The sequence below is a fragment of the Plectropomus leopardus genome, chromosome 17 (genome assembly GCF_008729295.1).
Source record: "Plectropomus leopardus isolate mb chromosome 17, YSFRI_Pleo_2.0, whole genome shotgun sequence".
Lineage (NCBI taxonomy): Eukaryota > Metazoa > Chordata > Actinopteri > Perciformes > Serranidae > Plectropomus > Plectropomus leopardus.
Genome location: NC_056479.1, coordinates 28,427,532 through 28,715,889, shown reverse-complemented (window position 1 = coordinate 28,715,889; position 288,358 = coordinate 28,427,532). Strand labels below are relative to the sequence as shown.

The window sequence follows — 288,358 nt, the reverse complement described above, 5'->3', positions numbered from 1 at the left end:
GGGGTGTTACAGTGCTGAAAACTGCTTACGGCTGAAAGCCCCAATTACTATATTTCAGCCGGCTCAAATAGGTGAGCGCTCTAAATAAGCACTTGTACTAAAGGGATTTAGTTATAGTGTAGGGTACCGGGGGCAGTTTTTCAACCCACCTTTTATTATTACTACTCCTGCCTGCTTGGTAATTACTGCAGAGGCTGTGCAGATTTACTGAGCTTCCAGCCAGGCGTCCATGTCTCGGAGGACGTCCGTGTAAAAGACATAATGACATCTCCATTACATCAGCTGTATCTAGCAATTACATTATAATCTGATCAATGAAGCCTGAAACACCACATAAGCATGATGTGATGTGTGGACGTAATTACGCAATTATATTTCAGACACTTATACAGAGCAATACTGTGTGTGTGTGTGTGTGTGTGTGTGTGTGTGTGTGTGAGAGACAAAACACAGAGCTGATGTTAGACAGATGTGTGTGCAGTGGCTGTTGAAGCTGTGACCTTTCTCTTGTAGTGCATTCTGACATTTAGACCACCTGACAACAGTGGAGCCGTTGTACAGTAAACAAAAGTCACAAGATATTTAACCCTTAGGGTCTGTTTGGCACATTTTACTTATTTTTATTGTTCATTATTTGATCATATGGCACACATTTTTGGCAAGATTGTGTGTTTTTGTTTAATGTTGGAATTTCCAGCTCAGCTCCCACAGTAAGTCTAAAATACACTGTGGAAACTAAATAGTTACATTCAGACTGTTCAGTGCACAAAAATGTGTCATTGAGACCCATTCAAATGGCGATTTTTGATCACACAGCCATTAAAGCATAGAAACATGACTTGTATCGTTTCTGGGTGTCAGTCTGGGCTTTTGCGTTGGAATTTGTCATTTTTACTTTTTTTTTCTTTTTGACCATATTTGTCATATTGAGAAAATACATGCTATTTCCACGAGGTACACTGTCATAATCAATTTTGCTGACATATCCTAAGCTGTGATCATCAAAATAATCTACTTTGCATGTAGTATATTGAAAGTAATTCATTTTTTGTGTTAAAAACAAAGTGGACTAAAATTCTGAAAATTGATGACATTTTGATATCTATGATAAGAATTGATGTTGGATAAAAAATAAACTCAATGAGAGTAGAAAATAAGTGTTTATAGCCTGATTTTGAAAAGTGCATTTTGTGTGCAGAGTGGTGTAAGTGTGAGTATTTGACACTGCAAAATAAAAAAGTATAAAAATCAATGTTGCTGCTAAACATCGACATCCCAGGCTGCGACAATCAATAATAAAAATCATCATCTACTTAGCATGTAGTATATTGAAAATAATTCTTTTTTTGTGTGTTTTTTATTCCCATCTAAAAACATACAAAACGGGCATTTAAAAAGTAATATTAAAGCGAACGTTTAATAATCAATATGATAGTTGCCTTTATCCCATTCTGCATCTTGCATATGACAGTGACAGTATTCTCCACTGAACAGTCTCACTGGTCACCTGGACATAAGAGGCCTTCTGATTTGTTGTGGATGTATTTGTGTTTTTCATTTGTGACAGGTGTGTGTGTGTGTGTGTGTGTGTGTGTGTGTGTGTGTGTGTTAACGTTCGACTCACTTGTACTGAGCCTGGAAATGTTCCTGGACGAAGCTGTGCTGGACTCTGGGCTGCTGGCTCTGAGTCGGGTCAGGAGACGTCACCTCCTCGGCTCCGGCGGGGCCCTGCAGCACAGAGGAGGCCACTCATAAACACGACGCTGTCACACTCTCACACTCCCCAGAGATCCATCACGGGCGGCCGTCGCCTAGAGGAGACTCGTACTGTACACAGTGACAGCGCAACAATAAATCTGGACATCTCGCCGAGCCTCCCGCAGAATGCAGCTTTTGCACATTCTTGCTTTTGCTTGGCAATAAAGTGATAAATTAAAGTAGCGTAAAGCTCTGACCTAAACACAACCCCCCCGGGGAGGCCCCTCGTCTTTACGCTTTCATCTGCTCACTTACAGCAGAGAGGAGGCTGGCCTTGGATGGAGATAAAAGACGAAGAGGAAAATATAAAAACTAACATCAGTGAAAGGAGAGGTCACAAAGTAAATGTGTGGGATGGAACGAGGGGGGGGGGCGTCTGACAAACACCGCTGTGCATTAACGACAAAAAACTCACTGAATAAACTTCTGCAGCACCTTAACGGCACATTTAATACTTCCTTGTTTCACAACTTCCATGATACTGTTTTACAAGTAATTATATTTGTTACACTTAGTAATTATGATGCACAAATGTTTTGAGCTTTCTAACTGGATATATTTCATAGATTCAGGAGGAAATTTAATATGTAAATGGACTGAAAATGTATATTGTTGTTAAAAAGCTACGCAATAGACTCATTAAAGGAATAATTTGACTTTTTGGGAAATAGCCCACACAGACACAGGTGTTTTTCCCTTCCTCATAAAAAAAAATCCCATCCACACAATCACTGTTATAAAAAAACAACCCACAAACGAAGAGCTGTCAGGAGCACGCAATAACCATTATAGACGAGGAAGAAGAAGAGCAAGGGGAACAAGAGGAAGAAGAAGAAGACAAAGACGAAGAAAACTAGGAAGAAGAAGAGGTAGACAATGATGAAGACAATGACAACAATGAAGAGGAAGAAGACAAGACGAAGACAAAGAAGCAGGGAGGAAGATAAAAAAGACAAAGCTAAAAACAACAAAGAAGATGAAGGAGATGACAAAGAAGATGATGAAAAAGACGGAGAAGACAAAGAGGACAAAGATGAAGAAGACAAAGACAAAAAAGACAAAGAAGAAGACGAAGAAGACAAAGAGGATGAAGACAAGATGAAGAAGAAGGCTGAATCCAATTGTCCCCCCTCCACATTTGTGGACGGAGCCCTTGCAGACGTCAGTCACACGTCCTGACGTCTTCTCTGCCGTAAAGTCTGCGAGGACAAAGAGCAGCTGACTGACAGACCTCGAGTCTGTTTCGCTCGTTTGTTCGCGGCTTCAAACTCAACAGCAGGAAGTGACGTCAGTATCAATTTCCTCATTTAACTCTGCAAGAAAGTGAAGACGCATATTCTGCAGAGTCAAAGTACTTCATTGAGTGGTGAAAAGGTTGTGCGGAGGACATAAATCTAAAAGTTATAACGGGCAGTGAGATATTATCAGCCTGGATATCTGCTCTGTGTTAACTCCATCTCACACCTCAGCAGGAAAAACGTCCTAAAAACGTTCCTCGAGCCACCAAGAGCTTCAGCTTAAAAGGCCATCGTGTGGCATTCAAGCACCTCGTTAGCGTTTCTCTGCTCGCACGCCATCAGCCCCACAATGCCCGGTGTAAAAGTCAGCTACTTGAGAATGCATTAAGTCATCATATCGTTTCAGCTGTGCTTTTACACCGCGCTGGCACCGCCAAACGGAAACGCACTCCCCGATCCCTCTGTGTTGACACACGCGCTCGCTCGCTCTCTGTTTACTCTTCCTCTGGTTTCCAGCTCCCGGTCCCAAACTGTTCCCAGGCTGGCAGCTCGACCGTGACCTCCGCTCACAAAACGGAGCTGAAAGGAGGTTTAGAATTTCTAAAGGGGAGAGGGGAAGCGGAGGGCGTGTGCGGGTGTCTGAGGAATCAGTGTGAGACGGGGACAGACAGAGAGACAGGAGGGTCCTTTACAGTTCAGCACCGTTTCAAATCCAGAGTCCATTCTTCTGAGAGCATTTCAGCTTTGCAAAGAAGGAGCGCGAGACTGAAACCCGACCTTCCTGCTGCACCGTGCTTCGACAGGCACGCACAATGACGAACCTCCGCCCCCTCCCTCGCCCTCTCCTCCGTGCATGAGTGTCAGGGCTTCTCTGTCGCTGTCATTTTCTCCAACAAAACGCCGGGACTGCTTCACCGGAGCTGATCCTTTTGTTACAGGTTCAGGTGAAACATGCAATGCGGTGGGTTAGAAATGACGTGGGAGGGGTCAAGAGTGCAAACCAACTAACCAACCAACCGACTTTTAAACATGAAAATAACTCTGGGACCATTTATGACAGAGACGAGCTTTAAATTGTGCCTGAACACTGAGATTTTGGGGGTTTTGGGGCAATTATGGTGCATGACTAACTGTTGGCCATCTCAAGTTGAAATCTTCACTCACGCAGACTTCATTATGTGAAAAAAGAGACTATTTCCTGCTGACTTACACAGAGAAACACACATCTGCATGTAAGTGTGTGAAATTTCAGAATACAAGATCACAGAGCAGCTTTTCCCACATGTGAACATGACTTGAATTTTTTTTTAACTTTTCAAAACAGGTAGAATTTAATAACGTACAGTTGTGTGCAGCATATTGCTTCACTCTCTCGTAATACTTTTAAATATTACTTCTGTTACGTGAGTGTGACCTCCGTACCTGGGAGCAGGAAGTGAGAGTCCGTGACAAAGTGTTGGTTTTTTATGACCCAGGGTTGAGAACAGGCTGAATAAGACCACGTTCAAGAACAGCCCAACTGAAAACGGAAAAGTCTTTCCTTTGCGTTTTTTAAAAAAAGTTTAACGTTTCATGCAAGAACCTTTGCCGTGTAAACGGCCCCGAAATGTCTGTAACTCACTGAGGAAACGGTGTATTAGCACCAAACTCACATGGAGCTCCATAACACCCAAATGCAACTGTTCACATAACCCAGCATAGAGGTGCAGTAGTAGTATGTGAAAAAACATGTACAAAAAAAAGACAATCATATAGTAGTAGACAGACATAAAAAATACATCACATTTAAACATTCCTTTTTAAATATATCTATAATTTTTAGACTGTTGAGTTGTTGGCACCTTGAAACCTATGTAAATATTTTTGCACCTGGTTTTTTAATTCAATATTTTTTATATTTGCAATTATTTTTTTACTATTATATTGTTCTTTTGCAGCTTATCCTCATAGCTGCTGTAACACTGCAAATTTCCCCACTTTGGGACTAATAAAGGATTATCTTATCTCAAGAAGACATGAAAAATGTAAACAACACATCACGATCTGATACACATATCTGAAAAGGAGTGGGAAGAAGTACTGACTTATTTAAGCTCAGAGTTATTAAAACAGAGCACAAGTTTTTTTTTTTACTAGGCGTACTTTTGAAATGTCAAATATGGTATGCTCACACAAAGGTTGTGCATGATGACGACTTTACACTGCACCAGAAAGAAAATGAAGGTCTCCCTGAATCATTTAATGTATAACACTCGATACTGACTGAAAGAATAAAGTAAGAAAAGGCAAAAGTATAAAAGTGAGTCCAGGCGTTTGTTGTCTGTGTTGGCTTTAGAGGGTTTTAGTGCTCTGACATCAGGCTCTGCATTTCACTGCCTTTTTTCCTCCACATACTTGGTAATGGATTCCATTGCTATCTTTATGTCGAGATAACGCGGCAGCATTGAGGCCACAGAGTGCAGACACAGTCGGTCTTATCGCTTCTCAGAAACCCATGCCCGGCTCTGCCGAGGTGTCGGCTGCGTGTTGACAGAAGCTGTTGAGGATGTGGACATTAAAGCCCGGTGAGAAAGTGGGGCAGGTTACACACACGCAGACATCTGATAAGAAGTCCGCCATCTAAACGACCACGGTCTGATAGCGAATCCCACGGAGCGAGTAACTGCTGCTGCTGGTCAACAGAAATTGTTTCACCGGTTGTCGAGTGACCCCGGCAGAACAGGGGTCCGTCTCGAGAGGTGCCGCGCGCCCGTTTGAAATTGAGATGCTATCTTTGAAATTGGTTGTCAGAAAAATATGCCAACTTCAAACTGATAAAAAATGCAACTAAACAGGCAGGCAACAGATCTGAGGGGCTATTTTTAGAGTCGGGTCTGACCGGCAGACGGCTACCACGAGGGAGAAGAAAATGGGAAAAGCATAGGGTGTGAAATTTCATTTACACACTCGTATTCTTCTTCTGTACATACTGTACAATACCGACGGTGCACACATGCTGAAACACACACTTTTCAGCTTTGCTGTGTCAGTTTGCAGCCGTCACGCACAGATTTTCTGCAGCACTGATGCAGCTGACCTCCACTCCTCGTGCATCCTCGTTTTTTGTTCTGCATTAACTTTGATGCACTCCTACCACTTTCTATAGCATTAATATTACTACATTATTGCTTAAATATTTCTTGTGCAGTAATAACGGTGAAATTTAAAAGGTAAGCTTCCAAATAAAATATATTTGCTGGCACACTAACTCAGCTCGTCTCCCCTCATTATCACAGACTTTGAGCCACTTTGAGATAAGTGAAAGAGAAATATTTTAGGAGTAAATCAGCCTGTGCTGCTTCCTGCTGCAGCAGACATGGTGGCATCTGATTGGTGCAACTGTAGATTGGGTTGTTGTTTTTGGCACAGACATTTTGGAGCAATTCACCAAACACTTTGGGAGGTGAAAGGGCCTTTTCTGTTTGTGTCACATTTACTTCCCTTTAGGGAAGTTAGTTCGGATCAAATTGCTTCGTCAGAACTAAGTGTTGTATAAATAACAACTGAAAGACGCCTCTTCAGACTCTTGTTTAGTTCTCAGTGGGTTTCCTTTAAAAAACACTCCTGTCAGCTGGTATTCTTTATTGTTTAAACGTCTCTTTTGACGCAGCGGTCTGATTCTCAGCAGCCAGCTGCACAACAATGTGCTCATCACGTCCAGCTCTCTCTACACGCCGACCTTCTTCTGTAAATCAGCTTAAGGATCCCAGTGTGTGAACTCTGGCCTCCTGCTGACGGTGCTGAGCCAGCAGCCAGGCTGCGGCCCACCACTCAGTTGTGCATACTGTATCTTTGTCATTTATCTAAATCCCAGAAATCAATTATAGAGCGCTAAGGTGCCAGGGTGAGGGATTTGAGTTTTAATTTTCTCCTTGCTCCTCGGGCACTGGCACACACCCCTCTGCTGGCATCCAGGCGCACGGATTAAGCAGAGGTAGACGATTCTCTGGCTTTACATATCCGATATTAGCAGATGCACATTTTAGTGTTTATATTTTACTTTTTCTGGTAGGAGGTGCTGCAGTTTGACCACCAAATGATGCTTTTAGGATATTTTCTTTGCTCAGCTATTAACTTCAGTCCGAAGTTGTTCCATAAATTAAGATGTTTTTGAAACCTCATGATAGAAAAGCTGATGTTAAATAAAAGTTTATTAGGTTGATGTTTTTAATGTAGACTGTTACACCTCCCTTTCTGCCTTTAGAGTTCAACATATTGTCTTTTTTAGGAGTCGGCAGTCATCGGAGACCAATAGCTTCTGTTAAAGTCTGATTCTGTCTCTTTTTCCCGTACCGGTATGAGTGTAACAATACAAAGTGTATTTTGGACTTATTGATGCCATATGCATGAACTTAGCCAATACTATCAAAAAACGAAGAATGGAAAGTGCATAAACTGCGTCAAACGTCCCTAAAGGTAAACAAACAAAGCTGGCTTTTTATCAAAATATGAGGATATCAAACATTAATATGAACTTAAATACAATGTCCACTAATTAAGAGTGATAAAAAGCCATAAAATCACTCCTCGAGGTTTTTGAATTTCCCCACAGTGAGATCGATGTTATAAAAGAAGAGATTTGGCAGCCGTGGAAACAGCTCTGCGTTTACTCATTACCCATCTCGGGATGCAAACACAGACGAGCGGCTCACCACCAAGTCTCTGCTAAACCCAACACTGTTGACTCCCGGTCATCTGTAGTTGGGCATGAAAGCCTGAAATCACACAGATTAACGGCGCACTCTGTCCCATCGGGGACGCTTTCAATTATTCACCCCAAAAAATGTTGCTGCGAGCGATTCATCTCTGTGAGTAGACTCACTGTAAGGGCACTCTCACTTCACTGTGGTAAAAATCCAGGAAATCCCCCCCCCCCCCCCGCCTTCATCCTCACAGACCACCTGTCTCATCCTGATGGGTTTTTCAGGGATGGAGGGGAGGAGGGTGGATCGTAAAGGGGGGACGAGTGTTCCCAGTAATGGCCCCGATGTGAATAATTTAAAGAAGCCGTGGAAACACACTGGGATGGACATGTGCTGCTGCTGAAGAAAGCACTATAGCCGAGTGATTGAGAACGAGACCCAACAGCACCTGAATCCCCGCGGTGATCGTAACACACAGAGATGTGGGGCAGGTGTGTGCGTGTGTGCGTGTGTGTCGATACAGATGGATGGAGATAGAGCGAGAGTGTGTTATTGAGTAACTGAAAGTCAAAGTAGTCCACGCAGCTGACACACAGAGCGTTGATAAATAATGGACAGTCTCCTTCAACGCTGCCTCCTGTTGCGTGCACACCTCTCTATAAATAGTCCCGATGATAGTGACGATGGAAGCTTTTCTCTCTGACCCTGCGGCCCATTATTCCCCGTGGCCGATCACTCCGGGTGGGGGTGCATCTGTGTGGACATGGACTCAAACTGACCTCTGTAGCCGAATGGCGGCTGCGTGCACAGAAGATGTACAGTATGCCGAGTTCAGTCTGCTCTATTTTTGACTGGCAGGACAGGGCGAAGGTCACACTGCACACCTGTCAGTGCTACCAGCTACAACTCACAGGAGTTATGTGATAAATAAGAGCTGTGAGAACATATATGTATCGATTTTAAGGGTTGGCCGATATTGGTTTTTGAGGGCCAAAAGCGATACTGATTATTTGTACTTAATGACACCGAACGGATATGCACTTTCAATAAAAATAAAAATCTTTCTTGTCAAAATTTTGAATTTTTAGTATAACAAACTCTAACATAAAACTTTGTTTAAATGCCATGAGTAAATGGTTAATCACAAAAAAAACGTTTTGCTCATAGACTCCATTAGCAAAGTTTTACTTCGCTGAACATGGGCGCTACTGTTGTCTCCGTCAGTCACTATTTAAGGTAAAGTGGTGAAAATATTCTAAATATAGTGTTCACTCAGAGCAAGTTAATATGGCTTTAAAACAATATTGCCATATTTTATAGTTCAAATATTACTTATATTTCCAAGTGGCTCTGGTACTCCGTGGTTGCAAAATGTGACTAAATATTCACTGTCTGGAGCTCTGCAAAAGCCCTGCTCTGTGTGTGTGTCTGTTAGAGGCAGAGAGCCATAAGAGAGAGCAAGGGAACCAAAACACTGGTAGCTTGTAAAAACAACGTAACAATTTATACTCAACGTAATATAGTCATTTTATATTTCTCACATGGAAAAAGCCGCAATACCTCAAGTACATTCGATATGTAGCCCACCTGTAACATAGCTTAGATGTTCAGTTCAACTTTTATCCAGTTTCTCATAAATTCAAAGACTTTTGAATTTCTGACAGAGTTAATCTTTTATCACTTGGGGAAGAGGGTGATATCAGCTAATTGGCGATCATCTTTTTTCCTTTTCTGCTCAAATTATCGTTATTATATCTATCAGCCTTTCCAAATTCACTGTCGACCAATCAAAAGTTTCCACACATATTTCCAATCCAAAAAATATTTTATTTGGTATTGCACTGCTGTCCATAACAATCATCTGTGAGCAGCAGCGTCTGCTCTAATGAAAAGTCTTTAAAGAAAACCCCAAATCCCTCGTGGCTCCGAGGATGCTGCTCTGACCTCCCCGTGCCAAAGTACAAACAACACAATTAATGTCTCCCAAAGTGATCAATAGAGTGTCACAAAGTCAAGTTTGTTTACAGAGCAAAGGTGAGCTGCCAAGCTTTGGATTCACTTTAAGATCGCCCTTGACATGTTTTGCCTCAGTGAAAGTTTTTAGCCATGATGGCGATGTCAGTCTGTTGTTCCACCACCAAAAAATCTCATTGACTGTCGATGCCATGACATTTTGTACAGATATTCACAGTTGCCCAAAGATGAATCCTTCAGACTTTGCTGATCCTCTGTGTTTCCCTCCAGTCACCATGAGGCCTTGTTTAGTCCCTTTGATCTGGCAGACTGTATCAGTTGCAGATAGAGCCTGACCGATATGGGATTTTTGAGACCGATACCGATTTTATAGATTTTATAAAATTCACCGATTACCGATCTGGTGAATTTTTGAGCTGGAATAAAAAATAGATAATTCCTATGTGGATTGTGCACTGAATTTGCACCCATACACTACGCAAAAGTACTCAGAAGGCTGCTTTCTTAAACTTTTATTTAACAATTTCCTTATGGTCTTTGCTGATCCTTTAAATAAAGAATAAATACAATAAAATAAATAGCTGAATAAACATCAGTACTTATCAGTATCAGTATCAGTCAACTGCTGACATTTCTAAACAACCCAAGCATTGTTTTTTGCATTATATTTTCTTATCGGTGCATGTTGGAAAAAATATACGCCAAAATACTCCGATAAGTCTGCGAAAGGCTCATATCGGCCGATAATATCTGTTGACCAATAAATCAGTCGGGCTGTACTCGCAGAAAAACACACAACAGAAACCATAAACCCAGAGTGACCAAAGTATTGACAACGTGGTCAATAACAGTCTGTGGACAGACGCCTCCTCCATCCCTGCGTTTGTTTGGTGCAACGGAGAAGTTTTGCACCACAACTTGACAGTGATAAGGGGAAATGATGGCTCTCCAGCGTAACTATGTAGCTACTGACGCCTTTGTTGTTACTAAATCTGATCTGCCTGCAGTCTGAATGTAGCCAAATACACCTGAGGTGAAGAGTCAAACCACAAACATCACAAAAGACAATCTGCTCGACCACCTAACAAATCATGGCAATAATTTTTTCATTTGTTCTCAGAGTTGACAGACGTTTACATCTGCTCGGCATCTTTGCATGTAATACACTCAGTAGCTGAAAAAATGTGAGCCAAAACTATTTAAAAAAGGGAACTACTTTTTTAAGAGTTGATGAATTCAATCCAGGCAAAACATGGAATGGAAATATTCTCTGTGATTTCAAAAGATTTGTATACTGGTTGCTTTTGTTAGAGCGACCACAAAAGCAGACCATTGAATCTCCCTCTCTGAAGGCGAGAGATGGAAAGAGAAAGCTTCTGATGAGGCAGCGTGTCTGCTGGCTCTGCTCGCCTGAGAGCAAGAAGCTACTGAGAGGAGGCCTAAAAATGAATTTTTAAGGAAAGCGACAGACGAGGAAAAAACAACAGCGAGTGATCAGACGGTCATGGTGACAAGAACAAAGACAAGAGGAAACAAAGGTTGATATGGTTTAGTATGGTAAAGCATGGTTGCTATGACGACGGCATGTAGATGCAGCAGCCAGTAGCTCCTCAAATCCTTGCTACTTTTTTGCTATATTTTTCTATTTTTTTGGACACTGTGACCCCTTCTTCTGAAGCACGACATTTCAACGATAGAGAATCACTTATCAATGTCAGAAAAAGATGTGTGGGTTTTGGACTGAACGCAGCAGACCACGAGAGGATCCCCACCGCTGGCATGTGCCGAGTGGCGGGTGAGGCAAGGCCGAGAGAGCCGGACGAGGAGAGGGAGGAGAGCCGGCATCAGGGCGAGGCTGACCCGACTTGGACTGAGAGCTTCTCCTCTACCAAGCCTTCTCCTGGCTAATGTCCGCTCATAGCAGAGTTGAGTGCATGATGCGATTGGGGCTCGCTAAGTAACGGGAGATCAGAGACTGCTCTGTACACATCTTCACAGAGACATGGTTAACCCCTAACATCCCGGATCAAGCTGTTACACTGGATAGACTGACCTTGAGGGAGCCATTTGGACACAAGACGGATGCAAATTCAAAAAATGCACTGCAGGAACTGAATGATGCCACCAGCAGAAATATGCCCAAACAGCTGGATGGAATATTTACAGTAGCTGCTGATTTTAAACAACTCAACCTTCAACTCCAAAGATGAAGCAGGATCAAAGACAACAGTAATTTAATTTTTTAAACTTGGTTTAAAAAATGACCAATGAATCTACCTTCTACCTTCTAAGAAGAAGCAAAGACAAGGAGCTGGTCAGAGGGGAGGCTCTGTTGTTGTGGCCTAAAATGACGACACGCTTTCTGATTGATGGTGTGATGCAGCGTAACATTGATAAAGCCTGTGAAAGCTGCAAATATTTCTTTGTTTCAGACGGGCTGTGAATGAGTCAGATTTTAGAAGCAGGACATGAGCCGAGTGATGACTAAACATGGCGTCCACTTGACCAGAAACCCTTCGCTAACCACCCAAATAATCTGACCTCAGACTGAATCATAAACAGAGGACTCTGACTGAGAGTTTGACTGAGGAAATTGGGAGCTGGTTTCTTGTTCTTTTCATGTTTTTTCATATTTCCCTTTTTCTGAACACATGAGCCTATCCTTAATATTATTATTTTATGGTGGTATATTTTTAGTTGTTGTCATTACGTTTCATTGTTTTAGTTTTCCCCATTTTATGCACTTTCATATACTTTGCACTTTTACCTGTTTTAAATGCAAAAATGTGTTCTTTTATTGGCATTCTACCTGTTTCATATGACATAATTTCCTTTATTAGCATTTTATTTACTTATACATATGGTAATTTCTTTTACTCTTAGTTTTAAACGCATTACATGAGCTTAATTCTCTTATCAACATTTTACTTTAACTGTATTTTTGTACTTGCACCCCCATCTGTTCGTGTCACAGTGCTGTTTGATATTTGTGCTCTAACTTTCTTAATGTTCTTAATTTCAGTTAAGTCAAAGTGGAGCACGGGATGGGCGACGTTCCATGATCGCGGTTGTTTTTTATCAAGACATTACTGCATTTCGAGCTGGGATGGTGCCACAAAAGCAATCTTTTAACCAAGACATCACCATGTCTTCAAGTAAGGATAGTGCCATGAAAAGCAGCTGATTTTTACAGACATCACTTTGTTTTATGGAGGAATAGTGCTACTAAAAGTTGTTTTTTTAACTGAGATACTGCTGTGTTTACTGCTGGGAAAGGGCCTCGAAAAAATGTGTTTTTTAACCGAGACATCACTGCATTTCCTGCTGGGAAAGTGCCATGAAAAGCTGTTATTTATCACTGAGACACTGCAGCGTCTCCAACAGGAATAGTGCCACCAGAAGTGGTTGTTTTTATTTGAGATGTCACTGCCTTTCCTGCAGGGATAGTGCCAGCATTACCGGGTCATTTAAGCCAAAATATGATCTGTTCTAACCATAAACAAGTGTTTTTTTTGGTGCATAAACCTAACACATTGTTAAAATGTTGAAAAAAAAAACATAAAGTAGAACATACTGGGTTATCAGCCTCTGTACTGCACTCCTGTATAAGACAGACTTTTCCAACTGCGCTGTTTTAAAATCTAAGTTCAAACCTGGCAGAAACGTCACCGGAGACTCGAGCACCGACGGCACATTTAACTGGTGAATACGACTTTGTGAGACGTCTCTTAAGAAGATTTATCCCACCTTTAAGAGAGCGGCAGGAGAAGCTGAGGGGGAAATTAATTCTAATGAAGGCGGGTCGGCCTCCTGAGCTGATGAGCTTTATTATTACCCTCGTGCTCCTGCGGCTGAGGACCGCAGCGACACGGAGGAGGATAAAAACACTACACACATCAATCAACAGAGACACACAGGAGCCTCTGGTACCTGCCATAGACTTTTAATGGCCATCACAGACAGCAATAAATATACAGTGATAGCGTTAATAAGGATTAAAGACAGAATATTGGAGAAAAACAAACTTTGTTTTAGTGTTTAATTAAGGTTCTCTCTCCAAACTGGCTTTTGTTGGTGAGGCTAGATTGATCATTATTGCTTTTTAAAAAATCCATTCATCTTCACAGGCAGATTCAATTTCACTCAAGATAACACATTAAAAGTGGACGTGGCGTGACAGGCACGCCTCCCTGCTTAAATCATTTCTATCAACAACTGTTTAAATCATCGCAGTCAGCCTGGTTTCAGGCAATCGAATCGACACACTCTGGAAAGCCTCCACTCAGCAAATCTGAATCACTTAAATTGTCGGGGTCGGTGCCGTCTGCCAATCAGACGCAGCGGGGTTGGGAATAATTTGTGTGTGAAGGGAATTTCTTTATATTAAAAAACGAATCAGTGTGTTGATTTAACTATATTTCTCTGCAAAACAAGATGAAGAGCTTCATTCTTCTCCTCAGGCAGAGCACGTCTGCAGACTAATCTACGAGAGTTCAAACTCTTAAAAAGCTCAGTGTGCCGCTGATTTAAACTTTTAACTGGCGAATATTTAACTCATTAAGTAATTAGACTCGTGTAGCCTCTCTGAAAGTCAACATCCCACAAAGGCAAATGGTAACTTTGTTTCCTTTTATTTCAGAGCTCTCTGCAACTTAATGAGAAAATGTTTTCTGCGCCGGGCTCCCTGCAGAGCAGGAGTGCAGTTTATAGAGATGTCCTTTGACTGCTGCAGACAACACGATGCATCACCGCTGCTTTAAAGAACACTGAGATATAGCTGCAGCTTAATTGTGTCTGTGCCACAGTGAGCAAGCCCGAGCCAACGAAATCAGCTCACTGTTTTACACAGAGCCTCGAATCCAGCCTCCATGTCTGACAGAGAGAGATGATTATGGGTGTAAGGATACGAAGCGTGATACATGATTGGCGATACAATACAAGAACGATATAGGGTCATTTAGGGCAATACAATATGATACGATGCAATGACGACAAATCGAGATAGTGACTTTTTTTATGCCTGTTTCTATGCAGTGGAAAAGCGTGACACACTGAACTACACAAACATTCAGTGCAAGGCCTCTCTTTAATAAGGGCTGGGCAGAGGGCTTCAAAATAATATTACGATATTTTAAGGCTTTTTTCACATGATATTTATCTCAATATTTTTAGATGCCCTTTAAACTAATGTTAACTACTAAAATTAAAAAAAAATTGAATGAACAGCAGTTACAATGAAGATAAATAAAGTAGCTACTTTCATATAATAATGCTGAATAAAGTACTTTTAAATGAAATTTAAGTATCGTTATGTTTGTTGATATAAATGTCGATAAAACACAATTGCAATATGACTGCTTTTCCACTGAGTGATGCGACGTCTTCTCTGATGATAACATCCCAGTAACCATGGTGATGGATGGTAAAAACGTTAGCAGCTTTATTTCTATTGCAGCCACCGCGCTAGCCGTCATTATTTCCAATCCAAGGCCACGTCGGAGCCATAATGGAAAGGCGAGCCCCTTATGCGTGGAAGCTTTCACGTATGAGGGATTTCTGGGAGCTGATAGTCCACAATTTTAAAGAGGAACTGTGGGTTCAAAACTTCCGAATGATTCGCTCAACTTTCTCAGAGTTATGTGATGCAATAACAGCTCCTGTAGCTCCTGCTGCATCATGGGAGCCAGTTCCTACTGACAAGCACATAGACAGAGCATCATGTGACCAAGAAAAGACTAAAAAGTGTTTCCATTGCAGTTTTGCGAAGTATGGCTTTTTCAAATCGCCTGATATACCACTTCATGCGTGTAAAAACTGCTTTGCGATAAATGGGAGTTTTTTTCAGGTTGACGTGTTTCCATAAGACTTATTTTATATTCACAATTTCAATTTGCACAATGTGAGGGTTAATGGAAACAGTGTCTATTGTTGCTGAAACAATGTGCATCACATGGTAACAATAAGCGAGACTCCAGGTGTGCCGCATTGAGCAGCTCTGCTCACATGAGAAGTGCAGCTGCTCTAACACAAGAACCAAAAAACAAAAATACAACAGGTCCTGCGATGCAAACGCAGGCATTTCGGCCTGGGTGTAAGAACGGGATTGGGCCTAAATTTCTCCAAATCTACACACAAACAACTCTCATCCAAGCATCTGTTGAGGGCTCAAGGCTCTTAGCCAATCAACACTGATCTGGGTCGGAGGTGAGCGAGAGCCTCAAACACAGAGTGGTCATATTCGAACCCTCTCCTCCAAGCTGCTTTTCCAGCTGGGTGGCTCTGAGCCACAGGAAGCCATTTCAGCTTTGGCAGGGCAGACAGAATCAAAGGCAGAGCAGAGAGGAAACACACACACACACACACACACAGAGCAGAAAACACACAAGAATCACAACAGAACTGTTCGCATCGAGAGGGGAGCGGCACTGACCACACGCATGCGACTGTGCTGCTCGGCTGCGGCTTTAGAGGTGCTTTTATGTGCAGACTGAGTGAAAAGAAACCACGTTTGAAACCTTGGTACAGTGTCTGGGTCACTGTCTGGGACGTGTGTCTAATTTCAGCACACAACCACCCACATAAATCAGATTTCCGCGCAGGGGACGAGAAGGAGAGCACAGCGGATAAACAAGGAGGGAGCAGCACACTGTGATTGTTGTGCTGCGGGAGGACGGAGCTTATCAGCCCCGATCAAGAATGCGCGGCAGTCTCGAGAGCGAGTTTACTCCACTGTCTGAGCAACCAGTCGTGACTCCTTTAATAAAGTAAAAATCCCAGCGAGTTATCTGACAGCTGCCTGAGGTAGTTAGGCATCCAGAGGCGAAATGCCAAACTAGCAGCTTCAACAGAACAAGCTAACAGCTGCTCGATCACTGCAGGCCGGAAATCTGCAACCCAGACAGCAGAGAGCACGCTAAGATGTTAATGCTGGGCACTTTAAAAAACACCAAAACAATAAGCTTTGTAAGCAACTTTCACTTTTTTTGGGTGTAATCCAATTAAAAGGTGGAGGCAAAATGTTCAGGGACTCCCTGAGCAAAACATCTGTTCAACCTGAGCAGCTGTTTTCAGGTTCTGGACAACGTAATATATGCTTACTGGATAATAGCTATTTAAAGCCCTTTTTGTTGCTACATGAAAATTTGGGTTAGATGATTAATCTTGTAGATCTGCCCAGGAGGTTCAGCCTCAGCAAATTTATGTCCTCAAATAAACCCTGAAAGCTTTATTCAGAGTCGCAGCACCCCGAATTTAAGTGCAACCCAATTGCCAGGATATATGTTTGCAATCTATATTTCTAAAAATCAAAGATATGGTACGATTTTTTATGTAGTGGATATAACTTTCTTTACAGATAAACAAAAATGTGGCTAACGTGTTGGCAGGTTTAGGCACAAAAAACACTTCGGTTAAGGTTAGGAAAGTATCAGGTTTTGGCTTAAAATACACGGTTTTGACGGCACAATGCTCACTGGAAATGCAGCTATATATCCGTAAATAAAAAAAAACAAAAAAACAGCCGCTCTGGTGGCAGGAAATCAAAAAACAGACACTTTCTGTGGAACTTTTTCAGAACCACATTTCAAAACAATATCCCGACAGGAAACTCAGCAACATCCCTTTAAATTTTGACCACTTTTTGTGGCACTATCAACGCAGGGAATGCAGAGATGTCTTGGTAAAAAACAACTGTTTTCATGGCTGGAAATGTAGTTAAATTTAGTTTAAAAAAAAACTGCCACTTTTTGTGACTATCAAAGCTCCAAATGCAGTGATGCCTTGGTAAAGTAAAAAAAAAATAAAAATAAGACAAAAAATGTGGCCCCCCCCCAAACAAACCCCACACTTTTTGTGCACTATTGTTGCTAAAAAAAAAGCAACTGTTTTTTGGTCTTGAAGAAATCTCAAAACATCCAAAAATCACTGTATTAAACTGAATATTGATTGTTACAAATAATAATAATAATACATTGGAGAAATTCTATGCAATTCACATCCCTACTCTCAACGTGCAGTATCTGTTTTCTTCAGTCAAGGTGCTGCAAGTAAAACTTTTTAAGTATATGCAGTCGATAACCGGAACATTAAAGCCCAGGCAAAAACTGTCACATGCATCTATCCTGATTATGATGAATTCAGTCTTTTGTTGATCTGTTGTCCATAAAGGCACTGTTTTGTAACAACGCCCTGCATGGCATGACCAGGCTCATTTTTAAATGTGAAACAGCCACATTTTACTGCGTGTACAGCAAGTTCACGAAGAATCAAAAAAGTAACTTCTCTCTCCTGCTGTCACTACTGCTTACTGTTCCTCCACCCGAATCCACGCTGCTGCAGAGAACTCAGTCTCACCTCGCCATCTCTGTACTGAGGCTGCACAACAAGTGTCTCTTTCTTCCTGCGACTTCACAAAGAGCCACATTCATATAGGAGAGAGAGAGAGAGAGAGAGAGGGAGAGGAAGAGAGAGAGAGAGAGAGAGGAAGGAGAGAGAGAGAGAGAGAGAGGAGAGAGAGAGAGATTCAAACTCACACTGTGTTTCCTAAGAGATAAACAATCAACAAACCAGGAGAGAATGTACGCCACATAAGTCAAAGCTACAGGGAGTCGACGGTAAATGTGGGCTGTGTGTAGTGTTTATCTGTATTTGTCTGTCTGTGTGTGTGTGTGTGTGTGTGTGTGTGTGTGTGTGTGTGCAGAATGGCGAGCTGTCACCCTCATTACAAATACAAAACACCTCAGCGCCGAACACTCTGACACTCGGTGGTTGCGTCTACATATCCAGCCCGAGGGGGCCGAGACGGAGAGGGGCAGTAAGGGGGGGGGGCGTCCCTCTTTCAAACTTTTTCTTTGGCTCTCCTGGGCTAAGTGGGAACTAACAGCACATGCTTAAGGACGATTAGCATCGGCCCACAGGCTCTTGAGTTGGCAGCAGAGGAGGACGGAGCTCGCGGACTCCTTGGCTGTGAGAGGAGACGTGCGAGGACTGGTAAACGGGGCTGACGCCTCCCATCAGCCCGACTGTGACCCCACATGACTCCACCGAGCCAGCCAGCACCACCAGAGTGAACCAACAAGCAAACCGTCAAAAACCAAAGATGATCCTTTAAAGTTTTAGAGCGTGATTTCGACCAGTGGTTCTCAAACAGGAGTCCTTGAGGGACTGTCACTCTTTAATTCACTAAACAAGTGAAGCTAATGTAAATAAGAGTTATTAAAGTAAGAATTTTGACCATAAGTTTCACTTTTTCCACGATATATTGTTTCAGGAACAACATTGTGCATGTGCAATGGTCACATCGCAGGACGTGCAGTGTTTTCTAAGGCAAATTAACTCCCAACATATCGTGCTACTTTGCTGCTTGATACAGAAGTAAAACTTGCACTGTTTTAAAAAAAAGCATCCTAAATGCAAAAACATGATGGCTAAAGTCAATGTCAAAAAACACTTTTAATTAATTCACATACATAATATAAATCTTTAAAGATAGCATCCTCATTCACATTGCCTTCTCCTTCTCTATTTCCACGACTCATGTCACCGACCAAGACTTCCCCTTCCCCCCTCAGAAGTAATGAACAGTCCCTATCTCTAACCACCGAGGGAGGCCGGCGCAGCGTCTAGGTGCAGGCACAGGACGCTGAGTCCAGTTAAAGTCCATCTGAGGTGTTTATGTGACGAAAAAGCTTGACTTCCATTAGCATTATCTAGGTGTGTTAATCCAAATTGAGAAATTCAATTTAGTCCGATTTAAGTCGGACTAACTTGTTAACATGTATAGTGTTTTAGTCGCACTTACATGATAATGCCACTTTTTCTAACATCATGTAAACATACTGACTGACACAGACTCTTAAGACCTTCTCCTGCCCTCCGTGAGGCCCTCGCTGCTCCTCACTAAGCTCCTCTGTGGGTGGAGCGCAGATATCAGCCCACATACCACATCTTCACTGCACAGTCTCACAGAGGTGCAGTGTGTCGGAGCGACCAGAGGGACGGAGCAGAGAATACGGCGAGGAGTCGACTGTGATTCACAGGGAGGCAGAATTACTGGAATGATTTCCCTCCCATCCCTGATACTGAGCAGCGGCCTATCTGCCCGCATGTTTCCTCACTGATAAAACCGAAATCCATGACAACCTTGGTGTCTGCAAAGAGCCCACACTGGCTGATGGCAGAGGGCCTGGACAAACATAAGAGACAACTGTCACAAGAGATTTTCTGCTCTGGACAGAGGCCACGGTGCTGCTCGCCCCTTCACTCTCTCTCCCTCTCACTGCCAGGGATATTTATTCATATGCAGAATATTCTATTACAGCTGCGTATTCTTCTGAAATGATCCCTAATTAAACACGTCAGAGGTTTTCACAGTCCCACAAAATGGCACAAAGATTAACAAGGGAGTGGACTAATCATAGACTGTACACGGGAGGCTAATGCTGCAGCTGAATCTTTAATACAAAACTGAAGCTCCAGCAAAAACAGACAATCTGTTGCATCAGTGCACTTAAACACTAGTCAAACTTAGGTGAAATACTCTGCATACACTTCTTGTATCTGCAACTTCATTCTTTCGGTTGACAACTTGTGACCACAAAGAAGGTTGAAATGAAGGTTAGTCATTTACTGAGAAATTTGTTTCATAGTTCAGCACTCCACGTTGCTGCAGCGAGTGCACGTAATCAATGATCCTCCACTTTACACCAGAAAAAGAATTCAAATGCATCGTTTCATCCTTGAAGTTATCAGAGGAAGAAACACCTCGACACTAGGGAACTGCGATATGATGAAATATATCATCTGATGATAAAAAAAACGTCTAGCGTTTCATGTTATGCTATATCGTTTAATCCCATGTATGTCATCTGATAAAGTTTTGCGTCCGTCCACATGGTCGAGGGGGCGTCAACACAATGCACAGCACCAAACCAACAAACATAAAGACACCGACCGGCCTAAAAACGAGGGGGAGCTCGTACCCAAAAGTGGGGTTCCTTCTGTCGTTTGGACGTGGTTCAAGTATCAAAAGTCAGAAACAGAACGAGGGGTGGGTGAATATGTAAATATAACTGATGCATCACAGCTTGTCCCACGTGCACTACAAACGGTTTGTGCTGCTGTACTGTTTTTGATATTAACCTCATACAATGAAATCCTCCTTTTTGCGCCCACCACACTACACACACGTGAAAACATATACAACATATTTAGGTATGTGAATACAATATGTCTTTTTTCTCTTTCTAATGCCTTATTATTTAATTCTATGTATATATTTCTATTCTTTATTTTGTCTTTGTACTTCTTCACACCATGGGCATGGAGGGAAACATAATTTAAATTCCTTTATGTCTAACATACATGCCAAAATTGACAATAAAGCTGACTTTGACTCAGTCACGAACATCAAGTATAAACTGTCTCATTTTTTTAGCCACCAGCCTGAGACTCGCTTCTTTGTTTTGTTTTTCCCTCTCTCTCCTACAGCTCTGTGCCTCCCACACACACAAAAAGAAGCAGCAAAAACCTCAACACGTCCTGCCCGAGACGAGACCGATCCTTCAAAATATCAAAGGTGGGCACTATCCCTGCAGAAAAAAACAGCGATGTCTCAGTAAAAAAGCATTTTTCATGCCTTAAAAAGCCACTAGAATAACAGTAATATTGGGTTGCTAAATCACTACTGGTGTTATTGATCAGCTGTCTGCAGCCTCATATACCACGTCGCTTTGGAAACACTGATATGATACGTAAGAAATGTGCAAGTGCAAAGTATAAGTGATTCGCAAAAAACACACATTTTCTGTCTTTGGCGACTGCGCTGCCAAATCTGACCCCACAGGTCAGGTGCAGGTGTTACTTTTGTTATTGATTTACTTGTTTCCATCATTGCGTTCATTATTGCACGTCTCCAAAGTGCCAATAAAGTTTTTCATTTCCACCATTTCATTTTGAGATAGTGGATCTGTTTGACAGGCCCTGTATATTGATTTGATTGCTCCAGCGTGCAGCAGAATTTGGGCAAGAACTGTCAACTCGAGGCGGCGGGCCAAAAGTGGCATTTGGACGCTACTGCCTGCATGGTGGACAATTAAGTCGCCATGGATACAAGACTCACTGAGCCTGTTAAGTTCACACCAAACTCCTGGGCGGTTTATCCTACACAGCATTTGATAACGTGTTTTAGATGCATCCAACACTTCCTCCGCCCTGCCTCCGTCCTGCCTCCGCCCTGCCTCCGCCCTGCCTCCGTCCTGCCTCCGTCCTGCCTCCGTCCTGCCTCCTTCCTGCCTCCGTCCTGCCTCCTTCCTGCCTCTGTCCTGCCTCCGCCCTGCCTCCACTCCTTAATAAACAAATGGTCACTGTTTGTGTTTCACAGCAGGAGTTCAGCTTTATTTGAGCTGATGTCATCTCCACTGTTGTGTTTACTCCAGCTGGTATTGGCTAGATCAATTTGCTGGATATCAAACATGTTGACTTTCATCCAATCAGAGGCAGGATTTTTTTCTGATATAGTTAAAATTAACTCTCTCTAAAGGAGACATCACACACCCATTTATTTCTCCAGTCAAATGAATCATGATGCTGACACCATCATATCGCTGCTAAAGGGACAGGATTAAGGACCCGTAAACATGCTGCGTATTTTTGCAGCCTAAAACCTGTAGTTTTTCTTGTAGACTCAAATGCGATAATCTACATCATCTAAAAAAATAAAAATAAGGAACAAGTTTAGAACTGAATACCTAAATGTAACTAAGGGACTGTTTGTAATTTGTGAGGGCTGAGCGATAAAACGATATCAATATCAGTCACGAAATAACTTTTCCTCGATTAAAATATGAGATGTCGTCGACAGAATGTCGATAGAACGTATTCAAGCCATGTCCGCTCCGCTGTCATTCTTCGCCGGCTCTGCTCTTGAAAATGACTTTCTCTTACAAAAATGCAATTTTCCCAACTTTTTGTCTGAAATTTTTTTTTCTGAAAATGCACAAATCAAATTTATCTGTAGTCACATCTCAGCCTTTCATAACCTCAGGTAATGAAAAACAAACAAAAGAAATTATCGGTCATCGGTGTCGTATCAGCGACGAGAAGCTGGAAATTATCGGTTTAGCAGTATCGGTTGAAAAAATCATTATTGTGCATCACTGGTTATGATAACTTCATATCTCAGTCACCTTTTAGCTTGACAAAAATTATTGCGATAAGACTTTTTCCATATCACCCAGCCCTAGGTGGAGGTATGTCAAATAATTTTTTAAACACTGTGGAGGAACTTATGAATTTTATTTTGGCTTCAAGGGCGGGGCACACAACTATGAATGGGTGAATTTATATTTATCTTATAGCCATTACAGCCAATTACATTTTTATAGCCATTTTTGGTGATTTTTTTTCTTTTTTGGTGCTTTTTAAAGAAACAATGTTGGCATTTTTCCCCTTTAATTCTTTAAATGATTTTTAAAGAAATAAAATTTGGCCTTTTTTTTTTTTTTTTTTTTTTAGAGATTTTTAAAAAAATTTAAAGGTGATTTTTTTCCTTTGAAAATATTTAAAGAGAAAAAACACCAAATATTTTTAAAAGAAAAATATTGACTTTTTTTTTTTTTTTTTTTTTAACAATTTTGGTAATTAGAAAAAAAAACATGAAACATGCATGCAAAAGAAACATGCATGTTGTCTTTGTCTGTCTGGAAATTTTGATTTTACAAATTCCATGACTTTTCCAGGTTTCTCATGACCATACAAACCCTGTAAAGAGCAACTCAGCCTGCAGAAACATGGAGGCTCTGCTCTTGTAAGTATATCAGAGTATGAACAACAGAGATGTATGAAACTTGGAGGAGCTGGACGCCTACAGAGGACGAAGGTGAACTGTGTCAGACAGTCGCACACACAGATATTACATCTCTAACTGTCACCGAATTCGTCTCAATGTGTCATTTAATTACTCACATCAACTGCTGGTGAAAAAGGAGCTAATGCAACACTTAAGCCAGAAAAAAGGAAGTGAGCTTCCTCCCACAGACTCGTCCAACTTTTCAAAATGACCTTGGCTTTGTAATGATATGCTGCGCTGACGGTGCATTTCTGCTCCTTTCAGAAAAAAGCTTTTTTCTTCCTTTTAATTGATACGTAATGCAAGAAAAGGGTGCATGTCGGTCACAAGAATTTCACAAAAAAAAAAGGCGTGTTCTACCTTAAATAATCCGATGTATAGCCTTGGGAGCGCAAGACTTCCTGATCTCGATATCTCTCTATCCAATAATGATGAAACAACAGAATAAATCATCATCGCAGTTACCGCCTCGGGGAAACAAAGGGCACTGAGTTTGAGTAGATTTATTTGCAATGACTCACCAACAGTAAGTGTAGCGCTTCTCATAAATTATGCCACTGGTTATCACCCCGCTAAAACTACAAAAAAAGGAGGAATGTCTATTTCAGAAGTAAAAACATGCTTTTAATAATACATGAAAATTCTGCCTTAATGGCTCACAGCAGAGGAGTTCAAAGTTCCATTCGAGGAGTATCGGGATGCAGCGCGCCCGCAGGCCTACCTCCAGGAGGAGACGTGCTGAGAGAGAATCGAACACCAAATCGCCACACTCGCCTTCTCCACGGGGCAAAGCATTAGACACAGAGCAAGGTCGCACACCTCAGAGCGCCACACTGGTGTCGGTTGCATGAAAAGTGCACTGCTGAACAAATTTTGAGACCAGGAGGTAACCTCTGGAGAGTTCACTGTGACGATAAAGTCTGTGGAATTATGAGACTTCTGGACGTCTCTCTTATCAGTAACGTACAAAACAAAACCCATTTCTATGCTTTTGCTTTTAGTTAATTCCACCTTCTATTTATTTGTATAGCATTTTATCGTTGTTATGTCTGGTTAACTTGTTTTATGGGCTTTTATTGTTTTTACTGTTGTTGGCTGATATTAAATATTTTTATTTATATTTCTTTTATTTGTCTTCAACCTCTGGCCTGTCTGCAACTTATTTCCACAGTTATGGTATCCATGTGCTGTATAATGATTTTATTTTTATTTTATTTATTTATATTTTTAGATTATTTTACTTTTTAAATGTATATATTTATATATATATTATAAGGATTAAATTTTTAGCACTCTGGCATGTAAAGCACTCTAAGCTGCTATTATTAAATGCAGAAAAAAACCAAAAAATTAGCGAAAATAGAAAAAGGGAAAATTTAAAAAAAAAAAAAAAAATAAATAAATATATATATATATATATATATATATATATATATATATATTATATATATATATAAAGACAAAATGCTTAAAAGTAACAATAATTCTGTAACACAATTTTCAATAAATGATTATGATATGTACAAAGATATGGACATTTTCCCTAATTTCTAAAATATATAATTATCTAAATCTATATATTTGTGGTAATTTGTGTGCATTTTGTTGCCTTTTTCCCATGTTTTTGAAGAAAATAAAACCAATATGCTAAATTTGGTGGTAAAGGTGTTACAACATGAGACAATAAGATCCAGGCTGAAAAATACCAAAGTCACCCTTAAACATTCCCAAAATGATGATCCATTAGATGTTGTGTAATCACATGAAATATTAGGGCTTCGGTATCACGCCACAGGAGTTTGTGATATATAATGCATGAATTCATGTGTTTAATCATAATGAGTCATGTATTAGTTATGCATCAATTAAGCATTCAGTGTGAACTTTAATTAGAAAATGTTTTTACTTTGAGGGCGACATGATTCCTGCTCATGTTAACTGTTACTACACGAGCTTCATTCTTACCTTTGCCGGAGCTTTGATCCTGTTGTTGTTATTGTGGGAGGCCAGATCGACGTCTTCGTGGACGCGGTCCAGCAGCCACAGGAGGAACTCCAGGGCGTCATGTTGGGAGTTACCACGAAACTGTGAGCCGTACTTGGACACTATAGTCTAGAGAGGAGAGAAGTGTCATTTTTCAGCACAGTCAACAGAAGAAAAGGTTGGCATTGTACATTTCTGAAAAAAAAACACAAATTTATTACATTCTTATGTTTCATACTAGAGCCCGATTTAGCGAGTCAGTGCTTTGTTTCCAGTGGCTTTTTAGGCACCAAATGTGGGTGTTTTGTAGCAATTCAGCACTGATTTTTCAGCAGGGAGAGCTGAAATCAAAGTGTTTCTTTTTTATGCCTTCGTGCCAGCAGTAGTTGTGGCCGGAGGCTAGGGCTGGGTGATACGGAAAAAAAAGTCTTATCACGATATTTTTTTTATATCAGTCGATATCAATATATAACGCGATACACATCAAATCACTATTTGTGTCAAGGTTCCCTTTGACTCCTAAGTGAGATATGAAGATATCATAAGGTTAATTTTGGTTTAAATATTTATTTTCTGTCAGACACTGAACATGACAAATATACTGTAGAACAGGCGTCACCAACTGGAGGACCTATTCTACTAAAATTCAAAGAGGTCCAGTTACTAAAATTTACTCACAGCAAAGGTCCGAATCTCATACCTAAAATCAATATCACCATTAACTGAACATTTTTCTTTCATTAAGATTAAAGAACAATTATTTTGCTTCTTTTTGTGGTTTGTTTTTTGCCCTCATCGTTCACTGACCATGGTGTGTTGGAGTGTAATAATTTATCGCCCAGCCCTACCGGAGACACTATGTTTTCAGGTTGTCCATCCATCTGTCCCATTCTTGTGATTGCAATTTCTCAAGAACACCTCGAGAAAATGTCTTCAAATTTGCCACAAACGTCCACATGGATGATGAACTGATTTGATTTTGGTGGTCAAAGGTCAAGGTCAAACGTCACTGTGACCTTGCATCAGTCCCATTCTTGTAAACACATTATCTCAGGAATATCTTGAAGGAATTTCTTCAAATTTGGCACAAACGTTCGAGCTGGCTCAAGGATGACCTGAATAGATTTTGGCAGTCAAAGGTCACTGTGACCTTGCATCCGTCTCATTCTTGTGAACCAGATATCTCAAGAACACCTTGGAGGATTTTTTATCAGATTTGGCACCAACGTCCAAGTCAAGAATGAATTGATTCAGATTTTAGGTTAAAGGTCAGCATGACCTCACAAAACATGTTTTTGGCCTTAACTCAAGAATTCATGCTGTCTAAAAAAAGAAATAAAACAATGAAGTGATGTAATTTTATATCCAAAGGGTCAAAGGTCAACCTCAATGTTATATTTTAATATTATGCAAAAACACTTTTTTGGCCATAATTCAATTTCATATCTGAGGATTATAAGGGAAGACATTTGGTCAGATACTGAGCTGGTGACACAAATCTTGAAACAGTGCTGACTGTACAGATTTTTAGATACTGGTTACGATGGATGTGAACCGTAACAGAGCAATTTCACTGGTTCACGGAGGCATACAGCCGAGAGGCGGAAATTCTACTTTTCCAAGACATTAGTGCACTTCCATCTTATATTGTGCCAACAAAACATTAACAAGTTTCAATGTATCCACAACGTAATAATCATTAAAATGTCTGTCTGTAGTTTGCAGAAATGTACAATCACAACATTTTTTTCTGCTTGTTGGGCTACATTAGTCAACAGCAAAGGCGTAGGCTGCAGGGGACATGTATGAAAGAGGATTTGGGGTCCTCTACCAGAAACACTTGAGCATAAAAACATAATGTCCTGCATTGAGGTGAATTTTTAGGCACCTATTGTATAGCCTACAGCTACATAATTACTAAATGACGTTATTTCATAAGCAAGGAAAATGGCTCAGTGCTGTAACAATCCATGAATATATTCATTCCATCTAGAGAGTCCCATTTCTGTCTTCACTGAAAAACAAACACTGTGGTGTTTTAATTGGCTTTTATAATGTGACAGCTCGTTAGAATTAAAGCCGTAGTGGCTACCTGGAGAAGCCAAAAAACACAGCCTTGCAAAAGATTTCTCCAACGAAAAAATGTGAATCTCAAGCACTTCTTGTTTTTTGGTTTTGACAGCTCGGGTGTGCGTGCTGGGCAGCTCTACCCCTTCTCCACAGAACGCTGATCAGAGGAATCCCAGAATTGCAAATCTGCACTAACGCTCTTCACGCTTCCTTCGTCTCCACCTGGCCCACGCTCTGACTGATGCAGAGTCATTTCAGATTTTGGATTTGCAAAATATGCCTTTGTCTCAAAAACATGCTTGTTAATAAAGTTTAACTGTCAGAAAGCATTACCCCTTTCCTTCTCAAGAAAATAAATATCTGGAGAAATTTGCCTTTATAAAAGAAGTGTGAATAACATTCGTTTTTAAAAGTAGGCTGAAGACTACTTTAGCTCACACTCAGTATAATGTGACTTCAGATGTGAATGGCACCCGACTCAATTAGGCGGGAATTAGCTGCATGAACCACAGCTGGCAGCATGCAGAAGCAAAGGCAGTGATGAGAGATTATAGCAGAGGGAGCAGCAGACTGTAATCATTGCTCCATAATCCACTAATATGTGATATGCCTCTTATAGCTATTACACCACAACGTGATGTAGCATGTCTGATGATGAAGTGAGAGGCCTGTCGCTGAGGAGCTGCTGGTCGATTCTCAAAAAGACGGGCAGAGATATTGAATTTAAAAAACTCTTTCACTAGAATTGCCGCCTTCCGGTTGCATGCCTCTGTGAACCAGTCAAGATGCACTAAGAGTTTATATCGACGTCTGTAAAAACACGGATGCTGCACACACATCTTTAAACCTGTAGCACCAAAGATCTACAAAATCAGCACAGTTTCAACATGGACAACCAAGATTAGTGTCACCATTTCAGTATCTGACCAAATGTCTCCCCTTCTGTCCCTGGGATATGACGTTGAGTAATAAAAGTGTTTTTGCAGATCATTATGACATCACAGTGAATTTAACCTTTGACCTTTTGGATGTAAAACATCAACACTTCATTATTTATTTCATTTATCCTGTGCTAACCTTGTGTACAATTTTGTCACAATTAACCAATGGCATCTAAAGTTATGGTCAAAAATATGTTGTGTGAGGTCACAGCGACCTCAGACCTCAAAATTTTCACTGTTGAGTCCAAGTGGACGTTTGTGCCAAATGTAAAGAATTTCCCTCAAACCACTAACAAGAAATCACATTCACAAGACTGAGATAGACGAAAGGTTTCAGTGACCATGACCTCTGACCTCCAAACTTTAATCAGTTCATCACTGAGTCCAAGTGGACGTTTGTGCCATATTTGAAGAAATTCCCTCACAGCGTTATTAAGATATCACTATAAAAAGAGTAGGATGGCCACAAGATCCCAGTGATTTTTACATTTGACATCCAAACTTTAATCAGTCCATCATTAAGTCAGCAGATGTTTGTGCCAAATTTTTGGGAACTCCCTAAAGGTGTCACTGAGATAAAACATTCACAAGGATGAGATGGACACAAGGTCACAGTGACCTTTGACCTCCAAGTTTTTAATTAGTTGAGTCAGATTTGAGGAAACTCCCCAAAATGGTTTGAGATATCGCTTAGATGGACACAAGGTCACACTGACCTTGACCTCTGACCTCCAAATTTTAATCAATTCATTGTTGACTCCAAGTGAATGTTTGCGCCAATTTGGAGAAATTCCCTAGTGACATTATTGAAGTATCACATTCACAAGAGTGTGATGGACGCAAGGTCAGTGACCTTTACCTCTGAGCTTTAACCAATTCATTGTCAAGTCCAAGCAGATGTTTGTGCCAAATTTTTGGGAACTCCCTAAAGGTTTCATTGAGATATAACATTCACGAGGATGAGATGGACACAAGGTCACAGTGACCTTTAACCTCTAAGTTTTTATGAATTCATTGTGGAGTCCAAGTGCCAAATTTGAAGAAACGTCCTAAAGGAGTTCTTGAAAAATTGCATTTACAAAAATGAAACAGATGCAAGGTCAGACTGGTTTGACCTTTGAACTCCAAATTTTGATCAGTTTATTGTTGAGAACGAGAAGTGGGTGTTTGTGCCAAATTTGGGTAACTCCCTCAAGGAGTTCTTGACATATTTTGTTCACAAAATAAGATGGACGCAAGGTCAATTTGATCTTGACCTTTGACCAAATTTGTTGAGTCCAAGTGGACATTTGTGGCAAATGTAAAACAAATTTCCTTAAATTATTTATATCACATTCGAGAGTGGGACAGAAGAGTTCACAGTGACCTTGACCTTTAAGAGGTTACAGTGACACTGTCACATTTTAATCAGTTCATCATTGAGTCAGAGTGGATGTTTTTACCAAATTTGAAGAAATTCCTTCAAGGCGTTCTTAAGATATCACGTTTGCAAGAAAAGGACAAATGGATGAACAACCTTAAAGTATAATGCCTCCGGCCACGTCTATCCCAAACCCAGAGGCATAACAAAAAGCACTGAAGAGTCCCAGAGCAAAATGAAGCTAAGTGTTTCTCCAGTGCAGCACAATATAAAGCTGCAGGTGATTAAACACAAGATAGAGCAGACAAGTCTACTCAGATCAACTCTTGTTTCAAATCGAGCTAAAACAGGGCTGTTCAGTAAGAGCAGGGTAATATAATAATGAGTAATCGTTGGCAGTGGAGCCAGCACTGCGTCTTCAAAGTCGTTCTTCTGAGATGTAGTTACTGACAAGTGCAAAAAGTGAACATAAAAATTCATAAACAGAGAAAAACTGCTGGTGGAGTCTTGGCAGAGCGATAAGGTTCTCTAATCTTCTCCTCTGATCTCGTCTTGAAAGTGAAAGTGAAGCTTCCTTTGCCTCTTCGATCTCAAAGTCAAAAAGTGATGAGTGTTGCAATCCGACTACAGATCTCTGCAATCATTTTAAGAGAGGTCGACTGCAAAATACGACAGGAAATATAGAGCTGCTTGTTTGATACAACTGGACAGCTGCCTGTCTCTGCTGAGCAACGTGAACCTAAGAGCCAGATGTACTGTGAGACATATTTTTAATATGTAATATTTTCACTTTAATATTCGATCTGAAAGATTTTCCCCCCTCCTTAGAAAAATAAAATAAAATAATGATGAGACATAGATTTGTGTTGTGACAAAATAGTTACCTGAAAATAAAGGGAAATAATGTTTTAAAAAAAGTAAAAAATAAATAATAAAATAAATTTACAGATGAAATTATTATTATTATTATTATGAATATGGTTATACGAATACATTTTTTCATGTTTTATCCCTCCTTTAGCAGAAAAAAATTTGCACATTTACAAGAAATTTTACAAGAAATTACAAGAAATTTAAAAACAAACAAGAAAGTGACTGCTGCTGAAAAAAGTATCTATTTTCTTCTGTAACATAATTTTACATGTATGAAAAGACAAGAGAGCTGCAGGAGAAGGTTGCATTTTTACATTATGCCGTTTGTTTGGGTTTTTTTTAAAGTGTTGTTTTGGTTTTTTCTTGCCTTCTCTTGATCTCTGACAGCTTTAAACATGTATTCTCTGGAAGTTTTCCATGTATTTTCACACACATACATACAGTTTATATTCTGTCATACTCGACATTACAGCAGATGTTTCTCAGTCAGACTGACTGGTGGAGTCTCAGTGCAGTCGGCTACAGCAGATCCTTTTCAAATTAATGCCCCCGAATCCTTCAGGGTTGCTATTAACCGTGAGCACGACGGACACACACTAACCTAAAGCTGTTGTGCAGCAAAGTAATAACAGTAATTACCTTCAGAGGCTTTTGAAGGTGGCAATTGTCTCAGTGATATAATTGAGGTTTTTTATTGCTCTCTGTGGCATAATGGCCACTGGCCAGTTTGTAATGTGTGTAATCATCGAACTAAGAGATAAAGACGAAAGAGGAAAACACTCTTTCCTCTACATCATTTAGCTAATGGTATATATTTTAACAGCTGAACTACTAATTTTTAGCTCAGTGTTTCAGCTGTTCACTCATTATTTTAGATGACTTACTGTTAAATTAGTGATTTGTTTTAACCATATCCAACACTTTTATCTATTTATATGTTACTGTTTTCTTACTATTTTAACTTTCACTCATTCATTTAAGTAATTTTAAGTTTTTAGACTTCTTTTCTTTTTCTCTTTTTTGCATGCTCATTGTTTCTTTAGGACACGAGCAAATCGATGATAGACTGCATACAAATACTGGACGTAGCCATCATCCACTGGCTGGTGTTGTGGGACTGTTCTTTATTTATCAGAGGAGGGGGGCGGCTGGAGTGTGACTTTTTTATTTAAATTAAATATAACATACTACCTTTTTAAGTTGTATGACCCTCACCTAAGCCAAAATTACAAAACTCAAGTCTCTCTTTAGTGCTTACATTTTTTAAGTCCTGCACCTTTTTGCAGCACCCCTCCCCCTCATAAATAACAAACAGTCCCTATTTGAGGGAGGCCGGCGCCGCGATTAGAAGCACGCACAGAACGCCAAATCCAGTTAAAGTCTGACTGAGACGTTTACGTGATGGAAAAGCTCGACTTCCAATCAGATTATCTGGGTGCGTCAGTCTGATTTTGAGAAATTTGATTTAGTGCAATTTCAGTGGGACTAACACGTTTACATGTATTTTAAAAGCCCAGTTTTAGTCAGAAAAACACAATAATTCGACTTTTTCTTAAATTGTGTAAATGTACAGACTAGACCAATAAAACCAAAGACAGGAGTGGGGTCGAAGCAGTCGGTAACAAAAAAATTAAGCCCCTGTAATCTTTGAGATTTCTGTACACTAACTACTGTAACAACATCTGTTTATCACCTCTGCCTTCATTTTTTGTTATTTTATTTAATTATTTTTTGTGTGTTTATTTAAATTTTTGTTTGGTTTGATCTCCCTTTTGATTTTGTGGTATACCATCTTTGTTTTACCATATAAGACTATTAAATTTATATGTAATATCTGTTATAACTGAAAACCCCTATAGACACTGTTAAAAAAACAAACAAAAAAACATCATGACTGCTGTACTATACATCTAATCTGACTCACTGCAACCAGCAACATAGATAATCATTAAAAATCAACAAGGAGTCGGCAAATATTGACACATACCTGTGAGCTGACCCACTGTCGTCACATCACACACTCACTTTCCTAAATCAGTATCCACTGCCGGGAGGATGACATTCCTGCCCGGCTACTCCCTTCTTTCTCAGGCCTCTCATGTTATGGAAACCGATAAATTGGCTGTTGAGTAACTGTTTGAGTTTCAGGCTTCGTCCCCCGTGCAGGCCTCTCTGTGCAAACACCAAACACGCCGCCCTGCCAGGGGGGATGCAGAGAAACGCACAGGAACTGTCCAGATCAAAAAGCACACATCTGCTCCCAGGTTGAAGAAACTCAACCCTTCGACTGCAGCGTCAGGGACGCATCTGTGAGAGGGGGAGCTCAGGACGCGCCGAGCGGCGCAGAGACACGACGATAAAAAAAGCACCTCTCTGCTCCGACAGGACAGGTGGTGCTGGTATGTGGCAGAGCGCCAGGTACGCGCCAGGACTTTGTTGTTTTGTTTTTTCTCCTGACTGGGACTCTGCAGCCAGCTGACCCGCGAGGAGGCCACTGCTGACTCATTAACTTTGAAGAACTTTTGATCAAAGAGGATGATCCCACATTTGCAGAGGACATGTACATGAACAGCATAATTCATTTACAATAAAATAAAAAAAATGCAAAGTTTTCGTCCTGTTGGAAGGGTAATCGTCAAAAAAAGAGATCCCTTTCAACACTTGTCCTTTTATCGTTTCTTATCAAAATTCATGTGCGGGTGCTATAGGTAGTCCTTTTATCCGGCCGCTTTAGCTGAACCTTCCCGATGCCCTTCTGACAAAAACACCTGACGTTCGGAGGCCTGTGAAGACTGCTAATCAACTAAAGGCAGCAATAGATTAATTGAGCATTTAAATTAAGGGCTGATGCTTTCAGGGGGACTGTTTATGAGCGGTGTGTGCTGTCTGCAGTTCCCGCAACTGGGAGCTAATTTTGCCTCTCAGACACAAGCCTCGGAGCGATCTGATTATTTTATAAAGCCTCCCTCCAGGCAGCTGTGGTATTACTCAACAGGCAATTTCAGAAGGCCTGAGCTGCATGAACTCTGGACCTCCTACGGTCACAAACCGCAGCCAAGAGGCACAGCGGTGTGTGTTTGTGTGTGTGTGTGTGTGTGTGGGTGCTCTAACACAGGAAACATCTAATCACACACAAGGGGGAGTGTTTAGTGTTTTTTTTCTTTGAACCTATCTTTAAATCTTGGCAAGTTGTTTCCATGCTGCTCTCTCTGATTGCTGTCCTGAAAATATCTGAGTCTCGTGAGATAAGAGGAGAATAAAAGTGTAGAACTGGGGGAGTAAAGATGCATGATATTGTTGGTTTTTTTTTGTTGCTGATATTCAATATGCTGATATTCTTGGACTCATTTTGGCTGGTACCAATGTATGCACACGTTTTTCCACCTAATTGCGGAGAACATCGATCTTTCCTGTTGTGGAATAAACATATTACGTCTACTCTTATCACGATGGTGGAAAGTCTTTGTTTACCCTTTGAATCCTGAGCATATTGGCTTGATTTATGTTACAAGCATCTAAAAAGGAAATAGACCAATAAACAAACAAAAAAGACCTAAAGACAGTGCTATTTTTTAATGTAACATAATTTTAAATATGTAATTAAGAGAATTATGAATATAGTTTTGGGGACATTTTTCTCTAATAACTAATAATCCCCGTCAGCTCATTTTGTTATCATTTTCTTGTCACCTTTTTCTATTTTTTGCAATACGCAGGACATTTCTTTACAAGTTTCTAATCATGTTTTTCCAATATTTTGAAAGAAATCTCCACAATTAGGGTTAGATACTTGTGAAAGGCTTTTAAATGCAGAACAAGAAAAGTGATGTCACTCCAGGATTGAAGGGGTTAAAGCATCACCTGCGTGTCAGATCGGCAGAAAAGTTCACTTGATGCTGATATCTAATGTTTATCTGCCAATATCGATTACGTGCCAATATATTCCTTATTCCTATGGCGAGGTATTGGTAGTACGGATTCTGGTTGACCCGGGTGGTCGAGTCCTTCAGAGACCACAACAGAATAAAAAAGAGAAAGAATCAATAGGCAAGTTTCCATTACAGATTTGTGCAAAACTTGAGCGATATTTTCTAAATGTCGATAAAACACAATTGTGAGTTGACTGCATTTCCACCGAGGGATGTACTGCGACTTCTCCTCTCACAAAAAAAACTAAGAAGCATGGCGATGTTCAAAACATTAGCAGCTTTATTTCTATTGCAGCCACCGCACTAGCGTCATTATTTCCAATCCAAGGCCACGTAGGCGTGTTTTATAAGAAATAATGCAAAGGTGAGCCTCTTATTTGTTGGAGCAGCCACGTTTGAGTGATTTCTGGGAGCTGATAGTCCACGATTTCACAGAGGAAGTGTGGATTCAAAACTTTCTCAGAGTTATGTGATGCAATAACAGCTCTTGTAGCTCCTGCTGCATCATGGGAGCCAGTTCCTACTGACAAACACATAGACACAGCATCATGTGACTTAGAAAAGACTAAAATTTCCATTGCAGTTTTGCCAAATATGGGTTTTTCACCTGAAATACCACCTCATGTGAGCATAAAAACTTTTTTTGCAATAAATGGACATGTTTCCATTAGGCTTATTTTATATTCGCAAAGTTTAATTTACGCAACTTGAGGGTTAATGGAAACCCACCTATTGTTAAAATTGTTTTGGACTGTGACGGCTGAGTTTTCTACACAGCAAATCTCAGGTTCCTCATTACGACATATTCAAGTGTGAGGAAAGTGCCAGTACAGTAGGGGGTCAGGATGGTTCCTGTCGCCACACTTGTACCCTTTTCTTACAGCCTAATTAGCATTTCCAAGAATAGATCCATTGTGGAGTTTTTTTGTTCCCAGCTCCATATTATCTACTTCTTGCCTTGAACTATGGCTCAAAGAAATGCAGAGCAAAGAGCTGCAGGCAGATAAAGTACAGTTGCTTTTTTTTCTCACTCTATCTCCAGCGTGGGCAGAAAAGGAAAGCCTGAGGGTCTCCTGATAGGGCTGTGTCGCAGCCCTGATCCTCCGGGAGAGGAGATCCTTTCGTGCAAAGTGTTATAAGTAAATCTTCTCCTCCCTGAGTTACAGTACTTTGCATCACAACTTCTTAATAAACTGAATGTACAGTTGAGCAGTCACCCGTGCTTCTAATAAAACAGCAGTTGGTGCTGCAAAGGACGTGATGATTTAGTTAAACCTTTTCATACCTGGATCGTTATCAGTTTTCTTGCGCTGTGTTCAGACGCCTTTCACAAGTGTCTAAACCTCTGAAACCTCAGAAAAATGCTCCAATTCATTTTTTTTATTTGGAGAAAAGGCAATGAGCAGCTAGAAAAGATATGTGAATTTGTCAAAAAAAAAAAAAGAAACATTGGGAAAAAAAGGTATAAGGTGAACAAAATCATAGCAATATTTCAATTATAAATCTAATCATCATACATGTATTTAGTTATTCTACAAAAAAAGTATTATTTCAATATCTTTTTTCTTTTCTTTTTAAAGTCCTTTCTCAAGGTCATTTTCTTTTTTTCTGGCTTATTTTCAGTTCATTATCTTGTAACTTTCTGTAAATTTCCTGCTGATGTTTTGGGCCATTGTTCCCTTCTTCCACCAATGTCTTTGACAGAGATAAAGCCAATTTGCTCGGGTGTTGAAGAGTTAAAGTCATCACGCATCTATGGGCGATGTTCAGTCTGGAGCTCGTTGTCGTAATTACGGAGTCACCTGCTGACCCCGCGCCCTCAGACCGCAGTGACAGCAGCCTCGTTATCACCTCGCAGGAAAACACCGAGGTGACAGGGTGAAGCGGTGCACGCTTGTTATTGCATGTGGGAGAGAACGGCAGCTATTCTGCTGGCAATTAGAGCAAACGATGTAAAACATGACACATCGTCCTTTGTCCGAACATTACATTCAGACCGTGCACATCACAGTGGTGTCTACAGCAGTCAGTGTGCACAACATGTGATTACTAAACAGTAAGCCGACTCTGCACTTTAAAGACGTAGTTTAAGAGTATTTAATGTTAACAAATGATTCTGTAAGACTGCCCTTAACTTTATAACATCACCATTACTTTTCATCATAAAGCCGCTTTCTGTTATTAAAGGGTAACTTCAGCATTTTTCAACCTGGACCCTATTTTTCATGTTTTTGTATCTGAGGGACTACAAGGAACAACAGTTTTTTAACACTTTGCAACCTGAGCAAACTGGCTTGATTTCTGGGAAGAAAAAAAATCATGGGAAGAAGGCAGCAAGCAACTCAAGAAGAAACTACCCCAAAATTATCAGGAAATTAGGAAAAAGTGCAGGAAAATTACCTAAAAATAGAAAAAAATAACAAGAATTAGAGTTGTTAAAACAGTAGAAAAATGGCGCAAGACAGCTTCTGTGAGTTTTATGTTGTTGACTTTAAATGAAGTGCGTGTTATGATGATTAAATTGTTTTTACATGGAGTCTGGTGGGTTTGGTGAAAGGAATTTCGGAGCTGTTTCTGGTCAAACAAAAAGGATCTCACTCTTTGTCAAAAGGTAAATCTCTGTAGGGATCCTTAAATAATGTTACCAGGCACTTATAATAATAACTTGAGCCTGTCAGTGACAACAACAAGCGCTTTTTGTTGTTTAGCAAACAGCCCCAAAATTGCTATCCAAAACCCTCCAAACTCCATTTAAGAAAACAGCATTTTTAGCATGTACAGAGGCGGCATATTTGCATCTAACTGGGTTAATTAGGAGTTTATTTCAAGTAAACCAGAGTTAGTAACTGTTGGAACAGTGGAAAAACAAACAAAGATGATTTTTATTAATGATATATTTCTGATACTTTTGAATAAAGTGTTCTTTATGATGATAAAATTTATATTTATTAATATAAGCTGTTTCTGGTTAAACAAAAATGATCCTACTCTTTTTAGAAGCTTTGTCTCTGTCGGGATCCTTCCCATAATATTGTCAAACACTTAAAAGAACAATGTTATCCTGTCAGTGACAAGAACAGGCAACTTTTGTTTTTCTGTTTGACTAAAAACAGCCTCGATATCGCCATCTCAAATCCACAAAACTCCATTTAAAAAAATAGTAATTTATCACGAACAGAGCAGCGTATTTTCACATCTAACTGGATGAATTGAGGGTTTATTTTAGCCAAACCAGAGATAGTGATCATTTAAGTGTTATTTTGTTTCTTTTGACTTTGAATTGTGTGTGTTTTATGATAAAAAAATACAGTTTATTTAAATGGAGTCTGTCGGGTTTTGTGATGGTGATTTCAAGGCTGTTTCTAGTTAAACAAAAAGGATCCTAATCTTTGTCGGAAGGTCTCTCTGTTGAGATCCTTCCCTTAATATTGTCAGACACTTAAAAGAACAATGTGATCCTGTCAGTGGCAAAAACAAGCACTTTCAGTGGATGTAAATTGACGCTGCACATTTGCCCCTAGTGGTTACACTGCAGCCCGTTTTGCAGGAGCTCTGCATGATATTGGATTAATTAAAAAAAAAATGTTGCTCCTATTACTCACTTAGACACAAAAACATGGGGAAATGGACCCAAGTTGACAAATACCAAAGTTACCCTTTAAGCACTGAGCTCATGTGCACCTGTAGACTGGTGTTTTTGGGTGATGTGTTGCACTTTGGGTACCTTAAAGTCCACAGACAGCTGCGGGGTGTACTCCAGAGTCCACAGAGCCCTGACAAGTGACGCCAACTGCTCCGTGACTTCTCCCTTGGCGAGCCGCGTCTCATCAGTTTTCACCACCCCGTTAATCCTGGTGTGACTCAGGTCCAGCTTGTACCGCTCCAGCCCCAGGTACTCCGCCAGCAGGTCGGTGTTGCTCAAACACTGGACCACGGCGTTCATGAAACAGGTGTTCCCGTGGTTCTTCAGCCCCAGGACGCCCGGGATTTTGTCCGCGTATTGGTAAAGTAGTTTCTCTCTGCCGGTGCACAGAGACGAGGACGTACTCGAGGTGTTTTTCACCACGCGGTCCCAAGTCACCTGTGCGTCCTCCTTGATCATTCCCGAGCCGGCGCTCAGGGTGCAAGGTGCGCCATTCCGGAACCCCCCGTCGTCGTCCTCCGCGTCCTGCGCGTCAGCGTCTCCAAAGTGGGTCAAAGTACCCAAAGTTTTGATGATTCTGTTCATAAAACTCCCCACAGACTTCAACGATTTCCTCCTGAAAAGCTTCCCAGATTTCGGCTTTTTCTCTTTGCGCTTCTCCTCCTTCGATGTCGGCATTTCCTCCTTGACTCTGCTGTGTTTCTCCATGACGGCGCCTCTACTCCCTCGCCCGTCTATTCTCAGACTGATAATTGCGTAAATTCCGACGCCGGTGTGTCACTTCTCCGCCAGTGTCCCCTGTCCGGATAGCAGAGGGAAAAGCGCACAGAGGTGACACCATCGCGGAGCCAGGAGACACAACAGCTCACTGTTATTCCGCCCTGCGCTGACGGTAAACCTTCCTCATCCATCGCAGCACTTACTGAAGGCGTTCATTATCGCTCCGACGCCGCTGTCACCAGCGGCATCTCGTCATGCCCCGCGCAGCACGAGCCGCTCCGCCGTCCAGCTGCAGCACTGAGCGCTCCCCTCCCATCGCTCCCAACTTCTCCTGGAAAAAAGGCTGCTGATTGTGTGGCTGCTCCCTCCCACTTTCCTGCACATGCACGAGATAAGAGAGCAGTGCGCGCTGTGTGGGCTCGTGTGGTCAGCGTCTCAAACCAGTCTGACACTGAAATGGGTTTTAGTTTACTTTCTATCAGCGGTGGGAAAGTACTCAGATCATTTACTTAACTAAAAGTAACAATGCCAAAGTGTAAAATAGCCTACTCCATATCAGTACTTTAAGTCTTATCTAAAATCTCATCTGAGTACAAGCACAGAAACATTATTAGCACTATAAAGGTTCTTAGAGTATCAAATGTGTGAGTTTTGCTTTGTTTTTTGGGGTTTTTTTTGGCAGAAATATTCCCCCATGACCCCAGTTTTATTATATTCCATTATCAGTTTCTGATGTTGATACTGATACATGTATCAAAGCATACCATTTTACTGTTATTATTGAAGCACATGGAGGACGAAAATAAACTAAATAAATGTATAAATAATTGAATGAATATGGAAATAAATAAATATGAGAATAAATAAATGTTGAAATAAAGGCAAAAATAAATAAAGAATGAATTGATAAATAGATAAATCTTAAAATAAAACCGTAAAATACAGTAGATACATGCATAAATGTATAAAGTTGATAATTAAGCAGTACATAAAATTGATTTACTCTAATAATGTTGTATGTGTCTGTATGTTAATGAAGTAGGATAACCTAATCTTTGCATTTATTACTTTATTTATGTATTAAATTTTGTATTTATTCCAACATTTATTATTTATTTATGTCTTATTATTTCCATATTTTGTTTTTTTTTGATTGATGCTTATGTCAAAAACAAGTCATTTATATACATTCTATCTATTTACACACACACACACGCACACACACACGCACACACACGCACACACACGCACACACACGCACACACGCATATATATATATAAAAGTAACTACTGGCTATAACTGTCAAATAAATATATTAGGGTAAAAAGGACGGAGCATGTCTTGTATGAATGTGTGTGACCCGGGCAGCCTGCAGAGTAAAATTCATTAGCTAAGCCTTGGAAGGCATTTATCACAGGTTACAGTGTCCTGGATTATTACTATCATTCCTGAGCAATGAAGTACAGAGGAGCGGCACTGCTTATCTCTTTTACTCAGTGCATAGATTCGTTTAATCACACAGGCCTGTCTTACTAACGCTAAAAAAACTGCAGATTTATTGCAGCAGTGAGCACAAGCATTATGACTGACTCTCCTCCTCACTGCTAATGCAACATGAAGAGGGAGTCTGGGCCAAGAAGGGGAGCCTCCTACTCTGCTCCCCCTCAGAGTGCTGCTGGTGGGGGTACAGAGTACCAGCAGCAGGCTCAATTTCAAGAGAGAAAACAGCCTCATGTCACTGTACTGTCGACCCCGTGTTAACCCACGTATGACGAATAGAGCAAAACTGAAACTAAAATACTCTGTGCTGAGAGAAAAGCCATGAGTGCACACAGTCTGCCTGCACTCAGAGTACTATGAATTTGAAGGCCGGTCAACAACCAAGCAAAGATTCTCCTTTTCCGAAATCATCGGCCTCAAAGATGAGAAGGCAATAATAATCTTCTCTCTCAATGCCGTGCACCAAACAGGCCACATGATCATGTGAGCCAACACTGCAGATGCAAACTCCGATCAAATCAATCTATTTTTAACTTGCATGAAATAGGTTTCACATTAATCCGATTGTGCCGATGGGGAGCAACAAGCTGTGTGATATCTGCAGGACCCGGAGGACTTCAGTAGTCAGTATCCTGCATGTAGGTACCTCCAGCATTTGATACAATAACCCAAAACAAAATGTAAGGCTCGACCCAGCCAGCAGGAGTCATCATACTTCCCTGACGTGTGTTAGGTTTACTCTTTTATCGCCAAAAATGACATCTAACAAACTCAATGTCTCCTTTCAGATATCATGACCTGGTTAGAGAATCCAAAGACCATGCTGTGAGCAGTTTCATGTATTTTCTTTTTATCAGCCCAGCTGGCACCAGATGTCAATATGACGTCAAAAAGACATTTGACCCCTATGACGGACAGACGTTAAATAAAGGTTGAAGTGAAAACGGGGTTGGCGATATTTTAAATGTCCGATGATGTGAGAATTTCACATTGTGTGGACGTTGATGTTAAGTTTTGCAGATGTTGGGTTTTGCTGTTGCATTTTAAGCTAAATCACTGTGACATCAGCATGAGATTAGATGGGATTTTTATTGGAGCTGATGTTTTTTGCTGATTATCTGTATCTGCGTTTTATTTTAATGATCGCTGAGAAAAATGAATTAATTTAAAAAATGCAAACAAAGTATCAGCATGGGAGTTTTTTATATTCCAAATTCTAAATACTGAAAAAAAGATTTTCATTTTTATTGTTAGTGCATATCAGTTCAAAATATAGGTTATCACTCTAGACAACTAAAAGCCCTGAAAAGCCAATATCGTCTGAGACCTCATATCCATATTCCAACACCACATGACCCAGATGTGACAAAATAACACGTAAAAATAACCATAAATATTATAATCTTGCACCTACGCCCTCAACCACAAATCATACACAGTGTCAGTTTTGATATCATACATATGAAACTTATTTAACATATTTGAAGTTTGCAGAAACGTATAACGCCATCAGTTTCTTCTGCTGACCAGGCTGAAGCGCCACAGGCTGAGTGCCATCTGGTTCCATTATATTTCCCAGAAGACAGAAATCTGATATCTTCAAAACTCTGCAACTCACACCAAAACAATCTAGACTGATAAACAGCATGACAGTTTAGAGGAAAAATATGTGTCTTGATTTTGGGGTGAACTGTCTCTTTAAATCCACATTTTGGATGACTTCTCAGCTACAACAAACTGAAGTTATATAAATGTGCCGGCGGTATTTTTCACAGTCATTGACAGCAGAGGGGAGATGTGATGAAACTAGCAAAAAGCCATCAACTGGAATATTTCCATCGTTCGACTCCGGGGGGACGAGATGAAACATACAAGTTTTTAACTCCTGCAATAATGACCCCGGGGCAGCTCTGAGCTGCTGCCACCTATCATCATATAGGTACAGCGCTGTGCATGTTTGAGAGTTCGTGGCGAGGCAATAATCACCTCTGTGTTTGGCACTTGTCTCCTTCTTGTTTTGGCCTCCTCTCTCAGTTGTTATTTGATGCTATTTTTAGAGCAATTTTGCATTTTTTTCCTTCCAAAGTCAGGTAGCTTTTAATATTTCTCCTGCAGAGATGATCTCTCCCACGGCTAACATCTAATTTCCTCCCTCACTATTAAAAAAGAGGTGCACCAGCTTTGATACATACAATAGAGGTACATTTTCCTTCACGTGTGGCCTATATTTTACGATCTTTGATGTGAGAGAACATCTCACACAAAGCACTACACTTTGAACATTAACATATAAAATTATGATGATACAAACAAAAGAAGCAGCAAGGTGCATTTCTTCCAGTGCTGCATAATAAGATCACCAGTGTTGCTGCTTGGTAGTGGCCTAATATTTAAGACCTGCTCTGCCTATAAATGGAGAGGTAATTTGCCGGTGACGCTCTTCCCTTTAAAGAAGGAAATGTCATCCCCAAAGATGAAGTAGGTAACAGAGACCATCTGGTCGACTGAGTCATGTATGCCGTCTGCTCCGGGAACAAACGCTCCCTCGGCTAAAGAACAATACACTATCACTGTCACAGCGTCCCGCCACGGCTGCTGCACTACTGTCAAATATGACCATGAGCACACACGCACCATGCATGTTTGTTTCGGTTTTTAGCACATCTGAACTTATGGAGCACAGTGAAGGTTTAGAAGATAGTTTTGATTTATGTTCTGTACACTTTTCTGTTTCTCTCACAATTAACAGGCGCTTTTGTACCAGAAGAACTTTGCAGTAGTTCTACGAATGCCCCCTTTTTTAAAAAAAAAAACTGTTGTCTTAGTTTTAGGATGTTATTTTAGGGATTTTTTAGCTCTATTTAACTATTTCAGTTTTTTTTTTTTTTTAATCTTTGGGTTTTTTTAAAAAAAAATAGTTATAACAACGTAAATGCGCGTCTTTGAAATATTAGTAAGTGTAGCTTTTTGTTCTTCATGTTTCTGAGTGAGGTGAAAGTGCACGAGTTTAACAGTAAACCAGATTTTGGAATTACACTATTTCAATATGTGGATATGTGATTTATGATTTAGGAATGAGCAAAAGCTAAATAATAAAAGCCAGGTAACACTGCTATCCATCCCAGAGAACACAAAATATAACGTAATATAAGACATACATTTGTCAATAAATTACACCTAAATTACTCAGTTAACGCTTGGAAACCAGGATGGACATCGGTTTTCTTGTGCTGTGTTTAGTCACCCTTGAAAGGATATTAAACTCTTTGAAACCTGCGCACATTGGTTTGATTTCTTACAGAAACATGGGAAAAAGGCAGCTACCTATTTGAAGAAAGGCGACAAAAAATATATGCAAAAAAATTATTCATTTCTCAAAAAAACTAGGAAAAAATATCTTGAAAACTATATAATCTATAATTATTATAATGATGTATGTTACAGAAATAAAATGTCCCAAAAATTGCTGAAAATTTCACACTTTATATCTATCTATTTTATTTTTTTCTGTTAAATCATTATAATTTTTTGTGCTTATTTTTAGGTAATTTTCTTGTAACTACTTTTACTAACTTCTTGCTCATTTTTGGACCATGCTATTCTTGCCAAACTCAAGGCACCCATGGGCGACGTCACACTAGCTATTTCATACGCTCTACGCCACTGACTCCATGGGGAGCTCCCCAGAACTGTTTGATCCCAGAATGCATCGTGACCTGTGTTGTTTTTGGGAGGTATGGCGGACGGAGCTGCTGATCAGTGTAATCCAGGACCACCTGACTCGCCACAAAATGCCCACACAGACACTCGGCGTGATGAAACAACACGCCCCAGGAGGAAATCAATACTGCTTCGTGTACTCGTACAGCTCTGACTAAATTCAATGTTGTACAGAAGTTTCTGGAGGTTTAACAAGCCGATGGCCTTCATCAGAGCTAAACTGACTTAACCGTTTCTGTGATGTGAATTAGTTTCAGCAGAAAAGAAACAGAAGGGGTTGAGTGGGCGAGTTCTGGCTTCCACCGGGTCCCAGATTATGCAGGCCCCATCTGAGCTGGCAATAACACATTCCTTGTCAATGCCTTTAATCTTAATGCAGTTGGCAGAGGCCGTATGCTTTCTCATGGATTCCAGGAGCTTGTGAGTCCTGGGCAGGATCTCCCACACACGAGCAAACACGCACCTGGACGGAGAAGAGACAGCCACCGGCTTAACGGCACACATGAGGCAACTGACGCAGCGCTCCCTCCAGAGACGGTGGAGCCCGGGCTACGGAGCTATTTCTATTCATGCCCTATTTCATCCACGACCAGTCCTACTTTCACTGTATCTCAACTGGTATCAGTTACAGCAGGAAACCACACAGCAGGAAACAAACCAGCTCAAATTATAACTGCAGCAGAAATGCATCTTATTCCAGTCCCCTGGGCCTGTGGGGAAATCATTAATATATTTTTTGTTGTTGTTGGTATCCCCTGTTAGTTTATCTCTCCTCCCCGCCAAATGATTTGCCTGCTATCTCAGGTGGAGGCTGTCAAACTGTGGGTGGTGCAAACAGGGAGCCTCCTCTTTCGCATTTCAGCAGTAAACACACAGATTTTCTGTCACTGTTTGGCTGCAAAAAGACAGGCGGCTCATGTGTGAACAGATGTTTTGGTGAAGTTTTGTAATTATTAACACGTCATAAGTTGTCGGCACCTGTGCGCCGACAACTTATGAAGACGTGAAGGATGAACTGCAGAAAGGTTGACATATTTACGGGGTTACATGCAAATCAGAGTGAAAGCTGCTGGTTAATGATGCTTCTGTCAATCATAAAGTCTGCAGAACTGCAAAAAGCTCTGGACTTGTAACTGTACAGTGCCACTGCAAAAAGACAACACCAATATTTAACTGTGCTGCTTTTATAACTAAGGAAAACCAGCTTTTCCAGTTTAACCCTTTGAAAATAGAGCAAATTGGTTTGATTTCTTTCAAAAGATGGAGGGAAGGCAAAAATCAATTTAACAATGGCCGGAAAAAAAAAGTTGCAGAAAATTACCTGAAAATAAGCAACAAAAAAACAAAATAAAATTTAACTTTTAAAAAATTGACCTAAAAATGGCTGAAAATTAAATATATGTGTTTAATACACACACACACACACACACACACATTTTTTGTAACAACTTCTTCTATTTTAAATATAGTTTTCTGGACATTTTTTTGATAATTTTCTAATAATCCTCATCTATTTTTTTCAACAATTTTTCAGGTAAAAAACAGGGGTGGCAGGAGCACTTTTGGTGTTACTCAAACCACCAGTGCTCATGGAAGGGCATACATCAAAAAAACAACAACAACAAAAAACAGGAACTCAGGATGGTTTGAAACCAACACGTATCAGCTTACACCTTCTTCAGGGTTTGTGACACACTGAGACAAAATTTTTAGGTAATTGTCTTGTTACCTTTTAACTAATTTCTTGCAATTTGTGGGTCATTTCTTGCCAAGTTGCTCATGGCCCTTTTCCCCATGTTTTGTCAAAAGATATTAAATCATTCTGCACAGGTTTGAAAGAAACAAGAAGCTTGTGAAAGTGTCTGAACGCAGCACGGGAAAACTGATGTTGATCCAAGTTTCAAAGGGTTAAAGAGCACGTGCACACGCACGCACACGCACGCACACACACACACACACACACACACACACACACACACACACACACACACACACACACACACACACACACACACACAGCCTGACAAGCTATCATAAATACATGATATGACACCTCAGTACATTTGCAGCAACTTCAGATTACTTGTGTTATGGCTCCCTCTACTGGTTAGTTTTGAATCTGACATGCCAAAATTTGAATTTTTAAAAGAGAGCAGCCAAATGGGACAAAACAACACATGAATATTGAACAGATGATGGTGACACTGATGAACATACTGACAATCAGGACTGTCACAGTACACGCATCTGTTACAAAGAACACGCCACAACTCCTCACAGTCTCTGACTCGTACCTAAAAACCAAAAGGTGGCCAACCTTTTTCTACTGCTGCTCTCAGGCTCATGAATAACCCCCCATCCCACAACTGACAAGTTTAAATCAAAATTAAAGACGCACCTTTTTTCGCTTGAATTATTGCCAAGTGTCAGTGTAAAGAAAACACTGAATTTGATGGAAAAAAAGAAGACAACAGAGTTTGTATAATAATAATGTAATAATAATAATATTTGTATAATAATAATAATAATAATAATAATAATAATAACTTTATATTGCAGCTTTCAGGATACCCAAGGATGTTTAACACAATTGTATGATTTTTAAACAAACATACAAAAAAAAAAGAAAAAAACACAATACAGACATGGAATCGAAACAATATTCACAGGACATTATATGCTTAAAATTTCTCGAAATTGCTTGTTTTACACAAACTTCCTGCAGTTATTGCTTTCATTTTTCGGTTTAATCGTACAGTTTTTCAGATATTCTATATGGTTATGGTATTCTGAAAATAACACGTAAAAGCCATATATTTGTCAGGGGGCTTGAGCTTACTCAATGATAAAAAAAGGTTGGGAACGGCATTTTATAATTCAGTATTTACTCTTAAAAACTGTGTCAAAGGCACAGTCAGTGTGTGAATTATTGACTTTTTTTTCTCTGATGCAACAATCTTGTTATGTTGCCTTTATGGTAATGTTTCTCAGAGGACCTCTTTCAAGATCCTAAAATGAGTTTTCAAACGGGCCACTGACCTTTTCAACAAAACAGTTAAGTCAACGCTGCAGTGGCTTCAGGACAAAACTGAAGGAGTCACTGAGCGGCTCAGCCAGAGCCTGTTTTAAATTCCATTAAATATTTATTGGATGATGATGATAGCTGCTATGATGATGCTCCCCATCCAACTTGGCTGAACATGAGCTAATCTGCAAGCAAGAAAGGAGGGAGATCCAAGAGTGCAGCCAGGACCAAGAAAACTCTCCTCCAGAAAACTTGAAAATATTAATCAGTGCCACAGGGGCTTTGATAAAGTCAAAGTGGAATTCATTTTTTTATCAAATTGTATTTATTTTATCTAACCAACAGTCCAAAAACAGATTTTTGGACATCTTTTTTTATATTTTTGATATTAGAGCATTGCACTTAAAGTATAAAAATAGGTGGTATATGTGTGCTCCCCTGCAGAGGTATATTCAAATTTGATAATTAGAGTGAGTTAGGTTAATCTTTGTTTTGCCAACAGGTAAGTGCAAGTATAAAATAAACAGTATTTGTTTTAGCAGTAGGTTTAAAAACTAATAACATCAGAAATGTGGACTTTCACAGAAAAGAGCTTAACTCATTGACAAAAAGAAATTAAAAGAGGGATAAATTTAATGAGATAAAAAGTTTGCAGCAATTAAGACCTCACAAATTCAAATCTAAGACTATTTAAAAGTCCTTATATTTGTGAAGTTGAATTTAAACATTTCTGATGACAAAGAAAATTAAAAATTTAAATTAAATGTGTTTGAGTATTTGAGACAGCCATATTCTTATTTTATTTGTATATATCTATTTTTTAAAATATTTTATGTTTGTTTCTGTTCGTATTCTTATATTTGTGAAGCTGAATTTAAACATTTCTGATGACAAAGACAATTAAAAATTGAAATTAAATGTGTTTGAGTATTTGAGACAGTCATATTTTTATTTTATTTGTATATATCTATTTCTAAAAATATTTTGTGTTTGTTTCTGTTCGTATTCTTCTGTAGTTCCTGTTATATCTGTTTGCCTTGTTTGTTTGCATTGATAAGAAGAAAGAAAAATAATAATAAAAATAAATACAAATTTAACACATTTTTGTAAGTAGATGAAATATCTTGGAGTTGTGTATGCGTTTTGCATAAATGAGTGAATAAAAAAATAGATAAACAAATAAATAAATGTCTTACCTTTCACCTCCAACGGTTTTCATTACGACGTCACTTCCTTCCGCTCGTCGGCGCCTGATTTTAGCGTTTTTTTAATTAGCCTAATTTGGCACACCTGTGATACATGGAAACAATGAGGACGTTATTGGTAGGTTATATTTGTCTAAAACTTCTTGGCTCTTTCAGTTTAACCGGCCTTTTTTCATACCGAAGACATTTTGACACGTCGCGGCGGGAAAAGTGGTATAAAATATAAACAAAAAATGACACGCTAGCTCCACTTAGCCATGTATTAGCTTGATGCTAATACACAAAATGGCTCTTACTTACCGGGACACTAAAAACAATACAGACACTTTGGAGACTTTGACGGTGTATATTAAATTTAAAAACGACTGACTTTAAGTTGTACGAGCCAAATATCAACCACACAATCATCCCAACAAAGCGAAGATGTTATGCTAACTGGTTGCTAACCAAACGTTGGCTAATGTAGCAAAACGAAACACTCGACGTTAGCATGCGTTTGTGTTTGAGCGTGTACTTTTTGTATTACGTTTGGTGAATTATATTCAATAAGTAGAGTTCTGTGATAGTTTAGTAGTTATTTTTTACGCTTACTGTAAAGGGACAGGAGATGACAGTCTTACCGGGATCCTTCAAACATGTCCGACTCGCTGTTGACGACTTTTAGTTTAACGCTAATATTCAAAAGTCTCCGTCTGAGACACTTTAATGTCATTTTTATTAGCAAAACACGCGCTTTTGCTGCTATGACACGTCAAAATGGCAGCTGTTTATAAAAAGACAGGCGCATTTACAAATGCTAAATTGTATTTATTGAAGAGTAAGGTTAGATTTTATTTCACAGTGAAGCGGCTGAGATCTATTTTATTATGCAGCAGTAAATATATTTATATTTCATACTTACAATGACAATGCGACTCCAAAAGTTGTCTGTAAATATGTTTGTGTATTTAGCTTTGACGAACTGCCCCCCCCCCCCCTCCTTTTCCTCCTCAATGCATGCTGGGATATGTAGTTGCACTACATTACATTTTCTGCTACGTTGCATTACTACATCCAGATGAAAGTATTTTACTTTTTACTCCACTACATTTATTTCAAAGTTTTACTTCAAAGCTTACTTTGTAGATTTAAACTATCAACATAAAATGTAATAAATGGTGTGTTGATATAGATTAACCAATTAATGAACTCCACTTATGCAACAATATTGTGATGAACACATTAATGCCACATTAAAGAAACTATAATCGTGTGTGTGTGTGTGTGTAAATATTGTATACATATATATGTCTGGATTGGAAATTAACACAAGCCACCAGCCAAATGTTGATAAAATATGCAAGTGGCTAAAACAATGGTAATCCTATGAGAGGTAGATTTTGGAAAACACCAGTAGAGAAAAATTAAATTTCCAACCCTGATATATTTATAACTTATGCATATTAATGAGACTACTTCTATATTTGGCACTGCATGTATATTTTATGCAAATACTTTTATACTTTTACTTTAAAAAAATGATTGCGTAAGTTTTTTCATGTAAAGGAGTATTTTTTGGTATTATTTCTTTTACTTAAACACAAGATCTGTATACTTCAGCCTCTTGCTACCTGGTGCAGTACAAACAGTGAATAAAATGGGTGATTATAACAATATACCATGTATGTAGAGTTTTTGCACTATATAATACGAAATTTTGTAATTCAGCGAAGACTTTAAAAAATACAGTATTTTGAATATGCATGTGCTTGTACGACATGGACATTTAAAATGCACATTGATATAAATGTATACATTCATGTGCAAAAATAAATAAAAGCAATTTGTATGATTTATTTCATATTTTCTTATTTGCAGGGTAGATTCCACTACACTTTAAACAGGCCGAGAGGACTTCATATAATAACTGACAATATGACGGTGAGTTGACATTGTCCCGAAAATGGCCACAACAAACACCAGACTCCATTTAAATAAACAGTAATTTTAGTATGTATAGTGCCAGCATATTTTCACATCTTACTGGGAGAATGAAGGGCTTCGTTATACCACATTAGAGTTGGTAATAGTTAGAACAGTGGAAAGACAAACCAAACGGCTTTTATGAGTTTTATTTGGCATATGTCAACTTTCAATGAAGTGTATTTTACAATGATAAAATTACTCTTAATATAAATGGAGTCTGGTTGGTTGGTCTGTTGGTAGTAAAAACGAACACTTTGAGCAGATGCTAATTGACCAGTTTCAACAATTGTTGTTCTAATTCCTCAGACACTTAAAAATGGGAATATAGGTTCCAGGTTGAAAAGAAAAGTTAGAGAGAAAGTAAAACGTACCCTTTAATTGTTAGTGTTATCATTTATTTTATATAAATTTAGACTGATGGCACAAAAGCCAAATAAAATGTCCATCTTTATTCCAGGAAAAAAAAGATCACAGTGACATTTCATTACTATAATAGTCAGCCGACATCTTTGCGATACATTTCAACAGGCCCTCTATTTAATGCTTTGTGTTTTGCATAATGTGTGGTGAATCAGTGCCCCTTGACACTTCAACAAAAGTGAGGTTCATGCTAGAGCAGGCGCCGTTCAGAGCCGCCCGGCACAAAGGTCTTTATTAGGGTCACATTCAGCGTTGGCGGACCACCCAGCTGTGCGGATGGAGACACATTATGTTGCCCGAGCTTTGCCCTCATGATGACAAATGTGGAAAAAATAGTCATAATTCTCTCTTAGACATAAATGACCTGTGGCACCTTGGCTGAAAGGGTCTTCAGTTACACTCTGCAGCCGACCTCCAGGGTGGCATCTGAGCTGGGTGAATTATGCCAAACATGAAAGGCACAAAAGTGCAATTCAAAATGCCTTTAAAGCTCCTTGTGTGTAACATTAATCTTTGAGTAGGAAGCATGACCAAAAAACACTGTCTCCCTTCATGCACATCAATTCAAAAGTTTATTGTTTGCACCCAAAGAGCCACTTCTCCCCTGCAGAGGGCAGTATTTAGCAGAGAATGGTTTCTGCACATGGAAACTCCTCTTTGGAAATGTTACTGGGAGTTCAGAGGATCCATGAGAGGAAACCACAGAGGTGGCCCAGAACCATCATGTCGTAGGCTTTGGCACAGCCGATCCTCTAATTATGAATGACATCAGGCAAATTGTTGTAATTTGGGCTGCTAGAGTCGCTCCAACACAGTGGTTTGTCTTGAATTGCAGGATGTTTTATTGACCACCAAGTCTCATCCATCTTTATTATCATATTTGAGTGAAAGGACCAATAAGTTTAGTGTGTTTTTTGGGAAGCTGACTTTTATTAAACCCGGAATTCTTTGTCAATCAAACAATATTTAAGTAGACAACACAGAACTTTAATCAAAAACTCCTAACCTGCACTTATTGGATTTATCGTTTTTCAAGGTTTTATTGAGGACAATGACCTAAAAGACACAATGTGGGGTCTCTCCCAGCAGTAATAATAATATTCATGCTTGATTTACCTAAGCTTTCCTCTCTCTAATACCTGAGTTCAAAACCAATTTGAGATGTGTTAATTGAATATTAGCTGTAAAACAAACAGAACGACCCATTATTGTGGTGTTTAGGCCTCTCACTTTTCTGTGTGGCTCGACTGATCTGTGGCGGCCTGGGCGGCAGCACTTCAGTGTGGTCGTGGCCTTTAGATGAGCCTGATTGGCTGAGCCGGTTTTAGCACAGGGCTAATTGGATAAGCTTCTAATCTTCACACCATCGCTCCGCTGCTGGATCCTAGGTGAAGGATTACATAGATACTCCAGGGTAAAACAATTTGATGAATGCAGTTCAACAGCTATCATAGGTTTTCATACAGGAAAATATATATATATTTTTAACAAACTTGTGTACACAAGGATGTGCAAAAGCAGGTGGTTTGTAGAAGTTTTCTTCTGTGCCATTGTAGACAGACAGATGTGTACTTACTTAAAATTTCACTGTTACAGTGTCGCAGCAGATAAAAGACTAAAATAATGTGCAAAAACTGTACAATACAACACTTCACAAAATTCATGATTTGGTTCAATACAACACGGTGGCGTCTTGGTTTGGTATGTTTTTAATCAGCAAGAAAGAATAAATTCTGGATAAATTTCCTTGATTTTCAACAGTTTTGTTAAAACTAACATCTTAAAGCAATGGATCCCAACTGGTCCAGCCAGACTTCTCCTTAGTCCTTTGCTGAAGTTCCACATGTTAGATAAATTACCACATATTCAATAACATTTCACAAAATGTAAACAACATGTGGGCTTAAAGCATCATGAAATAAAACATAATGTAAGAATGGAGTGCAATTACTTAAAAATGAGTAAATAAATAGCACTGCAAACAAAAAAGTGTATATTTTCGCTTCAAGACCAGTGACTCTGCAAAAGTACCGCATGTCAATAGGCCATATAAGACTAAGAACAGGGCAATGAAATAGTTGCTCTACTGAAAAATAAAACAGGTTGGTGTGATAAATGAGGCCCCAAACAAAATCTGTATATTTGTGCTTAAAATAAAGGGTTTTTTTTACAATCTTGACACATTGTCGTGTCATTTGCAGCCCTTTCACAATAGACCCATGACCCACTTTTTCCTCACGACCTACCAGATGGGCACCACTGTCTTAGCATAGGATCTCTTTTGATTCCAAGCCATGTTGGAGGTTATTTAAATGACCCATCTTTTGGAGTGTCTTCTCAGCAGCATAAAAAAAAGCCTCTTATAAAATATTAAAATAGTTACGATCAAATACAAATGAATGAAACAATTCTGTTTCTGAAATGCCAGATGAATTTACTTGTTACTTCAATTTTTAAATATTTTAAATTTCAGCAAACTTCCTTTTTTTTCTCATCCTGTGTGTCTGTGTCCCTTTTTTATGATTCTGTGCCCCCTCTAATTTTGCATGTTTTTGCAGGTTTGCAGAGGTTTTCTTACCTCAGCAGCAATTTGAGGAGTTTGAGTTACAGGGTGGATAATTAATCTGTCAGTCTGGTCAGAGTTGATGAGATTAGATTGATGGATTAGAGGAGCAGCTGCTGCAGAAACATTTAAGTTTCACTTTCTCTGTGCTTGAGGTTCTACTGCTCCATCTGTGCCCAGAGGAATGGTATATATATTCCTATATATTCCAATAGCGTTTCTAATGAACATTGCAGCTCCCAAAATGTAAACTCCATTTCTGGCACCAGATGTTTCAATCATAAAAAAATAATACATTTGTGGGAAACCCTGTAGAACATTGTTTTAAACAGAAATTCGTCAGTGTATTTATTAATCAAATTTAATAGGATTAGTTCAAGGTATCATTCGGTTTGTAATGCGCACCGAACTAAAAGCCTCGTACCAAATGGTTCAGTACAAATGCATTTATTGTTACAACTCTCCAATACTTATAAATCTACAGTAATTAGCAATAATAAATATTTTTTTTAACCAATAGCCTACATAAATGAGAATATTTTACATGTATGTGTAATGCCTAAATGTGTAATGCCTAAATGTGTATTTTATTAAATCGCCAAAAGATGTGTTGCGAGACTGCAGACTTCTTAAAATCTGTTTTCAGTCTGTATTCTCTGTATTTTCCCTTTTGAATAAAGGTGTTTAATATTATTGTGGCCGGACATAAAGCAGATACTGTATGTGTTAGAGACTCTGGTATGCACTCGTATCACGTCTGTTTACAAAGAATTTCACATGATGTAGTAGCAGCGCATGGCTATGTTTTTGCAAAAGCACAAAATAAGATTTTCCTCATTTCACCTCATTGGCCGAGCTCTGCCATCACTGACGAAACACAGAGATGTTTATGCAGTAAAATCCACGCATGTAAAACATTGTGATCCATAACTGTGATTACGCCTACGGTGTGTTCTCAGAGAGGATTTGTTATTATTACATACTTCATACTCCTACTCTCAAATATTCTATTTGTCAAAACTTCAGATGTGTTTTTAAGTTATGACTACATACAATAAGTTGCTAAAATGTACACAAATTACAAAAGAGAGCCAGTATACTGGTGGCCAGGAGTGCCATGCCAACAGCTTGTACCGGGATATCCTCGGGTGGTGGCTCCTTTACATGTCACCCTTTTTCGATTGTGCATGCTTGTGCAGTGAGGAAGTCCACCTGAAGCGAGTCCAAATAAATTTCACCAAGTCTAAAGCTGGTTGAGACTGAGTTACAGCAGCGGCAGAGCGAGTTCTGTTGAGGACTGAGACCAAACCAGGCAATAAATTGTCTGCATGTCCTTCCAAAAACAATAAGCCTAGGTGGCCCTAGTGATAGCTGGGTTATTGTCTGGTATGTGCATTTCCAAATGTAAGACTGGCAGTATGTTTTAACCTCTGTGGGGCGGCCCAAAATATCTCAGGGGAAAATGGGGATGCAGGTCTGTCTTCAGGAGCTCTGTGCTGAACCCTGTCACCTCCACAACAGAGAAATACATAAGGTTTTGACGATTAATGCATGGAGGTCTGCTGCTTTACACTGGTGTTATACATAAAGGGAAACTGATTTTTTTTCAGCCTGGACCTCTATTTTCCCATGCTTTTATGTCTCAGTGATTAATGGGAACAACAATTTTTGAAATTGGTCCAGTAATGAGAGAGTGCTGCAGCCAGCAGCAGCAAAACGGGCTGCAATGTAAACACTTGGGGCAGGTGCACCCTGTTAATTTAAGTACACCAAAAGTGCACTGACAGGCTCAGATTGTTATCAGGGTTTACCACACATTTATTCATTTGCAGCCGCCTGCCATGATTAAAAAATCTGCCTCTTTTTGTTGCTGGACCATTTACTGAGAGTGCTGTTGAAATATATATTCCATTTGGTTGCATCGCAAGACACTCTCGGAGTGTAGAGCGTACTCTGGGCACAGATGGAGCAGCAGAATGTCGGTTGCCTAGAGAGTGACTTAACCGTATATTCTACTTGGTCTAAGAGTTTGCATTCACTCGCAGCAACTGCTCCTTTTATATATCGATCTGATCATCTCTAAACGGTTTGACAGATCAATTATCTACCCATGAGATAAAAACTGCTGCTGAGGGGAAAAAACCTTGTGCTGCTTTAACGAACCCACAAAAACCTCCAAATTCAGAGAGAGGCCACAGAATGACGTCGGCACCTCGACGTCACCCATTTGTTTTGGACTCACGTCTTGAAGCTTTGAGGCATTTTTATGGTCACCATCTTGGGTTTTTGGAGCCATGGATGACCATATTTGGATGAGAGGTGAAGAAAACCTTAACACTAGCTTCTAGCTTTGTTAGTGCTGTGCATTTAAAGCTTTGGTTAATTGTGATAACACTAATGCACACTAGTAAGAACACTAGCTATAAACAGGCTTAAAACCAATTCAACAAAATATGTTTAACATAAAAACCGAATATCCTTAGAGGGTTTTTTAATACAACCATACACAGAACAAGACTTTTTTAGCCGGCCAAAATGTTACAGTTAACATTTCTGAACCAAAAACAAACTCAAATAGCCACAGTGGCAGCTATGCCTATATGAATATATATGTAAATGTATAATGTAATTCAATATGGGAAACGCAACAACAACAAAGTAATGAAACCCACCTGTCACTCAGATGAGTTTTATAAAAAAAAAAAAAATTCAGCTCCCATACAGTTGTCATGAATGTGGAAATTAGCTATAGAGACCAAAACTTTTTTTTGTATTGGGCTATAAACATGTTTATTTCTGCTGTAAAGGTTGACATTTTAAAATGGGGATCCATGGGAATAAACTCCCTCTTGGAGCCAGCCACAAGTGGACATTACAGGAATTGCAGTTTTTGGCACTTTAGTCCTCGAGGTTGCCACTTGGCACTTCAGCATGCTTACATTAGAATTTAGCATTTAGTACAGCCTCTAGTATGGAAAAAGCCTCACTTTTGTTGATATATTTTAATGTCAATCATCCAGCAATGACTGAGAAAAATCTCCTCAGCCTGTTCTCAAGTGCTACAATATGTGTGCCTGGGTCTTTGTTTGTGTATTAGGATACGTAGTACAAGCAAACTGCAGACATAAAAATTTATGTGTGGCACCATGTTTCCATTAGTGTGTTTATGCCGTGTGTGCGCGGAGATCTTTGAGGTATTTTGAGAACATAAACTTGTCATTAATGAGCATCATTAGAGGCGATCGTTTGGGACGCAGCAGCTAGGTGCAGCAAGGCACTGCAAAAGAATGCAAGACGTAAGTCCAAGTTAATCAGCTCCTCCGTTGCTTTTCTTGGCGTTAGCCGGGCCCACCACAATGCCACAGCCCCGGAGGACAGCGTAATTACAAGCTGCTATCTCGCTAAATAGGGCTCTTGCTCCTATGCAGAACAGTGATGACATGATTAGTGTTTTCCTGCTCATCTAGGCCTTGTGAATGGGGATGATGACAGCTGTATGTGGCCGGGGAAACAGTGCTAGATTGTTCCTCAGTGCCTTTAAACATAACAGCACCTACCACAGAGAGCGCTTCTTGTGTGAGCCGCAGAAATGAGTGTTAGCAGAATAACAGCAATCTGTCTGCATTCCCTCATTATTCAGTTGAACTTGCGGTCTTTGGTATCAAAGAGTGCATGATTTTTGGTGGCAAATGAAGACAAATTGTGTTGTCCTGTGGAGTGATGAGAGGAGTGCGAGAGGAGGTTATATCCTCGCCACACACCGTATAACTAACAGATATGATTGTGTTTTCTTAGTATACTTTTTTTCTGCAAGAAAAACAGACTTGTGCAAGAATAAAACTCAGAGTAAGGCTCTAAATTATATGATAAACAGCTGAGCACAAATTCTTAGAACAAACCTGCAGACACTGTAAATTAGGCTGTAGAGTTTGCCTTTGGTTTTGCACCATCTTCAAAAAGTTGAGCTCTTTTAACCTTTTTGTTGTCCATATTTCATACCTTCTTTCTGCTTAAAGTTAAACTATAGTAGGTTGTTGCTAAAATGGGATGATAACATATGACCTCAGTGGAGTCTGCAAGTCATATGTCACTCTCCAAGCTTTCGCTGGTGTAATGTTACTGTTGTAAACATCATAAACATTGCTGTAATCTAGCCAGTCAATTTGTCTCGTATTTTACTATACTTGCAAAATTTATGCCAGAGTTATATCTTTGTTTCTCAACTTACTTTGCAAACATAGTTAGTTGGCTGAGCTTAACCTGACCTAACTTACTGCATTAGCTAACTAAGGGTCTTCATTTTACTTTTTTGTTTCCTCCACTGTTGTTTAGTGTGTTGTTTATTCTAATAATGGCATTTGCAGCTGATGTGAGGTGATCAGCTTAAATCAACCCAATGGATTACTCAAGATCACACCGGCAGAAATCTTGCTCTCTTCTTTTCTGTCTCTCGGCCTCAGGGCACCACAGGATGGATAGAAATGTTTCTGAGGTCCACCAGCACAAGCACGGTGCTGGGTACAAGGCAAGAGCGACTGATGCTGGTAGACGGTGCCCACCTAAAACGTCCTGTAACTCCATTTAAAAGCAGCGGACTTTAGCAACACATTTATTCTTAACGCAGCAGCCAAACAGCGCCTCATCACTACACAACTGACCAATACATTCTTATCCCAAATCGTCCTATATTTTCAGTTTTCAGTGGACCTCTGTGTCTACCTTGATTTCTACATCAAGTACATGGTGGGATTACGCTGCATGTTCTTGTGTTTAGGCAGCAAAAGCACATGCTGGCATGGATGGTCAGGTTTAGGCAAAAGAGGCACATGGTAAGGTGTAAAAAAAAACCATCACATTCAGACGGAAAGCGAACACTGGACTCCCTCACAAAAGCCCCGCCCCTCCAGCCTGTCCTATATGGACCTTGGTGCTTGTTTATTACATTGATACCGATAGCGTGTCAACCACTGTCCAGAGTGTATCATGCGGACACACACGTCCCATTCGGACACCACTCGTCTACAAATCATGCTGCCACGGCATATATTAACAGTAATGTCCAGTAGTGTCATGCAGACACGAGAGGAGGCTTTTGATGTCTTGTGCAGAAAACACTGCAAAAACGGCACTTTTTTACAACTTCTGAATAAGAACGGGCTGAACTGACAGCTACAGCAGGGGGAGATGGCAAAGAAGAGAGGGAGTGAGAGAGAGTTGTTGTTTACTCATTTGTTGTCTGATTAAAAAGTTAATTCATCACATTAAATGTCGTATTGCAGTTTTCCAAACTACTGTAGCTGCAGTCTCGTTGCTATGGTAATGTGGACTATGTCTGACTGTTAAACACCATTCTCTGTTTCAGAAAGAACGTTAACGGTTAAAAGGTACCACTGGCTGGAGATGGGCTTTTTTTGGAAAATGTTACTTTTTATTAGGAGAAGACCCCTTTGCTTCAGTATCCTCGTCCCTAACACCTGTCGAAATATTAAAGAGAACTTTGCACTCCATTAAACGCGAGGCCCAGTGAGGAAGCGGTGGGTTCTGTCATCAGAGTAAATCATGGATGTGAAGGAAGGCCTTCACCCAGAAACGCTGGGATCTGCCACAGTGTGAGTTACTGGCTCTCTCCTCCGTCCTGCAGGTGCTGGTTTGTGTAGCAGAGAGCTGCTGGGAGCTGGCAGAGGTCACTGGAGGGGGGGCTCTTGTACTGAGTGAGTGATGTTCGATCTAAACAGCATGTACAAAGAAGTCAGAGGGAAATGGCTTTGGCCTGAGAGAGGCTGTTAACAGTATGCTCCAATAATATTTCCATTAACGACTTCTCATTAAACTCTGTCTGTTTTCGGCTGCTAAAAGAGGGTCTAAGCTCCCTGCATTACACAGGCTCCATTTTATTTAAACTATAAGGGCCTGGGGTCTTTTATAATATATAACCCTCTCTATCACATAACTCACACAATTTTTCTAACTCACGCTTTCCTGTCGAGTGGATGAAATGTCTTTAAAGTGGTTTTACAGTATCAGCTCAGTGCAGAGGTATTCCATCCCAGGCGAGGGTTGCTCTTGTTATCTTTAAACTCCAGAGGTTACATCGATCCATAAATCACCCGGCCCGCGGTGTCTAAACGTTCCGGCTCGACCTGCCTGTCCGACGGTGGATTTATGATTCACGGGTGTAGCAGCGAGCGCCAGCGCGGTCTCCTCTGGGCTCGCAGGCGCTCTCCTGTGCACTTGTGTACATATTTAGAAAAAGTGTGGGGTGGCTGAGTGCTGTTCTGTTGTGGGTCAGACCGCCTGAGCCTCCCATTACGGTGCTGCTGCACCTTTTTAATGAGATACAAGGCTAAAAGCAGAGTGCACACTCCTGCTGGAATCCTTTATGCAGGGTTCCCATTGTCATGGAATTTCACTATCACATTTTCCAGGCCTGGAAAAGTAATGAAACTAGTAAAATCATTGACAACAAACTTGTTGGGTGCAACAAGTTAAATTATATCAGTGAAACATAATGCTAAACCTTCTCCGTAGCTGATGACATACCGTGTTTTTAATTTGTATTGATGTGAGACAGCATTTTATTTTTGTTTTTGTTTATTCATTTTCTCCCCCCCATTTCATCTCTCCCTTCATGTATGCCCACTGGGAACATCAAATGATTTTTTAAGCACTTTTGGCTTTAGGGGTGAGGCGTACAAAAAATTGCTGTGTTTTGTATTTATTTTTCCGCTAATAAAAAACCCCAACCTTCCAAATCCAAGGGCCCGCGATTTTGACAGGCTTGTTCTCTTTCTGTCTTTTGGAAGGCAAGATTTCTTTTTTTTTTTTTGCAATTTTTTGCAATTTTTTTTCATTAACATTTTTGGGGATTTTTTTTTTTTTTCTATTTTTTTTTTTTTTTTTTTACAATTTTTGCAGAAAGGTTAACGAAATTTACACTTTTTCCCCCTTTGGGGCATTTGTAAAGAAAATGTAAAAATTGTTGGTGACTTTTTTTTTGGAAAACCACGAGTTTGGAGTTTGGAAGGTATTTTTTTTAAAATTGCTTTTTTTTCTCTATTTATAAATAAATATTCTCTATTTTTTCTCTATTTATAAATAAAAAATCACCAAAATTACACTGCTTATTATAAACAGAAACTTGAAAAACTACAAATTATTATTGGATTTTCAATTTCCCAATGGTCCTTGAATACATCATTGGGGATGCTGAGCATATGTTTGAGCAGCGTTTGAATCATATATATGTTTGAAAAATGCTGGGCGAGTGGGACAAGGAAAAAAGTAAATATTGGATCCTTGAAAAGCCAACGAAAAGTTTTGATATTTTGTCCATTAAAATGTGTGGGAACCCTGTTTATAGGTGGGAAGAATCAACACGAAAAGACCTCAGGACAGCTTGAAGCACACAGATAATGTGCAGAGCTGAAACCTGAGGGAGGGTGATGGTAGAAGCTGTGCTGCAGGCTCTTTTTTTCAGTTTCACATTCATCTTGTGAAACTATGTGCTTTCAACAAAGCTTGGCAAAGAGGTAAATAGCAATAAAAGGGGATTGGAGTGTACATGTTTTCCTTGCCAAGTGTTGGAAAAAAGATATTCCCCACATTGAGCGTCTGGCAACAGAGCTTTGGCTGGTGATGTCATCTCCAGGTCCACAGTTTCTGTTTGTTTCACCTCCATTATATGTGAAGGTTCAACAGACCTGAATCTCTTGTGGTTTCTACCCTGAGACACATTTTCCCTTGTTTGGTGTCCAGTCGAGGCCTTACAAGGCTTTAAAAGAAGAAAAAAAGAGGGTATGTACAAACTTCATGCCTTTCTGTGACATGTCTGTGTAATTCCATTAGCAGTAATGCCTCCTCTCTGTTGCCATTCATGCTTCAGGAAATTTGGATCTGACATGTTTATTAGCCTGGCAGATAAAATGACGTGCTTTTCTCTTCACTGGCAAAGATGGCAGCTAATAGCAGATTGAACTGAGAGCAGAGACTTGGAGTGAAGTGGCGTATTAAGCCCTGTTCGCACGGGACGAGTATTACCAGGGGACCTCGTGTGATTTAATAATTACGCCCCGACTTCTATGTTTAGCATGGCACATTCGCATGGGATAAACAAAGTCTGCACATTGCTTAAATATACGAACATTATTCCGAGAATATGATGTCAAGACTCTGTGTAACATCCACTTCCTGAATAAAGAGAGCAACAACTGCTTAGAAACAGGCATTGGATGCACTAAATAGGGCTCCTACTGTCATGAAAAACCTGGAAAAGTCATGGAATTTTCATATAGCAAGTAAAAAGCCTGAAAACGGTTTTGTAACCTAAATATTCCGTAAAAGGTTTGGAAAAGCGAAGGAATTTTGTCACAAATCTGTTATAACAATAACAAATGGTGTGTTCAAGGATTGTTAAATATTTGAAAATAATTTCCATTTTTACACTTTACAGTTGTCTGTAATAAATAGATTTGTGTATTTTTGTAGTAATTTTCAAAGAGAAAAAAAATCGCCTTTTTTTCTTTTAAAACTGCCCAAAAAATAAAGAACATATAATTGCCTATTTATTTACTTATTTATTTATTTATTTTTTTTTTTTTTTTTATGAGGTTGTGTTGGGAAGTGGAGGGTATGAAAAGCTATAAAAAGAAAATCTCCCCATCTCAGCAACAGAGCATTTGGTGCACTTGTTTATAACAGCTTAAAAATTCATTACTATATTTTTCATTACTATATTATCTTAACTACCAAAAAAGACACACGTGCACACACAAGCAATTATTTTATTATTCACTGTTATAGTAAATAATAGAAAGAGGCTGTATCACCTGTTCCTGTGGACTGCAGGCATCTATCCGGTCTGATGCCTGGTTATGTAATTGGCCTCCGCAGTGTGATGTTGGATTGCTTTTCTTTAAAAAATTGGATTTGTTTTGACTTTTTGCTGCAGGCTGCTGCTTTTGAATTTTACTTTGGTGCTGCCATGCTTACATAATGAACATGGTAAACTTACACCTGCTGAACATCTTACACACAGATTACACATTTACATTTTCTTCAAAGCAGTTTGACCCCCAAATAAACCTGATTAAAGTCCATTGCAGTTGATCATATATCAAGTTTCATTAGGCTCTGGTGTGAAATGACACCTAAGGGCTGCGGTGATGCACAGTATGACTCAAAATTCATACCAGGATGAAAAGAAAATACTTCAATGATGATCGTATCTGGTTCTTCAATCAGTGCGCTGGAATGTGTAAAGCTTTCAACAGCCATCTGTGCCATTGTGACATTAAATTCCTCTGGTGGAAGTACGGCACATTTACAAGTCCTGCCCACGGTGTCAGGAAGAATTTGTCCTTTGCTGTCTCTGTGTAATGTGTGTGTAAGAGGATGTATGTTTCCTGTCAGTGAAGAGTAGTCTTCTTATTTCCTGTGTGGACATTTTAAACGTTTCTACACAAACATTTTCATTGGCCCCAGAGCTGGTTTTCACCACAAAAAGCTCGGGCATGCCAGCCGCCGTGTTTCCTCAGCTGGTGGATAACCTCCACTCCTCACGCATCTCTCCCTCTGCCATCAATTTCCTCCTCTCTGCCTCCTACCGGCCCATCTTTCAGCACTTGAACGGGCAGTCAACATGACGGGCTGTGGGTCCACGGTCTTTGCTGGGAGCCAAAGTCAAACTGAATCACATATGATGGACAGGAAGGGAAAATATAGTCTGAACTAACAAAACTTTTTGAAGCTTTATGAGACAATTGACTGTTTGCTAAACGCCAACTCCGACCACTGATAATCCAGATGAACCCTTAGCAACCGTGACTAGGCACAACAGGCCTGTCAAACTTCGAATTTCCCAACATTTCGAAAAGCTTTGCATCGGACTGTAGTAAGATAAAAAGGTAGCGCTTTATAGTACAGCTCACAACTTACAACGTACTTTAGAGGAAAGATGTTTGAAGTTACCCTCTAAGTATTTTGTAATTAAGTAAGTATTTGTAAGTATTGAGTACCTACGGGGTACCGTACAGGTTTATAGATCCAAATCGACAAAAAATGGGATCCTGCTAATTACCCCACAGGTAACCAGTGCTTGAAAAATACTTAGAGGATTGCTTCTTTTGTTTTCCCCTAAAATACCCCGCCCCGTAAGTACCCAGTAATTGCAAAATACTTAGAAGATAACTTCAAACGTTTTTTCCTCTAAAATAACCCTCCAAAATACCCTGTAGGTACCCAGTCCTTTCAAAATACTTAGAGGATAACTTCAGACATCTTTCTTCTAAAGTACCCTGTAGGTACCCAGTACTTAAAAAACACTTAGGGGATAACTTTAAACACCTTTCCTCTAAAGTACCGTAATTACACCATAAGTTGCGGGCTGTATTATAAAGTGTTACCAGATGAAATTTAAAGGGTTTATAGGGTGATGTGTTTTTTCCCCTCGTCACTACAAAACAAATAATACAAGTGCAGAGGTGCAAAGAATTGCCTGTATGGGGCACACGCTCAACCAGGTGAGCTAGAGGTCACCCTGGGTGTCTGTATTTTTGACGGGATTGAGAACTATACCTTTGGGATTTCTAAATACCCCGGTGGTACAACTTGATACCACCCAAGCGTAACGTGCAGGACAGTAGCGCAGTAACTTTCTTTATTCCCTACAGTATATGAACACACTTTCATTGCTCAATTCCTTCCTCCAACATCAAAGCTCACCTCGACACCCACCTCGGTGACCTCACCCTGCGGTTGCCTCACTCCGACTACGAGGAATCCAACTACGTGGCAGGTTTGAGATGAGGAAGCCAAGGGTGAGAACAACGCTCCGAGTGCCATACTTTGAAGTTCCTGCATGCTCTGGAAACAGGGCAAGGAATCACCTGCCATAAAGACGTGTGCGTAAGCGCTGAGCTATTTGTTCTGGTGCCTGGGTGGTTATGGGTCCCCAGGGAAGGCTGGCCCGGGCCCCTGTGAGATCACATCAGTGCGGAGCGGGCGGGAGTCCACCCGGAGGTGGAACTAATGGGCCCATGTGTTCGCAGACACTTCTAAGAGCCAGATGCTGGGAAGAGAGACGTCCGTCGAGTTTTTCACAACACCTCCCCTGGAGAGAGGAGCGGGGAGCGCAGTCAGGCTTCACACGCACGCTGGACGCAGAAATCGATGTATGCAGATACACATATCATGTTCATTTGGTTAAATGCAGTCAGGAATGCTCTCTGTTACACACACACCTTTAGTTTGTTGAGTCTACGCCGAGACTGTTTCCACTCTCCCTCTCGCTGATGCAGCACGCAAGGTGAAACGGTCTAATAAAAGGGATTCGGGGCTCACATCTATCTATTCCATATGATCTGCCCGCCCCAGTAAAAGTCACGTACAGACCCCGCTGCCTGCGGTTCGCCGTGTTATTGATGCAGTCTTGACCTCTCCGATCTGACGTCTTATTCAAAGTGGTTAATGATTACCATCTTTCAATGTGTTTCAGCTGTCGCACCGGTAATCCCCCCCCCACCTCTGCTCCATCACAAGGATTGTTCCTGTGGATGTCAACGTCTGGACATTGTTTTGACCTCATCTCTTCCTCACATCAGACACAGACAGGGTGAGTCATTAACCCATCTGTCCAATCTGATGTAACATCAGACACAAATCCAATACATTGATATGGGGATGAAGCACAGACTTAGGAGAAATACGTGTTAATGGCCACCTGGTTTATCTCAAACAAAATTAGAAACACTCAATAACTCCACCAGAGCTGATGCTGTCAGATGGTTATAGAGTCAGTAAAGGATAAATAATAATGTTTAAAAATCAAGATAGTGTGACAGATTGTCCAGCGAAAGTTTCTTTCTTTCAGGCAACCCTGATACACACTCTGCAGTCCTAAAAGGACAGCTCTCCCCAAAATCAAATTTCAGACTCAAAGTCATTTTTCCTCCTACCATTGGTGGTATGTATCTGTCTAGATAGCTGTAGTGTGAGTTGTTGGAGATATCAGCCATAGAGATGTCTGCACTTTTTTGGGTTGTGGTATTGTTTGTTGGGGGTTTTTTTTTTTTTTTTTCTTTTTTTCAGGTAATTTTCTTGGAACTTTTTGGGCCATATCTTGTTATATCTAGGAAATTTTCTTATAATTTTTTATTGATTTTTGGGCCATATCTTTTTTGCTTACTTTAAGGTAATTTCCACGCTTTTTGCTAATACTTTTGCTAAATTTTTGGCCATGTCTTGTTAAGTGGCTCATTGCCTTCTCCCTATATTTTTTGCAAGATATCAAACCAAAGTTTTTAGATTTCAAAGAGTTGATAGTAGTTTTGCTCGTTCGTGTGTGTGTGTGGCCTGTGTTCTGTTTAATGTCTTTCACAAATTACTCCTAAAGGAAACAATAAAGGTTAATCTAATCTGATCTACAGCTCAGGTTCCTACATGAAACTGCTCACAACAATGTCTGTGGAGTCATGATTTCTGGAAAGAGACATTGCTGTTGAGTTTATCAAATGTTGTTTTTGGCGCTTTGAGCACTGCAAGTCGATTGTCATCTGGTTTCATTATATCGGAGAGAAGGCAGACACATCCACGGCTGATATCTCCAACACTCGGCTCACACCAAAACTATCTAAACTGATAAATAGCACAACAATTTGAAAAGTTTATTTTAATTGTGAGGTAAAGTATCCCTTTAAGTGGTGGTGTTTTGAGAAATTGAAAGGGAATGTGTCACGAGTCCCCATGCTGCCCCATCCAGTCCAAACCGGAAGACTGGCGCAGTCCAGAGCACACAGATAATGTGTCGCCACCCTCTTCCTTGCTTGAGTATAACATCCTCGAGTTTTGTGTGGATCAAAGCGGAGACGGATCGCACACATCCTCAGTAAAACCCCACAGAGTGACTGTCTTCAGTGTCACGGAGGGTTACAGAGAGCGATTCCTCTGCGCCTGAGAGAAAAGGCTGGCGGCTGAAAGTGGCGGAGGCTTTCTGCAGAGAGGAAAAACATTAGGAGGAGGAGGTCAGCGAGGCCTCGGTAATGACTGCTTAATAACAAAGACAGAGGTGAGAATGAGTCAGACAGTAAGAACAAGATAGGAAATAAAATGTGACTCAATCCTAATCCGTTGTTTAAATTTCAAACTATACAACATCCAGAGGTGGATCTAGAAACTTTTCAAGGAGGGGGTCAGAGCATGGAGGTATTAAAGTAAAATCTGGATACAGCCGTGGGGGCGGGGCCTTGTTCATTCCTTTGAGAGCTGCTCAATGGTGCATGACGCAGAGAAAGCTCTTTTTCCGGGTTTAGAAATGTGTAAAATACCCGGATCTACTGGCCCATAGAGCATGCGTGTACCGGATTAGTGCCTCAGCTAGTTTGAATGGCGGTCTAAACAATGTAATCTTGCAGCTCTTTTAGACTTTCCAAATGTTATCGAACCGGATGGTTTACATCCAGACAGAGATAGAAGACGTTTTGCAGGGGTTTTGATGCTTACAAAAATTATTTACTGACTTACAGACGTATCTTTCCCCATGTTAGCAAACAGGGAAAAGTCTTTCTGGGCCAGTTTAATTCCGCTTTCGGCAACTATGTAAATTTTGCATCAACGCATGCCGCATGCCTGGGGGCTGGGTCGGACTGGGTAACTGTTTCAGAGAAGATCACCACATAATTAGAATCCATGTCTGTCCTGCTCCGTCTGTGCTCAGAGTACTCTATGAGCTCTGAGAGTGTGATGAATAACCAGATGGTATTTTTCAGTAGCGCCTCTAATGAATGGTCCTGCTCCAAAAATATAAATTAAACATGTGGCGCCAGATGTAAATAGTATGTGTCAGTTATTTTCTTCATGCTGTTTGGTATAAATATCAGAAAATATTAAAAGATGTCAGATCAAATCAGTGTTTCTCAAAACCCAAGATAATCTTCAAACTCTTGTTTGCCCACAACCCAAAGATATTCAGTTTATTGTCATAGAGGACTAAAGAAACCGGAAAATATTAACATTTAAGAGGCTGGAATCAGAGTATTGTGACTTTTTTTTTCTTCTGAAAAAAAAAAATACTCAAATCAGTTAAGCGATTGTCACATTAGTTGGAAATTAAATTGGAACTAATTGATTAATTGTTGCAACTCTGGTGTTTACAAGACACATAATTCTACTTTTAAGTCTAAACCAAGAAGTTAATTTACTCGTGACAAATACAAGTACATTATACTGAAGCCTACATTGTTTCAATGACATGATCAAAAGCTTTTTTTTTTTTTAATTACCAAGACTGAATAAATAAATTAATTGCAGGACGCATGCATTTGGACACTTCTTATTAAGGTGCTAATAGATTCACACCTCCTCCTGTGAGATGCAGATGCATTAAGATGCGCTGACACACTCTGGTAATGAGTGCGTGTCATTAGAAGTGCTTTGTTTATCAGCGTTTCCCTCGATCGCATGAGGACAGCTTAGCTGTTAATTGGTCTGAACGTTGAGTGCTTGTTTTCCCAAGAAAAACAAATCTGGGACCTGTTGATTCACAGGCACGGCTGCTTATTTTGTGTGTGCATGTAGCAGCTTGCGCGTCTTGAATTAAACACGGCTGCTCGTCTCTGTAGTATTTCACATTCCTGGTATCTTTAACGGAAAAAAAACAAAAAGCAGTCATCAGTTTTCCATGCAGGTTTACCACCTTCTGTCCTGCGTTTCATCGTGGAAAAAGGAGCTGTTGTCCATATGGGAGCAGACAGCTCACATCACTCAGGAATCTTTAACATGATTGGATGAGCAGAGAGTGTGAGTCAAGAGCGTTGAGCTGTTTTCTTTTCCTTGTTGAGCGTAACGTCGAGGGCTGGGCGGCCTCTGGTCAGTCACTCGCAGCAGGGATCACAGCGTTTTCTCTCAGATGAGCCTGGAGGAATTTTTTTATACTCATATTAAAAGATCCGTTCTTGTTGATTTAATGCTGTGCACGGAGCAACAAATGTACCAGCTCCAACGTGACTTTATTGGAGATCAGGGCGCACCTGACTGGAATGAAACATTCACTTGATGACACCAAAGTGTTGTTGCTGTCTAAGGCTGTAACTGAGAAAATAACAGATTTTTAAAAATACCATGCTGCTTAATACATGATAGATAGATATTAGTTATGTCACAGTCCACAGAGTTTAAGTTTTGGTCTGCTACATCAAATGGTCTCACTCCGAAGTTGTTACATGGCAACAGTCAGTCAGTGACCTTCCAGGTCAACATATGACGTTTTAGGTATCCTTGAAGCGTCAACATATGACGTTCCAAGTTCGAATCGAGAATGGGTAGGTAACCACGTAATATAAGGAGCACAAACACGTTCATAGAGCAGGTGTTTGGGGAGGAGGATGGGTCCCACAAACAACCAACTTTCATGTTGGAGTTCACATCCCGTGTGTGTGTTGTGTGTGTGTGCGCGCGCGCGCATGTACGCGTGCGCGCGTGTGTTTGTGTGTGTGTGTATGTGTTTGTTTTCTACACGAGTTTGCGTCCCGTGTGTGAGTGTGAGTGTGTGTGTTCAACACCACCTTACCATGTGCCTCTTTTGCCTTAACTTAACCATTCATGACTTTGGTGCTTATTCCCAACCATCGTAACGGTCCACGATTTTGTGTGAACTTGGGGACCGTGCCATGTCATCCCATCTCATGTGCATTTGTTGAAATCACGGTAACAGGCTGCGTCATCCCACCATGACGTCATCCCACCACATGCATTTGTTGACTCCGAGTTCGGAGTGGTGTCACAGTTCAGTATGTGTTCAATACAGCAAAAGAGTAGAAATTTCTTTCCGTCATTTTGTTGTTGTTTTACGTTCTTTAGCCTAGTTATTTATGTCTAGAAAGCTCTGTGGCTTCGAACAGCAGCTCTCACATTTTAGTGCAGAGCATCAGATTGGATTTAGAAATGCAGCCAGAGTCAGAGGGCTGGAGCAGATAGAGCTGTACCACGCCGACTCTGCTTTGCTCCATGGCTGTCGTCGTGGGGACAAGACACAGTTAAAAAAAAATTGAGATACAAGGAGGTGTCAATTGAAACATGATTTGCCACGCCCACACAGTCTGGAGAAATGCTATTATCCTCAAAATGAGCTGTTTTCAACTCGGTTTTCTGATAGTTTGGAACATTAATTTTCAGTCAAATTTGTGTAGATACTTAATGAGACTTTAAATATAAAACATGCATTCTTACTATTTCAAGCCATTTCAAGACAATAAGTCTCCTAACAATGCAGCAAGAACCCCAAGGTCACCATCCTGAAGGTGACTGCGTGTGCAGGTGTGTGTAGATAGATTTCCTGCTGGCTGGCGGTCTGACCCGGGTCCTCCTCCTGTGACCCTGTGGATGATTGCTGTGACTGAGACGTGTTTGATCCCTGTGCTGATGCTGGGCTTTTGATGGCCACCCCGCTTTGATGCCGCCACAAGATTGAATCCGACCGCCCTCTGTGGCTCACGTACACACAGTGGACCAAATAGCACCATCAGACGTTGTATCTAAACAGGAGGTGCTCTTTCCTCCTCCTCTCTTTGATCCCGAGCACTGATATTTGTCATTTTTCTGACATTCTGCGTCCAATACAGCATTTTTTTCACTGGAAATCATTCACTGAATCATACACGATGTCAGTATAAAGATAACTTTTAGTAACCCTTTGAAAGCTGATTATATTGGCCTGATTTATTTCAGATGAGGAGGAAATGACCCAAAAATTAGATAGAAATTAGTAAGTAAGTTAAAGAAAATTATTTGAAAATTTGTGATAAATAAATAATAATAATTAATAATAGATAAAGACTAGCTTTTTTAAAAAAAGGGTTACTAAAAGTTTTCTTTATACTGACATCGTACATTTCTTACCAAGTTGTAAAGAGAAAGAAAATTTAAGTAAAAGAAAATTATCTTGAAAATTAGTGATAAATAAATAAATTAATTGATAAAAATATTTAATAAATAAAGACCTGGAAAAGTGTTTTGAAAAATTATAATAATTATAGAAATAATAATAATTCTGTAACATGATTTAAAATATGTAATTATGATAGTTTTATATTTTTCCATAGCTTTTGTCTTTTTTCCCCTGGCTTTTTTAAAAATAATTTTCCAAATCTACTAATTTCTTTCGATTTGGTACATTTCTTACCAAGTTGCTTATTGCAACATGTTTTTGAAAAAAAAAAAAAAAAGCTGTCTGAAGGCAGCACAAGAAAAGTGATGTCGCTCTCGGTTTTTAATGAGTTAAATTTCTCCAGAGTCTTCAGTACATGTAGTATATGATTTTGGACAGACAAACTGCAACTTGACTGGTTCCATACAACCACGGGCGGTAATTCTAGTTATACAACAGCTCTGTTTCCTGACCGTTTGATGTCTTCCTGTATTAATCGGAGCGAGAGAGCGGTCTGATTTACTAGCATCTCAGGACCTCAGGACCACTTTGCTTTTACTCTGCTTTTATGTCGAGTTCTGCAGGATGGAACAACACGCTGACTAATGGTCAAAGCAGACCCACACCATTAAATAAAATAAAATTCACTTTCTGCTCATATAATGAAAGTATATGAAGACATTTTCATTGAATATGATTTATCGCTAAAGAAAAACAGCTTTACAGGTGCTGGAAGGCAGATTTTTTGTTACCTTTAAACGGAGCCAGGCTAGCTGTTTCCCCTTGTTTCCAGGCTTTGTGCTAAGCTAACTGGCTGTAGCTTCATATGAGACAGACACATGAGCAGCATCAATCCTCTCATCTGAGAAAACCTTTTCAGATGTTTTGATACCTTTGAAACACATTAGTTCATGAAAATTTTTACATGGGTAGCTCATGCTTTGCAATTTTTTTACCTTTACTCAAGCACTGTAATTACAAAAAAAAGTAAGGCATTTTTTTCTTCATTTGAGTATTTTAATTTTATGTTACAAACTTCTACATAGTTCTGAATTTTGGGAAAATATTGTAGTTTTTACTCCACTGTATTTGATTACTTTAGTTACTTACTTAGTTTAGTTACTACTTACTTTGGAGATGAAGATTTTATGAACCTATGATGAAATACTGTACGATGCATTTTTGTGTAGTAAATTAAACCAACCAACAGTAATAACGAGGAATAAAATTAGCACTGTTGCAGCCAACATTAACCCTTATAGGGCACGCTGTCATATTACACACACACTCGTATTCCTCTGCACACAAAATGTGCTTTAATGAATATAATTCATTAATATTAATATGTTATTTTTTTTCCATTGAAGCTCATGTTGCTGTTTTTAGGTGGCTTAAAACTAATTAATGAAGGCAGAGTTTGCCCATTTGATTATACGTATGTGACACACCGGTGATTGTAAATAAACGATTATGATTGTATAAATAATACAGCTTTATAGCACAAGCTGAAAGAGGTCGTATCTCCACCTGTTGTGGCGGCGGACAAACTTCATCAATAAATGGATTCTCCCTCGGTGCTTGTATATTGGGACGAGGGATCGAGCCAAAACCGTAGGTCGACTAAACTATGCATGAAAACGTGACTGTAACTTGCTGATGTTGTGACCAGTAAATCAAAAATAACTTGTTACCCAGCAGGTTGTGAAGGGGGACTGTTTTGAAATTGTCATTTATGAGAGAAAAACAGTTGAACATTTAGTTTGCAGCCAGTCTGGAAACTAAAGCGAGACATCCTGAGAGTTATCGCTCTGCCTCGTCCACACGAAGCGTTTTTCTAACACTAAATCTCAACATAGGTCAGCGCTCTGTTTTCCTACATTTCTGTCTCCCACTCGACCCAGAACTGTCTGGTAGCTTCTCAGCGCTCCGCGGACGGACAAGAGCAAAGAGAGAAAAATGGCGGATAGAATAAGTGATTGTGAGATGTGGGAGCGAGGAGTGTTTGGCAGCGCTCGTCTTGTTTGCTCAGTAAACCCCCGAGGCCTGTGTTTTTTCGCTGAGGGAAATGCCCGCATTGTTGGGCCCGGAGACCGTGGTTACGGGCCAGCCCGGGGCCCAGCCAGGCAGGTTGGGACAAACAACAAGATGAAGGTCAGCTAATATAGCAGTTAATTCTACTTCCTGGTCCCCATGACACCCAGGCAGGGTTTATTTGAAGATCCCAGACCCTGAAGTCACTCTGCACTTTGTTTAGTCCATGAGTATTTTTGGTCCGAGCCAACACTTTCAGATATTAATGTATTCGGACGAGAAGGAAGGGAGGGTTGAGGAGAGAGGAAAGGGGGACACAGCCGAGCAGCGAGGAAGAAAATTCCAACAACACGCCTCTCAGCTGCATATTTGACTAATTTCTTCAACAATGATGAAGAAGTTAGCTTCTAATTAGATTAATAATTTCCACATCCTTGAGGATTAATTGTATAAATAATTACAAAAATAATTAACTTTCTTTGATATTTAAGTCAAACCTGCATTTTTTACACAGTAATGATGTATGCTGGTGCAGTGATTTTAAATAATAATAATACTAATATTATGTATATACCTTTTATATAAAAAAAGAGTTTACAAAGTGCTTTGACAAACAAAGCAAAAGCATAAATGTCCTGTGAACACAAGCGAGATGAAACTAGGGTAGAGTTGGGATAAACTTAAAACAAAAGGACAGATAATGCACTCCTCCCTGCTGGAGGACAGATTACATATGCAGGTTAGTGATAACATTAGTATAGTTGCCTTCAATTTTTAAAAATGATACAAAAATAAAAACAAAAATTTTTAAAAAAAAGGGAAACTTATAGTAAAATCAGATATTTAGGACGCCACATGCCAAATATGGTTTAAAAAAAAAAAGATGTCATCAGGTGGAAAATAGTAAAAATTAATAATTCCACGGCAAAAGCCCAGAATGACTCCCAGAAATAATATAATGCATGTTTTTATGCTTTGACAGTATGAATGTAACAATTTTGTTTACACAGTGTATTTTAGACTTATTGTAGGAACTGAACCTGCCAAAATGTGTGCCATATGCATGAACAAAGCCAAAATAATTTTTTTTAAAAAGAGGAGTAAAAAGTGCATAAAATGTGCCAAAAAGTCCCCAAGGGTTAAGTGGCTATTGCAGAAAAAAAGTCGACCATAAACAGTATTATAAATGATGTTTTAATGGAAATCTTAAGTATTGAAACTTAGCATTTACAGAGCATATAAAATGTCAGTGTCAAACTTTGTTTGGTGTCCTCTTGTCCCCGTTAAAGCCTGGCGGGTGAAAACAGGGCGCTACTGTGAGGCAGCTGAAGGACTCTCCTCATGGCGCAGACTCCAATGAGATCCATCCACTCCGGCCTCCTCTGGACCCGGCAGCGTGCGTGAATAGACATTTAAAAGAGCCAGTTTATGAGCTGATGGTCTTACCGATCGTTTAACTTGGACCTCGAGAATGCAGCGAGCGGGGGTGTACACAGTGTATTTTAGAAATATAGTACACACCATCCAAAAGCCAAGTGGCTTAATCCTGTATGGAAATGGTAATGAGAAAAAAGAGGTCTAACTCTGTCTGTGTGCGCTCTCCTATCCTGGATGGGATGGAGGCCTCTCTAGTGGGGCTTCTCCAGGATGCATAAGAAGAGCCTTTGTGCTCCAATCTAGTAAGCCAGAAATACAGCTTTTTTTTGAACCATGTGCATGACAAGAAAGAGAGAGAGGGGGAGGCAGTTTGGGAGAGAGTGAATGAGTCAGTGAAGAGGTGGGGGGCAGGGGGGGCTCTGAAGGTGTCAAAAGCAGCAGTTGTAATAATTGTGTGTCTGTGTGTGTGCACATATATGTTTTTTTCGGGGTGTATGCGCCCATGTATGTGTGTGTGGTGGTGGTCACACACTGGGCTGATATCAAGTACCTCTTTAAGCCCTCCTTCCATCTCCGAAGGTGCTTCACTCTTTGTTTCATGGACCCCATTTCCCCCATTTCTGCTGCAGCCTGACTGTGAATGAAGGCTGGGAAACAAAAAGAGAGGCCGTCAACTGATGGAAGACGGCGCTTTAAAAAGTGGTAGAGTGGTAAATGATTTACATGTTGTTCTGCATAACCAAGCTGGAAACTCACGACACCTGAACTCAAACCGCGTCCAGGGCAGAGTGCATCTGGACAGTTATAGACGACATTAGCCGATTACAGCACAAGCAAAAACATGCAGGCCTACCTGCAGCAGACAGTGTAGGACAAACACCTGCTGCAGACACCTGTTGGACAATGAAAGTGGAGCGGACACAGGGAAAACACAGATTGACGGAAAATCTCATCAATGGTGGGGAAAGAGGTAAAAAAAGTGAAAGAAACAATGGGTTAAACCCTGCTGCTGACTGATGACATGTTGTGGACTGATCGAGCCGCAGCAGTTTGACATGCAGCATAATGCAGTGTGTGTAGTACTGACGGAGCGAAACCATGGCAACACGGGCAAAATCAAAACAATTTATTGTTATTATTATCAGATCTACTTACCGGCTAAAAATGTTATTATCGGAATCATCGGTATGACGTCATGAGTCCCATTATCGGGCCGATAATTATCGGTCCCTATAATTATCGTGCCTCCGTACTTTAAATTTTTATTCAGCGCAAACTGTAATGAAAAATGTGACAGGTGATAAACATTTATCAGGGAAGCAGGGAAGCGTGTTGGTGTGTCACATTAAAGCAAGCCAAATTCCTGAGGTTTATTTTGATAGTTTATTTTCTGGCAATCTTTGTGAACGCTTGCATGAATTGAAACTCACTCCGCTAGGTTTGTAAATTATATGATTGTTTCCCACATCCTCACGAGAAGCAAAGCAAACAGGGCTTGGAAATACATTTAGTCAGCTGAGAAAACACAGTGTTATATTGTTCTCTGTTTAGTCGGGTGCTTAGGAGCAAACAAAACAGCATCTGTGGCGCAGCTCGAGTTTTACCGAGGGTTAAGAAGAAGGAGCAGGGGGCCAAGTGGGTTTGAGAAAAACAAAAGACCGTGATTGCGTATAGTTTTCTGGCAAAAGTGGTGGTCGTCGAGATCTCATGCATAAAATCAGACTGAAAATCTGGCGTGATTGAAATGATTGAACATCCCTGACTGAAATAAAATGTAGTGACACGCATAAAGAAACGTTAAATGACGTCCTTCTTTGACAGTCGCTTCCCCTGAAGTGCTGCTGTGAATAGAGATTAGAGGTGGCGGCGTTAAAGGTCCGGGGCTGCTGGTTCATGTAAATCAGCCTCTGTGATCTCCTCTGGTGTTCCTCCTTCGTCCCAAACAACTAATCCACTTAAGTATCACAGGCCTCTCAGCTCGATCTCAATAATTAGATCTCTCCCTCGCTGTGCAATAAAACACCAATCATAGTCATTAAAACACTGGTCATTTACACCGCCGTTAATGAACGTCTCTTCACTCCACTGTAATTACCTGCTAATTAGATTGTTATTGGACTATTTAAATACCTCCTTTTCTTTTTTCTTCTGCTATTGAAGGCTCTATCGGGCCCGCTGATTAGGGTGTGTGAATGGGATTAAGCCGCCTGTGATGCTTCCTGTCCCACCATGGTGGTCATTCTTCCTAATAGATTTTTTAGGAGCTTTGTCCATAGATTTCTGGTTGTAGACAAAACTTGCGCTTGAAGAAATCCTCTTTTTCATTCCAGACTGAAAGAATCTCTACAAATCATCATGTACAAGCACGAAGTTTGTAAACTAGAGCCTGTTTACGCCTGGTATTTTCTATTTGACCTGGAAACTCGGCCAAAGTAGCAGCTGCACATGTTAAAATCCAACATTATATACAGACATATGCCTTCGTCTCGACATTCTTTATGACACCTTTAAATTAATAAATGGATATAAAGTTTATTATTAAGATCCTTTTGCAGATTATGCCACGCCCCAATGTGCATTGTAGGATAATACAGTTTCCCCAGATTTGTGAAAACATGGGGCACATTAAGGATAAATGGAGAAAGTGAGGGAAGGACGGGACCAGCAAATCAATGCACTGTGCTCAGCTCTAAAGTGAAATGAGATTTCTCAAGTTTTAAATAGTAAAATTGCGGTGATTGGACAAAATTACGAACTCACGCAGAATTTGCATTAATTGTTACGACGGCAAAATCCTGGAGGGACTGATTTATTTCGGTGATTGCGTTGATTCACTGCATTGACAGTCCTTCAGTGCTGCGTCTAACCCGTGTAACAGCAGCAACCGAAAGTTTGCTTGTTTGTCTGGGAGTCGGACAAAGATGTCAGCTAATATGGTCTAGGACCCGAACTCACCCTCCACGGAATCTGATCACCCAAATCACACTTTAAAAACTCAGGGGCCATTTGGTGCATTTTACACACTTTTTATTCTTCAATTATTTGATAATTTTGGATGTGTTCATGCATATGGGAAAACATTTGGTAAGATTGTGTATTTTTGTCTAATCTTGGAATTTCCAGTTCAGCTCCTACAATAAGTCTAAAATACACTGCACAAATTTATTATATTTATACTGTTAAGTGCAAAAAATGTGCCCCCTGTGATCATCCAGAAAAAAAAAAAGAAAAACTACTTTGCATGTAGCGTATTTTTTAATCTAAAAAAATCATGACAAAAACCTGGCATTTAAAGTGTTAAAATTCTGAAAATTAATGAATATTTGATATTTATGATTAGGACTGATGTTGGTTAAATAACTCAATGAAAGTAGAGAATAATACTTATGTATAATATATTTTTTGAACCTATATTTTGTGTGATTTGTGTTTATAATATTAAAGTGGGCCCTAAGGGTTAATACCAGGTGTCAACGGGACTTTAGATTGTTGAGTGATTTTGAGTCCACTTGGGTTTTTGGGCCTTGGGGGACACTGTAAGTGTCTCCACAGAGTTATAAAATGCAGTGTAACCGATGTGTTGTTATTTCAACGTTGCAGACGGCCGCAGCGGCCTCGTAACACTTAACGCTTACCTTTCAGGGAACAACAGAGGGGGTAGGGAACAATAAGGAAAAGGCAATAAATTCAAATGCTCCATGTATTTTCACGGGCTCAATCTGACAAAGAAATCAACGTCTTTTCCATCCTGTCCTCATCGGTGGACTTATAGAAGATATGTCATGGGATTTCACCCAGCCACTGGCTGTTTCCATTTCCTGACAGCTGTCAGCGCAGCATACAGTCCGAGGGCAGAGCTGCCACCACGGCGAGGACACCCTCAGCGTGTCGCATCGTCAGCGCCGCCCCGCCTGACTCTGTTTTCCGAGGAGTCCTCTCTCTGTTAACACGGAGACAATAGTAGCGGTGCGACGGGGGGGACTCATCTGTGTGGAAAGTTCCAAGTTGGTGCTGCTGATGGAAACCCGACCCCTGCATTCACTCCACTTTGCCGTAGTACGAAGGCCAAAAAGCTTCAGTCATATTGTGTCCGTGTGTTTGTTGTTCCAGCTTCATCTTTGCACATACTGAGAGTGAAGTTCACACACACCCAGATCTCTTTTCAGCTCTCCCATCCCGCCCAAATCATGGGAGAAATCACAGGGAGATTGTGCAACAGTCGACCTCGATGAGCTGAGGTGAAACTGTTCGTGTCCTGCAGGCACTATCGTGATCTCATCGCCAGAGAAGCCAAAGAACCCGAGCAGGCAAACATGCCTCCGCTCTCTGGTCTCTTCATCCCTTATTCCAGGGACACTCAACCTGCTTTGCTTGGGGGCCAGTTTTGCAAAATGACAGAGGGTCAGGGGCCAGTGGCAGCAGCCCCAGACATGTTTTAAAGACATTTTCAAGGATTTTTGGATGTTTCTTAGACTTAAGACTGTTTCTCAGATTTTAGGACATTATTAGGACGTTAGGACATACCTCAAATTTTACAACATTTCTCGGATTTTAGCACATTTCTGGGATTTTAGGACATGAAGGTGAATGTGACTTATATTGTGAAAGTCAAACACTAGAAAAGCACTTTACAAGTGCTAGATCATTCTTGGATTTTAGGACATTTGTAGGATTTTAGCAAGCATGAAGAATTTTAATGCATTTCTCATATTTGGATGTTTCCGAGATTTTAGTGTGTTTCTCCAAATTAAGACATTTCGAGGGTTTTAGGATGTCCCTCGCATTTGACAATGTTGGTAGGATTTCAGCACGTCTCCACTACTTTTGCAGGTCTCTAGGTTTTGGGGACGTTTCTCAAACCTTTGAACATTTCAAGGATTTTTGGACGTCTCTAAGATTTTAGTACATTTTTAAATTTTAAGACATTTCCAGGATTTCAGCACGTCTCTTGGGATTTAGGATGTTTCCAGGATTTTATGACATTAGGGGCTTAGCTCGTACCTCTGTCGGGGCATTCAGGAGATCCTCCATTTGCACTTTTTTTGATAAACACCTCCAGCACCTTTCTGAGACATCGCATCATTTCCAACTCATGTGTACTAAAAGTGCAAAAACTATTCCTGGTGTGAATTACTTTATTTTTATTGTGGATTAGAAACTAGCTGGGGGCCCAGATTTGGCCCTTGGGCCGTAACTGGAGTATCACTGCCTTACACGCTCTTTAGTCGGGGCGGTTTTATGGTTGGTAATCCTGGTGGCCTTTATATTAATGGAGAACACAGTGACTGTGTAATTGGTTGGCCCCTTTGGAGTATTTCACACTGGGCATTGTGGGAGCAGTATATCAATACCCTGTCCTCCAGCCAAGACAGATGGACTCTCATTTGGAGCAGGTTCAGATCTGTGTGTTTTTGTGTTTAACTCCCTGAGGAATAAGTTAAGGGGTTTCCACTGATGCCAGAACCTCCCAGCTACAACAATAACATCTGCGGTTTGGATTAGACACGTTGGTGATATCACCCTTTTAGTAATATGCCTGCATTATAGCAATCTTACAGCCAGCACTTATTGTGTGTGAAGTTTATGGAGGCGCAGGATCCAACACAAATGGTGATCTGAGCTGCTTGAAGTTCTTTGGCTGACGCTGATGTTTTAATTCATTTGCTTCATTTCATTGCTTAACTATTGGATTCACATTTTTTATGTCACTTTGACAACTTTCCCTTTAGAGAGTTCACATTTTTCTGAGCATATATGGTATATATTTTCAGGCTAGGAAAATTATTGCAGAGCCCTCTCATATTCAGAATACAAACAGCTCTCATCGAGTAACTTTGGATTTGAGGGTCTTCCTCTGAAAAGAAGTTGCCATTTTAATCCCATTTCCTGCATTTCTACATAGATTTTGAGATTCTCATAACCAAAATAAAATATGTAAAAATAATAAAGTTGGTCAACATACTACAATTTGCTAGAATAGCACTTAAAATGTTGAATATGCTACTCCTCTGTGGGATTTTTTGGACTATATCTGAGCAAAATTAGCAGCTCAATTCCCATTCTCAGACAGAATTTGACAGCTGTTCAAATGGTTGAATATTAAGTACCATTTTTTTATGGTTAAAAAAGTTTTTGAAGTTTTCCAATGAATGAGCACAAGGGGATATTGAAGGCATCAAAAGTAAAAGTAATGTTAATTTTCTTAATCATTAAGAAAGAAATCATCATTTTAGTACAAAATAATCATTGTAAAGATTCTTTTTTTCCATAATGTTACATTATTATTAAATTGCGCGTAAAGTGCTCCTTGAGCCTGCTGAGCTGTTAATCACTTACACTCCTGTACCTTGCTTTTCAACTAATTTTATAATTTAAAAAATAATTTTAGAAAGCTTACTTGCTAGGTTCTCAGGGCAAATGAGAGATTAAGGTGGTAACACATTTTAATTTAACGGAGCCTGACTTAAATTCAGGGTTTCACAAATGCCACATATTTCCCAGTTCTGTTCTGCCCTCATCACTGCCACAAGACAAAAAAAGTCAGGTTTTACAGTTTACATTTGGGCAGTAACGAAGTGATGTCGGCTCATGTTTTCTTTTTTACCCTGTAATTTTGGTTAGTGTAAATTGCTCTTAAATTTGGTTCTCAGTGGCATTTAAAAAGGCTTAAATCTTGCCTTTAGCTGTAGAAACCCCGAAACGACACTGTTTTTTAATTACCTGGTAAATGATAAATAATTACAGGGTACAGACAGAACCAGCTGGCTCAGACTACACAGGTCCTTTCACAGTAGCTACTGTATGTCATGACAAGAAATCTAATTATGTGTGGCACTTTCACTTAGTCAAAAAACCTTTATTATGAACTTAAACATACCCCATAACCAGCCACTCTATAATTACAGTAAAAAGTGGTGAAAAGAGGCTGCTTACCCAAAACTTACACCGTAACAAGCAGGCTTTCTCACACTTTTTTAGTGCTTTATCTTGTTTAATACAATATAAATATATAACATGTAATTTGTTCAATTTATGAATAGCTGGCCTCACTTCAATTAAACCCATATGTCCAGTTAACCTCAGTGTAATGGCTCCTTATTCCTTTATGATCTGATGATAAGACGGGGCAGAAACAGTCATCTAGTTTATTCCATGACGCCAGTTTTGATTGTTAGATGGATTTTGGAATTGGATCATAAGAAAGCTTTACTTTTGCCATGTATTTAATCGTTTTCTTATTTTGTATTATTATTTTTTAATAAGCTTTTTTATGGACATTGCGTTAAAAGCGCACCCTTTTTTGTTTTGTTCCTCAGCAACAAAAGTAATGAAAATGGCAAAACATTGCTCAGTAATTATGTCCTGTTTTGTAAATGTCATCATTTTGAAATAAAAAATGACATATTTCTTTGTAATATAAACAGTATCAAACTTGTTTTTCCCATTTTCGTGCCTCGTTACCCAGTAATAATATTACTACCCCATTTATCTGTCTTCGTCACCTTTGTCTCCTAACTGCTTGTCTTCTCACCTCATACTTACATACTGTTTACATTTGCAATAATTATTGTATAATTACACTGTAATTTTTGGCCTGTAATCTTTAGTGTTGCTAAAAATATCCTGCGGCATGTTTGTTGGCTTTCTCCGAGGAAATTATTTGACTTGAGTACTTATAATTTTGTATTTATGTTTTGCAAGCAAAGTTAAAATACATACTAGCTTACAATTACAACTGACAAAACATGAAGAATACTGCTGCCTCTGAGTTTTCTAGGTGTAAACGCAGTTACAGTAGTTTAATTTTCAGTATGTAGTGTGTTGTAATGACAAAAATAATGACACTTTTTAAATGTAAGAGGAGAAAAGAGTTAAAAAATGTCATTTCAGCTGGGATCATCCTCAATTAGTTTTTTTACACAGCTTTATTTCAGATGAATTAATTTTCAGTTCTATCAGGCTGTTCAATAGCCAAACACGTATCAATACTTTTCATTACAGCCATCTACAATTCAATGCAAAAAAAAAGTAAAAAATAAACCATAAAAACCACAAAAACCACATTGTTTCATGTATCATTAAATATATTCATTTGTGATAAACATAATATATTAGTATTACAAGACATTACACAACCATTTGCAATGGACACTGCTAAACAACATTTACAAGCCAATGTATAAACATGAGCAGATAATTATTCAGATATAATATTCATGGAGAGCAGAAGTCTGGTAGAAGTACCTTTCTGCAAACGCCTGCAAAACTAAATGTGTCGGTACAGATGAGTTGGCAGAGACTCGATAAGTGCCTTGTAGATTTCAGATACATACAGTATAATGCACAGAGTACTGAGTGTACCCATGTATTTGTGTGTGTGTGTGTGTGTGTGTGATCCTCCAGGTGCTCACGTAAACATGAGACATTTCTCTGACATTCATTTATTTGTCTGTCATTTATTAAGCCTCTAGTATTTAAAACTCTGGTTAAGTTCACAAGGAGATAGATCTAGTTAATGTTTAACAAAAAAATAAAAATAAAAAAGTAATACTATACAGCTATATAACACGTAGACAATCAGTCATGCCTTTTTGTCGAGTACCAAGTCTTGATCATGAAATCCAGTCCTCAGAAAGTCGCTCTGAGGTGCGAGCGTTTGACACGGCGTGCTGAGCGCACTGTACAATAAACATCTGTGATATCTTTATCACTCCACAGGTTATTTTTCCCACAACACTGAATACTGTATACAAAGTAAATGTGTACATAATTCACAATCATTGTTAGCCATCAGTCAGCTGAAGTAAATAGTGAGCATGCATTGTGTCAGTGGTTTGAGCATTGCTTGATAGGTCAATATTCTCTCTCTTTTTTTTTTTTTTTATGAGTGAGATGCTTTACTTCTTCAGTTTTCTCTCACTTACAAATGTTTTGGACATCCAACTTACATTTAGTCCTCTATTAGAGAATAAACACTATTGTTTTCTGTCGTGACGAATTGGGTTGTTCCCGTTAACCAGAAACACGAGTCCATACAGAGCAGCCGTAAGTCGCCAGAAAAAAATGTTGGCATCGTCCAAACCGCAAATTACATTTGCTTGTTTCATGTGTGTCATATCAGTGTTTCTAAATATCGCCGTTTCTAAAGTGAGGTATTATATGAGCTGACTTTGTCATCGGGAGGTGGAGGGGATGGTGGATGATGTGTCACCTAAGCGAGATGTCTGCCAAGCTGCTGATTGCTGTTTGAGGCCAAAAAAAAAAAAAACGGTTAGGATTTAGTGACTCGCTGTTTTTCCAGCAGAGATAGCGCCTTGAAAAGCCATTTTATTTTACAATGGTGCGTTTCCAGCTGGGATAGTGCCACAAAAAGCAGTTGCTTTTAACTGAAATATTGCTGCTATTTCTGCCAGGAGAGAGACACAAAAAGTGATTTTTATAGAAACATTACTGTGTTCCCTGCAGAGGTAGGTATTATAGAGACATCGCTGCATTTCCAGCCACAATAGTTTAACAATAAGAAAGTTGTTTTTATTGAGACAATGCCGCATTTCAGCCAGGATAGTGGCATAAAAAGTGCCCATTTATTATATAGAAATTGCTGCATTTCCAGCCAGAATAGAGGTTAGAAAAGTGAGCCATGAGAAGCAATTCTTTTTAAACAGAGACATTGTTTCATTTCCAGCCAAGATAGTGCCACAAAAAGTGGTTGTTTTTACAGAAACATTGACGTGTTTACTGCCAAGATAGTCCCACGAAAGGTTTATTACAGAGACATCGCCGCATTTCCAGCCAGAATAGTGTCACAATAAGCACTTGTTTTCACTGAGACAGTGCTGCATTTTTAGCCAAGATATTGCCAAAAAAAACTGTTGTTTTTTACAGAAACATTGCTGTGTTTCCTGCTGAGATAGTGCCATGAAAAGCTGCTTTTTATTGCAGACATCGCTCAATTTCTAGCGAGAATAATGGCATGAAAAGTGGTGGTTTTGTACTGAAATAGTTTTGCATTTACTGCCAGGAAAATGTCATACAAAGTGGTTGCTTTTTGACAAGACATCACTGCTTTTTCGGCAGGGAAAGTGCTCCCAAAATATAATAGAATATCATAACCAAATCATTTTTGTTCCTAAACGTGACAGTGCGTTAACCACAGCGTTGTTGACACGTGAAGTTCCAGCATTTCGGCTACATAATAGCATGCACATGCAACATATGCATGGTTTGCAGACATATACAATGCCAACATTTTTCTGGCAATTGGGTTGCATCAGTGAGGCAGTGAGGGTTTGAACTATACAGCTTTTTTTTTGCATCATATATGGGATTTTTTTTTTCTTTTTGGATGCCATTTCTAAAAATGTGAACATATCTCATATGTTCTAAAACTTTTGACTAGTAAAAAATAAGTGCATGGTTGACATGTCTACTCTACAACTAGCCGATGCTACGGCATCATCTACTAAAAATAATGTCTATGTATGCGCGTATGGTTACTTTACATTGCAGAGGTCACAACCACAACATAATGTTGATACATCGAGAAGCGCTGAGCAGAGACTTGTGATGTGATCATTATACAGAACGAGCAGAGGATCTTTATGGCATTTTGTTCCCACGACACCAGTCGTCCCACTGAGGTAACACTCACATACGAGCAGGGAGCTCTCAGGCAGAATGGCACCTATTATGTTTCCACAGTTATGAATAATTTTACATTTTTTTCACTTTCAGCTGTTAAAAAGTTTATCCAAAGTTTGGCAGGTTACAAGAGCAACTTATCATACATGAGTGGATTTCCTCAATGCCAGGAAATGTCTCTTCATTTAACTCGAAAATGCTTTACACAGCACAGTGGAAATGGATCCTCTGGAAAAACAGAAGAGTGATACAGTAGATGCATTGCTCTGTAACCCCTCGAACCTGAGCAAATTGGCTCAATCTTTCAAAAGCACAGGAGGAAGGCAATGAGCAACTTCACAAAAAATTACCCCAAATTAGCAAGTAACCTGTAAAAAGTTGCAAGAAAATATGCCTGAAAATTAGCGCACAAAAATGAAAAGAAAAATGTTTTAAAAAAAAGAGTCAAATGACTAAAAAAGGGCTAAAATGTCATTGTAATCAGCAGCTTTTCCTAATTTCGTGAAAATTTTAGGACATCTCTTGCCAAATTGCTCTTTGCCTTTTTAGCTGTTTTCAAATGAAATCAAACCAATTTGCTCAGGTTTAAAAGGTTCAAGCACTTGTTAAAGGCGTTCAAACGTAACACAAGATTCTGGTGTCGATCCAGGTTTCAAGGGGTTAAAACATCTAAATAAGGGACTCTAAAAAAACAGCGGCATCATGGGTAAAATCGTCAGGGCGTGACATATCTGTAACATTAGGTGCAAACTCTGCAATTACACAAAACAAACCTTGAAAGACGAACAGAGACAGAACAAATGTAGAATGAGCTCCTTCACGAAAGTTCCTAAAAAACACTAATCTCTTCGCTCCGACTCAGAGCAGCAGCACTCAGTCAATCCCCCATCTCTCCTACTTTTCACCTGTGTCTTTCTATCTTTTATTCTTCCAGTTTATGTTTTCATTCATCCTCTCCTCTTCCTCGCAATCCGGAGACGATATTATGCCTCCTCCTCGCCCTCAATCTCTCCTCTTCGCCAACTTTTAGCACTTCCCCCTCTTGTCACGCTGTTGGAACTTCCTCAGCCGGCGGCCCCACAGGTCCTTCCAGGGGATGAGCAGGCTCCCCTTGTCCGCCACCACGCCGCTCTGCCCGGGGGAGTCGTCGTCTGTACCCAGGAGCAGGTACTTCCTCCCAGGCTTGATCTTGGGGCACTTGCAGGCCACGTCTTTGGCGCGCACCCACAGCAGCTGGTCCCCGCGGCGGATGCGGTGCTCACCTTGTTTGTAGACGGAGATGATGTTGACGGTGAACTTCCACCACTCGCCGGCCTTGTCCCCTTTTAGCACGTGCACTTGGACCGCTGGAAGAGGAGGAGAGAAAATCCAGCGTTAAATCGATAGCTTGTATCATTAACGATACCCAACCAGGGAGGCTTGTTCCCATGGAATATACGGCATGTACCCCTGAGTGTACTGTATGTACCCCGGGTTACTGCATGTACCCCTGAGTGTACTGCATGTACCCCTGAGTGTACTATATGTACCCCGGGTTACTGCATGTACCCCTGAGTGTACTGTATGTACCCCTGGGTTACTGTATGTACTCCTGGGTTACTGTATGTACTCCTGGGTATATTGTATGTACCCCTGGGTCTACTGTATGTACTCCTGGGTTACTGTATGTACTCCTGGGTTACTGTATGTACTCCTGGGTATATTGTATGTACCCCTGGGTCTACTGTATGTACTCCTGGGTATACTGTATGTACTCATGGGTTACTGTATGTACTCCTGGGTATATTGTATTTACCCCTGGGTTACTGTATGTACCCCTGGGTATACTGTATGTATTCCTGGGTAACTGTATGTACCCCTGGGTAACTGTATGTACCCCTGGGTATACTGTATGTATTCCTGGGTCTACTGTATGTACCCCTGGGTCTACTGTATGGTACTGTTATTCCTGGGTTACCCCTGGGTAACTGTATGTACCCCTGGTATACTGTATGTATTAAACAATTGAATAGTTGGCTGAAAGTAATAAACTGTTGAAACAGCTTAAAGAAATCTGTAAACATTTAAAATAGTTACTAAAAAATAATGTGTAAACAGTTGTAAAAGTTAGCTAAAAGTAGTGTATAAAACAGTTGAAACTGCTAAAAGTAATGTATAAACAGTTAAAATGTTAGGTAGAAGTAAGCACTTTAAGTAACAGTTGCTACAAATCCAAAACAAATGAGCCTAAAAACAGGCAGCTTGGCAGTATGAAAAACAGTGTAATGATATCTACTTTCATATTGTCAACAGTGTTAAATAACATCCATTGGGGCTGTGGAGAACGGACAAAAGACGTTTGGGAACCGCTGACATAAACTTTAACACCTTCTTTTTTTAAGAGTTGGCATCTGTCTGAGGCCGCACACAGATGCCAACTCTTTTATACAACGCTGTATAAAAGGTCCAATAAAACCTCCTGTATAAACATGACCCAGAAATCGCTGACTTTGCTGCGTGTCACTGGTCCCTCCCCTCATCTCTGACCTTTGACCTCTCCTTGTTGTGCTCCTGAGCATACTCCCTATTACAGCAACAGTTGCCATAGCGCTCTCTGTGCGAGCACAAAGGGGCCCGGTGGAGAACATCTGAGAGCACACTTCCATGTGAGACGCAGAGAAACACTTTTCCTTCAGGTGGCCGGGCTGAGTTTTGGATATTAGGTTCTTTATTGCAAACATAAACGGCCAAAAGAGATTTTTTTCTTTTTTAATGTAGAAAAATGGCACATCTGCTAACAATATAACTCCTGAAACAGATCTTTTTAAATCGGTCTGTCAGGTGTTAGCTGGACTCTGAACACTGACAACCTCAGGCTACATTAAGCTAAACCTGGTAACTATTGGAGCGCCACTTGTAACGGATATTTTCATACCAGGAAATGAGTAAATCTCCCTCCGCAGAAGCTCCCCTGCACTGATTTTTTTCCCACCCCCACCCCCCCCACTCCCATCTCTCCGTCAGGCGGCGCAGCCATTACTCCATCACTGTGATTGCAACAAGAGGCAAACAGCTCAGCGGTGATGGAGCTAATCTGTGCTTGAAGTGAAGTGCTTTACCCCCGTGGGTTTAGTGAGGATGTGCTATTAACGCTGAAGTGTGTGGGGGTTTACTTACAACTGTGAGAATTAATCGAATCTGGAGGAGATTGAATTAGATGATGGGAAAGATCTGAGTAACAATCGGCTGCATGTGCGTGGAACAAATCTTTAATTTGTCTATTTATGTTCTATCTGTAACCTGTTTACTGCTATAAATGGACAGTTTGTCCCTTAAACAATAATACATATTTTTCCTCTTACCTGTAGCGCTATGTATTTTATCTGGATTGTTTTGGTGTGAGCTGCCGAGTGTTGGAGATATCAGCTGGAGAGACGTTGTACTGAAGTAGATGGCTCTTAGACTGCATGATTATGGCCAAAATGATAATTACTGAAGAGCTGTTAGTTTGTTTCCAGCTTACAGAGAATAAATCATCACCTTTGACTGCACTGCGGTGGTAGTGTGAGCAGCTGAGATGTTTGTTTTTCTGTTTGCAGAGCTCCAGTCGTGACTATTTAGTCACATTTCACGACCATGGAGCACTACAGGGATTTTCAAATACTGTTGATATCTGAACTAGAGTGCTGTTAGTTTTTGTTTCCAGCTTAATAAATTACCACATTTAACGTTGCTGCAGTAGCAGTAACTTCATGAGTGGTAGTGGCAGTCATATGAGCAAGTGAAGTGTGTGTTTGTATTTCTAGAGCTCTGTTCGTGACTGTTAGGTCACATTTTGCGACCACAGAGCACCTGTGCGATTGGAAATATTAGTAATATATGATGATTGATGATGACATGATTCAAGGCACCATGGCATGTTTTTAACTTTCTGTCGATGCTAACATTTAACCGTTGGCCAAAAGCTTCAAGTCCACAACAAAAACAATCAACACTTAAAGGAGACAGGCCCTTCAAAATAAAAGCACCATAGATCCTGCTTTGATGTATTTAATTATAACAATACTTTTTAAAAATTTTATGATAAAAGTACTTAATTTCACTTGATTACTATATTTTATGAAATGTTATTATAGCAGTAGTGTATTCAACTTCATTGTTCATTTAATAATTTTAGATTTTAGTTATTAGCATCAGTTAAAAGGAAATCTAAAAATAATATATCACGATATAGCCTTAAAATATTGTGTATATAATATTTTAAAGCCATATATCGCCCAGCTCTACTTGCAAGATAACATCTATAATAATAATATCTAAAGTTTATTTCCTTCTCATTTTGTTCAAACAGCTAGGTATGTTAGCTTTTTCTTTGCCTTCCTGGCTGAACATGATCACTTTCAGTGTTCATCAGTCGTCCGCCATCTCTGCCAAGAATGAAGAGAACCGGAGGAGTGGGCTGTTTGAGTATGTGTGTCAATGCATGGTGTGAGCAAATTGCACACAATTTCAGAAGAAAGAAGGTTTGTTGGGCTGAGTAGAGCGAGCTCTCACAGCCCTGCCATTCATTGCAGCCCTCTCCTTCATCCAGACACATAAAGGGTGTGTGAGGGGGAGGGAGGAGGGGCCACTATTTGTCTTCCCAGCCACAGAAAAAGTTCCAGGAGAATCGGGATGTGTTTCCGACCTCATGAGCTATCCGGGTTCTGCTCCCAGAGCCCCATCCAACTCCGCAGCGTGAGAATCCGGCGGAGATAGCGCTCTCCTGTCCAGAGCCGAGGAGACTCGGTTACAGCGTCCAGTCTCTCTGCCTCTTTCTCTTTCTGCCTCAAGTATGTTCTCAGTCTGCGCCGCTTATTTAAACACACACAAATCCACACACCTTCTGCCACTCTGAGCTAAATAGACACCAGAGAGAGGCACAGGGTCAAACAATCTATGACAAAATAGTGCACGCTGACACTGTTTGGTGAGAGATAAGTGTGAGATGATCCTGCGCTCGCACAATGGCTGCCAACCGAGCCTCCTTCACAGCCAAACTTCCAGCTGGGTTTATCTTCTTTGGGTGGTGTGCTGCAGCTTGACACCGCATGCCACCAACAAGCAAGGGCTAATGAAATTAGAGCTCGCTTAATTACCGCGCTGAGGCCCCTGTCCCCTCTGGTTATCAGCTGAGTGAATGATCAGGGACCTGTTACCCTTGGGTGAGCGCAGAGGGGTGGCCGGGGAGGCTGGGGGGCCCTGCCTTTGAGCACTATCCCGGAGCGTCGGTAAACATGCGGCCCTTTGATTCATTGTCCCCCCCTGTGGCAGCAGGGGAGGGTGCGTGTGTGCAGAGGAGGGTGTCAGGCGAGAATATAATCCCTTTGTGATCCCCCGTCTCCGTAGCTACGGCAGTGATGAAAAACAAAAATTGAATAAACAAAACATATTTCTTTCTCTCCGGGGTGGCAATCCGTCACCGTCTGCCTAATTTACCACCTGTTTGTGCCCCGAGGAATGCTCGGTGCCGGCAGAGCGCACAACTGTGTTTAAACAGAGGGCCCCTTCCCGTGACCCCCGGGGCCCTGCAGCACCACTCACACATGGGGGTTGTGGCCCCCAGAGAGAACAGAGGAGAGACCCACAAAAGCAAGGCGACAGGCCTGAGAAATGAATTAGGCCGAGACGGAGGGAGTGCATGCTAAGCACGGGGTTCAAGAAAAACCTGGAAAAGTCATGGAATTTGCACATAGCAATTCCCAGACCTGGAAAAGTTTTAGAAATCTAAATATACCCTGTAAGTTATGGAAAAGTCATGGAATTTTGTTTTGACAAACCTGTGAAATAACACATGATGTGTTGAAGGATTGCCAGATATTTGAAAATTGAACAATAATTTCGGGTTTTAATGTTTTTGGCTATGGGTGGCATTTTTTAAAGAAAACATAAAAATCACCTAAAAAATTAAGAGAAAAAAATTACCATTTAAAAAAAATAAAACAAATAAATATTAAATATTAAAGGAAAAAAACAAAGCTCAACTTTTTTAAGAAAGAGAAATTGCCAAAAAATTTTAAAGAACCCAAAAAATCCTATTTTTCTTTAAATTTCACCTAAAAGTCTTCTTTCTTCATAAATCTCCTTATTTTTAAAATGACCTACATTTTTTAAAGAAAACATACTAGCAGTTAAATAAATACATTACACAGCCATTTAAATATATATATGCCCCTCCCCTAAAAGCCAAAATAAAAAACATACCTCCCTCCCAGTGCATGAAAAAAATATTTGACACCCCCTCTCCTCTCACAAATAAAGCACACTCCCTAAGTTATATGTAAATATTCCTTTCTAATCCTGTTCTGAATTTATTATTTTATTAATTAATTAATTAATTATATTTTGAAAAGCTTTTATATAGTAATGAAAAAGAACCGATAAGGAGTATCGATGGTCATTTCGGAGTACGGATGGTCTTTGAAGTTTGCCTCAAAGTCGTGGAAATTTATTGGTAAAAATGTGTATGAACCCTGTAAGCGGTGATGTCTGTCATCCTGCCTCAGCGCAGCTCAGGCAGAATCATCTGCTTCCAAACTTTTTTGGGGAACTTCAAAGGGAAAAGCAACAGGAACCGCCCGCTTTGCTTGAATCAGCCTGACTGATTTATAGACGCAGAGCTTGTCTCAGCTCTGATGATTAAGATTTAAATCAGTGGAAATATGAATAATGGCTGCATTTGGCTTCCTAGCAAAATTTAACAAATGGCCTGAATTACTGTCTGCTCAACTGTAAGGGGGAATAAAATATATTTGGCTCAATGTTCACTTGGACGCTGTTTAAAGTCTATAAAGATGAAGTTTCAGCGATGATGATTTTGAATGAGAGACAAGTTTGTCTGAAAGAAATCAATATTAGGGGAGCTGGAGGGGTTCGAGCGGGGTGATTTTTAACAAAGAAAAATGTATTTACAGACTCTTACTGTGTTTTTAGAGGATACAGTGCTCGCAAAAACCTGGCTGAGAGGAGACTACATCCTGTGTAACATTGGATCGGCCTTAGAAGATTTTTATGTGCGTTTCTGTGGTTTACAGATGTGGATCCACAGTTAACAGATAAACTGTTATATTGCGATGATTAATGGTGCAGAAAATCCAAAGAGCGCAGTGGATCGTTTGCCATGTGAGTGAAAGGCAGAGCTGCACAGTTGGATAGTGCATTTTAAAAAAACAGTCTCTTTTCTATTCTTATGTCCTCCTGTGCTGGAATTACAGGTATGATACTCGTCTTTGTTGTGGTTTTTGTTTGAAGCATAATGGCTCAGTATCAATCATCAAAACGTCCTCTCCTTCCAAGTTTTTGATTTGTGAGACACAGCTGTCTTCGCTTTATTCTGGTGGTACCAACGCTTTAATATATCATTTCAGACCCTGTAATATGTTGTTTATTTACCTGGCACTGCATTGTTAGATGTATTTCAGCTGCACCACTTTCTCTGTGGATTCATTGACAACTTCATGTGATTGCTGTGTGTGTTTTGGCGTCTCTTATCAGTTTGGGATTTGCTCTAAAACGTCTCAGAGTTTTGCCAAATGCCTCGGGCCGACTGAGCTGGATGGAGCTGATCTGCCATACTTGTGTGGTCTGTTCCTCTGCAAATCCACCGTACGCTTACCAAAGCTGAGACATCCACACTTTGACTCTTAAAGACCTTTTTTTACAGCTGACGTCATTAAAAATATTCGTGTGCATGTTGGTAATGAAAGTGGTGTTTTGCTCCGGCTGTTCTGACGAGTGATCGAGCTTTAAATGTTGTAATAAAGCTAGTGACAGGATTTAAATATCTGTTTGTGGTGTGTTTGGTTGTCAGAATCAGTATTCCAACAGTTCTGCCAAATTCGGTACAATCACAATGGTTTCAAAGCAACTCGTACTCTGTCAGCAAACTTCCTGTATCATTATTCTTTGGTGTGTCCCTTATCATTCTTTGTCCCCTCTCTAAATTTGTTGGTTTTTGCGGATGGAAACACATGAATTTAACAAACTTACTAAAAAAGTTTATGTGCTTGCATGAGGTGGTATTTCAGGCAATTTGGAAAAAACATATTTCGCAAAACTGCAATGGAAACACTTTTTTGGCTTCTTTAGGTCACATGATGCTATGAGGTCACATGATGCTGTGTCTCTGAGCTCGTCAGTAGGAACTGGCTCCCTCATGATGCAGCAGGAGCTGCAAGAGCTGGTATTGCATCACACGTATAAAGGGCTCGCCTTTCCATTATCACTCCATAACACGCCTACGTCGCCTTCGACTGGAAATATTGACAGTTGCAGTTGCGGTGGCTGCAATAGAAATAAAGCTGCTAATGTTTTGAACATCCATTGCCATGGTTACTGGGATGTTATCACCAGAGGAGAAGCTGCATAACACCAATTAAGATATTGCTTAAATTTTGCACAAATCTGTACTGGTAACCAGCACACAGATAGATCCACATTTGCCAATTTGTTTTTGTGGAGCTCAACAACATATTAGACTCCACCATACCTTATGTCCTTATGTGCGTTATCATTTTTTACAAATTATGAAAGGTGCTGCACAATACTAGTCTTGACTAGATGTAGACTGTGACTATAAACCTGCCACTGGCCGACTACTCAGGCTGGCACTCTCCCCCTCTACTGTTTGCATTTTACCATTTTTATATGCGAGGAACAACAACCTACAGGCTGAAAATGTCAAGTTTTGATGAAGTTTTTGATTGTGCAATAAGGCATTCCTGCTTTGCTGTTTTGGTGAATTGATGTGAAGAGTTACAACAAATAAAACAACTTTTGAAAACACCTCGGAAAAGCCCACAGTCAGTCTCGCAGGACTCTTCCACCCACATTGACACAGCACTGTGGAGACTGATTAATCTAAGGGAGATGAATACAGTGCAGCCGTTCTGACTGGCCTTACGGGATATTTCTGCTGTTGTGTGACTGTACAAGCGTTCAATAGTGATCTGAGAGTAAATGCTGCCTGCTGAACCGAGCTCACAATAATTTTTCACCATTTGTATAAAGACTTTCAGCTGTATCATCATACGTGTTACTTGACAACAGAAAAAGAATTAGATGTCAATGAAAACACTTGTCCTGTGTGATCAGATCAGCTGTATCAATACACAAAAACGAGCAATTTCCAGTGACATATTGTTGGCTGACGGTCATACGTCTTGAACAGCTCAGTTTTATGTGTCCAGACTTTAAAATTATCCACGTTTATGTAAACCTCAGTTCTGTCAGTTTGTCAGCTGTCAGTTTGGTGTATGAAAGCTCTCAGCAGAGGGAAGATAAAATGTTTTCAGATTGATTTGTGTCAGCTGACATCGCCTCAGGCTGTGTAAGTAAGCCATCGCAGAAATATGCAGAAAAGCACCAGGGTGTGGATTGGCGTCGCTCGGGTCTGATTAATTGAGACATCTGACCTTTTGACTGCTGGCTGACATCTGGCGGCAAACATTCCTGCATATTGGACTCACTCACCGTAGTCTTTTTTACAGTACTTCTTCATCGTGATCTTCATCTTTCCCTTCGAAGCTTTACAGTGAGACTCGCAATCTGAGGGGAAAGAAAGAGGGAAAGAGAGTTAGATAGTTACTTTCATCCTGCATCGATCACACTAAAGCATCATCACACCAGCGTCTAGTGCACTGATACTCAACTTACTGCCCACGGGCCAAATCTGGCTCCTGATAGGGAGCCAGTGGCCCCCCAAACCATTTTCGAATTCACAGTAAAATGCAGTGATTCACACTGGGAATTGTTTTTGTACTTTTAGTATACATAAGGTGCCAGAGTGCATAAAACAGCATCGAAATAGAGCTTGTTTATCAAAGAAAGTGCCAGTGGAGGATCTCCTGCACCCCTGACAGAGGTCCTAGCTAAGCCCTTAATGTCCTAAAATCCTAAAAATGTACTAAAATCCTAGAAATATCCCAGAATCCAAGAAATGTATTTAAGAAATATCTGAAAATCCCAGAAACATCTTAAATTTCTCCAGAAATTTCTTAAAATCAAAATTGTCCTAAAAACATACCAAAATCCTAGAAACAGATTAAAATCCTAGAAATGCCTTAAATTAAGTAATCTCCTTAAATCCCAGAAATGTACCAAAATCCTAGAAATGTTCGTAAGTCCTAGAAACATCCTAAAATCCTAGAAACATCCTGAAATCCGAGAAATATCCTAAAATGTCCTAAAATCTGAGAAACCTCCCAAAATCCTAGAAACGTCCTAAAGTCCTTGAAATTTCCTAAAATCCGAGAAATGTCCTAAAATCTGGGAAATTTTTGGGAAATGTCCAGAAATCCAAGAATTGTCCCCAAATCCTTTTAAAAATGTAATAACATGTATGGCACTGCTGCGACAGGTCCCTGGCTTCCTGTCATTTTACAAAAGTGCCCCCCCCCAAAAAAGCCATTTGAGAGTCCCTGGTCTAGTGGGATGCATGTGGTCCTCTGCGTCACAGGTTTTGTGGGTCTCTGAGATGTCTTTCAGTGAATCTGGTTGTAGCTGACACAGATGCTCCTGTGTCTGTCAGCACGCTCTTTACTACACTCCTCCCAGCTTTTCCACTCCAGCCTGCTCCCTCGTCAGTGTCCTGGCATGCATTGTGTGAGCTCCGAGGGCTTCGGAGGTCACCGCCGCACAAAGGAAGGTCACGGGGGGGAAATTAGCGAGTGACCTACTGAAAATTAGCAGGGACCTTTAGCAGCATCTGAGCCACATGAGGCGAGAAAGTGGAGGCTAAACGTTTTGTGGCCCCGGGAGAAAGAAGCTCGCAGACTTATGATTAATGTCTCGGCGGTGTCCCTTTTTACCTGAACCTGCCAAAGGGCTTTATCGATGGCCGCTGCTGTCACTCTGTCACCGCGCCAGCTACCTTTTGTAATGAAGGAGCCAGTTTTGGGACCAGAGGCCAAACTGAAAATTGAAATCATTTGTTCCCTCCACTTTCCACTGACTGACACAAATTGGAACCAGATCATCTCTGAGTGTCGCCCCCCTCCCTCTCCGCCTCTCCCAGAGCAATAAGCCTTGTGCTCTTTTCTGGGGGGGTGGGAAAGCTGGGCTGGGCAGCCTGCAGAGAAAGGAGGGGGCAGTTGAGAGAGAGAGGGGACCTTTCAGCTTGCCTGAATATGGACAAACTTCATTATTTCTTCCAGCCCTCTGTCCAGTCTTCCCCTTTCTTCCCCATTATACTCTGTGTGAATGAGGTTGCCTGGGTAATGATTGAGGAAGAAAAAAACGCCCCTCTCCTCCCTCTCAAAAAAAAAAAAAAAAAAAAAGAGCGGTTTGGGACGTGGGATGAGGATCGAATTCATGTATGTAGAGAAAGCATTTCTGCTGGAATGCCTGGCTGCTTTCTGGGGTGGCGGGAGAAATAAGAAAAGAGGAAATCCCAAAGTAAATGAATTTGACGAGTCCATATCGAGCACGCCTGATTTCCATGTAAATGAAGTGCCGAGGGCGGAGGGGCTCTTTATCTCCCGCTGGCCCCTGGGGGCCTTTATCATACCTCCCTTTGATAGCTGACGTTGCCCATTAGCCCCTTAGCGCGGTCGCCGCACTGGGCCATTACACCCGCAGCTCTCATTAAGGGCCAATCTCCTGCTGCGAGGACAAACGCCCCCTTTGTGTGTCCCCGCAGCAGTGCCACGTTCATTCTGCGGGGTCCCTGGGGACCACACTGCTCCTAATTTGGAGGGTGGTGTCTGTGTGGAGTTTCTGACAGGAATCCAAACTCCACACAGCCTCGCCAGTCACTATAGTAGGAAGTGGGACTCACAACAAAGCTGAATGAAGTCAGTGGCGCCACTCTCATCAGACGCTGATTGATGATCAGAGGTGACTCAGCCCATTCAAACAAACCTGCATCATGCTGAAAACTCATTAATATACTGTAATTTAATTAATACCAGAGCTGGGACCAAGTCGGTGTTTTGCAACTCACAAATAAAGGCTCATTTAAACTCTCTCTTCAAGGTAGATATGTTCATGTCAAACACTGTAAACGTCACTAGGCGGGTTTCCATCAACCCTGAAATTGCACAAATTGCGAATTGAAAAATACAGCTGATGGAAAAAGTTCCATTTATTGCAAGAAAAGTTTTTACGCTCACATTAGATGGTATTTCAGGCGATTCGAAAAAGCCATGTTTCGCAAAACTGCAATGGAGACACTTTTTGGTCTTTTCTAGGTCACATGATGCTATGTCTGTGTGCTCAGTAGGAACTGGCTCCCTCATGATGCAGCAGGAGCTACAGGAGCTGTTATTGCGTCACATAACTCTGAGAAAGTTGAGTGGATCATCCGAAAGTTTTGAATCCACAATTCCTCTGTGAAATCGTGGGGGGCTCGTCTTGCCATTATGGCTCTCATAACACGCCTTCGTCGCCTTCGATTGGAAATAATGACGGCTAGTGAGGTGGCTGCAATAGAAATAAACCTGCTAATGTTTTGAACATCCATTGCCATGGTTACTGGGATGTCATCACCAGAGGAAAAGTCACATAACATCACTCAGTGGAAACACAATCATCTCACAATTGTCTTTAATCAACATTTCGAAAATATCGCTTAAATAATGTGCAAATCTGTGATGAAAGCGTGACCACTGTCCTCATACTTCCATGCTCCCGAGTCAAGTCCCAAGTCCTTCATTTAGAGTCTCGAATCCTAAACAAGGCAAAATGTACTCAATACTCAATATAAAGTAATACCAATAATAAATTTACAAAAATGATGAATGCTTTTTAAAATTGCATTTTTTTGTTAAAACAAATTCAATTTAAAAAAAAAAACCTTACCCAGCTGTGAAGTTAACCATTGCCAAGCATTAGCATGTTAATATTAGCCTCCACATACACATTTTTGTGCAGTTTTTACAAAGTTGGAAGATGTTGCATCTTAGTCTGTAATTTTCAACCTGTATGTTTTTTGTACTGCAATTTTTTTTCAACCATGACATAGCTTTTGTACATGCTACTGTTTTTATACATTATATTTGGCCTCATTTTCTTCTCAGCTGGTGCTCAGTAATGTAATGTTAGTTCTTCTTGGCTCTCTCCTGCTTTCTCAACTTTTTAAATAACATACTTTTTAATCTTTAGGCTTAGAGAGAGAGGTATCAAGTATTTTCAAGTCAAAAAGCTCAAGTCCAAAGTCCAGAGTCATTAGTGTTGAGCTGCGAGTTTTTTGTGTTTTAGTTGCAGTTGAGTCTAAAGTCAACAAATCTGTGACCCAAGTCCAAGTCATGTGACTGCACGCCTATGATGAACACAGCCGAGCAAACCGTTTGCAGGTTGATTACAATTTCCGAACAAGGTGATTGGGATGATGAGAGACACAGAAATTAAAACTGCAGGTAAATATTTTTGCTGCGCATCATCTAATGTTGACAGTCCAACACGGAGGCTCCTGTCAGAGCACATGAACAATGGGGTCGGGCAGGGCTTCACTGTCGGCGCAGCCAGCCTTGATTGAAATACAAACTGGTGCAAATGAAGCATGTAATCAGATTAGGGCTGGGACCCAGGGGAGGCTGCTGGGCAGGCTGGGAATACAGGCGAAGAGGCCGCAGGGAGCACTGGCAAAATATCTGGAGTTTACATCAGCGGCGCTCAGACCTCACTGACGTGTGTTTAGTGGAGGAGTGAGACTGTGAATGGATGGAAAAACATGCATGTGCTAAAGTTGTATTTATAATTTTGTGTGTGAAGGAGCAGTTACTTCAGTTTAGGCTCCGCACGTATACAGATACTTTTGAAAACCAACATTTCCTTCTTCGTATTGGCTTCTCGTCCACACACAAACAGTTTTAGGTCACTAAAACAGATTTTTTAAAACGCAGTTTTTTCAGGACTTTGGTTACTTTAGTGCCACAATGTTACCTCATCCCCACTCGTCAAATTTGGCTACTTGGGCAAATATTTTGCAGCTTGGGCAAAATATGATGAGTCGGGATGAGATCACATTGTACCGTGACACGGAGAGGGTCGGGGATTAGGTTTAGCCCTCAAAAGTTGCTCAGGGCCTTAGTTTCACTGTAATTGCAAAAAGTGCAATTATATTAAAAATTAATTAAAAGAGCAATACCACTAAATTGTGAAATTGAGCTTGAAAACAAAATTTGTAATAAAAAAAAAGTTTTATTGTTAGTAAATCAGGTAAACATGTTACTCACCTGACGGCTCCTCGTAGCTGGTGTAAGTTGCTGTTGGAGATGCAACTGGGATCTCTGTGATGAGGAGAGGAATAAATACAGACTTTTACATTGTGATCATATTGCAACGCATACAGAATAAAACTTATGTGATGGGAAATATATGTAGTTTAATTTCCTGGTTATTCTCCAAAGAGCAGAACTGCACCCCTGTAAAAAAAACCCTCAGATGAATATGAATGGATTTAACAGGATGCCTTGTTAATAAACAGCTGATTTTGACACACAGATGTGCTGAAAAATTTGTAACAAGACCGTGAGTTTCCTATTAATGTTCAGTTATAGGTACAGAGAGCCAAGGCCGCCGGTCTCGTTAAAGTTGGAGCTGGCAGGAAGTTGGAAATCACAAAAATTTAATATCATGCTATTAAAACCAAAAGCCATTATCTCAAAAAAATATATACGAGAAACCAAATATATTCTCTAAAAAACCCATTTCCTCCAACTTTTACACCACATTTGTTTCCTTCCCAACAAAATTAAAGAAATCCTATTCCAGCAGGTTCACAGGTTTAAATTATCGCTGTGGATTCGAGCCAAACAAGTCCACAGAGACCATGTCCAATTTCCACACACAACTTTATCAGAAATGTCAACCTCAGTAACATAGTGGACGATTGTTGGTGTGCACGTGTCCTCACAGACATCTCTGTTATCTTATCTGTTCGTGCCAGCCAGCTACTTGATGCTCCTAGCTGCAGCAGCGACCGGCGACCTGTCTCTGTTTCTGTGAGGCGTTGGCGTTTATTGCCGCGGGCCTGGAATCTGCAGGCAGCAGATACAGCCAATAAACATATCAGCCATCATTCCCTTGGACTGTTTCTGTGGATTTATGGCAAGACGAACAGTTTAACAGTGTTTGAAGGCACACAGGGCCATGTTAGGCAAGCTCTAATGGTCTGTTTATCCAGGCTCTGGTTTAAACAGACAAATATCTATCCAAAATATCTGAAAAATAACACGAGATGAGTGTGGGCCATTAATTCAGGCGTAACGAGCGCGTCCTGTCCTTTTCAGGTTTGAGGTTTTCTGAGGGTTAGGTATTTATGATGGAGTCTAGGTATCAAAGCTTGGACTGTAGGATTTGGCTAAGCTGGCTTTGCTAAAGGCAGAGTCTCACCAGAAGTTGAAAAATAAGCAGAAATGTGATCAATAATACAACTGGAAATCCCACATCCCACAACCCTTTCCCACCAAAATTAGCACTTGCATGTGGTTTTTTCAAATATGTGTAAACCCACTAAATAAAGGAAATAGACTACATTCCCAGAGCCAGTGAACACACTGCTGCAGCAGATGAGTCTGCATTTCTGTCAGGTTTTGTGTGTGTGTGTGTGTGTAGATTGGTTTGTTGGTGTGTCCGTGCAACATTACAGACAGGCAGAAGAACAGGTAAACAGTCGACAGCAGCGGGCACAGAGGTCTATGAAAACTTTTCAGTGGTTTCTTCTCTTTATATATCTATTACTTATCCAGTCTCTCTTTCAAACTCTATGCGGACTAATTTGTACTAATGTTTGAGCTGCTTAGGAGGAGACGGAGGGTAATTAGCGACAATAAGTCATTGCATCTCACTGGTTAAAGAGCAGAAATTACCGTGTTCACCTGAGTGTTATGTTTCCATTAATGCCAGTTGAAGCCGAAGGCAGTAAAAACACGTCTACCGCAGAGTCATTTGACCTGGATGTAAATGTCGATCTTACACATTTTCATTGCATGAAAAAGCCAGATGTTAGAGGGTTTTTTGTGCAGTGGGAATGATGCTTTAATGAATACACTTGCATTGTAATTCCTTTGAATTTTTCTCATCAACTTCAACTGTACACCAATAGCAAGCTGTTTTAACAGAGTTGACCTTTGAGGAAACTAGGGATGGGCATGAGTACTTGAATACTCAATTTGGATATTGGTATTCAATAAACGTAAAGAGTACTCGCCGCCCAACCTACCACATGTAAACAACAGTGGTTAACAGAAATGTACAATGCCAACATTTATTCGGGTGATTGCGTTGCAATAAACTATGAAGTATTCCTTATTTAGTAAAGCGGTTGTTGAATGTGTAGTTAACATGGAAAATTAACTGGATCCAGTCATGGTGTGTGAGGGTGGTAGAAGCCGTCCTTACTGATGCAGGGGGCGATGGGAGAGCGGCTCTGCTGGTAGCCTTTGGCACAGCGGTTACAGGTGATTCCCGTCACTCCGTCCTTGCAGGGACATTGTCCTGTTGTCTGGTTACACGTCTTCCCTGCTGCTCCAACCGGATGGCAATCACATGCTGTGGAAGGAAAAAACACAAGAACATCAAGCTACAGATTGAACCCGAGTAAACAAGTTGTGATTTTAGAAATGAAAAGCAATTTGCAAAACCAGCGCTCTTACAAAACAAATATCAGCTTTCAAATGGCTACGGCATGTCTCCGCCCTGCCCTCTGCTGACTCTACATATTCCATACAATAAAAAGTCATCCGACACGAAAACCTAGAGAGGAATCACTCACATTAGAGCGAGCTGTGTTTTGCTTCCAGACCATCACAGATGGGGAACTGGGCCCTGCACCAGCATAAAACCTCAATCAAATTAAACCGCTTCCCTCCGCCCATAATGACCATGGGATTCTTCATTAGGTCTGCTCTGGAAGGCACGCACAAGAGTAAATAACTTGATTAATTATAGTATTTCACCCTCACCGCACAGTTTCGGTCTACTGTGTGTAACGCAAAATGCATGTGTGCAGAGGGGCGTCTTTGAGCTTCTTGAGAGCGGCTCTTTGTGTCCTCCGCAGCGTTGTGATCAGACACTCTGTGTGCTCTTCAGATTGAGTTTCCAATGTAAAGCTTTTTGGCAAAGAGTTCCTTACAGGCAAATACTGCCTGAATAATGTTTCCCATTAATGGACGAGTGGAACGCACTTCAAAGTCTGTTTAAGCTGTTAGTTTGGAGGATCGCACGTTAAAAGTGAGAAATTTGTCTCTCTCTCTCTGTTTGTGTGTGTGTGTGTGTGTGTGTGTGTGTGTGTGTGTGTGTGTGTGTGTGTGTGTGTGTGTGTGTGTGTGTGTGTGTGTGTGCTCTGCCAAACATTTACCATAAAGCCAGTGTTTGAAGTGGAAGCCCAGCCTCCCTATTAGGCTTGCATGTGTTATATGTACCAGCAGAGTCATTTGAAATGTGCTTGAAGTGGTCCAGCGGAGGTTTGAGTTGCTTTTAGTTGGAATTTATGAAGCTTCATGAACATAACGAGATGCTTGTTAAAGCTTTTCTTTTTTGTTTTTGTTTTTAAAGGTTTAACTTCTTTGTTTTCTTTGAGTTAATTTGTATCGTAAAAGTGTCTTCCCAGTTTATCTGTTGACAAAAATCAAATGGTTAATTTTTTTAGGGATTACGTTTATTTCTTCTGATCATTCAACACTGGTTTGTTCTTTACATAAAAATGAGGGAGGGCTGGAAACTATAAATGCAATAAAATAATCATCACATAGGATTCCAGTAAAAATGAACAATGAGATCATAGAGAGAAGTTTTCAGTCTGACCGTTTCTAAGAATAAGGTTTGCTTTTGACTGCTACTGTACAGAGTTTATCGACCAAAAATTAAAGCCTGAGCATGGCTTTGCGAATACGAAATGGCAAACAATGCAAATTTGTTCAATGTTTTCTTTAACTCTTCAACACCTGAAGACTGACTGTGCAAAAGTGAATTTGCAAAAAATGCAACATATCTAAAAACCTTGTGATTTGTTTGTTTAATAAATAAAATGTCCTTGTTCCATAGTCCAAGATAGGAAAATCTGTTTAATCTGTCCCAAAACAGTCTGTCCCGCTTAATTGGCCTATTTGAAATGCTGTTAAAATACAAGTATAAAGTCCTGACGGCCTTCCTACTTATTAGCGTTTAAGGTTATTATTATTGCTAAAATTGGTCAAATTTGTCTGCCATGTCAAACTATGAAAGTTTCTTAAATATAAATCGACAGTTTTTAAGTATAAATTTGATCAGGTTTTGTACCTTGTCCATTTTTATGTCAGCTTATGTGAGCTCGTTGGGGTCATTTACGGCTCGCTGTCGGATATCAGCTGCTGCTGCTGCTGCTGCTGCTGCTGTGTAAGCTCGTGCTAACCGTGCAGAGAGAGCAGCTCCTTCAGACCATCCTTTAGCATCGCTTCAGCGGCAGTAATAGCCAATCACTGCCTCCCTCCCATCTAACCCCCACGACATCATCACAAAGAGATTATAATTTTTTGGGGGAAACTCTAAATACTTGTAACAAGCTTGTAATAAGCTCTGAATCCGAGACGGCATTATAACAGTTTTTGAAAATGTCATTTGCCCCTGCATATTTATTGCTAAAAATGACCTATAAACATTAAAACTTCTCAATTTTGGGTGCCCAGTAGCTCAGTTGGTAAAGTGGGTGGTCCATTTACAGAGGCTATGTTTTTGCTGCAGCAGTCGCAGGTTCAATTCTGACCTCACCCTTTAATTCATGTCACCCTCTCTCTCCCCCTGTCATGCTTAAGATGTCCTGTCAAATTAAGGCAAAAAGTCCCAAAAATAATCTATTAAAAACGGGAAAAAAAATCTTTTTTCCAGAAAAGTTGCCATGAAATCAGGCATTTCAGGTTGCAATAATCCCAAAAACAGCGTGCAAAATCCTGGTGGGACTGAAAGAAAATGAACTTTTGTGGACCCACGCTTCACTTGGCAGTCTGACATAAAGAAAAAAATCATAATGCGAAAAAATATCAAAATAATTTTGAATGTCGTTGTTTTTAGAGCCAGTGTTTCCTTTTTCAATGCCAAATTTTAATTTTGATGCCAAACCTTAAAGTAATGTAATTTTATTTAGACAGGGACCGTGCATAATTAAACTTTAACCTCATATAAAACAAAGAGAGACGCAGGTCTTAGCAAATTGCTATTTTCTGCCTGTAGTCTCTGGGCAAGTAGGTGTAACAATAAATAGTCACAGTTTTAGCTCCACAGTACAACTCGGCCTACGAGAGCGTGTTGAGAGTTTGTATCGGAGATCCGTCTCAGACGCAGCGCTGGGATCGATTTACTGCATGTGGCTGTGCTGAACACAAGCTTGATAGATCTCCTGCACTTTGCTGAAAAATGACAAATGGTTGGTCGCAGCATTGTTTAGCTGCGCCAGTTTAAACATTTTCACAAGCTATATTTGGGGAGTAGTTTGGTTCAGGGGGATGCCTCCTGCTTTGCCTAATGAATGGATGTAGCAGCATCCATAGATCTCTGCAAAGTCTGTCCAAACAGCTGGATCAGTAACCTGAACACTTAAAGCCCCTTCGCCCCTTCATATACGCAGCACGGTGCTCTGGGATCAAACCTAAACAGCCTGATTGCTGCCTCCCTCCTCAGGTGACAAATACAGGGCGATGTGACATCACTTAGAAACCTCTATATTTATTGTTCAAATCAGCCAACCATCCCACTCTGCTGTTGTTGGACAGGAAATACAGCGCTGCGCCAGCACAGCCAGGAGGAAGTCTGCTTTCATTTCCCATTCCTGAAGGCCCCCCTTCCTCCCTCGCCAACACTCCACATCTCAAAATGTCCTCGCAACGATTTACTTAATCGTTGGAGGTTTAGTGAAAAAAAATGTCTCTTCTGCGCCTACATCTCCAGCGGCAGCGTGGAATGCCTCATGCTTTATTTCCCAGATTAACAACTTCACCCCTCATCAAGCGCAGTGTAAACACGGCTCTTGGAGAACCACAGTGCACGCCCCCCACCCCTAACAGTTTGTTTTTTTTCCCCCGTCCCCCTCGTACGTTTGGCAGTCTAAGCCCTTAACTGGGCTCAGCGAGTCCACAGAGATGAAGCTGGTACATGGTTCACTGCACCGCACCCCTCAGCAGCCATTCAGCTCCGCAGGACCCCCACTGCAGGTTGAAATTAATTAATCTGTCCAGTTTGGAGCACCGAAGGCAGGGAGGCTGTGGTTTTGCATTAGGGGACTTTTGGGATTTAAGTGGTGCAAAATACAGTCAGTCTGTCATTACAAGACAAATGACAAAGCAGCACCGTGATGTTTCATTACCTCGTAGATTTCATTCAGTCTATCATGTGAAATGTGGAGTAAATTAAACTGTTATACAAAAAGAGCAACTTTTCATGCTGAAAAATGAAGTCAAAGTGCCCAAAAACTTTAGTTCCTCTAATGTCCACTAGAAGCTGGCTCCAAGAGTGATTCAGTCCCCAAAAACCCTCACGTTAAAATTCATGTTAAATTCAAATTCTGACAATATCAATATTTGATATTTATGATTAGAATTGATGTTAGTTTATTTAATGTATAATACTTTTTAAAGCTTGATTTTGAAAAGCGCATTTTCTGTGCAGAGTCATACAAGTGTGTATAATATTAACGCATGCCTGAAGGGTTTTACTTAATTACACACTTTTGACAATTAAAAATCAATCCATTAACTTACTTTTTTCAAAAACAACTCACTGTTCAAAGACAGTGCTTATTTATTATACTTATCAGGTCCTTCTTATTACAAAACAGCTTGGAAAAAATAAAAATGCATATCATATAAAAGCAGGGAGGCTACAAACACAGTAGAATGCAAACAAATATCAAAATAAAATATTTTTTATAATGCCTGTGTTTTATTTTATAGTGGAACTTGTGCAAATGTTTCCTTTTTCAATGCTAAATTTGCCTTCCCATGCAAACCTTCCCGTCACTGTTCTAGTTCTGTATATCTGCTGCCTTTTCTTTTATTTCATGCATGCTGAGTCAGAGTGGATTGAGAGCTGAGCACTGTTGTGGCATGCAGCAGGAAATATCATGTTGCTGTTTCTGTGTTTAAATAGCCAGCGGTGTACCAGGGATGGAGGCACCGCAGGACGGGCATCCCGTCATCAGCCAATCATAGCTCAGCGGTGAATGCTGCTCAAGACCACAAAATGTTCATCTGCCCAAAGTCACTCATGTTTCATTAGTGTGGTAAGTAATTGTGATATAAATGTACAATGGCATCCAGTATTGTGCAAAAGCAGCATGCAAAAGTACTGCCATAAAATCTGTTTGATTTTAGAAGATTTTTCCCTCATATAAACAGACTTTCTCTCCTAAAACAGCACATTAACATTAATGTTTGCCAGTGTTTGTAGGCAAACATGCTGTCACATGCTCTGAGACGGGCCACAGATACTGTGTACATTCATGGGAACGCCCAAAAAATGTCTCAAACTTTTACTCCGAGGAGAAAAACAAAGTATTCGCCACCATTCTGAAGATTTGCTGTGTGGCTTTTTGCATGTCGAAAAACCTTAAAAACCTTAAAGAGTATTTTGCAACTTGGACCCTGTTTTCATATGTTTCTGTGTCTGAGTGACTAATAGAAACAGCATCTTTTTAAAATTGGTCCAGTATTATGAAAAGTTCAAATAGCAGCCAGGATGAAAAACACTCAGAGCACGTTCATGCCTTCAATGTGCATCCACTAAAAGTTTGTTTTTGCCAGTGACAGGCTCAGATTGCTATTAGAAGTGTCTGACAACATTATGAAAAATACATTTTGATTGACAACTTGTTAAAAATAAAATGCGTTTGTTTAACCAGAAACCGTCCCAAAATCCCAATCATCAAACCCAACTGACGACATTTAAATAAACGGTAATTTTATCATCATAAAACACACTTCATTCAAAGTTGACAAAAACAAAATAAAACTCAGAAAAATAGTTTTGGTTTTTCCTCTGCACTCTTCCAACAATCCCCAACTCTGGTTTGGTTGAAATAAATCCTTAACTCACCCAGTTCGATGTGAAAATACGCTGTCCAGCTAAAATTACTGGGGTTTTTTGTTTTTTTAATGGAGTCTGGTGGGTTTGATGATGGCGATTTTGGGACTGTTTCTGGTTAAACAAAAAGCATTAGACGCTTTATCTTCAGCCACTTCTAAAACAGTCTTGAGCTTCCAAGGACTTGGTGTTCTTGCCACTGCAAATCCCTGTTTAATAACGTTACAGCACGTCGTCAAAACATAGGCTAAAGGCGCTGCTGTTGCCCTGAATTTACCGTCTCGAAACTTGCAAATAACTAAATAAAAAGGACGCCTCTTAGCTATAACTGAACACTGACTGTATCTATGCATTTTATGCATCTACGGGATATTTTTGCGGTGAGTGTACAGCCAGAGTGACAGCAGTTTGTTTGCTCAGCGGCTCAGAGCTTGTCTCTACTCCCCGAGGTGCTGCGAGACAGAAGGAGCCCAGCTTTTGTCTCCCTGCACATTAATCCTCGGCCGCTCGCTCTCACACCTGACGTATGCGCTCACACCTGTGTGTGCGGTGTTGTTCTCAGCCCTCGTGTTGAATAGAGGAGAGGGACGATTAGCGAGTTGTTTCCACTGCTCTGCTCGGTGGATCAGCTCACACCTCTGTTCTGTTTGTCATGTTTGTCTTGTCAGGGATCCACAGACGACCCCAAAGAGCCGGGAGCTGCACGGGTCACTTCACCTACACCAAGACAGGTGGGCGCTTTTCTCCTCAACTTCTTAAAGAATTCCTTTAATGCCTGAAGTGTGAAACACAGAGTGGAAGAAGTACACAGATCCTTAACTTAAAGGGAAGCTTTGGTATTTTTCAGCCTGTAGTCTGTTGTGAGTAATAGGAACAAAATTTTAGAAATTGTTCCAGTATGGCAGTGGTGAAATAGGCTGCGATGTAACCACTTGGGGCGCGTTCGTCCCTCAATTTATGTCCACTAAAAGTGTTTGTTTTTGCCACTGACGGGCTCATATTGTCATTCTAAGTGACAGCATTATTGAAAGGTTTCCTTGAAAGAAAGACATTTTTGTTAAAGAGAAAGATCATCAGAAAGTTTTAAATCCACAATTCCTCTGTGAAATCGTGGACTATCAGCTCCCAGAAATCCCTCATACGTGGCTGCTCTCACGTATAAGGGGCTCGCCTTTCCATCATCGCTCTCATAACACGCCTACGTGGCCTTCGTTTGATAATAATGACGGTTAGTGCGGTGGCTACAATAGAAATGATGCTGCTAATGTTTTGAACATCCATCACCATGGTTACTGGGATGTTATCGCCAGCGGAGAAGTCGCATAACATCACTCAGTGGAAACACAGTCATCTCATTGCGATTGTGTTTTAGCAACATTTTGAAAATATTGCAAGTTTTGCACAAATCTGTAAACCTGTCCACTAAGAGCACACAGATCTTGAAGTCAGTCGACATTTGCCAAAGTTGATTTCTTTTTGTGCAGCTTGACAACATATTGAACTTCACATACCTTTGCCATGTTGCATGTGCGCCCTTATGTGCGTCATCCCATCGCAATTTTGTTTTATTATTTTTAGATTTATTATTTTACATTGCAAAAATGTTGTTTACGTTTTGTGCAAATCTTAAATGGAAATCCGTGTTCTGATGCATTGATGTGTAAGCAGCACTTTGCCACTGTAACTGATTACCTAACTGATAGTTAGGTAGTTTATTCCAGTGTTTCTCCCTCTAGACGTCATAATATAAATCTGAGAGGCTTCTTGAATCTTTGCTTGGACTTTTTGTTTTGTTTTTGTAAGGGATCGCATGACATAAAGCCTATTTATTTACACTTCTCTTTAACAATTAAATATAGTGGAGTAGAGGAATAAAATAACAGAAGTGAAAAGTAAATAAGCACCTTAAAAGTACAGTATTTCAGTATATTTTCTGGGCTACTTTACACTACTGTGAACAGAGTACTGCTGAGAAGCATGTGTATAAAACATTACCTGAACCCAAACCTCAGAGGAGTTTAAGCAGGATTATTGGTTACTGTTTATTAACACACTCACCAGCTAAAGATTTAGTCTTGTTTCGCCTCACTATCTTTGCGTTTTTTTGGCGCTGTGTCTCTTGGATGTGCTTACAGTCTGGCAGCTGGTTGCTACCTTTTTATAAAGCCTGAAACTCACCCGAGTGCCCATAAACGCCCCAAGCACAGAGAATAATAAGATCGAGTCAGAGGGCGGAGTCACTGTAGAATAATACACCACCTCACACTGACGGTGGCTCACAAGGGACCACTGATTCCTTGGGGTTTTTTTTTTTAGTAAAATCCTGCATATTATCAAAAAGTTAAGCTGCAAAAACACTGTTGACAGTTCACATAAAACATTATAATATCCAACCTTTGACACGTCCTGTGTCATGTTACCTTTGCAAGCCCTCCGGTGAGAAATGGACTTGGTCATGTCCCTGTAGTAACCCTCCTTGCAGTAATGGCAGTGGCGTCCCGCCGTGTTGTGGCGACAGTTGAGGCAGACGCCGCCACTTCTCCGCCCCGACAGCTTGTACAGCTCCATGTTGAAACGACAGCGGCGGGCGTGCAGGTTACAGTGGCAGGCTGAGGAAAGAGAGAGAGACACTGTGACATTTTGCAGATCGGCGAGTCATGATGCCTTTAAGTGAAATAAAACATTCAGCACTCAGATTTAAACTATCCCATGTGGCACAGTTTGAAAACCATGTAGCTCCGGTTGTGCAGATTTTTTTCATGTTTTCACTCCAGTTGCGTGGTTACATCGTCCCCTGTCAGTTGAGAAACTCCAAAACTCGTGAAACCAAATGCAGTGTCATCAAGCTGCAAAACACTGCTGTTGTTCTAAGCTCCTGAAAAGCTGACATTTTGGAAACATGAGCTTGTTATCTGACAGCGATGAACTCGGCTCACACTGGCTACAAACCCTCCAATTTGCAAATGTGGTGCGGAGCCAACCGCAGTCAGTCTGAGATCCTGAGAAAATGCATTTACTTGAAAAACATCGCAATCTTCTGGTATGAGTTTGTCATTTTTAAGACAACAGGTTATTGAAACAGATGGTGTGGCTCGGCCTGCTTTGGTCTGGCCGCAGAATAATGGAGCCTCTTAAAGAAACGTCCTGGTTCGCTTGGCCACCTGCTTGTGAATTTAACCTCTGACCCCCGGTGATGTCAGGCAGGAAAACTTTCTTCCGCTCTCCCACACATCTGAGAGACTGCTGATTTATTGTCATTGCTATTTTCACTTGTTAATATCGACCCCAAGTTCATATTTCTCACGCAATCATGCACTTGCGATTTTAGGACTCTCTTATGGAAGCCCAAAGTGGTCAATATGAAATCCATTTTTTTAAAAGACATGAAATAAATAATCACATGAATGAAATGTGTAAAAATGTATAAATGAACCAGCATCTTGTAATAACAATTTATTAGGAAAATATTTAAGCGAACATCATTAATGTTCAAAAATAGAGTTTTAAAGTAATTTTTATGCATTTATAGACTGTTTTCATGTCTTTTAATCACAGTGATTTTGTCACATTTCTCTCTAAGACAAGCAAACTCAATGTCTGCTGCCAAATTTAGCCCGTTAGCTCCTGTTAGCTCGAGCAACAACGTCAAAGTAATGATGATGTAACCATCTTCAAATACAGAGATTAAACACAGTACACAGACGCAGTAACACCTTTTCACTGTTTCAAGAGAATTTTAATAGAACTTTTTAATCCCATTTAAATTTAGGGTTCCCACAGTCATTAAAAACCTGGAAAAGTCATGGAATTTCACAATCACATTTTCCAGGAGGCCTGTAAAAGTCATGGAATTTGTAAAAATCATTACAGGTTTTTAAAAAGTCATGTAATGTTGTTGTGAGTATTAAAATGTTTATTGTAATCTTCCATGAATAACCTTCCACGTTATGTAAAATTACAGCAAATTTATTTTCTGTAGTTGTCGACGTAACGTAGCATCATGTTGCGTACATTTTGTAATTTTCTCTCTGTGCCCCGTCTCTCGCGTCATTTTTGCCAGCTGAAATTATGTTTAAATAGATTTTGAATCTAATATGTTTGTAAAACACTGGGGAAGTGGGCCAAATAAAAAAAACAAAACAATTATAATGGTTCCTTGGAAAGTAGTGGAAAAGCATGAAATTTTGTCCATAAAAATGTGTGGAAACCCTTTTAAAAATGTCAATATAATACATATTTTTTTTTAAAAGCTGGCATTTGTAAGAGGCTATTTTGAATTAAAATATCTATAATTTGATAAGAATTAAATCCATTTTTTTTAAATGAGAACATTTCCTAATAATGAGTTGAGTTTTAATAAAGTCAATAATGTTTTACACAATTTATTAATGTGATTTGTTATTTCAACATGACTTAATTAATTCAATACTGAACACTGTGGGGCTCCATATTCTCTATGATCATCCTCGTGTTTGTGATATTTTACCTTTAAGGTCACTTTTTTCCTTCATGAGGCTGAATCAGCCACGTACCAATCATATGATCGGCCCTCACAGGCCCTCGCTTTCCCGTAATCTCTCCATCAATGCGCCCGTCTTAATGTTATTACAGCGAGATGCTGGCGATTAGACCGCCACATATGCTCCACGTTCATCAGCGGTCTGAATCACGTACAGACCAACTCACACCTGCCAGCAGGGACCCGAGCTGGCAGGTGGCTGGGATTCAGAAACACTCCTTCTGAATGGGGGGCCCAGACACACACACACACACACACACACACACACACACACACACACACACACACACAGAGGTGTTTGGCAGCTGTCACAGGCTTATCTCCCACACCGCTCTCCCCAGGGCTGATCCAACACACACTACAGCGAGCTTTGAAGAACACACACACACACACACACTCCTCCCTCTCACTCTTTGCTGCTTTCTTATCCCAGATGTTATCTCCACTTAAGGGAAGTGTGAGGGGAAAATGCAGCGGGGCTTTTTTCATGAGCAGGAAATGGAATGCTCTTAGTTTTCGGTTCCTGAAGAAAGACGATGCTGGTACTACACTTTTCATCTTCCAAGATATTCACACACAGATGTGTTTATTGTAACACTGCAGCCGTCACTTTATAGAACAATATTACTTTATTTTTACTTTAGAGACAAAATAAAAACTAAAGTGGGCTATGCATCATCATTTCTATATTCTTCTTTTCTGTCAATCCTGCACAGTCAAATCAGTGAAGTCTGTGATTCTTTGGCATACATTGATTTGTGTGTCTTTTCCCTCTCAAAGGTAAAAGTGTACTTTCTGTGTGTGTGAGAGTGTCAGGAGATTAATAAGCGCTATCTCCGCAGCTGTCCCCAGGCCCTTCTAATGAGCGCTGTGCTATCTCATCCACACATCCTCGCTCTGCTCACACACTTGTTGTCCAGCAGGGACAACAGCTTGAGCGCTGATAAGACGTGTTTAGAGCAACAGGCTCCAAATGCCCCTCGCAACATCGGCCGCACGTTTGCCAGATAGCTGTGTACCATCGAAAAGTCAAAGCACAGGTGAACTTTTTTGTTCCTCAACAGTTTGGTCTGCGTATGAAGAGACCAACCCAGTCGCCTGTACAAATGTTAGTATTATAAGTTTCTGAAAACCACAGATGCGTTACATTTGTACGTTATTATGTAGTAGATATGTTCACCATGCTGTAATATAGGTGTGGTTCGGTGTAGGTACAAAAACGTTTGCAACTCTCCTGGAATGGTGACACAGAAAGGGGTAGCTAATAAACGCCTACATGTGGGTGCTAAACGCCTCTGGAAACACAGATGGTTGTGTTGCTGTGATAGTTGTACTATCCTGGCAGAAAACGCAGCGATGTAACTGATTTTTGTAGTGCTACCACTGCTGGAAAAAAGTGTGGTCTGTTGGTAAAAGACAATCACATTTGAGGGTAGTAACACCACAGGAAAGGAGCCGTGTGTTGCCAAAAAACACCCACTTTTCAGGGCTTAATATTTGCTGGTAAACAGCTGTGGGTCACTACAAACACCCACATTTTGGGGCTTAGAAGCTGCTTGAAAAACAGCAAAGGGTTGCTAAAGAACGTCCACGTTTGGGGCAAAAACAGATCACTAAAAAAAAGTCCCGCATTTGAGAGATAAAAAGGTGCTGGTAAAAGAGCAATGTGTTGCTAGAAAAAAACCAAAACATTTTGGGGATAATACCTGCTGGAAAAGCAGTCAGGGTTTGAAAAAAAACACCCATGTTTTTTGACACAAACACAGCTGTATAAAGAACATCCATATTTTGGCGGTAAAAATCCACCGGAAAAACAGTCATGGGTCACTTGCTAGAAGACACCTACATGTGGGGGCTACAAAGCCGCTGGCAAAACAGCCTCAGTGCAGTGTAGTTTCCAGTGAGTATTTCACGTGTATCCTGCATTTTACAAAATGTTTACACTTTAATTCGGAGCTGTAATCTAACGTGTTAACTGTTTTTAAATACAGCTAAATAAAAAAATGGGTACCCACTTCATGGGTATTAATGAACTCTTTTGACACTTCTGCAACATCCCCCACATACACACTACAGGTGTTATGCAAGCATTGTATAATCTCCATATGCTCTGCAGTGAGTCCTAGAATCAAGTATATTTAATTTAACTTCAACAGCATGTGAGAGAGAGAGACGTGTCACTAAAAACTAAACGTGATGCCGTCGTACATGTGCAGACATTCACAAGTGTCTGTGTGTGTGTGCGTGTCTCTGAACCACTAAACCAACTGTTGTCAGGAAAATATGGCTCAGTAATCCTTTAAGGGCCAAGTGTTGTCTTTTCCTCAGATCGCAGGCTGTGATGAACCCTGTTTGATCTGGCACACGTCACCCCGCTCACGATATGAGTGACTGCGCGGGATTATACACAGCCAGAGAGTAATTGGTCCTGAATAAACAACAATTGTGCAGGAATTTCATCTTTCTCCGTCTCTGAGGAAGCGGAGCATTCTTCAGTCTGTACGCTTAAACATCTGACACCTGTTGACAGCGTTGGTAAATATCTGCCTCCGCGGCGGCGCTGAGTTCCTCGAACCATCCATAACCAAATTTCATTAGAGATCATCATGTACAGACGTTTGATTGTTTCTGAAGTGCGCTCTCTGATGTAGACGGGACCGAAAAACCGCCTCCACCGAGCTGTGGGATGCGCAATTTCCATGCAATATGCACACCCACCGCGGACGCTTCCTTCACTGCGGCTGATAGATGGCACTTGAACATAAATAGATTGGAATAGCATCGCTCAGAGTGGGCCCTTGAAACCAAATGAAAGCAGACCCAGAAAAGACACCTTGTCCTCTGGATGTCCAGTGAAAAATCAGTCAGCAGCTGATGTGCAGTAACCGTTTCTTTATTAAACACACTTTAAGTATGGAGTTTTAATTCTTTTTTTCATTTAATTATGTAAACGATATGATATGTTTTCTAATTTACTTCTGTCATAAGCACTTAAGTGCTATTTTTTGCAGTGAAACAGTGTAACATTTACTGTGGCAATTTTCTGTTGCTTAAGCCACTATATGTGTGTAAGCATCCTACATCCCAAGAAAAAAAAAAAAAACGTCCTAAAATCCAAGCAATGTCTTTAAATCCTAAAAATCCTAGAAACTGTGACTGGCCCCTGGCTCCCTGTCGTTTTGCAAAAGTGGCCCCCAAGCAAAGCCGGTTGATTATTCCTACTGTAGTTCATACGCTGTATATGCTAAATCATTAGCCTGTGATTTGTGAGTTTTCTGAAGTGTTACCAAAAAATAAAAGTTTAATGGAGCTTTGATGGATGAAGTCATGGAGAAATCTTTTTTTATTTGTATTCCTTACTGATCAAGCAGTGATTATTATGTTTTATTCTCTGGAAGCAGTTCCTCTGTAGGATTATAAAGACATCACTGAGCTGCTGATCACATCATAATCCATAAAAAAAAGATGGCACAAATATGCCATTATAATACTGGAAGGCTGAGAGTAAATCATAAATAAATCATTGTCATAAGGAGACTTTTCTAGGAAAGTGGTATCAGCTGCCTCACTGAGACTCATCGTTATTGAAGCCAACACTCGAACAAACAGGCGTTTTCTGTCACACGGCACCCGTGGACTTTCTCTGATGAAGCACGTTTGACTCGGTAACGCACAAACATAAAAAGCGAGCGCTCTGATCCGTCACCCTCAGCTGCTTCCAGGCCGACTTCCACCTCAGTTTCCCACAATAAATATTTCGATCACACATCACTGCAGCAGCTGTGAGTTTGATGAGGGCGCGGACAACAACAAAGGACTTCTGCAACAAGCACTCCACATGATGAATCCTTTTACAAGTTTCCGGACTGCTTTTGATGATTTCACTCGAGCTCCCCCCCAAAAATAATGTAAACAGTGAAGGGGAAAACAGTCGGAGCTGTCACGGGAGATTTTTATCTCGGCGCAGGTTTACGCAATGACCTTCGAGCACCGCTTCATCAATAGCAAGCCGTCACCTTGGTGTCACATAAACAAATAAAGCATCAAGACATGCGAGCCAGCATGAGAATGATTTAAAGAGCTTCTTTGATCGAGTCGGACAGAGATGGCATGACTAAGACAAACAACGGAGCTGGAACACGAGGAGTTAGTCTGTGTGACGTGGTTTTAATGAGACACATATTAAAAAAAGGAAGGAAAATGAGCAAACTGGGTTCACTTTGCTGCACCTGCCTCTGTGCTGATGTCTGAGCTTTTTTTACGTGATGTCACTCCATCATTTCAGATTTCCTCTATTGTACCTCCAGGACACCAAATAATGGTTCCTGTTTTCCTGTAATCATGAAAATCAGCTGCTACAGTCTGGCCAGAACTTCACAGTTTGAGTTCATACTTACAATTTAAGGACAAAAACATAAACACGTTATAGAAAAGTGGAAAACATGACGTGTAGCTGTGCAGCTACAATCATACGCTTTAATTTTATAGCCCGTAATACAGTAAACAAGCTGCAAGGAAATCAAAAAAGCTGCAGTTCCCTTAGTGGCCACTAGATGGTGACTTCCACAGGAACCCCAGAATCTACTGAAGGGACTAGAAAAATTGCAAATATTCAATATTCATTATTCAGTTTAGATAGAAGATGCACTTTATTTCATAGACTGTTTAAAAATAATTGATGCTGCCTCCATGACCTCACCTATAACCTTGTGGACTCTAATTTTGAAACCTTGAGTTTGGCATTTTGGCCGTCGCTATCGTGGACTTTTTTGGGGGGAGAGAGAGTGGGGACGACATGCAGCAGAGGATCTCGAGCGGGAGTCGAACTCGAGGCCGCTGCAGCAAGGACACTGCCTTCATTCATGGGGCGCCTGCTTTATCCACTCAGCCACCGACGACCCACTATCTTAGACTTTTACAGCCAGAAGTGACCATATTTAGACTAACTAGAAACATCTGGCTTCTTTTTGTTCAACCAATCATTGAACAAGAAATTATAGGTGACCAAAACATTGCAATTAACCTTAATAAACTGAAAATCCCTGAAATAGAAACAGCCTATATTCTGTGTATCTGGGGGTTTCCATGGAAACGCTACCTAATTTAACATTGTCACTATGATCGTGTTGCAAAATAGTACTGAACACTAAATACTATTTCATTGTTTTCCTTCTTACAGTTTTATGCTTTCATGATGTTACAGCACTTTGCTGTTAATTTTACAGACATTTTTTTACAGTGTGGTCTATGTACAGTTTACCACTCTGACTAGTTTAGTTAGCTTGAGTCCAAAAATTTAGTAAGCATGATAGCAACGCAATTTTGTCAGTCTGGACCTATTTGCCTTTTTTGGCTTGGACCAATTAACCAGATACAGCGAGCTGGAGCGGACTTTAAAACGTCGTCTCAGAGGCCTTTAGGCGGGGTTTTTGTTCTTTTCTGTTAGGAACTATTATCGCTGTCGACTTCAGGAGTGATATCAAGGCCAAAGGCTAACAGAGCAGTTTAGCTGCATCTGCCCGGCTCTGTGAGGACAGATGCTATCAATCTAATGATGCCATCACGGCCAATTTGGCAGCGACACCTCGGTTCCCCGTGGGGAGTTGTGTCTGCTTGGCTGCCATAACAGCACACAGAGGAACATAATGAGCCATCACTCAGCTCACCTTTCACCTCTGAGGAGCTGCCAAACCACACCAGAGTGCACTTTGTGCCCCGAGACCAGATAAGAGATGAAAAGGTTGAAGCTGAGCTAATGAATTGAGTTATCCCCGAGATGAAAGGCTATCTGAAGCCATCTCGCTCTCCTGCTTCGTCCAGGTCTGAGCACGTTCCCGTGTCTGCGTCAAAAATCTGTCACTGTGTGTGTCCAGTTTTAGGTACAAACCGGACATTGTTTTAGCCAGAAATGATTATTTTATCATCATAAAGCCAAAACTGCTCCTTACCTTAACCGAAGCGCTATAACCACAGATGAAAAGCCTCATTTATAAACCTTTGTGATAGCGTGTTATCCACAGTAGAGAGCCCGCAGCACAATCCTAAAGGACGTTTCCAACCAAAGCGGTAATTATTCTTAATATGTACGGGGACATTCCTGCAAAGTCAGAGGTCAAACTTATCTGCAGGTATTTAGTGTCTTCCTCAAGGACCCGACAAGAGGGCTTGAACTCAAGTTGTCTTGTTAAATAAGTCTCACTGAACACTACATATATATATATATATACACACACATACACATATATGTATATATATGTCTAAGTAACAGGAGACTAAATCATGTGTTGTGGAATCAGACTCAGTTTATAGTAACATGATGTCAGTAAATTTATCCTTTTTTCATTATTATTTATCTATTTATAATTTCTTAAGTTTTATTTGCAATAACAAAGACACACATGTCATACAGATGGGGGGTAGAGGTGGTTACAAGTTAATTACATATAGAAAATCAAAGTACTACTAAAGTAGTAAATTATTTTGATGAATCAACTGTTTTTAGTCATTTTTAACCCTATGAAACCTGGACAACTTAACAAGTTGAACTTCAAAACTTTGAACCCCCAAACAAATGTGGACAAACTTTGGAAAACAGGAAAAAAGGCAAAGAGCAATTTGGTAAAAGATATTCCACAAATTGAAATTAGACACACAATTACACAATAAGAAACTGGCAGCTAATGTGTAAGTTATTTTAATTTCAGAGGCGTAAGATAAATACTATCAACACATTCTGCATTATTACCTGTTCAATATCAGGTGCAATATCGGTTTTTATGACTTTTTCAACCTCATGCTAATATGGCTTTCTATTCTAGTTTTTATCTTACTTTTGTTATTGTTATTCTTCTAGGCACTTGAGTTTACACCTTTTATAAACTTCACATTTATCACTTAGTTGCATATTTAGTTTGTGTGTGTTTGTGTGCTTTCTGTCCTCTCCCTGCCCCCCTCAGTGTGGGAATACGTCTCCCCTGACTTTGCACGCCTTGTCTCACCATGCAGCATGCGGTGATGTCATGGGGGGCGTCCCCTTTCTTTACGAGCGCAGCCCTGTGATCTCTGGTGGAGATCAATTAGCTGAGCAATCAGCCCGCCCCTTGCTTTTGTGTGAGTAACTGCTCGTAAACCGTCCGGTTGCCTGGTGAACGGGGAATGCACTGCCTCAACATAAACAGCCACCCAAGTCAGCCTGGCCGGGGCAGCGCGGCGGGCTCCGTCTCAGCGCAGTATACGGTATGTCATTAGGTAATGCAACGTGACATCAGCTCACGCAATGCACCATTAGCATTGCAATTTAAGATGAGCTGGTAATAATGTGTGTGGGTCACAGTAATGAGCTGTTAGTGGTGACGGAGAAGAACAGTAGTTCTCTCTGATGCCACGTTGATCTGCATACTGACTGTGCTGACTAAATGCAAGGTTCGTACGGTCATGAAAAACCTGGAAAAGTCATGGAATTTGCAAATAGCATTTTACAGGCCCCGAGAACTAAATATACCGTCAGTTTTGAAAAAGTCATGGCATTTTGTTTCTCAAACCTGCTTAATAACACATGTCAAAGGACTGTTGGGAATTTTAAAATCCAACGATAATTGCCATTTTTACAGTTTGTGGCTGTGATAAAAGATTACATTTTTGGTGATTTTTCTCCAAAAAATAAAATTGCCAAAAACTTTTAAAGGAAAAAAATTTTCCTTTAAAAGTCATTGATAATAATCATTGATAAGTTTTAAAGAAAAAAAAATGCCAAAAACATCCCAAAAGCCTAAATAAAACAATAAAAAAATAAAACAATAAAAAAAAGTTTTATTTTTTTATTGTTAAATAAAACAGTCAGTTCTAACCCTGTTTTGAATTAATTATTACTTTTAATAATATTTATATAAAACAGCTTTTATATACTAATTTAAAAAAGTTGTTTCACAGAATTATGGTCTTCAAGATTTGCCTCAATGTCATGGAAAAGGAAGTTAATCGGTAAAAACATGTATGAACCCAGAACATACCATAACATGAATCTGTTCTGAGAATCAGCATAGCGTTGTTTATATATGGGATGCATTTGCAGGACGTATTGTGCAACATGTCACATCTCCTCTGCAGTTTGTAAACTCAGACTAATCTGAACCATGACCCGTTTTACACACAAGAAAAAAGAGCTGACATTTTGTAGCAACAACATGCTGTAATTGTGCAATCAGTAATGACCGGAGTTATTCACTCTCCTCTCTAAACAGCCGCTGCTCTGCGCTGCCAATGATAACACACCCTCTCTTATGAATAATAATGCATAATGGCCAGCATATCTCAGCCCATTTATCCTCTTGTTGCCGGGTTGGGAGCGGTCCAGGGGAGGCGGGAGTGGGCGTACTGCTGGTTCACTTTGCTGGAACGTATGCCGTGTAATTGCAACAATCTCGCCTGGGATCTTTGTTGCATGTCACCCGTTTTCTATGACCCATTCGTCTTGTCTTTGTGTACTTTTAACTCGCTAATTAAAGCGGCAATGACATGGAAAAATGGGAAGAAACAGGAGAAAGTGGGACAAAGGAAAACACAAAGAAGAGGGGAAAAGAGGAGCGTGTATGTTAGTGTCGGCTACAAGCTCATTTAGATTTTATTCCGAAGTCTGGGCTGTTCTCAGGGCCTCTCTTACACCCGATCCTGCCCATATCAGAGCTCATGTAGGCCTGTCACGATATCTGCATTTGTTAGATGATACATTGTCCCTAAAATAATTGCAAGAGACCGAATTGCAATGTTTGTTTTCATTAACCTCCACGTCACGTACATTGAATTAAAAAGCGCTGAGCAACTGCTGCCTCAGTTGATTAGATTTTAGCCATCCTTAAAATGCTCACCAACAAAATCAAGGAATTGAAGCCATTACTTCAAAGCAGCCAGGCTCCATTGACAAAAAAACATAATTTTACGTTGCAGAACACAAAGCCTTGACTGGTTAGTATGTAAGGTAAAGGCGAGCAATATTAAATATAGTGTCGGTTCTCAAACTTAATATTCAAAGAATATTAAGAATCTGATTTCTGTTCAAGTCTTAAGGCCCAGAACTTACGTTTAACTAACAAGCGATGTACATTTAAGTTTAAGGAAGTCTGCGACTAAATATATCCAACCCAAGTGGAAAAGAGCCACAGTTTGACTGCAATCAGTTGCTTAAATCAGCGCAACTCTAACTTTAAAGCAACACACATGCAAATGTTAGAAATATTCAAAATTCATTCCAAGCTCATGAAAAAGAAACGGCACTGTTTGCGTGCAAAAGGTTGCTTGTGAACTTTAGCAGCTCCAGCTGTCGACAAAAATCTTCACTGACTGATTTTCATGCAAAGTTTCGTTGTCCTCACCTCTGTAAATTTGAGGTTATTTCTGTTTGAAATGTCTGTGCTTTGTGTCATGGTGGCGTTTAACATTTCCACCTTTCACAACTCGTCTTTGAAAACGTCCTCACCGCACTGACGTCGTAATGAACACTGACAGAAGCCCGCAGGACAGAATGTGAACTCTCATTAGCCGTTCACTAACTTGCTTATTTTGAACGGATGACTCTTAGCCAACCCTCGAACTCTTACACGTGACGGCTTAACTGACATGCTTGTCCGCTGTCAACGTTGGCATGACAACCGTGTCAAACAAGGAAACGATTACGTCTAAGGCTTAATCCTGGGCCAGGATCGCTGTAACGATCTCCAAGTTAACTATATTCTACAAAACTAACAATGTATTGAGGTATAAAACTTGTTTTTAGGTAGAAAACACACTTCATTACATCGTATTGTTGCATTCCTAATACTTAAGGTGTGGGACGGGTCAGGACTGACTTACTGTTGGGTATGGATCTGGATCAGAGTCCAGACTTTGAGAACATTTGATGTTCACTGATACTGATTTTTTTTAGTTGGCTAAAATCTGTTTTGCTGTGGCGCCGTCCAGAAGAGAAAGCCGTTCAGCTTCTTTGCTGGTAGATTTGGTTCATCAAAAGCTTAACAGTACGTAAAATTTGCATACATAAATGTTACCATTTGATGCGCCGTAACAGATTATCTTCAACAATTCACATCTGCAGTCCCTCAGCAGGTCAGAACAAATACACAGCACAATGACCAAAACTAAAACTGATAAACCTGTTCGTATATACAAGAAGGTACTTCTAAAATTATAGTACTGTTATTAGTGTAGCCCAACATCAAGTGATGCCTCTTGTGACTTATAAAACAAGTTTAGCAAAGTCAGATCTTTTACTGGTTTGGAGAACTCTGTTTTTATTCTGGCATCATGTGAACTTAAATGTTGGTAACATTCTTATGTAAACAAATTTTGGCAAAAAGATTGAGTTGATGTCCATAAATCAAACGCTGAGTCAATAACATAATTATCGAGGCAGGCCTAAGGTCATGTGTTTGAATGTAGCATTCAGCCAAATCTTAAACTGAGTCATTTTATCAAATGTGAGGTTTGTTTCCTGAGAGTCGGCTGCAGGAAACAAGACTGGACTTAAAATGTCCAATTAAAGCATAAAGCTGATGGATTGGTGGAGGAACATCCTGCTGTCGCTGGTTGGCAGGAGCTCGGGGCGTTGACTGGGGAATACTTCCTCTTTACTCTGTGTGTGTGTGTGTGTGTGTGTGTGTGTGTGTGTGCATAAACAGCCACGCAAGTGCGTCAGCAGCGACACATGCCTGCTGTGACTGTTGTTAAAATATTCTCCTGAGTAATAATCTCATAAAAGCTTATTAATTTTCTGATGTTTGTGTTTGATGCGGTGTATATTTTCGTTAATGGACTGGGGTGCTCCCACAGTGTAGGTGTGGAAACAGGCCGACTGAGCGCTGCTCCTTTCCTTCCTCAAGTTTATTTCCTCAAGTTTATGGGAAAGGTGATGAAAAGGTCCACGGTCATTAAGCTCGATAAGCAGATTCTGTTCTCTTCGTTCTGTCTCTGAGAAGTTTGCAAACAGGTTTTAAAGGTTCACGTGTTGCAAATGTAGTGTCTTTCTCGCTAGATTTGGCGACTTTTAAGACCCCCTTTGCAACTTTTTTTTTTTTTTTTTTTTTTAGTGGCTAACAACATATTGAGCAACCTTCACTCCTCTGTGGGTGTGATGTGAAATCATCCAAACATCATCCAAACGGAGACATAACTGAGCTGTGAATATGCGTATTTAATGACCGATCACTGATCTCCTTTTATTATTTATCTAAGTTTGATTTTGTTTTGTTTCCAAGGCAATTGTGATCAGTTTAAAGAGATACAAACAACCCAGAGCATTTTTCCCCTTTAACACCAAAGCATTTTTCCTTGCTAAAAGCACCAGACACTCCTTAAAACCTCTGGAAACGTGGCTTGAAATAGTAAGAATGCACACACTATATCAAAGTTAAGTGCTTCGCTAAGTATGTACAAAAATCTGAGTGAAAAATAAAATCTTCCAAACTATAAGTAAACCGAGTTGAAAAAAGCTCATTTTGAGGATAACAGCATACCTCCACACTGTCTGGGCAGATCACGTTTTGATCGACACCTCCTTGGATACCAGCGGTGTGAACTGTCTTTCGTCTCCATGACGACAGTCATGGAGCAAAGCAGAGTCGGCGTGGTGCAGCTCTATCTGCTCCAGCCCTCTGACTCCGGTTACGTTCGTAAATCCAATCTGACGCTCTACACTTCAATGAGAGAGCTGTTGTTCGATGCCACAGAGCATTTTTTTCTCCATCTATTAATGAACAGTTTAGTCAGTTAAGTCTAAGACAGAGTGCCAGAGTCGCTCTGACACTCCCAGAGTGCAGTGCTCCTGAGAATCCAACGGTACATTGCAACAGCGCTCTGGATTTACCAACGGTCCAGTTTGGGCCAGAGTGCTCCCCTGCACTCAGGGTGAGTGTTTCTGAACGCATCCTATTTGTAGCATTATTGAGGGATTTCAGTTTGGCATGTTCAATTAGTATCAATTGACAGCTGAGTTTGATTGATCCATATTACATGATATGGATCCGGGATAACCACGCCCAAATCAACCCAGCTTCAGGAAACTGTGAAAAAACTAAAATGACAATATTTTAGATTTGGATTAAGACCAATGCCTGATTATTTTTAGGGGTTTTTTTTATGCATGTCAGACCCTAAATTACATATTTAGAAAGTTTTTGGTGATTTAGAGGCTTTAAAGAAACACCCAGCTGGAAGCGTTGGAGAGCACTTTGTAGCGTTTTTCAGCGGAGACGTTTTGTTTGTGTCTGGATGCTCTGATATGGAATACCCACAGAAGTAAAAAATGTCAGCGTAAAGTAGAGTTCTTGCACTGGATGGAGGAAAGGCTGACGCACATATGGAGAGAGGTCCACGTTCATGAGCAGAAACATTAATATGCAGTATAGTTACGTATTTCTTCTCCATAGTTGTTCAGCATTTGTAAATGTGAGATGTAACAGTTGCGGTATTCGTCTCTCTTTCACTGTGATTGAACAGCGAGGTAAAAAGTGATGGACTCAGAGCTACTCAAAGTTCAAATTTTTTCAACTTATGGTGTTCAGAAAAAAAATTAATTCAATTCTGTACCCAGAAAAAAACAATCAACCCTCAGAGCTAGAAATTAAAAAAATTAAAAAATTAAACTGTCAGAGCTAAAGAAAAAAAAAATTCAGAGCTAAAAAAAATCAACTCTCAGACCTAAAAAAAAAAAAAAAAATTATTGCAAACCTGCAGCATTCAAAAAAACGCTTTGGTGGACATGACGTCCTTGTGTGAAGTCCCGATGGGTTCAGTCAGACCTCCTCCCACACAGGAAAATAGGTCTAGTAATGCGTGACTGAGACTTTATCCCACCTAAAAGGATATTCACATCCCGATGGCAACCTGAGACACGTTTCCTTTGCAGATATCATCGCCAAAGTCCTCAAAGTTTCCTATCACCTACACAAGTTTACTCACAAGTTTAGTTGGTTGAAAAGAACGTATGACAGATGACAGATTGAGCAAAACATTTATGAGTAGTGGCACCATATTTTTTCTGTACCTTTTCTATCTTTTGAAGCTAATTGTCTAAATTACAGTAAGTCCTTTACTCTTTAGTCTTAAGAGTAATTTAGATGATAGAGATTTTGGTTTGAGTGTTGATACAGCTCGGAGACATCTTAAAAATCGCTCATTTATCCTAACCGAAATCACCGACTTGAGAACGACCGGAGTATTTCCCTCCAGTTGGAGCTTGTATTTACAGTAAACCTGAATGCCGCATAATTGAGCCTGTGGTGAGAGCGGACGTTCTCCAGACTAAACCTGTATCTAAACAGGGCCAGGTTGCTGTGGGACTCTGCACGCCGGCGTTCGGCGGCGGTCCAGATCTTCCCCACAGAGCGGGGAGGTTATTTTAACACTCCGGCACGTGTGTCCTCCTCTGTGTGGAGGGAATAAGGGAGATGGAGACAGGAAGCCACGAGGTTGTAAATCATAAAGCTGAGGTGACAATCCATCCTTCTTGTGGCATGTTTATTGTGCTTTTCTTCCCTTTTCTCCAAAGGCCTATTTATAACCAGCCACATCCCCAAAAATATCTCCCCCGTGTGTTTTCAGATTGCATCAAAACATTTAACCCTGTTGCTCCTTTTAGTACGCTGGAGTTTCAGGGCCACATCGAGGGGAAAAGTTTTTTTTGTTAGTATAAAGTCAGAATATTATGAGAAAAGCTCTCAGTATTAGGAGAATAGATATAATCTCCCCTTTCTTGTAAAAATATAACTTTATTTTCGTAAAATTACGACTTTTGTCACATATTACAACTTCATTCTTGAAATTACAAATACAATTTTATTCCCCAACTATTCTGACTTTATTATGACTCTAACACTTTTTTTCTTTAACATGGCCCTAATCAAGGCGGGATTATCACACTGTTATGAGGTCTAGCTGTTCTGTATAAAACATGCGATTGCGTAATGAGGGGAAATCAGTGTCTTGCCTTTGAGCCAACGGGACAAAGTGTTATGCACGGGAGAACTTAAAAGCAGTTAGTAGCTAATTCAAAGAGGAAAAACAGCAGCCATAAATGCCCACAAATTGGAAAAACAACATCTCTTTTTACACAGAGATTCTTAGTCACATCTTTATGCCACTTTAGCATTTTTACACAGAACCAAACAACGGTAGGATCATGCTGCTCCAGTGTGTGATTTTAGGCAGCATGCCGGTATCCCAGAAGCAAGAAAGGCATGACGGGCGTGACATTTAACCCTAGACTGTATATAAAGATGGACAACAGTCCCCCAAAGTGTAACTCTGAAATCTTGACAAACTAATTGGTGCTGACTTTACAATGATAAAGCTTTGAAATTGAATAAAAAAGGCACTGAGCAACAACAACAAAAAGTGACTCAAAAAAATAACATGAAATTGGAAGAAGTTAAAAGATAATTTCCAGAAACTACCTGAAATAAAAAACAAAATAAATAGCAAAATAAATATAATTAGTATAATTTGTTTTCTGGACATTGTTTCCCTTTTTTATGTGTTAATTTTTTAGTTTCTAGTTCTGTCTTCTTGTTTAAGTTATTTTTCTTGTCACCCACCCACGTTTTTTTGCAATTTGCAGGACATTTCTTTCCAAGTTTCTCATTGCTGTTTTTCCATCTTTTCAAAAGAAGTCAGACCAAAAGGTTGTGGCACAAGCTCAAGAAAACTGATATCTACAGGTTTCAAAGTGTTAACTCAGTATTATTATTTTGATTCCTAACCTGACCAGACCCGCTGACTGTTTTTCCTGTCCCGTCCCAGTCACGTGATGAGACATGATGACATTGACTCCCCTCCTGTGAGAATTTCACATAAATCCCACAACTCACAGGATCCCTTTAGAAAATGCCTCTATTACCCGCCACGCCTCTTTTGGTTCCACGAGGCCAGCATGCTGTCTAAAATCACAAATTGAAGCCAGACCATACAGTTCTGTGTAAAAATGCAAATGTGGTGTAAAGAAGGAATTTTGTAGTGTCTCCTTATTGTGATCACTGTGTAAAAGGGGCTAAAGTCTCAACAATCACAGATTAATTTTAGTTGCATGCAGTTGTTTTCTATTTTTCATTCAGTTTGTGGAGATATTCACTGACAATTTGCACTGATTTGGCGTGAGCTCACAAGCACACAAGCTCAGCTCAGGAAAAAGGGCACAGCCTGAACACTGTCACAGTTTCTCTGTATAAGAAGGAAAAACTTTGGGAATTAAAGGTTAATGATTCTGATTATGGAAACATTGAGAGGTCATTGTAAAAGTTTTCTTACTACTGCATCCCAAAGTTTGTTCTGGTTGCTAGGTGACTTCCAGGACATGGTAGCAAAAGGCTTCCTGAAGCACGCCAACTGTTGGCGATCTTAGCAGGAACTCACTGAACCTTAAAATACGGTACTAATGAGTAAAACAAATGCTACAGGCCTACCCAGATTAATGGAGACACCCAGTGTGAGGGAGGGACCTGATGTCAATCAAACTGATGTGATTCAGCTGTTTGGACTGTACCGTAAAATGTATTTCATGTTCATTTTCACGTTTGCTTTCCAAACTAACCGCAATGATGTCATCGGGGTTATGGGAATTGTTGGTTCCAGTATTTAGGGAACAAAAATTGAAATATTTTAAAGTACAGTAAATTTAAAACACCTTATGTGTCCCATGAAGGCAATTAACAGAGACACTATAAAAATTGCGTAAAAATGCAAGGAGCCGTAAAATATACATATATATATGCAAAATAAACAGATAGACCACTTAAATTTCGAACTAAATATCTGCTCACGGATGTTTACTGTGGTATTAAAATTGCACTTGCTGGCAGAACCAGTAACCATGGCTGGATTTTTGTGATATTCACATTTGCATACATCAGTTGACATCCTGCCCAAACATTGCAGCCACCTCTGTATCTTAAGCTCTCCTCTGCTCAGTGTGACAGCTTCAGTGTTTAGTTATACTCAGCTCTGCTCCTGTCACTCCACAACAGAAAAACCTGCTGTAACAGAGCCCAGGTACTCATCACGGTCTAATCTAACATGGTCTTTGGGCTCTGAGGTCATTCTTTCCCCAGCTGCCTGCCCAAGTGGGAACCAGATACAGCCAGTTATCTCTGACTCACTATCATGAGAAACTGAGCCTCGTTATCTGTGTAAACAAACCACATGGCACACACACACACACACACACATACACACACACGTAAGTGCATGCCATGAGCTGTGAGTTTACATCACACTCTCAGAGAAAGGAGGAAACCATCTGATGTGCGTCTCAGAGCTCACTGATCAGGAAGGAAGTGACTTTCTCCTGCTTGGTGTGAAGGAGACATGTGTCCCACAGTGAACTGGACATGAGACGAGGAGAGGGTGGGAACAGGAGGGCTGCTCTGTCTACTGGAGGACTGTAAGGCAGTGATACTCAACTTACAGCGCACAGGCCAAATCTGGCCCCTGATAAAGTGCTGGGTGGCCCCCAGACAGAGACGTTTGTAATTTCAGTTTACATAAAGGTGCCAGAGTGCATAAAACAGCATCAAAATTGGGCTTGTTTATTTAAAAAAAAAGTGCCAGTGGAGGATCCCCACAAACTAATGTCCTAAAATCCTAGAAATGTCTTAAGTCCTAAAAACTTCTTAAAATCTAAAAAATGTCCTAAAATCAGAGAAATATCCTGAAATCTGAGAAATTACCTCAAATCCTAGAAACATCCTAAAATCCTAGAAATTGCAGAAAATCAGAGAAATGTCCTAAAATCTTTGAAACATCCTAAAATCCCATAAACATCCTAAAGTCCTAGAACTGTCCTAAAATCCCAGAAATGTCCTAAAATCCTAGAAACTATTTAAAATCTGAGAAACGCCCCAAAATCCTGGAAACATCCTAAAATCTTAGAAATGACCTAAAATCCTGGAAATGTCTTTAAATTCCAGAAATGTCCTAAATTGTGAGAAATGTTCAAACATCCTGGAAACATCCTAGTCCTAAAAATGTCCTAAATTCCTAGAAACATCCTTAAATCCAAAAAAATGGCCTAAAATCATATAAATGTACTAAAATCGATGTAACGTCCCAATGCTAGAAATGTGTATAAAATCCTAGAAGCATGTATAGCGCTGCTGTAAGTGGCCCCTGGCCTCCTGTCTTTTTCCAAAATTGGCCCCCAAACAAAGCACGTGAGTATCCCTGCTGTAAGGTAATCCCCTCACTGCGCTCCCTGTCTGACTCAAAGATCTGAACCGATCACAAACACACAGTCTGCAGAGGGAGGACTGCAGCTGATGAGTCCCCAGGTTTCCCCTCCTCTGCGCAGATGTGGGGTATTTATTGTCCCGTGGGGACCGGTGTCTGGTAGCCTCTGTGTTCTCCTCTCCTCCATCCATCCTGCTGGATATCCCCTCAAATCCAATAAGTGGTTCCTCATTCTCTCTCTGAGAAGAATCGGTCACTGGGGTATGAGAGGGATGGAGGCAGAGTGCAGGAGGATGCAGACATCCATTATGGAGCAATACAGACTCTTGGACGGCTCGCACTGAAGTTATATGGAAAAATAAATATGAAACGGGAACCAACAACTCCATTTCCTCTTCAAAGCGGCTTGTTATGTCTAAACTGTTTTTTTTTTAGTGTTTTTTGGAGATAAGTGGCTGGAGCAGGATAATTAGCAGACATTCCTGATGCTTGGTGGGGTGTTTTGTCTGATTTATTATCATACTCTACAACATTGTGAGTATTTATTTTATTTTTTTTGCTTGTGTGATGGCTTTTCCGTTTCACCCTGCAGTTACACCGACAAAACACTAGTTGGGGGTGGAGTTTCTTTGTCACTGTGTTGCGTTTCTCTCCGTAAAGTTTGATTGATTCAACCAGCTAGAGGGCGACTGTAGGCCTGACATGATGCAAGATTTCACCTACAATTATCGTGGCCAAAAGAATTCACAACAGTAGGAGAAACATACCACCGGGCTACTCTGTAGGGGGCGCTACTGAGTCATTTTGTTAAACCCAAACGGCAAAGGCAATTAGTTTTCTAAAAATAATAATAATAATAATTCCTTCAGTTTTCACCTTAATATATAAGGCCCCAAACTCTCGATGAAAACAATTAACCAGTTAACGATTATTCCATTCCGTCTTTAAGAATTTAATCAAACATGTAAAATATAATCGACCAATCGATACGTTTTTATACAATATGTTCCTGAAAGTAAGCAAAAAAAAAAAGTAAAAACAAGAAAATGCCAAAATAAGTGCAGCAAAATATATTTATGTTTCTTTAAAGCTCACAGCAACATATTGCTTTTACTATAAATTTGGCATGGTAACGTAATTGGTGATCAATTAATCGATCGAATCAATGTTAATTATTTAATAGACCAATCGATGCAGTCCTGTTAAAGTAAAAGCAATATGTTGCTGTGAGCTTTGATTGAGAGAAAAAAACCCTTTTTGTATTGTTTGAAATCAGCAGTTTTTATGTTTTTTTCTGAATAATCAGTCATTTTTACCAATAATCGATTAGGGAAGGTGCTTACGATTTGCAGCCCTTCTCCAAACTATTAAGAAGGACCCTAAAACTGTAGTAAAGCCCCTGCAGACTTACTGTAAGTGTTGTTTGAGGATCAAGACTTTATTCGACTATAATTAATCCAGTTGTCAGCCGCAGCCTTTGTCTCGCAGTAAAAAGACCCCTGTGTCGACAGCGCAGCGGGGAGGATGGGACCAGCCAAAGGAGCTTATGCCTCCACTGCAGACTTCCTTAATGCTTTTTGGGGTTCAGAGGGGGAAGTGGCACAGGGGGTGAGTCGGGTAAGTGACACTGAGGAAGCGTGTTGTGTGTGGGCGTACAAACGGCGCTGTCACTGAGCTGGCTGTGTCGGGTGGCAGCGCAGCAGGGGAGCTGGCCGGGGGTCTGAAGCTGAGCTGCGGAGCGTGTCACTCCGCTGGCCCATTAATCATTCCCAGCCTGCCCCGCTCCAGCGCCTCAAAGGGGGCTCGATGCGCACGCACTAGGTGGTCCCGATGCCACCCTGGAAGCCAGCGGCGTGTAGACAGACGGTGGACACAAAGAGTCGAGCATCCACACGTCGGCTCGAACATGTGCATGTGTTTCATCTCGGCTCAGTGGACAACGAGGCGCCCGGTGAACAAACTGAACAACCACAAACAAACAATCTGACACTCAGGATCCACCTCCTGCATCAGTGTTGTTGTGTTAAAGTGTGTACAAACAGAGATGAGGCCCGAATCGTTGCACTGCACGTCGGGCCACAGTTCACACTGACTCACTGAATACATGCAGCAGTAATGACTGTGTCACACTCTGTTTGTGCACCTGTTCATGTCAAAATGATATTTACTTTCCTACATTTTTTCAGTTGTTAGCAAATTGTTTATAAATAATAATCAAAACTTAATTTCTGTTTGAAACTCACAAGCCCCAAAATTAAAAAACGGAGTCACATGTCATTCCCCTCTTTCTCTCACACCAGCTGTCACAGATGCAGGATATCAGCATTTATCAGCCTGTACAGTAAACCCGTTACATCCTCTTTGTTTAAGTATTAAGGAAGACGCTGAATCCTTTTCATGTTTAGTTGTCATATAACATTTAAAGCTGTTTGTAGTAGTTCATATCCGTGTAATGTCCATTTATTCATTTGCATCTTTTGCAGTAGGCGGGTACTTCTCCATTTCAAGAAGCATAATGATTGATGTTCAAAACATTAGCAGCTTTATTTCTATTGCAGCCACCAAACTAGTGTCATTATTTCCAATCCAAGGCCACGTAGGCGTGTTATGGAGCCATAATATAAAGGCGAGCCCCTTATACATGGGAGCGGCCACGTATGAGGGATTTCTGGGAGCTGATAGTCCACAATTTCACAGAGAAATTGTGGATTCAAAACTTACGGATGATCCACTCAGCTTTCTTAGAGTTATTTGATGCAATAACAGCTCTTGTAGCACATAGCCATAGCATCATGTGACCTAGAAAAGCCAAAAAGATAAAAGTTTCCATAGCAGCCCTCTGACTCGTTCGTGAATCCAATCTTACGCTCTATTCTGAAATGAGAGAGCTGTTTTTTTAATCCACATATTGTTCTGTTTCTCCTTGAATTAACAAGCATTTCACAGTCACTCGGTTCGGTGTTTTGCTGCTCCTTTCCCTCAGACAGAGTGTCCAGAGTCGCTCTGACACTCCCAGAGTGCGGTGCTCTGGATAACTGAATGGTACATTGCAACAGCGCTCTAAATTTACGGTCCAGTGTGTGCCAGAGTATGCCGCGGCACTCACAATGAGTGTTTCCAAATGATAGAGAGCATTAAGGGATTTCAGTTTGGCATGTTAAATTAGTATCAAGTGACACCTAAATTTGAATTTTTGATTGGCTTTATCCATATTACGTAATTATGGATCGGAGATAATACCGGCCAAATCGACCCAGCTTCAGTAAGCTGCATAAAAACTAAAACAATAAGATTTCAAATTTGGATTGAGGTTCATTTCTGATCATGTTTTATGCTTTTTTTTATGATGCATTTAAGACCCTAAATTACATATTAAGAAAGTTTTTGGTTATTTGGGTTCCCAGAGGCTTTAAGTGATGAAAAAAGGTCATAATCTGTATTCATTTTCACTTCTCCCATCGGAATGAAAAGATTTAGGGCCGCTAGTCTCCTAAAGGGAGTGGTAAAAACCCACGTGATGCAGATAAAAACATATTTGACGAATACACGTGACAGGTATTCATTATCTCGTGACTTCAACAAAGAAAATGTGACAGCGATTCTTGAATTCGTGTCGTCCTGACTCTACCCCGACATTCCAAAATTCACAATTACACACGGAGAACAATACTTCTTAAATTGGCCTTCGACTGTGTCGCCTCCAGTCTTTCTTGCAACATAAGCCTTTGGTAAGAGGTTTCTCTGTATACAACCAGACCATAAAACAAAGACATGTATTTGGGGGATCTAAAAAAAAAAAACCCAGTGTCCTCTGGGTAAAGGCTGCATGTTTTGAGGATTTTGTTTTGTTGAGCTCATAATTCAAGACAGACATGATGGTTTGAGCCAGAAAGGTTTCACTCAGGCTTTTAAGGAGCGCACTGAAAAAATCTGCCATGCTGAGGATGGCGGTTTGGAGAGGTGACTCTGTGTTTTGAGAGGAGTTTGTTAGCTTTGATTTCACGTTCGTACCCTTCGTTCATTGGGATGTCGGATATTGACTGAAAGGTGATAACTCTGTCAGAGGGCTTGAGACACACATGACCAATAGGAGGGTTTCCATTAACCCTCAAACACGTTAATTTCGAAACTTTTGTCAGTAGGAACTGGCTCCCATGATGCAGCAGGAGCTACAAGAGCTGTTATTGCATCACGTAACTCTGAGAAAGTTGAGCGGATCATCTGGAAGTTTTGAATCCACAATTCCTCTGTGAAATCGTGGACTGTCAGCTCCCAGAAATCCCTCATTCGGGGCTCGCCTTTCCATCATGGCTCCATAACACGCCTACGTCATCTTCGATTGTAAATAATGACGGCTAGTGCGGTGGCTGCTTTAGAAATAAAGCTGCTGATGTTTTGGTCATCCATTGCCATGCTTCTTGTAACAGTATTGTGAGAGAAGTAATGGTGTTTTATCATCATTTTGAAAATACCGCTTAAGTTTTACATAAATCTGTAATGGAAACCATGTGACTAATTTGCAGAATACGTTGTCACCACATTTTTTTTCTCAATCCCCGTGATTGACAATGGTTCCTGTCACAGTTTCCACAGAGCTCATCTCCAGTTTTCTGTTGCTTGTTTCAGTCAGAGGAGGTTGTCACGCGCGTCCTGACAGTTTCAGCCGCAATTATATTTTTAGATTCTCTCTTCATAGTCCGAAAACGAGCTCACTTGGGTCTACTTTTGCTGATTGAAAGGGGTTGGTTTAATATATATTTGCTTCAGAGTCACCGCTGCCTGCTATTACTTTCTCTGAGCTCCCATCGGTCAGACCATGTGAACTTTCCTCCCCGGTCCCCCTGAGCTGCACGCAAGCTTTGACTTGTTCTAGATGACTGAGACTCGTCAGTCCGTCTAATTGGCACTTTGCTCCTGACGGGACGTTCATGCTGCTGTTATGCCAAAAAAGTATCTGAAAGTCTTCTAACCTGCTACACACCTGTTTCCCATTTACCACTCAAGATTTAATGTCCGTTTTCCACCTAATAACTCCTTTTTTTTCTCCCCACATGTTTACTCTTATGTTCTCATAATTATTATCTCAACTACTATTTCTATGTCGTCTTGATGAAATGCAGTTTGCATCGTTGTGTTTAAGTATTTAAACTATTTGCACAGCACATTTGAGGGTGTGATGTTGTTCAGGTTGTTATGGGCCCTGGGGAAAATGACAGTTGCCCCTATCATCAGTAATGAGGATCCAAACAACCCACAACAAGAGCAAGACGCCTAAAACCACGTGTATTTTTTTCCCTCTTTCTATTTTCTCAATAATTAGTAATATGCACCTTTCAAACGTGATTTTTATGCTTCCGTGCCGGCAGTAGCCATAACCAGAGACATTATATTTCCGGGTTTTCTGTACCTCTGTTCCATTCTCGTGAACCCGATATCTCAAGAACGCTTTGAGGGAATTTAAAAACATATATAAAAGATTGGCACAAATGGCCACTTGGACTCAAGAATAAACTGATTCGAATTTGGTGGTCAAAAGTAAAGGTCATTTTGACCTTCTGTCCGTCTCATTTTCATCAACGCGATATCTGAAGAACACAGGAAGTTTACTCAAATTTGTCACAAACATCCCCCTGGACTCAATAATGAAGCTGATACCTTAAAAACAACTTGAGAGAAATATCCTCAAATTTGGCACCAGTGTCTACTTGGGCTTATCTATAAAATGATTTCATTTTGGTGGTTAAAGTTTAAGTTCAATGTGACCCTGCATCACTCTCATTCTGGTACACAATGTTTTGAGAACACCTCAGGGGAATTTCTTCAAATTTGGCACAAATGTTCATGTAGAGTCAAAGATGAACTGATCAGAATTTGGTGGTCAAAAGTCAAGTTTACTGTGACCTTGCATCCATCTCATTCACATGAAGTGCTATCTAAAAAGGGCCTTGTGGGAATGTCCTCAAATCTGGCACAAATGTCCACTTGGACTCAGGAATGAACTTTGGTGGTTGAAGGTCAAAGCTCAAGGTCACTGGGACCTCAAAAATCCTGTTTTTGGCAATAACTCTAGAATTCATACGCTGATTATGACAAAATTTCACACACATTTCTAATGGGATAAAATAATGAAGTGATGATTTTACATATCCTAAAGGTCAAAGGTCAACTTCACTGTGACATAATATTCTGTAAAACATTTTTTTGGGTCATTAACCAACATCATACTTAATAGGTGAGACTAATCTTGAAACTGTGGGGACTGACGTGATAATTCGAGTTTTTCTGCATGATTAAAAATGTTTAAAACATTTGCTGCTTCACCTCCAGCAAAGAAACTTCTCTTTTGCCAACCAGAATGAGGTTAAAGGTCAGACCAGAAGGAGCCTTGCTCATGGGTACTTCAGTACAACAGAGGATTGAACTCCTTGACATCACCTTGCGTCTATATCTTTACCATAACTGTTGCACGTTAAGTCAGTTTCTTGCGACGAATTAACTTTGTAAACGCAGCTTGTTTCCATTCCTGCAGCGGACAGTATGTTAAACTAATATATTTAAACACGAATCTCATCAGAACAGAAGTCAACAAAACAAAAACAACCACAGAAATAGCCGTTTCCTCTGGCTATTGTTGACTAACTTCATGTGAAAAATCAAAACCCTTAAATATGTCTCAGCTTACACATTAAATGGAAATGGCTGCCTGTCCGCTGGCGCTGGCACACAGCGACGGTTCAGAGAACGACAGCGAGAGACAATGAGGGAACCAAAATACCAGCGGACGAGTGAGACAGAAGAACATCTATGACATCATGCTTTACACGAATTCTTCTCTCCCGTCACATGGAGCTAAAAATGAGACCCAGATGGTGAGCGGGCCGGGCCCAACCTGGCAACCCGGGGGAGGCGGCGGCACATTCACCATCAGCAGAAACGGTGTCAGTGGTCCCGCATGGACAACAATGAGAGATGCTGTCAGCCTGCGTCCCCAAAAACATCTTTGTGATTCAAATTATTGTAAACTGAACAGGGAATGCGACGTTAGGGAAACGGGCCGCGGTAAATGTGGTGTCGTTGTACTGGAAGTGCTGGTTACCAGTCTGTCCCCTTTTCTCTCTTTCTGAGCTGCTGTCATGCAAGTGGTGGTTTAAAGACACAAATCAGCAGTTTTCTCAAAGCATTATTAATTGGGTGGGTTGGGCGGGGGGGGGGGGGGGGGGGGTTGAATAGCAGTAAAATAATAATTTGATTTGAAATACGGTCTGCATCCATAAGGAGTCAGCTGTAACACCATGAGCTGCGAGAAACATCGAAAACATTGGTTTTACCATCGATAAACTGTTTGGGACAGTTAAGTAGTTAAAAATACTGTATAAATGATTGAAATATTTAGCTAAAGGTAATGGATAAATGAATAAAATAGTAAGACTAAGGTAAACAGTAAATACTTAGCTAAAAATAATGGATTAATAGCTGTAACAGAAGTAATTGATAAATAAATTAAGTATGGTCTTAATAGCCGTCGGTCATAGTTACGGCTAAAATAGTTAGCTAAAGATAATGAATTGCTGACATATTTAGCTAAAGGTTATGGGACAATGGTACACAGTTACTTAAAAGTAATAGATTAATGGTAACAGTAGACAGTTTGAACTAATGAATAAATGAATGAAACAGACTAACGTAATCAATAAATACTTAGCCAAAAGTAATGGATTAATGACTGTAATAGTTAAAAGTAATTGATGAAAAATTAAGTATTTAACTGAACGTAATGGAGAAATTGCTGAAATATTTGGTAAACGGTAATGGATACATGAATGCAACAGTTAGACTGAAGTAATCAGGAATATTTAGGGAAGGGTAATGGATAAAGGGCTGAAATATTTAGCTAAAGATAATGGATAAAGGGCTGAAATATTTAGCTAAAGATAATGGATAAAGGGCTGAACATTTATGGATAAATGGTTGAAATATATACCTTAATGTAATGGATAAATGGCTAAAATACTTAGCCAAAGGTAATGGATAAAAGGTTTAAATATTTAGCCGAAGGTAATGAATAAATGGTGAAATAGGTATTTCTAGAACTATTTAGCTAAGGAAACAAATGTTTAAAATAGCTACAGGTGATGGCTATGGCCGAAATAGTTAGCTAAAGATAATGTGTAAATTATAGACACAGTTAGCTAAAGGTAACAGATTAACTGTTACAGTAGATCATTTAAATTGATGGATAAATGGATAAAATGTCGAGCTTTTAACAGTCTAACTTCGACATTAACAGTTCAATTTTATGAAAAGATTATTGAAACAATTCCCAATTCTGTTCTGTCAATTCTGGTTTTGGGTCTTATATCTAAAAAAAAAAGTTTTGATAGCACTGGTCTCATCACACAACATAAAAGTAGCTGAGTATTGATTTTAGCATGCAAATGCCACTTATATTTGTACTCCAAATCTATTCTTCCATCTTTATCACCAAATCTGCTGCTTCTTTTTCAAAAAAGTAAGCATGCATTTATATTCTGCACTCTATTATTGGAGTTGTTAGAGACACTGGGAGCAGAGCCAGCAGGCGATTGATACAATCATAGCCTAATTCAGCTACCTTGTGGGCGGCAAACACGTCGGCTCTTCCTCACAAAGGTCTCTGTGTAGGTTTAGTCAAATATTTTGAGCAGAGCACAAAACAAAAAGCCCTCTACTAGTGCAGATAGTAAGTGACTGTGATCACAGAGACACAATTTTCTTTTACTGCACAAGGCAGGATGAACTGCTGAAATTACAAGTCTCGTAAAAATTAACTTTGTCATAAAATTCATTTAGAGTCAGATAAGCGCCTGCCAGCCGTAAAACAGACGTGAAAGTGAAAGTTTACTCTGAAAGCACATCAAACACTTAAAGAAACAAAACGGATCGAACTTCCAGCCGACTCTCAGCCGCCATAAAACAGAACATCGCATGGCACGGCGACAGCAAAAACAGAGTCAAAATTGAACAAATGTGCAAAATTACACGTATGAGTGACTGAGGCTACCATTTTCAACTTGCCTCAAAACCCACTTGGCAAGTCGGAGTTTCCCACAGTTCCCTTCACAGCCCATCAGTCAGGCCGGAGAGGAGCGGGGGCCTGACTGTCAGGGGTCAGTGCTACGCTGAACATGGAGAGAATATGAAGCAGCTGCCTGGGACAGGAGAGCCTCACGAGCCACCGCGTGTGCGTGTGTGTGTGTGTGTGCGTGTGCGTGTGCGTGTGTGTGTGTGCGTGTTTCTCAGGCTCATTAGCTCCTTTACATAAATGATTATGGGCTGTGGTCAAACATTATCCTGCATTAACGTTAGTGTAAAGATTTTCATTTTCAAGTTTTATGCAGAGGTTTTTTCATGCATTTGTGAATCTAATGCTGAAAATGTGTTAAGCTTTCTTGCTTTTTGGCAAATATTGAGTTCATTTTATTAATAGTAACATTACAGTAATGAATGACTGCCATATAAACAACAGATATGAAATAAAAACTACTCCAAAATACAGCCAGGCCCCAGGACACAGACACATGAAAGGCCGCCCATCCATTTTATGTCTCTTTTTAGTCGTTTTGTATCTTTGCGTAGCTGTTTTGTGTGTCTTTGTCATCGGTTTGCGTGTCTTTTTGGTAATTTTGCATCTTTGTTGTTGGTTTGCACTACTTTGTAGTCAGTTTGCATCACTTTGGGGTCCCTTTGGGTCTTTTGTCGTAGGTTTGCATCACTTTAGGATCATTTTGCATTCGTTGTTTGTCTCTTATTGGTCGTTTTGCATCCGTGTTGGCATTTTGTTTCTTTTTGTGATCTTTTGTGTCTCTGAAGTCATTTTGCATCTTTGCAGTCATTTTGCCTCTCTTTGCAGAGTTTTGGGGGGTTTTTTTGGCTCATTTGTATCACATTAGGGTCATTTTGCATCGCTCTGAAGTCTTTTTGCATCTTTTTATTATCATTTTGTATCTTTGTCTAGTCTGTTTGTGTCTTTGTGGTCACTTGATGCATGTCTTTGTATTCCCCTTTGCATCAGTTTCTGGTCATTTTGCATCTTTTTGTAGTAGGTTTGTATCTCTTTGTAGTTATTTTGTATATCTTTGTAGTTATTTTGTGTGTTTTTTTGGTCATTTTGTATCATTTTTAGTCCATTTGCACCACTTTGCATATTTGTATCCTTGGTTTGTGTCTCTTTATGATCATTCAATTAACTTTATGACAAAAAGTATAAAACAGTCACTTCATGCATCTATCCATCCATCAGTGACACTAACAAACCCGCTCCGATCACCTTGTGCCTCTGGTGGGTGAGGCAGTCTGTGCCGCCCTGTGCCTGGCCCTGGTTATATACAAATCTGTAAGTTGTGCAGCTCCAGCTGATTGTGAAAGCTGCTGCCAACACACATGACAAAAAGACTGAAACCTTGCATGCAAAGTCATGAGAAACGGCCTTCTAGTCTTACTTTCTTGATGCCAGCGAGTGAAACACAACCACACCTATCTTTCTCACTCCTCTATATGAATGTCCTCCAGCGGGGAGGAAGAATCCAGACAGATCATCAGCACCAGCCACTCTGCATCCCCACCGCCACACCATACGGACCCTCCGCTCAATGGAAACAACCCCTCCCCTGGCTCGTCTTCTTTCACTGATAGGTGTCAGGCCACCCTTATTATTTCCTCTTTGGACAGAAGACATGCTCAGTCTGACTTTCTTTTCTGCGGTTTTATCTGATGACACCGCTCACACACACACACACACACACACACACACACACACACACACACACACACACACACACAAAGAGATGGTGAAAGGGGGGCCCTCCCGCTGACAGCGAGATGGATGCCATAAGTGACAACCTTTTGTTTTAGTAAAATACACTGAGATGCTGGCTGCGCAGAGGCGAAAGGCGGAGGCCAAAGGGAACAACTTGTTCACTTGTTCCGTTTGGTTAAGCAAACCGTGGCACTGTCGGAACTTGTTACTTTTCCAGGTTTGTTTCGCTGAAGCTCAGAGGGGCTCGAGCTGTTGATAGAAGCATCACAGCAAATACACTCGGTATAAAAAACTCACGTCAGGCTTCAAATTACCACGCGCTTTGTCCTCTCTGAATGCTTTACTGGCTCCAAAGTGGCAGTTTATACTCTACGTGCCAAAAATGTCAATAAAACCGCCTTAATCGCCCATCCGATCTGTAATAGCACCTGCTTATGGAAACACAACACGCCCCTGCAGTCTATCTCCGCAGCTGCAAGGTTTCCTTCCCATTAAAGCGCCACTACAGTCGGAAACACAGGTCAGAGCGCAATTACGCATTCGGACAGGCGCACTTTGTTTGTGGAAATGACTTCCTGGCCTTTTCTTTTCTTCTGGATGTTGATAAAAATCAGGGTCACAAAAGTGCATATAAATACACGTAGGCCCTACTGAACGAAACAGCTACAGAAACTTGAGAAACAGCAGCATATTTTTATTATTATTTATTATTGCATACAAGAAATATGGAGCTATAGTTGGAGCAGCATCTATTATATTTCGGCAAAACTGTGTGCGTTTATGTTTCTATTAAAATGCGGATCTGATTTCCGCAAATGAATCATTTTCTCCAACAAAATAGAATCACTGAATTCAGTCATCTATTTAGATAATATGCATTTTATATAGGCATAAATGATAGAGATTTTATTATTTTATTTGGGGAACAGCTTTATGTAAATACATGTTACTTTTTTGTTTTGGACTCATTAAAAGTTGCAATAACGCCAAAAAAGATTAATTTTAGGATAAGATTAATCATTAGTTTAGCTAAAACAAATTGTTATATAATTTAATCCTGTCTTGATGTTAATCATCGGGGTTTTTTTACTGTTCAGGTCGTAGGATTTCAGCTCGAGGCCTTCTCGTCTCTCTCTGCCAAAATCAGGATTTATTTAGCCACAACCAAATTAATTAAACCCTGATTTTAAGTCAGATCACCGCTAGTAGCACAAAGATTTCCCTGTGCTAACATCGAGAATATTTTGGTTTTAGATGAGCGTTGCATCTGTGTTTTATTCACGAGAAAATATAAAATGATTTCACATTAACGAATAAACATCAGGCTGGTGCATAGTTTCCTGTGCGTAAAGGCAGGACGCGGTGAATATGCTTATTTGAAACAAAATCTTTTACACGAATTAAATAAAACATTTAAACAAAAATAGATTTAGAGCTAAAATAATTAGAAAAGTGAAGGAGAAAAGAGGGGATGCCTTACCGACACACTCGTTGGCTTCCCGGGCCGTGGCGCGCTGCCATGGTCGGTCATAGTGGAAAGGTTTGCACCTGTCGCACTCCGGTCCCGCCGTGTTGTGTTTGCACTCACAAACCAGATTCCCCTCTCTGTCCTTGACGCACTTCGACGCGTGCCCGTTGCACTTGCACCGTCCCCCGACTTGCAGGTCCGACACGGCATAAAAGTAGGAGTCTCGGGCCAGCTCCGAGTCGTCCTCGTTCTCGTCTCCGAAAGTGTGAAGCCGGCTGAAGATCACCTTGATGTCGGTGGCCGTCACCCAGTCCTGCAGCACCGGGGAGTTGTCGAAGTCGTGCGCGGACGGTCTGCCGTCCAGGGTGCTGAAGGCGATGAGTCCACCTGTCAGAGGGTGCATGTCCGTGTGGGAGTCCGTGCAGATGGCCTCCTGCTCGTTCTGCTTCGTTATTGCTGCTTTATTCTGCCTGTTGTACATTTTCTTGCACTGAGTGGAGTAAAACTGAAACGGCACCCACGACTTTCCGTAGTCCATGGACTTGTAGATCGCCATGGACTCCGGTCTGGGTGAGCAGAACTGCAGGCTCACATAGGTGACCTCAAACTTTTTCCCCAGCGACAAGGTGAGCGTGACGTTCTGCGGGTACTGCACGTAGTTTTCAGACTGCCAGCAGGTGAGGTTGTGCGGATTGTTGAGGTCCGTTAAGTACGCAGGTGGATGGGACTTCTTGGGGTCCCCGGCGTCGCACGTGTGACAGTCCCGCGTCCTCTCCTCGCCTTTCTCGGTCACCACACAGTACCTGGCGGCCGGGTTGCCGCAGGTGCTGGACACGCGCACGTCCTTCCCGAAAGCGGAGTTGACGAAGTCGGGGATGCACCTCCGAGGGTTCCCGTTCTCATCATAGCACGGGTCCGGAGGGGACGACTGTGCAGCAAACATGCTGAGCCCGTATCCTCCAAAGACCCGCTCGGTTAGCGCACAAACTGTCACCAAGGTGACCCAAACCTCCAAAATCCTTTGCATTGTAATCCGTGCACCGCAGGGACTCTGGCGCTGAAATGTAATGCACACAAAATATCAGATTAATAATTAATTATGATAAAGCCAAAATCAAATCACTCAAAATAAACGATTCTCTGGTGCGTAAAACTTAAACGCACAAGCGAAAGAGAAACAAAATATTCTTACGAGGCAAAGAAACCCAGGACTCTTCCTCCAAATAAACTGCTCAGTCTGAAAGTGAACTCCTAACAATTTGGAGAGCAACCTATCCCGTTTACGTACGAAAAACTACTGCTATACTTTCCCCCTCTGTGAAATTCCTAAATAAAAATAAGATCTGGCAAAAGCCCAGCTGGCTCTGAGGGTCCCTCTGCCTGTCCTCTCAGTCACACCTCTGTCCACCTCTATCTCTTTCTGTCCCATTCCCTCTCTGTTATAATAGGAGAAAGGGGGTCCACTCATTCAGAGGAGACGGAGCCTTTGGAGAGTCTCTGCGGAGGGAGAGGGAGCAGCGACATCTTCCGGAGCATTGCTGGTACTGCAGGTAAAAACACCTCAAAAGAAATGTGATGCATTCAAACTTGTGATTTGAAGATACAAAAAGAGTAACATTTATTTATATCTTAAGCAATTTGCCTTAAAAACATGACTTTGTCTGTCTTGATTTCTTTTTTTTGGTCATGTTGCAGCATTTAGCTCCCAGGGACTGTTTGGCATGTTTTCTGCACTTTCCATTCTTCATTTCTTAAATTCTTTTGGCTGTGTTCATGCATATGGCATACATTTCAGCAAGATTGTTTATTTTTGTTTAATCAGTAAATTTCCAGCTCAGCTCCTACAATAAGTCTAAAATACACTGTGAAAACTAAATAGTTAAATTTAGTCTGCTCCATTGAAACCGATTCAAACTGACATTTTTGACCCCACAGCCATCAAAGCATAAAAACCTGCTTTTATTTATTATATCTGGGTGTCATTCTGGGCTTTTGCATTGGATTTTTTAAAAATTATTTTCCACATGATGAAGTCATTTTTAATCACATTTGGCACATGGGAAAAAAATACATGCTATTTCCACTAGGTGCACTGTCACAATCAGTGTTTCTGCCAATCACTGACACATCCCAGACTGTCATAATAATAAGAGGAAGAATCTACTCTGCATGTAGTATATTGAAGATGCATCTGAGGGAACTTAAACCCAGGAAAATTTACAGTTCTGAAACAAAATTTTTAGATTGGGGATGCCAAATTTTAAATGACTCAGTGTCATTTTAGGGAGCCAGCATGTAAGGGCCACACAGGAAAAAAGCACACACTATGGCTTTTTTTCAATGATTTATAGTAACAGATATGTTTTTAATGACATTGAAAAACACTCCGCTCTCTTTCTCCGCCGTTCTCTCCGCTGGTGTCTCCCAATGTCTGATTGGTCTCATTCTCCGCTGGTGTCTCCACCAGTGTCCGCTCAGCTCTCATTCTCCGCCGTTATCTCTTCCGATGTCTCAGAATGTCCGCTGCGCTCTTATTCTCGTGTCTCCGTCAGTGTCTCCGAGTGTACGCTCCGCTCTCATTCTCCGCCGGTGTAAGCGGCTGCTGTCTCCTCCCTCCCTCCTTCTGCTCCGTGTGTGTGTGATGGGGACATGATGAGAGGACATGATGAGGGGACATGATGAGGGGACATGATGAGAGGACACGCTGGACGCGGTTTGAGTTCAGGTGTAGTGAGTTTCCAGCTCGGTTCTGCTGAAAGAATAAACTGATATCTGATGTTTGATTCCTTCCAACAACAAGCAGAACAACATGTGAATGTGCAGAGATCACAGAGCCGTTATTTAGGGACGGTTCTGTAGCTGCTGCTTCCTGACAGTTTGGGGAACGTTTCTCTCTATAGATCCACTAGAACTCAAACACATTATTATTTTTGGCATTATATTTGTACAATTCAAGTTGACATAAATGTCAGTTTTTTGATGAAAATGCACAAATTAAATTCATCAGTTCTCACCACATCTCAGCCTTTCATACTCTCAGGTAATGAAAAACAAAGAAAAAGAAATAATCAGTTATCGGTATCTTATCGGACACGAGAAGCTAGAAATTATTGGTTTATTGGTGAAATAATCATTATCATGAATCACTGCTTTTTGTGCGCTTTTCTGTTTCGAGCTTTGTTATTCAATGTTTATTTTATATTTTGTTCATTTTTTTCCACCTCTGGCCTGAGGCATATAAATACACGTAATTATTTTATTTTATTGTTTTAATTCGTGTAAAAGATTTTGTTTCAAATAAGCATATTCACCGCGTCCTGCCTTTACGCACAGGAAACTATGCACCAGCCTGATGTTTATTCGTTAATGTGAAATCATTTTATATTTTCTCGTGCTTTAAACAGCATTTTATGTATAAAGGGTGCTATACAAATTAAGATAACATAAGATAAGATCAAACTTTATTGATCTCACACCTGGAAAATTCACTTGTCACAGCAGCTCAAACAGAAATTNTTATAATAAGTTTTTAAATTTTAACACTCACACATAAAGTACTTTAAACAGCATTTTATGTATGAAGGGTGCTATACAAATTAAGATAACATAAGATAAGATAAAACTTTATTGATCCCACACCTGGAAAATTCACTTGTCACAGCAGCTCAAACAGAAATTTAAAAAGTATACAAATATAACAAAATATAAAGTACTCAAGACTATTTACAGTATATACACATTTCAGCGAAGATTTCTACAGTGCGATACACAGTGTGGAATAAATATTACATAGAGATAAAAACAGTGTAAACATATAGTATTGCATGAGGTAGGAACATTATGCATGCATAAACCTAGATCACTGATGTGAAATAGTTATTTTGTGTGATTAATTTGTCATTAAGTGTCAGTGATAAGATCTGCCATGTGAAAGACTCCTCCTACAACATCAGTAGATTGTGTTCTGTGAAGCACTTCAGCCCAAAGACTCGCTCAGTTCCTGTTTTGCAGCACATGCTCTCTGACTCTGCAGTCGGACGGTCTATTTTTGAAAAGCACAAACCCGGGAGGATGTGGTCTCGGTATTGTTTCCCTCCGCTGCTCAGCTGTGGTTGATCTGGGATGATCCAGGACACTGATAACAGCAGCAGATGGGTAAGACTTATGTGTCTTACGTTTTCATTTCTAATCTCTTTTTATGTTTAGCATGTTTACAGTACCTTCAGAGTGTCTGTATTTAATGTCTCATGCCTGTCTGAAGGAGCTTTTTTTATACTTTTACCATTTCCATAAACGATCTCTGTAGTAGGAACAAGCCTCTGTTGCATAACGTCCATCAGATCTAACTGCAAAGTGTTCAAGCTCTGCATGTTTCCTGTTCCTCTTCTTCTAAAAGCTGCTGAGGGCTTTTATCAGTGCACTGAGGATTGCACAGTGTAACATTTATTTAGTATTTATTAGATAATATTTTTTGTATTAAAAGATACAGCAATAATTATAATGCAGCTGTCACCTATCTTGTTTTTCCATCTCTCCTCCACTTTGTGCAATTAAAGCAATTAAATAATCTTCATTTTAGAGCGGGATCAGCAGAGATCGGTGCTGCAGAGATAAGTGTTTTTGCATTGTGGCATTAACTGTCAGGTTTGCATGGAAGTGCAGGACAATATAAACATACAATGGAGCAACACCTGCTTCCTCAGCGGTGACTGAATAGACTTGCAGAAGCTGGATTCGCAGGTGCTGCAGAGCACAGAGCTGCTGCCCTAATGCACAGAAGATATGCGTGTCTTCACGATTTATGCTGCAGGCTTCATTTATTTTAATGTTAGATTGATATGATAATTGTGACTGAATATCATCATTACTTCAGCCTGTTATCAGATTATCACTGCCTTTTATGCAGACCGCTACTTCTCTACAGTGATCCCCAAACTGCAGACACTTCTGCAGGTTCAAATTCAAGAAATCCAAGAGGGGAAGAAATAGACAAAAATATACACTGAGTCAGCTGGAACGCCTGAAAGTTGTTGCAACTGAGGGAAAACTGAGCAAATAGTTAAAAGTCATGAATAAGAAAGATGAACTGGTTTGCAAAAAAAAAAAAGAAACCTGGATCGACACTACCTTTCTTTCTTCAGATCAAATTGGTTTGATTTTTTTTTCTTTTTCAAAAGCATGAAGAAAAGGTTATGAGAAATTTAGCAGGAAATGCCCCACAAACTGCAAGAAATTAGTAGATTTAAAAAGTTTTACTATAATAAAAAAAACTTTTTACTTAAAATTATTTTTGCAAAATCATTATGATTTTTGTTTTTTTAGGTTTTGTCTATTTTATCTTCTTTTATTACTCCCCCTTTTTTTCATGCTAATTTTTGGTAATTTTCTTGCACTTTTTAAAATGAATTTTTTGGGTCATTTCTTCTAAATTTGCTCACTCTCTTCTTTCCATGTTTCACAAATAAATCAAGCTGATTGGCCCAGGTTTCAAAGGGTTAAGATGTAGTTTCTATCCCGTCTTATTAATGCTTCCCGGAAGGCCTTTTCCTGTTTTGTCGGGCTCAGGTGACCCCAGTTTTCCAGTCGCACACGTGATTCAACACTGGTCACAGTGACACATCTGCCACAGCTGGGCACAAACTGCAGCTTCCGTATGCACATCGACATCCTGGAAGCCAAATATACTTAAGAGGAAAATATATTTTCTCATCGAGAGGGAAGTCTCATGGCAGTCTTTTTTTCAATTATGTCTCTTTAAATAGATCACAATAGGCACAGAAACAGACCCCGGCTTGGGAATAGTCTTTATTACCCCAGTGAAATGTTTCCAAAATGTCCATTTCATTGTGTGGTCGGTGTGGTTTTACTTGTTTGTCATCAAATGTCTGTGCATCCTGACCACAGGTGTCATGTGATGGGTACCAAGCAAAGTCCAGAAATGTCTTTTTTCTTTTTTTGTTCATAACTGTTGCACTTTATTGGGTTTTGTTGATTTTACCCTTCAACATCCTCGGTCAGAAAAAATCGACAGAATTTTTTTTTGCATTTTTTAATTTCCCTGGTGTTAAAATAACTTTTTTTTCAACAGACGCCCATACACATACATACCCTTTTTTTTTTTTTTTTTTTTTTTTTAAAAAGGCCTTTAGTAAACAGCTGAGACGGCCCCTAAATAAAACACAAAGAAAAGATCAAAATGACAAAACATGCTATTAAAATGCTTGTAATATGCAGTTTTCCAGCGTGTATCAGTTTGTGACCATTAAATGAGAAGTATTGCCAGTATTAGTACTGTTTCCATGTTTGTATTCGAGATATTTACCACCAGCAGGACTGTAAATGATAAACATAGCCAGATTCTTGTCTTTACCTTGACTGACATTTACACTTTTGATAATAAAACACAGAGACACTTGTCTGTGCTTGTTAATCAAGATTAAATGGGAAGTAGTCCTTTTGTCACATTAATTTCTATCCCACTTTCAGTCATGAAATGTGGTGTCAGCGGCTGATTTTAAGAATGAAGTAGAGAAGCAGGAGAAGTTGTGGTTGCTGCTTTCGACCAGCTCATCTCCGGTCCGCACACGCAGCCTGTGACTCACTGGTTTTAGTAGGAAGTGGCGGGCTGCGTTTTCTGCCCTGACATCTTTGTCGTGGACATTTGTGCTCGCACCCCTGTTTGTGCAGACCTTTTGTGTTTGATTGTCTCTTGGGAGGAACAATAATGATTATGGAGTGCTGGCAGCAGCAATAACAGGAAGTTTGGATGACCAAAGAGACACCATTTATTGGTTCAGTCGAACACAATAATAGGGCGTGATTCTTGCTTTTATTTTGGGACTTCCTGGAGGTTTATCTGCTGTGGATGTTGTGATGTCTCTGCAGAAGATGATGCTGAGGATGGAGCAGAGCTCGTGCACTGAGGATCGGATCCAGCATGTCCTCGAGCGATGCCTCAGTAGCCTGGGTGTCGACACTCCTGACAAACAACTCTGGAACGGTAAGACTCAATTTCATACCTCCGATAACTGTATATGACCTAATATGAGTTCTCAGTTTGCACCAGAGTACACGTGGCAATAAACAGGGTTTATATGGTCGCGAAAAACCTGGAAAAGTCATGAAAAACTAAATATACCCTAAAAGTCATGAAAATCTGTTCACAAACCTGTGTAATCTAATGACAATTTCTTTTTTATGGTTTCTTGCAATGATTAATGGTTTAATTTTGGCCATTTTCAAAGAAAATATACAATGTTTTCTTCAAAAAAAAAAAGAAAGACAGAAAAAATGTTTGCGATGAAAACTGCCTAAAAATATGGAAGAAACAAACACCAAAATGTTTTGTAAAAAAAAAACTAAAAGTTTAAAAAAAACTTTCTTCCCTATAAAACTCACAAAAATGTTTAAAGAGAAAAATCACATTTTTTAATGCACAAATAATTTTAAAGGGGAAAATGGCTAATATTTTTGATAGAAGTAGTTTCCTTTTAAAATTGGTGGTAAAATAAATACAAAATACAGCTAGTTAAAGTTGTACAGCCCTCCCCGAAGCCAAAAAAAACCCCATAACTCCACAGCGCTTAAGAAATAATTAAACATGCCGTCACCTTTTTGCAGTCCCTCACTTAAATCAAAATGTTCAGTTCTGATCCTGTTCTGAATTTATTTATTTTTTGGAATATATTTATAAAAGCTATTATTTTTATTCATGAAAAAGAACTGAGGAGTATCGATGATTGTTTCAGAGCATGTATATTCTTGAAAATTTGCCTCAAAGTCTTGGAAATGTAGTGGTCAATAAAGAATAAAGATGATATCTTAAAACCACGTCCTGACACGCTGCTGTTGAACTGAACTGAAATATTAACTGAGTGACGAAAACACCACGTGAATTTTAAACTCTTAAATTATCAACACATGCAACCGGCAAACCAACTGGGAACATATTGTCCGTCTTATGGCGACAAACGGGAATTGAAAGTGGTGACACTCAGAATGAGGAGTGACTGAAAGTGTCGAACAGGATCAGTGTCACAGAGTCACATTTTGAAATACTTAACCCTTTGAAATCTGAGCAAATGTGCTTGTTTTCTTTCAAAAACATTGGAAGAAGGCAATGAACAACAAAAGAAATAAACCAAAAATTAGTAAAAAAAAAAAAAAAAAAAAGTACAAGAAAAGTAGCTCAAAATTAGTAAAATAAATAAATGAAATAAAAACAGGAAATGACCTGAAAAAAGAGTGTAAAAATCATAATAACTCTAACATAATTTTAAATATGTAACTATGATAATTAGCTATATAGTTAGATATTTTTCCCTAGCTTTTTAAAAAAATATAAATCTACAAATTTCTTGCAATTTGTCGAACTTTTCTTACCAGGTTATTTACTGTCTTTTTTGCCATTAAAGACATTTTTTAAAAAAACACAATTTGCTCAGGGTTAAAAGGTTAAATTACTTGCGAAAGGCGTCTGAAAGCAGCACAAAAATTGTGTGGTCAGTCCAGATGTCAAAGGGTTAAGTGAAACATTCAGTGGTGCAATCATCTTTCGCTCCTCAGCACCCTTTAGAGTATTGACTTTATATTGCGTGTTTACAGCCTGTTATCAGAATGAAACCTGAAAGGAGAAATAAGTGGTGTGTGTTTCTGTCTGCCTGCAGCTGGCCTGTGCATCAACCGCTGGTGTTTGGAGGAACTTGTGAAGAGAGATGCCCACAACTTCCCCATCCTTCTACAGAAAATACTGAGAAAAACAAAGGAGGTCTGCAGCTTAAAAACAACATCATGAGTGTAATATGAAGAATGATGGTGTGTTTTAATTCATGCTTTTATTTTTTTACAGGTGCTAGAGCAGAATCTGTATGATCTGGTGGTGCCGCTCACGCTCCTCTTCTCCTCAACCCTCCTTAGAGTGAGTAGAAGAACCAGCTCGTCTCCTCCAGATTACTCTGTTTCGTAATTAACCCTTAGGGACTGTTTGGTGCATGTTCTTCACTGTTTTGATTATTTTGGCCGTGTTCAGGCATATGTCACTCATTATTGCAAGACTGTGTATTTTTCTTTAATCTTGGAATTTCCAGCTCAGCTCCTTTAATAGGTCTAAAAACATTAAAAACTAAATTGTTCCACTGTTAAGTTAAAAAAATGCACAATTGAAATCAATTCAAACTGCAATTTTGGGTCCCACAGCCATTAAAGCAAAAAAACATGAATTTTATTATTTCTGGGTGTTATTCTGGGCTTTTGACTTGGAATTGAAATGTTTACTATTTTCCATCTGATGATATCATTTTTACCATATTTGGCATATGGAAAAAATAAATGCTATTTCCACAAGGTGCACTGTCATAATCAATTTTGCTGCAAATTATTGACATCATCTAGGCTTTGATCATCGAAATAAAGAAAAAAATCAAAATTGCATGTAGTTTAAGGTAGTGGCATCATGACAAAAACCTAGAATTTAAAGGGTGAATATACTAAAAGTTAATGAATAATTGATATTCATGATTAGGACTGATGTTGATTAAAAAGTTACTCAAATAATGTATATATTAAATAATTAATATTTTTAAAGCTTTATTTTGAAAAGCACACTTTTACAGAGTGGTATTAGTATTTGACACTGCACAAAAAATAATAATGTATAAAAATCAATGTTGTTGCTAATCACTGACATATCACTGACATATATTACTGACAATATTTTTGTGTGTTTTTTCCATCTAAAAACATAGTGGCATCATGCCAAAAACCTGGCATTTAAAGGGTAAAATTTGGGAAAAATGAATTATTATTTGATATTTCTGATTAGGATGTTGGCTAAAAGATTAAGTCAATGAAAGTAGAAAATAATGTAAATGCATAATATTTTTCCAAGCCATTTTGTGCACACAGCGGTTTGAGTGTGTGTAATATTAAAGCAGGCTTTTAGGGTTAACATGGTCATTTGTTTCAGGCTCCTCATGTGGCTCAGGACTGCAGCGTGCTGCAGGAGGCCTACCTGTTGTTCCACAGCTTCCTGGCCTGGCCTGAGCCGTGCAGCTCCGCCAGTAAACGGCTGCTGATGATCATCCAGCAGGAGCTCAGAGCTCCAGGTAACTCTGACTCTGCACTGCAGTGAAACACAACGGGTTAATCTCCCTGTGTTTGGTTGAATTTGTGAAGAGGGCTGTTTTTCTTGCATGTCTCTGCGGTGAACAAAGAATTCAAAAACACAGAAGAGGCGGTGGAGGTGGATGGTGGATGGTGTGACACCTGTGCTCGATGCCTGCGTATCTGCAGAGCACAGTTTGAGACCACGAAACAAAGCAAACCGGTTTTAATTTTGCAAAGTCATCACTCTGTTTCCAGTGGCTTTTAGGCACCAAACGTGGGTGTTTTGTAGCAACTTGTTGCTGTGTTTCATGTCGGGATAGTGAGGAAAAAAGGTAACTTCTGCACACTTACTCTTTGCCATGCAAGTTTATTCAAAACATCATTTCGACCCCATTTGGGTCTTCATCAGGTCAGGTGTTTTTTGATAGCCTTGCACGTATGTGATGTGCGTATAACGACCCTCTTTCAACCTCCTGTCGAAATAGTGACACAGAAGCGGTTGTTTTTCACTGACACACTGCTGTGTCTTGCCCAGTACCTCAAAAGGCGTATTGTTTGTTTTTTTTTAGAGATATCGTTTCTTTTCCTGATGCGCCTCTGAAACTGGATGCCAAAAATGATCTTTTCTTAACCAGAACCAAATTGTTTTTGTGTCTAAACCTAACCGTGTTGACACACAGCACTGCTGAAACATAAAGTTTTTACTGCTGAAATGTAAAATATCTGTGGTGTGCAGAAATGTACAACACCAACATTTTTTCTGTCATTGTGGTTGTTTTTATATACAAAGGTTTTACCAAAAAATGCATGTGCTTTTGAAGTAGAGCACGAGAATGGCTAAATGAGAGTCTGTAAACAGATGTTTTATATAGTCTTGCTGTTGTTAAATGTGCCCCCCCCCCCCCCCCCCCCATTTATTTCAGTTCATCAAAATGTATCTCAGTGACTGAATTCTCTGTTCACATGGAGGCATGTGAGGAAAACAAAAAAGTTCTCTTCCCAAATTCAGTGAAACACGGAGTGAGTAATTGATATACAAATTGTCATTTTGTGGGTGAAGTGTTTCTGTAATGGTTTTTGTTTGGAGTAGGTCACATGACTGGTGCTGCTGACAGGTACTCGAGTTCATCAGACATGGAGCAGGAGTTTTTAGGCGTTCCTCGTGTCTCAGTGTGACTTTTCGGGGTGATGTTTACCCACTGAGATAAACTAAACTGTGTACTTGTGTTGTAGGTATTTCATTTCAGAGGCTGGTTCGGACGGAGCAGGGTGTTTCCCCTAATATTCACTGCTCTAAGACCATGTGAGTTCACTAAAACTTAGATGTTAAAACAAGCTAAACACGTCAAAGACGACACTTTTAATTTGAATTGACACGTGACTTGATTTATAGGATTTTTACATCATTAATCTCAGTGTATCCGATGTTGTGTGTGTGTTTGTTTTATCAGGACGGTGCTGTTAGTGAGCTCAGACGAGGACGTCCCTCCGGAGGTCCAGTCTGTGTCGGAGCAGCTGAGCAGCACCCAGCACTCCAGCACAGACGTCACCATCACCCTCATCCTGCACGCCTTCCAGGCTGCTCTGGGCACCGACCGTGACCTGCAGGCGCTCCACGCCGCCCTGCAGTGGCTGACCGGCGTGTTCTAGACGCACAACTTCTCTTTATTCTTTCCTTCCTAAAACAAACTTTTCTGCTGTTCCTCCAGAGGAAGCGTCCAGAGGAGCTGGAGCAGCTGATGGAGGCGGTGACTGACCGCATGGAGACAGCAGCCTCGACAGCAGATCTCAGCGCGGCGAGACGAGTTTTGCTGCACAGCATGGAGAGGCTCCGAGAGAACGTCGCAGGTCCTGGTCCTGCTGATGGCTGCCCAGATACTGGTGAGACAGATAACACAAAACGCACAAACAAAGTGGAAATAGATAAATGTGTGAAGTGTTGCTCTGATTATTCTGCTTTCTATTGTCCTGTAGTGCCTCCTTAAAGCAGTGATACTCAACTTATGGCCTGTGGGCCAAATCTGGCCCCCGATAGAGTGCCAGGTTTACTTTAAGTATACATAAGGTGCCAGAGTGCATAAAACAGCATCCAAACAGAGCTTGTTTATCAAAAAAAGTGCCCTTGCACCTCCAACAAAGATGCAACCTAAAAACAAAGAAACATCCTAAAATCCTGGAATTATCTTAAAATCCTTGAAATGTTCTAAAATCCTAGAAATGTCCTTAAACCCTAAAAACATTCCTAAAATCCAAGGAATGTCCTCAAATCCTAGAAAAATCCAAAAATCGGGGAAATGTCCTAAAATCCTGGAAACATCCTAAAATCCTAGAAATGTCTTTAAATTCTAGAAATGTCCTAAAATCTTAAAAATGTCCTAAAATACAAGAAATGTCTTATAAGTACAAAAAATTACCAGCTGGACATCATCATTTGAAACAGACAGTTCATGGGAGCGTTTTTGGGTCTGGTGCGGTGCAGTGCAGTGCATTGTGGTAGTTGGAGGTTTTCTACCTCTTGAGCAAAAATGTCCTTTTCTCCGTTTTTTCTCCGACTTCAAAAGTATTTGTGTCTTTCTGCTGCAGAGACAGACTAGTCTTGTTAATAGACCATCTTTCCAGCAGTCAAATACTTCTTTAACCTGAGCGTGACCTCCTCTCATCAGGAGCTGTTGAGACTTTCACGCTGCCGTTCCCCAAATGTCACACGTGCTCCTGGGAAAACGACAATTTTGGTAACTAGTCCAACATAAGACAGCTCTCCAAATGCCTGAACTGGAGGTTTATATATAACCTTTCTTAAATATTTTCTTCTTCAGATGTTCTGAACGATGTTCTCAAGAGTGAGTCCGAACTGGACTCACTGCCAGAATGTTTCCTGAAAAAGGACGAGGACGATAATAACGACACCAGTGTGGACGAGGAAGACGAGGTGGAGGGAAACAAAGTGGACGACGAGTTTCAAAAACCACCGCATCTCCACCACATCCTCCTCCTCGAGAGACTCCGGCTTACTCTCTGTCCTCCAGCTGGTCCGTGGTGTCCACGCCGTCGGCTCATCGGGCGTGGAGAGTGACTTCAGCGAGGACACGGCACACGAGGACACAGAGGAAGGACAGGAAAGCCAACCAAAGCTTCGAAAGAAGCCCAAAAAGAAATCCAGATCCATCTTAGGCGTAGAGCGCTTCTCCATGCTTTTTAAAAATCCCCGCAGCCCGAATAACTGCCGGCGCGCTCAGAGTATGGGCTACCGGAGCGATTTTACCAAAGACTTTCAAAGAACTGGGTCACAGCTCAAACACTCCAGGTCCAGACACGCTCATCCTCTGGATCCGTCCACCGCCGCCCTGGATCCCCTCTCCCCCCGGAAGCACGTGTGCGTCCGCAGGAGGCCAATCCTCAGCTGCGATGAAGGCGATGTGGCACAAGTGCCCACCCTGGTCAAGGTGGTGGTGTTTGGAGGTGACAGAGAGGCGGGCAGGCTGGCCCGGGCGTACAGCGACCTGCAGCAGAAAGAGAGTAAATGCCCCCGACTCACCAAGACCTGCAAACTGCAGTTTTACTTTGTTCCCACCAGAAGGAGAACGTCAGGAAGCACAGGAGGAGGAAACACACCGACTGACTGAGGGGACGACAGGAAGTTCAACCAAAATTGTGGTGAGACGGCTGATTCAGTCTTTTACCTGTACATGTATACAGAGGCCTTCGTTTACCGCCAAAATTAAATTTAATTAAAAATGGGTAAACCTGCTAAAAATAGACTAAAGACTCCTTCCCACTGCCAGTAGAGCAAAGCTGTGTACACGGCTCTGCAGAGGACAAGTGTGCCTTTTGTGTGTGGAGTTTTTTTGGGGTTTTTTTTGGTGTGTCCCTTTGACGTCCCGGACAGACCAAAGAACAGGTAAACAGCAGATGCAGAGGTCTGTGAAAACTTACCAGTGGTTACTTCTCTTTATATATCTCTTACTTATTAAGTCTCTCGTACAAACACGGTGCAGATTAATTTGTATCGGTGTCCTTGCATCTCAACGGTTAGGGAGCTGAAATTAGCACGTTCACCAGGGTGTTGTGTTTCCATAAATGCTTATAACAACTGCTGATAACTTATCAATAAAGCATTAACAAACAATTCATTAAAGTGAGGAATTGTTTTTGTACTTTAAGTACACAAAGGTGCCAGAGTGAATAAAACAGCAACAAAGTAGAGCTATTTTATCAAAAAAAAAGTGCCAGTGGAGGATCCCCCGCACCCCTGACTGAGGTCCTAGAGAAGCCCATAATGATGTCCTAAAATCTTAGAAACCTCCTAAAATTAGAGAAATGTCCTAAAGTCTTAACACCGTCCTAAATTCTCTCATAATCAAGCCATTCATTAAAACCTAATGCATTAACCCTTTCTAAACGGTGCCTCATTAGAAAGTGGAACAGATAATAGTTTACTGTAATATAATGACATGAAATGTTATTTATGTGCATTTTGACTGAGGTGTTAAAAGTTTTTATTCTCTCCGTCTGACAGGAGAGTAACGGCACTGTAGTGGAGGACAGCACCACCGATATCGCCCACATGTTGGGCATGATGGACCCCTGGTACGAGCGTAACGTCCTCAGTCTGCTCAGCCTGTCCTCTGACGTCCTCTGCCAGGTATCTACCACACTGTTTGACCAATAAGAAATGCAGGTAGCTTTTTTTTAGTGAGTACTGGCTGCATTTTCAGCTGCTTTTAGACAGCTTTTAGACTTTGCTGTTTTTCCAGCTGGGATTGTGCCTCCAAAACCAGGTATTTAAAGCCAAAACAGGATTGATTTTTTTACTGACCATAACAAAGTGGTTTTTATACCTAAACATTGGATTTCTTGTGATTCTGTTGATTTAAATGTCGTTACACCTGTAAACCAGTTCATAAAACAATACTTGACATGTGAAAAAATGTCGAGTGTAAAAAAATGCCGGCAGCCTCAACTGTCAAAAACCTTCTGATTTGCTTAAAATTTTGTGAATTGAATTTTACGGTGACACCTTTTTATATAGCTGCACACAGATGAAATCACTGTGTGTGTGTGTGTGTGTGTGTGTGTGTGTGTGTGTGTGTGTGTGTGTGTGTGTGTGTGTGTGTGTGTGTGTGTGTGTTCTCTGTGAAACAGACGGCAGGTAAGGAAGGAGGCTATGAGTCAGTGAGCAGCAGCAGCACGGAGAGTCTCCCCCTGTTGGCAGACTTCGTGCTTTATTACTGTCGACATGCAGACCAGCCTGTTCTGGTGCAGCTCTACCAGGCCGAGGTCAGAGGACCACCACACACACACACACACACACACACACACACACACACACACACACACACACACACACACACACACACAGTCTCTCACTGCAGTAAATACGTAATTATTTCTTTGGTTTCTTGCTCCGCTCAGCTGACCCTGGCTGGAGGAGAGAAGCGAAGGGAAGTTTTATTCACTCTCTGGAGCTCGGCCACACTGCAGGAACCAGAGCCGTTAAGGCCATGGGTGAGTCACACTCTGACAGACACATAGAGACAACCACAACACACACAGACACACACAAACACACACAGACACAGGACCAAAGATATCGCCACGTTTCTGCCACGGTTATCTTTTGTTTGAGACAGCCCAACATCGCACAGTGTATACCAGGCTTAATGCAGTAATACTCAGCTTAAGGACTGCAGGACAAATGTGGCCCCTGATAGCGTGCCAGGTGGCCCCCAACAACACTTTTCTAATTCACACTAAAAAAAAAGCCATTAAAGTACTTTAGTATACATAAGGTGCCAGAGTGCATAAAACAGCATCAACATAGAGTTTGATTATCAAAAAAAGTGCCAGTGGAGGATCCCCCACACCCCCGACAGAGGTCCTAACTAAGCCCCTAATGTCCTAAAATACTAGAAATGTCCTAAAATCCGAGAAAGGTCCAAAAATCTGAGAAATGTCCTTAAGTCCAAGAAATGTCCTAAATCCGAGCAATGTCCTAGAATCTGAGAGAAATGTCCTTAAAATCTGAGAAATGTCCAAAAAAAAATGAGAAACGTCCTAAAATCTAAGAAATGAAATTTAGAAACAAGTGTGTGGCTGTGGCGACTGGCCCCTGGCTTCCTGTCATTTCACAAAAGTGTCCCCTAAGCAAAGCCCGTTAAGTACCCCTGCTTTAACGTGTTATTTTGCAGGTGCTGCCAGCAAGCGGTTTGGAATAGATGAAGAGCGGGAGGCTGTCCCTTTAACACTAAGTGTTGGCTACAACAAGGTATTTTTCCTCCCACAGGTTTCCAGTAACACAGATATATTTAAGTTCACATTCGCAGCTATTTTTATATCTGCTGTCTACACCCAATTACAGGTGGCTGTTAGCGGGAGGAGTCAGTGGATGCAGACTGAGAAAGTTTGCACATCGATAAATCTGTACAAAGCCTGCAGGAACCCTGAGCAGCTCGGTGTGTGGCACTGATAGTGTTGCTCTTTTTATCATGTGCCAGTGATTTCATTTTGTTTGGGTTTTTTTGTCCGCACTGTTTTTTTCTAAACACATCAAATCTCATCTGTCCAGATTCTAGAGTCGAAAGTCTGCAGCTGACGATAACAGAAGTCCTGAAGAGGCAGTGCTCCAAGTCTAAAAAGGGCTACAACCAGGTGAAGGGTTAAAATGAGTAAATAAAACGTAATGTGCACTCCTGCTTATGAAACTCCCCCTCCTCACACTTCCTCTCCCTCCACACGCCCTCTGGCAGCACATCTCTTTATCGCACGTGAAGGTGGACAAGGTGAAGGTGAACGGGGGAAAAGACGGGACGACCTTTGCTGTGTGTCTGGATCAAGATGAGAAGAAGTTCATCCAAAGTGTCACCAGGTACAACAGGTCGAAGGTAGCGGGTAGATTTATTAGTGGAGACATTTGTCGTGATCCTGCTGCATCTTTTGGAGTTGAAGGATGAGTTGATTAAACTCAGCAGCTACTATAAAGATTCCAGCTGGTTCCTGGTGATGCTGCTGCTGATGGCATCGTTCAGTTCCTGCAGGGCATTTTTTGAATTTCCTTCAGAGTCTTGTGTCCAACAATGGCTCCCAACAGCTTGATCCAGGATGTTAGGGGTTAACCATGTCTCTGTGAAGAGCAGTCTCTGATCTCCCGTTACTGAGTGAGCCTCAATCGCATCTCATCCACTTTATTCAATGGTGACCGGAAATTAGTCAGAAGAGGTCTTGGTAGAGGACCAGATCTCGGTCCAAGTCGGGTCAGCCTCGCCCTGATGCCAGCTCTCCTCCTTTTTTCGTCTGGTGCTTTCGGTTTCGTTTCTCCTCTCTGGTCTGACTGGCCCCTCGGTGTATGCCGTTTTTGGGGATCCTCAATCTGCTGCATTCAGTCAAAACCTCACACAACTTTTCCTGATGTTGATAAGTGATTCTCCATCGCTGAAAAGCCGTGCTTCAGCAGAAGGGTCCATGTTGTAGAAAAATAGAAAACTAGAGCAAAATAGAGCAAAAAGTAGCAAGGGTCTAAGGAGCTACAGGCTGCAGCATCTACATGTGCTGCCGTCATCAGATCATCACTGAATGCCAGATCGCTGAACCTTTACTTAAAGGAATACTTCACCCGTTTTTTTATTGAATTTGTAAAGAGAACTTTGCTTTTCTCACCTGCTCCAACAGTGAAAGAAGAATCCGAAATTGGAGAAAATTCATCCAGGCCAAACACATGCATTTTTACTAAAACCGTATGATTTAAAACACTTACGCTTCCAGGTCGCACATGTGGGTAAGCGTGTTTTCAAACATCATTGAGCAGAATTCAATTATATGCGCTTGCTTAGGAAAACCACCCGTCTGTGCATGAGACTGTGTCGTTTTAAAATCCTAATGTTTCAGTGAACATGCATGTGTATCTGGATTATACTGCACAAGTTGTGTGAGAGTTTGTAACAGATTTTTTGTTCAGCAGTGGAAGAGGTACTCTGATGTTTTACTGAAGTAAAAGAAGCAGTACCACTGTTTAGAAATACTCTGTTGTCCTCCATTCTAACCTTTATTTTTTAACGGTACACTATGCAGGATTGTCAGTTACAGTTTACAAACGCTCAGCATTTATTGATGTTTTTTTGCCGCTTTGACTCTCGGATGTGTGCTAGCACCTGTCGCTGCCTTTTTTTAAAGCCTGATCTCACCTGAGCGCTGTGAGGGTTTTAAAAATGCCAAACACAGAAAATACAAAATACATTCTGCAGCGTCTCTGCAGAAAATATACCGCCATGCGCCGAAGCCCGAGTCATGGTCAGATACGCGTCGTTGTTGCTCGACAGAAATGACAGAAAAGTGTCACCTGACATTTTTCTTTCACGTCACACACACACCCGGAGATTTTCCTTATGTTGCCGACAACATCATGTTTTGTCAAACAATGCGATGTGGCTTTTTATATTTTTGGCTCGTAATAAGACGCTTGCATAGCCTGCGCTGCTATTTTTTTTTCCCTCCTCGTACTCAGTGATGCTTCTGTTTCTGCAGGTGTGAGGTGTCTCTGTGCTGTAAACCAGGAAGCAGCTCAGACTGGAGGTCCTACAAACCCTCACCTGGACAAGTCCAACCTCTGCACCCGTCCTACTGCTCCCTGCTCTGCCTCCCCATCACCTCCTTCTCTGCCTCGCACCCCTGACATACTTTTTACTACAAAAAAAGAGGAACTTGTCACCAAAAAACAGTGGTAGAAAAGATCCAGATCCAGGCACTCAAGATGGTTTGAAAAGCATAAAAGACCTTTAATTCAAAGGGCTAAAAAACATTAAAAAGATGTATTTTTAATTGTTTTTTTCATTGTTTTTTGGTTGTAAATTCCTCTTTGTTTTTTGAAGTTTTCCCCTCCATCAGCACCGGTGGTTTGAGGGGCACCACAAGCCTCCTGCTGCGTGTCTTTTACACTTTTTACTTTTTTACTAAACACGGAGGTGATACTTTAAACCAAAACAACACCGGATTCAGAGCAGAGATGATGAGTAGATGAGTGGTTTGTGTCACTTTTATTGACCTACATTTATTTCAGGTTTGTCCTGATGCTGGTATCAAGGTGTGTCACATTATTAGTACAAGAAGGAGCGTCTGACTGGATTGTGTTTTTCCTCGTTACATAATGAACTTTATGCAACTTCAAATATAACATTAATGCCAGTGCTCTGTCTGTAGAGCTGGCTGTACTCCAATTATCTGCTGTCAGGAGCGTAAAAAAACTGATTACTTGATTACCGCTGTGTACGTCCTGTCGATCCACGACAGAATTAACCCCCTTTTTTTTAAAGAAATGTGTAATGAAATAAGTTATTTATTTTGAAATGACAGCAATAGAAACATTATTTCTTTTTTATATATTTTTCAGAGAATACATTGTATTGTTTGTCGTTGAAATAAAATCACACTTCAGTCAGTTGTGTGTATGCTTTGTTCTCACAGTTTAAACAGTGGCTGCTTTTGACTGAACTTCCTCCTATGAGTCACTCACTTACACAACAGACACCAGCTGTCCGTATCACGTTATTTCAGTGTGAGGCAGCAGCCGTGAGAGCAGATACGGTGATGAGCTCCTCCGGGTCACTGTGGACGGTGTGTGTGCGCGTTTGCTCATGTTGCTGAAATTATCCTGAGACTCTAAAGAGCAGAAAAGATGGTTGATCCTTCAGGTGAGCTCTCAGTCTCTCTTTGACTGCTGCAGACGTCATAAACAAACTTGAAGTATAATGTGAATTTGACTGTTTAATTATAGAAATATGTGTGTGATCTTCATTTACAGCTAACGTGAGCCTCTCGCCTGAGGAGATCAGCCTTCACAACGACATCCAGGCTCTTCTCAAAGAGATGAGCAGCCAGAGCGCTGCGCAGACAGGTAACTGCAGCTGACGGGGTTTTTTTATTTTGGTCCTGTGAAATTTAACTAAACCGCCCATACAAGGCAAGTGCATTAAAAGCTGTTTTAGTACGTGTACATGCATGGTATCATTTGAAAGGTAAAACACTAAACAGTCAGAATCACCGAGTGCTTCTGTCATTAATCCAAACAAACAACAACAAAAACAAAAAACAAAAATCATGGGAAGAAAAAAAACAAACAAAAAAGTTGTTGAAAATGAGCAAGAAATTTGTTTTAAAAAATAAAAAAATAAATATAAAGAAAAAAGTATAAAACAAAAACAGAAAATTATCTTTCCTTCTCTGTAGCAATTGTAAATATAGAATATAGACAATTATAAATATTTGGGTTTTTTTTGCACATTTTATCCTAATTTTTTGATAATATCTAATAGTCAATTACAATAAAAAAAAGAGGAAGAAAAGCGAAATGACCAGGAGAAAGTGCTTAAATAAATAAAAAAGCTTTGTAACATAATTTTAAATATTTAATTTTGATAATTATAAAAAATAGTTTTACTTAGTGTTTGTATTTTATGCCTTGACATTTTTTCCCTAGCTTTTAAAAGATAATTTTGAATCTACTAATTTAAGTAATAAAACTATAATTATTAGCTTCTTTATTAATTTAAAGCTACACTCTAATAAATTAAACATAAATGCAGACACCCACATACCTAAAATCAAAAATCGACAGTTTTTAATGATTATAGGAAAAAAGAGGAGATAAATATCCAGAGATGGAGCGCTGGTCTGTGTTTCTGCCCTGCAGGAGTGCGTCGATGGAGTCTTCAGAAGAAGCTGGAGGCCGATCCGTCCGGCAGCGTTTCACTGATCACAGTTTTGGTCAAAGAGCTCAACAAGAAGCTGAAGAGGATCAGTGAGGTTCGTTCCCTCAACTCTGCTTTCAGATTTCAGTCAAAGTTTTTTTAAAATTCTGCCATACCCTTGACCCTTTGAGACCTGGATAGATATTTTATTTTTTATTTTATTTTATTTTATTTTTTTTATTTTATTTTATTTTATTTTATTTTATTTTATTTTATTTTATTTTATTTTATTTTATTTTATTTGTGCTATGTTTTATTTCAAGCGGTTTAATCATTTAAGAATAAATAAGTTTGACTGCTTTGGCAGTAAGCAGCTTGGCAAGAAATCTTCCACAAATTTCAAGAAATAAGGAAAAGGTGACAAGAAAAAAGACCAGATTTTTAAGGGAAACAGGACAAATGTCCAGAAAACTATAATCAGAATTTTGATAACTATATATTTAAAATGATGTTACAGATGAAATATTACTATTTTAGCACTTTTTTGGGGTCATTTCTTGTTTTTTTCCCTTTCCTTTATTTTTTTTTTTGTAAATTGCAAAAAATACATAGGTAAATCAGTAAAAGATGACAAGAAAATAACCTGTAAATTAGCTTTGTGTTATTATTAGATATTAACAGAAAACTAGGGAATAATATCCAGGAAACAAGGAAACATTTTCTTGTTCTTTGTTTTGTTTTTTCTTCTTAAGTTTGGGTCATTTAATTTTTAACTAATTTCTTCCTTATTTTTTGGTCATGTTTTATTAAGTTGCTCATTGCCTTTTCCTCGTGTCTTTGTAAAAAATCACACTGGGTAGTTCAGGTTTCAGAGGGTTAAAGCTCATTTAAAAAAAAAAAACACCTATTAATATAACTTTATTTTTGACGACTGATGCAGATTCATAAAACACGATCCTACAAGCGCGTCGTTCCGATGCTGCACACGCTCTACTACACAGTCCTTCAGGTAAGACACACCTGTGAGAGTCTAACTGACATTATAATATAATAATAAAGTCTGTAACAGCGGAGAGTTTTTTACACTTTGATGCAGAAAACAAAAACAGAATCACTGTAGAGCAGAGAGTTGAATAAGTATTGTTAGAAGTATTTTCTGTCTTTATTTTGGCAGTCCGGTGTCATGATTCCCACCAGCCTCTACCAGACGCTGTACGAGTGTTTGATGAAACTGCTGATTTTACCGTCGCCGTACTCTGCTGTGGTCCTGCACACTCTGAGGAGCATCAAGATGGAAATGAGCACACCAGGTATCATGATGCACAATTTCCAAAAAGCTGAAATATAATACAGTGTGATGCTCCGCATCATCACGTTACGGGCCCCTGGGCAAAAATGTTTGATGGGCCCCGAGCCAACCTGGTGGGGTGGTCAAGTTTGTTTATCTTATTTAGTAAATTAGAAATAGCATTCAGGGCATATATTCATTCATATGTCATATTGGCCACTGCTGGGTAACCTATAACCTTTAACTTCATATCATTATTTATTAGTTTATTTACATTTTGTTTTTCTAATCTGAATCTATAAAGTTACTACAGTTATCAAAAATGAATATAGCCTAGTGGAGTAAAATGTACAATATTTGTCTGAGATGCAGTGAAGTAGAAGCATGAAGTCGGATACAGGTAAATACTCAAGTAAAAGTACCTTAAAACTGTATGTAAGTATAGTACTTGAGTATATGTTTTTGGTTATAACACTGAAAGAAAGGCGTACTAATACTCAACTAAAGGTCTGACAACAAATAGACAACAAAGCAGCCAGGGGTTATTTTATTTAATTTATTGTTTTTTTTTTTTTAATTTTTATTTTATTTTATTTTATTTTATTTTGCGTCTTCATGTTTAAAATATTAATCTAATTCTTCCCTCAACAGGCTGCTTATATCAGAGGAGAGTCACTGCAGAGCAAAACCTGAAGACTGAGAGTTTCACCCGGCAGGAAAAGTGAGTTTATCCTTTAATTAACAGTCAGATTGAACTGAAACGCTGCAGGGCTCTGAGTCAGCTGCTTCAGGACTCTGCTGCTGGTTTCCTTCAGGGTGTTTGTGCTCGCTGACCCGGCTGTGTTTTCCGCTCCGCTGGAGGCGGCGGCGCGGAGACACTTGGAGGCGTCCAACTTTCTCAGGGACACAATGAACGCAGAGATCAACGTGGTGCAACATGTGCTGCAGACGGGACTCGGGGCGACCTGCAACAACACGAGACTCGCCCAGGCTCTGGAGGTGAGCAGGTTTATGAAGATTAGGTCACAAAAGCGCGAGATTTTCACGGCACAATCATCGTCTCAGAAAGTATTATTTTTTCATGGTGTCAAAATGTATGCTATCACACTATTATCTTTATTTTTATTTTTTTTTTTAAAATGTATTTATTTATTTATTTTTTTTTATTATTTAATTTAATTATTTTTTTTAAAAATATTTTTGAAATCCTTTTCAGCATATGGGAAAAGATGGTATAGTATGAGGAAATGTCAATTGATTTTTAAAACTATATTTCAAACATGTAAAACAGAAAATGGAGAAATGATTCTTGATGGATAATGAAAAACATAAAGCAAAACAAATTTTTAAACACATGATGACTTGGTTTACATATTCGGAAAGGAGTGAGAAGTAGTGCAAATTTATTTAATCCCATTCTTCCTCATAAATCATTGAATTTTAATTAACCAGCTTAAAATTATTAGATATTATCTTAAAAAAAAAATGAAATATTTTTAATTCTCTTAATTATATATTTAGAATTATGTTACAGAAAAAACAAACAAAAAAAGCATTTTCTTTAGACCCTTTTTTTCTTTTTATTTGTTTTTGGGGGGTTTGGGTTTTTTTTTAAACTATTTGACTTTTGAATAAATTCTTGCTAACTTTTGGGTCGTTTCTTGTTAAGTTGCTGGCTGCCCTCTTCCCATGTTTTTGAAAGAAATCAAGACAGTTTAGCCAAGTTTTAAAGGGTTAACTGCATAAATAATACATCTAACTGCGTTAGTCTTTGTTTTTTTTTCTTGTGTCCTTTGTGTATTTCAGGCTTTAGGGGAGCAAACGGTGGAGAAATATTTCCAGGAGGTGGTTGCAGCCGTGGAGATGAGCGTGAAGCTCGGCGCAGGAGGTCGAACAGTTTATCTGAAAAAACTAAAACACATATACAGAGACATCTTGTCCACCTCCACAGAAGGTTTGTCTCCTGCACCCTGCTGTCAGAGCACAGATTGGTATAATCAGAATATTTTGGCGAGACTGTCACAGTTACGCTGTTTTCTCAGGAAAAAACAGTCTGAATCATTCTGGGTGCAGCGCTGCGATGCCCCCTCCAGAGGTCAACTTCATCTTGTGGACAGACGAAGATGTCCTATGTGAGTCAGACAAACAAAAACTGCCATCTTTTTGTTTTTCTGTCAATAAATTAAATAGTAAAAATGTCTTAAATGTGTCTGTCCAAAAGGGAACGTGCTGGCAGACTTCGCCTGTGGTTCCTGCTCTAACTCCACCAGCATCGATGAAGAAGACAAGGACAAGAGAGACTCGGTGCGGTCTGAGGACAGCGGGATAGAGAGAGACCTGAAGGACTTTGAGGACGCAGTCCCGTCTCCTGTCACACACACTGCACCAGTGATCAAACGGAGGAACGCCTTCAAGTCCATGAGGCCAGGAGACAGACTGAGCCTCATGAAGGACAAGATGGACACGTTTCCCGGAGGCTCTGCGACCTTAAAGAAGACGGGAGGCGTCACACGGCTCGGGTGGTGGTGATGGGGGACGACCGCGTGCTGGGAAGACTTGCAAGGACGTATCACTCCATCCGGTGAGCAGCTGCTTTGTTATGAAAACTTTCTGCCAAATAGTTTGACAGCAAAGTTCGAAACGGCACGAAAACGTGGGAAAAGGCATTAAGCTACTTGGCAAGAAATGCCCTGAAAATTAAAAAAAAAAAAAAAAAAAAAAGATTTTTAAAAAAAGTAATAGATGATTTTCTTCAAATTCTTGTTATTCAAAATCTTTGTTGATTTTTAAAAATATTTTGGATTTTTTTTTTTTTTTTTTTTTGAAAGGAAGGAAAACATTTTGGCAATTTTTTATTATTTTTTTTAATTTTCGCATTTTTCAAAGAAATTAATTTGGTGTTATTCCCCAAAAAAGGCACTTTTTTGCCAAACATTTTGGCAATTTTTGTTTCCAGATTGTTCCAGCACAAAGTTCAAAACCAGATCTGTGATGATATGGGGGGGGCACCACGATTGCTTCAAGGTGCACACAGGTTTTGGCGCAACATATGCTGCCATTCAGAGAAGTCGGATATCAGGCAAAAATAGGGGAAAAAATCGCCTTTAAAACTTCAAAATGAGTTCTCTTACTGAGTGTTGTTTAAGGGAAAGGTGATGTCATGCAGTGGTAAACATGCTCCTGTCACGACGTTTTTGGAACGTGTTGCAGACGTCAAATGCAGAATGAGTGTTTATCAGTTTGATTATTAAATATGTTGCATTTGTGCTGTAGTCAGTTGAATACTGGTTAAAAAAAAAAAGATTTGCAAATCATTGCATTCTGTTTTTATTCACATTTTACACACTTTTTTGGAATTTGGGTTGTATATTACATTTCATTTCTGCCAATATATCCTCCTAAATCCTAAACACTGGACCTTTAATGTTCTGCATGTGTTCCCGACAGAGAAAGAGAGTCGAAACGTCTTCTTCTGACGAAGAAACTGAATCTACGGTTGTACTACGTCCCGGTCAGCGACGTGGAGTCGTCCGTCAGTTTACCTGCGAGCCACGCAGACTCGCTCAGAGCGTCGCAGACTGACTGGTATTGTGCAGAGGACTCTGAAGGACTCTGCAGCACTGGTTATTCCTCACCGGATCGCCCGCGCCAGGACGGAGGCAGACTGTCTCTCGCCGCCTCGTTGGGCAGAGCGGATCCGTGGTACCACAGCAACGTCAACAGTCTGGCAGCTACAGTCTCCAAACTGGGAGAAATGGTAACCATTGACTCAGCGGCCATGGCAGCAGCACACATGATTACAGCATAACAATATCAACAACATAATTTAGTCTATGCATGCTAACGTTAACCCTTTAAAACCTGAGCACATTAGTGTTATTTCTTTCATGAACATGAAGAGCGGGCAATGAGCAACTTAACCCTTTACAACCTGGATAAACGTCAGGTTTTTTTGTGCCGTGTTCACATTTTTTACGTACAATTTAAGCCTTGAAACCTGATTTATTTTTAAAAAATGACAAAAAAAAGGCAATGAGCAACCTGACAAAACATTGCAAGAAATTCTTAAAAGGCATCAAGAAAATGAAAATAAAAAAAAATAAATATAATAAAAATGAGAAATTATAATTATTATAACCATGTAGCTAGGTAATGTTTCCAAAAAGCTGTCCAAATTTAATTTATATAAAGGCTCACTTTTGTCTCATTTAACCCTTTAAAACCTGAGCAAGTTGATTTTATGTCTTTCTAAAACATAGTGATAAAAGGCAACGTTCAACTCCACAAGAAATGTCCCACAAACTGCAAGAGATGATAAGAAAATAATGTAAAAATTAGTTTTAAAAAAGAGGGCAGGATTATAAGAAAATTATCTTAAAAAATAGGGGAAATTGCTACACTATAATAATAACAATTTTTGAAATCATGTTACAGAAAAAAAAATATTAATAATTTATAAATAAATAATATAACAAAAAAAAATTAATAATAATTTTGTAGGTCTTTTCATGTTTGTTTTTTTTTTTTTTAATCAAAGTCTAAGTGTAATTTTTGGGCAATTTCTTGTTAACATAACTGTCTGTGGTGAATGTTCCTCTGACACCGTGTTCCCTCTCCGCTGCAGCACTCTGATCACAGCGAGACATCACAGCAGAGTCTCTTCCTGCTGGACGCTCTGTCTTACTACCTGCGCTGTGGGACGCAGACGGTTAACCTGCCGCTTTATTCTGTGAAGGTACAGTACACGAATCTGCTCCACTCTTACTCTCCGCTGGTGTCCCCGCCGGTGTCCGCTCCGCTCTCTTTCTTCGCAGGTGTCCCTGCCAGTGTCCCCGCCGGTGACCGCTCCACACTCTCTTTCTTTGCTGTTATCCACACCGGTGTCCCCGCTGGTGTCCGTTCCACTCTTATTCTCCACTGGTGTCCCCGTTGGTGTCCGCCGCTCTGCTGTCTTTCTTTGCCGGTGTCCCCTCCGGTGTCACCCTGCTCTCTTTCTTCGCCCGTGTCCCCGCCGGTGTCTCTGATGGTGACCGCTTCACTCTCTTTCTTCGCTGGTATCCCCACCAGTGTCCCCGCTGGTGTCCGCTCCACTCTTATTCTCCGCCGGTGTCCCCGTCGGTGTCCCCATCGGTGTCCGCTCTGCTCTCTTTCTTCGACGGTGTCCCCTCCGGTGTCCACTCCGGTGTCCCCTTTGGTGTCCGTTCCACTCTATTCTCCACCAGTGTCCCCACCGGTGTCACCCCGCTCTCTTTCTTCACCCGTGTCCCCACCGGTGTCCCCGCCGGTGTCTGCTACCCTCTTATTCTCCGCCAGTGTCCCCGCTGATATCCCTGTTGGTGTCTGCTCTGCTCTCATTCTCCCCCGCCGGCGTCGTATATATGTGTATATATATATATATATATATATATATATATATATATATATATATATATATATATATATATATATATTTTTTAATTAATTAATTACTTAATTTTTTTATTTATTTATTTTTTTTCTGTTAGTGTTTCTGTTAGATGTGTGAGTGTTTTATTGGAGCTCGCTGAAGTGTCTCCACTCTTATTTCTTTTTACCGGTGTCCGCTTCGCTCTAATTCTTCGCCGATGTCTCTGCCGGTGTCCCCGCTGGTGTCCGCTCCGCTCTGATTCTTCGCCGATGTCTCCGCCGGTGTCCCCGCTGGTGTCCGCTCCGCTCTGATTCTTCGCCGGTGTCCAGAGTGTTTTGTTGCTGCTTGCTGGTGTGTCTGACTCCAGTTTGTGTTTAGATGACTCGCTCTGGATGTGACGTGAGCTCTGTGGTGGACGAGGTGTTTGTGTCGCACCTGGAGGCCAACCTCCCAGAGTTCAGACACCTGAAGGAGAGGATGAAAAGTACGTTTCCTGTGTGTGTGTGTGTGTGTGTGTGTGTGTGTACTGCCATGACATCATAGGTAGATATAAGTGAGGTTTTGTCTCTGACAGAGGAGCCGGCTGCACGCCGAAAAAAGTCATCAGTGGATCTCTTTGGGGCCGTCATGTCAGTCAGTTATTCAAAGGTTCGGTCCTTTTCTTTAATGGTCACTGTGAACATTTTCTCACAGCAGCATCAGCAGCAGGATTTGGGCTAATTCTTACATCCTCAACAGATGTGTTTAAGCAAAAGAGAAGTCCTGAAGGGAGGGGCGCCCATGGTGTGTGGCGTGGTGATTACATCTGAGCCGGCAGCTTTCGCATCAGGTTAACCTTCTTTTTTAATTTGTAGTTAACAGATTTATGTCACTGTAAGAAATGCAAAGAGTTAACATTGTCGCTTTGTGCAGGAGAGGATCACCTCACTGTCAGCTTTGACAGTTTGAACCCCGGATACAACACAGTAAGATTTTTTCACTTTTACCTAATATACAGACAAAATCAATGTTTTTACTGTTTTTACTACTTGTATTTGAAGTAGTATTTTTATAGTTTTGTTTTAACTGTTTTAAATTTGAGCTTCATTTCTTTCAAAAACATGGAAATAAGGCAATGAGCAATGAAAAAAGAAATTACCCAAAATTTTGTAAAAAGCACGAGAAAATTACCTAAAAATTTGTAAAAAAAAAAAAAAAAAAAAAATAATAATAATAATAATAATTAAAAAAAAAAAATAAAATAAAAAAAATAAATAAATAATAATAATAATAATAATAATAATAATAATGAAAAAAGCTTAAGATTATATTTTTTAAAAAAGAAAAAAAATATCTGGGGAAAGGGCTTAAAAACAATAATTCTGTTACCTCATTTGAAATTTGCGTTTTAAAACGAATTTTCTAAATCTAAAAACATTTCTTACCAAGTTGCTCATTTTCTTTTTTCAAGGTTCAAATGTTTAAATACGTGTAAAAGGCCTCTGAAAGCAGCACTGGAAAGTGATGCCACTACAGTTTTTTAAGGGTTAACTGAACTTTAAATGGAAATTTTTAAGCTGTTGTGTTTTGATTATAGACGATCCAAACGCAGAACATCAGCATCAGGACGATGGAGAATCGAACGCTCGCCGTGTGTTTGGACAAAGACTCCCGCAGGACTTACACTGATGTTCACAGGTTATTTATGACACGACAGCTTTTTCTCTCCGTCGTAACGGAAAACTTTACCTACAAAATGACCGTTTGCACATCAGTAATTCACCTCATGCTTTGTTGAAATTGTGAAGAAAACAGCTCCACTGTGAACGAAGAATCCAAAAACACAGAAAATAACTGATGAATCAGAGTAAAAGTGGTCCACGTTTAACAAATGCTGAATGGACAGTTTTCTACTCACTTGAAGCAATTTAAAACAAAACAAAAAAATGCATAGAAAACTATATTTATAATTAATAATAATAATAAATATAACAGATTTAAATATGTTAAAGGAAAAAATATTTACAATTTTTTTTAATTTTCACCCCTTTTTCTCCAGGTAAGTTTTTGTACACTTTTGCGTTTGCTTTTACTTTTACTTTTTTTTTTTTTTTAACTTTTCTTTTTTGATTAATTTCAGGTGCCTTCAAATTTGCTCAGGTTTCAAATGGTTAATTTCATAAATTGTACTCTTTGATTTATGTTAAAATTACTTGACTCAGCTGGATGGAAATATTATAATTGACCTAAACCTCAAACAATTCTACTGTTTTAAACGTGGTGTGCATTTGAATTACTGGATTGCACGAGCAGAAGTCAAACATATGCGCTTCTCAGATCTGTTTGTTTCAAATAGCAACATTTTAGTGAAAATGCATATTTTTTGGGAAGTACTGAGCATACAACTGGATAACAACTCTTGGATTTTACTGCACGAGCTGTATGAGAGTTTTTAAAAGATTGTTTTGATATAGTCTTTGCTGTTTATTAAAGGTTGACCCCTTTTACTTCAGTTTTTGGATTCTTCGCTCACAGTTGAGGCATCCGAGAAAAACAATGTTTATTTTTTTATTTAGTGGGTGAAATATTCCTTTAGACAGATTAAAAAGTGTGTGTAATGTACCTTAATGTCCTCTGCAGGATAGAGATTTCTCCGTGTTTGGATCCAGGATGCAGCATCCGGTCCAGGTTTATTGTGAGTCTGGACCGAGAGCTGCTGATCAGCAAGTATCTGGACAAAGTGCTGTCACTGCCGATCCACAGCTTCACTGGTGTGACCGCCTGATCCAGCTGCCTGCTTCATGTGTGCAGATTTCTGCACGCTGATGTACATAATGCTGCATCAACACCAAACTGTGTTAAGATGTTTGTCAAATTTTAATTATCTGCTATAAATACTAAAGAGGAGGTGTTAAACTAAAAAATCAAAAGTATAATTAAAATGATTTCCACTCAGCAACACTAAAAATAATCAATTTAACCATATTATTCCAATAATGTACAGTATATATAGTTATACAACACTAAATGCGACCATTTGATGATTTTAAGTATATTTTATTTATTTTGCTGCTAATACTTCTGGAGTTTAAGATCATGAATTCATGATGTGTGTTGAATTTGGGAAATTTGTTTAAAAAAAATCCTAATAACAAAGATGTAAAAGCTTTAATAAAAATAATAGCACTGTGAAAAGTTATAATAAAAATAGTTTAAATAGACAAAACAAGGATGAAAATTATGACAATAGATCTAGATTTAAAAGCTATAATAATAACAGTTTAAAGGTATAATGAAACTAGAGAAAATACATAAAAGGGACAAAACAAGAATGAAAATTCTGACAAAAGTTTAGATTACATATTTAAAAGCAATAACAATAAAATAATGGATTAATTTAGCAAATAATGACAGCTAAATGAAAGCTATAATAAGGAAATAAAATACTGTAGATAAAAAAAAAGGACAAAAAACAATAATGAAATGTTGTTAAAATACAACAATAAATGTTGATGCTATATTACTGATAACAATAAATAATAATAATAATAATAATAATAAAATTGTTACATAAAATAAAGATTCAAAATACAGTAAAAAAAAAAGACACCACAACAAAGGTAATAAAAAAAAAAATAATAATAATAATAATAATAAATGAATAGAGAAAATTTTAAAACACAAATAAGTGATTAAAATCGTGTAAATAATCTGTAAATTAAACCGTGCTGGTGCTCCTGTGTGTGGTGCAGTGAGCCATCCGCGCCGTGAGGCGGCGCTGCAGTCCTGAGGATCTCCGTCCAGGTGTAACATCACAAACAGCTGCGTGAGTCACCGGTCAGACGGTAACAGGTGTCTCCTCCGTCACAAACACCGGAGGCACCGGACCGTGCGGGAGCTGCGGGAGCTGCGGGAGCTGCGGGGGCTCGAGACGAACGATGAGCGTGGACAAGTTTAGAGAAGTTTTTGCGGGGCGGAAGTGAGAAAGGTAAAAGTTTGACGTTGATTTTTATTTTCTTATCTGATGAAGTCGAGGCGACGCGGAGTGACACGTCCACGTCTTCACGTCCTGCAGGAACAGGTGCATCCAGCCGCACAGGTGACGCTCACATCGACACTGCTGACTTTATCTGAGTGTTTCTGCAGAAATAAATGTTATAATTCTATAAAACACAGAATAAAACATGAGCATACATTTTATTTATTTACAACCGTAACAAAAGAATAGTTGTAAATACGAACAGCCTACATGTTATGGAACATTAATCCTGAAAATCAAATGAATTTATGTTATTAATAAAGCGGAGACAAACCAGGTGAAAGGAGATTTTGGGCTTTTAAGCTTCCATAATATATTTTCTATAAGATTATAGCGGAGAAAACTTCCAAAATACACATTTAGATGTTTTTTCTCAGTTCTGAAAATATCAATTTGCATGTTTTTTTTATTATTATTATTATTATTATTGTTATTATTTATTATCATTATTATTTATGCAATTACATTTTGAATTGCTTTTTATACATACATTATCATTATTGTTGTTGTTGTTTTTGTCACCGTTTTTGTACATTATTATATTTATTTGTGTTTATTCTGTTTACTAATAGTGTTATTATTTAAGTAGTAGTAATTGATAATTTTACTTATTTATTTTATTCATTTGCATGTTTTTTTTTTTAAATTAAAAAAAGTGATAGCCTATAACTGGTTAAATGTTTTGTCGTGTTCACATGTGGTGTCTTATTTCTGGTCTAAGTTTTTTCTTTTTTTTATACTCTGAGCCAGAACTCTCAGCAGCATTTACCAAACTTTCCAGTTTTATTCTTGTCTATATTTTAAAGGCTGGTTTAATTTCTTTCATAAATGTGGGGAAAAACGCAATGAGCAACTTGGCAAGAAATGCCCCAAACACTTTTTGAAATTTTTAAAATCAGAGATTTTAAGCATTTTTTTCAGGTCGTTTCCCTGTTTTTTGTTTGTTTCTTTTTTTTTTCTTTTTTCTTTTTTTTTTTTTAACTTTCCAGGGTTTTTGGTTGTGTTTTTTTTTTTAAATTTTTTGTTTTTTTTAAATATATTTTCAGGTAATTTTCTTCTTGCTGATTTCTGGCTAACTTCCGGGCCATTTTTTTCTTAAGTTGCTCATTGCCTTCTTCCCACGTTTTTGGAAGAAATCAGGCCAGTTTTCTCAGGTTTCAGGGAGTCTTAATATTTCTGTCTCTGTCTCCCAGTTTAACTCCACCAGTCGCTCCATGTGAACCTTCTCAGTCATGAAGCGGAACAAAACGATCGACGTCCGGCGAGCCCTCGCTCTGGCCAGCACCTTCAACTTCCTGTGCTCCTGCGCCTCGGCCTGCCTGCTCCCCTTCCTCACGCTGTACCTCCGACAGCTCGGTCTGACTCCCGCCATGACGGGCATCGTCATGGGCGCCAAACACGTCATAACGCTGGTGTGGAGCCCCGCCTCCAGCCTGCTCTCCAAACACTACAACAAGAGGCGAGCGGTCATCGGCGGCTCGCTGGTGTGCTCGGCGGCGGCAGCTCTGGTGCTGCTGTTTTTCCCGGCCACAGGTGTGCACACGCACACCTGCAACATGACGGATGTGAGAACTCAGAGCGCGGTCACGAGCAGCGTGACGCCGGCCACGTTATTGAGAACTCACCCCAAAGTCGACCCATCTCCTGTTTCCCGCTCTGCCGTCACTCCGCCTGCAGAAACGCTCGCCGAGACCAAATCTGCTGCTGTTACGACCACGAAAACTGACGATAAATCTCGTCAGCTTCCACAGGAGGAAACATCGGCGGCGGTGGTCCGAGCCGGAGAACCAAAGACCAGCAGCTCCGTGACGCCACAAACCACCACAGCAGCTCCATCGAGGAACAAAAAGTCAGAGCGAGGAGAAAAGACGCCGGATGGCGAGCAAACGGTGACGCTCGCTGAGGCTAAATCTGCTGCTGATACGACAAGAAAAGCTGCACTCGATCGGCACGACGAGGACAAATCCCGTCGTCAGGACGACGTATCAGCCGCTGAGAAACCGAGGACCAGCAGCTCCGTCACGCTAAAAACCATCTCCGCAGCTCCAGTCAGGAACAAAAGGTCCGAGCGAGGAGAGAAGACGACGGATGGCGAGCAGACGGAGGGCGAGTTTGAGTTCCTCGGCAGCCTGAAGGTGATGGACCCTCAACACCAGCTCTTCTTCTTGGTCCTCATCACCGTGTCGGTTTGGGAGGTCGCGTCGGCGCCTCTTGAGTGGACCGCGGACGACGGCTTGTACGAGTATTTGGACTTTGCGGACGCCTCTGATCGCTACAGCAGCACCGGGGTTTGGGGTCTACTCGGAGCGGCGTGCGGCGTTGGAGGAGCTGGCGTCCTGGTCAGCCAGTTGCGCTGCCTCATAGCTGGTCAGACGCCTCGGAGCGCCGTGCATTTCTGCTGCTACGCCGCTCTGTGCGCTCTCACCCTTCCTGCCGCCGCCTGTCTTCCTCTCTACCTGAATAAGAAGCGAGATCGAGCCAACGGGCTCCTGAAGGCGGTGCAGCTGGTGCGCGGCTCCCCCCGCGCTCTGCTCTGCGCCGTCACCGCCCTGCTGGTCGGTGTGACAAACGCGGCGGTGGAGAACTTCCTCCTGTGGCAGATGCAGGATCACGGGAGCAGCGAGCTCCACATGGGGCTGTCCCTCGCCCTCGCTCTGCTGTCACAGGCCGCCTTCCCTCTGCTGGCCCCCCGCGTGTCCAAGCTCCTCAGCCCGGGTCGTGTCCTCGCCGTGGCGGCGGCGAGTCTCGGGCTGCAGTGCTTCTATTACTCCTTCCTGTGGGGGCCGTGGGCGGCGCTGCCCGCTCAGGTGTTGAGCTGTTTTAGCGGCGGGGCCCTCTGGTGGGCCGTGAGGATGCAGTGCGAGGACATCGCCACGCCGGGCGCCGAGAGGAGCGTGAGGAGGGTCTACGGCGCTCTGTCTCTACGCCTTGGTGGCGCGATGGGGAGCTTCGGCGGAGGCTTCGTGGTGCAGAGGTTCGGGCTGGCGTGGCTGTTCAGAGGGGCGGCGCTGGGTGTGATGGCGTGGTGCGTGTGTCTGCCTCTGCTGCAGTGGAAGGCTCCTCGCCAGCGCAGGATCAACTATTCTCGGCTTCTGGCGGCAGACGCCAGCGAAGCGAGTGACTCCGAGTCGGAGCAGGAGCGAGACTGGCTGGAGAAAGCCATGGAGGACGACAGAAGCAACAACAACTACGGACGCAGGACAAACCACTAACGCGTGCGGCGTGAGAGCACGAAGAGACGCTTCAGAGAGCGCGGAGAGCGTTTAGCTTCCCAAAATCACTGAGTCATTTCTGTCAGTATGGAAACGATCTTTTCCCAGCAGGCCTCTGCTCACAGACGCCGCTCTTCATCATCAGGGAGCAGATCAGACGACAGACGAAAACGTTGTACGTTTCTGCAGACGATGATACGTTTATCAGCATTTTTAAAGTGACGGTATAAGATCTGACGTCATCAGGAGGGGGACGAGATGTTCACGACCAACAACAACAAAAGCCGTTTTGATTTTCTGTTCGACTTCTTTCAGGCACAAAAGCATTTTTTTTTTTTAAACATGCTGCGGTCGTGTTAAATTATCGCAAAAAGTGATTTCGCTGCATTTCCTGCCGGGTTAGTGCCACAAAAAGGAACAAAAAAAAAAACACGAGGCTTTGACGAACAAAGCAAAGCAGAAACGGGATACACAGACGGCGAAACAACAGAAAGTCAAACTGTCGCACTGAACACAAGCGAGAGGAAACCAGGTCGAGTCAGCATGAAATTAAAAGCAGAGGACTAGAAATGTACGATGCAGGACGCATAATGTAAAAATAAAATAATACAAAAAAATAGACCAAAAGGAACAATAAAAGCAATAACTCCACAAATAAAAGGAAATAAAAGAGATAAAACATAAACTAAAAGGGTAAAATAGTCAAAAAAAAATCAAAATAACTAAAAGAAATAAAAAGACAAAATAAAAGTGGTTGTTTTTACGGAGATGTTGCTGCATTTCCAGCCGGATTAATGCCACAAAAAGTGAAAAATGACTTTTTTCCTGGCAGGTTAGTGGTACAAAAGCGGTTATTTTTTGACACCAACATCGTTTCCTGCTGAGACGGTACCACAAACAGTGTTTTTTTGGGTTTTTTTTGCAGAGATGTCGTGTTTCCTGGTGGCGCAGTGGCATTAACACCGGGACAGTGTCTCCAAAAGCGGTTGTTTTCAGAGACATCGCTCAGTTTCCTGCTTGAATAGTGACACAAAAAGCTTTTTTACTGAGACTTTTCTGTAGTTTCAGCTACATAACAACATGCACGTATAACGTCTCCACCAGGGCTCAGCTGATATTGTTTTTTTAGGGCCGATACTGATTATTAGTACTTAATGAGACCGATAACCGATATTTGGAACCGATATGCATTTACAATAAAAATGAAAATATTTGTTGAAATTTAGAATTTGGAAATACAACAAACACCAACACAAAACTTGTGTTTAAATACCTTTAGCAAATCTTTAATCAAAGCTGCGACATTCAGCATCACATACAGCAAGTTCCCTGCAACTTTATTTTATGACTTTCAGTGAAAATAAATATAAAAAGGTTAAAAAGTTCCTCCTATTCTGGCACTTTCTTAGCATGTATTGCAGACTGTCTTCCCTGGTGATGGTTTAGTGTAATACGCACACTTTTTCACTTATTTATTTCAGCATATATTTAACGGCAAAATGCCAAATTTCGCCTCGATAACCAGCCAGGCCGATAATCTGTATCCACGTTTGCAGAAACGTACATTTATTGTGCTGTTTTGGTTGCAGCTCAGCCCAAAGCAGGATGACTGATGATTGACAGGTTTAATCAGAAAATAAACGCTGACTTCTGACTCTCATCGCTGCTCATAATTTTTCCATCATCACGAAATGTTTGTCGCATCTGGTCTGTAGACTGTCGGCAGCCGCACTGATGGACTTTGGGGAGCCACCTGAGCCTTCACAAATTTGCATTTGCATAAACAGTCATTCCCTCACAGAGCAAACGTGCAGCGGGATTTTGGGTGGGCGGCAGCAGGAGGACGCGGCTCCAGTGTAAACAGCCGCCGTGTGCACAAGGTGAGGCTGAGCTGCGGCCTCCTGCTCCACCACACCCAGCGCTGTTTGTCTAAGGTCCCCGCCGCCAGTCTGTGCCTTTCTGTGCTCTGTGTGAACCGAAAAACCGATTAAACAAACTGAACGTTAATCAGTCGTGTGTGTTTAACGGCTGTGAGTTCAGCAGCTTCACGCTGCGTGGTGAGATTGTCGTTATGTGGGCGTGAGCTGGTGTGTTAATTAGTGTCAGACGGTGTTTGTTTGACCTGTGTTTCAAAGTCACTCTGAGAAACACGCCTCGTATCAGATGGCTCATTATGACCTGTTAGATAACTGCAGAGCGCGGGGCCAAATGTGGGTGACAGAAGCTGCAGTTTGATGCAGCAAAGTCAAATTTCACAGATATAAAAAGCTCCCTAGTGGGTTTTTTTTGTGCAGAAAGTTTCTTTATTTTGCTGTTTTTTAGTCTATTACAGACACTCCTACTGTGAAGAGTTAACTTACAGGCAAGGCAACTTTATTTGTGCAAAACATTTCATACACCAGAGCAATTCAAAGTGCCTTACAGAGGAATAAACGTCATACATTAAAGGATGCAGACTTACAATAGAAGAGTAAAGGGATATAAAAGGTCAAATTAATCACTAATAATTGTATTCTGTACTTATCCTAAAAGAATCAGCTGTTTTACAGCAGAAGGATCTTGCAGCATTAACTTCTCTTGAGGTTTTGCAATAAATAAATATTCTTACATTTCATATGAAGAGCAATCAGCAGCCAAAATAAATGTTTGCTTTAGATCCAAATCATCTACTTCCAGAGAAATACCTTCACACTGTTTTTTTTGGGGTTTTTTTTTACAGTTTGGGGAACAGTTTTGAGTTTTTGAGTGTGATAATAATCCAAAAACATCAATATAATTAACGTAATCAGCTGCAGTGAAAAGTGATGGTGAATATTGATTCTCCTGTGATGTTAGAGAGCAGCAGACCATTGAAACAGCAGCTGGCTGTTATTTTATCCTCTTATTTAATGTTTGAGCTCCTGATTTAACTCCACACATTTACACTCTTTTGGAAACAAAGTCCGTATTCAGTTTAAATAAATGGATTTAAACACAGCGTGGAAATGTTACATTTACTCAAGTATTTGTACATTACTAAATCTCAGAGGCAAATATTATTACTTTTTTCTTCACTACAGTTGTCTGATAGCTTAAAGTTACTTTAAAGATTACAGTTTCATATTTAAAATGAGAGATAGAGTGCATATATAATACTTTTTATTTTCAGCACTTTTAAAGGTCTTTTTTGTTGTTTTACTTTTTTTTTTGCTTTTTTCCGGTAGTTTTTTGTAACTTTAATTTTATTTTATTAAAATTATAATTATGAGGATAATAATTATATGTTTTTATTATTATTATATGCATTTAGTGATTTATTGCTAAAAGCGTTGCCTGTATTGTCCTGTGTTATTTCCTCCTGTCAGCAGATGTCGCCCCGCAGCTCAGATCAGCTCCTCCGCTCCTCCTGCAGCTCTCATCCCTCCTCCTCCTCTGCAGGAGTCGCTTCAGCATCTGTTGGCTGCTCTCCTCCCGTTATTTTCCCCTCACACATTCAGCAGGGCTGCATGGACCTCTCTGCCGTTAAATATTAACTCCCAGGGCTGCACATATTTGATTTTTTTCTCTGCAGAGTGTTTGAGAAGGAGACTTTTTGCGAGCAGGATGGAGAAAGAGAGAAGATCCTCCAAACAGTACGGATCTGTGGAGAAGACGCAGCTGGAAGAAGCGGCGGAGAAATCAAGTGAGTTTGGAGAAACGTGCACCACGCATGGTTTGTGTTTGGGGATGCATGTTTAAATAATAGTGTTACTGTTTGAGCTGTATTGCACCAACTTTGAGCAGAGCGACTCAAAGCTTCAGGTCTCTGCAGATTCTCACAGTCAGCATGTTAAAGTTGTCTGTCTGCAGGATTTTAGACCTGAAGAGGGACAGACCTGTAAAAACCCCTGTGTTTCTATAACGAGTGGAGATTTACTGCAGAGTTGTATATTAAATTTAAACGTCGTATGTTTACCAAGAAGATACCTGAAATGCAGTTTATTGATATTTATTTGAAAAACTGCTTAAACATCTTGTTTTGTCCAACCATTAGCCCAAAATATACAGATATTCAGCTACTGCCACATAAAACAAAGGAAGGACACTCATTAGATCATCTGAGAAGCTGGGAATGGAAAATGTTTGCCACGTTTTGACTTAAAATTCACAACATAGTTGGCCGAAAGTGCAATAATGTGAACTTCAACTGGGCAAGCAGAAAATTCAGAGAAAACTAAGATCCTTGTAATAAATACTATAATAATATTTTTAGTCATTGCTTGAGAATATTTTCCCTGTTATTCCAAAATATATATATATTTTTCCAGGAAAATTCCATAGAAACCAACATAAAATTAGAGTTAATGGAGACACCTTAAATTTTTTAATTGATCGTGAGATTTTAGTTTTGGCGTTCCTCAAGGCTCTGGTCTTGGTTTTCTGTTATTCCCATTCTACAAGCTTTGTTTCTGTAATAATAACAGAGACAACGCTGTGTTTCCACCAGCCGTAATGCCATAAAAAGCCATCACAATCCATCAGGGATTGTGCATCCAGATGTGGGGATCAGACGCCAAAACATGACTTTTTTTTCCACAACAAACATAAATACTGTAAAAATGTGCAAATGTAACACGTGCGTGGTTTGCAGAAACGTACAACGGCAACATTTTTTCCAGCAATGGGGTTGGCATTTTACTGCAAGAACACACACAGACACACATCCATTTTATTTTATTGCTTTCTATTGGAGCACATTTACCACACGGTTGACTTTAAGTGTGCCTTTAGGGTGTAACAATATTACTGTAACTGAGTTCTGTTCAAAAACACACTGACTTTAAGAGATAAAAAAGAACTGACACTCAGAAAAAAAATAATTGTTTCTTTAGATAAACACACTGTAACAGTAACACAGAAATTTAGATTTAGTATTGATTACTATTAAAGTAATTTATTGAGTCTGCTGGAGGGCTTGAAGCAAAATAATTGAAACAAAATGAGGCTGTTTCAACAATAAAACAAATTGCCTGCTGATAGTTAATATCTTTGCATTCCTGTCAAGATCAAGATGAACTTTAATGTCCCCTAAGGGACATTTGTCTCGGGCTTCAGTATTATGCAAAATTGCAACTTTGGAGACAGTCAGTTGATACAATGAGGTGAAACACACAGAACAATACAAACAAAACACTGATTATGAGGATCAAATGTCACCTCGAAATGAGGAAAGAAAGTTTGCATTGCCTTCAAGTGTTGCCTCTCTGATCACAATAATATTGCACCAAAAAAAGAGCAATGCTGAATCAAATCATTCATTTTAATTCTTTTATAAACCCCGCTATCACAAATCACAATTTGCCTCAAAGGGTTTTTACATCATTCAACATCCCTCAGGCCATCACATCCGGAAAAACTCCCTAAAAAAACGTTTTAACGGAGAAAAAATGATAGAAAACTCAGGAAGAGCGACTGAGGAGGCATACCTCCTCCAGGACGGATAGACATGCAATAGATGTCGTAAAGAACAATAAAATAACAGTAGATAATAGACAAAATAATGCATTGAAAAAGAGACAGAAACAGAGAGGGAGGGACAGAGGGGTAGAGATGCAGAGCAACAACAAAAAAAACAAACAAAAAAACAAAACAAACAAAAAAATGGCAAAACATACAAAAAATAAAATATTTTTTTTAAAAGTTCATAGATGTATTTAAAAATTAATTAAAAATGTAATTGCATAAAGATTAAAAAAATATGAATGAAGATAAAAAGAAAGATAAGATAAAAAAAAAACAATAGCAATGTCATGCACAAGGATAAAAGTAAGATATGAAATGAGCTATTACACAAGCATAAAATAGGATAAAATAACCAGAATTAAAGCAACATAAGTTAAAATAACTTATGAAACGTAATACACATGCAGATCAGCAGATGCATGTGCAGGTTAGAGGAGTGTTTGTGCAACCCTGAGTGATCCGGCGTGTATGATTGTAACGTCTTTTCACACAAGGTCAGGTAATTAAAAGCTGATCAGAGCTCTGCTGGATGACTCATCGCTCCCGGTGAGGAGGAGGAGGAGCAGCAGCGGTGCAGTTATTCAGTGAGGTATTAGTGGAGTCTGATCGGATCATAGCAGGGGGCTGAATGTGATCTGGTTTTAACATTTAGAGCTGCAGGTTTGACTCTCGTTCATAAAGTCATGTGTGTTTGTCTCTGACTGTAAACGTTAAGTTTGTCTTCATGTCTTCATGTGTCTCCAGAGTCTCTTCACGGCCGTGATAACAAATTTGGTTCCTTGCACAAACATTCAAAACCCCCGTGTTCAGAGGCCGTGTCCTGGTTGGCTCTTTGCTGCATGTCGTCTTATATGTAATAAATTCAAAAAGTCAAAAAATAATAATATTTTTTAAAATTCTGTTGCATTACAACGTGTAATTAAAATCAATTTGCTTTATTGGAAGAGTGAACGTGTGGCTACGTTTAGGTGCAAAAACACGTGGTTGTGGTTTGGGAAAGATCATGTTTTGGCTCAAAATACCTGGTTTTGGTTGCAGAACACCTGGCTGGAAAAAACTGGGAAAAAAGGTAACAGCTCACTACAAAACACCCACGTTTGAAGGCTGAAAAGCTGAAGGAAATGCATCACGTTGTCCGTAAAAACACTTTTTTTGTGGTTAAGAAGCCATGTTTAGGGCTAAAAAGCAAGAATAACAGCGATTTGCCACTTAATAACATTTATTTCTGGGGCTGAAAAACTGGGGGAACAGGATGGGTCTTAAAACCACACAAACAGCAATGATATATTAAAAAAACTCACTTTTGGTGATTGAATTGTAGCTGGATAAAGAGCGATGGGTTTCTAAAAACACTTATATTTGGGCGTATTTCTGATATTTATGGTGCTTTTGTCATTTGTTTGTTTGCAGTTGAACATTAAATGTTTTAATCTAAAAAACAAACAAATAAAACACGTTTAAAGACTCAAAATGCCACGATTATAACTGAATCAATGTGCTTTGTTCTCGTGTGTCTCTCAGCAGAAGATGTCGTTTCAATGGCCGACTCCACCATCACGGTCGAGGACATCGAGGGCGAGCTGTGCAGAATCGAGCGGATAAGAGACATCCTCATCCGGAGAGAATCTGAGCTGAGATACATGTAAGATCTGCTTCTTCAACACGACTTCTTATCTCCAGTAAATAATCAAATTTGGTTTATGATTAACCCTTTGTAACTTGAGCAAATTGGCTTGATTTCTCTCAAAAACCTGGGAAGAAATCACTGAGCAAAAACAAAGTAATCACCTCAAATTAGCAAAATATTAGTAAAAAACAAACAAAAAAAGAACAAAGAAATTACCTGAAAATTAGCAGGAAAAAGTTTTTTAATTAAAAAAATAGCGGAAATGACCTGAAAAAAGTGCTTAAAAATTATAATAAATCTGTAACAGTTTAAAACTGTAATGTTTCAAATGTAATTATGATAATTGGCTATAAATATTGTTTTTCCTTAGCTTTCTTCCTTTTTTCCCTAATCGTCTCCAAAGATTTTCAAAATAATTTTCTGACTATGTTGCTCTAAGCTGCTTATTGCCTTTTTTTTCCTTTTTTTTTTTTTTAATATTTTGGGTTCAAAGGTCTAAATTTTGTTAAAACCGTCTGAAAGCAGCACAAAGAAAGTGATGTTGATTCAGGCTCCAAAGGGTTAAAGATTGGATGCAGACACGCAGTGATGACATTAGATGATAAAACATGCTCCTCTTCTATCATGTTGCACTGCTTGCTCCTCTGCACACACACACACACACACACACACACACACACACACACACACACACACACACACACACACACACACACACACACATACACACAGAGATCTCAAAAGCCGCCCTTCACTCTTTACTCTCTCATCCTCGCTTTTAATTTTTTCACTCTTTTTCTGCGGAGACCGTCCTCATTATTTTGACACATGAGGACAGAGGTGGTGGAGCGCAGAGGGAGAACGGCGGCCAGCACGGCTGCACGCTGCGAGCACACGATGGATCACAGAAACAGAGAAAAACACTTTTATTTAGGTTTTTGCTTTTGTTTTGCTGTGTGAGCCCTCAAAATAACTGAACAGTGATGAATGTCGGTGGTTCATGATGACTTTTATCAGTTTTACATCAAGTTTTCGCTCCCACGTTCACCAGAATCCAGACAGTGGAAATGATGCGTCCGCTCCCAATAACGGACTGTTTTCTCGTCTCCACCTGCATGCATGTTTCTGCAAACCATAAATATGTGGCATTTGTGTGTTTGGCGGGACACCCAGGAGAGAACGCTCTGTTTAAGACCAACAAACAACAACCCTGCATCCTAAATATTTGGGTCTGCGCCCTGACTGAGAGCTTTCTCAGCCTGCACAGTCCTGCAAACACGTTTGTTTATAGTGATGAGCCAAATCAATCAGGGACATTTGAGTATTTTGTCCTCTTTGGCGCAAAGACTTGAGACGTGTGACCTCTTCAATGTTTTGGAATAAGCTCAGAGTTTTGGGTTTGGCACCACACGAAGAAACCCATTGTTAAAGCACAACCTGCGTTTCTAAAAACAGCCTCGGCAGTGTTTCTGTCACCAAACCTGGATGTTTTTAGCGGCACACTGTGGCATGTCACGCTGACTGTTTTAATGGCACATTGCAGCATCTTGCAGCAGCGTTTTGAAGCAGTTTGTGTTACTGAGAAAGGGTGGGTTTTTTTTTACCCAAACTTGTATGTTTTTTTGTCACGTCCTAATGTTTTCCAGTGGTGTTTGGGCCGCAGAGTGTAGGTGTTATGTCATGTCGGCATTTGTGGTTCTGAATCTGGCTGAATTTTCTATAAGACCTGGGTGTCACATCGCAATGGTTTGTAGGTGTTTGAGGCACCAAATCTTCGTGTCTTTATTGACACATCACAGCGTTTCCCAGCAGCTTTTGAACCACTGAATTTTAAAGCTTTTAACCGACATATCACAGCGTTTCCAGTGACGTTTGAGCCACAGAACCAGGGTAATTGTTGCATTTACCAGCAGCATTTTAATCACCAAACCTGAGTGTTTTTCACGGCCCATCCCTGATTTTCCAGCGGCTTTTGCTCTTCTGAACCTGGGTGTTTTCACCGACGCATTACAGCATTTTCCCAGCTGTGTTTGCTGCCTTTAAGCCACGGACCACCGCTGTGTTTCTGACCGACCTGTTCCTGCTTCCTCGGTGACTTTTGTGCCATTAAATGTGGGATGTTTTAGCCAAAACATGATGTTTCCTAAACATAAACAAGTAGTTTTCTGAGCCAAAACCTTACCCACGTATCCACATCACTGTTAAACATTTCAACATATCCGCTACAAAGTAATGCAAGTAATGCAAATGTATCATTTATGGTGCTGCAGGAACGTACCATGGCAGCAGTTATTTTGGTGCTTGCGTTGCCGTGCTGCACGCAACATTAGTCGTGTTTTACTGAAATCCTGCTTTTGATGCAGCACTGACACTTTGACTGCGACATAAACACGACACGTTTGTTCGGTCTGAATAACACTCCTGAACGGCAGCGTGAGTCATCCTGAAATACATACTGCTGAAGCACAGCACAGTTCAGTGTTTCTACCACTGTAACAGCAGCCTACACACACACACACACACACACACACATACACACACACACGCGTGTGCGACGGCGCCTGATGTTTTGAATCAGAGTCCGACGGTGAAATGAGATCTGATAGTGTCAGCTGTGATTCACTCAGAGGGCAGCGCGTCGCTGTTATCTCAGCTCATAAACTCACACACCTCGCCGTCATCTCAGGACCGTTTTCTATGATTTCAAAGCCCGTTGAAGAGGAAAAAAACAAATTTGGAGATCAGGTTTATATTTCTCACACTCACATCACCTGCTTTTTGTTTTCCACTCAGGATGGACGACATCCAGCTCTGCAGAGAAATCACACGGCTGAAGACGGAGCTGCAGAAACTCGTCTCTCTTCCAGGTAAATTAAAAAGCTTCAAAAGTGTCTCACTGCGTGCCGTTTGTCGTATTTAACCCGCAGGCGTTTTACTCACGCATTCTTTTTTATTTGCTGTACTATCTCTGAAGAAATGACAGCAAACTGTAGCAATGTGTTTTTTCTCACCAGCAGTTAACTGTGAGAGGAGGCCTGGAGGGAATTTAAGTGTCAGAACGAGCTGGTTGTGAATAAAAATGCAGCTTTTTAAAAAAAAAAACTTTTCAAGTATCCTCAGACAAAGACAGACTTTATATAACAATTCTACTCTCGAAGCTTTCCTGCAGAATCTTGGTTTTATACTTTCATACTCTTCTGTTAACTGAGTTTGTAGATGACGGCTCTGCTGCAGAAGTTTGTTTTATCTAAAATAAAGTTTTCCTGTTGACATCTGACAGTTCTGGATTTTAGTGAGCTGAATTCATATCAGGAGTGATGCAAAATAACAAGCCCACATGGTGGTTATATAGATGGTAGTAATAAAATAATAAAGCATCCAGTAAAATGGACTAAAATGTATGAATAAATAGTCAATCAGTAAATAGATAAAGTTCAATTAAAAGCCAAACTAAAAAGATAAATCTTGAGTTTTCTTTTTAAAATTTCGCCCCCCTCTGCGGCCCTCAGGTCTGCAGGCAGGCTGTCACACAAACATGGACCATAGAAACACAAAGATGCCTCACCGTGAGTTTTAGTTTTGATTTTTGGGACTTTTAAAAGGTCACGGCCAGAAGACAATGAGGGTACGAGAGGACTCATAAGATTAACGCAGATCTGATAAAAAAAAGACCATTAAGATCTTTAAAAACTAATAAAAGGATCTTAAAATCAGTCCTGTCCTGTTTTGCTCGGGTTCACGATGTCGGTCTGCCTTTTTCTTTTTCTTCTCCTTTAATTTATTTATTTTCTATTTTATTTCTAAAGCGACCTTGAGTTCTTAAAAGGCGCTACATAAATCCAATGTATTAATATTATTATTATTATTATCATCATGTGACTGTTGAACAGACGACGACAAGTCGAAGGAGGACAGAGAGAGAGAGGAGGAGCTGCTGCAGCAGATCAGCAAGCTGGTGGAGACCAGAGACTTCCTGGTGGACGATGTGGAGTTCGAAAGGCTCAGGTGAGCTGCTCTGTATATCTGATACTTCAGTGCAACATCTCAGACTGTTGATCAAACTGTGAGTTTTTTAAAGAATTTTCTGATCCTCATGTCTTTAAGTCTTATTATGTATATCTATAATAGTGATCCACCGTCACTCAGATGATTTATTTTCAGTGTTAAATTAGCTTTCACCACTTTTAAGAAGAAAGTTGTTAATGCGAAAGAAAATATCTTTGAGCGACATCGTGATCGCTCTCAGAAAGACTGCAGGGATGCAAGAGGACGTAGATAAACGTTATTAATAACAGCGGTGAAATGCACATGTTAGAGCAGCTCGGGACTCAGGAGGAGAGGAAAGTGCAAAAAAAGTGAAAAAAGTGTTGTGAAACCGTTAAAGTGTAACAAAAGTACAAATTAGATGAAATGAAAATTAGTGTAAATCATAATTACCTTATCATATTGATCAGTGTGTACATTACTATCTGATTTTATCTTATTTTACAGATTTATGTATTTTTAATGATATAATTCTATCATATTTAACAGTTTTACTTTTTGTGTTTTGTTATGTAATTTTAGCATATTTTATTGTGTTATGTTTTATCATTTTATTTATTTATTTATTTTTTTACTGAGTCCTTCTTAATGACACATTTTCTAACCTTCAGCGTGGATTTTGGGGTCAAAGTTTGATGTAAATGCTCTGAGTGGAGGATTGTGTGGATGCAGCAGATATTTAACATGGTTAAGAAAATCTTCCATACTTGACAAATAAATAAATATTGTCCTTCACAGGGAGAGAGAGGAGGACAGAGAGATGGCCGCCTTCTTACAGTCCAAATTCCCCAAAACTCTGACTCCAAAAGGTGAGTGCAACCATGAAGCTGTCGTGTGCAAACTCCCAATTAAAGAGAAATCTCTGACTGCAGTTTTCTCTGCAGCACCGTGTGTGTGTGTGTGTGTGTGTGTGTGTGTGTGTGTGTGTGTGTGTGAGAGGTGTGAGGACTTTTTCACGTCGGCGAGTTGTAATCCTCTCGCCTCTCGCACACACACACACACACACACACACACACACACACACACACACACGCCTCGGTAATCCCAAACATTTCACTGCTGAACGATTCGGTGACACCTGCAGCTCCTGGTGGTCACAGCGAGATTCTTAAAACTGCAAATCACCTTTAAACAGCTTCTGTGAGAGAAACACAACAAAAGAGCAGCTGATGTCTCTGTTTACACAAGACGATAACACGGCTGACTGCAAAACACGAGGCGGGTTTCCGTTAACCCTCAAAATACGCCTGAAAAAACTCCATTTATCACAAAAAGTCTTTACGCTCGCAGAAGGTGGTATGTCAGGTGATTTTTAAAAAGCCATATTTTGCAAAACTACAAGGGAAACACTTTTAGTCTTTTCTAGGTCACATGATGCTATGGCTATGAGCTTGTCAGCAGGAACTGGCTCCCATGATGCAGCAGGAGCTACAAGAGCTGTTATTGCATCACATAACTCTGAGAAAGTTGAGCAGATCATCCAAAATTTTTGAATCCACAATTCCTCTGTGAAATCGTGGACTATCAGCTCCCAGAAATCCCTCATACGTGGCCGCTCCCACGCATAAGGGGCTCGCCTTTCCATCACGGCTCCATAACACGCCTACGTGGCCTCGGATTGGAAATGGTTAGTTTGGTGGCTACAATAGAAATAAAGCTGCTGATGTTTTGAACATCCATCACATGCTTTTTGGAATTTTATCACCAGAGGAAAGTTAAATAACATCACCCCAATGGAAACGGATTTCTCGTGATTGTGTTTTATAAATTTATATATATCGCCTAGGTTTTTTTGCAAATCTGTGATGGAAACCCACCTCTTATTCTGGGAGGAAAAGCAGTGACATCTCAGTAAAACAGAATTGCATGTCATGACACTATCCTGACAGGAAATGTAATAATGTCTAGGTCAACAAAACAATCACTTTTCTTGGAAATAATCCAGCAGAAATCACAGCAAATCTCTTAAAAATGAATCACTTTTTGTGGCAGTATCCCAGCAGGAAATGCGGTAACATCTCCAAAAAATAATTTGTATTTCATGGCACTATCCCAACAGGTAACACAACAATATCTCAATAAAAAGTTTTATTGTGGCCGTATTTCTGCAGGAAAAACAGCAACGTCTCTGTTTAAAAAAAAAAGGACAAATGCAGCGATGTTTCAGCTGAAAACTGCTTTTTCAGCCACTGTCTCTGCAGGAAATAACGTGGTCTCAGTGAAAAACAGACACTTTTCTCAGCACTGTCCCTAAAACACAGAGACAGGTCGCTATAAAAAACCCACATATGGATGCATCAGAGCCGCTGGAAATACAGCAGTGACTCAGTAAAAAAACGAGCAGCTTTGAGTGTTTGCTGGTCTCAAACAAACTGCAGCTCGTATGTTTGAGACGTGTGAAATTTGCAGTTTGCGGAAACGTACGACGCCAGCATTTTGTTCTGGTGACTCGGCTGCGATCAGAGTGTGAACGTGCTGCAGAAAATACGAGTTCACTGTCACGTCTCCTTTTCAATCAGGTGCTTTACAAGATCAAAAAGTGGCGACCAAATCTCAGCAGACGTCGGCGCCGTTCATCACTAAAACTGGACTCACACTGCTGAAAGACTGCTGCGGCCTCACCTGCGCCGTCATGTAACTCTGTGTGTGTGTGTGTGTGTGTGTGTGTGTGTGTGTGTGTGTGTGTGTGTGTGTGTGTGTGTGTGTGTGTGTGAAGTGAGATTATCTGCATTCATCTTGATTATGCTCGTTTGAATATGATGTACGAGACGTGTATTATATATTATGTGATCTGCTGCTGTGACATGTTGTGTTTAAACGTCTTGCAGAGGAGAAGCTGACTGACTCATAGATGTAATAATGCTTTGTGTCAAATTACGGTAATCAGATATTATTATTATTATTATTATTATTATTATTATGGCTGCTCTGACTTTCTATCTGTGATGTAAAAGACACTGTGGGGGGTCGATGTCACTGAGGGGAAACTTGCTGTGGTTTTGTAGCAGAGAACTGCAGCCTGGCATTATTGTAATTATTAATTAACCTCTTTTTATAAATCTTTGTTATTACTCAGTTAACCCTTTGAAACCTGGCTTGATTTTCAGAAGGCAATGAGCAACTTATGAAGAAATGACTCAAAAATTACCAAAAAAGATACAAAAGTACCTAAAAAATAGGAAAAAAAACCCACAACAATAATAAAAAAAGGAAATCACCTGGGAAAAAGTGCTTAAAAATAATAATAATTTTGAAAAATAATTTTAAATACATAATGATGATCATATTATATATATTATTTTTGGACATTTTTTTTTTAATTCTAAGGCTACTTTTTTGAACAGTTTAACAGTTTAAAGTTGCTCAATACTTTTCCTCCCCATATTCTTTAAAAGAAAGCAAACCAATTTGCTCAGATCTCAAAAATTTAAATGACTGTGAAGGCATCTGAATGTAGGACTAGAAGACTGAGGTCGATACTGGTTTCAAAGGGTTAACCTTTTGAAATGATTTTGGCTCGATTTCTTTGAAAAAAAAAACACAGGAAGAAGGCAAGAAACGACTCAATAATGAGTAAAAAGCACAAAAAATGTGTGAAAATTAGCCAACAAACAAAGAGGAAAAGGGAAAGTTTTAAAAAAAGGAAATTACCCAATTCAAGTAATTTAAACATATAATTAAAATTTAGTTTTAGAAGTTTTCCCCTGAAAATGTATTTTATCTTTTTTACAGATTGCAAAGGCATTTCTTACCGAGTTACTTAATACTATCCTTCTTAGTCTTATCCTAGTTACTAGTTACTACTTTTGTTTTCGGCAGTCTGAATCCATCACACAAAAAAGTGATCCAGGTTTCAGAGGGTTAACTGTTTGGTCCAGTGAGCAGTAGCAGGACCTCGGAGAGAGCTGCAGTTTATTTAGATGTCAGATGACAGTTTTATGTACAAAAATGTAACTGCAGGAGGCTGTACTGTGATGTACACAGAGTTGAAAAAAGTGATGCAGATTTCAGTTTTTTATTCTGTAATGAAATCCTGAACGTTTGATTGCTGCTCAGTTAACACAACTTAAACCAAAGTCTTTGTCTGATCCTGGTGTAATTCATCTTTAAGTAATCTGAATACTCTTTAGGTTTTGTAAAAAAAAAAAGAAAAAAGATTTTCAAAAAGTCACTTATTTTGTGTGTTTATGACTGTTGAATGTATCATCTTTACAACGCTGTTATAATAAAGACTTTTAATGCTCTTCTCTTTTCAGGCTGCTGAGCATTTTTGTCATAATCATCACGTACGTAAGTCACTGCATTCCTCAGCCAGAAGAAGCTGTGAAAAATATAAATCTTTATATTTTGTCTTTTTTGAAGAATTATTGTCATGTTTATTTGTCATTCATGTTAACACATTTTAAAGGGGAACCACAGACATTTTTAAAAATATTATTCCTACAGTCTAAAATACACGTGAGCGTGAACATCTCTGTCATGTCCAAAACTAAAGCGCTAAAAACTATGATTTCATCGAGTATAACGGCCGGGCACCACAAAAAATGATGGCATTGTACATTTGTGCAAACTACATTACATTTGCATGTTTTATCATCAACATTTCTAAAGTTTTTTTTTTTTTTTGCCAAGTCACTGTTGTGTTTCCTGCTGGGATATTGCCGCAATAAAAGCTTTTTTTTTTTTAATCAGACATCATTGCATTTCCAGCAGAAATTGTGCCACCAAAAGCGAGAAATTTAAGCAGCGTTTAAGATGAACTTAAGTTGTTTTTGTGCCTAAATCCAACCGCATGTTAATCACAGCTTTGCTGAAATGCACAGAAACTTAAATTCTAGGTGCTAAATCGCAGGCAGCTGATGTTTCTCCTCATTAAGAGGCTTTTTCAGTTCTACGTTTTTGCACGAAACATGAAACTTTTGTTGCAGTTTGGCCTTTTGTTCACACAACAACAACAGCGTATGCCCGGCGGATCATGGCATGCATACTACGGCGTTTTCGGTTGTTTTACGGATCGTTTTCACAATGTTATCATATGAACACAGATTTTAAGTTAAGGACTTTTCTGTTTTTAAAAGTGGCCTTAACTGAGGAAGATGAGAGAGGTGAAACGTCTTCAGCAAACCGAAGCAAGTCCAGTGTCCTACGATTTAGCACCAAGAATTACTGTGACCGGGATGACTGAGAGTCTTTACCAACAAAGAAACTTAAAGTTTCCGTATTTCCATCACGAAAAAATCTACAAACAACCGATCTGTGGTTTCCAGAAATGTACAATGTAACATTTATTCTGGCATTTGGGTTGTAAACACCTGACCGACTGTAAACAGCATCTGGTCGCCATCCTGTGTGTTATCACTCTGATCTGTGTGTGTGTGTGTGTGTGTGTGTGTGTGTGTGTGTGTGTGTGTGTGTGTGTGTGTGTGTGTGTGTGTGTGTGTGTGTGTGTGTGTGTGTGTGAGATGTTGTTATCCAGCATTATTATTGTTCACTGTGCTGAGGAGAAAACCAGATGGTTTCAGTTCCACATAGCCTACCATACACACACACACACACACACACACACACACACACACACACACACACACACACACTCTGCAGCCACGGATGAGTCACACACACAGAGATGCAGCACCAGCGAGACAAAGACCACTGAGTTTAATTTGTCTGGTAGAGCAAAAAAAAGATGCGTTTTAGTAGTAGAAATGACAGACATGAGCGGTGCGTGTGTGTTTTTACCTTTCTTTGATTTTCAGAAATTAAACTTCAATTATTGCTGCTGTGTAGCAATGTGTTTGAATTTTGAAAAGTGACAGAAAGAAAAAAATGGTCAGCACAAATCAGCACAACTTTCCAGACCTGAAATCATTAAACCTTGAAAGAGATCTTTTAAATAAAGTATCTAACAGTACTATGGCGGAGTACGCACTACAGTGCACCCAGAGTCTGAATCTACAACCTTTGACATGTTAATATATTATATTATATATAAATATTTTATTATATATTATGACTGAGTTGCCTGAGCAGTGGAGAAATGACTGAAGTGACTTCATGATGCTTAAAGGTGCTTTTTTAGGCTACATGATATCAGAATTCAAAATGCTGTCAAAAATTCAGTTTTTGACATAAACGTCTGAAACTGAAGACACTTTATTTACCCTGACAGCAAAATATTGTCATTTTTTCATTAACATTGGAGCTTTATTTTGCGAGTATTTTTAGCAGCTGTTTACAGTGATGCACTGTGGGCTCAATTTTTGACAATTCGATAATCTATGTGTGTAATTGTGCAGGAAATTCGTGTGTAGATGGTGTGTAGTGAGTTTATGCAGGAGAGTCTTCAGATCACGTGTAGTGAGTTTGGTGTGAATTAAGCAAAAACTGTGGGAGTCGACTGGTGGAATTAGTTTAACACTTTAATGAAAACGGTGATGGACTTCATAATTTGCACTACGTCAGAATCAACAAAAGTGTCTTCATAATTAGGTGTATAGTTTAGCGAAAGTATATAATCATACAGGTGATTTGTTATGAATTTTCAACATTTTGAACTTTAAATAGCCACTGTAGCGCCACCATCAGGACTTTTGGCCCCTAATTTCCATCGAGGAAGTTTATCATGGGACTGGGCGTACGTGCAAGTTTGTTATATTTTCATGCATGTGAAACAGAGCGGCCCAGCCCCTAATAATGCACATATTCTGTGTATTGTCCACACAGCCTGTTTTCCTGCAGAGTTGCGGTCTGCTCGGCGGGTCTGTCCTCGTGGCGGCTGATAAAGGCCGTCACAGCTGGTTGCAGATTAACAGACCTACAGCGCTCTCCTCTGTATTTAATTTGCAGGCTGAGGAGTCTAATCAGCCGGCTGCACACTGTGAATACAGACAGGTTACTGCCAACACGCTCTTAATTGGATGCTTGTGGAAGAAGCTGCTTGTTCTCGTGTGCAGACGTCAGACAGTCCCTTGAAAGGTGATATCATGCTCGGCCAGTTAAAGACTTGATTTTCTTTCTTCTTTGCAGCTTCTGAAAGCGTTTAATAACCTCAGGCTCAGAGCTGGAGAATCCACTTTATGCTTCTGTACATGTACTTTATGTTAAACGCTGCAGAGTCCCTCCTGCCTCCAGGGAGTGAGAGATCTTTGTGTGAGTCTGTTTCCAGCTGCTGAGAGCTACGACGGCGAACAAAGGCAGAGAAGGTTTAAATGGAGGGCGAGAGGAAGTGTGATGGTACAGAGATGGCAGATGAGGTGAAAGGTGGTGGGACGGAGCGCAGAGAAAGATATCAAACTTGTCTCTCGTCTAATTATGGCTGTGGACTCGCAAAGTCAAAGCAATTTAAAACACAAACCCCACATACTGCCTATACCTGTCACATGACCAGCCTGGATTATTGCCTGGATATTTTGGAGAATTAGAAAGTTGTTAGAGTGCTAAAGTAAGAAATTAAAGAAGTGAAGATTGAGGCTTTTATTGCAGGAACTTCCTGTAAATAGCTGAAACCCAAACTTATTTATATACTGAAAACATTTCTGGCAGTGATGCTCAATTTAAAGCCCGCAGGAAAAATCTGGCCCCCGATACAGTGCCAGGTGGTCCCCCAATCATTTTTTTATTCAAAATAACAGATTCATTTATCCTGGGAATGTCCTAAAATCCTAGAAACATCCTGAAATCCCAGAAATGCCCCCAAAATGTCAAATGCCCCAAAAAATCCTAAAATCCTAGAAGTGTTAAAAAATCAAAAATAATGTCCTAAAATCCCAGAAATGTCCTATAATCCGAGAAATGTCTTAAAACCCCAGAAACATCCATAAATCCTAGAAATGATCTTTTATATGGGGATCAATAGAGTATTTGTGATTCTGTTTAACTAAATGCATTAAACTTAGCAGAGGTTTATATTGTTTGATAAGTAAATGTATGAATACAGGTGTTATTTACCTTTTAATGCATAAAAATACCTAAAATACCTACAAACTATTAATAATCTAATATATAACTGATATTGGTTTCTATGTTATTTCCACTAAAATGTTAGTGACTGTTATTACATGCATTTGTCTTCAGTAGCGTAGCAACCATTGAGGCTCCATGCAGCTGCATCACACACACACACACACACACACACACACACACACACACACACACACACACACACACATCACACACACACACATCACACATGCACACACACACGAGACCATCACTCAGAGCAGATTTAATTGCAGTTCCCTCACACAAACTGGATTTCACACAGTGTAAAGACCGCAGGCTCGGCTCTGTCTGCAGGAGGATCAAACAGCGAAACTCTCTCTAAAAATACTTTTCTTTTAAGGACGACATCAGCGATGAGACACAGCCTGGATGTTTGTCCGCTCTGTGATCGCCCACATCAGCCACATCTGGTGCTGTTTTAACGGGCGCTGTATCATCTGTGCTGTGAGGAGTGGGCCGAGCGTCCAAACTTAATGTGCGTCTCGAGCTGGACTCTGAGTCACTGTGTGTGAGTCACACACTCACATCACGGACCAAACACAATGTGCCTCCCAGCATCACTGAGGTAAACATCCACAAATGATCTGGAAGGTTGCAATTAATGTGAGACATAATTATCCAGAGGTCTTTAACCCTTTGAAACCAGAGCAAATTGACTTGATTTCAGTGAAAAACACAAGAAGTTGTTATAAGAAAAATACCTGGAATTTCACCAAAAGAAAAAGATCAAAACAAAAAAATGAAAAATAAAGATGAAATCATTCATAATAATAATATGAATAACATGAATAATATGAATAATAACTAACATTTTCCCTTTTATTATTGTAATTTTTTACAATAATCAAGTTATCTTTCTCTCTCTTCATATAAAAATTAATTTTCAGGTCATTTTCCTCTGATCTTGTCCTAATTTCTTGCAATTTGAGGGACATCTTTTGTAAAGTTGCTTGTTGCCTTTTTGGCCATGTTTTTTTAAGGGTTTCAAATTCTTGGAAAAGGTGCTGAAAGCAACGCAAAAAAAACAACAACAAGCAAACAAAAACACACATAGAAACCCTCTTCAAAACCATGCAATGCATCTGGACCCACCTTAAGGTTTTTATTATGTCAGTTTGTGAGATTTAATGTTGCATATTCCCATTTACATATTCCAGTTTGCACTGGTTTTGCATCTTTTGGGGGTCATTTTGTGTATCTTTGAGGCATATTTGTTTTTTTCTGGTTGTTTTTTGGCTCTTTGTACTTCAGTTGCATCTCGTTGTTGTTGTTTTGTGGCTCCCTGGGGTGTTCTTGTGACTTTTTTGCAGGCAAATGCAGGGGCACCACTGAAACCTGTTCAGAAATCCATCCACGAGCATCAGGCAGCAGGCTTTTACCTGACAGTGTGAAATGTGAAATCAAATAGTGCACCCATGTGGCAGAAAACCACACACCACAGACACTGAGATTTTAACCCTTTGAAACCTGAGCAAATTGGGTTTATTTCTTTTCAAAACATGGGGGAAACACTGCAGATATGTCATATATACACATATAGTACATTTTATTTATAAACGCCTTTCTCAGCACTCAAGGACACTTTAAAAAGATAAAACAATTATAATAAAACAACAGATAAATAAATATATACATATATTTATTCAAATAACAACAACGACAACAACAATATAATAATAATAATAAAAGAATTGGGTTTTTCAAAATCAATAATATATAATCATGATAAAAACCATAGCTGTTATACTCTTTTAAAAAAAATTACCATTCAGTTGGTTGTTGTTGTTTTGTTTGTTTTTCTTTGCTATTTGTTTGTTTTGTGTGTGTTTCATTTTTTGTGTTTGTTTCATTTTATATATATAGATAGATAGATAGATAGATAGATAGATAGATAGATATACATTTTTTATGTTTTTATTTTTTTAAAACATGCAAACACTGCAGACATACTGAATAATAATAACAATTCTAATTAGAATAATTATTGTTATTATACTCAATGATGTAAAATACTAATGAGCAAACAAATTATGCTTCTTTTAAGAGTTCACAATTTTACTTTTCATTTTATGTAACTTTTGAAAATATTCTCATATATGAAATTGGTTGTGCAAACATTTGTTGTGCATTTTTGTGTGTGAAAAATGAAACATATCTGTTCCTATATATGAATAATACCTGTCTTCTTGCAGAGAGTGCGTGTGTTTGGACGTGTGCTTGTTGCGGGCTGCTGTCGCTTTAAAGCGTGACGCAGCTCAACTGTTGCCCCACTTTGTTGTTGAGCAGCAGCCGCGTCAGACCTGCGGGACGGTGCGGGGCTGGGCGCTGCGTGTTCGGCTGGTTCGGCCCGGGGACGTCGGTGCTTCTCGGGGCCCTCACCGCCCTCATCATGGAGTTTTTACTGGGGAATCCGTTCAGCACGCCGGTGGGGCAGCGGATCGGTGAGTTTGATTCGTATAAAGTCGTTACATTGTAATAATCAAACGCTTCAGTGCGGATCATCGTTATCACCGGAGTCAATGCACCGGAGACAGTCACACCTCTGTCCACCTGCTGCTGCAGGATTTTATCAAAAATGACCTTAACACGCGAGCTAACGTGTTAATGTCAATGTGTTTCAACAATAAATCTATATTTATTAAGACTGGCGGAGGAGCAGCGGGGGTTTCGGTGTGATTGACGCGTCAGCTGACCAATGATCTGTCAGAGGCGGGACTAAGAGACTCTGAGGCTCCATCTGATTGGTTGTATTTATGTCTGTTAAGCTGCCAATCACTGGGCGGGACCAAAAGTGGGCCATTTCCTCCTGACCCAAATTTGATGCACATTCAACTTAATGACCGCACATGTGTCTTCATTCAGTGGTAGACAATGAGAGTCAGTCACTGCAATAATCGGATTGGCAGATTTAATTATAGTAGTATTATTCATTGTACAAAATGTACATTATTATAACAACAACAACAAAAAAAAATGTATACACCCACCCCACACCTTTATATCTATAAATATATAAGATCCTTGAATCTGATTTAAGCAAGTTTACTATTTGAAACAATTGAAAAAATTGTTCATTCTATAATGTAAAGCATAATAAAAGTATTTTGCCCACAAGCTGTGTAACTAATGTCAACATTTATTGGCTGAGACATATATTGAATTCACTAACAAAGCCGACCGTCCAAATCAATTGCTGATTTCATTTTCTGTAAGTTAAATTTAACTGTAAGTTCATTTACTGTAAGTTCATTTAACTTACATAAATAAAGGACGTGAAAGGGTCCCAGTATTGATCCCTGTGGAATACCTCAAACCACAAACTTAATTTTGGGTCCAAAAATCCAGTGGAATATATAAACGGAAGTGTTTATTATAATTATGATGTCGTAAGAAACATGTACTAAGCATTCAAATGACAAAATCATTGTATTAGTAATCAATAAATGCCACAGTGAAGTGTTAATTACTACACTGCAGTTTCATAACGTTTAATATTATATATTCACTTCATTTTCACAGAGGCTGCAACCAGTTCCAGCCTGCCGTCAGAAGACTGGACGCTCAACATGGAGATCTGCGACATGATCAACAGCTCAGAGGAAGGGTGTGTGTGTGTGTGTGTGTGTGTGTGTGTGTGTGTGTGTGTGTGTGTGTGTGTGTGTGTGTGTTTTATCTGTCAGAATCAGGAACAAACTAGTCCTCTGGAGATTACATGCCTCTGACCGTTGAAAATTCTCTGATTACAGACCGAAAGATGCCATCAGAGCCATAAGGAAAAGGATTGTGGGAAACAAGAACTTCAAGGAGGTTATGCTGGCGCTCACTGTGAGTGTTGCTCCCTCGTCAGCGTCCTCATTTTCAGGATCATACTTGTGTTTAAGGTTTCCGCTAGAGCACGTTTACATGCTTTAATGGCTTTCATGATAGGTCCTGGAGACGTGTGTGAAGAACTGCGGCTACAGGTTTCACATCCTGGTGACGACACGGGATTTTGTAGAGGGTGTCCTGGTGCGGGCAATCATCCCGAGAAACAACCCTCCGTTAATCCTGCATGACAGAGTGCTCAGCATCATACAGGTACAAACAACAACATAGTTAGCGGCATAGGAGGAGAATACGTTGTTACTACAGCTGCTGCACAGCAATGGATCAGTGCTCGGCGTTTTGAGGAACAAGAGGAAAAATCATCTGTTTCTAACGAGGAGGCAGAAGCGTTTTTAATGTGCACCGACTGGGACTTGAACTCACAGCCTCTAGACACCAGTGGTAGGTTGTTATTAAGTTGAGCTACCTCACCAGTGTAGAATTTAGAGGTGATGCAGCCAACCAGCACGGTGCAGCGTAACAGCTGTATGTGTATTCACAGGCAGATTTCAAACAAGTGTCAAAAATTTGGTTATCAAGAGAATTTGCATACTTCATCTAGACAACATAGAAAACATCTGGAATGTCTTTTTGAAAGTTTTTAGGATCCATCAGTGAAAAAATGATGCTTAGAAATGCTCTTTTATCATCGACTGCTGTAGGCTAAAAGAAGGCTAAAAATTATCTTTTTTTCATGAACATTGAAACTTTATTTTGTGAAAATATGCAGTACTTTTTTACAGTACTGTTTACAGTGATATATTTTGATGCACCATGGGCTCAGTTTTTTGTCATTTTAAAATCTGTGTTTTTGTAGGACAGTATAAAGATGCAAAAGAAGCGTTTTGGTGTGACCCAAGCAAAAAATAGTCTCTCAGTTTTGGGTAAAAACAGAGTGATGGACTTCATAATTTGAACTCGGTTGGAATTCAAGAGTTTTTGTAATTGTGCCTACAGTTTAGTGAAAGTCACAAAGCAATAGTCCATACAGGTGATTTGTTATGAATTATCAGAGTTTTGAACTTTAAATAGTTGCCGGACTGCCACCATCAGGACTATTTGTCCCAAATTCCTGTTGTGGAAGTTTAGCACGGGACTGGACCTTTGAGTTGCGTTTGGTTTGTTTTCGTGCTTGTGAAGTTAGATTTTGGAAGAACAAATACAGGACGGACCGGCTGCAGAGTCGTCCCTAATCATCCTTGGTGTGGTCACGTTGCTCTGCTGTCTGATTGTAATTTGTGGTTTTCTTTCGTGTAGGCGTGGGCTGATGCATTCCGCAGCTCGCCCGACCTGACGGGCGTGGTGTCCGTGTACGAGGACCTGCGAAGGAAAGGACTTGAGTTCCCCATGACAGAGCTGGACGGTTACTCCCCTGTCCAACCCCAAAAAAAGGTACAAGCATGGCCGGTGCGCTCACTGCTAAAATTTCGGTGCTGTCTGTCGTCTTTGGTCATTCTTTCGGGTCATTTCTGTGCCTTTGCCTATCAGACCGTGCCTGGGAACGGGCCTGCTGTCACCTCTCTGCCCGCCGCGCTGCTCTCTTCCAAACCTCCGCTCATCCCTCCGCAGACCTCTGAGCTCAAACTGGCCCTCGAGGGGAACAATGCCTTCACTCCCAGCCAGGTGACGGTCTCTCTGCGCCGGAGACGGATATTTAGGAGCAGGGACACGCAACCTGCTTTGCTTTGGGGGCCACTTTTGCAAAATGACAGGATGTCAGGGGCCTGTCCCAGCGGCCCCATGCATTTATGTTTCTAGGATTATAGGACGTTTGTAGGATTTTGGGACATTTCTGGAATTCCAGGACATTTGTAGGATTTCAGCATGTTTCAGAGATTCTCCGAAATTTAAAGGATTACAGCACGTTCCTTGAATTTTAGTATGTTTGAGGGCTTTTCAGAAGTTTCTAGGATTTTAGGATATTTGTAAGATTTTAGGCAGTTTGTAAGATTTTAGGCAGTTTCAAGGATTTAGTACGTTTGTAGGATTTTAGGACATTTCTGGGATTTTAGGTCATTTGTAGGATTTTAGCATGTTTTCAGAGATTCTCCGAAATTTAAAGGATTACAGCACGTTGCTAGGATTTTAGCGTGTGTCTAGAATTTTAGTACGTTGGTGGGATTTTCAGAAGTTTTTAGGATTTTAGGATATTAATAAGAATTTAGGCAGTTTCGAGGATTTAGTATGTTTCTAGGATTTTAGGACATTACTGGGATTTCAGGATGTTTTTGAATTTTAGTACATTTATAGGATTACAGCAAGCTTCTTGGAATTTATCATGTTTTCTAGGATTTTTGGACATTTCCTGGATTTTAGCATGTTTCTTGGATTTAACACATCTCTAGGATTTTAGGACATTTGAAGGGATGTTTCTTGAATTTTAGGATGTATCTAGGATTTTGGGATGTTTATAGGATTTTTGGGATGTTTTTATGATTTTAGGGCATCGGGGCTTAGCTAGGATCTTTGTCAGGGATGCAGGGATCCTCCACTGGCACTTTTTTGATAAACAAACTCTATTTTGATGCTGTTTCATTCTGGCACCTTACATATTATAAAAGTGCAAAAATAATTCCCAGTGTCAATCGCTTTATTCATAATGTAAATTAGAAAATGTTTGGGTGGCCCCCCAGCACCCTGTCAGGGGCCATATTTGGCCCACGGGCTGCACGTTGAGTGTCACTGTTTTAGTGTATGAATTCGGTTTTCCTGTAAATCACTGGTCTGTTTCCATGTTGGCTGTCGCACAACTCCTCCACTCTTCGCTCTCCAAGACTAAAATCAATATTTGTCTTTTGTGAGGAGTACTCGCCGTGTTTCTTCAGGTGATGTTATTGATTTTGCAGATAAAAAAGCTGAAGGCGGAGCTGGGAGTGGTGCGGAGCAACCTGACTATGATGTCAGACATGATGAGTCAGCTGGATCCTGTCACGGTGAAACAAGCAGACATGGAGCTGCTGGAGGTAAAAACAAAACAGACAGACTCCGCTGTTATTCATGTATCTGTGTGAGAACGTCTCCTCCATCCAGACATGTTGAGTAATAGCTTCCTTACCTTTAACTGATCTGGTACGTTATATATTTTGTGCTGCATCGGCCCCCTCAAACCCCCGCCCACACATTCTTTGTCTGGTTGTGTCATTAGCAGTTATACACAGTATGTAAGGATATGCAAGACAGGATAGTGAAGATCGTCCCCAGACTCAGCGAGGAGAAGCTGATTGAAGAGTTGCTGGCAGCTAACGATGAGATGAACACCGCTTTCACTCGCTACCACAGGTTAGCCATGTTTATTATTAGGGACTGTTCTCTATTTATCAGAGGAAGGGGGGTGGCTTAATTTTGTTTTGTTTTTTTTTTAAATCTCCCCGAAGCTACAAATATTTTTCCTTTTGTCTCCCTGAGTGACTTGGGGGAAATGCATGACTCTCCCTTCACCATAAATTAGTTGTTAATTTCTTAATTTCTTTTTTTTTTTTTTTTTTTTTTGAATTACCCTTTAATGAGATTTAAAAGGTGAAGGCAAAATCACAGAGTTGAAAAAAGCTGCCGTTTTTCACTCTTGTCTTGCATGTTGGTTAGTTTGTGCAAATGGTTTATTTTTGGCAGAATTTTAAATGAGACATGCAGAATAAAGAGATTTTGATGAAATATCACAATTTCCAACAATAATTTCTCTTGTCACAGTTTCTGGCGAGGGTAACTGGTGTAACTTTAGTGATTTTTAAAGAAAGTATGCCTTTTAAAAGAAAAAGAAGAGAATTAAATGACAGAAGAAATTAAATTAAATCACCAAAAAAAAATCATTCAAAAAATCAAAAAACATTTAAAGAAAAAAATTAAGAAAAATTAAAATTATTAAAATAAAAGTTAAGGCCAACTTTTTTTTAAAGACATACCTTCCAAACTCACGGGACGCAAAATACAGCCATTTTAAGTTGTATGCCCCTCCCCAAAGCCAAATTAAAAAACGTAAAGTCCTTCCTGGTGTTTATGGTAATATTTGACATGCCTCCCCCTATATACACCACACCCTGCCCTCTATTAAATAACAAACATTCCCTTATTTGCACCTTATTTGTTAACACAATAAAAGAATGCTAATATTGATAATAATGATGTGTCATTTTGTTCCGCTTGCAGGTTTGAGCGACGAATACCAAACGGTCAGAGCACAGCAGAGAAGGTAGAAAACGCGGCCGAGATTTTAAAATCGTTTTTATTCAGCTCAACGTCATAATTTTATAAAATGGTTTCAACATTGATTTTTCTCTCTTTGTTCCTCAGAGTCACACATACGTCAACCTAACAGACCTCAATCTGACACCTGAGTCCGTCACCAACGACAGCGCGCACAGCCTGTCAAAATCTGCCAGTTTGTCCAGTCAGATGGCGAGACTCAGTAAGTGCTGCAGGCACACACACACACACACACACACACACACACACACCGACGTACTGCACATGCTCAGTGTGTGTGTGCTTATCTTATGCTCTGTTAACTTCTCGCTGTTCTTCTTGCAGGTACAAGTGAATCAGACGACACATTATCGCCCAAAACTAATGTTGCAACTCAGCAAAGACCAAGGTACAAAACTCTCTAAACCTTTTTTAATGACCTTAAGCTGTTATTTGTGACCAAAAAATCAAACTTCAAATGACTTACATGACTGGCTGGATTTTAGTAGTATTATTTTTTTAGTAGTACTATTTTTATTCAGTCATCACAAACAACACAGCAAGGACAAAAAGTACAATATGTATATACGTTTTAGATAACAGCCTAAAATAAATAATGTGTGGTGGTAATGACTGAGACTGAGATTACATTAAGCTACCCGTCTGAAGATGATGATAAAAATGATTTTTTTAATTTGAAGAAGGAAGTTTTACATCCAGTCACAGTGATTATGTTGACAAATACATCCGTTTTGGTTTCGCACGGTCTCGATTAAAAAGTGCTAAACACTACCTTAAATACGTACAAAGTCTTAGCTGAAACTCTGAGGTTTTATGTGCAACAGAGTACTGAGCTCACCAAGATATTCATAGTATTTAACAGCCTGTCTGAGTTTTATTATTTACAGGACGGAGGAGAAATTAGGGGGGAGGATCTGCTGACAGCAGGGTTCCCATAGATCCTTAAAAAGTTTAAATTCATTAAAAATAAGGCCTTAACTGCTATTAAAATTCCTTAAATTAATCTTTCCAATGTCAAAAAAATTCTCAGACACCAGAAGTAGGATTTTATGAGTTGTTTTTTATTCTGTTTATTTATTTGTTGTATGTAATGCAACGTTGAGTTTCCAGAAAAGCGCTACATAAATACAATGTATTGTCATTATTAACATCTTCAATGCCAATTTTATTTATAAAGCACATTTAAAACAACCGTAGTTGACCAAATAATCCTTAAAACGAGGGACAAAACAACTAGAAACTAGTAAAACAGGATAAAAAGAGTAGAAAATAAAACAGAGATACAGGAAAAGTCCATTTGGACGCTCCCCTTTTACAATATTATTTCACAACCTTGTAAAACGGTCCTGCACGCAGCTTCCCCTGATGTGAACACCAGCTGATTTACGTCGTTATTATGGAGGATACCGACACCGAGCTGCTCCGTGCTGTGCTGCTGTTGGACACAGACACAGAAATAGCTCGACTCCGTTAGTTAACCCGTTAATAACCGTTAACGTGGTCGTTCCTGTCACTGTGTGTGTGTGTGTGTGTGTGTGTGTGTGACAGGAGCAGCATCACAAACACTGAAACGACATTTGTCTGTTTTAAAAAAAAAAGTATCTGAATGCCGACTAAATGAACTAATATTCAAATAGCCAAATATTTGGATCCGGCTTTACTTCATCGAGTGTTATTGATGAATTATGCTGATGTTTTTTTTCAACCTAACACACAGTCATGCAACTTTTTCTGCAGCTAATTCTCAGGCATTTGCAAATGTTGATCTTTGTTTTGGAGTTTAAATCCCTCTAAATCCTTTTAAGGATGGGTGCCAGCATTTCGACCAGTTAACTGAAGTTTTTAGCTTACATGGCAGTTAACCAGTGTCCGAATGTTGTGTTTCAGCGAGCGGAGCGACGCGGCGGACGGCCTGGCTCAGGCGCAGGACAGCAGACTACACAGCGCTGGAACGGTAAGAAAACGCGCCGAATAATTCCGGTTTATCACAGTTTAGGTCACAAGATTCATCGTCTTTCTGCTTTTTCTGAGCTGTGATGTGACCTTAGAGAGCATTCGAAAAATTGAGTTCAGCTTATGATGAAAACCCAAAACTATCATACTGTAGAGCTTATTTCACACCAGCTTTAACTGAAACTCCGAGGTTTTATGTGCAACAGAGAGCCGAGATATTCATGCTATTATACAGCCTGTCTGAGTGTCATTATTTATAGGACAGAGGAGACATAGCCAGCAGGGTTCCCACAGATAAGTTAAAGTGAAAGATACTTTCAGGGACGTTTCTACAATTTGATTTTGTTTTTTTGTGTTGGGGAGTGGCATCCAAATAGCAAGAAAGTAGTAAAAAATTACAAGAAAATAATAAAAGTAAATGTAAAAGAACCAAAAGAGGATATGGTCAGAAAAAGTGATGAAATAAATAATTATAATTTGAGTAATTATAAATGGAGGGTTTTTTTTGTATTTTTTCCTTTTTTCCTTCCTTTCCTTCCTCCTAATTTTCTTGTCACCTTTTCAAATCTTTTTTGCAATTTTCTAGACGTTTCGTGCAAAGTTGCTTTTCACCTTTTTCCCCATGTTTTTAAAAGAAATCACAATAATTAGAAACGTTTAAAAGGTTTAAATGCTTTGGAAAGGCAGAAGAAAACTGATGATCTGAGTTTGTTTGTTTATTTCAAACAACAAAAAAGAAAGAAAAGAATTAAAAAACAACATAATTGAAACATTTATAAATATGTCAGTCAAAACTGCATCACTGTCTTGTGTTTGAAAGGGAGTTTCAGCTGCATCTTATGTTTATTTTACAAATTTTGAATTTGTTTGTAAAAAATTCACTGATTTTAAAAATTCTGCATTTCAAAGGTCTAAAAATCTGAAACCTAGCTGCAGGGGCGCTGTGGCCGTTTCAGTTAAGAAATAAACTGAATTACGTGGCCTGTAAAAGGCTCCTGGGTTGAATAAAGTTTCTTTGTCTCAGTAACTGTTTTCCTCCTACATCACCTGTCTGTGCGTACCTGAAGGACGACAGCCCGGCCTCCACCCGCAGCTCCTCGCCAAAGTTAGATTGGATGATTAAAAGGGGAATGGTGCGTCTGAGTCCTGGTTTTACACGATTCCCCTCCACGCCCTCTGTCTCTGTCTCCTGGTTTGGTCATGAGATTTACTGTCGCTGTGGTCTGGATTGCTTTTGCTTTTTGTTTTTTGATCTTTTTTGGGGTTTGGTGGTTCAGGTGTTGAGATGAAACACGGTGGTTTGCATGTTTTTATGTGGTGAAGAAGACAATGAGGTGTTTTTGGAGATTGTGTTCACGCCCAATTCCGAGCATGACGATGTTTCACCGTGCATTGTTGTCGTACCTGCCATGCCGGTTTTTCCTTTGTTGTTTCCTTTTATTTTTTTCTTTTTTTTTTTTTTTGTGGTTTGGTCAAATTTTCATAAAGTTTAAATATAAGTGTTCGTGTTTTTGTTTTTGCACTGACCGTCATGTTGCTTTCCTTCTTAGATTCCCATCAACCAGTCGACTGTGATGGATGATATTGAGAAATGGCTGGAGCTGGATGACGAGGTAACTGACTTTAGCTTTATTACATTTCTCCAAATTAACCCTTTAAAAACTGAGCAAAGTGGCTCGTTTTTTTTTCCAAAACAAATGAAGAAGTTAAAAATTAAGAGTAACCTAAAGTATAGCACACAAAATTCTTCTTCTTCTTCTTCTTCTTCTTTCTTCTTCTTATTATTATTATTATTATTATTATTATTATTGTTGTTGTTGTTATAGATTTTTAGTCATTTTCCATATAGTTAAAAATTATTTTTAACTTCTAAAAATGTCTCTGTCTTTCTCTCTTTTTTAAAAACAAATTTTCTAATAATTTTTCAGTTTCTTGCCAAGTTGCTCATTGTGTTTCTAGTCATATTTTTAAAAGGAAAAACAAACAATTTGCTCAGGTTTTAAAGGTTTAAATGAATTATAAGGAATTATTATGATCAAATATTGTGATTTTAAAACAAAATGTGTCTTTTCTGTTTTGTGACGCAGTACGATGACTTTGAGGACTCAGATGGTGTGACCAGTGAAGGTGAGCATCTTTACAGTTCACTTCCTTCCCAAAATACGTAGCTGTTATCGTCCATTATTTGATTTGCCATTCGTGCACGCCCACAGAATTTGAGCAGCTGTTTTATGCTGTATTTACTATATATTTGGTAGTTTGTTATAGTAGCAGATTTTCTCACAAATTAGGTTATCTGAAATCTAAAAGTACATGTAAAAAAACATATATATATATATATGCAAGACTTTCTAAACTTAAGGTTTTATCACATTGCACTACTTTAAATATATTAAAAACCTAATTTGTACCCATCAGTTTCAAATCTGCTGCTAAATATTTCTGCATGTGACCCATAGGTGGCATTAGTGGCTTAAGTGGGCACGTGGAGCCAAATACTTCAAACCTGTTGAGCATAAAAACTGTACACAGTAATGCTTTTTTTTAGTATTTACTCCAAAAGGTCTGCTGCCATATTTAATTTTTTTTTTGTTTATGTAACAGAACAAATAGTTTTGTTTTATTAGTATCTGTCTTAATATATTTATTATAGTGAAACCTTCTTAGCAATAAATCATTTTCTTTTATTCTGATAACAGGACTTTGTTATTTTTATTTTATTTCATTTTATTTTATTTTATTTTTATTTTATTTTTTTATAAATATTTATTTCTATATAATGTTAGTTTTAAAATGTTAGCACTCTCGCATGTTTGAGCCGCATTTTATGTATGAAAGGTGTTATACAAATAAATTATTATTATTATTATTAGCAGTTCATCAGTCAGGTTAAATTTAATTTTTTTCAGTACCACCACTACTACAACAACTGCTAGCCGCTCCAAATCAGTAACTACCATCCTTATACTTCTGCAGCTGCTGAAGCACATTTTAAAATCTTCATCCCATTTTTTCATTCAGTAAATTAAGTTTTGCCGAAGTGTTTTCTCATCTGATCCTGCTTCTCTCGCTCGGCAGAGTTTGACCGGTTTCTGGCAGAAAGAGCAAAAGCAGCCGAGCGTCTGCCGTCGTTGAGAGCTTCCTCGCAGGACACCAACCACTCCGAGTCTTAAGCTTCACCTGAAACCTGCCAAACTAACACGAAGCTCCTGCGCCGCCGGCGGAGGAATTTCTTTTAGCCGAATGGTTGAATGGCACATTTGACACGGGACCTAAAACCCGTGTCTGAGGAAGGACGTCCTAGCTGTGTTTCCCGCTCTTAAACTGGGGAGCAAATGTGTTTTTTTAACTGATAAAAATAATGTTATTATATATATGAAGGGCAGACGTTTTTACTTGACGCTTTGTGGAGGGGGGTTCGTCCGTGTGTGGGATGCAAACATTTGCACATTTTCTATGGTTACATTCCTGCTGATGAGAGAAAAAAGAGAGGATGCTGTTACAGACATAGATTGTGTATTATATTGCTGTGATGTATGTGTTGTCGAAAACATGATGAAGGGTTACAGACAGAAAACGCCCCCCGTCGAGGTAGCAAACACTAAGAGAAGCTCAGCTGTTTCTGATAGTTTGATGCTTCACATCGTTTATTGATGTAGGATGTCAGAAAAACCGTGTGATGTTTTTTACATCCAGCATTCCCCTGTGAAGATGTTTTACTTGAAGTTTAACAGGAAGTCGTGACAGACTGCTGTCATATATTAAAACTATTAACTGGAAGTCTGGCTGTCATTATTCTGATGTGATTCATTGGGTCCGGCGTACAGGATTTAGGACTATACTGGCAGAAATGGAATATAATATAATATAATATAATATAATAAGTATGTTTTCTTTAGTGTATAATCATCTGAAAATAAGAATCATTGGGTTTTAGTTTCCTTAGAACCAGATGTGTGTATCGTCCTCGTCTACAGAGATCGCCATGTTGCACCGCCATATTTCTACAGAAGCCCAGAACAGACAAATTAGACACTGGTTCTAGAAAGGGATATTAACCCTTTAAAACATGAGCCAACTGGCCTGATTTGAACACATGGGAAGAAGGTTATAGTCAGTCAAGGAATTAGAAATTGCTTTTGTTTTTTTAAAGTTACAAGAAAATTATTTAATTTTTTCTTTAAAAATTAATATTTTTTTTAAGGAAATGATCTGGACAAGTGCTTAAAAATATAATATTTCCATAACATAATGTTAAATATGGAATTATAATGATAAGTTATAAACATAGTTTTCTTTTTTCCATAGCTAATATGAAAAAATGCGCTTTTTGGGGGGGGGGGGGGGGGGGGGGGGGGGGGGTCAAATAAGGTAACTAAGGTCAGCATGCCTATATGTGGTAAAATAACACTGATAATTATTGTTTTTTGTAGATATAAGAAAATCTTTTTTTGTTTATATTTATATGTCTTATTTTTATTTTTTTTTTAATTAAATTAAATTAAACTAAATTAAATTAAATTAAATCAAATTAAATTAAAGTACAGTTTTTTTGGTATCAGAAAAACAGTGAGAGGAAGTGAAACATTGTAACAGCTCACGTTGGGCAAACATTTTCAACCAGTGGATCCTTAAAACTCCCTGAAATCTGATTGGACAAAATAAGCCAACGCGTAAGTGCTCTGCCCTCTGATTGGTCCATCGCGCATACGCCCACCCTTGTTGCGTGATGACGCAGCCCCTCGGCCGTACATAGCGGTTTGTCTTTCTGTTTGACACCTGAGACTCTCGCAGGAACAAACCGTCATGTCGCTCGGAAAAGTCACCCGGAGTTTGTTGAAACCGGCCCGGGGAGTCCTCCGGTCGTCGGCCGCGGCTCTGAGCCGAAGCTACGCCGCCGTGGCTGAAGCCAGAGCGGTGCTGGAGAGCGAGCTGGACGGGATCCGCGCGGCGGGGACGTGGAAAGCGGAGAGGATCATCACGTCGAAGCAGGGACCGCAGATCAACGTGGACGGCAGCCGGAGCGGTCAGTGCTGCTGTCGAGCAGAACCGGGACATTACTGTCTCTAAACCAGTGGTTACACCCAAACAAGTATATTTACTCATTGGCTACTTAAGTAGTAATTCTGAGGTACATGTACTTGAGTATTTTCTTTAGGGAAATACTGTAGTTTTTTACTTGACTACATTTATCTGAACGCATAAGTTACTTTTTCAAATTAAGATTTTTGCACCAAAACATAACAAGAGTCGAAAAAAACAAATTCACCGATCAAACAGTTTATAGAAGAGCTTCTGCACCGATTCGTTGATTTAATCAATCAGTGTATTGCTAGTTTTCTTCACTTATATATATCATTTTGAGGTTTTCTGGGTGTTTCTTTTCTTTTTTTGTGCAGTTTTTTTTATTTGAAATTTGAGGCATTGGGGGTGTTTTTTTGTCATTATTTAAAATAATTTTGAGGGTTTGGGGTTTTTTTTTCTTTCCTTTTTTGCCTGTTTGCTTGTTTATTTTTTAATAAGTAAATTATTAACTATCTAGTGATAAAAACATACTTGCTAGTTCTTTTTCAGTTGGCAAGTTCTTATCATGATGTTAAACTTGACTCACACTGACTAAAGGACACAGAAACTTGCAAATGTTGTGTTTTGCAGCGATTAGGGACTGTTGGTTATTTATGAGAGAGGAGAGAGTGGTGCAAACGGAGGGCTGTCAGATCATTTATGAAGCACTGGGGAGGGACTTCTGTTTTTATTTTGGCGTAGAGGAGGGGCATACATCATTTAATGGTTGTATGTTGTAATTATTTTACCTTCGAGGCATGTTTTCATGCAATTTTTGGTGATTTTTCTTCTATTTTGTTCTTCTTTCTTTATTTATTAATTTATTTTATTCCCCCTCTTTTGCACCGTCCCCTCCTCTCTCATAAATAACGAACAGTCCCTGACTTCCGGTAAACCGTCCACAAATTCATCAACTTTAACATTTTATTACATAAACATGGGTTTCGAGGACAAAAGAAACACAGTTTGTGCTAAATTTAAAGGTGCAAACTGCAGCCGTCGGTCTCTCCGCTGTTTGCTGTTCTGTCAGTGTTTACACTTCAGGATGAACCTTTGCCAAAATTTGACTCTGCTGATTTGTGAATGGCTCTCAGGCTTCAGGCCATGACCCCTCAGCGACTGTTCGATTCCTCTGGTTTGCAGGTCGCAGGCTTTGTTTTCTCTGTCTTTGTTCTCATATGTTGGTTTCATTGGCCTTTATGCAAAACAAACAAACGAGCAAAAAAAGAGGCCTAATGCGTATTGCTTGGTTGGTGTTGATTTGCAGCGACCGTTTTACCTTTGGTTTCATGTCCTCTCTTTCCCAGCCATATTGAATTTCTGTGCCAACAACTACCTCGGACTGTCGAGCCACCCAGAGGTGGTGCAGGCCGGGATCGATGCTCTGAAGTCGTACGGAGCCGGACTGAGCTCTGTCAGGTTCATCTGTGGCACACAAGTACGATGGATAAATCACATCTCTATATGCACATTGAAGAGATCATTTATAGTTTTTAAAGTGTGGTTTTATGAGGTTTTACCGAAGTTATTGACACACAGTAGATGATGGTCAGCATGCTCTCAGTTTGGAGAAGCAGACAGGAGTACCAACATGGGAGATAAGTAATGTACTGCTGCAGAGCAAAACGTATTTTACACACCAAAAAATCAATATATATTTAAGTATTTGCTATTTTTTTAGGGCTGATGCCAATACTGATATTGGGGAGTTACATAGTCCTGATATATATGATATATCAGCCGATATTCATTCTATCTTTGTATCTATCTATCTACACAATTTATTAATCCCTCAAATTTGATTATCAAACATCGGCAAGAATAACATCAGTGCACAGAAAGAGAATGTATATAAGTATACTTTATCTGTGAGAGGCCAGTATCGGCAGATAAAATCAGCTGACATTTTAGTAACTGGACCTCTGTGAATTTTTGTAGAATAGGTCCTCCAGTTGGTGATGTCTGTTCTACGGTATATTTGTCATGTTCAGTGTTTGACTGAAAATAAATATTTAAACCAAAATTAACCTTATGATATCCTCATATCTCACTTCGGATTAAAAAGGAACCTTTAAGCTCGACAGAGATAGTGATTTGATGCATACGTGATATATATCAGTATCGTCTGATATGAAAACAATTATCGTGATAAGACTTTTTTCCATATCGGCCAGCACTAACGCAGCTATACTGCAGTGAAATCTCCTGCAGGTCACTGAGTTCACCGTCTGTTTACAGGATCTACACAAAAACTTGGAGCAGAAGCTCGCAGAGTTTCATGAGCGGGAGGACTGCATCCTCTACGCCAGCTGTTTTGATGCAAACGCTGGACTGTTTGAGGTTTGTCATGTTTACACTCCACTGATTCAAAGAGCAGAAATGACTCCTCAGTTATGGTCAAAAAGGCGTTGCATTACTCTGGCTGCAGGTTCTGCTGGGTCCGGATGACGCGGTGCTGTCTGATGAGTTAAACCACGCCTCCATCATCGACGGGATCCGTCTGTGTCGAGCAAAGAGGCTGCGCTACAAACACATGGACCTGAGTGATCTGGAGAACAAGCTCAAAGAGGCTCAGGTGTGTGAGGACTTTTATCTGAGCTGCAGGAGGATGAGAAGAGCAGCTTTTCACACAGAAACATCATCACAGTGTTTTTCACCCTTAGGGACAGTTTGGCGCATTTTACGCACTTTTCATTCTTCGGTTTTTTGTTAATTTTGGCTGTGATCATGCATATGGTGTAAAATTTAGCAAGATTGTGTATTTTTGTTTAATCTTGAAATTTCCAGCTCAGCTCCTAAAATAAGTGTAAAATACACCGTGGAAACAAAACTGTTAAGTGCAAAAAATGCTCCATTAAAACCCATTCAAACTGACATTTTTGATCCCACAGCCATCGAAGCAGAAAAACATGACTTGTACTGTTGCTGGGTGTCATTCTGCGCTTTTGCCTTGGAATTTGTCTTTTTTATTTTTTCCACCTGATGACGTCTTTTATTTGTTTTTTAATGCCGTATTTGGCATATGGATAAAATACATGCTATTTCCACTAGCTGCACTGTAAAAGTGTAAAAAGTTGAGCGGATCATCCGGAAGTTTTGAATCCACAACTCCTCTGTGAAATCGTGGACTATCTGCTCCCAGAAATCCCTCATACATGGTCGCTCCCACGTATAAGAGGCTTGCCTTTCCATCATCGCTCGCGTAACACGCCTACGATTGGAAATAATGACGGCTGGCTGTAACAGAAATAAATCTGCTGATGTTTTGAACATCCTTTGACGTGCTTCTTGGATTTTTATTGTTAGAGGAGAAGTTGCTGAACATCACTTAGTGGAAACGCAGTCATCTCCAAATTGTGTTTTATCAACATTTCGGAAATATCGTTTTAAGTTTTATGCAAATGGAAACCCGCCTGCTGTTATCGGCGTGATCCGACGAACAGTCAGTTGTATTTGAGGCAGAGCAAACGATGATGAGATATAACTATAAGCTACCAGAAAAGGTTTTGTTCGGTAATTTTGGAGGAACTGACCCTTTCTCCTCTCTACTGTCATGATGCAACCAAGGGCGATCCATAGTTACGCAAACAGGATATTTCCAAATATTCAAGTAATGTCAGGCCAAGTCAAGCCATTTTTTTGTCATATGCACAGTTAAAAACAAGTTTGTCCAGTTAATAAAAATCCTTTCTGCCATTAATTAGACCGCGTGTGCTCCACTGATGATCTGTTTTTGTCTCCTCAGTCGTCTCGAATGCGCCTGGTGGTGACGGACGGCGTCTTCTCTATGGACGGAGACGTGGCCCCTTTGCCAGGAATCTGTGACCTGGCTGAACAGTACGGAGCCATGGTGTTTATAGATGAATGTCACGCCACCGGCTTCCTGGGGCCCCGAGGGAGGTGCGTCACATCCTGATGAAAATGCAAAAAGATGCATTTATTTTTTTAGTTTTTTGTTCTCAAATTTGTGTTTTATTTATCGCAAGTTGTTGGCAAAACATGTAAATTGTCTTCTGTCAAGTAATATTGCAACAACTTGGAGGCATTTTTTGGGGGGTGTTGTTTGTCCATCGGTTTTATTCTCGTGGACACAATATGTCAAGAACACTTTGGGTGAATTTCTTCAAATTTGGCACAAACGTCCACTTGGACTTAATAATGAACTGATTTCTTATGTGTTCATAAGTCAAAAGTTAAGGTCACTGTGACCTGCGCCAGTCTCATTCTCATGAATGCAAGAAAGCCTTGAGGGACTCTACTCAATTTTGGCACAAACATCATTTGGACTTGATCATGAACTCATTATATTTTGGTGATCAAAGGTCACAGTTGTTCCATTATTGTAAATGCATTATCTCATTAACATCCTGAAGCAGTTTCTTCAGATTTGGCACAAACGTTCACTTGTACATGACGATGAACTGATGAGATTTTGGTGGCCAAATGTCAGAGGTCACTGTGACCTTGTCTGTCTCGTTATTGTGAACACAATATATCAACAACACCTTGAGGGAATTCTTTCAAATTTGGCACAAACGTTCACTTAGACTCAATGATGAACTGTTGAGAATCTCGTGGTCGATGTAACTTCAGAAAAACTGTTTTTGGCCAGAAGAGGCCAATTTAATTCGGTTCAATTCAATTCAAAACACTTTATTCGTCCCAGAGGGGGACCCCCCAAAAACTCCCTGGAAGCACATCTGGAAAATCAGCTGAAATTGCTGTCGAGCGCAGCTGCATGCGCATGGCCAAAAGTGATATTGACAAGGGGTGCGACTCTGCGCCTAAAGATGAAAATATTTAAACAGGCACGCTGTACCATAGTGAAACAATGGTTTTGCAACACTTTTCTACCGATGCGTCTTGGTGTGATCAGCCCTTATATCAAGAATTCATACAGTAAAAAAACACTTTTATGTCCATTCCTCAACATCGTATCTCAGGAACAGAAGTGCAGACATTTGGTCAGATACTGAATCGGTGACTGTCTGGGGGAAGGTGTGTGTGAAGCGTCCATGATGAGGAGTTAAAGTAATGGTGATACTCTGTGATTTTCAGAGGAACAGACGAGCTGCTGGGAGTGATGGACAGAGTTCACATTGTAAACTCCACACTGGGAAAAGCACTGGGAGGAGCTGCTGGTAAGATCTGACTTTGAGGATATACAGTTTCTGGCAGAGCGTTAGATGAGAAGATAAATACCACTTTCATTGTCTGAGAGTGAATTTATCTTCTCATCTAACTCTTTTCCAAAAAAGTTGTGATTGTGAGAACAGGCTTTCCCTGTCTTAATGTTTTTTTCCTTCAGGTGGCTACACAGTCGGCCCTAAACCTCTCATCGACCTGCTGAGGCAGCGCTCGCGGCCGTACCTGTTCTCCAACTCCCTCCCCCCTCCTGTGGTGGGCTGTGCCACCCGCGCTGTGGAGCTGCTGCTGGCATCCAATGAGATCTCACAGAGCATGACGGCCAAAACTATGAGGTGCGTTTGTTTGGGGGGAGGTTTGTCGCAGGCTGACGCTGCAGGGTGCACACGCTGTGGTGTTACAGCTGACACGGCCGTGCTTGACTTGTTATGCATCTGCATTTTCTGTGAGGCGAGCGCAGCACTTTGAACGTTAATATTTGCAGTCAGTCATGCTGATTTAACTCTTAAGGATTGTTTGGCACGTTTTACAAGCTTTTCATTTTTCATTTTCTGATCATTTTGGCTGTGTTCATGCATATGGCATAACTTTTGGCAAGACTGCGTTTTTTTGTTTAATATTTGATTCCCAGCTCAGCTGCTGCAATAAGACTAAAATACACTGTGGAAACTAAATAGTTACATTCAGACTGTTAAGGTCAAAAAATGCTCCATTGAAACCCATTCAAACTGACATTTTTGATCCCACAGCCATCAGAGCAGAAAAACAGGACTTGTATTATTTCTGGGTGTCATTCTGGGCTTTTGACTCTGAATTTGTCATTTTGACTATTTTCCACCTGATGAGGTCATTTTTACCATGTTTGGCATATGGAGAAAATACATGCTATTTACATGAGGTGCACTGCCACAATCAGTGTTGTTAGTAATCATTGACATAATCAAGCTACTTAGCATGTTGTATATAGAAAATAATTCATTTTGGGAGTTTTTTTTTCATCTAAAACCCTAGTGGCATTTTGGGAAAAAAGCATTTAAAAGGGTTAAAATTCTGAAAATGAATGAATATTTGATATTTTATGATTAGGAATGATGTCGGTTAAAAAAATAAACTAAATGAAAGTAGAAAATAATATAAAATTTTAATCATTTCTTAAAGCTTGATTTTTAAAATTGCATTTTGTGTGTGTGATATTAAAGCGGACCTTGAAGGGTTAATTGGGGGAAGCCAAAATTGTGATCAAGATTAGTGTTCTATTAATTATGCAGCACTAGTTAGAGCTATCACAATGCCATCTGGCAAAATATATAATCGTTGTCTTTTTTAAATGTACACATATTATTGCACAGCATACGTGTTCATGGAAATAAAGCAGCAGCAGCAGCAGCCAGGAGAAGGAGCTGTGGAAACGTCTCTGTGTTGTTCCTGAGCTGAGCTAATATTTGTGCTGGCAGCAGGGTTAATCTCGATATGAAGGAAAAAAATTGTGTCTCACGTCTTGTTTCTTAACCGTGTTGAGTAACGCCCACATGCTGCCTGCAGGCCGCATTATGTAACTGTGAGCTACACCCTAATTGTTACAGGAAATAGACTGAACGCCTCATCTCGAAGCATTTTGCAATCTCTCTTTTTTCTGAAAAAAAAAACACCCAGAAAATTTTTTATTAAAATCAGGGAGACTGTTGGTTCCCCGCCCCCCTTTTTTTTATTTTTCCCAACTATTTATTCATTCATTCAATTTTATTTATTTATTTTTTAATTTCTTTCTTTTTTCAAAATCTCGTTATTTATTTTATCTTTTTATGTGATTTAAAGGTCTTCATGTTCATTTGTTTTTTGGATTTTTTTTTTTACATTCACATAAACCAATAAAAAGAAAATTATAAAAAAAAGGCCAAATTCTGTGACTTCCAGCGTAGCTGTTCCAAATTGTGAACTATTTACTTTTACTCTGACACACAAAAAGAAAGAACCTGATGTGTTTGGTGCATTCACGCTCACAGTGCTGCACTCCTCTAATTGTGAACATAATATTAATTTTTCTCTGCTGTGCGTTCAGGTTCAGGAACAAGATGACGGAGGCCGGCTTCACCATCGCCGGCTCCGCTCATCCCATCTGTCCCGTGATGCTGGGCGACGCGCGGCTGGCCTCCGTGATGTCCGACGACATGCTGAAGCTCGGTGAGTCGACCGGATCCTGAGCTGAGAACATCTGACCCGGTTTCATTTAGAAATGCATCATAAACGTGGCCCTGTTTACACCGGGTCCTTTTCATTCAGCTCTACGCTACATTAAATTAAAGGGAACCCACTGTGCTAATTTTCAGGTTCATACTTATATTTAAAGATTTAATGAGAACATGTTTACATGCTTTAAAGTCACATTATGTAACAATTCGGTTCTGTGCGCTTTGGCGCCGACTGAAGGTCTCTGAGTGCAACAACGCTGTGGTAAAGCGCATATAATAATAATAATAATAGTTTTATTTATATTGCACCTTTAAAACAGTTTACAAAGTAAAGCCGAGGCTGTAAACCCTAAAGTTAATAAAATAATTGAAGGTAGTCAATAATGCCGACAAGAATTAAGGCAAACAAAAGTAAGTCACAAAAGTTTAAAAAATACGGTAACAAAAAAGGCAGAAAAGACAGAACATTAATAATATAAATGATGATAAGCAGGATCAGGGCAGAAGAAAAGATAAGTAAAACCGTGCAGTGGTAAACGGACCATGTTGACAGTGAACGTTTGAGGCTCTTTAATAACTCGTCTCTTCCCTCCACAGGGATCTACGTGATCGGATTCTCCTACCCCGTCGTACCAAAGGGCAAAGCCAGAATCCGCGTTCAGATTTCAGCCGCCCACACAGACGAAGACATCGACCGCTGCGTCGACGCTTTCATCCAGACGGGCAGAAAACACGGAGTCGTCTCCTGAATCTGATCAACTCAGCTGCCAGAGTTAATACTGAAGTACGACGCGCTCGCTCCTGCAGATTGTGCTGCTTGTTACTGAAGACTCATGAACGGTGTTGATGGAAATATTAGTTACGTTTGTAGATCAACGGAGGTCCGTGTTATTTTTGTGATTGCTCGGCTTCATAGAGCTCTTTTGCTGACGTGTGCAGGTGTTTGTATTTTAAGAAAAAAGGGCTGCATTTATTACAATCAGCTTTCAGCTCATCCTGCCGAACCACTGGAAGAACCGCGGCGCTTTGTTGATGCTTTCTACTCAGAGGAAAAGCATTTATGAACTTTGACGAGCTTTAACGATGTTTAAGCAGTCCAAGGTCAGATGCTGTTTCTCAACACATCTTCTCCTCAGAAGGAGCCGACTCGCCTTTTCCCTCAAGAGACGCAGCAGCAGATTTGTACATTTTGGATGAAGAAAACTTAAATATTAAAGTCTGCCTTTACTCAAAAATGTGTTTTTTGTATTATTACTTCACTGGGATGTTTGAACTTCATTGTGCAGAAGGACGTGTGTGCAGGAGGAAGGAGGAAACATTTTTCCCTCACTCACCTTAAACATATGTTATGTTCCAAATTGCACACTTTTTCTTTTTACTTCAAATATTGCACTACAAACGACAACAGATCTATAATCAAGAGGGTCCAAGTTTAGGATGCATTGGTTTGGGAAAGTAGTATGTCTCAAATGTGTGCATGCGTGCAACATTATGTACTTTTTGAGGACACCTGCAGTACTGGAGGAAAATAAAAAACAAGTATGCAATTTGGGACGCAGCTTCAGTTCAACTTCTTCATGTGCGTGCATGATTTGTGACATCACAACAAAGTTATGAGACAGTTTAAGTAACTTCTGCTTAAGCGTGACATGAAAACTTAAGTGCACATTAACAATATTAATAGACTTTTCTGTAAAGACGGGGACATCTTGTGTCCAGTAGTTACATTTTTTATTTAAAAAAACATTCATAAATTCTGTATTTTTGAATGGAGGAGATGTCATAAAAATATCATAGCAGTTCTTTTTTCTTTTTATTTTTTTCAAGACAAAAATTATTATCCAAATAGTATTTTCCATATCGGAAGAGGAGAAACTGCTGGCCGAAACACTTTGAGATTTGGGACTATTTTGCTTTCATAATATGTCCTCTTTAGTAGAAAGAAAATGTCCAAAATACACGTTTATTTTAGTTCAGATGACTGTTTTTAAAGTTTATACAAAAAGAGCATATTTGAGTAGTTCATGTCTCATTTACACATAAAATCTAAACAAAAAAAACTTGCAATAGGCCTACTCCCTTTTTTATCTCCTTTTTATATCTTCATTTTATGTTTCTATGCATCAAAAACCAAAGAAAATCCCTTGAAGTGAAGTGAAAAACTACTGAATAAACCTGAATCTGAAGTGACCTAGTTATGCATTATGAACTGTCACTATCCTCAACACAAATGCAAATCCTGTCAAGAAACAGCGCTCCTTAAAAAACAGCGTTGCATTTATTAATGTTTGTAAAAACCTAAGTTTTTGCACTTTAATTTGTCTTTTAATGCTTTTTTGTGGCACGTTGTTTCTGATGCTCCACATGCTTCCTCCTCCTGTTGTCTTTTTCGCGCCACCAGAGCTCACAAGCCCCACCTTTCAATCTGGACCACGCCCCCACCGAGGCACTCTGGCCAATAGAAGAAGGCGTTGTCAGCTCACAGCCAATCAGATGACCGCAGAGGGGCGGGGTTAGAGGCGACTCGCGGGAAACTGACGGGAAGGAGTTCAGTTTTTGCCGCGGAACAGAAACTCTGAGCAGCTTTTGTCTCCTCGGCAGTTTTCATCTTTTGTGTTTTACTTTAAAGTAAAACTTAAATCTTCACTTTCAGCTCCAGTTTGACCGCAGAGCCGCCGCAGGATGTCTGGATTTGACGACCCGGGAGTTTATTACAGCGACAGCTTTGGAGGAGGAGAGGGACCCGGCGGGGACGAAGGGGGACAGAAGAGGGTCCAGATCAAGAAACGGTTCCGGGAGTTCCTCCGGCAGTTCAGAGTGGGCACCGACCGGACCGGATTCACATACAAATACAGGTCAGTTCATAATAAAATAATAATTAATGAAAGTGTAGACCTACCTGATAAAGTCTGCTGATGCTCTGATTAGTTATTTATGAAGTCTGAAAGGAATAATAACCAGATGATGTCATCTAAAATTAGGTTTGCCAATTAAAAACTTAAAAAACAAACGTGTAATTCAAAGTTGTAGTTAAAATGTAATGGATGTTAAATGAAGCATGGGTTTGATGAGTTGCATCATGGGAAATGTAGGACCCAGTGTTTCTGGAGCCTGATATGTTTAGACTACAACAAGGAGCAACTTCTGGGGCTGAAAATGAAGCCACCGAAAAAAAAAGATTTCTTGATTTATTATTATTATTCATTCAAGAAATGAATAATAATAATAAATCAAGAAATCTTTTTTTTTTTAATTTGTATCTATGTATATATTTATGAGGTAATTTTTCTTGTTGATATTTCTCTTTTTGTAGTAGTTTATTTTTGTGGTAATATTCCACTTAGGTTTATTTTTTTGGGTCATGTTCCTTTTTTTTGATAAAGTTTTTTTCGTGATATTTTTTCCCCTTTTTATGGTAATATTTTTTTTTTCAGTAATAATTCTTTAAGGGTAATGTTTTTTGTTGTAATGTGTCTATATTTTATTCTATGTTTACTTTATTTTGCTTTAATGTTTCAGTTTGTTTATTTTTTTTGTAGTGCTGCTTTCTTTTTAAATGTGTGACTTCCTGCTGACAGTGACACTGTACACACACATTTCAAACTAATATTTTTACTCATGTCAGTGAATTTGAGGTGACTTTTTGACTTCGTACCTGCTGCTCTTTCGCTCGTCCTGTATTTTTAATTTTTTTTTTTTTTTTTTTGTTTATTCAGAGATGACCTGAAGAGACACTACACCCTGGGGGAGTTCTGGTGGAGGTGGAGATGGAGGATCTCGCCAGTTTTGACGAGGATCTGTCCGACTGTCTCTACAAGCTGCCGTCTGAGAACCTGCCTCTGGTCAGTCCGGAACTGAAATAAAAGTTTTAAAAAAGCTCAGCTGCCATGATTTCTCTGCTCTGACTGTTTGGCGTTTGTTACAGCTGGAGGAGGCTGCGAAGGAGGTGGCGGATGAGGTGACTCGTCCTCGTCCTGCAGGGGAGGAGACGATCCAGGACATCCAGGTCACGCTGAAGAGCGACGCACATCACGCGTCTATCCGCGGCCTCAAGGTACCCACGCACACTCGTCTGCGCGCCCCGTTTTTCCGTACTTCTCGCAGAGCTTTCGGTCACGTGTTGTGGTGTCCTCGCCTCTCGTAGTCGGAGCAGGTGTCTCGTCTGGTGAAGGTGCACGGCATCATCATCTCCGCCACCGCGGTGAAGGCGAAGGCCACCAAGGTGTGTCTGCAGTGTCGCGGCTGCCGCAACGTCGTCCCCAACATCCCCCTGCCTCCGGGCCTGCAGGGTTACGCGCTGCCGCGCAAGTGCAGCAGGTGAGTGTCCGCACCTGCATCAGAGACGCGGGGAGGCGACCGACGTGTGGAAACATTTCAAACCTTCAGATGCAGATATTTTCCAACAACTTTTCTCTTTTCTCAGTGACAATCCCGGCAGAGTGAAGTGTCCCGTGGACCCGTACTTCATCATCCCGGACCGCTGCGTCTGTGTCGACTTCCAGACTCTCCGCCTGCAGGAGTCTCCAGACGCCGTGCCTCATGGAGAGATGCCCCGTCACCTGCAGCTCTACTGCGACCGGTGAGGAAAAACTTTAGAAAAAGTTAAAAATTAAATTAAAGAAAAAACCTGGAAAAAGTGCTTAGAATTGTAACAATTCTGTAACACGAAAATCAAGAAATGTAATAAGAAAATCATCAGAAATGTAGTAATAAATAAAAGAAATCAGCAAAAATGGCATGAAAAAAGTGCTTTAAAATTATTATAATTCTGTCAAAATAAGAACAAGAAATGCAGCAAGAAAATTACCTGAAAATTAGTAAAAATAAATAAAAGAAAGGAAAAGGGTCTAACAAAGAGAATGAAAAGGTGCTTTAAATAATTGTAATTATTCTATAACATAATTTATAATTATGGTAATTATAAATATATATTTCCCACAGATTTTTTTAATATATATTTTTCTCCTTTTATAAAATAAATCTTTCAAATCTAGTTTTATTTTTATATAATTTTGAGATTTTTTTTCTTTTATTGAACATTGGGTGCTTGTACAAGTTGTTTATGGACTTTTTCCCAATATTTTATAAAGAAACCAGTTTGCTTGAAGGTCAGAGGTTTAAATACTGAAAGCAGCAGGAGAATCGTGACGTCACTGAAGGTTTCAAAGGTTTAAATCTGTTAGTTTTCTCACATAATCAGAAATATGAAGCTCACTCTCCCTGCTCTCAGGTACCTGTGTGACCGCGTGGTCCCCGGAAACAGAGTGACCATCATGGGAATCTACTCCATCAAGAAGATGGCGGCTGCGAAGGCCAAAGGCAAAGAGAAGAGCGCCGGCGTGGGAATCCGAGCATCTTACCTGCGCGTGGTCGGCATCCAGATGGACACAGAAGGCGCCGGTAAACACGAATCTCTGCATCTAAACCCGAGCTGCTCTGAAAAGTTATTAGTAGATTTTTTAGATTCAATCCGACAAATCGCTTTATTCAAATTTATTCAAAAAACAATATTTTTTCAAAATTCAGTGTACGGGTCAGGACGGAGTTTTCCGTGCTCGGTGTGAGGGACGAAGAAGAAAAACGCCTTTTTTTTTTGTCTTGCAGGTCGTGGAGCTACCGGGTCCGTGTCTCCACAGGAAGAGGAGGAGCTCAGAGCGCTCGCCGCCACTCCCAACGTCTACGCGTCTCTGGCTCGCTCCGTCGCTCCGTCCATCTACGGCAGCGACGACCTGAAGAAGGCCATCACCTGTCTGCTGTTCGGAGGCTCCAGGAAGAGGTGAGGCTGCCGTATTTTTCTTTATCCTGCACAGTTAAAAAACCAAAAAATAGAAGCCGAATGTGCAGGTGAGATTCAGAATCACGGTATCAAGAAATAAAAACACGTATGATCAATAAAGTACAGTTAAAAGGCCGATACGAGCGAGCAAAAACATAAAATGATTTTTTTAAAAAAGTCTGTTTCCTCCTCACGTGTTGAGTAAAGTTTGCGTCCTCGTCCCTCCAGGCTGCCTGACGGTCTGACGCGTCGAGGCGACATCAACCTGCTGATGCTGGGGAGATCCCGGAACCGCCAAGTCTCAGCTGCTCAAGTTTGTGGAGAGGTGCTCGCCGATCGGGGTATTTATCCGCTCTGCTGAATAAAAGCCGCTCCGCAGGCGTAAATGCAGCGTCTGACGCAGAGTCTTCGTGTGTCTCCAGGTTTTTATACGTCGGGTAAAGGCAGCAGCGCCGCCGGTCTGACCGCCTCCGTGCTCAGGGACCCCAACACCCGCGGCTTCATCATGGAGGGCGGAGCCATGGTGCTGGCCGACGGCGGAGTCGTGTGCATCGATGAGTTTGACAAGGTGAGAAAACGATCGTGAGCAGCGGGATGTTTGACGTTTAACTTCGTGTCGCAGGATTAAAGAAAAAACTGCTTTCTGTCGTTCAGATGAGAGAAGACGACAGAGTGGCGATCCACGAAGCCATGGAGCAGCAGACCATCTCCATCGCCAAGGTATTCGCCGCTCGATCTCTGCGTTAAACACAGGCCACGGTCAAAAAGTCTAAACACTTTTCCGAAACACTGACGGAAAACGTCACAAGGTCAACGAAAGACGCGACGGAGAGTTCATGAGGTTATTGATTTTGGTCTGCTGTGATCGAACTACAGTGTTCAGATGATGGATTACTAAAAGCACTTTCTAACTTTTTGGGTTTTTATCCACCGAATAGTTTAATTATTCATTTTTTTTGTAATTGTAGACGTACAGATAAAATATAACATAAGAGGCGATAACAAATCGATATTTTGGAGAGTTTATCGTCTGATTTAAGCCCGTGTTTCTGAAAAGCTGAAGCAGCAGCACTCAGCTCAGTAAACGGCTTCACGTTCACGTGTTTTCGAGTTTTTTGGGCTCATGCAGACGGTGGATTTCTTAACGTAATAAAATGGCTGATTCCTCAAATAGCGGCCAATTAAATGTTGCTGTTGCAAGGAATTGTGGGACAGAATTAGCTCCTTTCCTTTGGTAAAGGATGCTTCACATATGTCTGTTATGAAGGAAGCGCTGAAGCTCCTTTTCCTAAATATTCGGAAAATTCAAACAGAGTTGTTGACAGGACAAACTGAATCCGTCTCGTCCTCAGGCCGGCATCACCACCACGCTCAACTCTCGCTGCTCCGTGCTGGCCGCCGCCAACTCCGTGTTCGGCCGCTGGGACGACACGAAGGGCGAGGACAACATCGACTTCATGCCCACCATCCTGTCCCGCTTTGACATGATCTTCATCATCAAAGATCAGCACGACCAGCAGAGAGACATGGTGAGACGCGGCTGCTTTAAAGGGACAGTTCTGATTTTTTAAAACTTTGAAATCAGCGTGAGCATTAATATTGAGTGTGTGTGTGTGTGTGTGTGTGTGTGTGTGTGTGTGTGTGTGTGTGTGTGTGTGTGTGTGTGTGTGTGTGTGTGTGTGTAGACGCTGGCCCGTCACGTGATGAACGTTCACCTGAGCGCTCAGACGCAAACGGAGGGAGTCGAGGGCGAGATCCCGCTCGCCACCTTCAAGAAGTACATCGCCTATTCCAGAGTGTGAGTCCTGTCTATTTTTTTCTTTTTGAACAAAAATCATTAAAAAAAAAAAAGAAAATATGAAAATAATAATAAATAATAAAGTAATAGTTATTTTTAAATAATAATAATAACAAACATTTATCATATCAAAAATATAATCTGCTGGTAATAGTGACAATAGTTAAAATGAATTTAATATTAATATATACATTTATTTTAGTTTTTATTTTATTTAATTAATTAAACAAAAAATAATTGAGAAAACTTACAATAGTGATAATGTTACAAATTAAAATATACATAAATATATAATAATAAATCTATAAATTGAATTATGTGATTACAAAGGGGAATTTGATTATTTCAATTTAAATAACTAAACATTTGAACTAGTATTACTGCATGTACACATGTAAACATGCCTACATATGTACTGAGTATATTGAGTTTCCTTGATAAAGCGACCGTGTGCACTGATTCTGGTCCGGTTAACGTGATTGGGTGTGAATGTTTCCTGCAGGAAGTGCGGCCCTCGTCTCTCTGCTGCGGCTGCAGAGAAGCTGAAAAACAGATACGTGCTGATGAGGAGCGGCGCCAGAGAGCACGAGAGAGAGAGCGACAAACGGCCCTCCATCCCCATCACCGTCAGGCACGTCCATACCTTCATTTTTCCACGTCTGTGATGAACACGTGACCTTTGACCCCAGCTTCTGACCCCTCAGAGCTCTGAAATGACGGTTTCTGTTTGTGCTCCCGCAGCAGCTGGAGGCGGTGGTGCGAATCGCAGAGTCGCTGGCGAAGATGAAGCTGCAGGCCGTCGCCGGAGAGGAGGAGGTGGACGAGGCTCTCAGACTCTTCCAGGTGTCCACGCTGGACGCCGCGCTGTCCGGCAGCCTCTCAGGTCTGTGTGCCGCGCGGTGTTTGTGAGGCCGTGACGGGTTTATTTTGTCACATGAGCATGCAAACGTCTGGCTGTAAAAGTACACAGAGAGTTAAGACAAAAAACAAATATGTAAAGATCTGAAAGTTTTAACTGAGCCAGGCTCCGCTGAGAGACGACGCAGCACTGTAGCCTCTGAATGTGAGCAAAGAGGGTCAATTTCTTTCAAAAACATGAGAAAAAAGCAATCAGTAACTTGGCACGAGATGTCCTGCAAATTTCCAAAAAAATAGGAAAAAGTAACAATAAAATGATCTGAAGATTGTCTTTATAAAAAGAAAGAATATTAAATATTTAAGGAAAAATATAAAGAAAATTTATATTTTTATTATTATAATTCTATACTTAAAATTGGGTAATAAAAATAAAAATAAATTCAAATAATAATAATAAACTTAAAAAAATATATATACATATATTTTAGCACTTTTTTCAGGTCATTTCTTATTTTTTGTCTTAAACCTTTATTCTTTTTTGTGCCAATTCTAGGTAATTTTCTTGTAACTTTTTACCAATTTCTTGCTGATTTTTCAGTCATTTTTGTTTGGGTGTTTTTGGCAGAAATAAAGCCACTCTGCCCAGGTTTCGAAGGGTTAAACGCTGATTCAGTTGTATGTAAAACGGTTTCGATGAGGGCCAGTGAGCTCGTGAACAGGGCTGTGGGGTGACATCATGTTTAACACAGTTAAGCTTTAAGTTTTTATGTTTTCTAACGTCTTTCTGACCACATTTGGTCCGCAGGAGTCGAGGGCTTCACCTCTCAGGAGGACCAGGAGATGATCTCTCGGGTCGAGAAGCAGCTGAAGAGACGTTTTGCTATCGGCTCCCAGGTGTCGGAGCACAGCATCGTCCAGGACTTCACCAAACAGGTCGGTCTGAGGAGACCAGAGAGACGCGTCCCCCCACGCGCTCATTTCGCTCTCTGTTCCCGGAGCTGGACGTTTATTCGGAGCGCCGAATAAACGAATGTTCGGTTTTACACTGCACCGCGCGCTCTGACTGAATCAGCAGGTCGATTTTCCGACCGCGACTCAAACTCCACATACTGCTATTTCGGACAAAAAAAACCCCGTGAAGCCTTCACCTGTGCTGCATTCATGGGTCTGCAAAAAGTCTGAATTTAGAGAGATGACACTGAAAATTATACATTAAAAAACAAAAAAAAAAGAGAGAAGGGCTCATTGAAAAAGTTTGAAAACCACAGACGTTTTAGTGCTTTTTCTTCAGAGAAAACGCAGCTCGTTTGTTTACAGGCGTCCTCGGTGGCGATGTTTACTGAAGTTTCACCCTGCGAGCCAAGGCGGAGTTATTTGTACAACCTAAAAGCAGCTTATAGAAAATGAAGACCTAACAGAGACAATATTAACTGTAATTTGTGTTTTTCCGTCTATTTTAATTTGGGTTTCGGTGTGAAAGTAGAATATCTTACACACATGTACAGAAAACTACTTTGAAAAACAAAAAATAAGTTCAGCATATCAAACAAGTTAACAAAATACATTTCAGAAAGCCTTATATTATTTAAAAAAGGAAAATAAACAGCTATATATATTCATACACAAGTATAACAATATTTTAATGGTGAGACGATATTAATTTTAGTTCTGAGAGCGTTCTCTTTGTATTTTCCTGTTTGTTCCACTTTACAGACTTACAGATGTGTTTTTATTGTCTTTTGTGCGATTGTTGATTGTTGAGAGCTTGCAGATGTGAGACAAATTCCTGTGAAAATAAAGTATCGTCGTCTTATCTTACAGAAATATCCGGAGCACGCCATCTACAAAGTCCTCCACCTGATGCTGAGGAGGGGCGAGCTGCAGCACCGCATGCAGAGGAAAGTCCTCTACAGAGTCAAATAGAGCAAACTGCACTCATACCTGTTAATTATCATGTTCATGAAAATGTAAATAGTTTAAGTCTGCCTGTTTTTGCTGCTCTGCATCTGAGAATCATTGCTGATCTCAGTCCTGGTGGAAACTGTTCAGTTTGGATTTTATGGCGGCGAAGGCCAGATAGATGTATCCTAAAAAATGAAAAATGTCTCAAAAATATTAAGTGTATTCATGATGTGTAAAATTAAAAGTAATAAAAGTATTTGAAGTCATAATAGTGTCAATTCTGATTATTTTATTCAACAAAAATCATTAAAAAGTTACATTTTCTATAAAGTTCATACAAATACGTAGTAAAATAATCCCAGTTTCAGATGTGATTTGATTATTTTCGAGATGAAATTAAATTTCGTTTGTCAGTAAAGTGCAGTTTGTGCGTTTAAAGTGCTGTCGAGGTCGACATGGCGTAGATTCCCATCCCGATGGTGGTCAGAGCCACACACACTCCCACGGTGAACTGCATGATGGGTGAAGACGGGAACAGCGTGTTTTTGACGACGCTGCGCTCTGATTGGTCTGCAGTTTCTGTTGTGACACTCAACATTTTCTGCAAGTCATCGAAAACCTGCAGGAAAAGACGAAACCGCTCAGCATTTTCAAACACTCACTTCCTCTTTCAGTGGTTTCAGTGTGACTTGAAGAAATTCTGGGTGTTATTTTCGGTCGGCGACGTTAATCTCTGCTCTCACCTGGATGTTGGACTCGAAGGCGTCGACGGCCTCCTGCAGCAGCGCCGCTCTCTGCTGCGCCGTCAGCTCGATGCTGTTCATGCGGCTCCGGTAAAGCTGCTTGAAGCGATTCGGGCTGCTCACGCCGGGGAAGGAGAAGAACGACAGCCCGTCTTTGCTGCTCAGCCCCAGAGACTTCTGGGTGATTTTTCCCAAAACTTGACCTCCCGACAGGTCGCCGAGATATCGAGTGTAGGCGTGCGCCACCAGCAGCTCCGGGCTCTCTTTACCAAGCTGAAAACAAATGAATAATAAAATAAAAAAATAAAACAAGGACATGTTCAGCTGTTACTTCATAACAAGACCACACACTGGAGCAAAATTTAATCTGGATTAAAGTGATCTGGATTTGGAAATCCCATGTTTCGCTGTCCAGAATCAGCTCAATACTCTTCAAAGCAACATCATGATGATAATAATATTAATAATAATCTTCATGCATCAGGCAGTTACATTTAATGCTGTTTAAGACATTTTTAACCAAATTAAATGCAGATTTTTTTTATAAATCATCTGTTTCTTATTCAGTTGCAGGTAAGCATAAAGCTAAGTTATGTAGTAGAATAATGTTATTAAAGTTCAGTTAATCTACACCCAAAAAGTTAAGTGTAAGTAATATGCTGAAGGACAGTGAGATCAGGCGTAGTTAAAATTTGTTACATAAACTTTGATGCGAAGGAGCTTGACTCTTTCTGACAAAAATATATTTTTGGTGCAATTAAGACATCAAAAATATAAAATTTAAAACTAATTAATCATTTTTAAAGGTTAATATCTATAATATTGAACATAAGACATTATAAGACTTGTGATGTAGCTGCAGAGTTTGTTTCAAACCACAACAAAACTGGATAACATGATTAAATCTGATTTCAAAATCCCTTTTTTTGTCCTTTAAAAACACATTTTTTTAGATTTGATACAATTTAATATCTGATCAGGTTACTTCTGAATAGGGATAAAGCAAAAAAAAAAAAAAAAATCATCAATGCAGCAAAACATAATATTTTGCTTGGTAATATTGCATACACAGGTGCAAGATATAGATTTTTGTTTTTTATGAATCACTAATATTGCAAACTAAAATTTGTTTTGATACCTTTTTCAGTACACTAGAAACCTTTTGCTACAATTAAAGACTTAAAAAAAGGGAATACTTAATCTTATTACTTTGGGTGAGACTTCATTTGAAGTTTAAAAAAACTGTTCTATTAATAGTCAAAAAAACATTTAAAGTCACATTAACATGGTATCGTGACTAAATTATCGTGATAATATCGTATCGTGGCGCCCTCGCTGATTCCCACAGCTCTGAACGTCCCCGCTCACCTGTCGCAGCCTCTGCTCGTATCTGTGTGTGGCTGCAGGAACAATCACTTTCTTCCTCCAGTCTGAGCCCAAAAAATGCTCCAGGTCGCTCTCGAGCGACTCCAGACGGGCGAGCTCTTGGGGGAAGTAAATCGGTGCCACGGCTGGATGGGAGCAGTTTCTGTCGAGCTCCTCTTCCAGCACTTTGTAGATCTGGTAGAGCGAACACAGCAGCACCTGAGACGAACACACAAAGACTCTTTAGGCTTTTTAGGACAGAAAGAGAAGCGAGAGCGTGATCTTGATGTGTTTATCAGGAGTTTTACTTTATACTGAGGCAGCGTGATCTGCCCCTTCTGGTAGCTCAACATCAGCTGTGTGTTTTCAGCTCGGACGTGGTTTTCTTTGGTGGCTGCTTTAATCTGCTCTGATAAATCGCTGACAGGAAACACAAAAAGCATACAATTATTAATATGAATAGATATATTAATACAGTTATTCTGAAGGAACGCTTAAAGCATGAAATCAAACTTTAAAATCTCACAGTTCAGCATGATTAACAGGGATCATATGGTCATTAACATGTAAAAGTCAAAGTTTGCCTTGGAAAACTAAATATGCTCTGAAAGTTTTGGAAAAGTCATAATTTCTGTTTTTACAAGTTTCTGGCTTTGGTTAGTGGTGTATTTTTTGGTGATTTAAAAAAAAAAAACAAAAAAAAAACTGCTGTCCAAGACTACAGGCTTGTGTGAAGGCATATTTTAAAAAATCATCAAAAATTTTAAAGACAGAAAAAAACCTAAAATATTTTCTTTAAAAATCACAAAAAGAGAAAAATATAAAAAGCTTTTTTTTCCTTTTTTTCCACCAAAAGCTTACAAAAACAAGAACAACAAAAAAAATATGCAGAATTTTTTCTTTAAAAATCACCCCGAAAAGTTCAAGAAAAAATAAGCAAATATGTTTAAAGGAAACGTGCCTTCATGTTTTCTTTAAAAATTGAAGATAAAATAAGTTAAAAATACAGACATTTATATTGTACGTCTGCTCTGGAAGCCAAAATAAAAAGATAAGTTCCTCTCTGGTGCTCAAAAAATGATTTGACATGCCTCCCTATTTTTGCACCCTCTCCCCTCTCATAAATAACAAACAGTCCCTAAATTATTTTCAAATATTCACTTCAAGTCCTGTTCTACAATAATCATTTTTAAATAATATATAGTTAGTAACACTCGTATATAATAATGAAAAACGACCATTAAGCAGTAACGATGGCACTAAAGTTTGCCTCGGTGTCTGTATACCTGCCGACGTCCCCTGTGTCGTCCTTCCTGGCGCTCTTCATGTTCTCCATCTGTGCAGACTGTCTTCTCTGTCGTCCTCTGAGAGTTGTCTCCCCCTGTGAGTTTACGGTCCACTGTGTCCCCCTCACAGCTCCGTCCTCTTTTATACAGCTGAGATCTGCTGTAGCAGCTGAGTCAAAGGGGAAGTGTGACTGCTGACTCACATCCCTCAGACTGCTGAGGCTTAAACATGACACGGCAGAAGTGAGAAAAACATGGAAGGGAAATCTGAAAACATGACAAGGCAGAAATCAAAGTTTACAGCAGTGATACACAACGTAGGGCCTTCAGGCTAAATCTGGCCCCCGGTAGAGAGCCAAGTGGCTCCCCAAACATTTTCTAATTCACAATAAAAATAAAGTGATTCATGCTGGGAATTGATTTTATACTTTTTAGTCTACATAAGGATCCAGAGTGAATAAAACAGCACCAAAATAGAGCTTGTTTTTCAAAACAGTGCCAGTGGAGGATCCCCCACACCCACTGACAGAGGTCCTAGCTAAGATCCCAATGTCCTAAAATCATGGAAACGTGCTGAAGTCCTTCAAACTTCCTAAAATTGTAGATGTCTTAAAATCCAAGAAGCGTCCTAAAATCCGAAACATGCGCTAAAATCCTCAAAATGTCCTAAAATCTGAGAAACAATCTAAGATCCTGAAAATGTCCTAAAATCCTGGAAGTATCCTTCAGTTTAAAAAATGTCCTTAAATCCAACAAATGTCCTAAAATCCTGAGATCCAGAAATCCTAAGAAACATCCTCAAATCCTTAAAAGCATCCTAAAATCTAAGAAATGTCCTAAAATCCTTGACACATTCTGAGGTCTTCGCAACACCCTGAAATCCTAGAAGCATCCCAAAATCCTGGAAGTGTCCTGCAATCCGAGAAATGTCCTAAAATCCAACAAAAAGTCCTAAAATCCTAGAAATGTCCTACATTCCTAGACACATCCTAAAATCCAAAAGACCTAAAACCTGAGAAAAGTCTTTAAAAAGTTTATACCTCCACCTTCTTCACCAGATGTAACTGTCTAACACTTTGTCTGAACTTTTACTTTTGACTTCACTTGGAGTATTTTTTCGCCTTCGATACTTCCACTTTTACTTCAGTTACAGATCTGAATATTTTTACCGCTTTTGAAAATACTGATACACGGAGATACACCAAATATTAGTACAGTCAGTACTTTTCAGATAATAGTCTGAAGATATCGACATAAAATGCTTAGATTAAGGGTTTAAACACACATATGGACCTTTGGTAAATTTGCTTTTTTTTGCGGAAAGTTCACACAAACCACTGAAAAGAGGAAAGCTTTTGCCTCAGGCAGAGACCACTAAATGTTTTTCTGTTTAGACAAATAATTCTGTCCATCTCCGTCCGCCTGGAGAAACCTGAACAAACACTGACAGCGACAGTTGGATAGACGGATCCTGAAGTTACAGCTCCATTCCTCACGCTCAGCGAAAGTCCTCTACCTAACGGTGAGTAAAAGCTCTTTAACTGCATTAAAGCAGGGCTGTAACATGGATATTATCGCTTTAAACTGTTCAACTAAAACATAAAATTTGTGTCAATTGTGAAATGAGAGTACAACACTACACTTACGCCGAGTAGCAACTAACATATGTTGGCTGTGAAAAGGCCTGCTCAGCGAAAACAGTTTTAAAGGCAAAATTTTCAGAAAAGAAATTGTGTGTTTGCTGCTTAAAATTTGCAGTTGAAACAATCCAAAAAATACTGGCACAGTCGTGGCTGACATGGTAATAGAAATACAATAAAATAATAAAATAAATGACAGAGACAATAACTGTATAAATAAATAATTAAAATAAAATAAAAGAAGTTGAAATGGCAGTAAAAGTGGTGATGCTGAACGAAGATGAAGTAACTGTTTAGTTTACATGTCATTTTGTTAGTTTTGTTTCCTGAAAAAAGTGTCATTTTGATTTAGTCTTTGTGCTGAGAGAAACTGAAGTTTAAATTTTAAGCACTGTGAGTGATAAATTGAGCCGGTGGTGTCAACTGAAATTAATTACTGCCAATTCATGTGTATGAACTGAAAGATTATGCAATTTAATTTAATGTAATTTTAATCTGAAGCAGTCAATAATAGCTTTTTTTCACTGATGAGGCATTGAGAATATCAAAGAATACACACACACACACACACACACACACACACAAATAATTCAAATAATTTGGAAGTTTAATCTTTGTAGGTTCTTCTCATGATGAGGAATTTTAAGAATTTTTAATACTTTATTAAAATGTGGAACACCTCTTGGAAAATATAGTGTGCACATATACACTTCCCCATCCCAACTATTATTCTATTCTATTCTATTCTATTCTATTCTATTCTATTCTGTTCTATGGTATTCCCTAATCACGCCCCCTGATGCTCGCAGCCGTCCATTGGTGTGTGTGATCCGGAGGGGGAAGTGGGATGAACTGGTGGGTTTTCTGGGATGAAGAAACATATCCACACACACATATCGAGCTTTTGCACGTTAATCAGTAAACATGTAGCGGTCTCGAGGGCTTTCACACGTGCAGATCCGCAGATGTTGCGCGCGAGGGCTCGCCTGGTGTAAAAGGTAACGTCAGGTCTCTGTTTCTGTCTGTAACCTCACAGCTGCTCAGCGGCTCATCGCAGCCGCCGCAGCCCCGGGAGGGTGAAGGACCACCGGCTGCAGAGTTCCAGGAGAGCCGGGGGTCCCACCAGCAGCTTACCGCTGGTTTTTAACGCGTTTACTGATGTTTGAGGCGCTAAATGATCTGATAGTAGCCGTCTGTCTGTTTTGACGACATCATGATTTTGGGCTGATTTGTGTTTTTGTGCTCCAGAGCAGCGACACGCGAGGTTTATTCAAGATGTTGCCTGATCGTGGCCCACATGCCAATGCAGGCGAGGGGTGAAGCAAATGATCAAAATTATCTAAATAATATAAGATAAGATAGTTTACAAACAACTTTTTGCGGGAAAAAAAGCATAAAAAACATTTTATGGCTAAATTAATGCTGAATTATTTTCACCGTAGTGTTCCCAGTGAGGCGTTCAGATAAGGTACATGTGGATTTATGTTTGTATTTTAATTTTATTTATGTATTCATTTATGTATTTTGCTATAGGTTACATTTTTTATCAGCTGCAGTATGTTAAAAGCAAGACCCATGGAGATTTTATTTTTCTTTTTATGGTATTACTGAGGGCTTGCAGAACATCAGATTTTATTACCATGGCCAAAAAGTCTATCTATCTATACTCTGTAACATGATTTTAAATATAGAATTATTCTATCTTTTTCGAAAAACAATTTTAAGGTCTACTGAAATAAAAAAAAAACAAAAATTTTTGTAAAAAAAAAAAAAAAACCAAAACAGGGATATAATTTTCAATTTTAAAACATAGTAATTATTAAAATTGTTTTTTTGAAAAATTTTTCTTCTTGTTAAAAAATGTTTTTTTTTTTTAAAAAAACAAATTTTAGGATATGCTGAAAATAGAAAACATATGTATTTATTTGAAATATTATCTTCTTTCTGTAACACAATTATGTAAAACGTATAATTTTTAAATTGAAATTATAGTAATTAGAAATATTATTATTTTTTGTTAAAACAATGCAGTCCGATGAATTTTTAGCTTTGTTTGTTGTGTTTTCATGTCTGAACGTTAATTTTGAAATGTATAGACCTCTGTTTTGTTGTGCTCTATACATGTTTATATGACGACAGCCCTTGTGCAGCACTTAAAATATTTTAATGGCTTTTATTTATAGATTTATGACGGGAATATATTAATAACGGTATCATATAATCATACACCGTTGCTTTATGTCCAACAGGTTATGGATTCGAACCTTCCTTGTTTTCTCCTCTTCATCCTGATTGGCTGCGTCACATGCTCTCCCGATAACCATCATCATCATCACAACGCCACGCGCCGCTATGATTACTGTGTGCTCGGAGCCGGGCCTGCAGGGCTGCAGATGGGATACTTCCTCTCCAAGGCCAAAAGAGACTACATCATCCTGGAGAGGAACTCAGGGCCGGGCAGCTTCTTTAACAAGTACGATACTTTGTGTTGTCGTATGTTGCAAGAGACACACGAAAAAGCAGCCTCCCGAATAACCTTTACAGGGATGGTTCAGATTTTTTTGAAGTGAGGTTGTGTGGGATACTTACTGTGTACACAGATACACAGATACAGTAGATGTCAGTTGGCAGGCCCCCAAATCTAGTAAACATCATAAAAACCGCATATCCTAACATCAGAAATGTCCTAAAATTCTAGAAAAGTCATAAAATCAAAAAAATGTCATAAAAGTTTAAAAACGTACTAAAATTTGAGAAATAACCAATAATCCTACAAACATCCTAATATCCTAGAAATGTCCTGAAATCCTAGAAAAAAGACATCTTGAAATCCTGAATGTCCTAAAATCCAAGAAATTTTCTGAAATCCTAGAAACGTCCTAATATCCCAGAAATGTCCTAAAATGCAAGAAATTTCTTAAAATACACAAAATGTCAGAAAAGCCCAGAAATGTCCGAAAATACAACAAACGTCCAAAAATCAGAGAAATGTCATAACATCCCAGAAGTGTCCTAAAATCTGAGAATTATTTTAACATCCTAGAAACGTCCTAAAATCCGAGAAATATCCAAAAAATCTTAGAAACGTCCTAAAATCTGAGAAATGTCCTTAAATTATTGCCATTGTCTTGCTATTTTGTAAAAGTGCCCCCAAACAAAGCAGGTTAAGTATTCTTGAACTTTATCTTCCTTGTATTTAAAACATTTAAAACACTAAGTACCTCATATAACCCCACTTGAAAAAATCCGAACCGTCCCTCTAACTGCTGCGTCCTCTGCTCTGCTTTAAGGTACCCGAGGCACAGGAAGCTCATCAGCATCAATAAGATCCACACGGGACGGCAGAACCGAGAGTTCAACCTGCGCCACGACTGGAACTCGCTGCTGAGCGATAAACCCGACCTCCTGTTCAAGAGGGTGAGCAGCGAGTTCTACCCGCCGGCCGACGCCTTCCCGCTCTACCTGTCCATGTTCGTGAAGGAGCTCGGGCTGAGGGTCCGGTATGGCGTGGACGTCGGGAGGATCCGGGCGGTGCAGTCAGCCACCGACAGGAGCTACATCCTGACTGATCAACATGCGACGGACTTCACGTGCAGGTAGATGACGTCACGCTGAACCTGAGATCCAAACTTTACATTGGTTAGGATTGTGGATTGTCTGTCCTCCAGGGACGTCTCTGGGATTTTAGGACTCTGGGGGATTAGCCTGGACCTCTGTAGGGGGGTCGGTGATGATCCTCCTATTTGAATGCTTTTGATGCACTCTGGCACCTTATTAACCCTGAAAAACTCTTTATTTTATACTTTAATTTTGAATCGTGATGTTAAAAATAGTAGTTAGTGGTTAGTAATTAGTAGAAACAGAATACTTTACAGATACTATCATTAAAAATAAATTGACAAAAGTTTAAGAAAAAAGTCTTTATTTTAACTATGTTCATTCAGTCTAATATAAGTAAGGATAAATTATTGGATCCAGGGCTTTTTTAATATTATTAGGGACTGTTTGTTATTTATGAGAAAGGAGGGGGTGGTGCATAAAGGGGTGGCTTGTCAATTTTTTTTTTTAAATTTTGGTATAGGGGAGAGCCATACAACTGAAATGGCCGTATTTTGTATTTATTTTACTGCTGATTTTTAAAGAAAACAGGGCCGTGGGTTTGGAATTTATTTTCCTTTTAACATTTTTTGGCAGTTTTTTTCCTTTAAATTTTTGTGTTTATTTTTGATTATTTTTTTCTTTTCTTGAAAAGTTATCTTATATTTCTTTTTCTACGTTCTAGTTTTTTTTTTTTTCTCTAAACTGTTTTCGCCTATGCCTTTTTTGGGAGAGGGGTTAACACTTTTAGTGATTTTTTAAACCTGCGGGCCTGCCAACCATTTGTTATAGTCAGAAATCTGTAAAAACAGAAATTGGATTTTGACATTTCGGATGGTCCTTAAACACATGATGTGCGATGAACGCTTCATGCATTTTCCTTGAGTCGCTCACTGAGGCTCAAGGAAAAAATGTCTGCAGTTTTGGTGAGGGTAAAAAAATAAATCAGAGGCGGTTCGCTTGGTTTTACCTATTCTTAATCTATTCTTTTAACTTTATATTCACACACATATTTAGATCCGGGGCTCTTAATAAAACATTCGGGGCTGAGACCTCGGACGTCCAGGCCTAATGGCGCCGCTCTCGTCCTCTCTCCCTCAGCGTCCTGCTGGCAGCCACAGGTTTGTGGGTTCCTCAGAAGGTCGAGTTTTTGGGTTCTGACCTGGTCGAAGGCTACGAGTCCATCTCCACTGATCCTGAGGACTACAGGAACCAGGCCGTGCTGATTCTGGGCAAAGGGAACTCGGCTTTTGAAACGGCCCAGAGCATCCTGGGAAGAGCCAGTCGGGTGCACATGCTCAGTTCCAGCCCTGTTCGACTCGCCTGGCAAACTCATTATGTGGGAGATCTCAGGTAACGCCAAAGACGTTTCTCTTCAGGTGTTGCCCCACAGTCCTGTTACATAACCTCAAGTTCCCGACTATCAGCATCAGTAATGTTCCTGTTCATTTGATTCTAACTCCTCTAAGGGTTAATGTATTATTTTGAAAATAATACATTTTTTGTGTTTTTTTTTAATCTAAAAACATAGTGGCATCATGACAAAAACCTAGAATTTAAAGGGTTAAAATTCTGAAAATTAATGAATATTTGATATTTATGATTAGGACTTATGTTGGTTAAAAAAATTAACTCAATGAAAGTAGAAAACTATAATAATGTTTAATAATTTTAATAGCGTGAGAGCGGTATGAGTGTGATTATTTGACGCTGCACAAAAAATAATAATGTATAAAAATCAATGTTGGTGCTAATATTGACATATTCCAGACTGTGATAATCCAAAAAATCTACTTAGCATGTAGTAAACTCAATTTTGCATTTTTTTTCCATCTAAAAACATAGTGGCATTGTCACAAAACCTGGAATTTAAAGGTATAAAATTCTGAAAATTAATGAATATTTGATATCTATGATTAGGACTGATGTTGGTTTAAAAAAAAAAAACTCAATGAAAGTAGAAAATCATATAAACTTAGACTGTTTAAATGCCTGGTCTTTAGAGCGGAGTGGTTTGAGTGTGAGTATTAGATACTCCACATTGTTTTGTTTGTTTATTTGAAGTTACTTTTATTTCGTATTTTTAGTATATAACACTGATGATTCTGTTTTTACTACATATTTAATACTATTTTTTTTTACTAGATTAATTTTTATTTGTATCTGTTTATTTTTGTTGGTTAATTTTTCTATGTTTATTGTATGAAGTTACTTTTATTTTCAGATTTCTATTATATGACATCGACTTTTTCACTTTTCACAGTGCATAATCCTGGGAAAATATAACTTTTTAAAAATAATGATGCATATTGTTAACATTTTTTATTTAACTGATCTCTGCTTTTCGTTTTCAGGGCCGTAAATAACGAGCTATTAGACACATATCAGCTGAAGTCCCTCGATGGGTTGGTGGAGGCGAGCTTGGACAAAATAGTTATCGCTCAGCGAAAGGAGGAAAGCAGAACAAGATCGAGCGCAAAGAAGAAAGAGAAGAAGCGTCAGATGTACCTGACGTTAAAGAAGTACGTGCAAGAGAAGAACAGCTCCGATGTGACCGGAGACGAGCTGCCCGGGTATTACTTCGACAACTTCTCTGTGCGAAAACCCTACGACCGCGTGATTCGATGCCTCGGCTTCAGATTCAACTTCAGCATATTTGACAGGTGCAGACTTATGCAACATGGTATTGTACTGTGTCAGTATTTGTACTTTAATGTACCTCCCTGTCAACAAACATAACATGTAATGTTCATCCTCGCAGCTCTGCGTGCCCTCCGAACAGCGACAATGCCAAAGGGAGGTTGCCGGGGGTGACAGCGTGGTATGAAGGGAAGAACACGCCCGGTTTGTTTGTTCTGGGGACCGCCGCTCACTCCAGAGACTACCGCTTATCTGCTGGCGGCTTCATCCATGGATTCCGGTACACAGGTGAAAGTCCAGCTGGTGTTTGTTATTTTGCGACATTTAGGGCAAATAAGACCCAGTCACAGGGTCTTATCTGCTCCACAGGGTCTGCAGGGAAAGTACACAATTGTGATAGTACTAAATCGTCGCCCTAGAAGACTCAACTACCTCGGTCAAAAAAAGAGTGCTGCGAGGATGGTTTTTCTTGTAGATTAGATCAGATTAGATTTGCTTCATTAATCCTGAAGGAAAATGAAGCACAAAGCAGCTCACAGTATCAATCAGTCAATCTAATGTTATTTATATAGCACCTTTCAAACAAATCAAATGCAATTAAAAGTGCTTTATAATTTGATTTAAACCAAAAGTAAGTAAAAGTAAAACCATAAAAAAAAATTAAATAGTAAGACACTACATAAAAGCCAGACTGAAAAAGATAGGTTTTTAGGTTTTGCTTAAAAAAACATAAACTAGTAAGACATTAGAGGAGTAAGACTAAAGAGTAGGACTAAAAAGATAGATTTTTAGTTTAAAAGTATCAACATTTTGAGCTTTTCTCAGAAAAGCAGTAAAAAAGAAGTATACAACGAGACAATAAAAAGCAAGTTAAAAACAACAGATAAAAAAAAACATACAAAAACAGAAATACAAACCTAGAAAACACTAAAGTAAACACTGAAAATAAAAATCAGCTAACCTGGAAGTTAACGTTTCCCTGGTTCTCTTGACAAAAAGCCTGTGGGATTTTTCCAGTGGATTTTGAGCTATTACAGAAAATAAGCTTTGCAACAACAATAAAAAGGTTATTGATGCTTACGCATTTTGTTCAGCAAGATAATCTTTGCAAATGAACACCACTTTTATGATTTTTGAATCATAAATCCAATAACAAAAAGTCAAAAGCTAACATTATGCTATAAACAGTCTAGGCTTGGGCGGTATGTAATATGTCAAACCTTCTTACCTTCTTGAAGCTTCACTGATATTCAGCTTCACTGTGTTATTTAAATTCTCTGTGTGGATTTCCTGCCGCAGCCCGTGCTGTACATCGTGTGCTCGAGCAGCGTTACCATGGCAACCAGTGGCCATCGACGACGCTATTGACAACGCAGCTGCAGTCCTGGATTCTGAAGCGGGTCAACGAGGCCTCCGGGACGTACCAAATGTTTGAGGTTCTGGGGGACGTCATACTTCTTAAAGGGTAAGTGGATGTTATTTTGATATCAGTAACTATACCTGCTGACCAGCATCAGACGACTAAACCGCCTTAACTGGCTTCTTTTGATTAATGTAAGACAAAATACACCTGCTGTATAACTACACCATTATCACCCTTTGAGGGGTGTGTTTTCGAGAAATATATTTTTAACTCACTTCACTTTAATGATAAGTGTAAAAAAAAAGAGGGTCAAAATAGGTATCGTTTTTCAGATGTGAAATTCTGTCAGTGACTTTAACCCTTCAGGGCCCGCTTTAATATTACACACACTCGTATTTCTCTGAGCACAAAATCCATTTGATATTATAATACATACATAATATTATACATTTATATTATTTTCTGCTTTCATTGAGTTTTATTTTTAAACCAACATCCACACTAATCATGAATATCAAATATTCATTCATTTTCAGAATTTTAATCTGTTAAATACTAGGTTTTTGTCACGCTGCCACTATGTTTTTAGATGAAAAACAACACAAAAAATAATTATTTTCAATATAATACATGCAAAATAGAATTTTTTGGGGCATTACCACAGTCTGGGATATGTCAGTGATTAGCAGCATCATTGATTGCTCATCAGGTGGAAAATATTGAAAATGACAAATTACAAGTCAAAAGCCCAGAATGACACCCAGAAATAATACAAGTCCTGTTTTTCTGCTCTGATGGCTGTGGGATCAAAAATGTCAGTTTGAATGGGTTTCAATGGAGCATTTTTGGACCATAACAGTCTGAATGTAACTATTTAGTTTCCACAGTGTATTTTAGACTTATTGTAGGAGCTGAGCTGCAAATTCACTGATTAAACAGAAATGCATGATGTTGCAATAATTGATGCCAAATGCATGAACACATCCAAAATTATCATAAAATGAAGAATGGAAAGTGCGTTAAATGCACCAAACTGTCCCTAAGGGTTAAACGCAGGCAATGGCAGAGTTGACAGATAATGTTTGAATTGCAACAACAAAAAAATGTTATTATTTTAGTATCACTCTCTGTGTGTAATTGTACATAAAATGCTGCTCTTCATGGGCAAAAATCACCAAATTTTATTGCTGGAAATTACATTGCAAATCACCTTTTTTCACAATAAACAGATGCAAAATCAATCCTGCATCATATTATTGTCGTTTCTTCTCTTTGGTTTTCAGCTCTCACTGTGAATACGTGGAGGAGTTTACCCTCCAGGCTCTGCCTCAGTTCTCCTCTCTGTCGGGTCACGAGGTCTCCCACCACGGACTCATAGTTCTGGTCATGCAGTACGGGAAGGAGAAGATTGACTTCCTTGGTCGGGGCAGAGCAGAAACAGACTGGACCAAAGCTTGGAAATCCAACTTTCTGCACCCTGTTTTATATTACTATGACACACTTCCCACTGGTGAGTACAAATACATGAAAAAGTGTACTTTTTAGTTATAGAATTACTTCAAAGGCTCAATTAGAGGCTCGGTCTGGTTATCATGCAGTACATTTTTATAAAAGTTCTTTGGACGTATAAAAGCAGGTTTTTGGCTACCTGCTGGAGATAACTTTACTAAGCTGCTTCGATCACGCACACAATACGTATATATTCTTAAACTTTTGTTAATATGGACATGTTACACATATTATTAGCTCGGTAAGAATTTCTAAAATTCAATCATTCGGTTAATTTCTCTGACATCATGAGCACTGAAGAAGACGGTTTTATTACTACAGTAAACAAGAGAGACTCAAAAAAAGTAACTAGTAGATTATCTTAAAAATGTCCAGTGAACTATATTCATAGTCATGTGTTTGAAATTATTTTAGAGAATTATTAGAATTTTTAAGCTTTTTTTTCAGGTCATTTCCTGCTTTTTTTTTTTAAAGAAAAATGTCCAGTCCAGTGAACTGTATTCGTAATTATATTTTTCAAATTAATTTACAGAATAATTATAATTTTTATGCTTTTTTTCTAGGTCATTTCTAGCGTCTTCTTTGTTTGTTTTTTTACCTTCTTGTTTTTTCAATTAATAGCCTGGGCTATTAACTGAAGTTTTACTGTATGAATGAATGTTAAAGTACATTTTGTTTCCCCCAGAGGAAGAAATGAAGCTCCGTCCGAATGGCTGGCCTTTACCGAGACCCAAAGCTATTCACCACATGATCGAGGACTTCCTCACAGAGTGGGACAGTCCTGTGTCTCATATCCAGCCGCTGCGGCGTTTCCTGGAGCACTGTGTCCACACTGACCTCAGGGCCTTCTACGCGGGTAAAGCTGCATGTTTGTGCTGCAAATACTCATTTTTAAAGAATATCACACTGATCTGTGTATTGATACAGCTTTCTCAGGGACACAGAAAACCTGTAAAAGTCATGGAATTTCATTATCACATTTTCCAGGCCTGGAAAAGTCATGGAATCACTAAACATCATGGAGCGTTATGGAAAAGTAATTGAATTTTGTCACAGTAATATTGAAAAGTCGTTACAGTAATCTTTCATAGATAACCTTCCATGTGATGTAAAATATTTTTTTCAGTTTCTGTGTGCGTAACATATCTCCAATTTACACATTTTGACCTGGTCGTAGATTTTTAATCGAGACCAGTAAACGGTAACAGATTTATTTGTTAACATAATTACTGTGATTGGATATAAAACTTCCTTCTTCAAGTCCAGCCAATCACGGTTTGGTGTGTCGGGCTTTTAAACGTCACACTTCTTTTTGTTCTGTGATGCCGGCATGCTGCCTAAAATTACACACTGGAGTGATATGATGCCGCCGTTATTTGGTTGTGTGTAAAAATGAGAAGAACCATAGAGACGGGACTTTGTAGCGCCTTTATAGTTAAATCTCGGCATAAAAGGGGCTAATTTTTCTCTCGTCTTTTAGAGTCATGTTTCCGCTCCTCCCTCACCCACCGGAAGCCGCCGCTGTTTTGTCAGCACGGATACTTGAAGCAGCAGGGCGTCGCTCACAACAGTCAGCTGTGGCAGCACAACCACGACGCCGGACTGATGGCGGGCGAGCAGGACGCAGACATATCAGGGGCCGACCCCGCATTCCCCAAATACGTGGCACAAGCTGGAGCCTCTGTGTCTTCAGGGCTGAAACTCGACTTCTGATTGTTAAAGTTAAGACTGTGATGCTGTTCTGGTTCCTCAGACTTTCTACCTCCAGCACCCTTAATTAGTCCCTCCACAAGACCAAATATTTGACAGAATACCGTCCTACAGATCAGGCTCCCAACGTTTTTGGATTGTGATCCCTTAAAGGAGCAGAGTGTAGGATTTTAGAGGATAAATCGGCAGAAATGGAATATAAGTGTTTTCTGCGCTTTTCTCACCTCAAAATGAGCCGTTTATATCTACATAGGAAGCAGGTCCCCATCTATGGAGATCATGGATGTATTAATAAGATATGGATACAGCACTGACGCGAAGCCGCGTTTATTCGTTTGAGAGATGCTCAATAGGGCATGAAGCAAAAAAAACGCAATATTATTAATATATAAAATACCTGTATCTTCCACGTTATCAGTGAACATTTAACTTCCGCCGGTGGAGCGACTGACTTCCGGTTTAGCACTTCGCTAAAGCTCAAATGGCGACCTGATTGTGGCCCTTTTAGACTTTCCAAATACTATCAAACTGAATGGCTCAAATCTAGATAGTGAAATGAGTCATTTTTGGAGGTTTGACGCTCAGAAAAAATTATTTACTGATTTACAGTAAATAATCTTTCCCAATTTAAGTCAATGGGACCCATGGCGTCACAAGACGGACCTGCACAGTTTGGGCCACTATGTAAAATTTGCATCAAAGCCTGGTGCGCTTCCTGCGGGCGTGACGGAGAGCACTACGTTGCACCTCCATGTTTCTACAGTAACGGACGAACCAAACATTTACTCGGATTTTCCCGTTGGCCACCGCTGAACAGTTAGAGGCCCCTCCTTGATGAGCAGCATCGATAAAACCACTTTTTAAAATTTTTTTTGCATGAAACTGCTTTGTCCAGTGTTTTTAACATTTTAAATAACCAGGTCTGTATGTTTGAAGAGGGAAGAAACCTCTGCGGATAATTCGGTAAAATCCTCCTGAACATCTGGATTTTATGTCTGTCTCTGACGTTTAATCACGTGATCCGTTTGTTTTGGAGAGATTCTCAATAATTCGTCTCCCGATAAAATCCTGAACACTGAAGGACTTCTAACAGGAGAAGTTTCAGTTGGTTGCAATCTGCAATCCTCACCACTAGATGTCACTTTATCTCTTAAAATCTTAACATGCTGCTCCTTTAAAAAAAGTTTATTTCTGCTGACAAACCCTCTTCAATAGATGTTAATCCACACTTGACTATTTCAACCAGAGTTATTTTCCCTTCTTTAATTTAATTGTGTTTAAGGGTCTAAAGGAGAAAAATTATTCAGTTATTCACAAGAAAAAAAAGCAAATATTGGAGGAAAGTCTAAAAACTAAGGGGCTGTTCATTATTTATTAGAGTGGAGGGGATTGTGTAACAAGGAGGAGACATGTTAATTAGGTTTTTTTAGTACTGAGGAGGGACTTTTTTATTTTGACATAAGGGGCATATACATTTAAATGGCTGCATTTTGTGCTTATTTTACAGGCGAATTTTTTTAGAGAAAATATGTTTAGGGGCATGTTGTCTTTAAAAATCACCAAAATTACACCGTTTATCATAACCCGAAACTGTGAGAACAGAAACGATCCTTGGATTTTCAAATTTACGACAGTGCTTGAACACATTATGTGGGACAAACAGTCCGAATCTGAGCTTAAAATAGTGATCTGTCATCAAAGTCATAAATGTTCAAATTTGCCCAAAAATAAATGTTTGCATGAACTAAGCCGCATGCACAACAATAGAACCGAGGCTATTTTCAACAACATAATTTCGTCTCAACATTTAACTTTAAAAGATCAAAGGGTCATTTTTAAAATTTAATTCATGGTGGTCATGCATTTTCCACCAGTCACTCAGGGAGGCTTGAGGAAAAATATTTGTAGCTTTGAATAGCGTAACAAAATTAAAATAAAATCAAAACTCACACCCCAGGCACCCCATCCTCTAAAAAATAAAAAACAGTCCCTAAGCATATCTTTATTTTTTATAATAATATCACAGCCTCTCAGACTTCATCATTATGTGATGTAATCACTGTTTTATCACCAGAGAGGCACCTTATCCCTTGAGCGCTCCCTAGTTTTTATTCCTCAGAAAATATTTTATATACATTATCATGGCATTTACATATCACAAATATATAGATTATATAAAAGATATATAAGTCGAGGGTGGTTGTTACTAAATGAAAATGCATTATACATTTTACATGATGTAACCTGATGAAACAAACAATAAAGAGGGAATACAGACTGTTTTTAATCTAATTTTGTTTTCATGGTTTTTCCCCACATTAATTGAATACATGTGGGGTACGGACATCCCAGATTTCCATTACAAAAGTTATGTAATATTTATCATAATATAAAAAAAAAATCATGTAAAATAAAGTAAAGTGCACAACAAATAAATCAGGACCAGAAATACTCTATTGATCTCCAGGGGTAACTTGTGATTTGTACAAACTTTTTGATGCCAAGCATTGAGATTTTTAGCAAGTAGGAATAAGATGTATGAAAAGAATTAAGTAAAAATATAGAATGATAAAAACATAGATAATAATATATAAAATGTGCACCAGTAAAAATATACAATAACAATGATGTGCATTATGCTTTAACTTCACACCAATATGTAAAATGTTTTAAAATTTTAATCGTAATTAATTTTATATAATAGTTTTAAAATTAATCAGTTGTTTAATTAAAATAATTAATTAAATATTATGTAATATATTTATCATAATATAAAAATAGAGTAAAAATAAATAGCACAACAAATAAATCAAAAGCAGAAAAGCAGAAACACTTTATTGATCTCCAGGGTAAATTGTGATTTATACAGTCGCTCTGATGCCAAGCATTGAGAGTTATAGAAGTGAAAATCAGAAGTATGAAAACAGAAAATAAATAAAAATATATAATTAAATAAAATATAAATGACAAAATAAAATAAAACATGTGCATCAGTAAAATATGAAAAAACAGTATGTGCAATGTCATTTAATTTAATTGTCATTTAATTTAACGTGTTTTATTAACTACTGTTAATCTTCCACAGTGCTCATGTGTGAAGTAATCTGAGCGTGACATCTTTTTAAAAATTGTTTTGAGAGCTTCATATTTAAATCTTTTTTTTTTTAAATTTAATTTAATTCTTATTTTTATTTTAATCTTAATAAAATTTAATTTAATTTAACGTGTTTTGTGAACTACTGTCAATATTTTTTAAATTGTTATGAACGCTTCATATTTTAATATTTTTAATTTAGTTTAATTTAATTTAATTCTTATTTTTATTTGTATTTTAATTCAATTTATTTTTTTCATTTAACGTGTTTTGTGAGCTACTGTTAATATGGTGCGCATGCGCGAAGGAATCGGAGCCATGGATCCATCTGCTGATTGGTTGCGCGGGTGCGTTGATCCGATTGGACGGGAGCTAATGAACAACACGGGATCTGATTGGTGGTCGCTGCACGGCGGGCATGTACAATAAAAATACTTTTTACTGCCTCTAACCCGTCAATGTAGAGCAGGGGACATTTTGGTTTTGGAAAGGAAGGGTGTATGTTTTATGGTGCCAAAATAATTAAAATTATGGGGCTGGAGAGGCTTTAACGGTGTTTCTGTGTGTCTGCGCGCGGTGTAATGGCTCCTCGGTGTCGCTGACGGCGCACTCTCCGTGTTAATGACGTTAAAAATGGCCGTTTTTAGCTCCGCGCCGTCGTGTAAACACAGCCTCCGTATGTCGCGGTGAAGTATGGACGGGTGGAGCCCAATCATCGCTGCAGCCTCGGACAATGACCGCTCCAGCTCCGAGGGGGAGTACATGGTGGAGCCGGGACCCGAGGATGAGCCCCGGGAGGCGGGCAGAGAGCAGCGGGGCAGCCCGGAGAGGATGGAGCCGGGGGGACCCGCCGCTGTCGGGTTCGGGATCAGTGGGACCGGGGAGGGGAAGGTGGTGCTGGGTCGGGTCGGACAGAGAGACGATAAGGAGCTCCGGTACCTGCACCTGCTGTGGGAGCCCGGACGACCGGAGCTGAGTGCCGGTGCAGTGCCGAGCAGGATGGGGAAGGTGACGGGGAGCCGGGCCCGGAGGCACCACAGAGCCGTCCGGAGCCTCGGTCCTCTGGGGAAAGACATTTATGGTAAGAGGCACTTATATTTTCTGTTAATTTAGTAAATAAAAAAGAGAGTTAGGTGTTGGTTAACTTCAAAATACTCGCTAAAAAAGTAAAGTTAACCATAATGTGTGGTATCTCATCGCTAATGCACTGTTAAAAATATTAATAAAAAAATAAAAACCAGTTGTTTTTACGGAAGTAAAACGGCAGTTGTGGTTGCCAGAATATTTTTTTAAATACAGTGAAAATGTAAAACATCCTTTCAGAGAACAGGACATGTAAATTTTACATTTTAAAACTGTTTTCAACTGTAAAACTGTTGTAACAACATTTTTAAACCGTAAAATTGACACTGTCCATTTGTAATACAAATAAAAATAAAAACAATAATGCACTAATATTGTAATGTATGTAAACAATTCGATTTTTGATTAATAACGATAAGTTATGTTGATATAGTGACTAAATGGTTCAAATAAAAATAATAGAGAACAGTCTGGTAAGTTCAGAAAACTAAACATGAAGTAAACTATTGATGAGCAGTGTGCTGTGCAGGTGTGATTTCAGTGGCCGATTAAACGGCAGTCCTGTGGGAAGTGTGAAGCCAGTGAATGATGTCTTTGTTTGCTGCTCTGCAATCTGACCCCCATCACCCGGTCATTAAACTGTTTACATACCTGTCACTTTGAATGTCTTATCTCCACAGCTGTCAAAAGACTGAGGGAAGCAGCAAACAGCAATGATATAGACACAGGTAGGTGCAAAGAGGCGAAGCAGTAAAATGACCTGCATGTGGTGCAAAGGGAAGTTTATGCTAACAAAATGTTGTTCTTCCAGTTCGAAGGCTCCTGCAGGATGAGATTGACCCCTGTGCAGCAGATGACAAGGGAAGGACGGCCCTCCATTTTTCCTCCTGCAATGGCAACGAGAGCATTGGTAGGTTGATGATTATATTTTGGGAAATCATATATAATGCAGCAGGATGGTTGCAGTTTGAAGAGCAAAGTTTACACAACCATGTATGCAACAATCCATACTGCTGTAGCATAATTGAACACAGCATTTTCACATCACTCACAATTACATCTACATTTTTACAATTAAATGTGTCTTTTAAAATATTTCTTTATGTCTGTAGTGCAGTTGTTGCTGAGCCACGGCGCTGACCCCAACCAGCGAGACAGTCTGGGGAATACCCCCCTCCATCTGGGTAAGACAGACGAGTCACCATGTCTCAGAAAACCTGCAGCTCTGTGTTCACTTATTCAAGGTTTCACTCTGACTCGCAGCTGTGCAGCTGCTTCAGCGCACACCTGCCAAATGAAGGGAAACTTCAGAATTACGTAACTTAACTGATGTTTTTTTTTGCATGCAGCAGGTGTTGTAGAACACTTTTTTCTCGTAATTTAAACCATTTTAACCTCTGTCTCTGCAGCGGCCTGTACCAACCATGTGCCTGTAATCACCACACTGCTGAGAGGAGGTGAGACCTCTGCAGAGGTGTTTCATTCTGTGTTTACATGTCGCTCAGTTTCCTGTTAGAGTTCGCTGAAAATAAAGGGGAGCAAAATCAACTTTGTTTATTTAAACACTATTTGTGGGGTGTCTGTTCTGAAAGAGAACGTATAAGTCCAAATGCTTTAAAGGACAGTGTTTTATTTTTATAAATAGAGAATTTCAAATAGACTCCTTGGAGAGGAATACCTTACTCTATGGTTATTTGCCAAAAATACAGCAAGAGCCACAGGTTCCCTTTTAAAAGGGTACTTTACTTTTTTTTTCAACTCGCTTTGTTTCATAAGAATGAGGGCAGTATGTGTTAAAGGGTTGGACTGATGTGAAAATGTTGAAACCAGTTTGATATTAAGCCGAACACAGGACCGAATTTTACCAGTTGTCCAAGTGATGATCACAGTCTGTGATATGTTAATGATCAGCAGCTACATTGATTGTGACAGGTCACCTAGTGGAAATAGCATGTATTTCCTCCATATGCCAAATATGGTCAAAATGACCTCATCAGGTGGAAAATAGTGAAAATGACAAATTCAGAGTCAAAAGCCCAGAATGACACCCAGAAATAATAAAAGTCCTGTTTTTCTGCTCTGATGGCTGTGGGATCAAAAATGTCAGTTTGAATGGGTTTCAATGGAGCATTTTTGGACCTGAACAGTCTGAATGTAACTATTTAGTTTCCACAGTGTATTTTAGGCTTATTGTAGGAGCTGAGCTGGAAATTCACCGATTAAACCGAAATACACAATCTTGCCAAGATGTATGCCATGTGCATGAACACAGCCAAAATTATCTTAAAATGAAGAATCCAAATTGATTAAAAACAGCAAACAGTCCCTAAGTCTCTTATTTCTAATGCAATACAAGTTGGATTTAGCGACGTGATGCCGTCAGCTTGATGGAGGCTACTTTTTAATTTCCCAGAATGTGTAGTAATGTCAAATGTCGGTTCAGCTGCTCAGCCTAAAATCAAACTGGTTTATTTTTTCCATCACTGGCAAAACCAGAAATTCCCCCGACTCTAATGTGTTAATCCTACATTTTACCATCGCCAGGATCTCCCCGCTTCTCTCCCAAGACCTCTTTATTCTTCAATTAAATTGTAAATCCACTAAACCATTTAATGAGCCTGCGTAACAGAGAGATTTGTGCTGTCATTGTGTCTGTTCAGGAGCCCGTGTGGACGCCCTCGACCGAGCAGGAAGGACCCCGCTGCATCTCGCACGCTCCAAACTGAACATCCTGCAGGAGGGAGATTCCCGCAGCCTGGAAACCCTGAGAGGGGAAGTCACACAGGTAGAGAACGCGTTCACCTGCCTGGATAAGGATTTGGATGGTGATTGTGCATCCTTGATTTTTACAAATAGGCAGTTTATTTGAAGATTTTTATGTTTGACTTACCTCGCAGATCATTCAGATGCTGAGGGAATACCTGAACTTAATGGGCCAGAGTGAAGCTAAAGAGAGGCTGGAGCACATTTCGACACAGCTGCAGCACACGCGCACCAAAGAGCAGGTGAGACATGAGGAACGATTCTCAGATTTACGTACAGGAAAACAAAATCTCTGCCGAAACTAAACTTAAATGTTTCTTGGGGTGTTTTTTTATTTGCATATTGTTATGCATCATAACTGTATTTGTGTTTTTGTTTTTTTTCAGGTGGATGAAGTCACCGATTTATTGGCCAGTTTTACATCGCTCAGTCTACAGAAGCAGAATTTGGGGGATAGGTAGAAGCTGAAGAACATAGAGAGCTGAAGTCCTGCTTTCTTTTAAGAAATCAGTTGCACCACTGATCACGGCCAGACAAGTAAATGCTGAAGGTTTTCTGTCCATATTCCAGACTAAATATTTATCCTCAGAGCTGCTGAGAACAGAAACATTTAAACTTTGTCATTTTAACAGCGATGACACAGTTATTCTGAGAACCCTTAATGCGTCAAAGGCCTCAGTTTGGACATGGTTGTTTTGATATTCACAAAATTTGGGATGTATATTTCTGTCATCATTTCGGACATATTTCTAATTGGTTGTCATAAGCTCCGCCCACTCCAAAGTCTGCCATTTTGAATTTTGTGCATTTTTCATTAATTTTATGCTAACTTTTAGAAAGCCTCCTGAAGGGTTTGTTGGACTCATTTCAGGTTTGGGTGGTTTAACTCTCTGACTAATGTGACGATAATTTGTGAAGGAATAGTTGTTAGCTTGAATGATGCGGTCATGTGTGAACACGCCATTTGAAGAACTTAACAGACGTAAGACATTTTGATAGTCTGATACCCCTTCTCCACCAACATGAAACTGTTTTTGTTCTTCCACACCTAATTTCAAACTGTTCAGAGCCTTTTAACCAAAAATAAAGTAGTTCAGAACCTAAAAAGTTGGTTTTCAGCTGAACAAATAGCAGGTTTTCCTTGACCTGAAGTGTGAACTGTAATGACATCAGTTTGATGGAAAAAGTTTTTTGAATGATTCAACTGATCCATCTCAAATTTGGGCAGCTGAATCTCGAGACCGTCAAGATGCCAAATTGCGAAGCACACAAACACAGCAACATGACCGATGCTGTGTTTGTGTGTTCTCTTGCACATAAGTGAGCTCAGAAAGTGGTATAAGATTAGCAAAAGGTCATTTCCAGCACCACTCACACGAAACCAGAGATACCATCTAACTTCAGTGTACATCATGTGACTTTCATGTAAATGCACGGCTAAGCTGACTGGCATCGCTCCAGTATCCCCGGACCTCTGCGAAAGTGTGAGGGCCCTTTTGTTGCTGCTTTCAACTTTGATTTTGTCAGCATTTACTGCACCGATGAGGTTGTAACAGTGTGTAATGCTGCTGTGCTTACAATGCTAACAAAAATCCTGTTGGTTAAAAAGAAAAGATGCCGTTACTGCAGATGTTGCAGATATCCATTTAGTACTTGGACCGAAAGGAGTATTGCATGTAGGCTTTTCAGAAAAAACTATAAAGGAAACCCCCGAGGGAAACATACACTGAGAGCAAGAAGCTGGTGGAGCCGAAACAAACCCAGGAGTGCAGCAGGGCCTCAGCTTTCTATTGTGTGTGTGTGTGTGTCCTGGTGTGTGTGTGTGTGTGTGTGTGTGTGTGTGTGTGTGTGTGTGTGTGTGTGTGTGTGTGCTGACGTGTTCTCGTCTTGCCTGCCGTTATTAGCTCAGTTCTCTGGTAATCATGAGATTTTCTCATGAAATGATTCAACAGTCCTCACTGTTGTATTGTCGGTTTTCTTATCTACAGCATCTTTGTATCTCGTTGCCTTTTTCTCTTGTTTTGCATGTTATGTTTGTATGTGAAACCGTACTGTAAAAAATGATTTAGCTGTCATTGAAGTGGATTTATGTGATTTAATAAATCAGTATGTTGGCTAAACTTGTGAAATGTTGTATTTCAGAATCAATATTATATTAATATTGTCACATGAGACCTGTTTTAGATTTTGTATATTATCATACAGTTAGTGTCTTAAAGGCTGTGTCACAGTAAAATAATGTAATTTTCTGAAATTACCCTGTTCTATGTAGTCATTACATCCACATTACTGATGATTTCTGAAAAGTCTCATTGTGTAAATAGTTTGTGAAAGAATCAACCCTAAAACACTGTCACAACATCACTATAATAACAATAATAATAATAATAACAACAGAGTTTATAGAGAGCACAAAGCAAAAGCAGAAATGGGATATATAGAAAGCAATGCAACAACAGAAAGTTAAATAGTCCTAGTGGGCTAAAGCATGACAAAACTAAGGAAGATATAGAAGAAACAAAATTAAAACAAAAATAATGCAAGATACAGGATGCAAAATGTCAATATAAAACAATACAAACAAATAGACCAAAACCTAAAAAAGCAATAAAAGCACAAATAAAAGGAAATACATTAAAAATAAATAAAAAAAGATAAGAAAGGTAAAAAAATTTTAAAAAAAAGGAAATAAAAAGACAACATCACATAAAATCAAGTCTATGAAAATGGTTGGGTGACCTAAAAAAGTCGTTGACTCTGAGGACCATAATCAGAATTGGGTTTTATTAAGTACATTTACACAAACAAGGAATTTCACTTGGTGCTTTGGTGCTGAACAATTCAGCGAGCCTTATATACACTATATATATATATATATATATATATATATATATATATATATGTATGTATACTGTAAAAAAAAAAAAATGTTATTATTGTGTTAATATTGTTAATATTGTGCTATTATTATTATTTTCTCCATGTTGCCCAGACCTATTACGACCTATTTCACCCAGAGGAAATTTGCCTTGGTGCCACAATTAACATATAATAAAAATATTTTTAAAAAATATTAATAAAGGTCCAATGTGAAGGATTTAGGTTTTTAGGCAAGAAACAATCTATAAATAATTAAATAAATAAACAGCCAATAGAATAAAAATTTAAATAGATAAATAATAAATAATACACACTACTAGCTAAATGATTGTGCGCATCATTGTTAAATGTCGTCACTGCGCTCGGTAGGAAACCTTTTATCGCAGCTTTAGCATCATGTGTAGCGCTTCTTTTCCTCTCCGCTGATTGGCTGCCTCACCAAAGCCCCTCCCCTTACGTCGGCACGTATTGTTGCTCGCCGACAACAAAGATGGCGACCGGACCCGCGTAAATCGGAGATGCCATAGAGGTAGTAAAATTTAATAAACACATTATTTCCTTTCTTCCTGGTGTCTGTAAACAACACACGCTATCAGCCCAGAGTAGCCGAAGACACGAGAAGAGTTAAATGCATGTTCGCTACATGATTTTAGGCATTTTGGTCAACCGCGGCCTAGCTGTGGGTTGTAAGCCTCGCGTTTTCCTTAGTCGCTCTCCCCGGAGAGAGGAGACGGCGCTCCGGGAGACGGAGTGGAGTGGTGGAAATGTTAGGAAGCTGAGGAGTCAAAGTGAATGGAGAGGGGGTGTGTTTGTGTATCTTTATGAAAGTAGGCGGGAATTTGTTTAGCTATCAATTTGTGCTGTTTCGTAGGTGACAGACCAAATTATTAGTGTAACGTTACGCAGATTTTCCTCAAGAAGCGGCTAATCGCGGAGAGTTTCCCCACTTTTTAGCCGTGTTTATGCCCAGGTTAAACACCTGCAGCTCCAGGGTTACTATACAGCTTTAGCAGGAGTAGTTGTATCAATTCAGTGCCTGTTTAATCGCTTTATTTATGTCGAGGTAGTGTTAGATGCGAAGTATCAGGCATATATACGATATAAAACGAAGTTTTACACTTTATATTGTGACGTGAAACTGCTCTCATAGAGATATTGTCCAAAACCTGAATTTTTTTCCATCTTGATTTTCACTTCACAGGTCAGTTTCCTGCCTTATGTTGTCAGTGACACTCTGTGACAGATAAAGGTGTCGACAGCAGAGGAGCCATGGCTTTTGAGGAGATCAAGACTAAAGGAGGAATGGGTAAAGTCTGCCTTTAAACTGCTCATGCTTATCAAACACAATGGTAAATGGAAAATTATGCAGCGTAATTGTAGCTTTACACATTATGGTCCTAGTTTGCACACTGTGTTGAGTTTTGTACTTTTACTTTTTCCTTTGTAAGATTTAGGGGGGTTTAGTGGCATGTAGCAGTGAGGATTGCAGATTAGTATTTTTACATGCACAGTTTAGTCGAGCTACAGTTATATCTCGATTAGGCCATTTCACTGGACTACTGTCCTTGTCCGAGTATACACACATTTATTGACAAAAATATGTTGGACTCCTCCACTGCAGGTGGACATATGTCCTCTTTCAGCTAGTTGTATAGATCTGTAATATTTATACATTCTGTGATATCGACCGAATCACAATCATAACTGTTTAATTACAATTACTGCATCACGTACATATAATCAAACAGCGCTAAGCAAACCCTGCCTTCATTGAAAAGATTTAAGTCATCTAAAAAAATCACCATCACCTTAAGTGTATGCTGTATTTAGAATAGTTTCACCGCTTTACCTTGCCATAAAACATCTCTCACTGACGGGGATCTGAAGCCGTTAAATCAAAAACACCAGAGTCCGCTGTCGTTTTACTCCACTGAACGGTGGAGCTGCTGCTCTTTCACTGCCTCCATCAGCTGTTGTTGAAGGTTAAGAGGAGCATAACGGCTCATTTTAACGTTACAACTTAAAACATTAGACTCCATTTCTGTCATTCTTTCCTCCTAAATGCTACACACTGGACCTTTTCAATAAAGGATTATAACTCTGGTTTCATGTGTTGTAGATTTGGGGATGGAAGGAGAGCGGGGCCTTGTAGCTGGTCGCAGCCAGAGAGAGAAGAGGAGGTCGTACAAGGATCTTTTAAGGGAGGAAGAGGAGATCGCTGCTCAGGTCCGAAAGTCTTCCAAAAAACGCCCCAAGGTAAGCAATATGTCCACAATAACTTGACCCTGACTGTTAAATATTTCAGCTTTTATTAGGTACTTAACTGTAGTCTGTGAATTTCATACAAGGGATGTGCACGATAAGTTACATCGTCAATAAAACATAGCCACTTAATCAAAATGTCATTATTCAGGCATGTTTCCTAAAGAGTATCGTTTTCACCTTTGAAAGCTATTTTGTCGTTCCAAATCAGGATTCAGAGCTGTTCATGCTTGGAGGGGACTCACACAAAAAGAAGAAGAAACATAGTGACGACTACTATTACCGGGGTGAGAGATTGATATCGTGCAATAATCCTTTTAATTTCCCCCAAAATGACTCTGCAGCTGTATTAACTTTTTTCTTTTTCTTCATTCTCTAGACAACGATGGTTCGGGTCCTCCTCCCCACAAGAAAAGGCACAAGTCTGCAGACCGCTCCCCTCCTCTCTCGTCCCCGTCGTCCCACCCCACAGACACAGCGATGGGCCTCCTGCAGGCTATCACCTCGCCACTGGCCACGGGTTCAGACCCCAGCCCGCACTTGCACAAGAAACCCTCCTACCCGCCGTTCTCCTCGCACTCCTCCAAGGACCGCAAACGTGAGAGCAGCAGCGGCAGCAGCAAAGGAAGCCACTCCTTCTCTCACTCCCGCCCCGTGTCTTCATCGTCATCTTCCTCCAAGAAGCACTCTTCCTCCTCCTCCTCAAAGTCGTCTCTGTTCCACGGCGGAGCTCCCAAAGAGGAGCCGCTGACATTACGCGAGGCTGACGGGCTGAAGATGAAGCTCATCATGTCGCCTGAGAAAGAGGAAGGCGAGAGCTTCCCGTTCACGCCCCACTCATCCAAAGGAGGCGGGAAGAAGGAGAAGGATCGAGACAGGATGCAGCTCTCAAAGACGCCCAAGAAGAAACTCCAGCAGAGTCGAGACCCGCTGCCCGTGGTGGGCAAAGAGGTGGAGGTGGAAGGTAAGAAAACCTCAAAATATGATCCCGTTACGTTTTCGTTTCTCTTAGTGAGGCAGGAATTCTGCTTCTCCGGCTGCATAAGCTAACGTACACTGCTGAGGTATTGTCATGTTCCTTTGTGTGTCTCTTTTATACCTGAAACAAAAATCTTTAAAACAAATGTTAGAGAAAATGGATTTATCTCTGCAGAACCACAAGTCCTGCGTTAATCAGTCATTTGAAATCCACTCACTGAATGAACCCACAGATAACACTGAGATTGGATGGATCTTACAAGTGAAAAAAAACCCAAACTATAACACCTTGTTAAGAACTACACCGAAAGTAAATAAGATTTCAGTAAGTGTGAGTTGAATCTTGGCTTTTCAATATGCCTTGGACCAGAAATCTCCTCATATATACATATATGTATATGTGTGTGTGTGTGTGTGTGTGTGTGTGCGTGTGTATTTGTCTTCGCTGTCTCAGAGGACTTTCTCCCTCCTTTTAAGAGTACCCTTCAGTGTTTTCATAAGTACTCTGAATAAAATGTACTCCCTTCAGTGTTTATTTTCATCGTCCGGACATCTTTTTGCAGATTGAATCAATAACTTACTATAAATGGGCATTTGCTCGTTGGGCTTTTGCTGTACTTGCGGTGGCAGTGTGAGTTTCCGTGGTGGAAAAAAACTGCACTAGAGATGACACATAATCAAAATGCAAAATATTTTAAAATATGAGTAGCTTTATAATTCCTATAATTCCTAGTCATCGCTGTGTTCTGTGTTACATAGGTCATTACGGAGGTGGCATGGGAGACGACAGCTCTTCATCTGGCGGTGAGCTGGAGGCGGGCGAACTGGTTATAGATGATTCGTACACACACCTGTCAAAAAAGAAGAAGAAGAGCAAAAAAAGCAAGAAGAAGAAAGACAAAGAAAAAGACAGAGATAAGGACAAAAGCGGGAAGGACAAGAAGCACAGCAAAAGTTTTGGAGGTGAGTTTACTGTTTGTTAAAGGTAAATCAAATATGCTGTCCAGATGACGAGGTGTATTTGTGTATGTGAACGGATTCTGTTAATGACGTCTGTAAGAAATAACAGCGACTAAATTGATGTCGATATTTGTTGTTACCATCACTTTATCTTTTTTATGACTTTCTACAGACTCATCGAGGGACCACAGTCACTCCCATCCCACTGTCACTCACAGCGCTGTCGGTCCAATGTACGCCATGGGCACGCCCGTCCCCCCACACCACCACCAAGGCAACGATGGAGTGACAGAGAAGAAGAAAAAGAAAGACGACAAAGATCGGGGAAAGCACAAGAAGGACAAAGATAAGGTAGGAGATTGTTCAGCCGTTTTTTCCTGCAGTGCTTTTAGGCTTTCATACCACATGAGATCAAAATCTGTAAATGTCATTTTGTATCGCTGACTATACACAAATCCGGCGACTGCTTTGTGTGTTCTGCCTTCTTGCCACCGGCTGTTACTGTGGTGGGAAGTCGCAGTTTCGGCTGCTGCCCGCCGAGAGCAGCAAAGGCTGTCGCTTTTCTGAATTCACTCTGAGAATTAAAGTCAAACTTTGGCATGAATGTAGACATTACTGACGGCCAAATAACAGTTACGTTTTACGTGGTTTAAAAAAATCTATTATAACAGTACTTTAACTTCATTGTAACAGTACTTTATTTAACTTTACTATAAAAGTACTTCATTTAGATTTTTTAAAACGATTAACATAAGCATTGTTTTTGTCGTGCATCTGTGTTTCCTGCATTATTTCTTTGTCCTCTTTCAGCCCAAGAAGAAGTCGATCATGACAGCCTATCAGGTGTTTTGTAAAGAGTACAGGGTCAACATTAATGCAGAACAGCCGGGACTCGGTGGGTTATGACACTTTTTGGCAATATGTCCTTTCAAATACTGCTAAAACAAAGATTTCAAGCAGTGTTTCTGTGTCTAATCTGCAGTCTTTGGTGAGCTAAGCAAAAAGTTGGCGGAGGTGTGGAAGGGGATGCCAGAAAAAGACAAGCTGGTAAGTTTTATTTTCTTCTTTGTAACTGATAATGGAAAATGTTTTGAATACTGTTGTTGTGTTTGCAGTTGTGTTGATGCTCTTAATGTTTTCTGTTTGTTCTGTGCAGGTTTGGAGGCAGAAGGCTCAATATCTGCAGCACAAACTGAACAAAGCTGAAGCCACAACAGTCAAACACAAGAGTGCCGCCGAGGGCAAAAGCAAAGGTATCTTTAGCTTCTTTCATACGTAGTTTTTGGTAAATTACTGGGTTAACCTTTGAGCACGGCTGGTGATCTTCATTATTTCCACGTGCACAACATCCAGAAACATTTTAGCTTGTGCCTTTTCAAACGTCATGTTAATGGATGGGCGTCGGACAGTCCAGCAGATGGCGGTAATGCATCATTTATGGACGCCGACTGCTATAAAACTCAGCAGAAACAGACGTGGCAATGCAGGATGTGCATGAATGGAGCTCGAGTGGCCGCATCAACATACCTTAGTTTCTAGGACACATAACTGCAGATAGGACGCTGTGTTTCGAACATCGGGGACATCTCAAAATCATACATCCCACGCTCATAATAGAACACATGATTTGAGGGTGCTGATTTAATTGGAGGAAGACACAAAATAGCGAGAGGTAAAAAGAAGAGAAAGGTTAGAGAAAATGACAGAAAGTGTCCAAAATTTGGGATAATTTCAAGATAACCCAAACATCAGGAACCACTTAGTGCCTAGTTATTGGAATTTAAGCAACAAAAATGTTGATTTTTCCAAAAAGGAAAACCAATTGTTAATCGAAGACACCTGTGTAGTTTTCTCCTTTTTGTATATTTGCTGTTACTCTTACATAAAGCAAAACTACTTTCTATCTATCAGATAGAAAGTAGTAATATCTTTCTAATCTGATGAATTAATTGGTAAAATACTAAAGTAATTAATAGCTTCATCTCTCTCAAAGCTGTCATCTTAAATTGTGTTTGGTGATGAAAGTTGTAGGAGCGGCCACAGGGATGGTGTCACCGAACAGAGCGCCGGGCACTTTGTCCCTGTCCCCCGCTCGAGTCCCCGATGTCGATCCCATCGATGCAGCAGCTCACCTGCAGCTGCTGGGAGAGTCCCTGTCCCTGATTGGACATCGGCTACAGGAAACAGAGGTAGGCCTATAAATGCAAGCGTGCACGAGCAGTATTTTCAGTGTAATTTGCTGTGGATTTTTGCCGTTGTGGCCCCCAGACTCTGGAAGCAGCTGGCCCCAGATCAGACGAGCCGTACCTTTCCTGTTTCTGATCCTGTATAAAAACTCATTTATTCTCTGCGGCTGTCTCAGATCTTGTATGAGAGTTGACAGTTTTGTGTAAATATTGCCTCTTTTTAAACAGCTTGTTTTTTGTCCTCTCTTATTATTATTTTTATTTTTATTAATATTAATAATTTTTTTTGATGTTCAGCACTTTGGTCAACTCTTATTTTTAAATGTGCTTTGGATTATATTTAAATCGTAACTTTTATTCAACAGTGAAAAATATCAAAAGAGCAGATAAATAAATAAATAAATATTAAAAATAAGAAATCGGGTGCAGCGATGAGTGAGTCATGTGACCGGTCTTTCTGTGTTTTAGGGGATGGTGGCTGTATCCGGGAGTCTGTCTGTGCTTTTGGACTCTATCTTGTGTGCGCTGGGGCCGCTGACGTGTCTCACAGCACAGATACCACAGTTAAACGGATGTCCTCGAAACGTCCTGGTAAAGTATTTATTCTGTTTGTTATTTGTATGAATTAAAGCGCTGCTGTTTTTAATCCTGCCAGCATTTTTGCACATCTTTAATACATTTTTCTAACAAAGCTCTTTCTCTTCACTGCCAGTCGAACACGTTGGACAACATCGCCTACATCATGCCTGGACTGTGAGTAAAGGCTGATAATCAGAGTCAACAGATTTGACTGGAGCGACTTTAACAGGAGTGACCCTCGGACTTTAATTTAAGCCACTTACTTGGCATCTGAAAACTTGGATATTTCTAGCATCGACATGTTTTTAAAGTATTTTTTTAAAAAACCTTGTTCTCTTAATTTTCTAATTGTTATATTTTTAAATGAAACATTTTACTGAACATGTTGAGGTCTCTTGGCATGTCAGCTTAGTTTAACTCTTATTGTACAGTGTGCTGTTGTGTGAATGAGTGTGTGTATGTAATGTACCGAGTGCGTGGGTTTCAGATGGTGCTGGTCCGCGTGTCCCGTACAAATGGGAGAAATTCCAGTCAAATGTTACGTTTATTAAGCTAAAAATTAATCAATAATATGTAAACAAACCATGTACCTATCAGCTGTGCGCTCGAGATCTGATCGGAGACATAACCACTTAAATGGGTGAGTACTCGCTATCTTACTATGTTTTTAAACAGAAATCCAGGGTTGGGTGCTGTTCACCTTTAAATCGATGCCTGTACCTGTAACTTTTTTCGATACTTGACTTTCTCTGTGATAGCAAAGATGTAACGAGCTCGAGGGGTGACGCAGTAGACAAAAACGCAATTCTGCTACTTTCTAATCACAGTCTGTCTACTTTGATGTGCGTCCGCTCGTCTAGCTGTGATACTTGACTTTTAATAAAATATTGTAGTAATGAAAATAGACCAGATGCTGAAACTGCTGCAGCAGATCAGCGTCACAGCGGGGAAACGCCGACGGCTGACTTCGATAAAGCCAACAGGAAGTAGGTTGTTATTAGTCATTTACCTGAAACTTTCAGGTCCAGCTGTCACCTTATTTAGGTTTTTGTGATGAAATGAGAAGAAATCATACAGATGTTTCCTCATTTTAGCTTCACGAATCCGCTTTTCCTCGTCCACTGTGGTGCTTTCAAAGCAAGAGGCAGGAATAAATAGAAATTGCAGTTAAAAACATCGGCGCCGCTTCGCTCACGTTCAGTTCAGACGTTCCAAAAGAAAAAAATCGGGTTGATTTTGACGCTGAAGCTCACTTGAGTCACGTTCAGTTTGGACGTGAAGCAAATTATGTTCAGGAGATATTATGACCAAAAAGATTTTGATATTGGACTGAAACAGATGTTCTCTGTCAAAAAGTGGTAATAACAGGATAACGAAACCCTGCTGAGTGTGTGCGTGCGTGTGTGTGTGTGTGTCTGTGTCTGTGTCTATGTCTGTGTCTGTGTCTGTGTCTGTGTCTATGTGTGTGTATGTTTGTTAAAGGGAAACTTTGGTATTTTTCAACCCTATTTTCTCATGTTTTTGTGTTAAAGTGACCATGGGGAATAACAATTTTTGAAATGTGTCCAATATTGAGAAAAATGTGATGTTGCTGCGAAACAACATATAATGTAATCCTTCACGTCAACGTCGAGCGCTTTTTTCTGCCACCGGCAAATAAGCTTTACTTTGTCCAAAAACATGGGAAGAAGGTAGTGAGCTTCAAGAGAAGAAATGACCCAGAGGTTAGCAAGAATCTGTGAAAAGTACTACAAAATTACCTGAACCCCCCCTCCCGAAATCAAAAAACAAAATAAAAAAGCCTCAGCAAAAATAAAAAAAACAGAGAGAAATAAAAATAAAAATACAATAAATGACCCAAAAAAATTATAATAATTCTGTAAAATAACTTAAAATATACAAATATAAACATAGTTCACCGGACGTTTTTCTTTTTTTGAGTCTTTTTTTTACTTTCCCAATAATAATAATAATCTTCTTTGGTGCTCATAGTTTCAGTAAATTTAACTGAATGATTAAATTGTGGAGAATCTTACCGAGCTAACCTGTGTAGCACGTCCATGTTGACAAAAGTTTAAATATATATGCATATTTGTATGCATCATCGAAACAGCTAACTAACATTTTCTCAGCAGATCGCCAACAACCTGGTTTTATACGCCCAAAGATCTTCTGTATAAATTGGCTGTATGGTAACCACACTGAGCCTCTAATTGAGACCGACCTTTATTTATCAAAATGTGTCCCCGCACCTGTCGAGTTATTTATTAAATAACCTGTTTGTTTTCTTTCTCAATACTGGACCAATGTTTAAAAAAACGAGTTTCCATCAGTCAGTCAGACACAAAAATACGGGAAAATAGTGTCCCAGGTTAGAAATGACCGAAGTTTCCCTTTAAGTGGGTTTGACTGTTGCGTGTTCTGTACGTGTTTATGTATTGACTTTTTTTTTACTGAAATGTACAGGAAGTCGTTCATCATTGACATAATGTGATATATTTGACAGCAGCTGCTTAGTTTTTCTTTTACCGTGTAAAAAGTGCTGTCATGCCTCGCTGTTTTATACATTTGATATTTTACCGTGCACGCAGCATTTAGACTGCTGTAGAAAAGTGATAGAAAACAACTTTGTTTTAATCAGGAGCTGTTCAAAGAAATCACTGTCAGACATTTAACACAGTGGCAACATTAAAACTGTTACCAAATTTGATTTCTACTTTTTTATTGGATGAAAATGCTAGCTGTTTGCTTTAGTCTGCAGATGACAAAAAACAAAACTTTCGTGCTGGCCAGACTTGAGTGATGCTCTACATTTTCCTCTGGTGCACACATGAGGTGACATTTTTGTTTTTTTAGTGGAACTTTTAGAGGGATTTCTGTAAAACTTTAACAAACTAATCTAACATGGTGCAAACCTGCTTATTTTATTAAGATTATTAGTGGCCAAACAGTATAGTTAGCCGTCACGTCATGCCCTGCAGCCCCAAAAAGACCCCTGTAAAATGACTCGTTTCTCTGACAGGATTTGCATTTGATGTGTTTTGGGCTCTATTCATTTTTTGATAATTTTGTCTGTGTTCATGCATATGGCATAAATTTTGTTGTATTTTTGTTTAATCTTGAAATTTCCAGCCCAGTTCATACAATAAGTCTAAACCCATTCAAACTGACATTTTTGATCCCACAGCCATCAAAACAGAAAAACATGCATTTTATTATTTCTGGGTGTCATTCTGGGCTTTTGACCTTTCTGACTTTTGACACTATTGTCCACCTGGTGGTGTAATTTCTGCCGTATTTGCACTGTCACAATCAATGTAGCTGCTCATCACTGACATATCCTAGCCTGTAATAATTTTTAAAAATCTACTTTGCATGTAGTTTATTGACAATAATTCTTTTTTTAAATCTGAAAACATAGTGGCATCATGTCAAAAACCTGACATTTAAAGGGTACTAACACTTACTAACATTGTTCTCATCACAAATCATAACCTGGAAAGTAAAAAAAAGTTTCAAGAGTAAGTAAGGTACTTTAAAAGAGCATGAAAATAGGGTTGTTTATCATCATCATCAAAAACAAAAAAATCCAGTGGGAGGATTTGCAATGATTTCAGTGCCAAGCCTCCAATGTCATAAAATCCTAAAAATGTCTGTTAAGTGACTTTTAGTGACATTTTGAGGTCAGATAAGAAAAAGAGCCACACTGATGCTCTTTTTACAAAACCCTCAGAGGCAGCAGGACCTCGTTCTCAGGATGCCACAAACAACAAACACTCCTCTGTCTACTTTACACAGCAAATACTGTGATACTTTTACCTTTTTTGTCAGGAGACACTTTTGTGTTAAGGACTAAAGTCATCCAGTCAATCAACCCCCCCCCCAACTGAAAGAATTACCTTTTTAATGGGGCTCCAGGAAACTAAATTTGAAGAAATTTGTTAGTATTATTGTATGTGTATTTCCCTGAAATACCCTTCTTTTGTTTAAATAGGTTATGTCTATTTGTATATTTCTATTGATTTATCTTAAATTCTGAACACTCCAGTCTTTGTTTTGTTGTTGTTGCTTTAAGACTGTAAAAAAAAGAAAAAAAGAAAGAAAATATGTTTACCCTGTAAAATTACTTCATTGAAGATGATTGTATGATGGCTGCTGTGAAGTGAAACCAAAACAAGAAGATATATATATATAAGTAAAATACCCTAAACTGTAAATTAGAGCTATATGAAAGGATAACAGCACAAAGTAAAATAAATAAATAAAAATAATTAAATTATAGACTAAAATGTATCAGTAAATGGTCAATAGATACATAGGTAGAGTTCAATAATAATAATAACAACTAAAAAGGTAAGTTTTGAGTCAATGCAACCAACAAAAATACTCCAATAAAATGCAGCTGCAGAAACAGAAACCACTTTTTCCTGAAATATCGCCCATTTTCGGGTGTTTCGATGATAAGAAGACTGTTGAGTCACTTTTAGGCGGACCCCTGTTGGTCCCCGGGCCCCGGTTTGAGCCGAGCTGAGTCCAGAGGCAGGAACGAGGAAGTGCGGCCATCCTCTGATTCAACCCTGAGCTCAGATCAGCCCGCAGGAGCAGACATGGACACATCTGCACGCGCAGGTAGGCCGGATCTTTATCTCCTTATCTGAGAGTTTCAGACCGTTAACGGATCTGCGCGTGTGACTGAACCGGAGAGAAGTCGGTCCGTTGGGCGGCTCCCCGCTGCGCGTTTACGGTGTGTGTGTGCGCTTTGACGGCAGCTGCAGGGCGCTGCCCCTCCATGGAGACATGACAGCGGTGTCTGTCCGGTCCATGACACCGCATTCAAATCAGCTGACTGAATAAACAGCGCACAGTCTGGCACTTTTAGGAACAAAAGCTAAGAATTTAATGATTATGTTGCTACAAAATGCCAGCAGAAGGTGGATTTAGAAACTTACTAAGCTACTCTGGACAGCTCTTACATATTAAAGTAGAGTGTTAAAACCATAATTGTGCTGTTTTTCTGCCTCTGCTGTGTGCAGAGCTGAGGCTGGTGGTGCTGGGCCGGACAGGAGCAGGAAAAAGATCAGCAGTCTGCACCATCCTGGGCCTGCAAGACCACGACCAGGGCACAGATGACGCAGAGGAGTGCAGTAAACACAGCGGGGAGGCTGCAGGCAGGAAGGTAAGAGTTAAATACTCAGCACTGCCGAGTAATTAGGCTGCTGGTGCTACTTAAGTACAACTTTGAGGTACTTGTATTTTACTTGAATATTTTCATCAATACTGCAGTGAACTTTGTTGCAGAGGTAATTAACTCTTTAAAGTTGTGCTCAAGCTTTTGTTCGAGCACGTTTTGAGTCACTGTACCTTAATGACAAATTACATGAACTTTACTCAACATGACTGAGGTTTATTACACAAAAAATAAATAAATAATTAAAGTAAAAAAAAAATATTCCACTAGATGTCACTTTTCAGTTCGCCTCCAACAGGAAATTAGTAACAATAAGCGCTGTGGTGTGGGATTTTCAATGGTAGGCCTGTTTATACCACATGTTATAGTTTCAGCAGATTTATGTAACTTTCTACACGTAATAAAAATCTATTTAAGAGTCTTTTTTTTTCTAAACATACTCTGCCAAACAGTTCATTTGTCCATTTGTGGTAAATGTATTGAACCTAAGCTAATGAAATTAAAGTTGACAGTTTGCAAAAAAAGAAAATAACACAAAACTTCTGATCATTCATTTCTGTTAAATGATACATTTAATGTTATTTGTACACACTCTCTTTACTAAAGTCACGCTAAACCAAACAGTTGAACTGTCCTTTTATAGTAAAGGTTGTGATGCTAAGATTAAAAAAAAAATCATATTTTTTGTTAAATAAAAGTATGAATACTCAGTTTTGGCATTACCATATATTTAATGTTATTCCGTTAAATAGTTGATGAAAAAAGTATTTCAGTATGATTTTTTTGTTTAACGATTTCTGAGACATTTTCAGAGTACTATAAAGTTAAATATGCATGGAAGTAATAATAGTACTGGTAATACTGATTCCATTTTAATTTTCTCTTTATGTTTCACGATTTCCTGAATGGCCATCTTCAACTTTAAGCAGAGGTTTTTTTAACTATAAAAAAAATCAAGTGATTTTTGTTATTATAGCCTCAAAGAATAAAGAAATATTTTTCCCTGTTAGGACATACATCATACTGTGAGGACTTTTAGAGACTCTTGTATTCCATATTTCTGTGATATCGCTCAAGCTTATTGGATACGATGACTTACTGTCCAAACAGGCAACTTTTCAACCTGTTTTCCACAAATTCTTCTCTTTAAACTTTATATTAGTTCTTATTTAATTTACATTAAATATAATTGATTTTGATTTTATTTATTTTTTTGGCATTTTTGCCTTTATTAGATCAGACAGATCAGCAGCGTTAAAGGGGGAGAGAGAGGGGATGACATGCAGCACAGAGCTGCGAGCTGGACTTGAACCTGCGACCACTGCAGCACAGACAATGGCATTATACATGGGGCGTCTGCTTAATCCACTAAGCCACCGGACACTCCTTGATTTTAGTTGTTTAGCACATAGAAAAAAAAACAAACCAGCATTGTTATACATTTCAGTAAAAGGAGACATGCAGGGGAAACCCAGAAAACCCTCAAGGGGCTTGACAAGTGAGGTTCCCCCTGAAACTGTCAGTCAGTGCACACAGCCGGTTATCATTGATAAGAAAAAAACAGTTATAATTTTAAAAAAAATATACATATATACACATTTATAATCTTCACAGTAACTTTGTTCAGTCTGGTTTCAGAAACATTTCTGTACTTCATAAGCAAAAAAAAACAAAAAACATTTCTGAGTTGTGAAATCAATAATCAGCCTTGATTTTCTGCCTCCTCTTTTAAGTTGGTGGTCGTCTCCAGTCCGGCCTGGTTCAGCTCAGACTGCGCCCCCGAGGACAGGAAGAGACACATATCGTCCTTCATCGCCTTATCCAGCCCCGGACCTCACGCCTTCCTGCTGTGTGTCCCTGTGAACCAGCCGGCCGACGGCGAGGAAAAAGCGCTGGACGTCCTGACGGAGCTGTTCGGCGCCTCCGCCCTCAGCAGTAACACCATCATCCTCTTCACCCACACCGAGGAGCTGGAGGAGGACGAGCAGCTGGAGGAGTACCTCATCTCGTGGCGCAAGGACCTCCTGAAGCTGGTGGAGAGATGTGGCGACCGCTATCACACCCTGGAGACCCGCGGAGGAGAACCAGACGAGGGGAAGGCTTTGGAGGAGCTGCTGGAGAAGGTGGAGGAGGCGGTGAGAGAGAGCGGGACGCAACACTTCAGCTGCCCTCTGTACCAGGAGGCGGAGGGGAGAGTCAGGGAGCGGCAGGAGGAGATCCTGAGACAGAGGAGACGACAGGACCAGGTGACTCCCTCGGACTCAAAACCAGAGGAGGACATCACAGAAGAAGACATGGAGGAGGTCCGGGATGAGGCAGAGAGGAGCGTCGGGGACTTGGACGTGGATGTGGATAGTAGTTTCCCCTCTGCTGCTGTCTCACCCTCCTCCCCCTCTTCCTCGCTCCTCTGGGGCTTGTGGGAGAAGCTGACCGGCTGGATGAAGTGGCTGCCCAGAGTGGTGAGACGGGAGGCGCTGCTGGGAGCACTGGTCGGCCTGTTTGTCGGAGGGCCGTTTGGAGGTATTATGGGGGCCACTGTGGGATCAGTGGCGACCGAGGTGGGGAGGAGAAAAACGCAGAAAACCAAATAAGAGGTAATCTCATCTTTTATCTATTAAGTCGCACCTTAAAGTCACCTCTAAGTGTTCGTCAAGTCACTGTATCACTGAGCTTTCAGCTAACAGCCAGCGCCTGTTAAAGTCGTGTTAATGCTTCACCTCTGAGCACCAGTATTCACTGTCTATGGTCGAGTTTCCACTGTGGGAACTCTGGGAAAACCCAGGAGGCGGGAACATTTACAGGAACCACCTGTAGTCGGTCCACTCGGACTTTGTGTCTCTACTGCAGTTTAGTTTAGGACCTACTGGACTCCCGAGTTTATGTAATCATTGTTCTTCTTCTGTCAAGACTTTAGACTGTTTATAAAGATGGACAACGCGTCCCCACGTACCCCCGCTATGCTGAAGCAGCTAAAATATCGGAGATTCAGGGAGTTCCCGCCAAAAAACCCGTCTGACCAATTGCAAGCAGTTGAATTGAATGCGAGCGCGTGGATTGGCTATCACAGCTGTCAATCATGGCAAAAAATCAGCTTGTTGTATCATTTAATATCTCATTAAAACCGGATTTATCATAAAAACGATCACTTGAACAAACAGAGTGACGAGAACTACCTTTAGTGACAAAAACATCTTTGGGAAAAATTTATTTGGCGTGTATTTTGAGTTTTTAGTTTGGGCCATTCACGAACTTTATGACCTATACTGCAGTAAGACACTAGGGGGCGATACAGATGAGAAGTTACACTTTGGCTGAGCTGTCATGTTGTCCAGCTTTATATATAGTTTATGGTTAAACCTAGGAGGCTCGAACAGATCCTAGAAAGGTCTCTGCGTACAGTTACTGGGCTGCTGACCGGCCCCTGACCTCCTGTTATTTTGCAAAAGTGGCCCCCAGGCAATGCGAGTTGAGTATCCGTTATCAATTGTCAATAAATTATGCTTCATAGATCAGAAGTAATCCATTACAAAGAACAATGTTTGGGTTGCCAAGTTAGAAAAATACCTTTGGCTTGTGTTTATCTTCCTGTAGTATAACGTGCTCTTTTCTTTTTAATAAGCTTAGTTATTCATCTTTCTAGCTCAACATACTCAGTTATTTAAATTATAAATGAATAATATAAATATGAATAAGGATTTAGTTATCTTTCACTACAGTACTCCATTAAGTCTGCAGATGTGATTGTTTTTAATCCTGAAATAACAGATTTGGCCACTTCAGGGCAGAAGAAACAATGACCATAATAGCTGAGGATAGTTCACCGCAAAATGAAAATTCACTCATTATCTACTCACCTTCATACCGATGGAAAGTGGAGTGAAGTTTTATAGTCCGCAACACACCGATGTATTACGGGGAGAAGGCGTTGTACTCATCTCCCAAACAACAGAAGCAAATGGTGACCAGGATTCAAACGTTAAAGAAATAAAACCACAAAATGTCTCCATACTGCTCGTCCAAAGTAATCCAAGTGCCCTGAAGCCCCAATGTGCCAAGTTGTTTTGAAAACGTCACTGGCGCCATGTTTTTAGCCTTGTTGTAGCCTGTAGCTCAGGGTGCAGGAGCTGCATTCACGTATTCGCACTCACGTGAGACCAATGAGAGCTCGTGGTATCTGCACACCAGTGTTTACATGCTAGGAAACCTCCCACACACACGCAGAGAGAGTCCCTTTGTTGAATCTAAAACTACTGCGTGTGTGGGAAGCTTCCTGTTAGCATGTAAACACTGGCGTGCAGATACCACGAGCTCTCGAGGGAGCGTGCATTCGTGAACTTCCACACTGGGAGCTACAGGCTTCAACAAGGCTACAAACATGATGCCAGTGACAATTTCAAAACAACTTGGCACGAAGGGGCTTCAGGACACTTGGATTACTGAAGAGCAGTATGGAGACGATTTGCGGTTTTATTCTGTATTTTTTTTAACGTTTGAATCCTGGTCACCATTTGCTTCAATTGTTTGGGAGATGAGCACAATACCTTTTCACCGTGAAAATCTGGCAGTGTTTCTGGGCTATAAAACTTCACCCCACTTTCCATCAGCATGAGAATGGGTAGATAATGACTGAAATTTCATTTTTGACTGAATTATCCCTTTAGTATGAAAATATTGATCTGTCCAGCTTTCCCTGAAAAACCAAAAAACGCGTGTGCCATACTGTAGGAGGATTCACACCAGCCAAATAGCTTCTTCACAACACAAATGTTGTCCTCATGAGTGCATCATTTGTGATCTATAATTTATTAACCATTAAAATGTTATTTGTAACAACTTTTAAACCACTTTGTGACTTTTTAGAGAGTGACACTGCTGATGTTTAAAGAGACAGTTCCTCCCAAAATCAAAGATAAATATTGTTATTGTTGAGTTTTATATTTTTACTGTTTTTTGGCAATTTGAGCACCATAAATCAAGTGTGATCTAGTTCTATTATATTGGAGAGAAGGCAGACATCTCTACGGCCGATACCTCTAACACTCAATAACTTATACCAGAACAGACTGATAAAGAGCACTACAGGCCAGAGGACACGTTTGTAATTTTGATTTTGTGATAAACTGTCCCTTTAAAAACACTTTGTAGAGATGCAATGCTAAGAGTCGTCCACACTGTGGAGACATTGATCTTTTTATTGGAGAAGTTTGAAATGTTTGAGGTGAGCTGAGATTATTATTTACTGCTTACCAAGCAAATAAAAGCTGCTGTTTCAAGAACTTTTAACTGTTACGTCTGAGATCTTTGAAGCTGCACCTTTTCTGCAGTGTGCAATCAGATTATGGTGAATTTTCTTTAACTTAAAGATGTCCAGCATTTACAAAAAGGCAAACTTTAACCCTTTAACAGTCACACTAAGAAATAGCTTTGTAAAAAACAATTATAGACATTATAGACAACATTATAGACCATAAAATGTTAACACAATGCATACATTTATTTATAAAAAAAAACATTTTCCTACAAAAAGTGCAAAAGTCAATGTAATACAATAAATATCTGAAAATAAAAGTAACTTTATACAATAAACATATAAAAATAGATATACAAAAAATAGATACAAATAAAAAAAAATCTAGTAAAAACAAATTGTCAGTGTTGTATAATGAAAATCTAAAAATAAACAAATAAACAAAAAATATATAAAAATAATCAAATAATAATGATAAATCCACCAACAAAAGCTGTTGAAAATGTATATAGTAAATAGTCAGTTTAATATAATGAAAATGGATTTACTTTACAATAAAAAAAAACTATAATGCATTGCATAAAAACATCTGTGTGAGATGAAATTGGGTTTTTCAGATTTTTTGGTGAAGCAGTTTGATCGCAAAAAAAAGTCGACCGTGCAGTTACAGTGCCTGTTAAAGAGTTTAACATTTGGGGACTTATTTTCTGAGATGCATTTTTTGTGAGCAGAATGAAGTCGGTGAATAAGTCAAACAAACGCAGCTCCCAGACTCTCCTCGCACAATGGCAGGTTACGGCTTTGACATTGACGTAATTGATACTCTGCTAAAACCGTCAGTCATAACCCATCCTTACATCTCCCTCTCTCTCGTTTGTCTCCCTAAACTGCCGGCGGCTCTGCCTCGGGAACAGCTAGGCGTTTCCGAGTGTGGGTGGTCCGGCCGGGGTGGGAGGGAGACAGAAAGAGAGAGAGAGAGAGAATTAGCTCGGCTCTCATGTTTCCCAAAAAGAGAGGGAGGGAGGGAGGGGAGGACGCGAGAAAGAGAGAGTGAGTGAGAAGCAGCGAGAGTCAAAGGCAAGAGAACAAGCTCTGGGACTACATCTGTCTTCCAGATGTGGCCTCCGCAGTTGTCTGAAACAGGAAAAAAAGAAGGTTTTAAAAGTAAAGGAAAATTGGTGCTAAACAGTTTTTTATTGTTAGGGATTACACATACAGTGCAGACTACAGTACACAGCCCCGGCCGAAGAATCTGCTGCTCTCTTCATGAAACTGCAATGAAATAGCACCCTTGAAGTTAATGTGTATGGACGAACACCTGTCCAAATATTATTCGGCCTCGGTGGATACACACTGCGGATAAGAGCAATGAGAGAGTTGGCACAATGTGGAAGAAAAATTAATTTTGTTGGAGGGGGATTTATTTCTCCGGGAAAGATTCAGGACAAAAAAGTATCAAAAATAGCATAAAAATCAAAGTGTGAGAGCCAAAATCAGGAAGATGAGACCTCATCAGGGACAGAGAGGAGGGGGGAAAGAGTTTGATTTGTGCCTGTGTGTGTAAGCGAAGCCAAAATCTGAGCAAACATGTGAGGGAATCACCAGTGAGCCATCATTAACACACAGGCTGTAACTCCTGCTCGTCTCCCTCCGAGAGAAAAATGTTGTTCTAAGGGCCTTGTGGTCCCTCGGTGGATTTGGGGGGCAGGTCCGCTGTGAGACGTGGACGCCGCAATATTTTTTTGTTATCATCGCGCCCCATGGGCTGGAAAAGACAGCAAACCAAAGGAAAATAAACAAGATGACACACTTTTTCCTCTAACAGCACAGGGCCGTTTTCCCTCGCTGCTGGTTTACACAGACATCACACTTTATCATTACACGCTCCAAACTGTTTGTCCTAAACGTGATAATAACAGCGTTCACTTTTAACATTTTACTGACCTAGATTGTAGCTTCAGAGGCGCGGACGATATTTAGCATTTAACGTTCAAACTACTTCTTTAAGCCTCAGCAGCATCAGTTTTCCCGTGCTTTGCTCAGCACCTTTCACCAGCTTTTAAATCATTAAAACCCTTAAAAAAAGAAGAAAAAAGGCAGTTTGGCAAGAGATGTCCCAAAAACTGCAAGAAATTAGGAAAAGATGACAAGAAAATGACCTGAAAATTATTATGTTTTTTTTTTTAAAAAGTAGAAATTAATTAGCAATATTAGTAAAAGTTAATAGTAATAAAATAAACTGTTCAGAAAACTACAGTAATAATAACTATTTTTTATATTGTGTTTTTTAATCAACTTTTTTATCTTTGCTAAATTTCATGTAATTTTTTGGTAACTTGTAAAATCAAGCCAGTTTGCTCAGATTTCAAAGTCTTAAATCAGTCGATTAATCAGAATAAACCTTGAATCAGGTTTCCCACGGTCATTGAAAACCTGGAAAATTCATGACATTAGTAAAAGTCATTGAATGTTTTGGAAAAGTCATGGAATTTTGTATTGCGAAATGAAATTGTTCCAGTAATACTCCGTAAATAACCCTCCATGTAATTTCTTCTTTTTTTCTGTAGTTGTCGACATAATGTAGCTCTGATGTGCGCTGACGTGTGACATTTGTTTACCATCACGTACGTTTCTTGATTTTCTCCCCACTTCCCGTCTCTCCTCTTAGCTATGCCAGCTAACTAAAATTATGTTTGAGTAGAGTTTGAATCTGATATGTTTGAAAATTGCCAGGCAAGTGGGGGAAGATTTATTATTTTTATGGGTCCTTGAAAAGTCAAGGAAAAGTTGTGTCTATTAAAAACGTGTGGGAACCCTGTCGAATTCAAACATGCTGCTCCGGATGAGCGCTTACACTGTAAATGACACAAAATCCCAAATTAAAACTCCTTACAAAAGAATGAAAACATATTTTTAAATAATAAAACGGCAATGACATGATCCATCTGATTTTTTGAAAATTATATAACGTTTCCCCTGAAATTTGGTAATTTAAATTTAAAATGCTGGCAAAAAACAAGCAATATGTTAGGAAAACACTGTATGAGAGTAACAGATAAAAATATAATAAAAACAAAGAGATCCATGAGAGAGGAATTAAACACCCAAATGTTAGAGGTCAGATGTATAATACTGGACCTGTAGCGGTCCAAGTGGACTCTGTTAACAGAGCGACCTCAGGCAGAGAGCTCAGTGTGTGATCCCAGGCGGTGTGTGAGCCAGCGGGGCAGAGACGGCGGTGTCCAACAGCCGGCTCGCTCCTCGTCTCTCTGGGTGTGCTCGCTGTGAGCCCTCTCATCTTTTTCCCATTAGAGCTGTTTTCATGTTCCTTCCTAGCATGAGCGTGTGTGGCTGCAGTTGTTTATGAAGCAATGCTTGCCCCATCCGACTGCGTGTTTGTGTGTGTCTGCGCGTGTGTGTCCAGCAAGGATTTATTCAAGAAATTGCTTAAAATATACAGAACAAACTAGTGATAGTGTTATGTTTACATTTATTTAATTATTAATTAGATTTAATTATTACAGTACACACGTGTCATTCAGACACTGAACAAATGTACAATCGTTTTTAACACAGGCTGCAAAATTTAAATTAGTTTTCAAACTTTTATTTATTTATTATTATTTTTTTGACATGAGCTATCCTCAGTACCCCTTCATCAGCGCCACCTGTCACGTTCCAATTATGTTCATTTTAACCAAATTAAATTGTATGTTATTTAATACTTTTGAATACTTAAAAGTTAATATTTTAACAGTATTTTTAAATTTAAATATCAGTGTTAAAGCTGGTTTGGTCAACTATTTCAGCTGTTAATCTATTAAAACTATTAAAACTGTTTTTCCAAAACTATTAGCTATATAAGCTGTTTTCTTAGTGCTTCTGGCTAACTATTTAAACAGTAATTTATTGGCTATTTCAACTGTTTTTCAGCTACTTTTGGCTTAATGTTTAAGCTAAACGCCTATTTACCGCCACTTTTAGCAAACTGTTTATCCATTATTTTTGGCAAATTGTTTCGACTGGTTTTTCATTACTTTTGGTTAACTAACTATTTTTTAGCCAACCATTTTAGCCAATTATTTCAACTGTTTATTTGTTACTTTTGGTTAACAATTTAACCAAAAGCTGTTCTGATACTTTTAGCTATTTAAACTGTTTTCCACCACTTTTTGCTAACTAATTCACCTTTTCTTTGCTACTTTTAGCTAATTATTTAAATTTTTTATTTGGTTACTTTTAATTTTAGTTTTTCCAGTGCTTTAAGCTAACTGTTTTTTTCTGCTACTTTGAGCTGTTTCAACAGTGTTTCTGCTGCTTTTAGGTAAGTATTTCAACGTTACTTTTAGCTAATTATTACAATGTTGCCTTTAGCTAACTAGGCTACGTAGGCTACTCCTGCTACTTTTAGCCAACAATTTAAACTAATTTTTCTGCTACTGTTAGCTATTTTAACTTTTTTTTTAATCCTTTACGCTAACTATTTTAGATAAATATTTTAACAGGTAGGCTAATTCATTAGTTTGAACTGTTTTCCTGCTACTTTTATTTACCTGTTTAAACTGTTTTTCCAATACTTTTAGCTAAATGTTTTGGCTAATGTTTAAACATTGAATCCACTAGCTGTGGCTAAACTCTTGCAACCTTTGGTGTACAGGTGGATATTTAACCAAATAATTTAGTTTTTTTTAATAGTTGAGCTACACGTCGATCCTACGTACCCTGACAACAGCTGAAGTGACCCTGATTTGAAATCACTTGATCTTCACACAACACCAAAAATGTACAGGCAGCAACTTGATATATAGATTAACTTGCTTAAAAATATCTGTATTTACTCAAAAAAACAGACATTTTCTCCTGGCTTTCAAACACTGACAGCATCTGTGTATTATCTGCGTCTTCACAGATGATTCTGACTGGAGATTCGGAGATGGAGCCCTGCAGCTGACACAAAGCAGCTCACATCCATAATCTGACCAGAACGTGTCTCCGCCACGAGGAACAAGGTGTCAGGACACACGGGGGAAAAAACTACAACAGGAAAGAAGCCCCCAGACAACATGAATACAAAATCACACACAGCTGTGGAGGTTAGAGCTCCAACGGACGCACGGCCAACCAGCCGCACATGGACCCGCAGCTGAGCCGCTTTTTGGGGATAAGAGAGGCACGACTCAAGAGGAGGCGCGCCGGGTGAACCGGCCAGCGTGAGAGTAACCTTTCGTCCCCTTACACCAAGTCGGCCTGACCCGAGACGTGTCCAGATGTGGCGGAGGAAGTTCCCTTATGGACAGAGACTGAGGAGAAGACGAAAGAGGAGGAGGAGGAGGAGGAGGAGGAGGAGGAGAGGAGCGAGGCTTGGATAATGTTGTGTGGTCTGGTTCAGGTTTGCACGCCCTGCCGTCATCTGTCTGCTTAAAGGGAATTCTAAATATGGTCGCCACATTTGTGTCATTTATTTCCACTCTTACATCCTTAACATACGTCCTGTCACTTGGATACCAAAAAGGCATTTGGGCTTGACTAATACCCCGTGGCGTCGTGTCGGAATCAAACGACGTTAAATGAGTTCCAGTTTGACTCAGTTCACTTGCCAAGGGACTGATAAACAGCGAGTAGGAGGGTAAGGTCGTGGACTCGTGTGTGTTGAACAAAGCCTTCTGTGGGACGATTTAAAGGATGAGTGGAGAAGTGTGGATGGACGAGGACGGCAGTTACATCAGAGAGGAGTGATTATGAAGCTTAAAGGACAATATTCAGCTTGCTTTGGGGGCCACTTTTGGCAGGAGGCCAGGGGCCAGCTGCAGCAACCATGTACATATTTCTAGGATTTTAGGACATTTCTTGCATTTTAGGATGTTTCTAGGGCTTAAGGATATTTGAAGGATTTTATGACGTTTCTAGACTTTGAGGATGTTCTAGGTTTTTGGGATATTTCTCGGACTTAAGGGCATTTCTCAGATTTTAGGGGGTTCCTAGGATTTTAGGATATTTCTCGGACTTAAGGGCATTTCTCAGATTTTATGACGTTTTTCAGATTTAACGATATTTCTAGGATTTTATGACATTTCTTGGATTTTAGGATGTTTCTAGGACTTTATGACATTTTGCAGATTTAACGATATTTCTTGGATTCTATGACGTCTTGGATTTAAGGATGTTTCTAGGATTTTAGGATGTTCTAGGTTTTTAAGATATTTCTCGGACTTAAGGGCATTTCTCAGATTTTAGGGCGTTCCTAGGATTTTAGGACATTTCTCGGATTCTGGGAAATATCTAGGATTTTACAATGTTTCTAGGACTTTATGACATTTTGCAGATTTAACGATATATCTAGGATTTTATGACATTTCTAGGATTTTAGGATGTTCTAGGTTCTAGGGATAGTTCTTGGACTTTAGGGCATTTTGCTGATTTTAGGACATTTTGCAGATTTTAGGATGTTCCTAGGATTTTAGGACATTTCTCGGATTCTGGGAAATATCTAGGATTTTAGGATGTTCCAGGTTTTTGGGATATTTCTTGGACTTTGGTGCATTTCTCAGATTTCAGGACATTTCCCAGATTTTAGGACATTTTAGGACATTTCTAGGACTTTTTTCAGATTATGGGATGTTGCTTTTATTTTGGGAAATTTCTAGGATTTTAGGATGTTTCTAGGATTTTATGACATTTTGCAGATTTTAGGACATTTTTTTGGATTTTATAACATGTCTTGGATTTTGGGACGTTTCTAGATTTTTAGGAGATTTCTTGGATTTAAAGATGTTTTCAGATTTAAGGAAGTTTCTTGGATTATAGGATGTTTCTTGGGTTTCTTGGATTTTAGGACATTTCCTCTGATTTTCTAGGATTTTAGGATGTCTCTAAGATTTTAGGACGTTTCCAGTATGTGGGGGATCCTCCACTGGCACTTTTCTTTCGATAAAGATGCTGTTTTATGCACTCTGCCACCTTATCTGGTACAAATCCCAGTGTGAATCACTTTATTTTTATTGTGAATTAGAAAAGGGCTTGGGGGGCCACCCGGCATCCTATTGGAGGCCAGATTTGGCCAGCGGTCCATAGGTTGAGTACCACTGCGCAACAGGAAGCCAGATTCACAGGGTTTTTTTGGCGTTGTGGTTAGATAACACGGCATGAAAGAAGAGAGGGAAAGCCCGAGTTCTGTTTGTGTGACAGCTCTGAGGAGTTAGCGGTCTCACACCACACCTCCTGGGCTTTGAGGAGGGGGGCTTCAGTCAGAGCAGAAGACAACTCACTACTTGTGGAGCTGTGGTGCGGGTGTTGGATGGCCCCTGAGCTCGCCATAATTGATGAATAGTGTGGTCCACATTAAGTGACATGCGCCGTTGGTTGTAAGTGGGTGCGATGATTGGGGGGCCTTTTGAAGCCGGGCCCGTGGGCTGTGTTTGAACCGTCAACAGAGACCCCTCTTCCCTGTAAGGGACACCAGCCTGTGGTTTGGTCGCAGGCTCGGCACAGGCCAACCTCAGCGCACACACAGAAAAACAAATACGTACCCTTCAGTAGTATTACAGGGTTTGGGGGGAGGTGATTGTATTATTCCTGCTGCAACACTGCCTTAATTCAAGGCAGATCTGACCCGAGCTCGTTCCTCTCCACTTCTGCTCTATTGGATCAAGTCTTAATCCTGCCCTCACCACATGAATGGAGGACACAAAGAGGAGCTGCACTCGCTGCTGCCACAGACATCAAATGTCACTCAGGTCCATATGCTGTCATGCAGCTTCTGATGGGTATCGCCGTGTCATATGAAAGCTGAGGGAGCTTAATGGAGGCCTGGAAAGCCCAGAGCTGGAGACAGACAAGACGGAAGATTGGAGCCACGTCTCGCAGATCCGCAGTACGCGCCGTCAACCTGGAATTGATCTTGTGTTGCCCTGTTGTTTTCACAGATCCTCCTCCGCCAGGAAAGCCAGAGGAGCTGACCCGTGACACCACTTCAGAGCCGCTGCGCACAAAGCAATCTCTAAATAGGAGCGACTTAGGAGACACTTTACAGTAAGCTATGACTAACAAACCCAAAGCACCTCAAAACAACACTGGGAAGCATCCAACTTCCATCGCAGCAACATGAGCTCACGCTCTCAGCCAAACACATAATAACTCCTGCTCAAGGGCCCGTTATTGTCATATCTTTTCAAAGGATGCCAAACCCAAAACACACACTCCGCTCACACACGACCTTGAGCTAACAAGGGATGCAGGCGAAGCTTTCAGGGCTTTTCCAACGACTGTGTGCATCAGACTGCGGATCGCGGGGCAGAGGCACTTGCGGTGGGCTCGATGTTTAGTGTGTGTCACGGTCCGGCTCCCACGCGGTGGAAACACAGAGGCCCTGGGGCGGCGGGTGCTACTGAGGCCCCCTCATCCCCCGAAAACGCCAGAGGAAGACTTGTCCTTCAATCTCCATGTGAAATAAGAGACGGGCCGTTGGCGCGCAGGGATGGGCCTCTGATTTGTTCTGTGGTCCCTTTGAAACCATGCATCCTGCAGAGGAGACGAGAGAGGGAAACATCAAGTAAACATGACAGGCAGGACGGAGGAGAAATAAGATTAAGATGTGCAGCTGCAGTGGCTTTACTTTGCCCCAGAGAGGGCAGTGAAATCAATGTGGAAATGATAAGTTAGTGTCAAAAACGTGGGGATTTTTACATGCAGTGACTGTGGGGCTCTGTCATCAGCCTCTGAAGCTTAAATATTGTGTCAAAAAACACTAATATAATGATTAAGCCTGTGTTGAAATTTAGGAATTTTAATGTCAAATTATTTAATTACTTTTTTAATTACTTTATTATTGTTTTAATTTACTATTTTTATTGGTAATTTATCACTTTTACCCAGCTATTTTAACTATTTATAACATTTTTCTAACTATTCCCAGTTTTTCTATTAGTTTTTTAACTTTTTCGCCATTTTCACTTTAAGTTCAGCTAATTTCCCCTGTTAATTAACTGCTTTTAACTAACTGTTTTTGAAAATTCTCCACTTCTTTTAGCTAACCGTTTTACCTGTTTTTCTGCTTCTTTTAGTTAACGCCATGTCCTGACTGGATGCGAGTGTCAGACTGTCGCGTCGCACTGTTACATCGCACTGCATCCGTTAAAATGCAACTCCGTCACATCGTGAATAAACCACGTACCTAACCACTGACAACATGGGTGAGTGCTTACTTTCTCATTATTATATATATTATATTAAAACAGTGCTATCGTGGGTATCTTCGCTTTGTAAAACAAACCAGCTTGCTAGTATCCCGCACAATGTTTAAAGAAATATTCAGTTCTTTGGCGATTTCCCTCCGTCCAGATGCCAATTTTGTTACGTGATGTGCACATTTCCCGTTATATGTTAATGAAGTTTTAGTTCATACGTTACACCATTAGTAATTTTGCAGTTACATTTCAAGACACCAGCTGTATTTCACTTAAAGTTACATTCAATATCATGACTCGAATTAGCTTCCTATCGTTCAGACTGAAAAAGAAGTTACTTTATCCAGTTATTGCCAGTAAGAATTAATATTGAACTTTTTAAATTTAATCCTTAAAATTACCCTCTTTTTGTACACTGGCAATTTAAATGTGAGCCACAGGACTCATAATGAAAAAAAGGGGTGTCCATCAAAAGTTTAGCTCAAAGCCAACTACATTTAGCTAACTATTCCAGCTGTTTCCCGCCACTTTTAGTTAACTATTTTTCCACTGCATTTAGCTAACTATTAAAGCTGCTTTCTCACTACTTTTAGCCAACTATTTCATCTGTTTATCTGCTACTTTTAGATAACTCTTTTTCCTCTTCTTTTAGCAAAGTTTTTTAATGCTTTATCGACTTCTTTTAGCTATTTCAACTGTTTTGACGCTGCTTTTAGCTAACTATTTCGTGTTTCCTACAACTTTTCGTTAACCATTTTTCCTTTGCTTTTAGCTATTTAAGCTGTTTTCTCACTACTTTTAGCTATTTCAACTGTTTTGACGCTGCTTTTAGTTAACTATTTAAATAATTTTTCCTACTGCATTTAGCAAACTATTTCAGCTGTTTCCCACCACTTTTATTTAACTATTTTTTCACTGCTTTTAACTATTAAAGCTATTTTCTTACTGCTTTTAGCTAACTATTTCATCTGTTTATCTGCTTCTTTTAGCTAACTCTTTTTCCTCTTCTTTTAGCAAAGTATTTTAACGCTTTATCGACTTCTTTTAACTATTTCAACTGTTTTGATGCTGCTTTTAGCTAACTATTTAAACCATTTACGACATTTAGCTAACTATTTCAAGTGTTTCCCACTACTTTTCATTAACTTTTTCCTCTGCTTTTAGCTAACTATTTAAGCAGTTTTCTTATACTTTTAGCTAACTTTTTCATCTGTTTGGCTAACTCTTAAACTCTTTTTCCTCTAGCAAACTATTTTATGGCTTTTTCCACTTCTTTTAGCTATTTCAACTGTTTCCCGCCACTTTTAGTTAACTATTTTTCCGCTGCTTTTAGCTAACTATTCAAGCTGTTTTCTTACTACTTTTAGATAACTATTTTAGCAGGTTTTTTTCCACAACTCATAGCTAATTATTTCAGCTGTTTTTTCACTACTAACGATTTCAACTAGTAATTCATTACTTTTACCCATTTCGACTGTTTGCGCTACTTTTAGATAATTAGCTGTTTATTCATTGCCTTTGGCTAACTATTTCAACTTTTCCCTTAACTTTTAGCTAACTATTTTAACTGTCCATTCATTACTTTTAGAATTATGATAATTATTATGATGGTTACGTTGTTATATGTTCATTATGTTGAAATCCGGGACTTCAATGTCAAAAAATAAATCAGAACTGTTTGTGAAAACTACTTTGGAGCAGATTCGCTGTCAGATGAACTGTGATCAAAGATATGTTGAATCCCTCCCATAACACACTCTCACACAAATGTGTTTCGGTTTGTGCATGGTTTGTGCACAGGCGTGGGCCAGAAAGAGAGAAGGAGTGTGTGAGAGACAAATCGTGAGAGAAACAGACAGATTGTGGTGGCTTTGATGTGCGCTCAGAGCTCGGTCCTCAGAATAGATACTAGATGGAAAAAAAAAAGACGCAATATCACAGGACAAATGTCTCTATGCAAACCACTACAGTAGAAGAGTGTGTGGGACTCTGTGTGCGTGTTTGGTGCTATAATTTGCAAATGGCTTGCACACACTCATTCATGTGTGCAGACTATCGAGTTGTCAATCACGAGGAGTGATAAAGTGGAAAGGAGTTTTTTCTCTCCAATATCCTCAAGCAGTGCAGACAACTGACACGCCTTTAAAGGGAAACAAAACAGCCCCCGCCACATCTAAATCTTGTTGTATTCACTTCTCCTCAGAAGAAACTTGTGTGATCACAACCAATGTGCGCCCCATATGTCCACTCTTTAGTTTTTTTTTGAGGAATTTTGGCCTTTGGGAACATGTCTATGTTCTCTGCTCTACGCATCAGGCAAATTACGAGAAGGTTGTCTTTGAGTGAATGCTGACAGACCGTCACTTTGCACTGACTTGATGGCTTTCTGTATTAAAAGCATACAGTATTAGGAAAATAAGGCCTAAATTATTGTTTTCCAAACTTTTCTTATCTGACGTACCCACACAGCATTCATTCATCAAATTTTACTGCTTTTGCTGTGATTATAGAGTAAGAGTAAGAACGCCAAAAGCCGCCTTTCGCGGCTGTATGATACAGGGACAGGTGGTGTCAGTTGACAACGTTGTCAGTCCAAATCTGCTGCGTCCACATTATACGCTTAATGGCGTCATGTTGAATCGCTGCTTGTAGTGATGTCCAACAAACCCCAGACTTTAATGGGGAATCAGGTGTTTGCTTCCCGACTGAATCTTTTTTTTCACTTCCTGTCTGAATGTGAGGTTTTTTTTCTACACCTCACCATGTACTGGTTTTGCCTAAATCACGCCGTCCTTGCCTTTGTCGCCTAATCCTAAGCACGTGATTTTGTTGAGATTCCAGCGTCAGTAGTGGAACATTAACAGGATACCTTGGGTATAATATGTAGACGTGAAAGTCCACTGACTGTCATGACTTGGGATGAGAACATGTTGATCCCAACAGCCAGATAAACTCAACTGCCCCTTGTATGTAGTAACATATTTTAGCTGGGGCATAATTACAAAACCCTTTGGGGTGCACAAGTAGGCCTATTCCCCAAAATTCAGAAACTGGCCTTTATATATAGGTTCAAAGAAGAGGGAAATGCTGCTCTAGTTCTGTCAAGACTGCCAAACATTTTGAATTTCCATGGATCCCAGTCAGTTTCCACATCTAAACAAAAGGTAAAATATAGTAAGTTTTAGAAAACCTGACAAAAACCTCAGAAAATAGTATATCTTAAAAAATTGTAATAAAAATTCATGGCCTATTATGTCTTCAAAAATCATAGTATGGTTAGACATCCAAAGTATCAAAACAATGTAATGGTGCAGTATGTTCTTTAAGATTTCATAAAAAAAAAATCATACCAAACTATTTCATTAAAAGGCCTCATATTTTATTATTTTGTAAAATAAAATATAAATCACAAAACATCCTAATATAGGATGCCATCAAAAATACTACCAAAACATTATAGTAGTTTGTTGAAACAATCTCACAAATGTCAATAAAAATATAATTAAAAAGTCATATTATAATATGTAAAGTCACAGTGCGTTATGTCCTTAACAATCTAAAAAAAGGAATAAATAAATCTAAAATGTGTCGTAGTGTATATATATAGTATAGTGTATGTCGTAGTGTGTATGTCAATAAATGTGAAAATTTGATATCAAAGTATATAATCAAAAATCATAAAAGAAATTCTACCAAAGTATATAATCAAAAATAAATAAAGTATATTACATCAATAAAAATCTCAATGTCATTGTATAGCTGTATTAAAAAATCTCACAACAATGTCATTATATAGTATGAGGTCAAAAAATCTGACCAAAAAAGTCATTATGTTTTCAATAATGCCAAAATGTATTAAAAAAATTAAATGATGAGAAAAAAATAAAAATAAAAAATCTGACCAAAACGTAATAGTGCAGTGTGTCGTCGAAAATCTAAATTTCCCAAAAAGCAATACTACAGCATGGAGACAATGTCAAAAAATGACCTTTCCCAAAAACAGCCAAAAACATGTAAAAATGGCATGTTGAAAAAATGACCCAAAAAGCAATACTATAGTATGGCAAAAATGTCAAAAAATGACCCGTCCCAAAATCACCCGAAAACAGCTCAAAACTGTATAAAATAGCAAACAGTGGCAGGCCATGGCATAGAATGTTGCAAAAAACAGCCAAAAACACCATAATATGACACGCCAAAAACACCATAATATGACACGTCAAAAAATGATCCAAAAAGCAATACTACAGTATGGCAAAAATGTCTTCAAATGACCCATCCAAAAATCATCCGAAAACAGCTTGAAACTGCATAAAATAGCGTGCTGAGGGACGCCATGGCATAGAATGTTGGAAAACAAAAACAAAAACACCATTATATAGCATGTCAAAAAAATGACCCAAAAAGCAATGCTATAGTATAGCAAAAATGTCAAAAAATGACCCTACCGAAAAACAGCTGAAAACAAGTGAAAACTGCATTAAATAGTGTGCCAAGACATGCTATGACATACAATGTTGCATAAACAGCCAAAAACACCAAAATATAGCATGTCGAAAAATCGTCCAAATACACCAAAATAACCAAGGCTATACTATGGCCAAAAATGTAAAAATTTGACATGTCCCAAAAACAGCTGAAAACTGCACTAAATAGCGTCCCTAGACACGCCATGGCATAGAATGTTGCAAAAACTGCGAAAAAAACACCATAATCTTGTATATCAAAAAATCGTCCGAAAACACCAAAAACACCAAGGCTATACTATGGCGAAAAATGTCAAAATTTGACATGTCCCCAAAACAGCTGAAAACCACACTAAATAGCGTGCCGAGACACGCCATGGCATAGACTGTTGCAAAAAACGCGAAAAAACACCATAATCTTGCATATCAAAAAATTGTCCGAAAACACCAAAATAACCAAGGCTATACTATGGCGAAAAATGTAAAAATTTGACATGTCCCAAAAACAGCTGAAAATCGCATTAAATACCGTGCCGAGACACGCCATGGCATACAATGTTGCATAAACAGCCAAAAACTCCAAAATATAGCATGTCCAAAACTCAGCCGAAAACACCAAAAACACCAAGGCTATACTATGGCGAAAAATGTCAAAATTTGATATGTCCCAAAAACAGCTGAAAACTGCATTAAATAGCATCCTGAGACACGCTATGGCATAGAATGTTGCAAAAACGCCAAAAAACACCATAATCTTGCATGTCGAAAACTCGGCTGAAAACACGAAAAACACCAAGGCTATACTATGGCGAGAAATGTCAAAATTTGACATGTTTCAAAAACAGCTGAAAACTGCACTAAATAGCGTCCCGAGACATGCCATGGCATAGAATGTTGCAAAAAACTGTAAAAAAACCACCATAATCTTGTATATCAAAAAATCATCCGAAAACACCAAAAACACCAAGGCTATACTATGGCCAAAAATGTCAAAATTTGACATGTCCCAAAATCAGCCAAAAACTGCAATAAATAGCGTGCTGAGAAACGCCATGGCATACAATGTTGTCAAAAACTCGGCCGAAAACTCCAAAAACACCAAGGCTATACTATGGAGAAAAATATCAAAACATGTCCCAAAAACAGCTGAAAACCGCATTAATTAGTGTGCAGAGACACGCCATGGCAAAGAATGTTGCAAAAAAGGCTAAAAAAATCAAAATATAGCATGTCGAAAACTCAGCCGAAAACACCAAAAACACCAAGGCGAAAAAAATGTCAAAATTTGACATGTCTTTCTCCCCTGTTTTCTCCCTTGTGTTTTTTCCAGGTGCGAATGACATGAGTGTTTCCACCTGTGCAGAGGGTCAGGATGCTCATCGGGTCCCTCCTCTCCTACCTGGACAAATATCCGTCGGCATGGTTTTCAAAATCGATGTCCCGCAGAGTGCCAGTCTCTCTTTTGTTGTGTTTTTTGTTCTGCGCCTGAGCTGGCTGGATGCCTTTGTAACCTATGATCAGAACTATGTTTTTGCATTTCGTGAAAGGTATGTGATGAGAGGTGGTGGACTTTAGGTAAGTTGGGGGTACCCTTTACTTTTTCACACACTTAGGAAATCTCTGTGGGACACACTAGGTAAAGTGGTTGTTGTACCTTGTGTTTGTTTGTGAAAGCTGTTTTTTGTAGCGTTTGTTTTCCAAGGTAATTGTTTAGTTAGGTTAGTTTTGTTCTGAAAAACATCAGATGATCAAAAAAATGACCAAAAAGCAAGGCTATAGTATGGCAAAAATGTGACAAAATGACCCATCCCAAAAACAGCCGAAAATGAAAAAAAAACTGGATTAAATAGCGAGCCGAGACATGCCATGGTATAGAAAGTTGCAAAAATGTTGAAAAAACACCATAATATGACACGTCAAAAAAATGACCAAAAAAAAAAGCAAGGCTATAGTATGGCAAAAATGTCAAAAAGTGACCCGTCCCAAAAACAGCCGAAAATGAAAAAACTGCATTAAATAGCGTGCCAAGACACGCCATGGCATAGAAAGTTGCAAAAATGGTGAAAAACACCATAATATTAAACGTCAAAAAAATGACCAAAAAAAAAGCAAGGCTATAGTATGGCAAAAATGTCAAAAAGTGACCCGTCCCAAAAACAGCTGAAAATGAATGAAAACTGCATTAAAATAGCGTGCCAAGACATGCCATGGCATAGAAAGTTGCAAAAAATGGTGAAAAACACCATAATATGACACGTCAAAAAAATGACCAAAAAAAAAAAAGCAAGGCTATAGTATGGCAAAAATGTCAAAAAGTGACCAGTCCCAAAAACAGCTGAAAATGAATGAAAACTGCATTAAATAGCGTGCCAAAACATGCCATGGCATAGAAAGTTGCAAAAACGGTGAAAAAACACCATAATATGACACGTCAAAAAAAATGACCAAAAAAAAAAAAGCAAGGCTATAGTATGGCAAAAATGTCAAAAAGTGACCCATCCCAAAAACAGCTGAAAACCGAAAAACTGCATTAAATAGCGTGCCAAAACATGCCATGGCATAGAAAGTTGCAAAAAACGGCAAAAAACACCTAAATATGACACGTCAAAAAAATGACCAAAAAAAAAAAGCAAGGCTATAGTATGGCAAAAATGTCAAAAAGTGACCCGTCCCAAAAACAGCTGAAAACAAACAAAAACTGCAATAAATAGCGTGCCGAGACACACCATGGCATAGACAGTTGCAAAAACGGTGAAAAACACCATAATATGACACATCCAAAAAATGACCAAAAAAAAAAAAAGCAAGGCTATAGTATGGCAAAAATGTCAAAAAGTGACCCGTCCAAAAACAGCCGAAAAAAGAAAAACTGCATTAAATAGCGTGCAAAGACATGCCATGGCATAGAAAGTTGCAAAAATGGTGAAAAACACCATAATATGACACATCCAAAAAATGACCAAAAAAAAAGCAAGGCTATAGTATGGCAAAAATGTCAAAAAGTGACCCGTCCCAAAAACAGCTGAAAAAACACAATGAAAAACTGCATTAAATAGCGTGCCGACATGCCATGGCATAGAAAGTTGCAAAAACGGTGAAAAACACCATAATTTTGCATTTCGAAACGTCAAAAAAAACGACCAAAAAAAAAGCAAGGCTATAGTATGGCAAAAATGTCAAAAAGTGACATGTCCCAAAAACAGCTGAAAATGAATGAAAAAAACTGCATTAAATAGCGTGCCGACATGCCATGGCATAGAAAGTTGCAAAAACGGTGAAAAAACACCATAATTTGCATTTCAAAAAAAATGACCCAAAAAAAAAGCAAGGCTATAGTATGGCAAAAATGTCAAAAAGTGACATGTCCCAAAAACAGCCTGAAAAATGAACCTGAAAAACTGCATTAAATAGCGTGCCGAGACACGCCATGGCATAGAAAGTTGCAAAAACGGTGAAAAACACCATATTTTGCATTTCGAAAAAATGACCAAAAAAAAACAAAGGCTATAGTATGGCAAAAATGTCAAAAAGTGACATGTCCCAAAAACAGCCGAAAACACCTGAATGAAAACTGCATTAAATAGCGTGCAAAGACACGCCATGGCATAGAAAGTTGCAAAAACGGTCAAAAAACACCATAATTTAAAATGTCGAAAAAAATGACCAAAAAAAAAACAAGGCTATAGTATGGCAAAAATGTCAAAAAGTGACATGTCCCAAAAACAGCTGAAAATGAATAAAAACTGCATTAAATAGCGTGCCGAAGACACGCCATGGCATAGAAAGTTGCAAAAAAAAACGGTGAAAAACACCATAATTTTGACATGTCAAAAAAATGACCAAAAAAAAAAGCAAGGCTATAGTATGGCAAAAATGTCAAAAAATGACCCGTCCAAAAACAGCTGAAAATGAATGAAAAAAACTGCATTAAATAGCGCCGAAAGACACGCCATGGCATAGAAAGTTGCAAAAAACGTGGTGAAAAACACCATAATTTGACACGTCGAAAAAAAAATGACCAAAAAAAAAAAGCAAGGCTATAGTATGGCAAAAATGTCAAAAAATGACATGTCCCAAAAACAGCTGAAAAAAAGATGAAAACTGCATTAAATAGCGTGCCGAGACACGCCATGGCATAGCATAGAAAGTTGCAAAAATGGTGAAAAACACCATAATTTTGCATAATATGAACGTCAAAAAAATGACCAAAAAAAAAAGCAAGGCTATAGTATGGCAAAAATGTCAAAAAGTGACATGTCCCAAAAAAGAGCTGAAAATGAATAAAAACTGCATTAAATAGCGTGCCGAACATGCCATGGCATAGAAAATTGCAAAAACGGTGAAAAAAACACCATAATTTTGACACATCGAAAAAATGACCAAAAAAAAAAAAGCAAGGCTATAGTATGGCAAAAATGTCAAAAAAAATGACATGTCCCAAAAACAGCTGAAAAATGAATGAAAAAAACTGCATTAAATAGCGTGCCAAAACACGCCATGGCATAGAAAGTTGCAAAAACGGCCAAAAACACCATAATTTGACATGTCAAAAAAAAATCCACCAAAAAAAAAAAGCAAGGCTATAGTATGGCAAAAATGTCAAAAAGTGACATGTCCCAAAAAACAGCTGAAAACAAAATGAAAAAACTGCATTAAATAGCGTGCCGAAGAC

At 39.7% G+C, this 288,358-nt stretch overlaps 13 protein-coding genes, 1 long non-coding RNA gene and 1 pseudogene across 18 annotated transcripts in view; 12 read left to right on the top strand and 3 right to left on the bottom strand.

The window, feature by feature from the left end:
• usp43b (ubiquitin specific peptidase 43b) overlaps positions 1–39,306 on the bottom strand; it is a 96,222-nt gene extending 56,916 nt beyond the window's left edge. Inside the window, 3 exon segments of the mRNA XM_042504290.1 lie at positions 1,625–1,728; positions 25,464–25,610; positions 38,379–39,306. Coding sequence (XP_042360224.1) covers positions 1,625–1,728; positions 25,464–25,610; positions 38,379–39,005 — 878 coding nt within the window. The 5' untranslated portion in view covers positions 39,006–39,306.
• A 9,159-nt stretch (positions 39,307–48,465) lies between these two features.
• On the top strand, positions 48,466–65,015 carry LOC121956169. Its single transcript, XR_006106681.1, has 3 exons — positions 48,466–48,586; positions 50,326–50,388; positions 64,908–65,015. It is a non-coding gene; the product is annotated as an uncharacterized LOC121956169 (long non-coding RNA).
• A 19,949-nt stretch (positions 65,016–84,964) lies between these two features.
• On the bottom strand, positions 84,965–141,731 carry ntn1b (netrin 1b). Its single transcript, XM_042504291.1, has 7 exons — positions 141,571–141,731; positions 140,391–141,435; positions 108,809–108,997; positions 100,740–100,889; positions 98,573–98,626; positions 93,870–93,944; positions 84,965–85,726 (listed from the first exon to the last, which is right to left on the bottom strand). Exons 2-7 carry the CDS (start codon positions 141,403–141,405, stop codon positions 85,407–85,409), a joined length of 1,803 nt encoding a protein of 600 aa, XP_042360225.1. The 5' UTR covers positions 141,406–141,435; positions 141,571–141,731; the 3' UTR covers positions 84,965–85,406.
• A 2,710-nt stretch (positions 141,732–144,441) lies between these two features.
• LOC121956781 lies at positions 144,442–159,368 on the top strand (annotated as a pseudogene).
• Positions 159,369–160,039: 671 nt separating this feature from the next.
• On the top strand, positions 160,040–170,757 carry pik3r6b (phosphoinositide-3-kinase, regulatory subunit 6b). The gene is given in 19 exon segments (XM_042505160.1): positions 160,040–160,162; positions 160,273–160,365; positions 161,161–161,273; positions 162,099–162,167; positions 162,333–162,468; positions 163,098–163,167; positions 163,262–163,445; positions 164,253–164,400; positions 164,489–164,578; positions 164,668–164,928; positions 164,931–165,027; positions 165,894–166,203; positions 167,071–167,181; positions 168,211–168,316; positions 168,407–168,480; positions 168,571–168,661; positions 168,745–168,797; positions 169,409–169,509; positions 170,452–170,757. Coding segments are annotated over 19 exon segments (2,268 nt in total). The 5' UTR covers positions 160,040–160,146; the 3' UTR covers positions 170,597–170,757.
• A 727-nt stretch (positions 170,758–171,484) lies between these two features.
• On the top strand, positions 171,485–175,720 carry mfsd6l (major facilitator superfamily domain containing 6-like). The gene is made up of 2 exons (XM_042505195.1): positions 171,485–171,910; positions 173,044–175,720. The coding sequence occupies exon 2, from the start codon at positions 173,083–173,085 to the stop codon at positions 175,060–175,062; it is 1,980 nt and encodes a 659-aa protein (XP_042361129.1). The 5' UTR covers positions 171,485–171,910; positions 173,044–173,082; the 3' UTR covers positions 175,063–175,720.
• Positions 175,721–178,644: 2,924 nt separating this feature from the next.
• On the top strand, positions 178,645–188,852 carry zgc:171844 (uncharacterized protein LOC100151763 homolog). The gene is made up of 6 exons (XM_042505810.1): positions 178,645–178,723; positions 182,065–182,185; positions 184,964–185,037; positions 186,061–186,175; positions 186,953–187,023; positions 188,734–188,852. Exons 1-6 carry the CDS (start codon positions 178,645–178,647, stop codon positions 188,850–188,852), a joined length of 579 nt encoding a protein of 192 aa, XP_042361744.1.
• Positions 188,853–196,504: 7,652 nt separating this feature from the next.
• tom1 (target of myb1 membrane trafficking protein) lies at positions 196,505–208,012 on the top strand. 4 transcript variants are annotated; one of them, XM_042505797.1, is made up of 16 exons: positions 196,505–196,656; positions 197,735–197,819; positions 197,962–198,040; positions 198,143–198,292; positions 199,337–199,471; positions 199,568–199,702; positions 200,926–201,042; positions 201,225–201,358; positions 202,223–202,265; positions 202,367–202,481; positions 202,604–202,667; positions 204,167–204,233; positions 205,300–205,365; positions 205,783–205,845; positions 206,320–206,359; positions 207,311–208,012. In XM_042505797.1, the coding sequence occupies exons 1-16, from the start codon at positions 196,605–196,607 to the stop codon at positions 207,403–207,405; spliced, it is 1,440 nt and encodes a 479-aa protein (XP_042361731.1). In that variant the 5' UTR covers positions 196,505–196,604; the 3' UTR covers positions 207,406–208,012. The 4 variants fall into 4 exon arrangements, with proteins under 4 accessions (XP_042361731.1, XP_042361729.1, XP_042361728.1 ...); XM_042505795.1 differs by lacking the exon at positions 199,568–199,702 and having other exon boundaries at positions 196,515–196,656; XM_042505794.1 differs by lacking the exon at positions 205,300–205,365 and having other exon boundaries at positions 196,515–196,656.
• Positions 208,013–208,985: 973 nt separating this feature from the next.
• gcat (glycine C-acetyltransferase) lies at positions 208,986–217,865 on the top strand. The gene is made up of 9 exons (XM_042505706.1): positions 208,986–209,258; positions 210,604–210,734; positions 211,535–211,636; positions 211,725–211,871; positions 213,042–213,196; positions 214,355–214,437; positions 214,605–214,776; positions 216,501–216,622; positions 217,228–217,865. The coding sequence occupies exons 1-9, from the start codon at positions 209,039–209,041 to the stop codon at positions 217,377–217,379; spliced, it is 1,284 nt and encodes a 427-aa protein (XP_042361640.1). The 5' UTR covers positions 208,986–209,038; the 3' UTR covers positions 217,380–217,865.
• A 1,289-nt stretch (positions 217,866–219,154) lies between these two features.
• mcm5 (minichromosome maintenance complex component 5) lies at positions 219,155–227,138 on the top strand. The gene is given in 18 exon segments (XM_042504232.1): positions 219,155–219,485; positions 220,347–220,384; positions 220,387–220,472; positions 220,556–220,684; positions 220,775–220,947; positions 221,054–221,209; positions 221,861–222,030; positions 222,235–222,406; positions 222,635–222,683; positions 222,685–222,757; positions 222,829–222,974; positions 223,061–223,126; positions 223,759–223,935; positions 224,092–224,204; positions 224,707–224,839; positions 224,949–225,087; positions 225,868–225,995; positions 226,884–227,138. Coding segments are annotated over 18 exon segments (2,223 nt in total). The 5' UTR covers positions 219,155–219,312; the 3' UTR covers positions 226,986–227,138.
• A 95-nt stretch (positions 227,139–227,233) lies between these two features.
• On the bottom strand, positions 227,234–230,488 carry hmox1a (heme oxygenase 1a). The gene is made up of 5 exons (XM_042504231.1): positions 230,359–230,488; positions 229,381–229,492; positions 229,076–229,291; positions 227,708–227,980; positions 227,234–227,583 (listed from the first exon to the last, which is right to left on the bottom strand). The coding sequence occupies exons 1-5, from the start codon at positions 230,406–230,408 to the stop codon at positions 227,398–227,400; spliced, it is 837 nt and encodes a 278-aa protein (XP_042360165.1). The 5' UTR covers positions 230,409–230,488; the 3' UTR covers positions 227,234–227,397.
• A 2,371-nt stretch (positions 230,489–232,859) lies between these two features.
• Positions 232,860–243,401, top strand: foxred2 (FAD-dependent oxidoreductase domain containing 2). 2 transcript variants are annotated; one of them, XM_042504229.1, is made up of 10 exons: positions 232,860–232,996; positions 234,248–234,471; positions 235,289–235,594; positions 236,697–236,948; positions 237,950–238,258; positions 238,357–238,523; positions 239,535–239,700; positions 240,882–241,108; positions 241,793–241,963; positions 242,588–243,401. In XM_042504229.1, exons 2-10 carry the CDS (start codon positions 234,251–234,253, stop codon positions 242,818–242,820), a joined length of 2,052 nt encoding a protein of 683 aa, XP_042360163.1. In that variant the 5' UTR covers positions 232,860–232,996; positions 234,248–234,250; the 3' UTR covers positions 242,821–243,401. The 2 variants fall into 2 exon arrangements, with proteins under 2 accessions (XP_042360163.1, XP_042360164.1); XM_042504230.1 differs by lacking the exon at positions 232,860–232,996 and adding an exon at positions 233,322–233,466.
• A 2,986-nt stretch (positions 243,402–246,387) lies between these two features.
• ankrd54 (ankyrin repeat domain 54) lies at positions 246,388–251,811 on the top strand. The gene is made up of 8 exons (XM_042504857.1): positions 246,388–246,992; positions 247,675–247,722; positions 247,806–247,904; positions 248,107–248,178; positions 248,404–248,451; positions 249,655–249,779; positions 249,892–249,999; positions 250,144–251,811. Exons 1-8 carry the CDS (start codon positions 246,605–246,607, stop codon positions 250,216–250,218), a joined length of 963 nt encoding a protein of 320 aa, XP_042360791.1. The 5' UTR covers positions 246,388–246,604; the 3' UTR covers positions 250,219–251,811.
• Positions 251,812–253,116: 1,305 nt separating this feature from the next.
• On the top strand, positions 253,117–261,029 carry hmgxb4a (HMG box domain containing 4a). The gene is made up of 13 exons (XM_042505064.1): positions 253,117–253,166; positions 253,839–253,943; positions 254,757–254,893; positions 255,111–255,186; positions 255,279–255,863; positions 256,637–256,840; positions 257,010–257,188; positions 257,648–257,732; positions 257,820–257,884; positions 257,994–258,090; positions 258,863–259,026; positions 259,492–259,614; positions 259,736–261,029. The coding sequence occupies exons 2-13, from the start codon at positions 253,907–253,909 to the stop codon at positions 259,778–259,780; spliced, it is 1,797 nt and encodes a 598-aa protein (XP_042360998.1). The 5' UTR covers positions 253,117–253,166; positions 253,839–253,906; the 3' UTR covers positions 259,781–261,029.
• Positions 261,030–264,150: 3,121 nt separating this feature from the next.
• Positions 264,151–268,766, top strand: si:dkeyp-69e1.8 (uncharacterized protein LOC100001340 homolog). Its single transcript, XM_042505235.1, has 3 exons — positions 264,151–264,231; positions 264,636–264,778; positions 266,524–268,766. Exons 1-3 carry the CDS (start codon positions 264,210–264,212, stop codon positions 267,379–267,381), a joined length of 1,023 nt encoding a protein of 340 aa, XP_042361169.1. The 5' UTR covers positions 264,151–264,209; the 3' UTR covers positions 267,382–268,766.
• The last annotated feature ends 19,592 nt before the right edge of the window (positions 268,767–288,358 follow it).

Excerpts from the sequence above, each read along its gene's own strand:
- ntn1b (XM_042504291.1), bottom strand. The coding sequence starts at position 141,405 with ATGCAAAGGATTTTGGAGGTTTGGGTCACCTTGGTGACAGTTTGTGCG. Across the intron at positions 100,890-108,808 it reads TCACCGGAGGGCTTGCAAAG|CATGTGATTGCCATCCGGTT; the intron begins GTAACATGACAC and ends TTCCTTCCACAG. Across the intron at positions 85,727-93,869 it reads GTACTGTAAAAAAGACTACG|CGGTCCAAGTGCACGTGCTA; the intron begins GTGAGTGAGTCC and ends CTCCTCTTCCAG.
- mfsd6l (XM_042505195.1), top strand. The coding sequence starts at position 173,083 with ATGAAGCGGAACAAAACGATCGACGTCCGGCGAGCCCTCGCTCTGGCC.
- zgc:171844 (XM_042505810.1), top strand. The coding sequence starts at position 178,645 with ATGGAGAAAGAGAGAAGATCCTCCAAACAGTACGGATCTGTGGAGAAG. Across the intron at positions 186,176-186,952 it reads GTGGAGTTCGAAAGGCTCAG|GGAGAGAGAGGAGGACAGAG; the intron begins GTGAGCTGCTCT and ends TGTCCTTCACAG. Across the intron at positions 187,024-188,733 it reads CAAAACTCTGACTCCAAAAG|GTGCTTTACAAGATCAAAAA; the intron begins GTGAGTGCAACC and ends CTTTTCAATCAG.
- tom1 (XM_042505797.1), top strand. The coding sequence starts at position 196,605 with ATGGAGTTTTTACTGGGGAATCCGTTCAGCACGCCGGTGGGGCAGCGG. Across the intron at positions 196,657-197,734 it reads GCCGGTGGGGCAGCGGATCG|AGGCTGCAACCAGTTCCAGC; the intron begins GTGAGTTTGATT and ends TCATTTTCACAG. Across the intron at positions 201,043-201,224 it reads CAGACATGGAGCTGCTGGAG|CAGTTATACACAGTATGTAA; the intron begins GTAAAAACAAAA and ends TTGTGTCATTAG.
- gcat (XM_042505706.1), top strand. The coding sequence starts at position 209,039 with ATGTCGCTCGGAAAAGTCACCCGGAGTTTGTTGAAACCGGCCCGGGGA. Across the intron at positions 214,777-216,500 it reads ATGACGGCCAAAACTATGAG|GTTCAGGAACAAGATGACGG; the intron begins GTGCGTTTGTTT and ends CTGTGCGTTCAG. Across the intron at positions 216,623-217,227 it reads CGACGACATGCTGAAGCTCG|GGATCTACGTGATCGGATTC; the intron begins GTGAGTCGACCG and ends TTCCCTCCACAG.
- hmox1a (XM_042504231.1), bottom strand. The coding sequence starts at position 230,408 with ATGGAGAACATGAAGAGCGCCAGGAAGGACGACACAGGGGACGTCGGC. Across the intron at positions 229,292-229,380 it reads TCACGCTGCCTCAGTATAAA|GTGCTGCTGTGTTCGCTCTA; the intron begins GTAAAACTCCTG and ends TGTTCGTCTCAG. Across the intron at positions 227,981-229,075 it reads ACGAGCAGAGGCTGCGACAG|CTTGGTAAAGAGAGCCCGGA; the intron begins GTGAGCGGGGAC and ends ATTTGTTTTCAG.
- foxred2 (XM_042504229.1), top strand. The coding sequence starts at position 234,251 with ATGGATTCGAACCTTCCTTGTTTTCTCCTCTTCATCCTGATTGGCTGC. Across the intron at positions 239,701-240,881 it reads GACGTCATACTTCTTAAAGG|CTCTCACTGTGAATACGTGG; the intron begins GTAAGTGGATGT and ends TTTGGTTTTCAG. Across the intron at positions 241,109-241,792 it reads CTATGACACACTTCCCACTG|AGGAAGAAATGAAGCTCCGT; the intron begins GTGAGTACAAAT and ends TGTTTCCCCCAG.
- ankrd54 (XM_042504857.1), top strand. The coding sequence starts at position 246,605 with ATGGACGGGTGGAGCCCAATCATCGCTGCAGCCTCGGACAATGACCGC. Across the intron at positions 247,723-247,805 it reads CAGCAATGATATAGACACAG|TTCGAAGGCTCCTGCAGGAT; the intron begins GTAGGTGCAAAG and ends TTGTTCTTCCAG. Across the intron at positions 247,905-248,106 it reads CAATGGCAACGAGAGCATTG|TGCAGTTGTTGCTGAGCCAC; the intron begins GTAGGTTGATGA and ends TTATGTCTGTAG.
- hmgxb4a (XM_042505064.1), top strand. The coding sequence starts at position 253,907 with ATGGCTTTTGAGGAGATCAAGACTAAAGGAGGAATGG. Across the intron at positions 254,894-255,110 it reads CTTCCAAAAAACGCCCCAAG|GATTCAGAGCTGTTCATGCT; the intron begins GTAAGCAATATG and ends GTTCCAAATCAG. Across the intron at positions 257,733-257,819 it reads TGCAGAACAGCCGGGACTCG|TCTTTGGTGAGCTAAGCAAA; the intron begins GTGGGTTATGAC and ends TCTAATCTGCAG.
- si:dkeyp-69e1.8 (XM_042505235.1), top strand. The coding sequence starts at position 264,210 with ATGGACACATCTGCACGCGCAG. Across the intron at positions 264,232-264,635 it reads GGACACATCTGCACGCGCAG|AGCTGAGGCTGGTGGTGCTG; the intron begins GTAGGCCGGATC and ends TGCTGTGTGCAG. Across the intron at positions 264,779-266,523 it reads GGGAGGCTGCAGGCAGGAAG|TTGGTGGTCGTCTCCAGTCC; the intron begins GTAAGAGTTAAA and ends TCCTCTTTTAAG.